Below are 288,358 nucleotides of genomic sequence, written 5' to 3'. Positions count from 1 at the left end.
GCCAACAAAGTTCAGTGGTCGAGCATCAACCTAGGATCTAGGAGATTGTGCTTCGATTCCCGGTCAGGGCACATGCCCTGGTTGCGGGCTTGATCCCCGGTCGGGGGCGTGTAGGAGGCAGCAAATAAATGACTCTCTCATCATTGATGTTTCTATTTCTCTCTCCCTCTCCCTTCCTTTCTCTGAAATCAATAAAGATATATGAAAGAAAGAAGAAAGAAAGAAAGAAGAAGAAAGAAAGAAAGAAAGAAAGAAAGAAAGAAAGAAAGAGAGAGAGAGAGAGAGAGAGAGAGAGAGAGAGAGAAAGAGAGAAAGAGAGAGAGAAGAGAGAAAGAGAGAGGGAGGGAGGGAGGGAGGGAGGGAGGGAGGGAGGAAGGAAGGAAGGAAGGAAGGAAAGAAGAAAGGGAGGGAGGGAGGGAGGGAGGGAGGGAGGGGAGGGAGGGAGGGAGGGAGGGAGGGAGGGAGAAAGGGAGAAAGGGAGAAAGGGAGAAAGGGAGAAAGGGAGAAAGGGAGAAAGAGAGAAAGGGAGAAAGAGAGAGAGAGGGAGAGAGAGGGAGGGAGGGAGGGAGGGAGGGAGGGAGGGAGGGAGGGAGGGAGGGAGGGAGGGAGGGAGGGAGGAAGAAAGGTCACTAAGCACTGACAAGTAGCTTGATGGGAAAGAATATCAAATCACAGGGCCTTAGGCATAAATGAGAACTCTTTCCAGAGTTTTTGGAGATGAAGAGAAGCACAGAAGAAAGGCCTGATCATCACGATCATCAGTCTCTTCTCTTTCCTTTTTATTTATTTATTTTTTTGCTTTTGTTTATTTGGTTGGTTGGTTGGTTTTGGTGATTTTTTGTTCTGTTTTTTTGAATGTCAAACACCTGGTTGTAGGTAGGGGTTAAGGATAAGTGAACACAGAGAATTAAAATGCTTAAGAGTATAAAATTGGTAGAAATAAGATCCTGGAAGGCACAAAAAGCACCAGTGTTCCGAAAGAGGAAAATCTGATTTGGAGAGGAAGACAGTTAGGTGAACATGGTGACTGCTATCCTCTCTGACGCTGGTGCTAGCATATGAAATCAGTCCATAGCACAGGCTTAGCAGACAGCTAGCACTTAGGAAGTGTGTGTTGCATGAATAAACCAATCTGCTACTCAAATATACATGTGTGAATATATGCATAGATATTTTTGCTGCTGATAGTTTTTAAAAATTAGTTCAAAAAAAATAGAGCATTCTATAGCCATTAGCCCTACACAGAGCCAGAAAAAACAATAAACTCCACTTGCCTTGAACATCAGAGAAGAGGAATATAATTACACAGCCCGTCCAAGTTAATTCAGCCACACCTATACCCTCAAAAGCCACACCATAAGCTGTATAATTTGCCATAATGAAAGTCAAAGTAATATAAACAAAGAGCCTTTTCATTTCCATAAAGAGAATATCATGACACCCTTTCCACATAACCTTCCTCTAATGTCACCATTTCCCCATAAAACGACTTTGTGCCTTCCAGCACTAATGTTCTAAGAGTAGCATGCTTCCCATTTCCAGTGACAAATGAAATGCGACAGGCCAGGATAGGAGCAAGGCAGAGTCAAGACTCTCACCCATTCAGAATCAAAATCCAGAGCTGCAGAAGACTGATGATTATAACCTACTGGACCCTTAGGCAGAAACCCTAATAAAACTTGCTCAATGTAGTACCAAAAAAAGCTGTGACATAAAAGGTAAATAAATGTAAAGTAATTAAAGAAAACAAGAGCTTGGATAATTTTGAAAAATTGAAATGTTACTTATTGACATTTGTTTATGTCCTTGAAAGGAAATGTGCTGAATAACCCAGTTTTCTGCAGAAAGTAAATGATTTGAGGGTCTCAGACCTTAGCTGTCATTCTTTCTAGGAGCTAATGCAAGGGTTCTAAACATTTGCACCCTGGCCAGTGTTTGCTCAGTGGTTAGAGCGTCAGCCAGAGCACTGAAGGTCTCGAGTTTGATTTCCTGCTGGTCAGGGAGTGTAAGGAAAGCAATCCTCTCTCTCTCTCTCTCTCTCTCTCTCTCTCTCTTTCCCTCTCTCTCTCCCTTCTCCTTCCCTCCCACTCTCTCTAAAAATCAATGGAAAAAATGTCCTCTAGTGAGGATTAACAAAAAGAATTAAAATTTAAAAAATAAAAATAAACATTTTCTGTGCCATAGCATAGGCCTCTTTGGTGAAACCTATGGTACTCCTCAGAAAATGTTGTGATTCAGCAATATGCAAGTTATTTAATAATATATTATAACAACATATGGAGCTAATTACTATAATTCCAACATAGTAATTAGCAAGAATATCATTTTAAAAAAACTATAATGTGTAAGGAAATACAAAAAAAAATTAATGACTTCTATTGTGACAGAATCACAGTTATACATTAATACAATGCAGCACTCCTTGTCTCCATGGTTTGGAGCCAACACTCATAATTTTAAAAAATTCTAAGTTTCAGTTTCAGCTTAAGAAAAATAATAGCTGTGACCTACAGTTAATAAAAATAAGAAATTTTTGCTGAGAACTTGAATTCACAGACCCCAGATTTAGAACCTCTGGTTGTCCCTTTTATAAACAGCACAAATATAATTGGTGCTTACCCACTGTGATTATAAACTAAATAAGCACAAGCTTTTACCTTTTAGCACTGTAAGACTTTTTTGAGTGATCAGAGAGCACAAAATATAGCTGTGACTGCAGCTGGCAAGGGAAAGAATGAATTCCATGGATGTGGAGAATCCCTGCTACAGTTTAAAATCCACTTTACCACTAAACACTCCCAGAAGGGCCCTGTGGAAGGATGAGTGCAGTGGAGGTCCTTCAGTTACCCAGGCCCAACGTGATTTGCTCTCTGTGTCCTGAAAGCCCATGATGTGCAAATGACAATCTTAAGTGTCTATATTGTGTTGGTAAGTATGTATCTCTCTGTAATACTTTGCTTAAAATTCTACCAGAAGAAAGAAAGACTTGTTTCACCAAAATTCTAAGTTGGGCATTGTTCATTAAAATCATAACAAAAATGTGATCTTTAGAATTTTGTAATAATACACATGAAATACTTAAAAAGCCAAACCACAGACCTACAGATTTCTTTTTGTTTAGTTGGTTGGGTGATTGTTGTTGGTTTGGGGTTTTACTTATTGTAAAGTTTGGGAGAAATAGTCCTCAACCCAGGTAGTACAGCCAAAGTGGGTATTTGATGATATATGAGACAGGAAACAATCATAAAGAGGGCAATAATAAGTAATAGGCAAGGATCTTCATGGCATTACTCAAGACTGAATATATTATTTGCCCACCTAAAACCAAGTGTATTAGTTTCCTAGAGCTACTGTAACAAATTACGACAAAAGTGGTAACTTAAAAGAGCAGACATCTATTCTCTCACAGTTCTGGAGGCCAAAGTCCCAAATCAAGATGATGGCAGGGTTGGTTCCTTCTGCAGGTTCTCAGGGAGCATCTGTTCCACACCTCTCTCCTAGCTTCCAATGGCTGCCAGCAACCCTTGGCATTCCTTGACTTGAGGCTGCATAACTCCAATGTCTGTTTCTGTCTTCTCCTGGCCTTCTCTCTGCATCTCTGTCTCAAATCTCTTTTTCCTTTCTCTTATTAGAACATCGGTTACTGGACTTAGCGCCCACCCTACATCCAGGATGATCTCATCTCAAGATTCTTAACTAACTACATCTTTCAAAGACCTATTCCAAATAAGGTCACATTCACAGGTACTGGGGACAAAGACTGGTATATATCTTTGGGTGGAGGACACAATTCTACCTACTACACCAAAGAATCCTAAAATTTCACACACTATAGCTATTGAAGCTTCTGGTAAAAGATGATCAGGGGCGATGCAAAGCATAAAGCATTTTTTTCTTACAGGCATTATTAGTAGACACTTCTGTGTTTTAAAAACTGCACATCATAAATTCCTAGCACTTGCAAATCTGTGCAATAAACACCTGGAACATATGTAGCTATAGAATTGAAATAAAGTTGGTACAGCCTGTGTAGTTGACACAGAAATGTAAGATATTTTAGAGGCTTAACTTTAAGGAATTATAGACACAAACCAGGAACTCCCGGCAATCATCTCTGAAATGAGATGTTCCCAGCCCAGCCCTGGAGGATGTGGGCCATTCTGGAATGTGAAAACAGAATGAAGACACATGCCCCCATAGTCACTGCTGCCTAAGGGTGTGCCCAGTTCTTTAATAAAATAGGCTGAGTATCATCCAGCCCATGTTGGACCTATGATTGAATTGAGATATGTGCTCTATATTTGTTTTTAAATTACCTCTTTATGAGTTTTAAATCATTTTAGTTCAACTAGTGGTATGTAGCCAACTCTTCTGAACTAATGCTTTTATGTTTACATGAAGTCCTGAAATAGTGGATTAAAAAAATCCAACAATAAGACAGGGGTGTCCACCACTCTTATTCAACATAGTACTGGCAGTCCTAGCCACAGAGATCAGATAAGAAGAAAACATAAAAGACATCCAAATTGGAAAGAAGGAAACAAAACTCATTATTTGCAGATGATATGATATTGTACATACAGAATCTTAAAGACTCCACCAAAAAAACTACTAGATTTAATAAATGAATTCTGCAAGGTAGCAGGATACAAAATTAACACCCAGAAATCAATGGCATTTTTATACACCAATAATAAACTCTCAGAAACAGAAACTGAAAAAACATTCCCATTTGCCATTGCAACTAAAAAAATAAGATACCTAGGAATAAACTTAACCAAAGATGTAAAAGACCTGTACTCAGAAAACTATAGGATACTAAAAAAATAAATAGGGGAAGATATAAACAAATGGAAAAATATACCATGCTCATGGATTGGAAGAATTAACATCATTAAAATGTTCATATTACCCAAAGCAATCTATAAATTCAATGCAATCCCTATTAACCAACAGCATATTTAACAGATCTAGAAAAAACACTTCTAAAATTTATATGGAACCAAAAAACAACCCGAATAGCCACAGCAGTCCTGAGAAAGAAGAACAAAGTTGGAGGGATCACAATACCAGATGTCAAGTAATACTACAAAGACACTGTAATCAAAACAGCCTGGTACTGGCACAAGAACAGACATATCAATCAGTGGAACAGAACAGAGAACCCAGAAACTGACTCATGCCATTATGGTCAATTAATATTTGATAAAGGAGGCAAGAACATAGAATGGAGTAAAGACAGTCTTTTCAATAAGTGGTGTTAGAAAAATTGGACAGATACATGCAAAATAATGAAACTAGATCACCAGATTACACCATACACAAAAGTAAATCCCAAATGGATAAAAGGCTTAAACGTAAGGCATGAAACCATAAAAATCCTGGAGAAAAACATAGGCAGTAAAATCTCAGACATCTCTCATAGCAATATGTTTGCTGATACATCTCCTAGGGCAAGAGAAACAAAGGAGAAAATAAACAAATGGGACTGAATCAAAATAAAAAGCTTCTGCACAGCAAAAGAAACCATCAACAAAACGAAAAGGGAGCCCACTGTATGGGAGAACATATTTGCCAATGACATGTTGGATAAAGAGTTAATATCCAAAATATATAAGAAACTTATACAACTTAACAAAAGGAAGACAATCCAATTAAAAAATGGACAAAGGACCTGAATAGACACTTCTCCAAAAAGGACATACAAATGGCTAAGAGGCATATGAAAAAATGTCCAACGTCGCTAATCATCAGAGAGATGCAAATTAAAACCACAATGAGGTATCACTTCACACCTGTCAGAATGGCTACCATCAACAAGTCAAAGAACTACAAGTGCTGCCGAGGGTGTGGAGAAAAGGGTACCCTACTACACTGCTGGTGGGAATGGAGACTGGTGCAGCCACTATGAAAAGCAGTATGGAGTTTCCTCAAAAGATTAAAAATTGACCTGCCATTTGACCTAGTGATTCCACTTCTAGGAATATATACTAAGGAACTCCAAACACCAACAGCAAAGAGCTTATGCACCCCTATGTTCATAGCAGCACAATTTACAATAGCTAAGATCTGGAAACAGCCCAAGTGCCCATCAGTAGATGAGTGGATTAAAAAGCTGTGGCACATTTACACCATGGAATACTATGCAGCTATAAAGAGGAAGGACCTTTTAGCCTTTGGCACAGCATGGAGGGAACTAGAAAGTATTATGCTAAGTGAAATAAGCCTGTCAGAGAAAGACAAGTACCAAATAATCTCACTTATATGTGGAATATAATAAACAAAATAAACTGATGAACAAAGTGGATACAGAGACATAGAAGCTTGGAACAAACTGAGGGATCTCAGAGGGAAGGTGGGGAGGGGTGTGTGGGTGGGGAGAAATTAATCAGGGAACTTGTATGTTTATGGGGATGGCCCATGGACTCGGACATTGGTGTGGGGAGGGCCTGGGGGTGGGATGAATTGAGGTGGAGGGAATCAGTGGGTTGAAAGGGGGACATCTGTAATGGTCTCAACAATAAAGATAAAGAAACATTAAAAAATAAAATGAAATAATAAAAGAAAATAATAAAAGAAAATTTAGCGACTGATGAGAAAAAGGAAAAAAAGCTCTTAATGTAGTACAAAGACAAGTGGTATCTGACCTGAGTAGGCCAATGATGCTTGCGGTCATACTCTTTAGAAAGGGGAGACTTGCCCGTCTGGGCGTGACTCAGTGGTTGAGCGTTGACCTAGGATCCAGGCAATGGGGGTTCAATTCCCGGTCAGGGCACATGCCCGGGTTGCAGGCTCCATCCCCAATGACTCTCTCATCATTGATGCTTCTATCTCTCTCTCTCCCTCTCCTTTCCTTTCTCTGAAATCAATAAAGATACATTTTAAAAAAAGAAAGGGGAGACTGCTCAATGCCCCAATGTGGATATTCTTGTTTGGATCCAACACCCTCTACATATCTTAACATTTTGAAGGCTAGGTGCCAAGCCATGGTGATGTGGCCTTTATCCACCTATCTAACTTCATAAATATTTTCTATGTCTTCAAAATAGAAAGCATATTGTCGTGTAAAAATTAGAAGTATGCATGCAAGGGTGTAAATATTTTATTAACCTATTTATTCACTTTATTTAATGATATTATACAGCTCTTTGTACATGTATAGTCCTTCTTAGGGATAATCCCTAAGGGATTATCCTTGTCTGTTTCACATTGCACTAGCATAGCTCCTAGTATATCATGAATCCATGATCAGTGGTAACTGAAAGATTTCCTAATGCATTATAGTAAATGCTTTACTAAATGGTTGTTCCTTCCTGTGGAAAGTACCACCTACACATGTGATGATATGAAAGATTCATGTTGAGTAGACACTGCTCAATAATTTTCCCACTAAAAGAACAATGAAATTTGAGTTTCAGGAGCACCTAATTGCAAGCTGTAAAATGGGGGTTACGATGGTATCTGTGTCAAAGGGTTGTTGTGAGGTTGAAATGAGTCAATATTTGGAAAGTGTTCAGAAGGGTGTCTGACACATGAAAAGTTCTATATAAGAATTTTTATTAGTAGCAGTGTTGGTATTATTCTTATTCACTGGTCTTCCAGAAAGAAGTTTGTTTGAAGGAGTAAATACAATAATACATCTTTTAGTCTGCACTGCTAGTGAATAATATCTCCCAAAGTATTGAAGTTACTACTTTTAAACGGTCACTCAGTCAATCCATCAGTATTAACGGAGCACCTATTGTGTGCCACAACTGTCCTCTAGTAGTTGAGTGAGACTGAATTGAAGAAAAGGCAGTCCCTGCCCTCACAAAGCTTGCAGTCCAGTGGGAACAGGAATATATAAACACATCAGTTTATAAAAAGATACTTTCAGGTAATATGTACCATGAAGAAAATAAAGTTGTGTGATAATGACATATAGCGACTGCCTGAAAGGTGGGAGAGATCATTTGAGCTAAGAAGGCATCATAGGTTGGAAGTAAAGTTAAGGATACTGAGCAGACACTTGTAGATCTGAGCAAAAGCAGAAGCAGAGCAACTACCATGTGCAAACATCCCACGATGGGAGCAAATGTTCAAGGTTGGCCTATTATGTCATTACTTGCATACTGTCAGCTATGACCTGGTGGAGGGGATAAACTAGCAGCTGGGGAAAGAAAGAGGATAGTTGCAGAAGCAAAGCCTTTGCGAGGGTAGCAGAGGGTAGGATCCAGAGTGTACCTGGAGGGAATGGCCTAGATAGGGGCCAAGAAACTTGGCAGAACATGAGTATGAGTAAGGTGGCCTCTTAGAACTAGTGGTAGGAAAATGAGAGTGGTGAGATCATAACATGTGAGTGAGTAGAAAGGAAGGAGAGGGAGGTGTAAGGAGCAATTTCAAAGGGTTAGAATGGAATATGCTTGGCAGGTACAGTAGGATGGCACAGCGTGGTGTGCATTTGCCATGTGTGGTCATGGTTTTGAAGTGATTCTAGCCAGAACGATTGTCTGATTTTTCTCTAGCAACATTTAGCTGCTTGAATGGAGATGCAAAGTGGGCAGTTAGTTGAGTGAAACCAGGGTTGAGTTTGCCAAGCAAGGAAAATGGACAAAGAGATGACTAGACAAATCAAGAAGCATTTGCGAGAAAATGATCACAGTATACGGGAAATCTCAGCTGGGTAAGAAGGGAAGTGAAAAACGGGGGGAGGGAGAAAGAGGGAGCGATAAATAGAAAAGATCAACAACAAGGGCAGGGGATTGGGGGTCTTGATGAAGTTAGAAGCTAGCAAGAGGGGGACAATCAAGGTAAGTGAGTTGGATGGACAAGAGGTAATGATCTGAAATGAGATATTTGACATGAAAGTGTGGCCATAGTTAGTGATGAAAAGGTGGATGTGGTAACCATGTGAGTGGTATCTAAGGAAGAAGGAAGTCAGATCATTATCAAAAGCTGACTTCAAAATTTTTCTGGTCATTATAGGGCTATCAATATAATGATAAAATATATTATGACATATATGAGAATTCCTTTAGCATTTCCTGATTATTTTACCCCTATAATAAAATATCCCAGACACTTGTATCTGGAGTTCTTGGCTCTGCCATTTAGAGTTTTCCTGTCTCTTCCTTTGTTCCTCTTAGGTATATTAGCCTGAAAAGTGACTTCTTAGAATTAACTAAAACATTCCTGCGTGAAGGCTTTTTAAAGGTATGCCTACAATCGAAGTTCATAAACTTGACTGAACCAGTTTGGGTTTCTTAGGTGTGCTTTATTAGGCTTCCTTCCCTCTGATCAAATGAGGCTTTATTCTTTGAAGAGGGGGAGGTGGCACCAGGACTGACAGACGTCAACCTAAATAAATAAGTAAATACATAAATAAATAAATAAATAAATAAATAAGCTCTTATTTCTAGTAAGTAAATTTTGGTGAGATTTGACAAAGTTCTTTATTTAAATTTCTAGTGCTCAGTTAAAATATTTCTCATTTATGAGTTATTTTCTTGGAGAATAGCCATTAAGTTATGAGTGGCCCTTGCCTGGCCAGGCGTGGCTCAGCTGTTGAGCGTCAGCCTAGGACCCAGGCGGTCGGGGTCTGATTCCCGGTCAGGGCATGTGCCCGGGTTGTGGGCTCGATCCCCAGTCAGGGGCCTGCAGGAGGCAGCCGATCAATGACTCTCTCATCATTGATGTTTCTATATCTCTCTCTCTGTCTCTCTCTCTCCCTCTTCTTTTCTCTCTGTGAAATCAATAAAGATATATTTAAAAAAAAAAAAGTTATGAGTGGCCCTGGGTTTCAGTTTAAAGTTAAAATAGTTCTGATCTTCGGTTTTTAGTAATTCATATTTGACATTAAATTATTACCTACCTCTCCACTGCCTCCAAGTATTCTTTCCCTGGTAGTGTTTCTCGGGTATAAAATCTACCATGTAATCACTGCTTTACAAAATGTAAAAAAGCACAAATTAAGACTATTCCCAAATAGCCACTAGCCCAACCAGATCAGATGTCTAAGAGGGCCCAGTAGGGTGAGCCATTTACTGTGTTTTCCTCCTCTTTCTCTTTTTAATGATAAAAATATTATTTACTTACACCAATTGAAAGCACATGTTCACATCCCTTTTTCCTGCAATTATTACGTAAAAACTCAGATTATAGCTCTGAGTACTCAAAAGTGTTTCAGCGGTTTTCAGTGAACTGGGGCGTCTCTACTCCCTGGTGTATGATGAATGCTGACATCCTCCCACAGCCTGTTTACAGTCGCTAACTCCGGGGACTCAGCAAGCAGGATCTCACTGCAGAAACACTTCCAGAAAAAAGGCTCAGGAACTCTACTATATTTTCACAAAATGCTATCGCAGACATAGGAGATATGGAGTTGAAAAAGTAATTAAATGAAAAGGTTATAGATAAAAAGGGCATCTGAAAAAAGCAGCACCCTGGGAATAGCAACAGATAAAGTAGCTCAAGGCATTTGGCCTTTTCTGAATTAATTTTATCACAAAAATGTCTGGCAATCAGTAGAGGTGGTTACTTGAGCATTCCACTTAATTGGTGAAGCACGGGTGTAATTTCATCAACGTATTTTTTTACATGAATGGTTTAGAAGATTTTAAATTTCTATGACCCTTTTTTGGGCTTTCTATCAGTCCCATCATGTTCCATTCAAACCACTCACTCATTCATTCAACAAGATTGGTTAAAATATTTCAAACACTATTTAATACAAAACAAAATAATGTTTTATAACTGCATACAATAATATTTTGACGTTTTCTTACCAGAATGAAATGTGTTTTAGGAGAGTTACTGATTTAGTTGAAGGGAGAAATGGGGAGCAACAAGCAATAGTCACAGTATTTTCAAAAAGCGTAGGCAGCATGCCCTGGCCGGTGTGCTCAGTGGTTAGAGTGTCGGCCAGGGCACCAAAGGGCCTCTGGTTCTATTCCCAGTCGAGGGCACATGCCTGGGTTGCAGGTTAGATCCCAGCCAGGTTGGGGCGTGTTCGGAAGCAACTAATTGATGTGTCTCTCTAACAGCAATGTTTCTCTCTCTCTCCTCCCTCCCTCTATCCCTTCCACTCTTCCTTAGAAAATCAAAGGAATCCTCGTGTTTAACAACAACAACAACAAAAATTATAGGCAGCTCAGTTGGTTGAGTGTAGTCCCATAGGCCAAGAGGTCACAGGTTCGATTCCTGGTGTAGGCACATGCCTGGGGTTGTGGGCTCAGTCCCCAGTAGGGGCATGCAGGAGGCAGCTAGTCGATGTTACCTTCTCACATCGAGTTTCTCTCTCCCTCTCCACCTCCCTTTCTCTCTCTAAAATCAATAATAAAAAAATAAAGAAAATATATATTTTTTAAAAGTAAAACAATTCAGTGAAGATTATACATCAGTTGATGTTGCCTTAAGTTTTGTCAGTTTTTTGTTTTTATTTACTTATTTTTGTTCAAAATATTACAGATGTCCCTTTTTCTCCCCATTGACCCATTCCCCCCCGCTCCAGCCCCCTCCCCAGTCCCTCTCCACACCATTGTCTGAGTCCTTGGGTTGTGCATATATGCATATAAATTCTTTGGTTACTCTCTCCCCCTCCACCCACCCGCCCTCCTCCATCCCTCTGACATTCGTCAGTCTGATCCATGCTTCCATGTCATTGAATCATTTCTGCTCATCAGTTTATTAAGTTCTTTAGATTCTACATATAAGTGAGGTCATGTGATGTTTGTCTTTCTCTGCCTGGCTTATTTTACTAAGTTTTGTCAGTTTTAAAATAATTTTTTAATTGTAAGGAAATAGGTTTAAACACAGGAAATAAATATAGGCCAGTTAATTATGTTTTTATTGAGATGCTGTCACCATTCTAGGTGTTACATATACAATAGATCACAAGTTACACAAAAATTCTTCGTCCTCATGGCTCTTGTAATCCAGGAGGAAAGACAAGCCATAAACATAAGAAATAATTCAATTACAGTGTGTTAGAAAGTCATGAGAACTGAGGAAATAAAGCTGAGAAAGGGAGAGCAAGTGAAGGGGGCTAGGTGTGCATGCCTGTAATTTTAAACAGGACTGCCTCCACTGCTCTATTCTGAATGCCCTCAAAGTTACACCCTTACATGAAAAAGAGAGATGCAGAAAAATGTGACTAGTAGGCTGCCACTTGTATTTTCAGGGGGGAGGGGACTTAAGTTCTTTCTTTACATTAAATTTATTGGAGTGACATTGGTTAATAAAATTATGTAGATTTCCAGTGTACAATTATATAATACACCATCTGTATACTGCATTGTGCTGTTCACCACCCAAAGTCAAATCTATTTCTATCATCATACATGTGACACCCTTTACTACCTCCCACTTGTATTTTTTAAGAATAAGTATACATGTTTTTATATGCACAGCCTGCCTATGTAAGGAGCCCATTAATCATTAATTAACATGGTTGCTTCCTGGGAGGAGAACTCAGTGTCTGGGGGAAAATGCTTTTAAATGTATTCCCTTCATATCTTGAATTTTGTACCTGTGCATCAATTTTTCAAATATTTTACTTAATTCTTTACAATGAAGTTTTACATAACCTAAAACAATCTGTAGTTGTTAAATCAATTATTTGGCAAATAATCTGTGAATATAAAAGAAATCATCTATATTTGGTATTTCCCTACCAATACGAGAGAAAAAATTTAATAGTTATCTTTAAGGCAGAAAAATAACAAGTAATTGATCTTTACAGTCAAAAATATGCAGAAAATAATGGCCTAATACTTTCATTATTCTTATTTTTTTGTTTACTTCCTAGACCTCATTTCTAATTCTGCCGGAGGGTGAACAGGCCAATGGATAAAGCTACATTCACTCTAATTTTTTTTCGTCTCCTCCTTTGTATATGAAAATCCAACTAACCTTCCTTTACTGGCAGCAGGCACAGATTGACAGGATGATGAAATTGCCTTTACCGATTATACCTCCAGTAACTATCACCCACGGCTGAATCAACTTAACTAAAATGTTTCTTCATCTCTTCAAACTATTTTGAACACCATGTTCTTTGATAACATCACAGCTAAGTGACCTCCTTTGAGGTCGCAGGTGTGTCTTGGGCCGCATCCAGGTTTCTGGTGGTGTAGTCAGCCTATCCAAAGTCCCGCCAGTGCCCCAGGAGTAGAAAAAAAAATAGTTTCCAAAATTAACAAAGAGAGTCAGAGATAAGATAAAGAGGAAGATAGGGATTATTTGCTCATTTCCATTTCCCAGAAGTAGCTGCCTCTCTCCTCTAGTCAGTGACTTTTTAAAATTATTATTCACTCATCTCACATACACTCAACTCTTCCACTTTAACCTTCTCTTGAGTTTCTAGTGACAGAGTTCGGTTCTTTAAGGCAAGTCTTATTTTTAAATTCTTTATTGTCAGTCCTGACATCACCACCTAATCCAGTTCCCAATACTGCCAGCCTCTGGCCTAATTTCCCATCAGGACTTTTTTTGGGTACAGGTGGGTGGTAAAATGTTGTTTGGTTTTGCTTCCTGTTCTGTGTTGGCAGGAATCCTAGAAATTGGGTAAAATCAGGTTAATGGCCTGGGTTTTTTTACTATACCTTTTGCAGTTCCACAGTTCTGCAGGTGCGGGGGGATTCTTTTTAGCTCATTTCCCATAGAGTAGAAAAGAAGTAGATGACAAAGTTTTCTGGGACAAGAAATTAAATTTCCAAGTCTACCAGCAAGGAGATCCAACAGTTTTAGAAAACTCTGTCTTCCCTTCTCTTTGCTCTCCTTTCTCTGAAAGTGGCTTCTTTCTCAGGTTGGTTCTCTCCTCACAGCAGGTTTACATTCTAGCAACTCAACAACCCTCCCTAAAGAGTGTGCTTCTTTCTGGGTTGTTCCAGGAAAGATTTCTGTTGGCCCTGCTTAGGTCACATGTCATCACTGAACAATCACTGTGAGCAAGGCTGCGTGCTTTGATTGGTCAGGCCTAAGACATGGGTCTATTCCTGAAACCCTGGCAGTGCTGTCACTACCACCTGGACCACAAGGACTGAGGCTGTGCAAGGGTTTTTCTCAAAGGAAAATGATGATGTGATTAAGAGAAAGGGAAATGGATTCTGCAAGGTTAGGACAAGAGGAGGTCAGGGAAGCCCCAAGGGGGCAATATGTAAAGACACTCATTTTCTGGTCCATGTAGGGTCAATTTTGAGAGTGAGCCCCTCCTCAAATTTTGTACCCTAGGCTCCTCACTCAGTCCTAGTCCTGGCCCAGGATGTTAGGCAAGCAAAAGACAAAATATTCATTATACTCATATTCAGAAATTTCTTCTACAGTACCTGAAATCCCCACCATTACAGATACATTTCTTTGGGTTAGACAGACACATCTCCAGGAGTCCTTCAATTTTTAAATTTTTTCTCCATCAGCTAGAGGGCAAATATGTAAAGACCTTCCATATACATGTTGATTAGAGACTATTAAGCCAATCACCTCCATCCAAGCACAGCACCAGTTGAAAGCCCCACCCCAGAATAACTTGTGATGCACTGGAAGAAGAAGCCTTGGAGAAGAGGGAAGAGTAGCCAAAGCCTGAGACTGGACAGAACAGAAAAATGGCATAGAAGGAGAAAAATGGCATAGAAAAGGAGATACATGATGTTAAAGGCATACTTTTATTCAATCATTTAATAACACATGATGGACACTGGCTCTAAGCCTACTTTATCAATTTTCCTAAGTTCTGCCATGTGGAGAAATTAAGGTAGCAGGCTGGCAAGCGAGGATATGGCAGGAAAGACTCAAGCACAGAAAATGTGGAAATCTCTAAACAAGAATTCTTTGCTGCTGTGCAACATCTGGGAAGGATTATCCAGAGTTCTGTCAAGGCCTTAGGGAGAAGGGTGAACCCTGCCATGGCAAGTTTTGGGTATTTGGGTTGCCGACATCTTTGAAAGCTTAATTTTCCCCTACAGCAAGAATTTAAGGAAAGACTAGGAGAGTTATGAATTGTGTGTCCTGCCTACTACCAAGGGAAAAATCAACCTTCAAGTCACAAGATAAATAAGTTCAAATACATCTTAAGTTTGGTACTAATAAAGAAAATCTTTTCTAGCCTTCATATTCCAGTAACTTAATCTTCCCTTTTTGGGACTTTAGTTGCCTTTGGCAACTACATAACTGAAATATACCTACCTCTCATAATAATAAGATTGTAAAATATTTTGTCCACCTAACAATGATAATGACATGTATATAAAGTAATGATTCTATTATTAGTTGGAAACTACATTTGCAAATATGATTATTCCATTAAGTCACCCTATAATAGATGCAAACACAACCCAGAAACCAGAGTGACCTTGGTCCATAGACTCCAGCTGTCTACATCTGGTGGCACATATATCATCATGATGTGACGCCAGCAACCTGAGAATCTTATAACTCACTCCCTGTTTAGGGACCAGCCTTCTGCACAAAATGGCTTTCACAGGATGTGCCTACAAGGAGAGAATATGGTGACTAGAACGTCTGGTGCTGTAGTTTCACAGTAACTATTTGTTTATATTCCATTGACAACTAACAAATTGACATTCCAGTTTTAAATATCAGGTTCAGTGTGCTGAGAATCTAGTTTCTGTGCCCACAAGGCTTAGAGCCAGATGCTAGACCAGGGGTAGTCACAAAGCTATGCTAACCAACCATAGGCTTCTTAGGGACATCAGAGGCCTTATTTCCTAGTTACTCACCCTTGTCTCACCTTGTCAGTCTTCAAACTAGGAAAATTGGTGCTATAAAATCATCGAATACCTTTTAAGTTCTTCCTTGCCCAACAAATACTATCAGATGACCTTTTGGTAAGCTATACCATAATAATAGGCAGTAGACTTGTCCATGAGTGTAATAAATATTGAGCATTGTGCTAGGTGTGGTGAATTCCAGGCTGAAAATAACAGGGTTTCCACCCTCAGAAATTGTAGTCCAGGAGAGGAAATACATATACAATAACTCTTTTTAGAGGCTATTTGTCCTATTGCTGTATCAGAAGCATAAACTATGCTATATGGAAAAAGGAAAGATTAATCGCAACTAGTGGCTCAGAGAATACTTCTTGCAAGACATGGGATCTGAGCTGACTTTGCAAGATACTTTGGGGAGAATTACAATCCAGGCAAAGGAAAAGTTGACTCAAAAATACCGGGAACAGGCCTCCCATGAGGCTCAACATCTGGACCTTGGCAAGTGTGCCATGGAACATGAGACCAGATGGTTGGGTGAAAGGCAGATTGGGAGGACTCTGGGCTCTAGAACATAGAGTTTGGGAGTGCAGGGTTGCTTTGCCTCCTAGGTTGTCATCACTGGTTATATTATGAACCACCTAGCTGTGGCTTTGAGCTCCTCCAATATAGAAAGACATAGCAATCCAAGTATGGAATATTATATAGTTATAGATAATATAGCAACAATAAGGTACCATCATCCCCCTTTCGTTTGGCTTGTTTCTTCTGAGTAACTTAATCTACATAAATTAAAACCTCAAGGTCATCCAAGCTGAGCCCCATAAGAACCCAGAGCTTCCAGGCAGAGGGGAAAGATGTTACCTTTTACAGTGAACTGAGGCAAGGTGGCAAGAAGAGCAATACCTAGAAGCCGAGACCAGGTGGAGTTTTCTCAGCCACTCAAAGAGGCCCTTCCTACAGGGGTGCGCCTCAGCCTCTCCAAGCCTCAATCTGCCTGGGATGCACAGACCCCCAGGGCTATGGGGAAAACCCTTCGAAATGTCACCGGCAGGAGATCAGCAGCAACATCTGTAGCAAAAGCTGCAGTGGCAGAACGGGAAGTTCTGGTCTTTCCAGCCGCCCAAGGATTCCCAGCTTGACTCTTCCAGGAAGTGCTTTCTTCGCCGTTTCTCTTGCGAAATCTAGCGGGCCCTCCCTCCCCTGTCTGCCTTCTTATACCGGGGAGAGCTGAGGACCGCGAGCCCAGCCGAGCCGAGCCGAGCCGAGCGCACGGCGCTTCCTCCCAGCCCGGCCGCTGCGCGCCCAGCCGCGGCTGCACTAGACCTTGGCCGGAGCAGCTCGGCGGCGCCCCTCCCGCAGGTGGGTCACGTTTCTGGCTCTTTGCCTCGTACCTTTTGCCACAGGGCCCGCCTCCCTTATCTGCTTCAGCCAACCTGGAGCCCTTCCTTTCAGGACCCCACTCCCCAGGCTGGTCCCCACAGGAGATGATGCTGGCAAACTTCCCAGCGCATCCCCGCACCCCTCTCCGGGAAAGGCCACCAAGAGCGTCGCACAATCTGTTAAGCAATTCAGCAGGCTTCTAGCTTCCTGGCTTTTTGTGGCTTATCTCTACATCCGGGTGCAGAATAGACCGATCTGAATTCCTCTCTGTACCTTACTTCTAGAAAAGAGCAATCTTGGGCGCCCATCAGAAGGGAGCCTGGAAGACTGTGGTTTTGGCAAATCTCTGCAGAGGCAGGTCTCAGGTCACCTCCTGATCAGGAGCTGAAATCTGTCCAGAGATATGCAGCCACTTCCACCCTTGATCTTGTTTTAAATTTCCTCCTATAGTTTGGAGATTGCTTTTCCCGAGAAATATTATTTGAAATGTACAAGAAAGTAGTTTTTTCTCTGGATGGTAATTCGGGAACTTTCTTTAAAAGAGGGCTGGTCTAACGGAAAGTGAATTGGATGGAAGAGTGGGAAGCGGGTTGGAGAATTCTGTTCCTAGTTCTAACTAGAAGCTCAACACCTCAGCCTCAGTTTCCACATATGTAAAATAGGAGCTTGTTGGACCAGATCATACACTACGTCCAGCTCTAACAAGCTGAAAATGCATGACTAAAGATGCTTGCAGGCTTGAAATAATTTGACAACCTTGTTAACGCTATAGGTATGACCGAGTAATTCCTCTCTTCCTAAAAATGCAGAAACTCCCCAGTTATGGAGAGGGTCTCTTCCCATACAAGTATCTTAGACTTCGATCACATTTATCATTCAGAGAATGCTCTCAGCAGCTTTCAAAACCATTCCTCAGCCTCGCAGTGTGAGAATGTCCCAGTCCCTGTAAATGGCAGTCTCGTAAATGTCACTCACACGAAAGAACATTTTTTCTGATATAGTAGGTGTAATTTTATAGAATGGCACATTTATTTGAAGTAGTAACTTCTTTGAGATATGGCCTTTTGCAAAACCCCGCATTCTTCAGAATGCCATGATTTAGCACAGTATGAATTCTACCTGCACGTATTCTACCTGCACGGCAAACACTGCCAACCCATAAAGCAGGACCAAGCACTCCCTATTTGTCAGGCTTCGAGGGTTTAAAGTAAATGGTACCTGTGTCGAGAAATTGGAGAACAGCGCTTTCTTTATTTGGAAACGTTGATGGTTCTGCTGAATGAAGTTCACACAGCAACTTGAGGTTCAGAAACTGGCATGTACAGGGCCTGACCCCTAACTTGAGAACAATTTCCAGGCTTCTGCCTCGTGTAAGTTTGCTAACTATTGTTAGAAGTAACCGAATAAATTTTTGTGAGCCTGTTTGTTAATAAGTAGGAAACCCTGGGCCTTGAGCCTTGTTTGAAGAGTTTTAAGGAAAAGAGATTCATTTGTCATAGAATTTCAAACTTGAGGAAACCCCGAGCAGTTGCTACCTTTCCCTGCCTTCTGAAAAACCACCCCTGTATTGCTCTACCATGATTAATGCCATTATTAAAAGGACATTGATTCTCCTTTTAAGGTCTCCCCAGTAGCTAGTAGTGCAGTCACCTTCAGATACACAGTTCAGTATTTCATGACCCTCACCAGCTAGTTCTCTTTATGCCATTTGACTGTTTTGTCAACTGCTTTTTAAAAATCATTTCCTTTTGCCTAGCCAGTTTGCTCAGTGGTTAGAGCTTCGGCCTGTGGACTGAAGGGTCCCAGGTTCGATTCCAGCCAAGGGCACTTACCTCTCCTTCAGGCTCATCTCCGGCCCTGGTCGGGGTGCATTCAGGAGGCAACCAATTGATGTGTCTCTCACACTGATGTTTCTTTTTCTCTCTCCTTTCCAGTCTCTCTGAAAAGCAATGGGGAAAAAATATCAGTGGGTGAGGCTTAAAATAATAATAATAATAATTTACTTTCAAAATCTTAAAAAGATTAATAAGCTAGTGGCAACAACAAAAAAATACAATCACCCTTCAAACTTGAAGACTTGCTAGCTGGTTTCCACCTTGTAGCTGGTTTCCTCTGGGTTGCCCTCTGAAGAGGTCATTCATTAAAGGTCTGCATCCACACCTACCTTTAATTCCTACTGTAAAAATCTAGGGTAATAAGGTTTTCTGGGTTGGGTTTTTTCTTGAAGTTGTAGTTAGGCCAGAGATAATAAAAATAAGATTTACAAAGACAAGACCTCCAAATTCACCTGACTGTTTTTTGTACATCCAAAGAGGATGGGTCATTAGTTAACTATGAAGACTTCCTGAGCAGTTCCATGTGATGTGTAAAACATACTCAGAATATTTTAAATGACTTTTAGGTCATTTCCAAAATGATCCAAATTAACACTTGTTACTTGTGTTTGTTTTTTGTTTTTTTTAGAAGAAATCAGTCCTGGAAGTAATAAAGCTAAGTAAATAACTAAAGGATAATTAATGTTTAAAATAATACATGATAAGAAAACATACTTAGCCTATATACATAACCAATTTATTCTTCCAAATCATTAAGGAAAAAAGAACAAGGGATGTTTGCACTGTTTGAAAACTATCTTTTACAAATATATCTCTGTAGAAAGAAGAATGCAATAGTTTACTAAAAGAAGTATTTGAACTCTAACTAGGCTGGACATTGCCATCCTAATCTAAATGCTTCTCCACAATGTTCTCTGGATGAGTTTATCCCACCATGAGAGGAGCGGTCTTACTATATTGTCTTTTGACAGTCAAGTATTTCTGTAAAGTTTGAAGAGAAATATGTTTATTTTAATATAGATTACATGCTCAATCTTGATGTCAGGATGAAATGGAGTTCACAATTTTGAAAAGTGAGGAACTATCATTCTGGCTTAACAGAACTATATAGCACACCTCTTTGAGGGCCATTTGAACACAAGCTAGATAGTCTCTTTTGCCTCAGCTCCAAATATTGAAGGGGCTCCAATCAGGTCCTCAGTGGTGATGGCACCAACCCTGAGGAGCATGGGAATAGGAGGGGGCGACTAGCCTTTGACAATGAGAGTGCATCTTTCATCTACACCTGCTCTTTTTACAGGGTGTGGAAAGAGCTTTGAGCCAAGTTAAACAGTGGCTGAAGTAATTTTGCACAGATGTTGGTCAACTTTCTGTCCCTGGTAGATTAGTGCCCCGTCTCTGGCCTGGGATCTATGCTGCGCATTTGCCGGCCTTGGTCCTCACACGCTGTATTGTAGCCATTTGATCATGTCTCCACACCCTCGCCAAGGCAGGAGCCCCTTGAGGACCAGGAGGGTCTCATTTATCACTTCATCCCTGTCATAGCACAGTGCCTCGCACGGAGAGGCTGTTTAATAAATCTGTCAAAAACATAAAGTCCTACCAAAATATCATTGGTAACACTGATTTTTATTTTTGGAAGATGCTGATCATTACGGGAATGGTAGGTTATAAGAATGGGTGCCCCCTGCAGTGTACCGGTTAATATAGTCAAGTGCCCAGATTTCAACTACCTGCCTTTGGGGAGAAGCATGAGATTCCTTTGTACTGTGCAGTCCATCTAAAGTAAACAGTGGAAATTATCATGACTATTTTTAAAAAGGAGAAGGAAATTGCAGAAACCTTGGTGATTCTTCTCATTAACCTTAATTTTAGTAACCCTATTACGATGCTATAGTCGGTAAGTTTCATAATAAATTTGTAACTATAATACTTATGAGTGTAATTCATTTTAAAGAGTAATTCATTTGCAAGAGTGACATAATACAATTAAGGCATTTAACTGAGGTCATAAAAATTGGAACATTGAATTTCTAAAGGTTTTAATTAGCTTAACTTAAGAAAAAACATTTTAGCTCTTCTGCAATACCTCAAGGCATGTTATAAGATATAAAGCCCATTGAACACATCAAAAGAACTAAGTTATGTCAAGTCCTTCTTCTACAAAATTATCGTGCTTCTGGTTATTTCTTCTCCAGTACTAAAGTATTTTTGTACCCAAGTACTAAAATTATTTCTTCATCCTGTTCAGTTGCCCTGACCTAAGGGGTGTGGGAAATGGAAGGCGGTCAAGGAGACAGCAATTAGGAGGTTGGTAAATGGTTCATTGCAGTTAATAATGAAAGTGTGTGGCTAGTTGGTTATCCTAAACTGAGATCCCAAATTATGAGGGATTTTTTTCCGTTTTCTTTTCCTCTTTTTTTTTGAAGCATGTGTGGAAAATGGAAAGATATGTGCTTGGGGATGCGAGTATACACAAAAAAGTCCCTGTAAGTATCTCTCTGAGGAAACCAAGAGCCTAGCAGTGCTATCAGATTTACAACCCAAACTGTGTTAACTCCATGTGTGGGGTGGAAAGGATCTGGAACTTTTGCTGAGCCACATGGATTCTGTTTTAAGAATCTAGAAGTCTTCTGAGAAGGGAGGCCCCCAAGGAAAGAGATTTAGGCCTAATATGCAGAGTCAGGATGGGAAAAATGAATCACCCTGTCAGTGCAATTATTTTCCCATTTCTGCGGTCACATGCCCGAGTCTTGGGGAGAAAGGGATGAGTTAGAAAAATCACTCTGTGGAATGCTGGAAAACAGCTCTCTAAGGGAAAAAATTGTCCTGATTTGTCGCATTTGGTGATTTCCATGGTGCAAAAACTCCCCTCATGGCTGATTTCAAGCTTTCAACTGGCAAGCTGGCTCCTGCCACCCCACTGAAAAAAGCTGAGACCGAAAGCCTAGGAATTAAAAGCTGTTTTCTTAAAAACTGTTTCTCAACCAGCACTGCACTCAGGTTTGTTTATCTGAGTATAACACAGGACAGGGAAGGCGTTTCCAGAGCCCCTTTTCTCCGGAGGTGAGAAATGGAGGGGCTGCAAGGCAGGCTCTTGTCCTGCTGTTCAGTCTGAACGTGGCAAACGTTAGAGGCACTGTGGCCATTGGGAGTCCTGGCCTCTGAGAGCCAGATTAAAAGTGGAAGAAAGTGGTATCCAAAAGAAGATAAGGGAAACGATATTCATAAAAATGTGTGAACCACCCTCAGGAGATTTCTAAAAGTGGTAAGGAGTGCTCTGGCCAGTGTGGCTCAGTTGGTTGGAGCATCGTTCCACACATCAAAGGGCCATGTGTCTGATACCTGGTCAGGGTACATGCCTGCGTTGTGGGTTCCATTCCTGGTTGGGGCCTGTAACAGGATGCAACCAATTGATGTCACTCCCTCCCTCTCTCTCTTCCCCCCTCTCAAAACATATCCTCAGGTGAGAATAAAAAAATTTTTTTAATTAAAAAAAATGGTAAGGAGCCCTAGCCGGTTTGGGTCAGTGGTTAGAGTGTCAGCCTGCAGACTGAAGGGTCCTGGGTTCGATTCTGGCCAAGGGCACATACCTCGGTTGCAGGATTAATCCCCGACAGGTGGGCGGCAACCAATCAATGTGTCTCTCTCACATCGATGTTTCTCTCTCTCCCCCACTCCCCCATCCCTCTCTAAAAAGCAATGGAAAATATCCTTGGGTGAGGATTTTTTTTAAATGGTAAGGAGATCCTTTTAAGCAGAATGGGGTTCTCCCATCAACAAGGTTCAAGGTCTGGAATCAGATCCACAGCAAAACTGCTCTACCCCCAAACTGATTTGGCAGTTACCAAATATTTAGATAATTCCTAGTGGCCTCAATGTAAAGATAAATGACTATGCATAGGAAATTAATTTAAACAAAGTTAATTCAAAATGGGGATGATTCAATCACTTCCTAAACATCTAAGTAGGCCTAGAAAAGTAAAACCTACTAATTTACACTAAATATTAAGTGGGTTGTTGTAATCACCAAATTATCCAATAAGCACTGCTCACGTGGTGTGTATAAGCCAAATGGCACTGAATCATTGAGAGTTGTTTTTATGATGGTGACAACCCAGGGCCTGATCCTGAAGCTGAATCTTTGGTGAATCGAAGATTTGTAAGAAACTGTTCAGGAATTAGAATGTAAATGGAGGTCAAGGTAAATAAACCCAGACATGACTGAATCCCTAACCTTTTTGTCATGAGCCCCTGGCTTTAATCAAATGAAATAAGCAGCCTAGACTGTGGATAATGAACTTACCTGATGAAATTCTTGGCCAGGGAATCAGAAAACCATCTTCATTTAGCCTGACAGATGCAGCTGAGATCTAAATGTGAAAACATATATTAATAAGATTTTTAATTGAACTAGTGCTCTGGTGGGAGGCAGACAATCAATGTGTCTCTCTCACAGGATATTTCTATCTCTCTCTCCTCACCCCGCCACTCTCTCTGAAAAGCAATGGAAAAAAATATCCTCCTGTGAGGATTAAAAAAAAAAAAAGATTCTAGACTCTTAGACCTGGCCAGTGATTACTTAGGGGAAAAACTGTAAAGCAGGTACAATGTTTCTGCATCCCCCCCCCCCAAGCTCATCAACACCAGTTCTCCCTCTGTCTTTCTCCTCCCACCATCCCTCTTCAAAAAAGTTATCTTTATCTTTTTTTCATTCACAGTAGTCCTCAGCCCTGGGTGCTCCTTAGAATTGTTTATTTCATTTGTGTTTGTGTGTGTGTGTTTTTAATGTCTGCGCTCTCCCTTAAAACCGTCAATTCAGAGTCTCAGCAGGTGATGCCCTTGCATTCAATAGCCGCTCAGCTGATTTTAATATGCAACCAGGGAAGAAAAGCACTGAAAGCTAACAGGCAGTGGTTCCCAGGCTTGGCTCGACTGGAGAATCATCAGGGGAAGCTTCAAAAACAATTTTTTTCCACTTTATTTATTTATTTATATATTTTTCCATCACCATTTATGCCTGCTTCCACTTCCCCACCCACCCCCCCTTAAACCACCCCCTCACGATCAATTTAAAAAGCCAACAATGCCCTGGCTCTATCCTAGGCCAATTGATTCAGCCTCCAAGAGTCTGCTCATCAGGTTTTTGCAAAAGCTCTCCCGTGATTCTAATGTGCACCGGGGTTGAAAACCACTGGTTTCTCTTGTAATCTTTTGCAAGAGTATTTGCATTTTGTAAGCCTTAGTGATTCTAAAAAGTTGTTTTGATGATTGAAGGAAAGATTGGAAGGAATGCCAGAAAGACTCCTTACTGTACCACCATTTCCCTTCTCCTAACATTCCTCTCCAAACCAAACTCTGTAGGGGGCTCTTTCTTTGTTTACATATGGTTACATTAGGGCCCTTAGCACACTATTTTTATTACTAATAGTGTGTGTCTTGTGATGTTGGTTGTTTTGTCTTTAGAGTTGTTTTTATGATTACCTTCAAACCTTTTCTATGTGAAACATTTTTTGCACTTTTAGTTTGTGCAGATATATATATATCTATATATATATATATGTAAAATTGGGTAAGCTTAAAAACAAATAAGACTTCTAATATTGTTTGTAACTTAAGATTGAATCTTTACATAAAAAAATTTACCTTAATTTGTATTTTCTGTGGATTTCTCAGAATAAAAGATAAAGGAGGAATTCATGAAAGCCAATTCTTCCTTTCAGGACTATTCTGCAATAGAGAGAGGAAGGTTTTCTTCCTTTTCTCTTCTAAATATGTAAATACTTAAGTAATGTTATATATTCTTTTTCATTCTATGAAAACACTAGGGGAAAAAATTGTCCATCTCCCAAGAGCAAGGCAAGAAAGTGCCTCCTTTCAGAAGGGACATGGTTGGATTGTTGAAACCCTGTTCTTTCTAAGAAGGGGGCTTAGGTTCATTCCAGGGCTGGAGGGAGCGGGGGAGGCTATTCCAGGGCTGGGGAGGGGGAAAGGCTATTCCAGAGCTGGGGGGGAGGCATTTTTGTCCCTGGCTGCTGATACACAAGGTCTTTAAATTTTTATTTTGATATATCCTCCAAACGAGGTCTGTGCATATACAGAAATATACTGCCAGGATGAAAAGGAATCTATCATACAACTTTAACTTTGTATCCATTTATCAGATATCTGTACATGGCCTTTATGCTTTAGTATGAATTAATATTTTAAAATAGCCTGGGACTAGCTCTTAAACAAAACAAATAGGTTGCATTGTATTTTTGGAATATGTTAAAAAACAATGATTTGTTAACTATAAGAATTATGTGTGTGTGTGTGTGTGTGTGTGTGTGTGTACCAAATTATCCTAAAACTCATATTGAAAGGCAAAGTAACTAGAATATCTAAAACAGCTCTGAAAATAAATAAAAAATAAAGTGGGAAGAATCAGTCTACCCAATTTTAAGACTCACTATATACAGACACATAGATCAGTGGAACAGAATAGAGAACCCAGAACAGACCCACACATGTGCAGACAACTGCTTTTTACAACAGCGAAAAGGAATTCAATGAAATAAAGATGATCTTTTAACAAATGATAGAGAAGTAATTAGATATTCATATGGAAAGAAAAAATGAACCTTGGCTTAAATCTCACACTTTATACAAATATTAATTCAAAATGGATAATGGATTTAAATGTAAAATATAAAACTATAAAACCTCTAGGAGAAACTATTGAGGACCCAGGGCTTAGTGAAGAAATCTTAGACATGATATCAAAAGCACAATCCAAAAAAAAACCCACATTAAATTTCATCAAAAAACTTTCACTCTGTGAATGAGCCTGTTAAGATGATGAAAAACAAACTACAGCCTGGGAAAAAAAAATATTTGAAGGCCCTATATCTGACAAATGAGTCATATCTAGAATACATAAAGAATTATAAACACTCAACAGTTAAAAAACAAACAATTTAATTAGAAAATGGCAGAAGACATAAAGAGACTTTTACCAAATAGGACGTGTAGGTAGCAAATGAGCAAATCAAGAGGTCCATACGGTGGATGACTATTCGACAATAAACAAGGTCAGACTATTGATACAGGCACCAAGGTGGATGAATCTCCAGGGCATTATGCTAAGAGAGAGAAAAAAAAGCCAATAAGAAAAGGTTACATTTTGTGGGGTTTTATTTATAGAATATTCTCAAAATGACAAAATTATAGAGTTAGAGAACAGATTAATGGTTTTGACGGGCTGGGGGAGGCAGGGAGGGGTAAGGATGACTATCCAGGAGAAGTGCTGGAATAGTTTGTACCGTGACTGCAGCAGTAGATACATGAACCTACATGTGGGATACAATGACATAGAACTATACACATGTCTTGTACCAAGGTCAGTTTCCCAGTTTCGATATTGTACTACAGCTATGTAAAATATAACCATTGGGAGTGTTAACTAATAAAGGTCTGAGGATGTTAAACAACTTAAAAGTTTATTTGGAGTCTTAAAAGATTTGAATCCCTGAGACACAGATTCAGGTAGCAACCCAATTTGCCCTCCAGAGAGAACAAAGGCAGGGTTTGTAAAGGCAAAAACCACCAAGTGTAATTCTTTCATGCAAATGAAGGATTACTGGTTAGGTAACAGATTGGTTAGTTTCAATATGCAAACAAGGGGATAAAAAACTACAAGGTGGAGGTCAAGTCCATGTGTGTCCACAGAGCAGTTGTTGTTCCAGGAGGTTTGTGAGTCAGCCTTGAGCTGAGTGTGGCAATGGGTTTAGCAATTTGGTAGCTCTGAGAACTGAGACACAAGATGTGCACAGCCCGCCCCCCCCCTTCCTTAATAGCCTCCTGATTCTATTTTATATAAAGTGACTCTCTTGGCAATGCTTATTCCATTTTATTTTTTTCCATTATCAGAGGAAATAAATTGTGAAGGATGTACAGGAACCTCTTGTACTATCTTTACAACTTTCTGCGAGTCTATAATTATTTCAGATGAAAAGATTTTTTTTGGTTAATGTCATTGATTTGTTAACTATAAGCATTTAATATATGCAGTTTTTGTAATCCTGTTGGACATCCCCACGGTTTTAATATGTTAAAATCTTCTGAAGCTGGAAGTGGCCTGAGCCTCTCTGATGTCTGACCTCTGGGAGGTGAGAGAAGTAAACACACTCACACCAGACTGGCTCTGGCATCCTCATGGCATGCCAAGTTAAGAACATCCAAGAAGAGTGCTGCCTCGGGTTTCTAAAACCTGGGGTGGGATCTGCAAACTGAGGGAGATGAGCGACACTACATGACCCACACCTGATCCCTCTTAGCACACACACACACACACACGCATTTCAGTGGCGGCCGCTACCATGGCTTTCACAGTCCTCTTGGCCACCTTTACATCTGCGTCATTGGTTGCCAATCTCTATAAACATTACCTGTTGGATCACATTACCTGTCTGGCCCGCTTCTCAAGGGGCCTATCTGGGAAATGCTTCCATAGGAGGTAAAACCAACCCTGGAGATCTTCCAGACCAGGTGATATTCTTGTTGTGTTTCCTGTTATATGAGGTTTATAAAGAGCTGAAGGAAAGAGAGGAGACCACTGTTATGTTTTAACTATTTTAACCCGTCTTTCCCTTAATAACTCTGCTTCCTGTATGCCATCTTTTTTATTTTCTTTATTCCGGAATTCCATCCTCCACCTAAGAGTAAATAGGACTAGGAACCTTTTTTTAAAGTTTTTAAGCAAGAAACCTTACTACTTCCATAAATTCATGTTTACACACAGGAGCTATTTTGAGTTACAAACAGTCTGAAATGCGTGTAACTTCCTTCTTTATGTAGTGCTTACTGTAAAATGACCTCTTGTGGTTTAGAGCATGCATACATCATACATCTCATTGTTACGTACTCTAACTTTTTTTTCCATGTCATTTCATCATCCCAGTTATGGTAAGCTTAGGTCTGATGATTTTTCTTTTTTCATCATAAAATAATCAAAATACTGCATTTCCCTGGGTTGAGCAGCAAGCAGAGCTGCAACAAAGGCTTGTGTGCAGCTGGTTTATTAGGAAAGTGATGTGAGGGAGCAGGCGTGAGGGGCAGGGAGCACAAACCAGGGGAGGTGGCGAAGTCAGGAGCGGATGTTATGCTGGCCACTGCTACAGACTAGTGCTCTGATCCACTGGGACCTTCTGAGGAGCCAGCCTTGTGGAGTTGGTCAGAACTGTGTGCCAGAGATGAAAGGGAAGCACTTATCTATGGAGTCCTGATCCCCATTGGTCTATGGGGGCCTCATGGGTTGTGTATTGTGAGTGCTTCACAGGCCTAGATATCAGAGGAGCCCCAGGACAGGAATCAAGAGATATACGATGTGGGGCCCCTAAGTGAGCCTCTGTTGGGCACTGGAAGCTGAGCAGCACTTAGTTACTGCCCAAGGGCTGGGAACAGAACCCGGAGGATTTGATGCGGAGCCCAAGGTGTGGCCAACACAATTATCAACCTAAGAACTTCTGTAACTTGATGAGGAGTAACTCACTGCCCAATGGAATCACTATATTTCGTTCTATTAGTCAGCCGATGATATTTAAATCTCCTTACTGGTTTTGTATCTTCAATTTGCCCAGTGATGTCTCTGAAGGTTGAAGAGTGAAAATAAATTTTAGTGGTTGGGGTAACAGCCCAAGTGTGTTACACTGGATTAGCAGCCTGCATTTTGAGGGAAATATTAAAATAGAATGTGAAATAATTACAAATGAGGGAAATTTACACTTGAGCTGTTTTTACATCTATGTTCTGATAAATTCATATGCTCTAAAGCCATTTCATGGAGGGTTTTATTTCTAAGAAATAAGTGAGGAAAGCAGAAGCTTCTTAAGAATTGTGGAAAGCTGTGTCAGATAAATTTTAGGTACTTTGAAAAACAGTTGTAGAAGCATAATTAACCCTTAATTTACAGAATTTATATAAAGGTTATATTAATTTGATAACTGATAGATTAAGTAATCTATTAATAACCAATTTACTATGTCTCAAAAACTGTTTTAAGATAAACAAATTCATCTGATCCTTCCAATGTCTCCAAAGTAGGTACATACAATCAATTTCTCATTTTAAAGATGTTGACACTGAGCCACAAAGAGTTTGAGTAACTTACCCAAGGTCACACTGCTAGTAATAGGTGGAACAAAAACATGGTACTGTGTAGTCAATATCTTCATTTTTTTAAAAAAGTTTATGGCAGGTTATAATAAGTGAATGTGTCCAGAATTACTCTCTCTTTGCAATGATTAAAATGATCCAAGTGAGAATATGTGGAAAAAACATCATCCATCTCATTACAGGACACTGGCAACTTGATCAAATCTGCATTTTGCTTGCAAATGTTCACCCCAATATAAGAGAGAGAAAAATAATATATTAGGACAAACAAATAGAGAAGTGAAGGGATAGCCAGGCAGACTGAGAACTTTTGGAACTGTAAGTGTTCAGTGAATGTCATATCATTGCAAAGCATGTGCACAGTTTAAAACATCCACCAGTAAGTGTCTTGGTTTTTTATTGCACCTCTTTACCCAACAGAAGTTTTTCATCAATGACTTTGTTAAATAAGATACATGAGAATATGTATAACAATGTTTTTCTCTTTCCAAATTTTGTGGGAAATTCATTAGAAGCTTAAAACAACACCAGTCAACCACCCTTTCCTGGAGATAATTCTCATTAATCTTTCCATGCCCAGAGCATTCATATTTTGTTGGGTATTTGTTCTATTATCTTTCAGTCATGGAGAAAACTTCTACAGATACACTTCCTCTTACTATGATTTCTTCAGAAGAGCAAGAGACTGTATGCATTTTCGGAACTGGAGATTTTGGACGATCGCTGGGACTTAAAATGATCCAGTGTGGTTATTCGATTGTTTTTGGAAGTCGAAACCCCAGGATGTCCAGTCTGCTGCCCAGTGGTGCGGAGGTCTTGGGCTATGGGGAAGCAGCCCAGAAGTCCGACATCATAATCATGGCAATCCACAGGGAACATTATGAGCTTCTCCCAGCTCTAACTGAGGTTCTCCGGGGCAAAATATTGATCGATGTCAGCAACAACCTCAAAATGCATCAGTACCCGGAATCGAATGCAGAGTACCTTGCTCAGCTGGTGCCGGGAGCGCACGTAGTGAAAGCGTTTAACACCATCTCCGCCTGGGCTCTGCAGTCAGGAGCCCTGGATGCAAGTCGGCAGGTAAGGTTAAACGATGAATTTACTTTACATTCCATCTTTAGCAAGTGAATTTTTTTTATGTGCACTGACCTCAAAGATTCCCAAATAAAATACCCACTAAGTACTTCATTCTGCTAATATGTGCCATGAACCGTTTTCTCGGGTTGAACCAAGCAGGGTAGTCCATTGTGATTCATTTCCCACTGTCTGCAAAGCTTTTGGGTTGATGGAACCCAGTGGTGTGAGTCTCCAGAGGCCTCTTGTTAATACTAGAAAACAACACACCTAAAATCATTGGCAGAGATCCTTTCCGCTCCCATTCCCTCGTAGGAAACTAGATCCATTTATTCACTGAGATCAGCAGCAATCCGTAAGTGACCCGGCACCCACGAATGCAGGAGAAACATCAAACGGCTCACACTGTGGAAAACAAAGTCTTGTCACATCACCAGTGCGACGTGCCTGAAGCCACTCCCAGCTTGAAACCCTGGTGCTTACCTATCCGACCCACGTGTGCAAGTCTAAAACATCATCTTATTAAACACGTTGGTTTGACATTTTTGTTTGAAAAGCAGCTCACTGCTCCGTGTCCCATTCTAAGCAGTACTTACATAGACTTTCAAAATCATTATGACGGAAAGAATAAATACACCACTAATTCTCTTTAACGCAGGTGTTCGTCTGTGGGAATGACAGCAAAGCCAAGCAGAGAGTGATGGACATCGTCCGCACCCTTGGACTGACTCCGTTGGATCAAGGCTCTCTCACGGCAGCCAGTGAAATCGAAAACTACCCCCTGCAACTGTTTCCAATGTGGAGGCTCCCCTTCTACTTGTCCGCTTTCCTGTGCGGCTTCTTCTTTGTCTACTGTGTTATCCGAGATGTCATCTACCCTTACGTCTATGAAAGGAAGGACAGCACGTTTCGCATGGCCGTCTCCATCCCCAATCGGGTCTTTCCCATAGCGGCCCTGATGCTGCTCTCCCTGGTCTACCTCCCCGGCGTCATCGCTGCTGTCCTGCAGCTCTACCGAGGCACCAAATACCGCCGCTTCCCAGGCTGGCTGGACCGCTGGATGCTCTGCAGAAAGCAGCTGGGCCTGCTGGCGCTGGGATTTGCCTTCCTGCATGTCATCTACACGCTCCTGATTCCTATTCGTTACTATGTACGATGGAGGCTGGAAAACCGAACCATTAGCCAGGTAAGTCTCTACTCATTTGAACTCTCCTGCTCCGCAAATCAAAGAGGAATCTGCTGCATGATATTCCAGCTTACGGTTATAGAAAAGCGGCCTTCTAAGCATCTTTATTTTTCAAAGTAACTAGAATTAGACTCCTCATGTCTGTTTTTCGTTTTTCTTTTTGTCTTTGAGTGAATCCAGTTGACATCTCATACAGCCACTGAGAAGGAAAGTTAGATGCCCAGGTTCCCTTGGGTCCAGACCTGGATTCCTAGGACTGACTGACTGGGATCCTGATACACCTACAGATTTGAGGGAGCAGGAAACCTAATGACACTTCCTTTGAATTCCCTTGGGGCACATTCAATAACTGTAAACCAACCCATTTTCAAGTTTCTGTTTTTACACATGCTTCCTCATTCTGGAAATCAAAACCAGCCATCCTGTTGGTAAGGGGGCCATTCCAACATGTGTCACAAGAATGTAAACAAATTTACAAGAGTGTTTATAACCCCATTAATGTTTTGACGTGTGAGATTGTCCTCAACTGTTTAGTTCTGTAAGCAAATGGCAAACACCATTTTCTGCATAGCCAACAAATTCAGAGAGGATCAACTCAGGATGTCTAAAAGCAGTCCCAGAGGAAGTGCTATACATCAACTCTAGTTAGGACATAATTGGTTTTGACCAATCTTACATCAGTCTCAGAGTTTATTAGTCAACAACTCATTGATGTTGCTTCTGTGGGCTTCTCTACAAATAGATGGGAAGTTCTTGGGTAAGAATCACATTAAAGGGGCCTGATTTCTGTCAATCTGTGGTGTGACAGACTTAATGCTGTGTTACAATATAATAGACATGAAAGAAACTAAACTTCCTATGTATGAATAATCAGCATGTAAAATAGAAAAACAGAATCTTGACGGAATTATTTGAGAACATCAAGTTTTGTTCAGGGAACAAGAAATCATATTGTAAAGAAGGTTTAAGTAAATGTGTACTTTGTTTTAGGATTTATAGGGTCAATTAAAACTCCCTCTACCACTCCTAGAGTCAACTATTATAATGACGCCCCAGCAGAACCAATTACTCTTTCTACCAAAGAAATAATTTCTAAGTGTACTTTCCTCTACAATTATTTTCAAATGATTATTAAGAAATGACATCTAATTTGTCTTGAGCAAATAAACCGTGCAGAGGTATTTTCAGTCCCCTTGGAAGTTTGGGCAGTTTATAAAATAATGTAATTTTTTAAAATTGCTTATAATTTTTCTTAGGCAATATCCAAGAAAGAAAATCCATTTAGTACCACTTCTGCCTGGCTTAGTGATTCATATCTGTCTTTGGGAATCCTTGGATTTTTCTTCTTTGTCCTCTTGGGGATCACTTCCTTGCCATCAGTTAGCAACACGGTCAACTGGAGAGAGTTCCGATTTGTCCAGGTAAGGACCTCAAGATTTAATCTATTTTAATTGCAAAATGAGCCTGGCTTTACAAATGTTCTCATTTTTCTCTCACACTATGCATACATTTTCATTTTGCTCCATCACTTCCCTAGCAATCTCATAAAAATAGCAACTGAAACAAGTTCAAATTAGAAAATGCTCAACTCTGGTACCAAAAGGCAGATTCCATAATGGTTTGATTCCTAACAGGGCATCCCTTGCCAAGACTCCTGACTACTCGCAGAGCCACAGCTACAAGTATAGAGTGAAAAGCACCAACAGCTATTGTACTTTGTGGACATGTACTTGGTGCAAGGCAAAGAGAAACCCAAAGACAACATTTTTCCTTTTGAAAATCAGCCTTAGATAAGAGATGCATTGATATATAAAGCAATATATTTTAAAATAAATTTTAAAACCTTAGAAACAAGACTTGCTAGACTATCATCATACCAGACTCAATCCTGTCCTGTAACAGGAAAAATCTGATTTTTTCCACATATCAACCACCAGACACCTCATTAAAGAGGATTTTAAACTATTTTTAGAAACCAGTGCTCCTCAAAGTGTGGTACCTGGACCAGCAACATCAGCATCACCTGGGATCTTGTTAGATACACAAATCCCCAGGCCCTCCCAGACCTAATGGATCAGAAACTCTGGGTGTGTGACCCAGCAGTTTGTTTTAACAAGCCCTCCCGATTATTCTGATGTGTGTTCATTGTAAACCAGTATAATGGAATAGACCATTAGTAACTGATACTAGGTTTGAATTTTATAGAACTGTTCAAATTACAAAAGTCAACAGTTTTTTCCAGGGACCAAATGCAGTCAACATTTTGTCATGTTAACACCTTTATTCAAGGCATAAAAATAGAAATAAATGTTGAGCTTTAGTATTTAGGCCAAAACAGACAAAAGTCAAGTTTGCTCATTGCTCTTTATTGCAATAGAAATTAGCCAGTATCTGCTTTGAGTCAGTAACGTAGGTGGTACTTCATGAGGACACACTGTGTCTTATACATCTCTGACCTCCTGAAATGGGGGTCAGGGAAAGAGTTTTACCACAGACTAAGAAGGCAAGGCACCTTACTTATCCCAACTCAAAAGAGTTTACTCCTGGGACACTTTCCCATCCAGCCAGGTTAGATGAAACCACCATGTCATTTGTAAGCACAATCTTTTTTCTAATTTTTAATGAAATATTTATCACCCTGAAGGAGGGTTAATGCTTTCATCAGTACTTTGCAGTGTGTTCTAAATATGATAGGTTTCAAAGGTGTGCAGCTGTTGACAATATTCTTCGCTGGCTTAGAGTGTTTTACTTTAAAATGCAAATAGCATTAATGCACATGTTTTTGTTTCTTGCTTTTATAGTCCAAACTGGGTTATTTGACCCTGATCTTGTGCACAGCTCACACCCTGATATATGGTGGAAAGAAATTCTTGAATCCTTCGACTCTCCGATGGTACCTTCCTTCAGCTTACGTGCTGGCACTCATCATTCCCTGCACAGTGCTGGTGGCCAAGTTCATCCTCATCTTGCCATGTGTAGACAAGACCCTCACACGGATCCGCCAGGGCTGGGAAAGGAACTCGAAATCCTCGAAATCGGCACTGAATGGAAAGACAGATATTTAAGGCAGTGTTCAATTCACCCAGAGTTCTGAACTGCATGTTTAGAGACAAATAAGAGGCTCAGTCAAGAAAGCATTTTTCTCCCACCCTGGCCTGAGGTTTATGAACAGCGAAGGACATGTTGCCTGACTTTGAGAAACTGAGAGATTGGTAGAGAACAGCATTTTGCCTTGGGTTAGTGATGAATTAGTGTAGGTCCCGCCTCTCCTGGAGGCACAGATTAGCCTCCTGTCTTCCCGCTCAGAAGCTTCTCCTGTGGGCACCACGCGTAACCTAATGTCTTGCAAATTCCAGGGAGAGTACATGCAACTTCCTTCTCTGGTTCAAAGGCTGAGTGGAGTGACAGAGAAAACAGTAAAATGATGGCCACTGATAAAGGCTTTGTAAGGTATGTCTGAAGAAGACGGCCCAATGAAGTAAAAGAAATGAGTTTTTTGGGTATTTTTGTTTTTGTTTTTTGACATGAAAGTGATTATAAATATTGCTATAGTGAATTTTGTAGTGAAATGTGCTCTTTGATTTTGCTTTTACCAATATGGATGTGTACAGTGGGGAGCTATTTCATAATACAACAAAAATACTACCATTGATTGGAAGTATGGGTCAAATATATGCAAATATATAGAGTTACCCAGAGATCCTTCCTCTACAGGAAAGGTTGAGTTAAAATTGAAGGATACACACTTGGATTTTCTCAATGTACAATGAGCGAGGAAAGGTTGATAAAAGCCCTTGCACAAAAAGTTCAAATAAACCCAAATTTTAGATAGCAAGCTAAATAAATGTAAAGTTGCTCTAGATTAGGTTTGGTTTTACTTAGGTATTGTGTGGTTTGCTTTGTAAATAATATATTCCAAATATCATTCATTGCTAATCAGCTACGAAATGAAGTTCTAGTATAAAAAAGTCACTTCTATAATTTGTCATAGTTCATTATAATTTTAGGCAGTGGAATTAAATGAATAATGAAAGTGTAACTGTGACGAATGCACAGATGAGAGAGAATTATGGAAAGTTTTAGGGCAGAAAGGTGTGAGCATGAGACTTGGTTCTTTCTCAGATCCTCACTGGAAAGCAGGATGATTCTGTTGGGAGCAGTGAGAACGGCACCTGTTAGACAGGTGGGGTCAGACCAGACCTGGGTTCAATGACCTTAAGAATTCAGAGCCAAGACCCAAACTATAAAAGAACATTCATTTTGTTAATCACAGAGGTAGAAAAAGTAATTCCTAGAAGAAGTGGGTTTAGGAAACAAGTTATAGAGGCAAAGGAAGGGCTTTAGAGTTTAGAAGTGAGGAAGATAAAGGTGACCTGCCTGTGGGGAAGAAGAGGGGGTGAGGAAAGGCTTGGGCATGGTCTAGGGAAGGAGAGCTTCTGGGTCCTCCTTCCTAAGGGTTTTAAGGGTGGAGATTTTAGGGGAGGCCTCAGGGGAAGATATCAATAGAATATTCAGCAGCTTTCCAGGTGTGTCCTTTCAGGTTCAGGGTCTCCACTAATTGATTGGTTAGCACCAGGGCAGGGGGGTCATTATCCAATGCAGCTGGCCCTGAGGTCCGTCAGCCATGGGGTCACTTGTCTGGTTTTGCGGCTTTTCTGGGCCTGGAGCCAAAATACAACTGAGGCCTACATGTTATCTCTAGGGAGGAAAGGTCAGGGGGTCCAAACTGCATGACCAGAGATATGCTAGGGGAGGGAAGGTCCCTGGGGGTGAGGTCCCACCCTACAATTGTCCTTTGTTAGGCACCTAGGGCTTTCCACCCTTGTGACCTTCTGTACCTGGCCCATTGTTCTTGCTCTGCTCATGTCTATCTAACTGCCTACCACAATTCTCTCTGTTTTTCTGTGTTGATAGTTCCATTTCCAAGGTGGCCTTCACCAGAATTAGCCTTCCTGGCTCATATATGGACCTAAAAAGAGCCTTATGCAAGATCTTCTCACATACTGAAATAACCAGAAGGCTTGGGTTTGACATTTTTTGCGTGCTCTATCAAGACCATTTATTCTCTTTTTTACTTTTTTTTTTTTTTTAAGTCCTCACTCAAGGGCATGCTTCGAGAGAGGAAGGGGAGAGAGAGACAGAGAGAGAGAGCTAGAGGAACATCAATGTGAGAGAGCAACATTGATCAGTTGCCTTCCATACGTGCCCCCACCAGGGATCAAACCCAAAACCCAGGCATGTGCCCTGACTGGGAATTGAACCAGCAACTTCTAGTGCACAGGATCACGCTCGACCTACTGAGCCACTCAGCCGAGTTCTATTTGACTTTTATAATCATATATTCTACATGACAATATACAAAATAATTAAAATGTATTAAAACATCACCCATAATCCAGGATATTTTTCTATAAAACTTTTTGGAAATAGTTCAATTTATACTGTATACTCAACTTCACACCCTTTTTCACTTAATACGTTAGCTACTTTGTTCTCTTAGTTACATGGTATATGTTTTAAACTTATAGGTGCATAGTATTATATCAAATGGGCATTTGTTAACTACTGCTCTAATTAAACATGTAGGTTATATTCATTTTTACTAAAACAAATAACATTTCAGAGAATATCTTAGCACTTACAACTTTTTTCCATATTCTAAATTATTTCCTCAAAATACCTGCCAAGAATTGGGATTACAAAATTTAAGAACTTTTAATAGCATTTGATATATATTGCCGAATTATTTCTAAAGTGACATTGTCAATATCATTGGTATTGGATAAGGGTGTTGGTTTCATCAAAACCTTACAGGTTTTGTTTTTTAATCTTAATTTGCATTAATTGAGAAGATACACAGAGCATATAATCCATTCACTTATCCTATTCATCCCTCTATTTTATGCCAAACAGCCAAGTGTTGGAGGGTTGGAGCCTGCCCTTTGTCCAGAGAACTGGTTGAGAACTATCTAGGCTGATATTGAAAAAAAAGCCTTGTGGGTTAACCACGCTCCTTTTTAGTAGCAGAGTAATATGTTTTTACCGGGTCACAGTTCATCACTAAAAATGGAAAATCCCATACCTAGGTAACAAAGCTTTCCGGGAGTAAAGTGGATTCTAGTTTTATAACCTAGTAAAAGTGCTCTACCCAGGTACTTAGTAAAAGCTTTCCATGAAGCTAGGGATTAAAGAGCACCCCCTCCTGGTTTTGACATAGCACTAAATTGCCAAGCCTGACCCTCAGCCTCCACAGCAAAGGGTCCAAATCCCACCAGCTGACCAGAGAAGCCAATTTCCTTTTTCCCTTCCCAAATTCCTCCCTCCCCAAACCATCAAACCAGTTTGACCATCCTAACCCAGCCAACTCCTCTGGTTTACTTACGGTGGAAAGCGTAAGTTTGGAATAGATGGAAATAGTGAACTACATTCCTTTTAACAGATCCAAGCTGGTCTACATAAAAACATCAGACTACATTTCTTCACTACTTGTGTGTTTCCTGTATTCTAGGGAAAAAATTTATGAAGCTCATAGACCTTTTATTTTTGTATATTTTCCTCATATGTAATGAGGACTGCTTTTGTAAATGTGTATTCATTAAACATTATTTAAAAAATATTTTTCAGCTTTGTTTAATTCTGGTTTTAACTCATCAGCATTCCAGAGAAAGTGATGAGAAGATTTTGAATCACAGCAGTTTCAGCATCAGGAACTAAAAATATCTCCCTGCAGAAATAAGGAAAAAGAGAGGCCGTTACATGGGTTTTAAAGCACATTAGCGGATTTGCAGCCTCATGCAATGTATGCCTGAGTTCAGTGAGGAGATGCATTCCTATATTCTGCCTGCTTCAGTTTCACCTTGAGAGAGGGGAAAGCATCAGCTGGCCGGGTTGATGGGTATGAATATACTTTCCACACTGGGCTTTCCTTCTTCCAGGTGGATGCCACCCAGAAAGGGCTAACGACCTGATGGGTGGACTGCCTTCAGATTGGATTGCAGTCTCTGGGACCAGAATTTAAACTCCCTGCACAATTGGACAGCTGCAGCCATGATGGGTGTTATCATTCTTTCAAAAGGAAAATAAAAACTGATAGAGAGAGGGCCGTCAGCCTAGAGTAGAAGCAAATAGAAAAGCCCCTACTCAAAAGCTACTTCAATTAGAAATTGCAAGTGTTTATTGTTCAGGGATCACAGAAGAGCCATGATGCTGATGAATGTATACAATAAATTTTACCTCTAGGAGCTCAAAAGATTCTGGACATCCTCCCCAAATCAAGGTGGAATGGCAGTCAAGGGGCTGCACACAGAGCTCACAATTTTCATTCTGCATTGACATAATCATCACCCATACCACCAGCTGTCTAATACATGCACACCAAAAAATCCTAATATGATCCTGCTCTGATTCTGTACAATGAGTTAGGATTACAACATAGAAAAAGCCTCTGCTCCTCTAAAGATCTGTCCAGTCAAATTTAGGAAGGAGAGTAAGTTACTCTTTAATGCTTTACCTTTCCTGAGGCTCAAGGCAAAGACCTGCCTCTCAGGTAAGAGGAAGTAAGAAAAAGACCCAAATGGGGGAGGAGAAGGGTCATGGGGGGAGGAGGAAGAAATGGGGGGTCAGAGAAAAGGGAAGCTTGGCTGAGCAGGACAGTGGACCCCCCCCCCCAGCCCAACCAGGACAACAGCATCCAGTTCTACATGTTTCCTGCTCCAAGGGAATCCTGGGGAGTTCTCAGTGACGTCTATTGATTAATACCATGAGCAAAGCCTGAGCTGAAAACTTGATATATATTATCTTATTTAATCATCATTAATAATTCTCTAAAGTACTGTTAAATAAAAAACTTTTAAGGCTAAAATCTTTGCTAAAAGAAAGGATTTCTTGAGCCATACACTAGCCAGAAAAAGGGCCAGTGGCCCTGGGGCGAGTGGCCTAAACCACCAACAGCAGGGAGAGGTGGAAAAGACGAACATGTCCACAGTCCTCAGCTCATGGACCTTCTACACACCGAGTTTGGAGAAGAACAAGTGAGTTGTTTGGAAAGAAATTCCATCAGCTACAGATAAAGCTGATGGGAGCAGGTGCAGTGGGACTAGTTCTGGGTTAGGCCCATAGTCCATAAGGAAGAAGTGTTTCCCCTTAAAATTGGTTGTGCACAGCAGTCTAGAAAGCTAATGCCTAGCCAGGCAAGGTGCAGAGGCACCTGCCGGGAGGCTACTTGCCTATTCTCTTTAGATAATCTGGGAAATAGCTTGTAAATTAATTCAAAGCTTCAACATACCTTAGGATTGTAAGCAATCTTTCATTGGCTTTGTCCTGCAGTTATTAACTGATTAACCCTCTCTTGTCCCCTCCTCCCTCCCTCCAGCCTGCTGAACTTTATTTTAGGACATCTCAGAATTTTTTCATGTCAGTATGTACTCTTATTATCCCCATTTTTCAGAAGAGACTGAACCTTGAAAATACTGAGTGCCTTTGCTTGGAAGAGGCCGAGCTGGGATTTGAATCGAGGCAGTCTGGCTCCAGGGCCATTCCCTTTCAACAGCACAATATAATGAAGGACACTCATTCTGCTCTCCAAAGTGTCCCTTCAAATCTATATATTAGGCTGGATGGATTGAACCAATGGAAACTTTTTTGGAAATTTTTTTAAAAGGAAGCACATTAGCACTTTAAATATTCCTGATTATGCTATCCTTAACACTCCACATTTGCCTGTTGTTGATTTTAATACACCCTATAATGTTGTAGTGGCATTAGATCCATGGTTTCAGCCTGGAGTTCAACTCTGTTGTAGCTGCCATTTTAATCTTCCCACTCCAGCCTGGCCACAAGCATTCCTAAGCATCAAACAGAGCTTTGTTGGTTGAGGGGGAGGTAGGCAAAACCCCCTAACCAGTGGACTCAAAGTAATAGCCAAGGAGAGTACAGATCTTTTCCAGGAGCTGAAAGGCAATGTTTTCTTTCTCTGGTTTCACCTTATATGTGTACTGAGTAAACATATTGTTCTTGAGATTCAGTGACTCACCCAGGAAATATTATAACACCTTTCATTTAGTATTGTAATCTAGTTGAGAAAAATGTATTGTTAACAAATAAATAAAGCTTTAGTCCTATTACCTACAGTTGCCAGTTTCCCAGTTTTGTAACTACAAAGGGCTTTGGAGTGGAATTCACAGTACATCAAAAACCATCAGAACAGAATCAACTAGAATTAAACTTTCCCCTATGATTTTTAGAGAGTCAACTGTTATTGCTGTTGTTTAATATATTTTTTAATACATTTTTATTTATTTCAGACAGAGAAAGGGAGAGGGAGAGAGAGAGAGAGAAACATCAATGATGAGAGAGTCGTTGATTGGCTGCCTGCTGGGGATCGAACCCGCAACCCAGCATGTGCCCTGGCTGGGAATCTAACCTCGATCTCCTGGATCATAGGTCAATGCTCAACCACTGAATCACACTGGCTGGGCAAAAGTCAACTGTTTTTTAAGGAACACAACTTGTAAATTACATTTGATGCTTCAGCAACACGGGTTTGTACTGTGTGGGTCCTCTTATATGCAGATTCTCAATCAATACTGTAAATATATTTTCTGTTTCTTATGATTTTCATAATAACATTTTCTTTTCTCTGGCTTACTTTATTGTAAGAATACAATATATGATACATGCCACATACAAAATTTGTTATTCAACTGCGACTGTTATTGGTAAGGCTTCTGGTCAATGGTATGCTATAAGTAGATAAGTTTGGGGAGGGAAAAGTTAAACACGATTTTCAAATGCATGGGGGATGGCACCCCGAACCCCCACATTGTTCAAGGGTCAACTGTAGTTTCCCTTTTACTAACCCTGTCTTTCATAGGAAGAGAAATCAAAGAAACAACTAGAGAAAGCAAATAAAATAGAATACTTGGAGAAAGAGGAAAGCCTACTTTAAAAGTTTTCTGTGTCTTTTTAAAGAAAGAGAATGACAGTCACGGTCACCACGGCTGTCAGCCCCCTGCCTGTGAAACCTCGTGTACTTATCTTTCCATTCCAGTGACGGGCAAAACTCAAAAGAAGGAAGAGGCTGGAATAAAATCCCACCAGGGCCGCCTGGCCCTCGTGATGCCCTGAGTGTAAGTTCGCGTGCTGCCTGGCACACCCTCTGGCACGGGGACGGTCCCACTGGGGCTGTATAGGGAAGAAAAGGGGTGGGCCCCAGTTCTGGGAAGAGACCTGCCCATTCCCTGGAAACCAGTACATACGCTTCCCCTCACTTTGCTTCCCCCACAATAATCTCCGGAGACGTCTCCAGGATAAGTTGACTTGTGAGTTTAACTCTCGCTTCTCCACTCTCTGGCCATCGCATCAAGCTCGTGCAGCTGACTCTCGGCCTCCTTTTCGCTTTTTGGCTTCGACAAGAAACAGAGAAACAACCCTTGGAAGGACAGAGCGTCCGTCCCGGGGACCAGGCCCCCACAGTGGGGGTCTGGATGATCAAAATTGCTAAGTCACATCAGTGTTCAAATTTCATTAAGGCAGAGCAGGAAAATCTGTGAAAATGGAAGAGATCTGCCACCAAATGACTCTTCATAGCCTCCCAGCCAGCCAGCCAAGCAGGCTTAGTTAGTTCTTCTCGTGGTCAGGTGTTGACTGGCTGCCACCAACAGGAAATCCCTTCCATGTTGAGGCAATTAGAAAACCCTCTAATATCTGACCAAAATGTTTCTAGTGTAGTTCCACCCATTGTTCCCAGTGCCATCATTTAAAGGAGTGGCCTCTGCAGCTGTTCAAGATAAAGGCCAGGTCTTTTGAATTTGTTTTTTCCAGTCCATCACAGACCTGTGTGTGTGTGTGTGTGTGTGTGTGTGTGTGTGTGTGTGTGTCAAACACAAAACCACACACTTAATATTGGGGCAACATCAAATTGCTATAAGAGTTCTAGACTCTTTTCTGAATTTATCAGACTGGTAACAAGCAGGCCACATAAGCCCCGTCTGCACACCACACTCTGATCAGCACTCAAAGGCAGGCTACCAGTCTGGCTTGGCCTGGGCTCCTCCAGAAGCCAACCCAGAGGCAAGGATTCTAATGCAAAGTTTACCATGGAAATGAAATTATTAAGTATGGGGAGTTGAGTAGGAAAGTAAACAGAGCAAGGAAGGAATAAAATGTGGATTTTTCAAGCCAGTGACCACTGTGGGCCCTCCTCCAAGGGGAACCTCTGAAAAGCAAGGTCAAATATACCTCAGAGCTATTCCCTTCAAGGGAAGGGGGGGGGGGGGATATGCACCAAATCCCTGTGCTCACACAAGCAGCTCTCCACAGGTAGAGGTGAATGTCAACAGGATGAGGGTACAGCACTGAAACTGCCACATAATCCAATAGAAAGTGGTGCAGAGAGTTCACGGGGGGGGGGGGGCAGGAAGGGTCTTCAACAAGTAAGTAATATTATGCTTCATTCATGAAGAGGCATGCAAACTGGAACACCACTGAGATGCCAGTTCTCATCTAACAGATGGGCAAAAATCCAAGAGTCAGGACACAGTCTGGGCAAGGCCATGGAAACATGCATTCTCATACAGTGCCCCTGGATGTGCCAACTGGAACCACCCCCACTGAGAACAATTAGACGACACCTTTCAAAATGAAAAGTGAGTAGTTAAGTTTTGACCCAGGGGCCTTGCTCCTGAGAAATTATCCTATAGATGTGCCTACAGGCCTTCAAGATGAAAAATAGGCATCACTATTCATTTTTCTTGTGTTTTGTGAGAGACATCATCAAACAAGAACATGGGCAAGAACTCAAGCATTCATCTATGGGATTGCTTAAGCAGCCTATGATGCCTTCACAGAATGGGGTTCTATGAAGGCATAGAACAAGTGAGGTATCTTCTCTGTTCATATATGGAAAGGTCTCCAAAATGTATTAGAAAGTAAAAAAAAAAAAAAAAATCAAGGTGCAAAATAACACATACAGTTTGATTTCTTTTGTATATGTGCGTTTGGTTATAATTGCCTAATGAAACTAGGCAAGTATAAGCGAGGATTCAAAAGAAACTTATAAAAAAATCAAACCTCAACAGGAGTAGACACAGGAGTGGAAGCACTGTGGGTCTTATATCATTTTAATTTTTTAAATTATATAAATACTGTACCTAATTTTTAAAATAAATTTAACTTAAAAAGTAATTGGTTGCATATCTCTGCTAAGTCTTCTCTTGTTCAGGCTAAACTTCTCCAGCTCATTCACTCCTTCCTCTTTTATGTAATAATTTACAAATCCTTCATCACCATGTTCCCTTCTCCTTGGATCTCCTACAAGCATTTCAATGTTCCTTTTAAAACACAGCGCCTGACCTAAAAACAATTCCAGATGAGCCCTGGCGGGGTAGCTCTGCTGGTTGGAGCCTCATCCTGATGCACCAGGGTTGCGGGTTTTATCCCCACCTGGTCAGGGCACGTGCAAAAAGCAACCAGTGGGTGCACAAATGGAACAAGGGATCTCTCTCTCTCTCTCTCCCCCCCCTTCTCCCTCCCTCCCTTCCTTCCTCTCTCTCTCAAATCAATTGGTAGAGGAAAATAATTTATAAAAAGAAATGAATAAGAGAATTCCAGATGTGGTATAGCCAGGTTAGAGTACCTTGTGATTGTTGCTTCCCTTATTTTGTCTGGATCACACATCTCTATTACTATAGTTAAGCTTTTATTTGTGTGTTTTTTATAGTCACATAACATCAGGATCTCATCCCGTAATATGCCTGAGCTGTTTTCACAGAAAACGTTAAGTCCAGTCTCTCCACCATCTGCCCCACTGCCCCACCCATCCAACACTGATTGCCACACATATTTTTAAACTTAAGTATGAAGCAAAAACAAATAATCACTGCACTATCTTCACAGTAATTCTGTAAATCTAAAACTGTTCTAAAATAAGCGTTACTTAAAAAAAGAAAAAAGAAAAAACAACCCACCGGATCCTTTATTAACATTTTTCTTGTAGAAAGTAACCTCTCCTTCCAGCCTGGAAAATTGCATTTATTAAAATATTAATAGCATTTTCTAATAGAAGTGCTGTCCACTTATTTCCTAAATAAAGATAGCTTCCATGTCTTTATTTTAGTTCTTTATAACAAATATGGAAAAATTTTATCCATAATCTTTAACTTTGACTATAATATTTCATAAACTAGATGAAGCCTGGAGATTGTCTAATCTAATAAACTCATTTCACAGATATGGAAACTGAAGCCCAAGGGGGTAAATAAATTTCCACAAGCTCACATAGCCACATTGCAACAAAGCAGAACACAGATGACCTGATTCCCAGGCTAGGAGCTGTCCAGTCCTTTTGGAAGCAAGTGATTCAGTTGAAAACAAATTCATTGTAGATCAAAATATTTTAAAATCTGGACAAGTCATTTAATCTTTTCAGGTCTGGTGACCTGTAAAGTTAGAAAACTAGACCAGGTGACTTTATGTCTTATCCTTACCTCCAATTCCTAGAAAGTAATATGATTGTAACTTCTCAGGTGAGCAGAGGGCACTGAATTAAGTAACAACAACAAAAAACATGAAAAAGCAGCTTAACCAGAATAACTTCCCCAAGTTCCTATATGTGAAATAATTGGGTTAGATTAGATTGTCTTTAAGATGTGTCCTTGCTCTAAAGCTCTATGAAATGTAATAGCTGTAGTCATAGTCCAGGCAAATAATGGTTTTATATCAAATTCTAGTGGCCAGCATTAGCGCTCGGTTTCGGTGGGCTGCTGTTTCTGCACTCCAGAGAGTGGTGCACCTATTAACCAACAGGATAGAAAAACAGACAGTCCAGTTGTTTCCCAGCTTTCTTATTCCTGAATCACAGTCCATGGCCCATAGTAAAGAAAGAGCCTATTAATGATGGAGAGGGAGCAAGTTAAACGTTTTTAGTATTGTATTGCAACATCTCAAGAGAAATCTTGTGACCCAGATGAATGTCCACAGGCTCGCAGGAAAAAAAGTTCTGATTAAGACAATTGATATTGAGCTGGAGAGTGTCTGCCCTCTAAAGGGAAGATCAAAATGTAAAGCAACCTTACTAAACGATAGATGTCTTAAAATATTACAGTTGATGGGTTGTCATAGTAGGTGGAAGGGGTGAGGGGAAGCTGTTGGCATAACTGGGACCAATGAGTGCACGTTTTAGGGAGATGTTTTTCACTGAACCCTGAGAATAAGAGTTTCTGTTATGTGAAGATGGAATGAATAGTCTGGAGAGAGTGAGCTCGTTGTCACTGTAGGTGGTTTCACCAGAGGTTAGTGTGCATTTTACAAAGGGATTTCAAGCATCAGACATTGTATAATTTATAAAATTTATAAATTGTAAAATAGTGGAGGCGGGGTTCAAAGAAGCTACCCCATCCATTTTTTTCCTGTATGTTATGATGCTGCAGAAGGACAATGAAAGAATGAATCTGCACTACTAGTAATTACTGTTTCTTATTCAGTTAAGAAAATTCCAGCTCCTAAATAATGAATTTTATAATTGGAAATTCAAATGTGTCTATTCCATATATGAAATAAGAAAAATGGTTATATTTGTTAAATAAATGAATACTTAAGAACTCATATGTGAACTTCATGAGGGAAGATGCAACTTATTTATTCATTCAACAGTTTTTGCAAGTCGACTATGTGCCAAAAACTGGTAAAGTCCCTGTTTTGATGGAGCTTTTATTCTAGCAGGTGGAGTTAGTTAATAAATAGTTTTTTTAAAATATGTCAGACAATCATTAGTCGTACAACTGCAACTAATGTACTGTCATATGTCTATTGTACCTCAATTAAAAAAATATGTCAGGTGGTAAATTCTATGAAGAAAAGTAAACCAGATAAAGTGAAAGGGTGGGGGGCTGCTGGTTTAGATTCGGTGTCCAGGAAAGCATGTCTCTTAAGGTTACCCCTGAGCAGAGGCATAAAAGAACTGAGGGAGTGAACCCCGAGTGAGCAAGGAGACAGGCGTGGCAGGAGCAGAATGAACCTGAAGGACGGCAGAGGGAGGGATACAGGTATCAGGACCATTCCCTGAGCCTGGGGAGCCAGGGAAGGACTTGGCTTTTCAGGCCCCCTCAGAGGGAAATCGTTGTGAGATTATAAAAGGAGTGACACGTTTCACTCACTCCCCCGAATGTAGAATAGACTGTGAAAGGGCAAGGGAAGAAACGAGAGGGAAATCAGAAGACAATAACCCAGGAATGAAATCACGGCGGTTTAGGCTGGGCTGGTGGCAGCCAGCACGCTGAGGCGTGGTCAGGTTTGGGAGGAACAGGTTTGGGGGAGGAAATTTCACTTTGGACATGTGAAATGCGCAATGCCTGTTAGGCATGCAGGTGGAGATGTCAGCTATGCAGGTGGCCACACTGGAGATGTAAACTTAGAAGCCTTCAGCATACAAACCTGTCTTTAAAGCCATGGGACTGAATGAATCACCTGAGACAGGAGTGTAGATGGAGAAGTCAGGTGGAAGGACAGAGGAGCAAGCATCCTGACCTGAGAGGGTGGGAAGAGAAGGGAGATCCAGCAAGGAGACTGAGGGAGGAGGAGAACCTGGGAAAACTGGAGACTGGAGGCCACGGGAGGACAGCATGTCAAGCGGGAAGGAGTGGTCGCTATGTGGAGGGCTTCTGATATGCCCAGTATGGTAAAGGCTGAAAGCTGGCCATAGAATTAGGCAACATGGGAGTCACTGGTGACCCTAACAACCCTAATAACTCTGAACCTCAGAAATATTTTACACATAGTGTGTGCTTAATAAATATTTGTTAAATAAATGAATAAATGTAAATACATGCCATCATTCTGAAGTTTCTGTAGAATTCAAGAGTTGAGCTACTTAAAAATACAGAAATTATTTCTCTGATTTAGCAAGACAAAGGTCCAAAGGAAATAAAAACTATACCAACAGGTGGCCCAAATGCTAGAGATACATAAGTGAATTTTTCTCATACATGATTTAAAACAATTTTTAACGCTAATTGTTATGTTTACTTAGGTGGATTTTTTTTTTCATTGAAAATAAAATAAAAGCAAAATTCACTAGTCTAGATCTTTCAGAGAAATAAAATGGTTAAAAATAGCTATGGAAAGAAGTGTCCTGCCTCCAGGATGTCTAATCAACAAAGATCTCAGAGTACTTTCCAAATACCTGCTTAGAAATTGGCTTATTTTTCCAGATCTGTTCCTGTGGTTTTCATTAAGCTAAAGATCAGATCACTGTTTATACTTGATATAAGCTGCTGCATTTCCAACTGCTCCCTAGGTTTCTAAATGACATGTGCATCCAGGGTAGAAGACATTAAAATGTAAGGCTGACTTTACATCACTTCATTCAGTGAAGATGTTTAACACCAATAATAAGAGGTGATGGGGAAAACGAGAGGAGTGGGAAAATTAGTACAAAATATTAGACCTGAAAACCTGTGACAGTATCTATTTCTAAAGTATCTTCACACTTGACTAAATACATATATTAGGTACTCTGAAAATAGCAATTTATATTTAGGCACTGTCAATCAATTAACACGTATTTAGTCAACATATTATAGAGAATACAAAGAAATATAAGAAATGATCAGCTTATAACCACCTAATTTACAACTAACAACTGTACAGCTCACATGAGTGTCAATAATTTGAATTTAAGCAACATTTTCTGAGCAACTAATACAGGCCAGAAATGAAAACAAATATTCGTAAGCTCTTCGTGCTCCACAAATTTTATAAAGTAGTGATTATTTCCTCTCTTTCTCCAAGGTAAGACCAGGTTGGTTGGCATTGCTGATTAAGGTGAAGGGAAATTAAGCAATTATGCAGCAAGTCAACTTTGGGGATAACAAAGGCCTTTTAGGGTATCCCTGGAGCAAGCACATGAGAGCAGCATAAGGTTTTATAACCTAAGAATTAAGAAAATGAAGGGAAATGCAATGCATAAAGGATAATTGGGCTCATTTGAATATGGGCTGGGTATTATAATTAGTCATAACTATTAGGAAATTATTAATTTTGTCAGATGTACAATAGTATAGTGTTTATGTAGGAAAATGTTCTTATTGTTTAGAGATGTATAATGACATATTAAGGGCCAGAATATCATAATGTTATTTATTTAAATCACTTCAGAAATAAATAAAAAAAGAGAAGTGAACTGAAAGGGTATCAGATCTGTCTGGCTGTTGCAAATGTTTGTCTGCTGTGATCCATAAACCTGGAGGCATCTCTGTCTCTGTCTCCCCATGCAATGCATACCCACCTTCCGAAAACCACATGGCACATTAGTTATAGATCAGCTAGGAATTAGATATGTTTTCAGGCTCCTAATAACACTGCTAGAATATCATGTAATCCTATTTTTCTCTCATTTGCAATACTGCATTGATTTTCATGATAAAATAAATCACACATTTAAAAATGTATTTAACTCTTATTTACAGCTTAAAAATATGCACCTGGGACGAGATTGAACCTACATATTAATTTTTGGAAAATCTGACTTTTTAATTTTGTTGAATATTGTTGAACATAGTATGATTCTTCTTTTTATTTAGGTCTTGCTTTATTATTGTTTTATGCTTTACAATTTTCTGCAGAACGATCTCACACTTCTTTATTTCTTTATTTTTATTGTTGACACCATTACAGGTGTCCCCATTTCCCCCTTCTGCCCCCCCCACGCAGCCCCCGCCCCCCTTCCCTCTGGCCGTCACCACGCTGCTGGCGGTGTCCCTGGGTTATGCACATGTGTTATTTGGCTAATCCCTTCACCTTTCATCAAGCCCCACACCTCCTGGTCTTACACTTCTTTTGTTAAATTTAGTTCTAGATATGTCATTATGTTGTTATTGTTGCATCTATAGTACGTGGAATAATTTTTTACTTTTTACTTTTCTGATTGAAGCCAATATATAAATATCAGTCTATACATGTATGTAGATCTGTACATGCAGCCAATGTATTATGTTGATCTTATATCTGGGAACCATGCTAAGCTCTATTATTATCTTTAGATTCTCCTGAATTTCTATATAAACAATCATATAATCTGTGAATCTCTCTCATTCTTATGTGTATGTTTCTCTTTCTGGTCTCACTGCACCAGCGAATGCCTTTAATGCAATGTTGAAGTGATAGCAGCAGGAATTGTCTCATGGTTCTTAGTTTAAGATAGAAACATCTCCTAAAGTATGTAAAATAAATACATATTTTAAATACATAGTTTAGTTTATTTTTTTGCATTTCACTTTTTTTAGATGCCCTATATAAGCTAAGGAAGTTACCTTCTATATGTAGTTTTAGAGCTTGTGTCATGAGTTCATTAAATTATATTGATTATATCATTTTTCTCCTTCTATCTACTACTGAGTGAATTACATTAATACTATCGCATTCCTGGAACACTCCAGCTTGGTCAAATTACGTTATTTCTGCTATACTTTGCTGGATTTGATTTGCTAATATTTTATTGAGGATTATTGTAATGACACCATGCATAAAATTAGTCTACTGTTCCTTTCAAGTGTTACCTTTATCCAGTTCTGCTTTCAGATTATACCAGCCTCATCAAATAAGGTGGAGAATGTTTCCTTTTTATATTCTATAAGTGGTTGTAGGATTGGAATTTTGTTCCTGATATCAGTCTGTACAACTTGCCAACAAAGCACAGTGGGTGTTTATTTTATGTGTGGAATAGTTTTTATTATTGATTCAATCTTTTGATGCCGTAGCTGCATCCCACAAGTTTTTCGATGTAGCATTTTTATTTTTCAGAGTTAAGTATTTTCTCATTCCCCCTATAATCTCTCCTTTGACCAAAAAGTTGGTTTTAAATGCTTTTAATTTCTAAACATACATTAGCTATCTTTTTTCTTTTCTTTTCTTTTTTTTTTACCGACTTCCAATTCAATTACATTGGTCAGAAAATGTGGTCTCCATGATACCAGCTCTTTGAAATTTGTTAAAACTTGTTTTATAGATGGACACATTTTCCGTTTTTTAGAAGTTCAATGTGTAAATAAAGAATGTACATTCTCCCTTAGTTGACAGCAATGTTCCATATACATCCGATAAGCTAAGCTTGTTAATTTTATTCTTTTAAATCTCCCATTTCCTTAATCATAGTTTTGTCCACTTAATCCACCAAATACTGAGAGAAGTGTGTTAAAATTTTCAACTATGATTGTGGATGCGCCTCGTTTCTTTTGTAGTTCTATTGGCTCTTATTTTATGTGACTTGAGAGTATGCCGATGGGGCATACATACTTGCAATTATTATATATTCTTGGTAAATGAATCCCTTTAACAACACCACCGCTATGTGCAGCAATGTTTCTTGCTGGAAGCGTACTTTGTCCGATGCTAAGTAGCTCCATTGGCCTTCTTTTGTTAGTTAGTATGTGCCTTTTACTTCCTCCACAACCTCAGTTTTTAAAATTTTAACCTTTCTGGATCTCTATATTTAAGGTGTATACAAGAGCATAATATAGATACTTTAAAAATCTAATTTACTTTAACCAGAGTGTTCAGTCCATTTAAATTGGCTGCAATTACTGATATACGTGAATGTATTTCAAATGTCCTATTGTGTTCATTTTACTTACTTTTGCTTCATGATAATCTCTTTCCCCCTTTCCTGACTTTTCCTGGATTGATGGATTATTTCCCCTCCTTCCATTTTATGTCTTTTCCTGCTTTGAAAGTTATAGTGTGTCGGTGTCCTTATAGCAAGTACCCTAAGGACTGCAACATGCATATTTAATTTTTTTTAAGTTTAAAGACAACGTCTTTACTCTCCTTCTGAATAATACAGGCCCCAAACTGTTGAAACTGCAGCCACCATCCCCTTACCCACATGTCCTGCTGCTTATTTATTCCTGCCCCGTATTTATCTACTGTCTCTAAGCCCGCTCTGCTTTTTGCTCTGCCGGGACTCTGCAGACTGTACTGCCCAGGCTTTCTTGTCCACTGACTTCCTATTGTGTTGTTACCAGAGAAACAAAAAGGAGGCGAAGGGTAAGAGGAGGGGAGAAACATTCCTTCCAGTTTTCCAATCCTGGTCAGCAGTGCCCACAGGAATTTCGTAGGTGTAGCCCTCGGCTTTTTTCAGAACTCCCAGCACCAGCACCAGCAATCTTCCTGGAGCAATTAGCAGCCCTCAGGGACACTCCCTCCGAGAAGCCCAAATTGCTGCTTTACCACAAAATGTAAAAATCAGGGAGAGTGAAAATGCCAGCCAGGCTCCAAAATAAATGTAATGTTATAGTGACACCTTGTGGACTCAGTACAGCACTGACTCAAACCAGGGAACTGTGAGACACACACACCAAAGACACGATGCTAGGTACAGTGCGTATTGGCTTGTTGATGAACGTTTCGGTTTACCAGAGCCGCGAACTGGGAAGGAAATGCTTCGGTTTTCGAACACGCCTCGGAAGTGGAACATGCCACACGGCTTCTGCTGAGGGCAAGATCCTGAGGCCTAGCTGTGGGCTGCTGACCCCTCAGTTTTCGAACACTTCTGAACTCGAATGGCCTTCCGGAACAGATTACATTTAAAAACCAAGGTACCACTGTATTATAAAGACACTGGTAGTTGAAATAACTTGCATAGTGTTCAGTATTTTTCCAGCCACAAAATGTCTGGAAGAAATTTAAAGTAGCTCATTCCATGCACATGGCAAACAATGATCACAATTACTGAGGGTGTATTTTTTGCAAGATACTGAGAGATGTAAAGATGACTAATTCCCAGTAACAATCTTTAACATTATATCATGTTTTTGAGAATTCATCTACACCTGATAAGCTAAGCTACAAAAAAAGCCTTAACTCATCCTTAGGTGACACTACAGGATTTGGGACAGAACACAGTTGAGGAGAAACATTTAATGGTGGAAAGAATGGTGTGAACAAAGGAATACTTTGATTTTCCCTGTCTTAGCATTGCTACAGTATTTACTGTTAATAAATATAAATACTACTATTAACTTTTGGCCCTAACTATATGTTCCTTTAATATATAGTTTGGGCTCCCAACTATAACATTTGACTCCTAATTAATTATTTAATTTCTGCATGTATGTTCAATTAAGCTTGGTCAGTGCTTTTCTTTTCTTTTCCTATTCTAGTCTTGTATTGTCACCAATGGCACATTGCCTTATTTTAAATGAATTGAATGGTGTCCCATCTTTTTCCATGTCCTGTAATAGTTTAGATAAAATGGGAATAATCTGTTACTTGAAAATGTAGTAGAAGATGCCATTGGATAGTGGAGGCACTTTGCAATATCCATTTTTCTTTTGTGATAGCTCCTCTATTCATATTTCCTACTTCTTCTTGGGCTTATTTTGTCCAAATATATTTCTAGAAAAACTGATTGTAGTATTTCGAATTTATTGGTAACATGGTATGTTAATTGGCATAGTTGCAATAATGCTGTGCAATGAACCACCCCAAACTTACCGGTGTCAAGCAACATTTAATCCAGCCCACACACCTGCAAGACAGTCAGGCACTGGCTAATCTCTGGGCTTGGCTGGGCTGGGCTCCACATCTGAGGACATGTCTCACAACTTTCTTGGACCAACTGGCTACCTAAGGCATGTTCTTCTCTTGGTGATGACAGAAGGACAAGAAGGATAAGTGGAAGTGTGTGATGACTCGTACAGCCTGGTTTCAGAACAGCCACACTGTCACTTCTGCTCACCAACCAGAGTAATTCACAGGAATGGAGATGGACGTACTAGACCACCACCCGGAGAGAAACAAAATTCACATGACAAAGGGCATTGATACGGGAGAGAAGAACTGAGAACAATTACGCAATCTACCAGAGGTTGTAATGAGTTAAAATGTATTTTTCAGTTTCCTGTGACCTTTCTTTTTCTTCTGTTTCTCTCTTCTCCTTGATAAGTCATATCAAAAAATTTTCTACATTATTAGACTTCTTAAGGAATTAGCTTTGATATGTTAATAAATTCAAATTAATTTTTGGTGTTTTACCTTTCTTCAAGATTTAGTTCTCATATTCTTTCATTCCACTTTATTTGGGTTTATTATGTTCCTTTTCCCAGTTTCTTTGCTCATTTATGTTCAGTTTTTCTTTTCTAATTGCAAACACCTAAGAGTGTAAGTTTCTCACGAAACATTACTGTGGGTGTGTAACAATGTACTGCTTTCATTATCCTAGCTCCAAATTTGTAGAGTTTCATTTTTATATGTTATGTTTAACCAAAAGTTACTTAAATTTAATGTTTTTAATTTTACAGCTAAGTATAGAACTTTAAAAAATATCTTTATATTGTTGACCCTTTTAAATTCCATCATAGTCAGTGAACAAGATACATGTGCATGTTTTGGGTTTGAGAGGCCATTAGGGGACATCTTCCTGGGTGGCCCATTGCGTGGGCAACTTTCAAAGACGTTCCGCACTGAAGAGAATGTACATTCCACTTGGTGGCTGCACAGTAGTACATGTGTGTTAGATTCTGCTTGTTAATTATGTCTTTCTAGTCTTCTCTCTTCCTATGTTTTGCCTAATTGGCCTTTTAGTATCTGAGAGAGATGTGTAAAGTCACCCAGTATGCTTATATTTCGGCTTGTATTTATTTCTATCAGTTTTGTTTTCTGAAGTGTGAGACTATGCTGTTACTGCTTAAATGTTAATGACTATTATCCATTCTTGGTAATCTGTTGACTTTTTTCCATGTAAATGTCATTCCTTAGCCCCTCCCCCCACCTTTTTTTTTTTTTTTTTTTTGGAAATATGTTTTTAATTGATTTTAGAGAGAGGAACGGAGAGGGAGAGATAAAAATTCAATGAGAGTTGATCGGCACGCCCTCGACTGGGGATCCAGTGCGGTGACCTCCTGGTTCATTAGTCCTTTTAGAAGATAAGTGAATACACAAGCTGGCTTTTACTCTGAGGAGTAACCCCCGGTGCCCCTGGGCATTTTACTGAATCTCTGTAGGGTAAGGGAGACAGAGATGCCAAACAGTGGCCTGGAAAATCAAGTAGTAGAAACCTTTCAAACCACATAAAAAAAAAAAGAAAGAAAACCTAAGAGATTCAATTCCTGAGAGAAAATACTAGCAAATTAGAGAATAAGTCCAAGAGATCAAATACGCAAACAGATGTTCCAGAAATAAACGAAGAAACCGAAGCAACAGGTTATAATTAAAGAAATAGTAAAACAATTTTTCCCAGAACTGAAAAAAGACCTTAAAAAGTTTCAAGAAGGAAGCTTTTATATAGGTTGTCCCCAGAAATGGATACACATACTTTGGATAATTATAAAGGCAGCATTTATTAAAATACATTTCATTTTCAAAATTGAGCTATCGGCTGTTAAAGCGTGTATACATTTTTGGGACGTCCTATACATGTATATAAATATACACATACACACACATATAAATACATATATGTATATACAGTTGAGGTACATTCCAGAAGCTGCTAAACTTCAAGGATAGAGTGAAAACATTAAAAGCACTCAGATGGAAGCAACGAGTTGCCTGTTACCAAGACTGGCCATGAGCGTCCTACCAGCACAGCCTCACCTCCACAGGCGGAGCTGGAGAAAAGGCCTGTGTTCCAACTACCCCATGTTGGCCACCGACTTGGGCATAAGCGAGGGTTCAGAAAATCGGTCTGATTTAAGGAAAAACTCGGGGGAAGATTCCCAACAACAAGCGAATGTGGACAGGACACTGAGGACAAGGGCCTGCAAGGACTAGATGAGAAGAGCAATGGGCAGCAAACTTTGCAATGTAACCACATTTAAGTTCTAATTAATAGTGACACACCGGGGACACGGGAAATAAGTAAAAGTAGGGAACATTGAAATAGAAGATGCATAATGCCAGAGATATTCAATAAGAGTCACGAAGTAAAAGCACAAAAGGCGCTCAGGGGCTCCCCAGAGCAGGTGGATGGGAGAGGGGAGAAACAGAAGCCCTCAGAGGGGCCCGGAGGAGGCCTGGGGACAGGCCGCGGAGAAAAGTCATCCCAAAGATCTGATGTCACTGGGGAGGGGCAGCAGGACACTGGGCGTCCTGGTGGCAGAAGTATTGGCTGGAGTGTTTTCAACAAATAGAAGAGAAATAGATGCCTAATTATAAGTGCTGCAGACTGAGAAGTATGGTGAAACTCACAGCTTAATAAAGGGGGAAACAGCAAACAACGGAGTAAAAATCACTAGTGAAGCCCTACGGAAGGAATATGGAGAATGCGGGCCAGGACATAATGCTCCTGCGAACACTCTCAGGAAAATAAGCGCAGATTCAACTGAAACAAAACCTGGTTACGAAAAAAAGGGAGGAAAAGGAATACAGAAAGGCTGAAAATGAAGGAAGGAGCAAAAGATACCAGGAAAAAGCATAAATATAAGCAAAACAGTGGCAGGAAGGGCAATATTCCTATCAGGAAAGATTAAATCCAAGATAAACATCAGAGAGGGGCAGGCACTGTGCATGTCTATAGAGATATGGCATGGATGTGGAGATCATGGTATAGATGTAGATAGAGACATAAATGAACTCTTAAAAATTGTAAGAATAAAATTTTCCATTAGGAAAAATGTCAGAGGGCAGAAGTTAAAGTTTTCACACACAAAAACAAATGTAAATAACCCACAAACATTTAACAATGTCCAAACTCTACTAGTTGGGGGAATAAAAGGTAAACTATCAACGAGACATCAGTTTACTCCCATCAGATTGGCAAAACTTAAACAGAACAGTAACACATTTTTATTGGGGACATATGGAAAGAAGTGTGTTTTCTTTTTGGGTGTGTGTTTCTAACAATATCAGCAAAAATGTAAACCATTGCAGCTGGCAAATCTATTAAAATTTGGAACACGCTCTGATCCACCAATCCCACTTCTGGGAATCTCTCCCACAGAAGGTGAGGAGATATGTATACCACGTACACAGATGTTTACTGCAACACTGCATGTTCAGGCAAAAAAAGTTAATAGTTAAAGTGGTCTATAAAATACAGTCCATCCATACTACTATGGAACTATAGACAGTTATTTAAAAATATAAATTAGAGCTGAACTCATTTTCTTGGAAATCTTTCCAGGTAGCATTGATAACTGAGAAAAACAGAAAGGTGTACAAAGTACCATCCCATTAAAATTGCACACATTAACTCCTACAAATGTGCAAAATTGACTATGTGATGTGATTAGGTGGGCATGGAAGAATTAGAAATAACAAAGAAACAGACAAATAAGAGAACTTTAAGTCCAGAGAGTTAGTCCACAGTGGCAGTTCCCCAGAACTTACAGGAAAGAAGCACCTAAAATCTTTGCTCAGGTCATTTGCAATATTAAAAAAGTGGGAGTAGGGGAAGAATATCCAAAAACGGGAGAGTCCAGGAGCAGTTCCCAAGAGCTTTACATCCTATGTGAAAATAGCAGAATCAACTTGTTTTTGCTTTACAGCAGAAACAAAATGTAAGATCATGGGTTTCAAATTTGTGAGTTGTAAGGGCACTTATATCTAGGGCAGGGGTTCTTACCCTGGGTGACTTTTCTCCCCAAGGACATTTGGCAATGTCTGGAGACATTTTTTATTGTGAAGACTATGGTGTGGGGTTTTACTGGCTTCTAGTGGTAAGAGGCCATGGGGGCTACAAGCACCTTACAATGCCCAGGACTGTCCCCTACAACAAAGAATTATCCAGCCCAAAATCTCAATACTTCGGAGATTGAGAAACCTTGCTAGGGTGACCAACCATCCTGGTTTGGCCAGGGCTGAAGACTGTCTCAGAACTGAGGACTTTGAGCTCAAAAACCAGGAAGGTCCTGGTTTATTGCAAATTAAAATGATCGGCAAAAAGATGTGACTGTGTACAGAGCTACTTGGGCACTTAAGATACTGATCTAAATTGAACCCTTATCTCTCTCTACCTCTCCAGATTGCATCACAGCTCCTTTACCAGTTAGTTTGGACCTACAGATATAAAGAGATAAGAGTTTATTTCATTTGGAGAAAAATTTTCTTCTCAAATCAAAGCTGAAATTAGGACAATGTCCTTGCAATGTTTTTACTTGGTAAGTGGACATAAAGGCTAATCTATAAAAAAGTATTCATTTGTCAAAATCAAATATATATATATATATATATATATATATATATATATATAGTGGAGTTTTACTGTATTTACACCTCAACAAACCTGACTTTTAAAAAAGAAAGTCTTCTCTATATTTTTAAAAAAGCAATCCTAATTGATAGGTTAATTCTTAATGTAGGTTAATTTTTTAAAGAAATAATATAATTTAGATAACTTGCCAGGATAGTTAAAGAATAAAATTATACTTTAAAAATCCCCTCTGTTTTAGGGAATATGTTTCTGTGCCACAAATAACATTAAACACCAACTCAGCTAAATTAAGTCATAAGGAAATCTATTTCTCAAAAGCATTACAACCTCAGTACAGTTAAGTCAGTGGTCTGGTATGTGCCCTGAAAGTCTGCTGGTGCATTTATCCCAGTAATGAAACGTGCAACAATTCCAGGCAACCGTTTCTTCTTGAGTCACTTTCTCAAGAGCAAGAACACATTTCCTACATGCCCCCACCCGACTTCCCTTTCAATCGACTTCCCTTTCAGCCTTACCGCTCAGAATTAGGTCATATGCTTATTTTTTTTCTTAACTGGGGTTAAAAAATAAATTTACCCTCCTAACAATTTTAGGTTTACAGCGTTGTACATCCTATCTCTAGAACTTTTTGTCTTGCATGACTAAAACTCTATACCCACTGAACAACTCATCTCCCCCTCCCCACGGGCCCTGGCAACTACCCCTCTACTTTGTTTCTATGAGCTTGATTCTTTGCATGTACCTCATGTAGGTGGAATCACAGAGTATATTTTTTGTGCTTGGTTTATTTCCCTGAGTATAATGTTCTCACGGTTCATCTGTGTTGTATATGCCACGTTTTTTATCCATTCATCCACAGATGGACATCTGGTTGCTTCCCTGTGTTGGCTGTTGTGAATAATGCTGCAGTGAACATGGGAGTGCAAGTCTCTCTTCCAGATTCTTTTAAGGTTTTTGGATATACTCAAAAGTAGCATCGCTGAACCATATGGTAGTTGTATTTTTAACTTTTTGAGGCATCTTCATACTGTTTTCCACAGTAGCTGCACCATTTTACAGTCCCACCAACAGTGCACGGGGTCCTGATTTCTCCACATCATGGCCAGCATTTGTTAGTTTCGGGTGTTTTTAATAATGGCCATACTAATGAGTGTGAGGTGTTATCTCATTGTGGGGTTTTTGATTTGCATTTCCCTGATAATTAATGGTGTTGAGCATCTTTTCATGTGCTTATTAGCCATTTGTACCTTATCTTTGGAGAAATATCTATTCAAGTCCTTAGCCCAATTTTTAATTAGATCATTTGGGTGTTTTGTCGTCATTAGGTTGTAGGAGTTCTTTATGGATTCTGGGCATTAAGCTTTTATACAATATAAGGTTTGCAAACATCCTCTCCTCTTCTGTGGGTTGCCTGTTCGTGCTGTTGGTTGTCATGCTCATTCCTAAACCAATCATTAGCAAGGGCGGGGGATTATTAGTTTTGGAAACAGGAGAGTGTCACTGAGACTCTCACCTCACCATCACCTCACCATCACCTCATTGTCATGGCTGTTGGAGAATCTACCATGGAGGGGTTAGGCAGGCCAGGTTCACAAACCCACGTACGGAAAACTGGGGTACAGAAACTCACCAGGGTGGGAAGACCCAAATGCCTAGCAAGGGGCAAAGCTGGAAAAACAAGAGCCTTGTCCTCAGAATAACCTATCCTTCCCCAGCATATCCCTGGTCATGCAGTTTAGACCCCCTGAGCTGTTTCTCCCTAAAGAGAGCATCTAGGCCTCAGCTGTATTTCAGCTCCAGGCCCATATAAGCAGCAAAACCAGGCAAGTGGCACCGCAGCTGCCTCAGGACGAGCTACACTGACTAATGACCCCCTGCCCTGGCACCCACCAATCAGTGGAGTTCTTAGCCCAATTCAAGTTCTTAGTCCCTGAAAGAGCCCACCTAGAGAACACCGATGAATATTCTATTGAGACCCTCCTCTGAGACCTCCCCTAAGATTTCCATCTTGAAAAAAGATAAAAAGTGCTCAGGACTGAGGACCCAGTGCACTCTCTCCACCAGGGGAGCACCCCAGCGCCATCTCCACCCCCCTTCTTCCCTCCAAAGGGACCTCGGGAGACTTGCAGCCAGGGGAGCAATGGGCAGCGGCAGCTCATCCTGGGCTTACCCCCTGCACCTGTCTCCAGGGCCCCTTCTCTCCCTGGCTTCTCAGTGACGCTCTCCTGTTGCTTCTTCTATGCTCCTCCTTGTTTCACTGCCCCAAGTATATATTTGCTGCCATCATGGACCCAATACCCTTCCACCTAGTGCTGTGTAGCCTTTCCCTTTGGATATCTCCATTCCCTACCCCCTTTCCTTAAATAAATACAATTTTTCTTCATTCACCATCTGAGAAGGCTATTTAGCTTGCGCACCACCAACCTTAACCTTTCAGGAGGCAACGACAGGACCTGCCTACTTCAATTTTGTATTTCATCTGAATTTCAAAGAGAACAGTTTATTAAAGATAATTATTGAAAATTTTACTCAAATAGATGTATGCGTACAGCCGTGGCGCAAATGAGGACACTGGGCAGAGCTTCAGGTGGCCTGGGTGTTCTTTAGGACTCTTAGAAACCACTAGCAGTGTGACTTTGTCAAATTGTCACGGTGAAGGGGTTCTTGCAAACCTCCCCCCCCCAGGGTAAAAATCAGGAGAGGAAGCAAAACAGATTCAAAGGGAGAGGTTCACTGAAAACAAGGCAGGCAGAGGGAAAGGTGAAAGGGGGGCTGACGCATCAGGGGGCACACCAAGGACAGCGTGGCTCCCTGAACGGCTGCAGGCCTGGCTTGTGCAGGGCTGGGCTCTTCATGCAGGCCCAGGGTAGGCTCCTGGCTTTCCAGGTTCCCGCTGTGGGCGGGTATCTTTGGAGAGCACCCGAAGAGGAACTTTAAACTTACCCAGGAGGGGCTTCAAAATGAACTGCGGAGCATCCACTTAAGAGAGGCTCAGCCTGTCTCAAAATCACTTAACCTTTTAAAACTGTATCTGTGAAACCAAAGCGCGGTTTCATGATTCCAAAGTAAGGCATTATTTTTTTAAGGTAGTTTATCAGCATCAAATTACTGGGTAGGTAGGTGTGGTCAGTGAATGTGTGTGCACATAGGTTTGTGAGAGTGAGTACGTGTGGGCAAGGGTGTGTGTATGTGTGGGTGTGTGTAGAACGATAAATGAGGGAGTGACAGAGCAAAGTGCAGAGGAGGCAAAGGACAGGATGAATCCCCAGCAAAAACACCTCTCCATTTTACAAATTATATTTTATATGTGCAGGATAGAAACCCATTATTAAAGATGTTGCGAATATTTTTTCTAGTTGCTTATTTGCCTTTTAATTTTGTTAACAGTGGGTTTTTATTAATGTAACAAAGCTCATTTGTGTGTTTTTTTAATTAACAGGAATCTTCTTTCACTAAAAAATACTATAATTTACACATAAGGATTATTAAAGCAAAAAATGCCCAGAAACTCAGCACTCAGGGATAATTTCCTTTACAGTTGAGTCTACAATCCAGGTCTAGAAAGGGAGAGACTGGCAATGATATTGTACATCACTGCACACCTCTCTCTGGATAGCCCTAAATGTTCTCACGTCCTATTGATGACAGTTACAAATTGGTTAGAAACTTCCTGTGAGGCAATCTAGAGTAATTATCAGTAATTTCAAAAAAATTCATCCCACCAAGTCTATTTAAGAATACATCTAAGAAAACAGTCCAAAATGTAACCAAAAATTTAACTATGACTTTATTATTGTAGCATTGTATGTAATAATAAAAATGTGGAAACAATACGGCAAGAGCTAACTAAAATGTAAAATGATCATAGAATTGAATACTCTGGCCATCAAAAATGCTATTGACTTAGAATAGTTAATAAAAAGATGTTCATTCTATGTATTTATTAGGTTAAAAAGCAAGTTACAAAATAGTATATATACGATGGTCCTATTTTTAGGCATAGAAAACAGCCTGGAAAGATAAACACCAAAACATTTACAATGATTTTTTTCTGAGTGGTAGGTGATTTTTCTTTCTTCTTTTCACTTGTAGTTTACAAATATTAATAAACATGTATTATTTTACTTTTTAAACCTACCACATATTCTATTACTAAAGATTAATTTCAGGTAAAAATATTCCATTGCAAAATGCTAGTATTTTGCAGTGCTTATGTTTTAATCAAATTGCTTCTAGTAACTACGAGAGGTCTTCCACATCTGCTGGACAGAAATTTAAATGGGGCATAATGGTGATTTTAAAGCCCAGAGACTCTGCAAAGAGGGCTGAACTGTGAAACAGGGATTTTTAACAGTCACAGAAGCACAAGATGGAATCTTAAGAGTCTGTGATAGCTGCTTCCAGAATCTGGAAGAACAGGAACAGAAAGGAGCATTCAGAGGCCCTTAAGATAAACTTCTGAATTTTTATCTCGATGTGCTTTAAAATCCCATTACATGCAACCCTTGGTTTGCCAGTCAATATCAAGTACAGAGCCTGAGCTCAGGCAGAGATCTCTAAAGCCCTTGAGTTCCACTGACACCCTCCTGCCTTTTAGGCTGCAGCTAGTGGTGGGCTGGTAATTGTTTAACCACCAGCTCTCCAAGGGGTGAAAAACAAACCTTACATGTACATATACATACACATGAGTACTATAAACTTTACAGATATAAAGAATGTGCAGTACACAATTTATAAATAATAAAAATATACAGTACTTGTTATTGTCAATTTCATACAGACAATTAACTCTCACATGATGCTTTTCTTGTTCTTCAACATACTTTTTTATCCAAAGCCAACCTATGGTTGGACTTTGACGAAGATTTTACAAAAGGAGCTGCACCCCAATCCACTAGTGCTTTCCCAATAAATTTGTTAAATCTGATTGTGGTTTACTGTTAAACTACTACTCATCCTCAATAAACTGAAACTTATTTCCACTTCAGAACTACTGACTGCAATGGTGTTTTCTTTTCAGCTTTTTGCATAATTGCAGGGATTGGAACATTGTTTGATTCTATTAGCTACAAAATCCTGAAAATCATTCAAATCAACTTCATGGTTTGTTTGTTTGTTTTTAAATATATCTTTATTGATTTCAGAGAGAGGAAAGGAGAGGGAGAGAGAGAGAGAGAAACATCAATGATGAGAGTGTCATTGATTGGCTGCTTCCTGCACGCCCCCGACTGGGGATTGAGCTCGCAACCTGGGCATGTGCCCTGACCAGGAATCGAACTGCGACTTCTGGACCCTAGGCCAACGCTCATCTGCTGAGCCATGCCTGGCCAGGCAACTTCATCTTTTAAAATAAAACTTAAATGATACCATTTTTTTCATAGCTGGTTATGGTGAAATTAGTTCTTCATAAAGGCTAGTATATGGTCCTAATAAATCAAAATAATTTAGCATGCCAGAGGACTGTTTCCTTAACAGTCTGTGCAATTCATAACACACTTTTAACTTTAACCCATATTATTAGCATTTTCTCCAATATGTCAACTCCAAGGCTAGAGTAGACAAGCAACAAAACAATAAATCAATTTCTTATTTGTAAAGTACAAGTTGATTTCCTTGATATAAATACTCCCACTGTGGCCAATTTCAAGCTACAAACATGATATGGATGAGCCTGGAGTTGGGAATTAATGTCCAGCAGTAGTGCCTCACTACACAGTATAAGTATAGAAAAATAATTAAGAAGTGATGCATTTTGATATTTATTACCTTCAATTTCAAAAGTTAAAAAATTTAATTTATAATATTGACAGCATTTAACAACGGGCTGGTAAAATTCCTGAAAATTGGCTCTTGCTGGCCAGCTCCCACAGCACTGGTGTAGTGCACAGCTTTGTAAGTCCTCAGAAGCTTCTGATAGAGGCAATAATTCCAATGAATGTCAAATACTGAGCTGCATGTGTGTTTAATACTGTAGCCATTGGCTCCTGGCTTCCTTAGCTAAGGTAATTCTAACACTGAAACACACATATTTCAGAGAAGGTCTCTCTGGAGCCAATGGGAAAGCTGCTTACACTGCTGAATGTGTTTATAGTTGGTTACTGTTGCCAAGGATCAAGAGGGCAATGTGATTAATCTGCTATTACAGTTTATAAATCCAGATTCTTCTGTTTGGCCATTCTGCAAGGACACCCTCATCAGGAGCACCAGCTTCTACTTCTAAGACCTCACCTTAAGATGGAGGTAATGTAATGCTACAGTTCCATAGCAACTCAAATGTTCTAGTTCTGCTGTTTAAAATAGTGAAGTTCTTCATTTGTGCCATTCTAATAACACTTTTTTTTTTTCCAAACAGAATATCTGTCAAGTTTATTTTTATAAAATATTATCTGAATGCTAAGAATTTAAGAATGAAGTGTAGATATTAACAAATATGGTAAAGGAAATTATTTAATAATGGAAAAGTGTGTTTTTAATCTTGAGATTTTAAAGGGTATACAGAAATGATGATTGGATTTTCCCTATTGAAACTATTATTTCACTTAGCATAATACTCTCCAGGTCCATCCATGCTGTTGCAAAAGGTAAGATTTCCTTCTTTTTTCAGCTGAATAGTATTATATTCTGTAAATGCCCCACAGCTTTTGTATCCATTCATCTACTGATGGGCACTTGGGCTGCTTCCAAATCTTGACTACTGTAAACAGTGCTGCAATGAGCATAGGGGTGCATATATTTTTTCGAATTAGTGTTTCAGGTTTCTTTGGATATGTTTCCAGAAGTGCACTTGCTGGGTCTACTTTTAATGTTTTGAGGCAACTTCATGCTGCTTTCCACAGTGGCCACACCCGGCTGCATTGCCACCATCCTCCGCATCCTCACCAACAGCTGTTTGCTGATTTATTGATGGTGGTCATTCTGCTAGTACCATATGATTTCACTTATATGTGGAAGATAATGAACAATACAAACTAACAAACTGGAGACAGACTCATGGGTACAGAGAACAGACTGATGTCTGTGGGAGGGGAGGGGCTCGGGGGCTGGGTGAGAAGAGTGCAGGGATTAAGCAAAGAAAAAAAGACTCATGGATGCAGACAACAGGCTGGTGGTCGCCAGAGGGAAAGGGGTTGGGGGAGGCAGAAGAGGGTACAGGGGGATAAATGGTGACAGGAGGAGACTTGACTTGGGTGCCAAACACACAATACAATATATAGATGATGTATTGCAGAATTATATACTGAAACCTATATAATTTTATTAAGCAATGTCGCCAATAAATTCAATATAAAAAAAGAAACTATTAGTATAGACTCATAGAATGTTAAGTTCTCTCTCTATATAGCTTCAGCTTCCTAGAGAATTGTGCCCCCAAATCTCTTTCATTTGCCAAAAGAAAAGCTTCTTCTGTTTTCCCTTTTTCTCTGAAAAAATTTGATCTAATTTAGTTATCCCTCCATTTTAATAAAATGGATACAAGTTGCTTCATAGAACAGTAATTCTAAAGCATGTTACAGTAATGTAATTGAAGATAAAATATCTAAAGCTCTTCTGGTAATATATTCTAAACTGAGATAGTTAAATTGATTCTCCTATATAAAGTCTTAGATAATTGGGAAACCATTGCTCTAATATATAAACTACATATATAGTATACTCACAAGTACATACATACACACACAAATATACATATATTCTCCCAAATCTGCTTTCTGGTTAATCTTGATCACCCATCCTAGCTATAAGCTTCACTAAGGGAAGGTATGGGTGAAAAGGAACCTGTTCAGTAGCCATATGGTTACTTAAATTAAATTAAATTAAATTAAAATTTTAGTTCCTCAATTCATGTGCTCTATAGCCACATGTAATTAGTGACTACCATACTGGATGGCATAGAGACAGAATACTTCCAGTATGTAGAAAGTTCTACTGGACAGCTGTGGTTCGTAATTCATTATGACCTACAGGAACCCGTTAAACACTTAACACACAATTAGACTAGAGAAACATACACATTAGAGTTAAAAGAAAGTTGAGACTTTAATCTGGTAAATGTCACTGCTCATTTCTTCCAGAGATGTTAGACCGGTGATTAATTCACCTGCAGGAAGTGGTGAAACAACTGTAGTTCCTTAGCTAGATTATTTCTTCCACCACTTCTCTGAGCGAGGAAGTTCAGCCTGGATACTACACATAGTGCTTTATATCAACTTTTCTCCAGGGACAAAGAGAAAACATACAGAGGGACTGGGGAGGGTAGACCACAGAAGAATAAGAGCCGCTCTGGGGGGCATATTCAAATAATGCCACCAACTTGAATTGGAAGAGTGAAATATTTACATCAGGCTAGGTCAGCTTGGGCAATCGCTTGCCTTCTCCCAGGCTCAGGTTCCTCATCTTCTTCATAAAACCACACGAGTGGGGAAGATAATCACAAAGGTTTCTGTATCCCAATGACTTCCCAAAATGACCATGATCCCACCCTGTCTATAAACCTCCTATAACCGTCTCCCCAGCCCATGCTGCGCCCACGGCCCTCAATCATGGTGGTATGGCTGAGTCACTCCTACAGCCTTTCACCAGGACTTAGTCAATTGTTAGGACCTATAATATAGTATTCTAGCTCCCCAGAATGTCCGTACCAGTTAGGAACCCCTATTTTAACTAATGTGTACAGCTTGAGTGTTTTATTGCTGAGTTTCTTTAAATGGCTTGAGGACTGTAGTGTCCATATCTCAGATTCTGTGATTTGAAGGTATAAGGATAAAAATGAGTTCTTATTCCACTGGGTTTTTTATTTGGTTCAAAATTAATATAGACATGAGGAGTGGACTCTCTTCTTCTAGGTCATATTTAGGAATGAAGGAAATAAGTACCACTTTTTGAGGATTTGTGTGGTCTTGCCCAAGGCTGATATTTTGAGCTTTGAAGAGTTTTTCTACCTCTAAAATTCTCTTTCTGCAGCCTCTCCTTTGCCCTAATTCCTCAGAAAGCAGCACAATGAAGAAGAAAAAACGAGAGCTTGGCTTAGTTTCTTTGTAGTTTGTTCGTATTTTAAGACACCCCTCCTTCAGAGTTAGGTCGATCAGGGGTCAAAGACCTGGTGTGTAACTTTCAGAAAGTTACTTAAGCCTCCATTTCCGCATCTGTAAAATGTGCGTAATTGCACCCCCTTTGGAAAGTGATGTTCTTTTAGTGCAATATCATAAGGAAGTATCTAGTACAATGCTTGGCACATGCCAAGAACTTACTAAAGTTGCTTATTTCTCTCACCCTCCCCCTTCACCCTGTCCACTGGAATGAATATCAAAACCATAAAAGTACATTCAGCTCCATCTTTGTCAAGTTCTTATGGAGTATTTTTTCCTGAAATTTTTAGGTTTGTCAATACTCAGACTATGAATAAAAATGCCCACGTCACATGGATAAACATCGAAAAGCTAGCTCTGCATCCAGCTTTGTCACTGTACATGCCCTCTGGCTACTATTACTGCAGAGGGTGAGACGACAGGTCCAGCTTTCACAGTATTCCTTTTGCTTATCTGACTGAGCAATGGGAAGACTGAAGAAGCCATTCTAAATCCATAGGATCCTACCCCAGGGAAGTCATCATTCCTCAGGGTGACTCAGCCACTGCTACCATAAGCTTTATCTTAAAATGAGAATCCTGGAGGAACCGGTTTTTAGCAGTGGTTGGCTAACTATTTACTACCCAAGGACCATATCTGGCCCACCTCCTGTTTTTGTACCAGGGAGCTAAGAAAAATACTACATATTTTAATGGTAAAAAAAAAAAAAAAAAAAAAGAATAATGTTTCATGACATGTGAAAATTCTATGAAATTCAAATTTCAGTGTCCATATACAAAGTTGTTGTTGGGATACAGCCACACCCATTCATTCCTGTGTAATCTATGGATGCTTCTGTGCTACAGTGGCTGAGTTCAGTAGTTGCCACAGGGGCTGTAAGGCCTACAAAGTAATATATTTACTATCTGGCCCTCTAAAAAGTTTTCTGCCCCCTGGTGCAGAGCGCAGACTCCAGTGCCCGTCAGCCTGGCAGCATAGCTCAGTTCTGTGTTGCTTCCATTGGGCAAGTTCTCTCAGCTCCTGTTTCTTCAACTGAAGATGATAATAGCATCTATCTCATGTGGCTTTACGAGAATTAAGCAAATATGTAAAGTGTTCAGAAGAGGATCTGGTACATATTAAATTTAAGTACTATCTGTTTGTCTGTTGTTGTTACTATTAGTTGCCACAATTTTTTTCATAAACTAAAGCAGCAGCAACAGCTTACCAATTTGCTAGCAATAATTGTAAAAATTTCATTTGCAGCACTCCAGTAAATAAATTCTTTAGTAGTGGGGCAGGAGAAAGAAGTCTAAAGTCAACTGAAATGACAATGTGCATAGCAGCTCATCCACAAAGCTAATTTTGTATTACTTACAGATATTTTATATGCTATATTCTTCTTTCAAGCTTGAGCCTCAAAAGAACCTACACTCCACTTTGAATTTTGCCCTCACCATCCATCTATCCCTTATAACTATTTCTAATTAGCTCTTTCTGAAGAAACAGACATCAAAACAGAGGCCAAGGAACAGAATTCAGAGCACAGAAATAAATTCGCACATATACAATCAACTTATCTTCGACGGGAGTGCCAAAAACACACAATGGGAAAAAGGATTGTCTTCAACAAATGGTGCTGGGAAAACTAGATATCCATATGCAAAAGAACGAAATTGCACCCTTATCTTACACCATACACATAAGTCAGCTCAAAATGAATTAAAGACTTAAATGTAAGTTTTATAGATGAAACTTAAAACTCCTAGAAGAAAACATTGGGGGAAAGCTTTATGACACTGGCCTTGGCAGTGGTTTCATGGCGATGACACTTAAGGTACAGGCAACAAAAATAAAAATGAACAAGTGGGACTACATTAAATTAAAAAGCTTCTGCACAGCAAAGGAAATAACAGAGTGAAAAGGCAACCCATGAAATGGGAGAAAATATTTGCAAAACATATATCTGGTAAGGAGTTATAAGGAACACCTGCTACTCAATATGTATAAGGAACACCTGCTACTCGATAGAAATAAAACTAATAATCTGATTTTAAAAATGGGCTAAGGACTTAAATAGACATTTCTCCAAAGAAGACTTTCAATGGCCAACAGATAGAAGAGAAAGGGCTCAAAGCCACTAATTATCAAGGAAATGCAGATGAAAGCCACAATGAGAGATCACCTAATGCCTGTCAGAATGGTTATTATAAAAAAAAAAAAAGACAATAAGTGTTGGCAAGTATGTGGAGAAATTGGAACTCTTGCACATTGTTGGTGGGAATGTGGAATGGTGCGGTCCACTATGGAATACAACATGAAAATAAAACTATCATATATTCCAGCAATCCCACAATGGATCCAGACTCAAAGAAAGAAAATCCTAGAGGGCAGTTGGGGGGTGGGGGTGGGGGGGTAGGAAGAGATTATCCAAAGAATTTATATACATATATGCATAACCCATGGACACAGGCAATAGTGTGGTAAAGGCCTGGGGCGGGGGTGGGTACGGCATAGAAGGGGTCAATGGGGGGCGGGGGAGGAAGAGGGCATCTGTAAAACTTTCAACAATAAAAATACATTTTTAAAAAATGCTGCCATATGCTACAATATGGATAAACTCCCAGGACCTTATGCTAAGTGAAATAAGCCAATAATAAAAAGACAAATACTGCATGATTCCAATTATATGAGGTATCTAAAGTAGTCAGACTTAAAGAAACGGAAAGTAGAAAGGGGCCGGAGTTAGAAGGAAATCGTTCAGTGGCTATGGAACAATGAGGAGTTGTTCGGTGGGTATAGAGTTTCAGTCATGCAAGATAAAAAGGCTCTAGCTTTGGCAGTGGCCCTATCATAGCCAATGGGGTTTATCCGAGGTGCGATTATTACTAATTGAAAACTTTTCCCAATACGCCACAGTGACGACTTGAAATGCTGTCAGCATTGGCAATTTTTGACACTTTATGGAGAATGAACTAAAAAATAAATAAATGAAAAGGTTCTAAAGATCTGGTACAACACTGTGCATATAGTTAACAATACTGTACAGTTCACTTTTTGTTAAGAGGGTGGATGTCACGTTACGTGTTCTTACCACCAAAAAGGTAGAAAAACCCCCACAGAGGCCAAAGGACTCAAAAATGCCCAATCTATCTCAATCATTGCTATGATATTTGAAAACAGTAATTTACTTTCTGAATCAAACACAAAACAGATAATATATAGTTTACTCGATATGAGACAACAGGGACTATTAGAACTTTTTACTCATAACGCAGGACTTTCATCTTTGGAGCTCGGGTATCCAAAAAAGAAGACTGGAGGGAAGTTACGCATAAGGGGAAACAATGACCCGAGGGAAACCACCGCCCAGGATCCGTGGACAAGCACAGAACCGCGCTCAGCAGATGCTCCCGTTAGTTCAATGTTGGTGGCTCCTTCAGTTTTCCTGTGCAACCTCCACTGCAAATACTGTGATGAATCTTGCTCATTAATGCATTTTAAAAACGTTAAAATTCAGAAAAACATTCCGCATGACTGAAACGACAGGAGCCAACCAAACAGAATCTCGCGTCGGTAGAGCTTCAGACTGTTCAACCGGGTGAAAAAGGAAAACGTGTGGAGTAAAGAAAACCATTTTCTCTCACCCTCCTGAACATTCTCACCAGCACGCCCTTCGCTTGCTCTAAACCCCTCTCGTATAAAAAGTGGCTGAGTCATCTGGGAGGGAAGGTTTATTTTGCCTGATTCAGCCCGATACTATTCCAAACTCCTTTTCGGCGCACGGTCTGCGCCTGGCCGCGCCGCCCCGCACCCGCCCGGGGTGCTCCGGGGCCGTACCCCGCGACCCCACCTGAACCCTGAGGCGACAGCGTCCCCTAGCGAGGAGCAGCCGCTGTCGTGGAGCGGACCGCGCAGCGCTGCCTCGCACGCCGTTCCTGAAGTTTCTGTTTCTGCAACACTGTTTCTGGCGCTTTCACATTTTGATCTTTCCACGCCGCCTCCTTCCCCGCCGGCATCTAAGCGCTGCCCTAATACACTCAGCCCCTTCCAGGGAGGCTGCACTCTGCTCGGAGCCCGTCCAATAAAGTTGTTTAAAATTTAAAAAAACAAGACAGAAAATAGCCAAAGAGGAAGGAAAAAAAAAAAATTCCCGGGGCCCTGCCTTGATGTTGGAATGTACCATTCGTCCCGAAGGGAGGACAGGGCCTGGTGTGGATGACTTCGCGGGTCCGAAGTCGCTCACGGGGCCGTCGAGGACGCACGGCCTGGGCACGTGGGATATAAGGCGGGTGGGGCGCAGGCAGGGGGCCGAGGCCGCAGCCGAGCCGGGGCGGGCGGCGGCGGCTCCGGGGCGCGTCCCCCGCCGGGTGGTGCGACCCGGGGCGGCCCGGGCGGGGACGGGCGGCGCGCGGGGCTGCGGCGGCGCAGTCTGCACCATGGCTTACCCCGGGCACCCCGGCCATCCCGGGCACCCCGGCGCCGGCGGCGGGTACTACCCAGGCGGGGTAAGTGCAGCCCGCGCGACCCTTGGACACTCGGGACGCCGAGAGGCCACGTTGGCGGCCTTGCTGGGGCGGCTCCCCGAGAGCCTTCCGCCCCGGCTTCTCCCTGCCCCCCGCCTCGCCCCACACCTTTCGGCTTCTTTCTCTGGCCCCCTCCTCCTCTCGGTCCCCTCCGTCTCCCCACGGGGGGCTGCGCGGGGCCGAGGCGCGGGTGGATTGCGACCCCAGAAGCCCACCTTGGGACCCTCGGATACGCGGCGTGAAATTGTGCCAACTGGGTGTTGGCTTCCTCCCCCTCCCTCTGTGTTTTCCCCAAGAGCCACAGCCATTTTCACCTAGAACGGCCCGGACATCTACTTGTCCCTTTAAAAGTGAGAAAAAGAGGTCAGGGCAGGACCGCCGGAGTGCGGTCCTCGGAAGGACGCCCCCCGCCCCGCGCCCGGGATGCGCGTCGTCGTGGGAACTGTTTCCAGGACACAGTGTGCCCTCGCGGCGCAATCGCCCGGCCCGGACACTCCCTGCCCCTCCCCGGCTGCACCTGCCCCAGACGCTTTGAAAATACCATAAAACGCTGTAAAAATAAGTGTAAGCCGGCTCTTAAATTGCTTGCCTGGGTTGCAATTACTCACCCGGAAGGTTAACGGGGATTTCAAGTCGCCTCGCGTACGCAGATGTCGCCGCCAGGACCATTCATTTTGGTCCAAGCCTCCAGTTTTTAAATGACCCTGGAGTGAGAATGGAGGAAGGGGGCAGAGTGATTGCAGTCAGTGCGGGCGGTGGGGAGGTAACTGAAGTGAAGGGCTTTGCACAAAGGCTCGGTGCTGAAAGAAGGAAACTCGATTCAGCTGCGCGATACTGAACTTGTTCTCTGTTTTACAGTACGGAGCGGCCCCGGGAGGGCCTGCGTTTCCCGGACAGACGCAGGATCCGCTGTATGGTTACTTTGCTTCAGTAGCTGGACAGGTTAGCTTTTTCCGTTCATATGAAAGACTCATCAGAGTCTACATTTGTATTCGTTTTTATTATAGTGGCCAGAAAAACGACCTTTCCTCCGGATAAGAATCCCTTTGCTTCTACAAATAAAAAAGGGGGGGGGGGGGTTCATAGTCAGTTACTTATTTCTGAATATTCAGAACAAATTAGGATAAAGTGTTAGTGGTGTTGACGGTAGTTCAATTCAAAACTAAACTTGTGATTGAATTAGGGTCATTATTGAACAGAAGAGGGGGGGTTGTGAATTCCTTCTGAAGATCCCTGAGGTAGAAAGGTGTCTTTAGAACTGAATTGTGAGGGTCCAGGGTGGTATCCAAAGAAGAAATCGCTGATCTGGTGAACATAAATCCCTGGTTTGTACAACTTAAATGTACTGGTAATTCTGCAGCCAGATTCTAATGGATGCCTTCTTTGGGTTGACTTTAACTGTTAGTCCATTACCCCCTTAGGAAATAGGTATTTATGGGAAAAACCCACCAGCTTCAAAATAAGAAAGTTACTACTCTTTTTTTTTTTTACTATCAGAAGTTAATCTTGTGAACAGTTTAGTTTCACTTTGATGGAGATGCTGTTACTAGGTTAGCTCTTCTGTGTCCTTATTAGGTGTTGTGGCCTGTAGACCCAAAGAGGGGATGAAGGTCTGCTCTCCAAGACCTTGCACTTCTTTACATTCTGAGTTGTATGACAAGTGGTGGTGTACACTGAGGGAGGACACTTGGCTAGTTCAGGAGGTCACCGTGTATGGTAAATGCTCTGTTGGTGTAACCCAGGTGTGGTCCAGATGATGTTTGCTCATATAAATTCAGCTTAGCTTTGTTTTGATCAAAAGCTAGAAATAACACAATCTTAATGTGGAAGTGCTGTAGAATATAGGGGATAAAAGCCTAAGGCCACCTTTTAGACTAGCACTCTAAGAAATACAGTTTGAGAAACTGAGTGGAAAATTGAGTCTAAACCTGAAAGAGCTTCCCTTTAAGTATCTGCTTAATCTGTTAATGATCTGTATCTTTGAAACCACAAGACACAGCAAAGCTCAAGACTCACATTCTTAGATTGCCTGTGCCTCCAGCCGTGTAAGTGACCCCACCTGCTTAGCTTTCAGCAGCCTGGCCTGTATCAGCATATCCATCATCTTTCAAATTGTTGACTCTCCTCCTCATTTAGAACTTATAAAACCTATGGACTTGAGGAATTAGGTATTTTATTTTTAAGTCCCTAACATATATCTAGTTCTGACCTAGGCCAGCCAATGAATAGGCACTGGGAACCTGTATCTTCCAGATATATGTAGTTATGGTCTGAAAAAACCATTCACCACATCACAAGCAAAGGTGATCACGAAGGTCTCTCTCTGAACCAAGCTTTTCATTTACTGATGCTAGCTGTGTGCCCTGCTCCCCCCTCCCAAAAAGCTAGAAAGAGAAGTAAGATTTTAAATAACTACGTAAATTACTTTATTTTAAAATGCTTAACTTTGGCACTCTCCTACCTCAGAGTCAGAAGAGTAGTTCAAGACAGAAACTAGTTTTATTCATTCATTTAAAAATATCAAGTATCAATGGAAGAAACCAAATTCAACTGTGTTTTATTAGGAGAGGAACCTTATACTTGAGAATGTTTATGCCAAATCTAATTCAGGAATTTAGAGGAAATGATGAAAAGATACTGGTAATACTAAAGTATAAGTGTCAGCAGCTTTCTGACTTTGTCAGTTCTTGTGTAATAATGATTTAAAATAGAGCCTGAAATTGATATTAAGAAATGCATTTTTTTGTTTATGGCCCTAATTATCCTTTTGCAGAAGAGAATGGAACAATTTGCCTTTCTTTCATCATGAAATTATTTTTGGAAGTAGGTTGAAGAAAAGAATGCCTATGTTTGAAATGTGTCCCCTTAAAAAAAAAGTCTCATGCATGATAATATTCATTTTTTTGGTTATTTTCACTACATTGAATACTGAAAGTAAACAGAGAGCTACAGGGTACAATTTACTGTTGTGATTTCTCATCCTAATTTTGTTTTCCAAAGGATGGACAGATAGATGCTGATGAACTGCAGAGATGCCTGACAGAGTCTGGCATTGCTGGAGGCTACAAACGTAAGTTGACAATCCCAAAGTTTCTCCAGAAGTACTCTTGCGTTTCCTATTTTAGCTGTTGCTTATGATTGCAGCCTTCAAGGAAACTGAGCTTTTCCGACCCAGCAACATTTAGAATTTCAAAAGCTAAATTTGGTTTGTTATTTCAAAATGTGAATTTGAGAACAGTTCTTAATAAATCATTCCATGCTACCTGCTAACTTAGTGGGTTGCTTAGATTTGGGTTCCATGTATCTGGAGTCATTCAAAGCAGAAACAGTTTACAGGGCTAGTTAAGGTGCTGAAATGAAATCTGCCAGGTTAGGGATCTCTAATGATGAGAGAATGTCCAGCCTATAGAAAAGTTTCATAAGAATTTATTTAAGCCAAAATTTTGAGTACATGCCAGAAGCAAAATCTCAATGAATTGAGAAAATGCCCTGGAGAATGGCAGCTTTGCAGTTCATCTTATGTATTTTGAATCGAGGGAGAAAACATAAGAAAGGTACATGAAACCCATTGGTGGTAGATTAAGGAGGCGGGAGAAAGCAAAGTGGGGAAATCTCTAGGGTTGGTTAAAAGGCAAAATGGAGAAGCACATAGTTTTACATCAGTGGGTACAGGATAGTTAATTATTAACATTTATAGCACATAGAGCTGGTGTGTGGGGAAATAAGGTGACAGCAACAAGGTAACTCTGGTCTCCTGCTCTGGTGCTTGAGGTTGTGCCTTCAAGGGGTAGGGAAAGAAAATTACTCTGACATTTCAAAGGTATGTTATCCTAGATGCCTAACAGGGCTCACTTAGGGTAAAGATTGACCTTTGCTAGAGAAGATACAGTCCTGGGACGTGATTACCCCCATGGCCTACTCAGTTAGGAATTTATGATCAGACCGTCCTGTGTGGTTACTTTCAGTCACTGAGTGTGCTGGGCCTGCCACGTGGCCCCCCAGTGACTTGCGAGATTTATTACATAGTCCCTTTTTCATTCACAGTGTTCGGGCTAAGTAGGACATTCCTGATTTCTAAACTCTATACACTAGTCCTTTTTTGCCCCTTCCTCCTCATTTCCTCACAGACTGGAGCTGCTGCCTTGTAATTGAGCACTTACACCACTTTCCTGCCCTTTAAGCTCTGCCATGAGCCACACACAGGGAACCATTGCAAAGATGCTGCCTCCTGACCAGGGACTTCTCCTCACCTCCCACACACATACCACATGCCTCTTTTCAGATCAGATCTTGACCATGACAGGTATCCACGGTAGACAACAGTGTCTTGACTGAAGTGCTTTAGCTGCCAGCTTCTTGGCCAGTTGTTAATTGAGGCAGAACATCAAATCGAAGCCCCAACTTCCTGGGAAACTGTGAATTAAAATGCTCAAACTAAAATGCACACCTGAGGATTTATAGTGGCATTTTTTGACTGACATCGCATATTTACTAGCTGGCTCTTTTTTTAAACTACTTGCATTTCTGTTTTTATCCTTTGTTTTATGTGATTTCAGTGTCCTATTAATATTTCCTAGTTGGGGGAATTAATACAAAAGAGGAAGCTTTTGCACTTCTGTCATTTAATGTGGTCTTAAACAAAAGAAGCAGTTTCTAGATTAGGGGATGTTTTGTTTTAGGCAGTATATTTACATTGTTAACTATTAACCTCAAGCAGCTGGGGCTAGTGAACAGAAGGTCTAATAACAGGGTCTACAAACAGCTGTGTCACAACGTACACTATTCTCCACTCTCTCAGGAGAAGAGGTGTGGTAGGTTTTAAAATCTGACTAACAGAGTGGCTTATGTAGCCTTGGAAAGCAGTCCTTTTAAAAATATCATTTGAGAAAGCCGTACTTCATGATGGCCTTAAGTCATTGTGCTACAGAGGAGACATTTCCTGGGTCATCAGGCCGGCCATGGCATTGAATTCATTTGCCTGCTTCATCTGGTGGTGGAGGCTGTACTGAACCATGGAATCCTGGTGCTTCAGAGATGTCAGACCGAGTTTTGTAATACAGAAATGATACATTCACGGGTCTTACAAGTCCAGCTTCCAAACCAGAACAGCACAGATAGGGGGCGAGAGGATATACTCCAGCCCAGTGCCTACAGGCACCTTTTTATCCTGTTTAATAAGCAGCCACACCTAGAGGTGGAGTTGATGAGGGCGAGCAGTTGCTCTGGTCCAGGGGTAGGGAATGTCCAGCCCTCGGGCTGTATAAGGCCCGTGAAATTATTTGGTCTAGCCCTGCCAAGGCACCCACAGGCGGGATTCGAAATTCAGTAAATCTGGGAGCTTTTTTTATAGCTAATTTTTAAGTTGATAATTTTGTGTAGCCCAAGAATGATGTTATAAAATATCCAAATGGCCCTTGGCAGAAAAAAGGTTCCCCACCCCTGCTCTGTAAGGCAGTCATTCAGCTTCTCTTTTTGCTTTGAGTGTAGATCCTCTGTGGTGCAGCTGAGAGAACAGCTGGAGATGGGGCTTTCCTGCTGGGTCTGTTCCATTGTGGATTTCTTGCTTTTAATCATCACCTGAGGATATTTTTCCCACTGCTTTTTCAGAGTAGAAGGGGGAAAGAGAATCATCCATGTGAGAGACACATGAATTGGTTGCCTCCCACACGAGCCCCTACTGGGGCCAGGGAGTGAGCCTGCCGTCGAGGTACGTGAGCTTGGCCGGACTAGAACCTGGGACCCTTCAGTGCGAGGGCCGACGCTCTAACCACTGAGCCAAACCGGCCATGGCACATTGTGGATTTCTACTAGAAGAAAAGCTATTTGAAGCATTCTGGTAAAATAAGCTAGAGAAGAAGAGTAAAGGTAAAATTATAGTGAAGATTTTTTTGAAATTATTTAAAATAGAATTAGTATTACTAAAAGCTTTTTCTGGGGGTAAAATACGAGTAATACTGAGCAGAAGTTTCCTCACCCAAACTTACTAGACCTCAGCATTCCAGTCCTTAGCACTGCCTGGAACGGTGACTTTTCTGTTTATTCACTTTTGTTCCCTTCCCATTGCATTCCGTCTTTTAAACCCTCACAGAAAATGACCAGATTTCTGTTCTTTCTGAAACACAGCTCTAACTTGTCACACTCCTCTAAAAATCTAGAGTAGCTCCATGATGCCTATAAAATAAAAGCTAAACAGTTTATTAAGAATTCAAGATCCGTTGTAATGTAGCCTTATTGAAAGGTACTTAGATCCTCCCACTTCTTTGCCTGCCCTGGACTTTCCTGCTTCTTTGCTGGCCCCTAGCTCTACTTGGCTGTCACCACATGCCCCCCATCTTTATGTCATTCGAGGTTTGGCCTAAATGCTGCTGCTTCTATGAAGTCTTTCTTCCTAGGAAGGAGTCTCTAAGTCCTCATTGTGTCTAACTCCAGAGCACTCTTATTCAAAACGCAGTTCTAGAAAGTGTGGTCATCTGGATTCATATATAAGCTTACTGTGTATGAAAAGAGGTCAGGCTATTTGAGGTAGGAGGTTACTGTTCAGTGCCTGACATTAAAGGGAAAAGAAAGAAAAGTATGATTAGACAAAGAACTAGCAGACCAGCTATTTATAGTCAATTATGAGTAGCAACAAAGCACCCCTACCTTCCTACTCATGGTGGATATAATAGAGTGTGGTTCATTACCATAAATTAAACTCACTCTATTACAGTTTCAAAGGTAAGAAATATATTTTTAAAAGAGTATGTTATAGAAAATGTTAAGCCTATCCAAGAATAGAGATAATTATACAGTGAACTTCTGTGCACCCATCACTCAGCTTCAGCAGGGATCACTGTGTTACCATTCTTGCTTCATCTATAACACTGCCCCTTTTCTTCTGAAGCACATTCCAGATTTCTTAGTAATTTCACCTACAAATAACTTTAGTGTTTCCTTTCATAAAAGATAAGGACACCTTCCCTCCCCCCCCCCAACTTCAAAACCATATTCACACCTAAAAGTATTAACAGTACTAGACAATACTTTTATAAAAGATTCCTATAAAGTTGTTAAAATCAAATTTGGGTTTTAGAAGGAATCCTGTCTGGACTGAATCTACTTCAAAGCTCCAAATAATTTAGGTCCACATAAACTGAGTAGCATATAAAAATAAAAGTGTATATGCCCTGGCTGGTGTTGCTCAGTGGTTGGAGCATCTGCCTTTGCATCGAAGGGTCGAGGGTTTGATTCTTAGTCAAGGGCATATACCTGGGTTGCAGGATCGATCCCTGGCCCTGGTTGGGGCACATGCAGGAGGCAACCAATCAATGTGTCTCTCTCACACTGATGTTTTTTTCTCTCCCCCCCACCCCAACCTCACCTCCCTTCCACTCTCTGTAAAAAATCAATGGAAAAAATATCTTCAGGTAAAGATTAACAAAATAAAAAAAAGTGTATTAAGTCATATTCCTAATTAATGTATGTCTAATGTAATGTGAATTTTTGAGATTATATTAATATTCATGTACTTTTCTTGATTTAACAGCTTTTAACCTGGAGACTTGTCGGCTTATGGTTTCAATGCTGGATGTATCCTTTACCTGGATTGCTGCCTAGAGTATTTTTTCTTGTCAAAAAATTCCTCCCTAAAGGAATTCATCTAAGAATACCTGGTAAAAACACAGTGACAAATGACCAAAAAATGTTTCTAAAATCATTAGCTTTTAAGATGGAATTTGGAAAAAGGAAGGAAGCTTAGTAAATAGAATGTAGGTTCAAGAGTTTAAGGAAGCATCGTGGGAGAGCAGTGTAGAACTGGGAGTGGTCAGGGAAACTTTGCTTTAACAGTGATTGCTCTGTCACACACTCTCACCTGACCTTCAGTCAGTGGAATTTTCACAGCACAGTTGTTGGAATCAGTTTAGCAAGTGCTGACCCTATAGTGCCTTCCATTTCACCTCGTTTTCAAAAGTGAAACCTCTCTGGGAGGGCTGGCTTTCGTAGGGAGTGTTTGGGCCAACAAGGACCACAGGACAGAAGGAATTCAGCAGAGCCTAGGGCACCCAGAAAGCACAGCCAGTTCCAGTAACAAGAGTGGTTTTTACATGTGGCTCACAATGACCATGTCATTTCCTTGTAATCACATCACATAGATTATCTTTGTCCCCTCAATGAAAAACTGGACTCAGGGCTTTTTCTCCTTAGGCCCTGTTTATTATACTATTAGAGTATCTTTCTGTTAGAGCACACCAAGGAGAACGTGGAACATGTTTAACCCTTGTAGCGGAAAGAACATCATATTTCCTTATCCTTGATCTTTGATTTAATCGTTAGAAAACGTTGCCCCAAAAAACAATGTTTTAATCCTTAATTGCAGTTCAGAGAGATCTGTCAGGCACGATGGGTTTCAGTGAATTTAAAGAACTCTGGTCTGTGCTGAATGGCTGGAGACAACATTTCATCAGTTTTGACAGCGATAGGAGTGGAACAGTGGAACCTCAAGAATTGCAGAAGGCCCTCACAACAATGGGTAGGTATGGGGAGGAGGAATTTTCTTTTTTTTAATTTCTAAAACTAAGTGCTCCATGAAGGCACTTTCTTTATTCTCAAAGTATTGTGTATTCATAGTGCTCTCAGTCTTACAAAAATGTGCTTGATTAGTTTAATGATCTTTCTGTAATCCTTTTAACTTTTTTTGGCTGAATGAATTTTCTTCCTTTTAGGATTTCGGTTGAGTCCCCAGGCTGTGAATTCAATTGCAAAACGATACAGCACCAATGGAAAGATCGCCTTCGATGACTACATCGCCTGCTGCGTCAAGCTGCGTGCTCTGACAGGTGTGTTCTTTAGAGGGTGTCGTCACCATAGGCCAGGACGACACAAGCTGTTATGACATTTCGTTTCCCGGTGCTTCTGAACTTTTATTGTCCCAATCTTTTTTCTTCTTCTAACTTATGTGGCTTTTTAACATTGCTGTTAAACTTATCTAGCAGAATACTTTTTTTCAGATATTTTTTCAGATTTGTACATGATCTGCCATTTAAAACACCCTGACTGAATTTTACTGAAATGTTCCAAAACATAACAAATTTTTTGATCGGAGTATGAACAGTATTCTGTGACTTCTCCCTAGTATGTGAAATATTTGAAGAGAGTGAAATTACTCATTTGTAGCTCTCTTTCCTGGTTCCTCCTGATGGAGAGTAATTTAAAATAGTGATCATCTATTTCAGGTGTATTTCTTAAATGATGAGATATCAATAATCTCTGTACTTTCTATTCCTTTTATTCTTTTTCTTTCTTTTGTATACCTTTTCTTGTTCCATTTCTTTTTAGTCTTTAATTTGGGTTTTATAATTTTTATTCATCCTAACAAAAATTTGAGGGCAGATTTTTAATTAAATTCTTTTCAATAGGGCAGAGCTCAAATGGGTGGAATACTTTATCACAGCCCATTTGTCATAGTAGGGACTCAGTCCATTTTCTAATTAAACAATATCATGATATTAAGGAGGTTGAAATTCTGTGTTTTCATCAAAATTAAGTAATGGCCTCAGAAGTCACATGGCTTTTACTGACTTTGGAATGTTTTCTTCCAACTGCACATTGAAAACGACAGTAGGCCAACTTCTGGACATTGTATTACTTCGTTGTATGTTATTTCTATTCATATTCATACAGTTGAATATGAATAGAAATGCTTTGGTGTTTGACTGCTTTGGTGTTTTGGTTATGTCGGCTAGTTGTACAATTAAATGTTACTGCAGTGTGAACCCAAAGCCAAAATAATTAACTCTTGTGCGTTCATATAAGATGTTTAAAAAAAACCCACAAATTTTACTGTCGTGTTTTACAGACAGCTTTCGAAGACGGGATACTGCTCAGCAAGGTGTCGTGAATTTCCCATATGATGATGTAAGTCTCATTGAATTCAGAACTGAGTAGATGGATACGACATACACCAAATGGGCATCCCTTTTCAAGTTACCTGTTAGGAGCATCATAAGGATGCCCGAGGAATCCAGGCTTAAATGGTTAGGAGTTACCATTCAAAATTTATGAATTTCATCTATTATTTGAATATCTTATCCCTAGGCCACTCTTTGCTTTGCATTAGAAGGCTTAGGTCAAAGCCCGGCTTGTCCCACTCACGAGCTGGGCCACTTAGGCAGGTTTCTTCATTGCTCCAGGGCTGTTTGAGGGAAGAAGTAGTCATAAGGCCTTCTTCACTGGGCTGTTGTGACATTTCAATCAGAAATGTCCTTCAAAAACATCATGCAGATGTTGTATCTGCCTTTGCCTTCATCTCAGTCACTGAGAAGTAACTAACAATTCAAAACTGTATTTGACACACCCGTGTCCTTCATGGAGGACGTCAGGCACAAACTTACATCACAATTTAAAACAACGTGTTTACTAAACAGCCACTCTAAATGAGGCAGGATAAGGCCAGTCACCAGTGTGAATGTAACCAAGGGCCATATTTGCTTGTATTAGTTTGCTATATTTAACACAGCTAGGGAGATGTTTAGTTGTTCCTTCATGTTTTGCTTTAAAGCCATTGATTTCTTAAAAAATTACTTGTAGAATAAAATCACTGTGGTAACCGAGTAAACCAAGTGTTTCTCCATTACAGAATACAAAGATGCAGCTGCTGCACTTACTTATACTTTAAAAAGGCTTGTGTGTAAATATGTTTATTTTTTCTGCTTCAAGATGTATTCTCTTTAGCGTGCAACTTCTCAGGTGACAGTCCCGTCACTGTTTCCAAAGGAGAGGCAGCCTGTGGAGTGGAAGGTGCACAGCCTTTGGCCTCAGATGGGGCCACTTAGGAGATACCTAAACATCTTGACCCTTAGTTTCCTTTTCCCTGAAATGGGACCAGTCAGCTTGGCCTTGCAGGAATGCTGCGAGGATTAGCAGTGCACAGTCCTCCCTGGTGTTAGAAGAGTGGAAAAGAAAATTGATAAGAGAAAACAGGGTCTATTGGTGTGTGTTTAGTGGTGGAGCCAGCAGACATTTCACAGCACATGCCAATGCTTCTAAACTGGGTTTCTGAATTGCAGAAGGGTCAGAGAATCTGTTTATGTGCACACATATACTTGCATGCTACCACTTAATTAATTCAGCAGGTTTTGAGGGAAGAAACTATTTAAAGGAGCTCCGTTAGAATAATGGGGTAATCCTGTGCAGTTTGGAAGTCCCCACATGATATAAACGTATAAACTCAACTATTACTTCTTTTTGGGAATAGGTACCTTTGACCATGACCATTTTAGAGTCTTAGATGATATTTATAGTATTTGGAATTTAAATAATTCTTTATCCATTGGAGTAAAATCTACTTCTGGTAAGCTTTGATGTGAGAAACCCATTGTTTTTTGTTTGTTTTTTTTTTAACCTTCACCCAAGGGTATGCTTATTGATTTTAGAGAGAGAGGAATGGGGAGAGAGAAAGAGAGAAACATCGAGGTTAGAGAGAAACATTGATCGGTTGCCTCCTATTCATGCCCAGACCAGGAATTGAACCCACAACCTTTTTGGTGTATGGGACAACGTTCCAGTCAACTGAGCCACCTGCCGGGCTACCCACTGGGTTTTATATTAGACTGCTTCCCTCAAAAAAATGAGCCTTTCCATACGTTATTTACTCTTATTTTATAAAGGGTTTTTTTGAAATCCATAATTCAGATTAGAATACGAAAAAGTAAGCTGCCTAAAAATAAGTTAGGGTGTATTAAGCTTAAGAGATCTGCAGTGTAATGCTGACTTTTCTCTTTCAGTTCATTCAGTGTGTCATGAGTATTTAAACCAAGAGGACGCTGTGTGAACATCACCGACATTCCAGCTGGAGCTCTCTTGCTCTTCGCTTGCCTTCAGTAACGCATGTAAACTTGCTTCGCCACTTTTCCTTAACAGCTGTTGTAAAGGTTTATTACTTTATGTACATCTGAGGTTTTTGTTTTCAGTTTAGATAATAAATTCTTTGGAATTTTATTAATATAAGATCAGTTCCATTACACTGTTTAGAAGTTCCTTGAGCCATTTGTCATACGCCTTTTCTTCTTGCTAAACCTGTTTTTATGTGAACTTTTAAGTGTGCAAAAATGTCTAAGGCACATTATATACTTTTCACTGTAGGATACTAAAACCATGATGCAGTTGTTGCTATTCATCTCCTAGAAGGGCTTTTGCATGGTCTTGAGAGCTTTATGTGTGCAGTATCTTACCGTGTAAAATGTTTTACACCTACTTGGATGCAAAAAAACCCGTGGTAATCCATGTCAGGGTTCACCTTAGTGGAAACTTAGTGCAGCTTTAAGGCTTACAGATGTTTTGATGGCCATATGAATGGACGGGAACAGGAGTGATTATTCTGTCTCTCGAAAACCTATTAAATAATTTGAGTGGCAAATACTGTCTGTCACCGAGATCTTCATCATCATCCACGTAGACCTTTGTTAACCAGACTTAAAAACCTTGTACTTTATGAGCTTAACTATGTATAAAAGAAAAATAACAGAAAAAGACTAAGGGAATATACGAAAATTTTAACTATAATTATTTTGGCTAATAGAGTTCTAGGTGATTTAACTTACTTTATGTGTTTCAGTATTTTCCAAGTTTTCTATAATGTGTGTGCTTTCCTTTTAAAATCTGATGTTAATTTTTTAAATATTGATACTTTCATTTTGATATGCCATGTGTTCACACTTACATTAAAAAATATACGCAGCAAAAAGATCTGGAAATTGTGTACCAGAATGTTGATGTGACTGCCACTGGGTGTCAGGATCATGAGTTCATTTTCTTCCTTCCTACTACTTTTCCAAATGTTCTTTGATAAGCAAGTATTACATTTATAGTGGAGGGCTTTTTAGAAAAATTTTGAACCGTGTGCTTTTTTAAGTAAGATCTGGATTCTAATGCTGGCTGTGCCTCTTACTATATAGGGTGCCCCCCCCAAATGTATACACATACTTTGTATAATTATAAAGGCAGTGTTTATTAGAATACATTTCATTTTCAAAATTGAGCCTATCAACTGTTAAAGTGTGCATACATTTTGGGGGGACACCTGTTCATGTGGTTTGATCATTTTATATAATCTCAGAGCCTCAATTTCCCCATCTATTACCTCTGGGGTAAATCTAACTATGAAAATGTATGTTGGTATCATAAATACCAAATTGTTTCTGTTAACATTTAAAGCTGGCCTGGTTTGCTCTTTTATGCAAGATTGCTTAACAGATAAAATAATGAAATCAGTCTGTTTTCTCCCTGCCAGTAAAATACCTGTATAATTTTAGAGCATAATGTGATGTTAACCGATGAAAATAAAGCATTTCTAAGCATCGTTAGCCACATTTCACCGGTTATTTTTTCAAATATTGCTAAAAAAAGTATATTCATTTTATATGCATTTATTCAACCCTAACTTACATATTTATGTCAAGTAGTCACACCTGGGCTACGTAGTAGACTGTGAAGCAAGCCTGCTTTATACAGGGTGGGGCAGAAGTAGGTTTACAGTTGTTCGTGTGAAAAATACAATAAACAGTAATACAAGAACAAACTTTTGCGTACTCACAATTGTAAACCTACTTTTGCCCCACCCTCTATTATGTGGTGAGTGTAGGCTTCATTCCAGATGTATTGTCTGAGGCACAAAGCTTGGCTTGGTCCTGAGCTGTCCAGAAAAGGGCCAAAGGGAGTTCAGAGGACCAGGAGGGAACACCCTCCGAGTCCCAGCCCCTGCTGTTGGCTTCGGACTCACCAGGATCCTCTGAAGAAGTCAATTTAAGGAAAGGGCCGTTTTCTGGATGACGCATATGACAAGAAGGCCCTTGCTGACTCAAGGTTATGGGCCATATTTTAACCATCCGACTGCCTTGATAAGTCCCGAGGTGAGCTGCATCTACCATCATTCTGAATTTGTTTTCGGGTAAGTGCTAAAGTATTACAAAACCATGTCTCTGAAATACCCAATTCAGTTTTAATTATTGATACCTTGTGGCAAGTCTCCTTATCTCCTCCCCTTCTACTTTCGCTGTTTCTTTCCGAAAGCATGGAGACTGGTCTTCAGCGCGCCTCTGCAGTTAGAAAGTTTCCTTCCCCTTGACAAATTTGACCTATACATCTCCTTTCTTTAATTACAGCCGAAGTCTTCATTACAAGTGAATCTCGTGTTGCCTTATTTCTATTTTATGCTGGGTGGTGTGTTTCATTCACTATATACCTCCGGTGCACCCTCTCCCACTTCACAGCCGTTTTTTTCTGGCAAAGCTGTGAAGTGAAACCTGAAGACTTCACTTATTTGGAGAATTAAGTTCCTCCAATTACCCTGACTCATGATTTAATTTTGCACATGTGTGCTTTAGTCATGTGTTTCAAGAGATGCATGAGTTGTGAGGTACTTACACCCTTTTCAAGGATGTCCATAGGGTGTGGCTCCAGGAGGCCTGGTGCTTCCCTGGGGACCCCTGGCGTGCAACTTATCTAACTGGTCACAGCTCTCGCTCCTGTGGAGCCAAAGTGGAATTTAGGCTCCACTGACACATGATATTCCGGGGGGTACCGCTGGTCCACGAGATGGCATGTGAGCTGAAACTTCTCTTTCTGCACTAGCCTTTGCTGTCACTCGGCTGAGTGTGTCACTGTCTCAGTACTCATCTTCATGAACTATTACATATGCCTAAAACAAATACAAGAAATGGAGCTCTATGTAATCACAAGTTTTTTTACTCATCATAAATGTACAAGCCCTTAACCAGTGACTTCTGTTTTTCTCACACACTACTTTTTCCCTCAGCAGTCTGAGCTAAAGGCCAGGGGAATGCAAGTACCGGGGTAAAGACTGGCAGGTGGAATGGCTGCTTGGGAGACGACAAAGCGGCCAGTGGAACAGGTTTTCGGTCTATGATCAGGAACCTAAACGGCCTGCCAAGGCCCATGGCGTGAGTCTGACACAGATGAGCCTATTAAATAAGCACCACTGCCTGGGCCCCAGGTCAGGAAACAGGAAACTGGTCCTTGTTAGGGTCCAGGGGAACATCCATGAAGGTGAGGCAAAGCAGGTGGGTAAAGCGGGGAGGCTCTGCCTGCCACCCAGCTGAGGAAACTGTCCAACACCGAGCATTTGAGTTTTACTAAAGGACCACTGTATTTCTCATCATGCTGATGGTCCAAGAAATCCCTCTATCATGAACCCCACAAAGCTTCTGAAAGACAACCTGGCTGGGAGAAAAACAGGATTAAAGGGAGTTATGCATCAAAATAACATTGATCTTTTATTGAAAGTCACTTTATTGATGTTACAATGAGAGTAACATAGAAAACCATGGTATCTTATTAGCTTCAGAAGTGAACGCTAATAAAATTGTGCCAGAAATCTGAACCTCGAGTTACAGTGAGCTTTACAGTGAGCAAGATTGTGTTAACCTACAATATAAGAACTTTATAACTGGAACAGCCATAAAACAAATCACACTTGCTCAGGAAAGCAACTGCCATACACATTTCAGTTGGTGTTTGCCAAAACCCAGTAATTTTTAAAACAGCTTAAGATCCTGAAGTGCAGAGAGGCAGAGACAATACAAGGTTAAAACGAAGCCAATCTATGTATCTACACATGATTGCCTGGTTACTGAAAGTGAAACTGTGCTGTTACCACTTCCCCACAAAGTGGCATCTACTGTCTAGATGGGACATCACCCCTCGAAGATGACAGATGTGGAAAACACTAGCACAGACCTACCCTGGCTAACAATCTCTATGGTTAGGTAGAATGCCCAGTTCCTAAAAGAAGTCTTTTTGGGATGCTAGGTGGGAGGAGCAAGTCTCTCCCAGCAAGTTAAAAAAGGAGAGCATGCTTGCTTATCCTGAATAAACCTATCGTTAAGCACTTTTGAAGTTAGTGTAAAAAAAAACTTTTCCATATAAAACAAAGGTCTTGGGTCATTTTTGCCCACTAAAAAGACTGTTGAATCACAGTTTGACTTTTGTGCTGGATTAGAAAAGAAAACGGGTTTCTGATCAGGCAGTGATACACACGTATAATTTAGCAAGAACTTTTGGATTGTTACTGAATAAATGTATTCATATCAGCACATTCTGTATTGTGTATACCAGCATCTGGTATAACTTAGCACCGCTGAGTTTAAAGATTTGGGGCTATTTTCATTATTTTAGAGCTTGACCATCAAAACACAAATCTGCATCTGAAACTATAAATAGGCTAACTCCTAAAGTCAATGTAGATTAGTATTATGTTTGTGTATGTTTTTTTAACTTGAGAGGAAATTGTCCTTTTCTTGATAAACTCTGAAAACTTGATGATTTTTAAGTACATTATATTACTTAACAAGATTGCTAGTCTCATTGTATGCCTTTTTCTAAAAAACAAAACACATTTTCTCTGATTTTGAGTTCAAGAAAACCTAAAAACATGACATGATGATGCCCTTGAGCAAAATCCAGCCAGCCTCGCAGGACCTCCAGGTACAAAACAGGTTCTACGAACAATGTGACAGGAAGCAGTGACTGGCCCACTGGGGGCTGGACTGTGGACTATTATAAAGCCGACACTCAGGAAAACTGCAAAGCACACAGGTCTGTTGTAGGCACTCAGCACCTCTCTCCCCATCTCACCCCAAGTGACCATCCTGTGCTCGGCTGCAGGGCCAGCTTCTGAGCTCTGCATGTGCCGCTCCATGACCCCAGGCTGGCTGCTGCTGATCTCCCCTCCATCCTGTAACACTGCAGTCCATGCCCAGGTGCTGGTGGGAGAAGATGAAAGTACCTCTGCCCCCTATTCTGCATCCCTATGGTTCTCCCAAGTGCCAATTTAGGCCAAAAGAAGGGACTTACCTCCATGACATGAAAGTTCCTAGTCAGGAGAAATGGGCTGACAGCTACTAGACGGGGAGCAACTTTGGAAGAAGGAGGGTCTGGAAGCATCTCAAACCCCACAGCAAGGCGGCTTACTGTCTGTCAGGCTCTGGATGTAAAGGACAAACACGCTAGGCAGGTTTTTGTTTTGTTTTAATGGTGTGATAGCTAAGGTCCTACATCTTTGTTCACTCTGCATCAGGTGCTAGCAGAGCTTCTCTTGCATTAAAAGCACCTGCCCACAGAGCATACGCTAGGAGCATGCGCCCAGGGTTCCCAGCAGGTGTGGCTGCTCCCCCGACACAGGCCCATTTTCACAAGAGCGAGCCGGCCACCCCGCAATCCCATAAACAGGGAAGCTATTTATCAAAGTCCTTAGCTCTCCCCATGCCGGAGGAAAGCTGCATCCAAAATCAGAGTAGTCTTACAGAGTCAGAAAATATCTCAGAGGGGGAAACATCTTAAAAGCTGAGCTCCAAATTAAGCCAGAGTCCATAGACATGCTTGCTGCTTATATAGTTTAAGCTAGTAGAATAAGAAGAAAATTCATCTGGGCTCCATTTAAGATAAAAACAAAAACAAAAAAAAACATTTGGGTGACAGATTTAGAAGAAAACAGAAGTGAAAGGAGAAAGGTCATTAGGCTGAAAGTAGACATTGGGCTGCAAATGGGAGTCAAAGCGTTTCATGGAAAACTCATGTGAGCTCACCCGCTGGTAGGGTGGCACTGCAATGTGCCGCCCGCGGGCCTCGGGCAGCAGCCGCCGTACCTCCCTTCACTCCTGCACCCCCTTCACTCCCTGCCACACTGTTCCCCATATGCTCTGCAGGCTACTCTATATCCTTCCCGAAACTTCCCTTTCCTTCAAGCAAAATGAAGCGAAATAAAACAGTCTTCCCTTTAGGTTAGGATTTATTATTATGGTGAGTAACACAAGGAAATACTTAAAGGGCTAAATATGTAAGTTAAAAAGAGCTACATGACAGCAGAAAATGAAGACTGGATGAAATAAATGAACAGACTTGATTTTGAAACAGTGAACAAAGTAAATAGAAATACCGTTATTTCCTCTGGCCCACAGGTAACAAACTAAAGAATACAATCTAAAAAGAGTAGAAGTAATGTAGCCCCAAGAAATCTGGGACCATGGGCAGAGCTAAATTATACAAATGTGCAAGGGAATCAACCAAAAAAAAAAAAAAAAAAAAAAGACTTCCTTCTCTAGAAGCATGCAAAATATCTAATTCTATCTTTTCAGCAACTTCTTTTAGAAACCTTACCAATCTTATGTTCAGAAATCTATGTTGGACCGACTTATGTATAAATACAATTTTAAAAGCCTTTTTAAAGCAAGGGGGAAGTGAAAAAGAAACCGTATTATCACCTAATAAGCACTTCTATCAAAATACTTTTGGCATTTTAACCTTACATTTACTTTATTAGTCACCTTTGTTTGTTTTTAAGGAGTAGCACTAGGGTTTCTGTAAATATATATATATATATAGCAACTGCAGCAGGTTGAAAGCCCTCATTGTGCAGCAGTTTGAGTTTATTCCCTTCAGCAGACTGCAGAATGTGAGCCTGGGGATCACATTCTAGCTGGAAGAGGCCAGAGGATGCCGCCACTTCCTATCTAAAGGAAGAGTGGCTGGACACAAGAGGCCAGTCAGTCTGTCCCATCAGTTCCTATGACCCCACACCTCCCTTGCTGACACTTAGTGGAGAGATTTAATGTTTCTTTAAATCAAAGTTTACTACACTGGAATGACTATGGATTAAATGGAACATCCCAGGCAACAGGGCTGTCAATGTGAAGTCTTACCTATGCACAAAACTTTGGAAAAGAAAAAGGCATACAATGGAACATACAGGCCAAATAACTGCTCTTCTCTGCTTAGCATAATAGTCCTACATATGGTTGACGGGGGGTATAAATATTAGTTACATGACACAAACTGCTACACAGCCTCAAAGTTCTCCAAAATAGACATACAAAAAAATAGTAATAATGCTGTGCTTGTGTTTAGTGTCTTGGGCCCATTCTCCCTGCCTCCGTGGATAAAAATTCATAGATATTTAATACATCTAGAACACCAACCATGAGTACACATATATGTATTTCTCGAAATTATCCACTAAAATGATAATTGCCAAAGAATCTTGCAAGTGGCTGTAAAAATGTTTAAACATTCTTATAGTAGATACTGAGATACTGAGAGTACACTGTTAAAGCTACTATAAAATCATAATCTCTCTGCAAACAAAACACTTTCATTCAGTTCCATATGAAGGTTATTACCAAAGATGATGATAAACTATGTATTTACCTCTAAAGCAACCATGTTGCCCAAAAGGCACATAATAATGATTTTCAATTGAAATAATAATTTTCATGTAAAAATAACTGAGGAAAGAGAGAAAGGGGTGAGATCTGTTGATTACATAGCTATCCATTTGTGGATTCTTTCAAGTTAGGGCTTGTGTAATGGTAACTAGGGAGCATATATACACAAGGTACCTTACATTAAAATCTATAAGCTCTTTTATAGTCAAAATAAACCTTATACATTAGCATTTTTTACACTCAATACCAGAAAACATTCAGTGCACATTAGCATGAACTTGGTCAAAAGCCACTTTACTTGCTATATCTATAAATCTATCTGCCCTCCTGCCCTTGGCTTGTGCTAGGTGGCAAAGTCACCCAACACACCCAAACCTTAGACTGATGGATCATTTTTGCAGTCTTGACAGTTACATCCCTTCCTGTCAGTAAAAATGCTGTTTATATTTTATCATTTTGGTTAGTTAAATTGATTTTCAAACGTTTTCAAAGACTTTCAGAAGAGAGGTTCATTAGGAGACATAAACACACACAGTAAAAAACATTGCCTTGTAACTCAGCCAGTCCGTTTGGGCATCCCAGATGATCACACATGGAAAGGAAATGGATTTTGTCCATGACACTAATGGGAGAGATCCAATTTAGAAGATATTTCTGCAATCTTGTCTGCAGATTTCATTCCTCTCAAGAAAAAGGAGAGAAAATGAAGAAACTCAGAAGTAGTGTTCACATCAGAGTATTTGGTTGATCCCATCAATTTCTGAGCTTGACAGGGAAGTTTCCTTGGGGAAGTTTTCTTTTAGAATGACAGAGCTGCATGTGACAGCTATCAACTCTGGTTTTAAAGAAGATTTAACATAGATTTCTCACTGTTCCACGGATTTAAAAAATAGAGAGGTCAAAACATCAGATTCTTTCCCCTGCCAGCTGTTTGGGTAACTTCCCAGGGCAGCACACTTGTGGCTGTAGGTTTCTTTTAACCCTTTGCGGCCTACTGAGGCTTCCCAGCCCAGCTAGTAGAACCTTCCATCATCTCGCTTCCAAGTCAGTGCAGAATGGCCTGTGGGGACTCAAGCATCCCACTAATGATAAATGTCCTTAGTAAACAGTGTAAAAGTTGTTTTTATCAAAACAAGTCATTCGTTTCACAGATAAGGACTGCTGCAAAGTTTTATTAAAGAACAAAACTTGAGGCCTCAAAGGATCAGAGCAGTGATTTTCAACAGGTGTGCCGCAAGAATTTGTAAAACATGCAATGCCTGACTATTTAATCAGGGGCACTGACCTCTTTTCCCTTAGACCGTCAAATAAAAAAATGGCAATGGTCAATACAACAATAACCATTTGGTGTGAATGAATCAAAATTGTATCTATTTTTTTGGTCAGATTGGCAAAAAATATATTTTGGTATGTGGCAGAATTTTAGTCATTAGGGTACGTGTGCCATGAGATGAAAAGGGTTGAAAATCGCGGCGTTAGAGTATTGGCAAGTTGGGAGCCACCAATGCATCAGCAGCCTGTGGGCTCATGTATCTTCGATGCACTTGCTTAATCTTCGCAGGATGTGCTGCTACAGGGCTCACAGGCCTCCAGAGTGAGACGAGCAGATGTGCTGTTGTGCTGAAAAATACCAGCTGCTGGGGCAGCCACTGTAGCTCCCAGGAGGGCAGTGGACAGGCTGGAGGACTCCCAGGGGGCAGCGACGGCAGCAGAGGGCCTGCAGGCCGGACAGCAGGGCTAACTCCCGGACTCCTGCCCCTGCGAGCTGCGGAGGCCACACGTTTTGCTGGGCATATGTTCTCTTGGTCAATTAACGACTCAACAAAACTGCCTCCAGACTATACACAGTTTAAAGGGATGTCACGTGTTTTGGACAAATACCCATGATGGAGACACACGTATAGCACTGACTAGTATATTTACAACATCACCTGCTTATGCTCTTTAAAGACCATCTGATGGATGACGATGTGACTGTGACTGATTGTTTTGAGGCATTTGGCAAAATACACTGTGTGTAACAGCTGCTTTTTTTTATTTTAAAAATGTTTACATATATGTACAATTGTCCTTGTATGCTGCTATAAATATGAAAAGTAAAAAAACAAAACAAAATACATGTTTAAAGTTAGCATATGGGATATTGGCCTCTCAAAGCTTTAATGTCCTGCGGAAAAATCCTATATGCCTTAGCCCTGCATGCTAGTGTCTATTATGGGATGTTGTTTCCTTAGATGTGGAAAACAATAAACAGAAGCGCCATGCACACAGCATCACTGTCTACAATGAGGATGGGCTTCAGAACGCCAAGTTCTGAATCCACTGTTGTCCCTTAGAAAACTTGCTACATTTGGGTCATGTGAGTTCATTTTGGTGATATTTCTACATATATCTGTCATGCGGATTATCCATTAACATACCAGTTCCTTTACTGTGCCATGTTATAGTGTAAGGTCTCAGGAGTTCTGTCCAAGGTTCAGTTAAATCCTAAGCCAATGACAAAAAGAAAATGGTATCCAGATGTGAGACTTGGCTTCTTCCCCTTTGTGGCATCTCAGAGGGTGTTCGTATCATCTGAAGAGCAGATAGATTTGCAGTGATTCCGTGAGGTTGGGTTTCTATAAAAGTTGAAGTAAACAGTTTTGATGTATCACATGTAAACAGTTGATCTTAAATGGATGTCTCCCATAGCTGCACAACAGAGAAAAGCAAATTGTACATTGTGAAGGCAGGAAATAGACATATTCTGAGCTATGAAGATGAAAAAGATTTGGTGATTACATACTTATGTGATTGTGGACACACACTCCAAATGTTTAATTTAAGAAGTCTCATAAATGAATAAAATAAACTCTAATTTTAGTTCTCTCTTACCTCTAAATCTGTTTCAACCTTTTAAACAACTGTCATCTTTTAATACAAAAAACCTCACATCTTCATTTAATGTAACTCAAAATTTTGAATAAATTTAATATTGTGTCTCAAATGAAAAAATTTAAAATATTGTTCTTTTAAACAATACCCTTCTTTCCCCAGGATTCTGATATAGGCAGCTAGAGCAGCGGTTCTCAACCCACCTGCCCGTTTCAGTGATCTGGGGACATTTTTACAATCCCACTGCCTGGACAATGCACCAAATCAAAGTCTCTCTGAGTGGGATGCAGGCATCTCTGTATTTTAAAAGCCCTCAGACAATCCCATGTACAGCCAACACTGAGCACTGACCTCAGGGAAGTATGATTCCATCAGTGCCACCACCACCCACGTAAAAATCACTGCCTGGGCCCATGACCAGGTTATACACCCTCCAATTCCATCTCTACCTCCTAGAAAATTGTCCTCTCTTGGGAGCTGACATATCAGAGTACAATGATGCATCCAGGGAAGGATGCCAATTCCTTAATTCCCTCACCTCTTCCCTCTCCCTGCCTCTGCCACCAGTTCTTTATATTGGTCCTGTTCATATCTAATTTCTGTGATGTTCAGTAACCTGCCTTAATGGGCTGGAAACAACTTCGGCATGATTAAATATGAATGCAACTCAGTTCACCAGAGAAGGAAGGCCAATTTTAAAAAATCTACCTGGTGAATTATGTTTCATAAAATACAATTTGGGTATAATTATAAACACGAACAAAGAAAGCCTACATGTGACTTAGGTTGCATCCAATTTCCACTTTTACTGGAAATCTGAGGCATGTCATTGTATAACTAATGAGTTTCTGGGAATGAGAAAGAAGAAACAGCTAAAGGACTAAGTGGATATTTGTCTCAGATTCCCTTAATATGTTCTCTTGAAGCTTCATGGACATCTTACTCTGATGCCCAGGTCGGCCACCCCACAGGACTGTGGCACAGCCTCAGGTTATCTACCTGAGAGACTATCCCCATCTGGAAAGAGCAAAAGCAAGCAATGAAGCAATTTATCTGGGGAAAGAAGGGGGTGTTACACTTTGGCAATTCCCTAGGGAGGAAAGGAGTGAGATCACCTTAGGTTTTATTACCAACACACATATCATGAAAACCTGGACGCTTGTTCACAAGTTTTTTCTTTTTAAGGCCTGAAAGGTGAATGCTGGGGATCTGAGTCATCTTCTTCTTCATCATCTTTAACCATTTCCCATATTAACATAGGAAGATAATTTCTGTACAATTAACAAAGCACCGATTGTTTTTACAGTCTTTTCTATTACAGTCATCTAATCAGCTTTTAATGTGTTTTCTTACTGATTCTGAGGTGAGGGAGTTAAAATCTGAATGACCCATGGTTACCCTGAGCCCCATAATTTAGGTTCAGGATGAAAGAGGCTCCAAAATAGTTTTTAAAACCAAAAAGCCTCGGAACCCAGGACCCACTAGCAGATAAATCTGCCCAGGCTTCTAAAGATTTGTTTTATTTTACTTTTTTTGAAAAATTATTTCTGAGAAGATCAACATTATAATGTAACTGACCACAACAGAGCCTGGACATCAACTGAGGTAATTCTTCTTTAATTATATTTTTCACTTAAGCCTCCGAGGGCTGTTCTGCCTCTAAACTCCACTGTATCTCAAAGTTCACATAATGGATCTGTCTGTAAGAGTGATTAAGATGTAAAAGAGGACTTGGTATTTAAGTCGTGAACCATATTTTTATAAATCTGGTTTTTTAAAATTTCACCATACCCTTTGTCTACTCTAAATATTACAAATTTTAAAGTCCCCTTTCCTTGTTGCCGAATTCCACCTCCATCTCTAAGACACTGATCTGATTTTCTGTCTCGGATTCCTACTTCTACTGGGTGTTATTAGCCAGTGAAAGGCCTGAGTATGCAAACTGGGCATGGAAATGAGGCTAGTTTAATCTCTGGCATTTCCAGGTATATCAAAAAACTGATAAAGCAAAATACATTCTGTTTATTTCAGGTTGTAATATATCAGCAACACTGAATAATAAAAGATGTAAATATATAGCAATGAATCATTAATATAGACCAAATATTTCTAGAATTTATTAATCCAGTGATTAATTTGCAAATATAAATCTGAGCCCTGAAGCCCCAAGAATCCTCTATTTTTCAAATTTAAATCTTTTCCTTCTGCTTATGAACGAAGAGGAAAAAAGAGCTCTCTCTTTTAAAATAGGAACTCACAGATAACCGATAGTGACCAAGGACATCGGCACATGGAAGCAGCTTTCACATACCCTGGCACTTTGCCGGTTCCCTTTCTTCTCGTCAGGAAGTGGAGGCATTGGGTAGGGGTATTTTCTGCTGGAGGCAATAGACCCAGTTGATGAAGAAGGAGACTTGGCAGGAGATAAAGTCCTGAGGCGTTGAGAACACATGAAATAAATATTACGTGATGGCCTAATATCTTTTTCAAATATCTGAAAAGTGGGTTCAGAACAAACCCTCTGATTTCTACTTTCATAGGCCACTACTGCAGAGGGTCAGCTACTGGGAGATAATCTGTCATTCACAACACTGGAATGCTGGAATTTTATTTTCCTAATTTCATAACTGCAATGGATTATTTAAATGTTAGTACACAGACTCATACTTTCAACTAGAAAGCCAAGAATGAAATTTCCTATAGAATAAAAAGCTAAAATGGAGAAGGGATAAAATTATTCTAGGAGCTCATAATGGTAAATTAAGTATACAAAGTCTCAATATTCTGCCTTATTTTTTTACCACTTAATGTAAAAAAAATATTTTTAGCACAGTTATTCCAATTCTATTTTTTAGGTCCAAAAATACAATACTATTGCTACATTAGTTGATAAGTCACACACCAGTTTACACAAAACTCATGCATTCAGAGGCCAGTGTGTTAGTTGTGAAAGAACAAAGGCAAATACAGAGATTTTAATAAGAAATTAGTAAACATGCAAGCAGTAAGGAGTGCAGAGTTCCAGCCAAACAAAGAGTCTGATGAGAACATACAAAAATGGTCTGATTAGTCTCTCCAATCAGCATGTCTGTACAGGGGAGGGTTCTAGCCATAGAGGTGGATTTTGATGACTCATGTAGGGAGCACTTGGTATGTCAATAAGGTGGCTATACTTTGACAAGAATTTTACTAAAACTAAAACAAACACAATGGCAAGATCCCTTCCTCCTTGGATAACGTGCTCTCTTCATCATGGAGGTATTCCATATGACAGATATGGCATGTATGCTGTTCTTGTTTGATTCTGCATGTGCAGTGGTAATATTTGCGACTAAACTGAGCACACTGGAAGAGCCCGTATTTGCCATCTTAACTTAAAAAACAAAACAAACAAAAACAGCTCAGACTGAAAAGTGTCAACTTACAACCACATCAGTGGAAAACGGATGTGAGGGTTTGGCAGTAGCCATCCATTCACAAATGTCACCACTGCACATCCATGACTCCTCAATTCCCGGGCGTTAGTGGCCCACGTCACTGAACTGCTAGCACTGCCACGTCCGAGCTCAAGTACGGATTTCAGTAGGATGCATCTTATCTGCGTCCTGTGACTGCCTCTGCCAGGGGCTGGCTCGGGGAAGATCGTGGCCTACGCTGCATGCCACGGCATCAAGATGTCTTTTTTCCTCCCTTAGTTTAAATTTTATTTCCCATCCATATATTATCCTTTGCTCTGGCTCTGCCACAGTTTTCAAATCAGTTTCTATTTTATGGACACTGAATGAAGCTAATGGTTTAAAATAATTTTTTCCTACAAACCCTAAGATAGAACGAAGTGAACATTCTCACTCAATTTTAAGAATCAAGAGTGATTCAGGTCACTTTTAATCTGTAATGCCTAATGTTCTATTTTTGGAAAATGTCCAGGACCACTCCTTAGTGTGAACGTTAGAATAATTCAGCTGTTCGACTTCTCTTGTGTCGATGCTCTCCACTGTGGAGCACATGGGTAGAACAAGAATATTAGTACTTCAATCCTCTCAAGTACTATTAAAGCAATGTACTACAGCATATTCTTCTAAGTCAGGAATTACTGACTTTTAAAACAGGACTATGATCTTTAGTAAACAAATTCAGTTCATGTAGAATGAAGATAAACTTTTGTATTTAGATAAGTACATCTTTCTAAAACAAGAAATACTAACCTCGGTTTCAATTTTTAGCCTAATCACTACTGATAAGATATTCAAGTTCAAGATACAAGTAAGGTAAACAAACATATACCTAAATCTTGGTTTAATTTGCTGTAGTGTGTGTGTCCACAGCAGGAGCCATTTGCTTATAGCTTCAAAGTCATGCCAGCCATTCACTTGGCCATGGGTCAAAATGACCAGCTTTGTATATACATACATGGCCATCCCAGTGGGAAGTGCTTGAAGTCCAGTTCCCCTCAAATACCTCTCCATGACCAAAGCCAATAATGACTTAAAACAAAAGAGGAGGTATTCTCCAGAACCCCAAAGAAATTGCACTTATACTACTTCTCACATAAACCCTCTGGTTAACTAACACTTGGACCCTGAGGGAGAGAAGCCAAGCAGGACAGTTTCAGTTGGGGGGGGGGGGCATGGGGTGGAGGTTGGGTGGAGTGTGAGCTCCTGGGGGGGGATGGAGGGGTCAGAGTAGGAGGAGAGAACAAGGCAGGGTAAATCAGTTCAGGGAAAACAAAAACAAACTCGACATTTCTTCAAACCACTTCTAGGCTCATTTTTGACCCTGGCTACTTGCCTGGTGGTTCCAATTGCTTTCACTGAAAATCAGGCACCGGCCCAGCTCATTCACTTACAAAGTAATCTTGGAACAAATGCTAAGCATTATCATCACTGCATTTTTAAAAACCATAATAACCATAGCGGGTGCCATTCAGAAGCACACAATGAAAGTGTGTCTGTGTGCCAATGGACTGTGATGTATCTTGGGGCTACATCAGCCTTTCTGGGCTTGCCTTTAGTAGATATGCCTGTCTGGCCAGTCTCAGTTCAGTTCTGCCCCCCAGCACAGGCTAATACAGACCAGCTACACACAAGGGACACAGGTCCACCTCTTGGCTGTGCTCACAGGCAAGCTTTATAGTAGCCTAATCCTGAAGGATTTGTAAAGTGTCCTGGGACAGGATGTAAGTAGTCAATATCCACCTCACTACTTTTAAGTAATTACAGGGAAATAGAAAGGGAAGATTTTGGAGTCGGGGCCAAGCTCGTAATTCTGGCTCTGACACTTACTAGCTGTGCTACTTTGAGTGACTCTTTGTACCTGTTTCCTCCACCCATAAAAAGGGAATAAGAATACTTACGTCTCATGGTGTTGTGAGAAATAAAGGCACTTGATACATGACAGTTATTAAGCTTCTTTTCAGAGTTATAGCATTTTCCACAAGGTCATGGGAGTGGACTCAAAATCCATTGATGAAGTGAGGAATCAATTGGCTAATACCCAAGAGTAAGGATACTTTCTAGAGGCTGGCAAAGCACTGCTGCCAAAGGAACTACTTCCAGGATCCAGATGTGGGGAGATAATTCTCTTGCCCTGACCTTATCAGCTCCTTCCTAATGTCCTGGATATAAGCTCAAAACAATCTGGGCAACCACTGTCACATGAGAACTGGGGGAGGGAGGACAACTGAGGCACTCTGATCACTCACAATCTTTTGGCATTTGTTTTGCTCTTTGTAGTGATGTGGATACTATATTTTAAAGTGCTGAGCTGTATTTTGGACATTTTGCTACATTCACAAAGTCCTCACCGCATTTTGATAACGGTGCCACAAACCTCACACTGCATGGGTGATGAATACAGTGACCTTTGCCCTTATTGGTGGTTTTGGCAGGAGACGTAATTCTGAATGGCTTGGGAGCAGATGAAGCAGATCTCAGCTTAGGCATCGGGTTGGCAAAGAGGGTAAGCCAAGGTGTAGATGCACTTGGGACCTGAGATGTGAGGCGTGGCTTGAATGGAGAGTGAATGAAATTCTGTTGTGTTAGAATCATTGTATTAAAAGTCCCGGGGTGTCTCAATTGTTCACCACTTCCACAGAAATTCTGTGTTGATTTTCAAGTCTGACCAGCATTACCCTTAACATCCCAACAAATGACAGATAACTGATAACACTCCATTGAGTTTTAACTAACCTTTAAATACAAATATGGATCTCTAATAATTAATTCTTAAAGGGACCATCTCTGTAGAAACCCACATCTCATATTAACAAAGGAGATAAAGGAGCCCTCTAAAATTGCCCTTGCAGCTTTGCACGTGCAACCGGGGGTGCTAAAGCATTTCCCCATCCAAACTGCGTTTAGTCATGCAGCTTCTGGGCAGACCTGGGCGCTGAATGGAAGAAATGGGAACTCTTCTCTGGGAGTCAAACTACTCAGCTCACCCAGGGGAGGTGAATCAACTCTTCCGGGGTACCATTTCACAAATTGCTGCCGCAAAAATGCTAAGTCCATTTAGGCATAAAAGCCCTAGCCCATACAGGACCAAAGTCATTCTGTTTTGGTCTCATGACTGATATAAATTACAATCTGCCCACAAGCCTGAGGAAGACAGAAGGGAGGAATGGGACTGCAGGTGAGCCAAGATTCCAAATAACATTCAAAACCATCTTACCTGTCTTCCTGACGCTGGCCATCTTGGGAGCTACAGGTGAGGGTGGGATGTTTGAATGTGAGTGTATGTGTAGGAGGTTCAGTGGGAAAGTGGTATAAGCAGAGGGACAGGGCGGGAGGGAAAGGTGGGGTATAAAAGCAGGATATATTTTTGTGAGCAGGCAGGGGTTATGCTTTCCTTGGGGCATATGCGAATGTATGGATCAAATTAAAATGCAGGTAGGTCTAATCATTTTCTCAAACTCTACATGTCTAAACTAAATGGTACACAGGAAGAGAAAGTCCACCTTACATGGGTGCTGAGAGTTAAATACACATATATAGTTGATATCTGTTAAATGCTGACCCAAGTCACAGCAATAAATAATCGAAAGCTTATTGTTATGTTCAGACGAGGTAGCAATTCAGCCTATATTTCTTCTTTACATTAACTGTCACAGTAGTCAGATATAAAGTGAACATTTGTCTCTAGGAAATCACTCTGATATTATAAAGAGTGGAAAAATGCTATTAAGAGCTCTTGGAAATTCTCTTTGAGCTGCAGTGAACTGAGTAAATACGCTGGTTTCTAAAATGTACAGACTCTACCTGCTTGTTTGTGAATCAAGAACATGTTTCAGATCTGCTTCCTGTTCTATTTCATGTGTTAGACACGGCATTTTTATTGGAATAAAAAATTCCTTAGCTTTGTTGAGAATCTGTGAAACATTTCTCAGCACAGCCCATGGTTGTACCGAACAAATACAACCTAAACTCAATGCCTACTCTCTCATGCGGCCAATGTTTTCTCAATAATTTTCAAGTTACAGCAAATCATTGTTTTTACTCAAAGTAAAATTCCACTAATTGCTTTTTTGGTTTTTTTTCCATGTTTTTCCTTGAGTTTTCATATGCACTATGCACTCTTAAGGCAGTAAGTAGAAAAAATGCACTACGGAAAAACTAAATTCTAGAAATGAAATTGCTCAGGTTAATAGTGCTGCTTTATTAGTGGAAAGGATGTTTCATGCCCATAGAACACTACACAGCATAAAATGAAGAGAAAGCTACTAAAAAGCTTGAGATGGTAATAGGGACATGCACTAAATGGCAACCCTTTCAAACAGCTTCATTTGAAACTTTCAGAGAAGAGCCACAGACTTGCTCATGAAGCCCAAAACAGAGATCAAAAGGCAGCAAGGAGACAAGGACCCTCTCCACCTCTGGGAACTTGTATTGGGCAATACAAGATAGAGAGCCAGTCACACTGCAGTGTTTATATGTGCTGGGAGAGTTTGTAAAGGGTATAAAATTAATTTATAAAATACCTAAAGTATGGTCCTTCAGTGTTTTTATTCACATCTTCTACCCACTTAGCTACATTATAGTCTCTTTTGAACCATGGGTTTAAATACCTGCGGAAAGCAATGGAAGGAACAAAGAAAGCAGAACAAGATAGAAAATCTGAAAATACACAGCACAAGCTTAGCAAGGATGTTCCTCACCCTCCAAATGCAAGTGACCATGGCAAATAAACCAGGGTGGGTGTGGGGTGATTATGAGGCAGTCTGTACAATCACATGACAGTAAACTCAGCTACAACAAGGCTCAAGGCATTCTAGAATGGATTCCCCATTTCAAGAAAGCCTTCCCAGTGGTTTCCCAAAGTGACTCCGAAGGTCTTTCAATCACAGTGCTGTCAGCAATCCCATTCACCCACCTCCAAAGTGGCATTTTCTAGGCCACCTCTCATTTGGCATTTTGGTTTTCAAATGGTAATGGTGCTTTCTGAGAACACTGAGAGGGCTGCACTTCCAACCTGGTGTTTGGGCACATAACGCCAAGGACAATGAAAAGGACCTAAGTTCTCTTTCCAATATGAAAGGAAAGACTTTACATGGCCTCTGTCTTTCTCCTGATAGCAGGTCCCAAGCTGGAATTAACAAAAAGGTGCTCCAATTGGCTCCATAAGGAGCAGAAAAGGTCCCACTCTTCTGATCCTGGAGCCCAATGCACATTCAGTGTGGTCCCGACAGGCCTCCAGGACCCTGAAGTTGGGTTTAGTAATTTAGGTGCAGCTGCAAGGTTCCTTCCTCACCTTTGTGCACTCAGACTAACGGATTCCGTTTCCATCATGAAATGGTCCTCAGAGGTTACCTCTGACTGAGCGCCAGGTGAGTCATTGCCAGCAGATAATGACCTCAGTTAGCATCTCCCTGGTGGATCTGGCAAAGTCTCCATCAGAATTCATCACAAAGGAAAATCTTAAAGGGATTAAAATTGCGAGTACGCATTTTGTTTTCTTTTCACAGCTTCCTTTAATATACCCTGGGCAGGGGGGAGTGGCAAGCAACGGTATATCCCCTAAGAATTTGCCCTCATAAAATAAATACAGATTCAACAAATGCAGCCTTGGAAGAATTTGGAGGTTTTACTTTTTACTGAATTTTCTCACTTAAAAAGTAACTTCTGGAAACACTATAGGCAATGAAGATCCAAGCTCTATAAAACTTTTCAAGTTATTTGGAAACAAACCAGGGGAAATTATAAAATATACTATTTGTGGTTAAAGTTTGCTTCTTTCCTCCATATTTAGTTTTAGTTTGTAAATACATTTCAGTAAGTATATAAACAAGTTATATAAACAAGTTAGATTTTTTTCCATAGTCCTTTCCCTCATTTTTAGCTATAACCGATGTATGCTACAAAATAAGGTCATGAAGTTCCCTCCTGAGAGAAGGGTTGGGGTACTTTATATGCTTATAAGACCATTTTTGCTAAGACAATGTCCCCTGACTCAGGAACAAATCACACTAGTTTTGCCTTTAGCCACAATCATTGCCAACTTGCGCTTTTCACAGAGAGAGCCAATTAAAACTTGCATAAAGGTTTCCACTGAGACTCTGAACAAAACAAAAAAAAAGAGTCAAAAAGCATGTGCAGCCACAGATGGAGACCAGTGAATGCTCTAGCCTGGGGAAAACCATGGGAAAAGCCCATGCAGCTGTTGTTATCAGGTGAAACACAGCCACACAGCAAAAGGGATCACCCACAGGCAGGTGGCCACATCCAAGAGACACGTGTTCCTTTCAGTGACAATCTCACAAGCTCAAAGGACTGGTACCATGGCTGTTCCATGAAACCTACAGCCACATGGTGTGACTTGCCCGTGATGGACCTTTTCCTCCGTCTCAGGGAGCATCTCAGAAGGCTGTGATCACTTCACTAGAGGTCACTGAAGAGAGCTCTCAACTGTTGCTCCTTCTGGGGATCTGCCATGAAAGTGTCTTCAGTGGGCTTCCTAATATCTCTAGGTCATGGGGTTTTATCAAACTGCTATAAACCTACCTATGTGCTTGACTCGGCTTAGAGCGCAACATGCAAAAAAATAAATAAAAAATGCATTAGACAGGCTAGGAGAGCTCTGTATGTCCTCCAGGATGGAAAGGAAGGAAAACTAGCTGGTGCTGGCTGGACCAGGACCACCTCCAAGCAGATGCTGGGCATCAGTCAGAGATCAAATGACCCTGTTCTCAGCCAAGGAAGGGACTTGGAGGGAGATTAAGTGGCAGCCCAGAATGAAGGGGCAGGTGGAGACTGACCTGTGATCCAGACTCCCTGTCTGGGGGCTGTCAGAACCCCCTGGGCTTATGCCTTGGGATGGGACTGTCTGGGCGAGGGAGTGCCCAGGCTCAGGTGCTTGGGGCTCCCTCCTGTAAAAACACAATATATAATACAAAGTCTAAGCCAAAACCTTTTTTTACATCATGTACAACAGTGAGGAAGATGCAAAAGCTTTCAGGGGGAAAACAATACATTAAACAAGGATATTTGGTGTTGTAAATTAGCAGAGTATGCATTTGTGGTGCATGTTTTAATTCACGTCCCAAGGTTTCTTCATCCTTTGGGATGATGGGATGCTAAAAGGAACGCTGAAATAATAGACCTGATAATACCTCTTAGTCTAAAAAAATTAAAAAGATGCGTCTGTCCATAATCATTCTGTTCCTCATGCAGTCACACAAATGATGTTGTATCAGAAGCAAATGGGATTATTTAACAAATATGGAAAGTATAAAAAAAACCCTGTCAACATAATTCTTGATATGCTATGCATTAATATTCCTTTTCAGAAAAAAAAAAATATATACAGTATAATGCCTGTACAGTAGGATATGGTCAGCTTCCCAGGCTTGCTCCATTTAGGTAACATGAGACATGTAACCCAAATCTGGAAAGTCTGAAAAATCTGAGGGAGTCCTTAATATTTCTTTTTCATAAACATAATTCCATTATGATATCTTATTAAATATTATAACTGAGTTATCTCACAGGCAAGATTTCTCAAGAGCTAGCTAGTAGCACAGTATTTATCATATGATATGAGTGGAAATTTTAAGAAAACATTTTAAAAATAAGTGATTACTCTAAAAAATACTGTTATGAATCTTGCTAAACACCAAGTATTCTTTGGGTCCTAAACTCATAGCTTGAATATGCTGGATCTTTTTTTTTTTCTTTGCTTAGGACTTTCCAAAGCTTCGTTATAGGACATGCTGGTAGAATACTAAACAGTACCCAAAGGAAGTTCTGAAGAACTTTTCTCAGCTTCCTCTGGACTTCTGTGAGCAACTGAGAAAAAGCTAAGGAGCTCTTACCAGGTGACCTCAAGTAAAACAAATCAAACAACATTCCAAGAAGAGTTTATCCTCAATGAGTCCTAAAGCATCCAAGCACTTTGGGAATGTATAAGATAAACTCAAACGGATTATTGAGGATGGAGTTCTATGATGCCATTCTGGACCATGCAGTGGTATCACCTGAACCTATCTATTGCTTCTATGGTAAAATATCCTCTAGTAGGCTTTGACAAGACACTTAGAAGACAATACCATCAGCAGGAAGGTCCAAATTTTAGGGCGATGTTATTGTCCTGGACTGAAAAAGGCAGGGTAAATGATGGAAAAGCTAACATAAGTTTCTGACAAGTAGTTAACCGCTACCTGCTATTTAGATTTTTTAAGTATTAAGGCATAAAGAAGCAACGGAGATCCTGGGAATAAAAGCTAGCACTGCCATGATATCAGTAAAAAAATTTCAGATGGGTCCAAAAAGTATGGTTAATGAAAACCAGGTGGCAAGATCCAGAAGGAGAGTAAGGATGTGTTTTGTTCCATGGGATTTGGGGAAGCTTGGATTTACTTGTACTTTATTCAATGGAGAAGCAAACAAACAAAAGTACATGGTGTTGACTTCACTATAAATGGCTTAAATGTAACTTAGGACCCCATCCCCAGTTTTTAAAAAAATACGTGGCTATCATTCAAAATGGATAGTGTTGCATTTAGTGACAATGATTCCGTTAAAGAGCAAGTTTAGGTAAATGCCCTTTTAAATGTCCTCAGAAGGAAAATTTAAAAGGGAAACGAATTCTATCAGTCTGAGAGAATGCTTAGATGGCAGCCAGGAAGCTCGGGAGCGGTGGTTTCGCACTGTGAGCAAGTTCCATGCTCCAGGCCAGTGGGAACTTCCCCGATGCTTCTAGGCTGTGTGAATACGGGGGAGAGGAAGGGTGACCCCTCTGAAATGGCCGGACCCCGGGTGATGAAGAGAAAGGAATGTTATCAAAATTCCCTTCAAACGGAACCAAGACACCACAATGGCAGAGTACTGGAGGGAAAAGCCTGCAGCGAGGGCCAGGCCCCCACTGTCAGTGAATATTGGGTTGGGCACAGTTGCGGAGATGCCTATGTAAAAGAGAAAAGCCAGGGTTAATTTTAAAACGGCAAAAGAAAAGAAAAATATTTGAAAAGACAAAACCATGACCAGAGGCATGGTTTACAGTTCTCAGGCGATCTGGTTGATTAACTTTTCACACTAACTGCACAGGACCTTGGATAGCCTTTTTCCATTAGAAGTGCAGACTTACTCAGTTGAATTAGACCGAGGTCTAAATCTTTTGCCTCTGATTTTCTTTTTGTTGCCTCCCACGTTACCTGAAAAAGATGGTTTACAGCGAGATTTGAATGTAAATCAAAGTCGCCTTATGTTTAAGGACATGGTGTTTCACGTGGGTGTAATTCACAACCAGCATCGCCCAGAGCACAGGCCTTTAGAGCTCTGTCCAACCCTCCCAAAGTGCCTGGTGCACTGGTGCTAGAGAACCCCATCATTTCCCATCCAAGAAAAAAGAAATGAACTCATAATAAATGCCCTCTTCTCTACTGGGAGAAGAGCTAAAGAGCTCACAGAGAAGATCAAGTCTTTACAACCAGGGACCACAGAATATGGAATTTGGGTTATGTGGGCAGTTGGATTCAGAATGCCACCCTACATACCTTGCCAAGAGTTACTTCGAGGTCGCCCATTTTCACAGATGTCTGAAATATGTTTTGTGTCTGGAATCCTTTCACTCCAAGAATGAGAGAGTCCATTTGACCTGAAATTGAAAATGTGTATATATATTGTTCAAAAATATAATCAAATGAATGTTTAGAAATCAGTAAGCAAAATTTCTAAGCATTGCTGTGCACTAAATAAAATAAATCAAGAAAGAAAAATATCTAAAATGAAAGAATGAACAGAACATGAAAGTCTTCATGAAGAAGGCAGAATTACACAACATTCAATTTAAGAAAAGTCAAATACAATGGAACCCCATTACAATAGTTTATGATTGAAAAGTATCAGGATACAATGCAAGCCAATTATACTCCCCAGAGCACAACAACTACATATAGCAAATTCACTACGTATTTCGGTTACATAACCCAAGCAGCAGTTATAATGGGGTCCCACCATAGATGTTTCTTAATTGTAAAGCAATGGTTTCCATTCAAATATTATGAGAACATGGACTTCCAAGAGATTTCATTAAGATTTGCTCTCTTTAACCTGGCTAACCTTTATCAGAGTAATATTTAGGTTTTCTTAAACAATAAAATTATTTTCTGAGAATTGACATTTTCTCCACATATATGGCCCCCCAAAATGTAGTAATGTGTAGTATTAGCTGTTCAATAAGAGAACTGAATCAGAGGTTTGTCATGGAAGTATCTCTCACAAAGCCCATGTACCATGAAGCCCTTCTGCTACTTGTGTCCTGCCATCTTTAAAAGAATTATCTACAAGAAGCAAAATTTCCACACCTACCTTATAGCATATAAGAAAAGTATTTTAACAAACTGCATATACTTAGGCGAAGTCACAGAATTTGATATAATTTTTAACTGCTTAAAAGTCATAACCCATTGAGATTTTGCTAAAATCTGGGAATTCTTTAAATCAGTATTTTAAACTCTTCTTGAGCTACTTTAGAAAATAGCACCATACTTAAAATCTTTGCCACATATCACTCCAGTTAATGCTAATGTCTATTTTATAAGGAACCTTCTACTAATGAATGAAAATAAATGGACAAAATTATATATTAATTCCCTAGATTAGAACTTTTTCAACAGCATTTGCTAACTAAGAGTGATGCCCATTTTGTACAGAAGGAGAACAGAAAGTCTGCTGGAATCCATTTACTTCTCACTTTTTTACCATATTACTTACTTTAAAATTAAATATTTGACCAAGAAAAAATTTATACACTGAGAGAATTTAAGTAAATCTTATTCTTACCCAAAAAGTCCCCCAATAAAAGAATAACATTTTTGAACATCCTTCCATAGAATTGTAATCCTTGTGCAAAAGGTTGTATTTTTACTTTTGCTTTAAGCTGTGTTATCTGAGTAAAAACACCCCTTCATGTTTAAGGCAGTTCCACGTAGAGTTCCTAGATCTCACTAATTTCTTCTATTGTCCTTCCCAATTGTTTATAAAGAGTGAAATCCACTGCAGGATTTTTACAGATGATTCACTCTATTTAGAACTCCAGACTAGATCATGTTTCTTTTCAGTAAACTAACAATTTCCCTTTCAATCAAACAACTAAGCCCAAAGTAATACATGGGGCTATCAATCTTTTTTCCCCCCTGTATGTTACACTCCTACCAACAATTTTAAAGAAACTCTCCACAGGAATATTTTAGTGTCTTTCAATGATTGTCTCATTTCCTAAAACATCCAACTACTTATTTCTTCTATCAGTTTATTTTATTAAGCAATTATAAAGCATGCAGCATTTTAAATGGTGTTATACACCTTAAGATCCTGGAGCAAGAACACAGCATCAAAGTTTAAGGCATATAAATAATATCTTAACCCACCCACAATATTATAAGACACGCAAACATTAAATACACTTAAATTAATTTTGCAACCAAAGTCATAAAGTCTAGAAATAATCATTCCAGGCATAAAAGGCAAAATCATAATATTCAAATACATGATTCACAGAGAAGCGATCTTTTTTTCCACAGCAAGCTTAGCTTTGATATATTTAAAATTAAAAAATATTCAACGCTGCATTCATATTACCAACGTATTTTAACAGCTGCTTTTACCGAAGCATGACAGTAACCTTTTTCTTTGACTACCAAACATGACATAAAGCTCACCATTTAAAATATGGTAAAATATTATGCTTAGTCTCTTAAGCCACAAAACAGCAAGACTGAAAAACCCTAGGTTTTCAATATAGATTTAACATTATTGATTTAGTTTTGTTTTGTTTGGCTTTCTGGCCTGATTTGTTAAAACAAGTGGTTCTGAGCATATGGCATTTTCAATCAGAGTAATCAAAGAACAAAGGATACTATTTTTGTAACATTCAAGAAAGAAGGAAGAAGTAATCAAACCTGCTGCAAAATAATGAAATGTTCTGACTAATGGAATAATGTGTGATGGAACAGGTAGAAATCTGAAAATGCGACAGAAAAGCAGACCTCTTCTTAGAACTAGATGCTGAGTTTGTGCTGACTCCAGGAGGAATGTCGCTATAAAAAGAGTCGCCATCTCCAGGCTTTTTTACATAATCTCCCTGGGGTAACTGTCTAAGGCATAATAAACATTTCAGAGTCAGAAAACAAGACACACACATGAACACAGACATATACAAATATTATTTTAGGAAAAAAGAGGTAGGAATAATGATCTACATGAATCAAATCTATAACAACACGTACGATTATTAATAAATGTGACAAGTTAAAGTCATTCTAGAGATCAGAATGCAATCGCTGAAGCCTTTACAGTCTGAATGAGTAAAGCTTTGCTTCAGGGGGAAAACAAAGAGAGATGAAGTTTTTCACTGTCACTTCATTATCCGTAGAGCTGTTAACTGCAGCTCTGTCTTAAAAAAAAACACAAAAAACAATGGTGCCGAAGGAGCCCTGTTGGGACAGACAGTCCTTGCCTGGATAGTTTTTTTCTACGGTGAATAAACTACTCATGATTTCTAAATATAATGTAACCTTGATTGGTCTCTAAAAAACTGATGCATTTCTAAATTATGTCCTATAATTAATCCAAATAAGTTCTTATTAGAGTTCTCTGTTCCATTTGGAACTTCATTGTTCATTTAACCAAAATATGAAGAAATAGAAAAAGACTCAAAGATGAGTGAAAAATATAATTCTGTAACTGCACAGGAGAACATGTAAAGGAAGATAATTTAGCCAGAGGAGGAAAGGGTTACAAAATAACGGAATCCTGATGAGGCCATGGAAGGATATTTATGCAGTTGGCCCGTGACCCGGGTTCTCTGTCTCCACTGCAGGAGAGCAACGGGAAAATCCACACAGTTACCGGCTACACTCGCCCTGGTATTGAATTAACTGAGCCTGGAACAGATTCTTGTTACTTCCTCGAAAGGAAGAGGGCAGAAAACTTGAGATGGGACCACCTCATCAGTCCCCCTTCCTCGGCGGCTAATCTGATCATTTGCCAGTGCCCGGCCCCCAAGCTGCCAACTGAATCAAAAACTTGACCCGGTGCCATTCGGTACTATTGTTGGACGGAGCACGAACCAGGGTGGATGGAGAATTTCAAACAGAACTGTAGGAAATAGGCTTCCCACAAAAGTACACATTTGCTAACTCCTTTCCCATTTGGGTTTCCCTTAGTTACCATGCTAGTCATGATTACTTGCTGATGCTAAATTCTCTCCAAAATATGCCGCTTTCAGATGTTTGCTTCCTTATACCCATTACCACATTGTTTTCAATGTTTAAAATACTTGGTCATTCACTATTCTGAAGTGCTGGAATATCCTCGCTCATATTATTTCAATTCTATGCAGGTACTTCACACATCTTTACAAATCTAAAGATTTTTCCAACTGACAGAAAGCACATATATTGTGTAATTAAACCTATTCCTCCCCTTTAAAGAAAAAAAATCGTAAGACTAATTTTACCTATAATTCTTTGATATATAACCCTTCAAAATATTTTTAATCCTTTAAGTTTTAACCCTTTAAGTGACTTCAGCTCCTAATTGTAATCTTTCTTTTTCCTGGTACATTATGAAACAATTTTATTAATAAAATAATGCAATTCCCCCACACTTATAGTGTTAATAATATAGGACAAATAATATATCTTCTTATGCAACATATCTTTAATCTCTGCAATTATATTTTCTTTCTTGCCTTTTATCAGTAAAATAGTCTATCAATGCTTGAAAAAATCCTCTCAATAAAATCAAAGTTGTCATCCTAGCCAGTGTGGCTCAGAAGTTAGAGTGTCATCCCATGTACCTAAGGGTTGTGGGTTCGATTCCCGGTCAGGTCACATACCCAGGTTGCGAGTTCAATCCCTGGTCCCATTGGGCATGTAAGGGGGGCAACCCATCAATGTTTTTCTCTCTCTCTCTCTCTCTCTCTCTTTCTCTCTCAAGTCAATAAAAACATATGTGTGGGCCTGGTTGGCTTGGCTCAGGGATTGAGCATTGACCTAGGATCTAGGAGATCTCAGTTCGATTCCCTGTCGGGGCACATGCCCGGGTTGCAGGCTCGATCCCCAGTGGGGGGCGTGCAGGAGGCAGCCGTTCAATGATTCTCTCATCATTGATGCTTCTATCTCTCTCACTCCCTCTCCTTTCCTCTCTCTGAAATCAATAAAGATATATTAAAAACAAACAAACAAACATATCCTTGGGTGAGGATTACAAAAAAATCAAAGCTGTCTATGTTGCCTCAGGAAGGAAACTTCCCTTTTGTATCATATTAATATTTATAAAAGAATGCCAGAAAACATCCCGTCAACATCACATTGCCAATAATAATCTTTATGGTTAACAACTCATTTTAGTCCCTATTACCTTTAATGATAATCTTTCTAAGCTGATGAGATGTACCTCACTAACTTCAAATTAAATAAAAACAAGTTCCAACTATACTTGACTTTTCTCATTAATTAATTCCCTCGAATTATCTCCTCTTCACCTGTTTCTGGCCTTTTAGGCATTTGCCAAGGCCTCGGTTAGCTGATAGCATAGGATTAAATAGGCCGCCTCTCACAGTGGATGCTACAGTTTTTTTATTTTTTTAACTGAGCACGTTTATCACTCCTTCAGTAATTTCTCTGCAGTACATCATCTTTTGTTGTTGTTATTGTCAATCCTCACCAGAGGACATTTTTTTCCATTGCTTTTCAGAGAGAGGGAGGGAGGAGAGGGAGAGAGAGAGTAAGATACATCTATGTGAGAGGCACACTGACTGGTTGCCTCCCCATGGGGACAGAGAGCGAACCTGCAACCGAGATATGAGCTCATGTCCAGGAATCGAACCCAAGACCCTTAGGTCTACTGGTCAATGTTCTAACCACTGAGCCAGGGCCGTAATCATCTTTTACACAGTGTACAAACATCTTAAATGCTAAACACATCATAAACTGTGGTTTTCAGTCAGAGGGTTGGAAGGGAGTTTAAGTTCAATGAATTTCTGGGGCACCTTGTTTTTATCACACAAGGCAGATTAGATTCTTAGCTATCTCTATTGTAAAGTCTCCAAAATAGAGAAGCTACTTTTTGTTTTGCCTTTAGTGAAGAAAGAGAATATCAGGTCCCCATGATCAAGAAAATAACATCTCATCATGTGTTATAAAAGATCATAAATGACCATCTAAATGATCTCATTAAATTTTTTTAAACACTGAATTTATTTTCCTAGTCTTTGTGGCTTTCCTCCTAAATTTTGGCGGTTTTATAGAATTTTAGAATCTGGCAGTGACTATCACATTAGGTGGCCTGACCATTTTTATAATGAGAAAAATCACATATTTCCCATATTACATGTAAATATCTTAGACATGTGCATGAATTTTTAAAATAAATAATGACTAAAAGAAAATAAAAGCTTATTTAACTAAATTCTTTTTACTCAAAAAGGATCCCTGTTATGAGGGAAATCTGATCTTTCCTAAAAGGATCCATTGAACTATCATATTTAATTTAATAATTCTTGCTTACATTCAAAATGATAATACAATGAAAAAGTTTTTTAATTTTCAACCTTAATCCTGAAGGAGGCATTTCTCCAGTGCTTTGTCAGTGTCTGAGCTGTCCGTCATTGAAATTATTACTTCACTGTTTTAAGAAATATTTTGTAATGTGTACTAAGTCACATTGACAGATGCATGACTACCACTGAAATAATAATAATATAAAAGCAAACTAAGAAAAGTTTGAAAGAAAAGAGGGCGGTTCACAAGCAGAAAATAAAGTGGCTAAAACAGGTGAGAGAGAAAAGAAATGGGGACAGGGATTTCTGCTGAAGTATAGCTCAGTAAAACATGATCTAATTGTTTATTCTATTTCACCTTAGTTATAATGATGTGTGTTCATTTCAGGCAAAGAAAGAGAATATTTAAGCTGAATATAGGTATCCTATAAATCCAAGTTCAACTGATGTTTTCTTATTCTATTGCTATTTGCAAATCTGCTTGAAAACTGCATCTCAAACTTAAAATTCTTGTTATAAAGTGTACAGCTGCTAAGTCCTAAAGCAATTATGCTAAAATATAAACAACAGTACCAACTGGAAAAATCTTCCCTGAAGATTTTAAAGAAAAGGAACAATCAACAGCCATCCTTCTAACTACATGATGCTTAAGAATTCTCCGTGGCTCCTGGGTTCCACGGCTCTACCCTTCACAATATGACACTAGCAAGTTTAAAGCGATATTACTCATGTATGGGCTTCTACCTCCACTCCGCCCCAGAATGGAGTTTCTATTTTCCATTAAGCAGTTTTTAAAGGAAAAGAGGAAAAAAAATGGGTTTGCTTCTTATCTTATTGTCAGACCTACAATTAAAACAATCACACATTCTCTGGAGGGGAAATTTACCAGGTTATCAGGTATCTTTACAGAATTACTTGCCCTCCAATAATTTGAAAATTATGCCCAATTTGGCATTCCTGAGACTTTATATTATTAATATAAATCTGATAACTGGCTACCCATTTAATATGGTCTTACATTTAGTGTCAAAGCAAACCTTTACGCTCATCAATTCTGTCACCAGTATGTGCAGGCCTTGCTTACGCCGGTGGATGCTGCCTCCCTCTCTGAGAGCCACATCCATCTCTTTCATTGGAAGATCGGAGAAACACAGTCTTCAGACACCACATACTAATAACTTCCCTTCCTATAATGCTTTACAGATTACAAAGAACTTTATCTGATTTTAGAACTGAGGAAAGTTTAAGTGATTTCCCAAGACCACATAATAGCAAGTAGATTTCTGATTCCTTGTCAGACAACTACCAAGGTCCTTCTACCATGGAACCTCCAAGAAAAACCTAATTTAAAGGCAAGACCAACTCAAAATTCTTATTTCTACTTCCTGGTATCCTTTGAAACTGGGCACATCTTTATTTGAATATCTGCAGGTATTTTACAAGGTTGTAAATTTCTTAATGCATGCTTTGGTCCTCTGGTCTTTCCATCTTCTCTATAACCACTTAACATACAGGGTGTCCCCCCCAAAATGTACACATACTTTGAATAATTATTAATTACAATAGGTTAAATCAAAGAGAAAGAAAAATCAATTGAGCTATCAGCTCTTAAAGTGTGTATACATTTTGGGGCAGATACCATATATATTCTCAAAAAGAAAAATCCTTCAGAAGATATTTATACATTCACGACTTCCTGATCTAAAGTCCACTCTGCTACTCCTCCACTGTGAGAATTACTGTACAAACCCAAGAGTCATTAGCTATGGACAAGAGCAAAAAATAATAATAATAATAAAGGTTGTGTTAAAACAAATCAAAATATATAAAATAAATATCTGCTTAAGATGTGACAATTCTCAAAATATAAACTAGATTCCAAAAGAGTAGCCAGGTGATGAAATGATGAATACCAGTAATACCAGGAGACATGAAATTATATCAGGTACATAAAGGACAGTCTAAATGTAAAAATTTCCTTAACTACAGCTATGCATATATTGAGTTAGAATAAGATTGGTGCACAGCTTTATACAGTAACCTTTTTCTTTTTTTTTTGTACTGTGGACAATTCCTTTATTCTGGGTAGTATCTGTGGTGAGGACACATCTTTAGAGCACTGTTTGCTTATGTTACATATTTGTGATCCTTTACTTTCCCTTTTATACAGTCAGCAATATTAAATTACATTATAGCCTTAGCTCCTATGGAAATGGCTCTGAATCATCAATTTTTTTATCTTATTAGCCCAATTCTATTTTTCCCTGAAGAAAGTCACCAAACTTAAATTTCTGATATGACTGATCAACTTCTACCCAACAGAAAGCTTAAATGGCACCAGCTCTTTTCCAATGTTTCAAGACACGAAAATTTAAAACATGGCACAAAGAAATCTAATTGTTTTAAAATTTTAACTTAATTTATTAAATTAATAAAATTTAATTTAATTTTGCCTCAGTTTTACTTTTCCCATTAATAATGAGTTTGTTACTCCAGGGCAAGGTGAATGTTTTCTAATACCTGTGCTAACTGACCAGGATCTCAGTTGGTACCCTGTGGGCACCACTTATTCACAGAGACTCTATAGATATTTATGACTAAAACTTATAGGAATTTTAAATTACACATGGAAAGAAAGAGAAGGTAAAGTTATAATTTTAATTTGTGAAAAACTGAAAGCTGTGGTTGGGGCCTGAAAAAATCTCACCGAGTTTATTATATCTTATTCCTAATCTGCCACAGGCATTTAAAAAAACAGTAGGAAAAGCTAAGTAAGTACTAATCTGCAATGATATCTTGAGTACAAAATTAGCACTCTATGATGTACAGGACCTAGTCAGGGCTATCGATTTCCAGGATACTTTAGATTATTTTGTATCAATAGCTAATAGCATTAGTAATTTTTTAAACGAAAGTTAAAGGGTGTACCCAAATATGAGCTAATTCAGATTTATTTTAAAAAAATAGTCAATTCTTACGGAAGTGCAGAAATGCTTTGTATTCCTTTTTATGCTGTAGATTAAACATAGATTTTTAAGGTTATGATGAATGGGGTGCCTGACCTTATGGGCTTTTTTTTATTTAAAAAAAAAGTACACTAAACAACCAGGTTCCAACTATGCAAAGTATTTCTTTAACTATTTGTGCAATTACCTAACTAGTACAAAAATATTTTCTTATGCAGAGATTAAACAGGCTCATCAAGTGCCAGGACATTCTCCCAACCACAACACTGTGCCCATAGAAATTTTATCACTATGAATGAAGTTACTGAATATAACAACAGTAACAAATAAACATTAAATCCCTTCTGAAACTACTAGGAAATAAGAGTGTTATAAACATGAAGGAAAGCTAATTAACTCATGTAACAAAGGTGACACCTTAACATAGAGGAAGTTTTGTTTTAGAAGGAAAAAAATCAATTTCCCTATATATTACTATAAAAGTAACACAAATTAGGACTCTTATTAATTGTAGTATTGTTGGATTAAAAACAATAATTAAAATTAAATAATGATAGATATTTTTAAATTAATACATTCCACAGCACCATTATTAAAATTATCATTTTAAGGTCACGAAAAATCAAGATTAGTTTATGACCACTAGAGCATAAAAAAAGTAAACCTGATTTATAAATGCATGTGTGAATTCCAATGATGCTAGTAGGATTTAAAACTTTCAGTTGTATGTTCAGATTAGTCTCATCACATCATCACATACCTCTGTTCTCGATAGTTTCTTTTCATGGACAAGTAGAGAAGGGGGGAAAAAAAAGAATTAGTTACCTACAAAAGAGTATTAAGAGAGAGCACTAAACATAAAAGCTCTAGCATTCATTGAAAGGTCTCCACTATAGGATTCTGAACAGCAGAATTAAAATGCGGAGTACAAAGTCATACAAACACATAGTTCACTTATCTTTAGGAGAAGTGACACCAAATGGTTAATAACAATATTTTCAAATAATTATTTCTTAAAGAATAAAAACTTCAGCTATTAAAAAGAGTAACTTTTCTCAATACTGACTGCATCATATTAAATATTTAGTCACGTTTTAAAGTCAATCCTATTTCAAATACAGGTATTCAGATGTGTGTATTGCTTTAAATAATAAACTTAAGTAATCAAGTTACTTATATAAATTAACTGTGTTTTCAAAAATACAAATCATAATTCATTCCTTTTTAGATTCAATATATACCCACACTAAAGCTATTCCTAAGGATTTAAAATAGGGGAACATAAATGAACACGAGGACATTTGGTTTCATCATTTGTGATAAATCAGCTGAGTTCATTCACAGAGGTTATGATCTCCTAAGTGATTACTACTTTCTTACAAGCTTCGCAATAGAAATACTTTGCTCAAAGTTTAGTTTTCTGTTTTTTCATTTGGCCATATACTAAAATAAAATTACATGAGTTTTTAAATAAATCAATCTTAACTGTGTTCTAGGGGGTGTGGTAGCTCTGAGGCACCAGTGACTTTTAACTTTTGACTCAGAAGAGTTCATTTTTAACTTTCTATCCTGACCTAATTGTTACTATTTTGAAGACAAGTTAGAAAGGTCAAGCAACTGAATAGTGGGCTTCCTCCAAGATCAAGATAATGTTTCCATATGGATTTTGTTTAGATCACGTTTACCTGCAGATTTAGTCCGTGTACCCAGTAAGTATCTTGCTTAATGATAGATAACGAAGTTAAAAGTGCCAATTAGTTACTTATTATTTTTCATTCCTGAAACCATCAGATGGGAGGAAATATAAGCCCTAAATCTCTATTCAACATATTTTACTTTCTATTCTCTCAATTTGATTACCTAAGTGGTCCCCCAGTTCCCCATGAGCATTCCTTATTTCCTAATCTGCCACTCCCTGATTCACTCCAAGGCTTGGAAAAAGGGTAGACAGTTTAATTGGAAGGATTAATGAGGAAATGAGTTCTGAGGTCCTAAATCCATTTTTTAATTTGTAATAGAATATGTGAAATATATTAATGAAATTAATTTCTGTATTAACATTTTCTACATTCTCATTCTATTTTTAAACATATTCTGAGTAAGTTTAGTAACATTAAAACTTTCATCATTTACATTCCAATTACTTATGAAGACAAAACTGCAGTACAGACAAGATTTGTCTTTTTCCTTAATTAATCTGCAAAGTTCATATATTTAGAATTGAAAATAAAAACAATGACCCTTCAAAAAAAATTCATAAAAATAAGAATGATATACAGAAAGAAGTACTTTTCATTCTAATCATTAAAACAAATGAGCAGAGGTTATTAGTAATAGGAGAAGAGGTTTAGGTTTCATATTTTCTGAAAGGTAATTTTTTCCAAGATTATAAAAATAAAATATCAACTTGCATCCGTAGGTGGCAGAAAATCACACAATATAGAACTAACCATTTTTCTTTCCCCTCTCACACAACAATGAAACCACTGAGCTACTTCAAAACAATGCTTGTGATGGCAGTTACTAATAGAAGTCTTGCATCAGGCAAGTCAAGGCTATTGTGTAGCTCTAAGATGGGGTTATTTCAACTGAGGTGTGAGGGGAGATCCAACAATAAATATACAGGAAGGCTTTCCTTTCAGACTGTAATTTTATAACTCCAAATGTTATGCTTAAATCAGCACATGCAAATATAAGTATACAATATACCTAATGACCTGCACATCAAAGAGGCCCAGAGGTATTGAGCATCTATGAGCTGGTAGAGAGCTAGATACTCATTTAATCAGGCCAAACCATTACTATTATGCTGTGCTCTCCTCGCTATGCTATGCTAAACTCTACTGTGCTGTCTGTGCTACTGTTAATAATGCCTTCCTCAAATGTCTCTCAGTATTTTAATGCTTTCGGCATACAAACTACTCTCTTTTCAGTCAAAGAAACTCAGGGTTCTGGACTCACCACAAGCAACAGCCATATACGCTTTTAAAGATATTCCCTTTGATTCAGTTGGTTTAAGATCATGTCAGGTGAAAATAATAATAGCAAACAATGACATAGTGATTAGTCTATTGAAAGCTTTGGAGCAATTTTAAAGTATGACATAGTCTAATTCCCAAGTCTTTTAGCAACTAAGTTTGGTCTAGGAGGAGAAAGAAATGCTATAAAACAAGTCAATGCCTAGAATATCTAGCAAAAGTTGCAGGACTCCCAAATGCACAAACACCTAGGGCTGGGAGCTGAAATACCATCAGAATCAGCAGAACTACAGTTTTTAATTTGAAATATTAAAGGGAACTTAAGGTTCACCTTGTTTAAGTTTTAATTTATTAAAATTAAATAAGTTATATGAATACTAAGGACATTTTTCACATCCTAAGACTGAAGTACTTAAGTAAATTGAACATATAAAATATATAAATAAGCTTGGAATACTTGAAGCCACTTACTTAGCTAAATGCTTAAGGGGGTCTGATTTTCAAATTTTATATAGCATAGCTTTACAAAATTTATAAATAGAACCAAAAAATTATAAGGTGAACTTTGAAGCTTAAGAAAGAATTTGGCTTTTTAAAGTTGTGACAAAGTTGAATTTTAGTTTTAACAAACATCTCTGAACAGTCTTTTCTTCACACAAAAATGCCTACATATTTAACAAATAGTGCCTCCTTCACACTGGTTGTGAAGATAGAGGTTTTGCCCTCAGCCCAATGCAGAGCCATCGTGAACACTCAGTAACAGATCTGCGGCTGCTCTTGTTGCTATCACTGTTATTTTTAAAGCACTAAGCTATCTAATTGACGATCTTGCCTAGATTTCTGGGCATGAGGTTAAGTCAAGAGAGAACCTGTGTCACCAAAGAGTAAGCCACATAACCTCTGTATAAGACATGATTTAGACTGATTTTAGTTCAAATAATGGTTTTAAGAAAATATTCAGTACTTTTAGAACAGATGGAAGTTATCTCAAAATCTAAAAAAAAAAAAAAAAAAAAAGATAAATTATCTTTATCTCTAATCATGCCAAGAACAATCATTGACTGACTGTTGAGCCAGACTGAGCTTCACTGTGGATATATTTATCCAATGACATAAAACTTTCTAGGTGTTCAATTCACTTGAACAAAATGTTTTAAAGTATATTTTGATAGTAAAAATACTGAGATATTTCACTTACTTATAACCCCATGCAGTTATTCCTAATATGAGGGCCAGCACTAAAATGGTGCCAGCAATTATGCCTATTATGATATTGGTACCAGCAACACCTGGAGGGAAAAAAGAAACAATGAAGATCAGTGTATGTGATTGAAATTTTGATATAAAATTCTTCCAGGAACTTTATTCTCCAGATTTGTAATCCTCACAACAACAGGATTATTTTAAAGTATTTTTTTAAGTAGGTATTTTTTAAAGGGAAGAAAAATCAACCATAACTTAGCAATGTGCAGCAATTGTTTTTATTTCAATAATTCTTTGTGTATGCTCCAATTCTTGCCCAAGTACATTTTGTGCAACTGTATTTTCCATGATTTTTCTGGAAAATATGATGAGCTCATTGAATTAAAGAAAGAATAAAGATAAGGGCAGGGAGAAGGGGCAATCCTACCATATTGGCCGAGGGCCCACTGGGGAAGAATTTGTAGAAATCTATGCTCCTCTTGACCCTGACCTCTTCCCCAGAAGTTCTAGGAATGTTACTGCTCATATCACTTCATTCTGACACCTAATCAAGGTCATTATTGCTCTCAGTTATGCATATGATATTTTGTCTCTCAAAGTAAACATAAGCTTCTTAAGGAAGAAAACATGTCTACAGATTTATATAATCAGTGCCCAGGTGGTGTAGATGATAAACGCCCTGGGCTTACAGTTCTCAGTCTTGGCAGTGATGGCCATGGCATCCTAAAGAAACACTAAAGGAAAAGAGAATCTGGTGAGCTGGAGACGGTGCTATTGAGACATGAGAGCAGGAGGCATCCGATTGGCAGAGGGTGAGGGCCAGGGCCAGGGCCAGGGCAGGTTGAAGCTTAGGACCCAGTAATGACTTCGTGTGTCAGCATCCATTGTCAGGCAGACTGAGATGTAATTCTTAAGGGGATCATGGCAGAGAGAGTGGCCCAGTGAGTCAAAGACTTGGTCAACAAGCCCAAGTAACAGCCCAAGAGCAGAAAAGGCAGGTCAGAGGGCTGGCTTTGATACCAGGAGACCTGTTTTGCTGATAATTATTTATATCATATGTTTTAGTCACATGTTTCACCCAGAGCAGCTCAGATCTCTCCTTGTCTGCTGCACTCCTGAGGCATTCTTTTAAACATCAAAGATCAGTAATCATAGGCAACTGGAGCAGATTCCAGTTCCCCAAAACCGAAGAGGCAGCCTCTCTATCTGCAGGCCCTCTGTAGTCAGGCCAGACAGCAGGACTAGGGCATCTGAGGAGACTGGCAGACTCCACCCTGCCCAGGTCCTCTGTGGGATGGGTAGATGCTGATGCCAGAGGACCCCTGGGTCACTGGGATTTTCCCACTCTAAGACCTAGCATGCCTGTCTTCCCTTCCTTTTCTTCTAGGAATTTAAGAGGGGGCAATAAATCTGGATGCTAACCCTGATTATTTCTAAGGAACGGTATGACTTTTGACAAGTAACTTAAATCAATGGACCCGAATAGCCTCAATAGCCTCATCTCTGCTGGAATAAACTCCAGACTACCCATGCTAAGACTAAGAATACCAAACTCTTAATCATTCTGTGGCTTTATTTGTTAAAGCTGCATTGGCTAAGATTTTTAACCTGTCTGGATGATCAGAATGAACATACTCCTTTATTCTCTCCTTTGGAAGTGAACGGGTTTTAGGACTTGAGCATTACTTAATGCAAAAGAATACTCAATAATGAAATGATAAAATAGTTTAAAAGGGGACACTTAACTCCAAGGTCTGTGTTCTTTCAGCTATCTCCATTTAATTTCTACTTGTCTATTTGGGTCAATCTAGCTTTTAGAACTGCACCTGTTATTTCTGACCCATGTCCATAAACCCCTTCCAGGAACCCTGGCCAAGGTTACTAGTTCTAGGATTATATACAGTTCAGGCTATAGAACTGAGGTTGAATACAAATGAAATTCTAGGATAAACAATATTAAAGTCAACTAAAAATTTAAAAATCAATTCTTCTATTTCTTATTTATTCCATCCCAAAATATAAAATTCTTCCTTCAAATTCAGACAGTTAAGAAGTATGACTACTTTCCTAATTTAAAAAAAAATGCTAGGGTTCATTGTCAGCTCCAAACAAGTACTGTATAATACTTGAAAAAAACCTCAGACTGATGAGGACAAGAAAATGTTAAATCAATAGATTAAGTTATATTCAATATTACATATCATTACAATTTAATGGAAATGATCCGTTTCATAATGTGGAACCAGATGTATATTATAATTCATCACTCTGTGGATTTAACTAATACTTGAGTTATAAAAATAATTCAAATGAAACTATCTGAAGGGCAGTTTTCTCCTTCCTTGTGTATAAAGGCTACCTAATGGTACCAAATGAAGGACCTACCGTTGCCGGACAGAGTTATACCAGCCTTTTCATCGTCGTTGTGAGGGAAGTAAGTGCTGCAGTCTGCCCCGGTCCAGTGTCTGTTACACACACACTTCAGCTCATTACTGCAAACCTGAAATCCAAAATCAATCTAGAGTAAATGTCAACTCTCCTGTGCAAAGGCATGAAAAATAAGCATCCACTTCCAATTATTATATGCCTAGAATTGGATGGTACTGAAAAATTATTGGTACTTTCTTCCTAATGCTAATTACTTATTTGTTACTCAAGTGCCTAAAAAATATTTTCAAGAGATCAACAGTTGACCCAAAGGGAATAATAAATTTTAACAGAAGGATAAATTTATGTCTAAAAATCAATAAAGTTATTATTTTGAATTTCATTAAATTTTATAAAAGGGAGATTTAAAAAACTAAGCAGAAATAAAATCATTTGCTAATTATCCAATACAAAGGTTTCTTTCTTCCAAAAGAGTCTTTATACTAAAACTTTATTCCTCTTTTAGGAAGCAGATGAGATAAAGAGAACTCTGACAAAGAAGAGGGGAAGGCTGATGCTTTGCAGTGGTCTGAGAAGAAAGCTTCACAAAGCCATAACCCTGGCACCTCAACACAAGCTACACAGATGAGCTGCCTCGCTGTCATGGGAAATAAGAGCTACCTCAAACAAAGCGCAGGAAAAATTTCACATAAAAATGGCACCAAGTTTTTAAAAATTATCAGACAATAATCTGTCTTCATTTATATATCCAGGAAACAGAATCTATACCTAGCTCTTATAATTCAAAACCACTTTAAATGGAGTGGGATGCAGGGGAGAATTCAGCTGGGTTTGAGATCAGAGTTCTTCGGGAGACAGGGTTTCACTGGGTGGGTTGTCTTTTGTCTGGTCTAATTTGCAAGAGGAAAACCTACATCCACATCTAAATGTAACTGTTATATATGATTAACAAATTGCAGATCTCAAATTAATTCAGATTAATAAATTTCTGCAGATTAACAGATATGCAGGAAGAAAAAGGTTTAGGCTTAGAGTCAGGAGGCCTGAGTTTGATTCCCCATTTCACCACTGTCTTTTTTGGGGGGGTCTTTTTTCTGGTTTAAAATAAATTTTTATTACCCAGATTATTTTTTTTCTTGTGTCTCATTTTTTTCTTGTTCTTTTTAAATAACAATAAATTCAAGCTCTGGAAAGCTTGCCTTTGTCTTGTAAAACAAAACAAAGCAAAGCTTTTATATCATTTGCTAACCTGACCTCATTTTAAGAGAGAGATGGTAGTAATTTTGCAAGATTAAAATTTATATCATGAACGATGCAGGCTTAAGTGTGGTGCTACTAAAAGGACACAATAGCATGTTGACAAAATTATTATCTGCTTGGTGACATTTACGGAAAAGAAGCCGCTGCAAATTTCTAAAACAACAGTTAACTCTGTTAAGAAATTCTCAAGTGTCTGACAGGCCAAAAAGAGAATGAGGTTGGTAAAATGCTGTGACAGTTTGAATAAAATACTGGATCTGAGAGTTCCTGGAGCTGGGATATGCAAAATAGGGTTGTAGGTTGGGCCATGCTTACAATGGTGTCAAGTTCAAATAAACCACTGTGACAACAGACCGCTTCTAGGGTCACATGCTTTTCCAGGGCTTTCTGTCCTGGATGCTGGCAGGCAGTGTGCTCAGTCGTATTCCTATATAGATGCTGTATTTCCAATAGAGCCCTGAAGCCCAAACGTGAGAAAGGAAGAGATGGAATGAACACCTTAAGCAAGTCTGCAGAGAAAATATCCCCTTTCTTCATGGTTCTTCTTCTCCTCAGGCTTAAAGAAACAACATTTAGGGTGCCTGAAGTAGAATTCCTTAGGTGGAATGTTGTCAGGCCTACTGGACCTGTCGGACACCCAGGCTACACTTTCTTCGAAGCACTGATTTCTTTTTCCCCTACAACTTCTTATGACTGAGGGCTGTGGTCCCTGCTGGTGTGATTTCCACACCAAACAGAGCCTGCCCATCCTCTCGTGGGGAAGGGCCATCACAGTGAAAATGGCCTGTGAACTACTCTGTCCTGATTCATGCTGTGCATCCAAAAGAATCTCCTCTGTATCTCCACTGTAGATAGAGGACAAGGAAAGGACGTATTCTAGCCCCATTTTCCCCACTGCTATTGTCACTGCCAGTGCTGCCGTTCGTGGGGAGCTCCACCGGGAAACTGGTGAGGCTGCTCCCCTTCCTCACAGTCATTGTGAAGGGGCGGTGGCTGCTCTACTAAATGAGACGACACTGTAGGGCAGCTGGAAGAACTTTGGCAGCAGCTGGACTGGCTCCGGTTCTTGGCAGCAACACAGCCATCACCAGTCTTATCAACAGAGCTCACCAGGTCGATTGGCTTTTCCACATATCAGTTTCCATATCACACAACAACACCAGTGACATAGTGACAAGTGTACAGTGAGTGAACAGAGTCATAGCTAACATTTATTGAACGCTATGTCACAGGCATTGTGATAAGTATCGTAAGTTACAAATACTAACTCATTGATTTGTCACAGTCCTGTAAAACAGGCAATATTATTTTTTCTACTTCACAGAGGAAGAAAGGCTATATAATCTGCTAAGTAATTAGAGTCAGAGAGGCTAAGTAACTTGCCCAATCTCACCCAGTTAGTAAGAATAGAGCTGGGAGTCAAACTCAGACTGTCTGAGTCGGAGTCTACATTCTTAACTGCACAATGTGCAGCCCGTAAGTCTATCTACTCTATTTCTCATTTCAACTTTCGCCACATATTCAGAGTTGAGTTACTTTAAGTCAAAAATACATAGGATTTAACATCTCTGTATATGAATAATCATTATAAATGATCTGAATGCTACCTGCTACCTGAATTACTTGTGTCTGTCACTCTTTTACTCATGCATTAAACAAATGGCTATTTAACACAAATTTTGGTCTCTGTGTTATATACTCAGGATTTCTAGATGAACAAGGCATGGTAACTCATTAGCATGGATGACCAAGAAAAGTTTCCACTGTCCTTTCCCCTCTCCGCCCAAAATGTATTTCCCCCTAACATCCTCTTATTAATGAAAGAAGGCTTAGCAGACCCCTTTCTAGGAGCGGAGCTACTTAAGACAAGCCTTCTCCATTCTCAGGGGCCATAAGAATTCCTACCCACTGGAAGTGTAACAAGTAGGAAGGCCTCCCTAAGGAAATTCCTGGCATATCCCTGGGGAGACGCATGGAATTACCAGGACTGCAGGCTCACAATCCCAGAACAGAGATCCTTTACCTCAACTGGATAATAAACCAGTTCAAGCACAAAATCTGGAATAAGGGTAAGAAGAAAATCACAGCACATGCCAAAAGAAAAGGAACCAAAAAAGGTTCTGTTGGTATAGGAATTCCTTACTGACAGTGACAAAACTATAATCACTAATAGAGCATGTTTATTTAACTTATAAATTAGATGAAGAGATATATGCCTGAAAGCATGGAATTTCGTCTTTTAAACACTGTCACTCTTTCTATTTGTCTGTGAGAAACGTTTCCCTAAATTATTCTGTTTTTATGTCTAGGTGTTCTCCTCAGCTCATTCACACTGGTGTGGCTATAGTTACTTACGGTCTGTCCGAATCAGCCAGTGCCTGGGCCACACCAGTTATTAAATATTGTGGCCACTTCCCTGTCTTTTACTCCCTTTTTGTCCCACTATAGTTTGTTAAAATGTGTCTCTTAGATCACTTGTAGAAAACTGGCATTACAGTATTTGAGATCACACTAATATAATAAGAAGGGAAGATAAAAAAATTTGGTTAGGAAGATTACATGTTCCTTATTCCCAGGCTTTTGCAGATTACACAACAGACATATTCAAATGACTATGACAAGATAACTGTCTGCACGCTAGCTTAGAAACAGGGATGAGCATGTTTTGCATTATTACAGAAATAAGTAGTTTAGGGTCATATCTATTTCTGTGATATAAAAGAAATGAGTAATTTCCCATGGCAAGGTACTGAATACTTACTCCATTTCCTGAACAAACAAGGCCTTCTTTATTGCTTAAGCAAGTACTAAAGTTGAAGGAGGCCACAGGAAGACACCTGTGTTCTAAGCACATCATTTGGGGACCACAAGGTGTCCCATCTTCTACGTAGCCAAGATCTACATCTTCTTCAAGCTTAACATGCCCACCACTGACAATAGAGAGGGAAACAATGGGATTCCATTAATTCACATTCATTTTGAGAATATGTGTAAATACTGAAAAGTAGGCAGTATCACTTTCTATATTTTCTATATATTATCTAATAAAAAATGAGAGTATAAGCATTTTCCTCTAAATGGAGAAAGCAATTTCATCTTTTGATCTAATTCTGAGATATTAATATAGCTTTGGATTTAAACATAATTATTATAACAAGTGCATGAATTAGATAGTTTTATCATTTTGCCTTGGATATTAAGTCAAGTAAGTCATTATTACTAGTATTTGATTCGATAAGTAAACAGGTTTCAAGATTTCAAACATGTTTTAAACAAAATGAGAACTGATTTTGGTTTACATTTCTCAAAACGATTGCTACATTTACAAATGACATTTGAGAATGGCTTAACTATTGTAATGCCACTATTCAATATAGCAATCCTACATATTATGTAGGAATTAAAAAAATAAACGATATTGAAAATGTATATTCATAATCAATTTATCCATATGGTACCATTTCAATATCTCCATTCTTTTTATTTTTATTAACTTTTATGAAAATTTTACATGCATAGAGTTTAAAGAGTCAAAGAGATAAATTAATTCTTTATATGTCAAAATCTCCGTGCGAGATGTGTCTGCACACCAGTTCATCTTCCTGTGGAAATCTCTCCTAGAGTTCCCATCTGGACTGTCCCCTGCACCACCTGATCTTGTTCCTGTACCTGGTGCACAGCTGCATATCTTGGACTTCCCCTCACCATTCACTGGAGGATAGCTGTCATGGTGGGGATCCTGATTCCCAAATTCCCTGCCTTTCTCTTTCTTAGTTTACTCTTCCATTTTGGTGGAGCACAGTAGCTTCCTGAGAAAGGATTTAAGGGAGAAAATTTGGGGGAAACTTGCATATATAAAAGTGTCATTACTTTCTACCCTCACCCTTGACTGATATCTTGCCTGGGCACAGAATTCTAGTTTGGAAGTTCATTTTCTCCATTGTCTTCTGGCTCCCAGGGCTCCTGTTGATAGATCCTAAGCCATTCCAATGTCTGACTTTTTTTTTCTCCCGCCTCTCTGGAAACATTTGAAATTCTTATTTTTTATTTTAAGGTTCTGAAATTTCAAGATGATATGTTTAATGTACCTCTAATTTCACTCATTGTACCTGGTACTTGGTGAACCTGTCAATAAAGAAATTCAAGTCCATCAGCTCCAGACAATACTCTTGAGTGACTCATTGACAATTTTCTCCCTGCTGTTTTCTCTGTTCTTTATTATTTCTACTCTAATTTGATGAGCTCTTCTATATGTTCATTTATTTCCCTCTTTTGCCCTATTTTCTGGAAGAACATTTCAACTATTGAGTTTAATTTCAGCCATCATATTTTTAATTTCCAACAGCATGTTTTCCTTCTCTGAATGTTTGCTAGAATAGCACTCTATACTTGTTTCATGATAGAAGTACCTTATCTCTCATAAAAATTGATAGGTGGTTGTTTTTCTAGTTAGTTGTTTTTATCCCTTTCTTTTTTCATGTTAGGGACTTTCTTCACATGTCTGATAATCTGCTCATATTTGAGGTGCGGGAATAGACAGATGTTTGGGAGTTCCAGGGCTTTCTGACTGAACGCCTGTGAGGCTGGATCCCTTCCAGACAACCTTGATGTCAGTACTGCCTGCTGTCCTTCAGTCTGGACACCTTCGATTTTACTATCTCAGAATATCAAGCTGAAATCCTCCGGGGGGGGGAAGGGGGGGATGAACAATACCCACTTCAGCAGAGTCAGGAAGCAGTCTGTTAGTGCTTCAGTGGTCTGTATTTTAGCCCCTGCCCTAGCCCTTAATCCTTTACTACCTCTTCCATAAGTAAATGACGCTTTTTTGAGCTTTTTGAGAACTGACAGTATATATTGGCTTAGTTCTCTGTTTAGCTTTCTTAGTTTTGATAGTCATTTGTCACATATCCACTTGCTCTCCACATTCCAAAATCTTGTTGCTGTTGTTTCCTCTCCCTTTCTCTGCCTCCCTGTGAATATCTGAATTAAAAAAAAAAAAAAAAATCATTTAGCGTCATTTTGGTGGAATCTCAGAAGGGAGCAAAAGAAGATGCATATATTTAATCCACTGATTTTACCCCGAAATTCACATTTTTTTCCTTCATAAGAATAAAATACAAATTAAACCTTAATTCTTCCCTTCTTTTTGTCTCTCTTCTGTCCTGATTTACTCAATCATCTCTATGGGCAAAATTTTTTTTTCCAGCTAATATGCATGTGAACTGAGAAGAGTTCCTAAATTGCATTCCTCAGAAGATGACTAATGTTCTCAGAATGGTCAGAGAGAATTACCTGCAGTTTAATGTTCTTCCCTGCTGCACAACTAAAGTAGATGTGATTTCACCATCAAGTTCTCCAAGCCGTGGGATATTACCAACATTGGTACACAAAAGGTAGCCACAAAGCACATCCCTGTGTTAAAACAGTACCAATTATTTACTTTACAACCATGTGCAGCTAGAACAATAATCTTACCTCATTTTAGCATTTGTTTTTCATCAACTATATTATTTGTTCAAGTTACAAGAAAAATAAAATACACCTAAGTTAGTTTATTCCAGCTTTAAAACATGTCCTCTCTGAAACTCATTGGTGCACCAAAATCCCAACTATTTTCTAGCTATTTCTTTATTGTCCATTAGTTCAAATATTTATCGAAAGGAAATTACCAATCAATTAGACTTCTTTTATATCAGATTCTCTCTCCCTATAACATGTCACTGGATATGCTAAAACATTGTTTTAAATTTAATAAATGAATGAATGACCTTTGGATGAGGATTCTTTTGGAATATAGGTCTTTCTTCAACTTGTTGCCCCAGAATTAAAAAAGAGATTAATATGTGCATGCACATGCACACACACAGACACACATACATGCACATGCACATGCACCTGCACACACACCCCCTTATAAATTCTGGACATATAGGCTCATGATCTCTTCTTCAGTGTATTTCACCACTCCCCCAATATCACATACAATTCTAATTTAACTTATAAAATATTTCCACTGGTTTTAAATACTATCTTACATATTCTCTATATCTAACACATTTTAATTACTAATGTAGATATGATAAATCTATATTCTAATAAATATCTTGTGAAGACTGATTAGTAGGCCATTAGGATTACATATGAAAATATTAGGCTTCATCAGGTAGAGAAAATGGGAAAATTAAGACTTGTATCTATCACCAACACAGGAAAAATATATTAACTCATTCTTAAAAAAGAATTTTTAAAAATTACATCACCATTTTATTAAGTGTCTGTCATAAACAAAAATGCTTAACACAGAAAAACATATTCAAAAATTTTTCTATGTTTTTATTTATTTTAGAGAGAGAGAGAGGAAGGTAGAAGGAGAGAAACATCGATCGGCTGCCTTCTGCACAATCGAGCCTGCAACCTGGGCATGTGGCCTCACTGGCAATCAACCCCATGACCTCTGGGTGCATGTGACAACACAACCAATGAGCCACATGGCCAGGGCTCAACATTTGTTGAGTGTCATTTATGTGCATGGAGTTTACTAAGTACTTTAGTATATGTAAAGAAAATTAGACATGATTTTTATCCTCAAGGAAATTACACTCTGAATGAGAAAAGAAATCACGTGCATGAACAACTATAGAACATAGAGTTGGGGACAAGGGTCATAAGAATAGTACAAAGGGCTGTGAGAGTTCTGAGGAGAAGAAGGAGATGATTTATTTCTAGATTTAATCCAGAAATAATTTATAGAGAAAGTATTGTCCAAGCAGATCTTTGAAGAATGGATACATTTTTGACTGGTAATAAAGTGGGTATAAAGAGTGCTTCCAGAGGAATGAATAGCACAAGCAGAGGCACAGAGGCAGGACAATATAATGCACATATTAGGAGTGCAAGGTTTGCTAGACCTCGCAAGAATAGAGAAAAACACACAAAGAAATGGATATTTGGGGGCAAATTGTGGAGGAGGTACAGTGCCAAGCTAAGGTTCCATTGTGTTTGTTAAACAAGATAGTATGACATTCTACAAAGCAGTTAAAGTAGAGTTCTGAAATCAGATTGCCTGAATTCCAATTCTGCTTCTATTACATCTTAATTATATGACTTTGGTCAAATTAGCAACTGTGCCTCAGTTTCCTCTTCCATAAAATGGGGAGAACTGACATAAAGACTAAATGACATAACTCATGTAAAGCATAATACAACGCTTAGCACACCGTGTGCACTCAATCCATGTTGGGCATTATTCTTACTGTTAATTAGCTATGTGAAACCAGTGAAATTTGAACAAAGAACTGACATAGTCAAAGAGTCAGTAATTATTCTAGTGTCAGACTCTTAGAGACTGCTGCCATAAAAAAACTGTTAAGAGGCCTTTGTACTAGCTGAAGAGTTAATGTAGGTCTTAGTTTGCTCATTAACGCAAAAGGAATGGAAATGAAGGGATGGATTCAAGACAAATGGTAGGGAGTAAAAGGGAAGAAAGGACATGATTTGCATTTGGACAATTTGCCAGAGAGAAGGTGGAGTCCAGCATCATCTTCTGAGGCTTCTAATCAGAGGGACAGTGAGATATTAAGACCTTTGGGAAATACAGTAGTTTAGAAAAGTCAGAGCCAGTTCATTGAGTATATATTCTGGTGGCTTTAATTTTTTTGCTTCTGAGATGCTCGCAGATGTCTTCTAGGTAAGAAAGTCCTGAGGCAGCTATAAGCATGACCTGGGCCTTAGAAGAGAGGTGAGTGTACATGTTAAGATTTGGGAGCCTTCCGTAAAGATGATGCTGGAACAGTGGGAAGAGATGAAAGGCAGCACAGTGCTTCATGGGATGCAGAAAACAGGTATGTCCTGGTGGCTTAAAAAGTAGTGTTTGTAATTAACTAAGGGATCAACTCGGGGCTGACTTATCCATCTCACCGTTTGTTGCACTGTATCCACGTGTCTTTATTTTTCCCACAGTTGCCCTTCTCGGTCCCTTCGATATTCAGTTTCTCATAGCAGTATCTGTCGGATGCCATCACCTCTGCAGCACAATAGAGTTTTCTATCAGATATAACATGTGAGCTGCTCAAAATGTTTGCCGCCAGGGAAATAGCCAGTTAAGGACTCCTTCACTACAATGCTGTCAATTCCAAAATTGTGCCCCTGGTTCACAAGTTTTCCTATACAATAGACATCTATGGCTCATGTAAATTTTTCATGACTGCTCATTTGAAATTTGGAAAACAAATCTATTAGATCTTTGATAGGATTCAGGCTCTAGGTTCCAAAAACCACACTCCTTAGAATTTGGCCAGTAATTAGGCAAAGATGCTACCAAATGCTTCCTTGGATAAATACTCCACACTTTAATCTCAGTACAGAATATAAAGCACAAATTGCTCACTCCGCAACTTTCATTAATCATAAAGACAACTTTATTAAAATAGTCAGGCACCAGAATAAATGATTCAAGAAACACTGGTATAATTTTACTTTGTTTACCAATTATTAACAGCTATCAAAAAGACAACTACACACATTTTCATTCTGCTTTTAGAAATACTTGAATTCATGCCAAATCTCTGAGAGTCAAGTAACATTTGAAGTCATGTCAGCATCTTTGTCATCTTACGTTTGCTAAAGCCAGGATTGGTTGATGAAGTTATCCAAGAATTAGATCAGAATGATTCTTGCAAACTAATCAAAAGATGACTGTTGGCTTATATCTTTAAAAGTAATAATAATTATGTTGATATTTTCTTTTTTTCTTTTTTTTGTTATTCTCAAGTGGGGAAACAAAATTCTCTTTGTTCAGAGTACCAACTGTAGGACTAAATTTCCCCCCGTTCCAATGTTTCTCTAATTGCTCAAAAGAGGGAACACACTTCCTCTCCCGAAAGGATTGTAGCCAGTTTGTGATAATTCAGGATTCTCATTATCTTTAGTGATAATTGTCTTCTGAAAGAGTTTAAAACAAAAAACTACTTTCAGAAAAGAGTACTTCTAATACTTCTGGAGAAACACAACATTTAAATCTATTTTTAAATATAAACATATAACTTCAATAATATGTTTTAGATATACTTGTTATATAATTCCCTGTGAAAATATGACAAACTTTGAAGGAAATAACATTAAAATTTCTCTCTGATATGGCAGAGCAACCTCAGCAGAAGGTAGAAATAAGTAGAAAGCCAGCTGGAGTTTAAGAAAAAACAACTCCAGCGAAAATGCTACAGTTCCAATGCTCCAGTGCCCTACCAGGGTCCACGTCCAGCCCATATGGTTGTACAGGTTTTGCTTCAGGACACTCAGCTGTGGAGAGTGTAAGTGGAGCTGAAATCCAGGTTTGTTCCGTTCTCCAAGCTGCACACCTGGCACGGACTTCACCTGCCTGGCAGTGAAGGCACCTTCTGTCTCATCCAAAGGCACTGCCAACTACCCAAGATGTGTCGGGCTGTGTCTTCTCAGAGGTGCCCTTCTCTAATTTCCACAAAAGTGCCCTTGCTAAGACGTGTGGTGGTTTTAAGAATCCCTCTCTCTTAAAGAGACTGAAAATGTATTTCCCACTCACATGTCCCTTGGGCTGATATCACACCCTGAAATGATCAAGCCACACTATTTACTTACTTTGCCCCCAGACGTATTTGCATTGTCTATCCCTGGTTTTGCATCTTCCTCCAAAGCAAATCCCCTAAAATAGAAAAGCACATCTATGAGCAACACAATGTCTGCTGACGGCAGATAACTGCAAAGTAAATGTAACCAGGAGAACTAGCAGATGAGTATTATAAAGGACTTTTATCTTCAGAATTGATTACAAAACATTTAACTTGATATCCCTACTTTGACAAGATTTCAGTATTTCTTTCATGAAAAATTTAGGTAAAGATGAACTAACCTACCTGAACACCATCACATGAATATCCATCCATTTTATGAATATTTGGGGCACACTAGGAAAAGAAGAGAGAACTCTGAACCAAATGCACAGCGAACTATCAGGATGAGCTAACCCCTTTCATGTTTTCATTTTCAAAATAGAGTCTGAGAATATGTTTAGTGTCTTAAAATATCTGAAAATAAAAACAAAGAAGAGGGAGCAAAAGAAAATACAATAATTGATGCCCTTTCCCCTAAAAACATTGATTTATCAGAAGCAAAAACAGTTGATCACACAGCAGCAAAGAGAAAGAACTGACTCAGCTAATGGTAAAATTTAAGAGCATCTTGCTTTATACAGATTCACTATTCCTCAGGGCAAGAAAAACAAGAGCACAATACAAAAGCACGGGGGATACCAGCATAGACGGAGCAGAAACTATATTTCTTCTTTTTTACCATGAGAAGCAACACAGCCCTTACACTCAAAATGACTCCCAGGCAGAAGTGTACTTTGCGCATGTTAGAAAAAGAGATGCTTTAGAGCATGTCCCCATTTTTACCTTGTAGCAAGTGCAGAAAATTCCAAAGCATTCCTATGTAATTTTTAAAATTATTATACATTTTTCTAACATTATAGTAATTATATACTCATTTGAGAAAAGTTACATATATGTGAAACAGCAAAATTAAAACGAAGGACAAAAGTTTCTCATATGCCCACCACTCAAAGACAACTATTTTTTACATTTTGGTACATTTTTTTCTCTACCTTTTTCTACAAGTTTTGATATTTTTAAACATAGGTATAATCAAAGTATAGATACTATTTTATATTCTGCTTCTTCCCTTTACTTATAAATTTCCTCATCATAATAAACTTTTCTGTAGGTATCATTTTTAATGGCTATAATAAATTGCATTGAGCTAACATCATATGACCAATGTACTAAAATATTCACTTATAAATGCAGTAAGTCCTTACTTAATGTCCTTGATAGTATATGTAACTTGAAGTGAAACAATGTATAATGAAACCAATTTTACCATAGACTAATTGAAATAATCTCATCAATGTTATATAAAAAAATGATGTTGAACAAAACACCATTATTCAAGGATGTGCTTTATCTCCAATTTGTGCTCTTACAACTAATGCAACAAGAATATCTTTGCACATCCATCATTTCACTGTATCACCATCAACACTAAGTATTAGCTTGGAAACGCAATGCTAATTAGATAATAAGAAAGGAAAAAATACTTTCACATGAAAAATATTTAGTCTCTTAGGATGACTATCTTTAAAATAAAGTATTTTTAATGGTTAACATAGATATACCACTCCTGAATCCCTCTTCCCCACAGGAAAAAAATACGCAGGCAGACCTAGCTTCACACGGCCTCAATATGCATGAACTTCAGTTATTACGGTTTTTGTTAAATACCAGTAACCCAAAAAACAGTTCCAATTTCAGTTACCATAATATATTAACTGAGGAAGTGCATAAAGCACAAACTTTGCTACTAGCTCCTCCGCTGACTGATCACTAGGTAAGTAACAGTTGAACGGCCTAACTTGTCACGCTGTCAAAGCCTCTGAGTGCTGGTCACTCGCCATCAGTTTATTCAGTTCACGCACGGACAACAAGGTGTGTAGTTGGGTTGCCTCTCTGTCTTTAGGTGATAGCATTTTACAAAACTGGATAATCAAAAGAGGGAACTGGCCAATAAAGATGAAAATGCAGCAATAAAACAAAAAGTGATGACACGAAGTGAAATTCTAATTGAATGTAAACGGAGTTATAGGAAAAAATTGCTGACTATGGGAATGTTGATCGTGCTGTTCAGCAAAAAACTTCGCATCCACATCTTCGCATCTCTTGGAGACAGTTCATGACATTGAAAGCACAAAGGACACAATGCTGAAAGCTGATCCAAACTTAGAATGGAGTATGAAAATTCAACAATGCAAGGAAAAGATGTTCACTGTGCATCCTAAGGTTTACAAGAAGGTGGCACTATTCCTGGTAAGTTTTTTACAAAGAAATAAAACACTTTAATTCTTAATGTTTCTGTTTTAAGTTAGTGTGCTAAATATTAGTTACTTTTCATTTCCAGATTTATTTAAAACAAATAGTAAGAGAGTTTTTAAGAGCCTGACAACCTTTTTAAAAGATCACAAAACAACTGCAGTTTCTTCCGTTGACTACTGTGACTGTATTTGTATCTTGCGTGGTCATTTTCCTGGTCCTGCATTACCTGTACATACACCGACCCTGTGAAACCTGGGAACCCTCGTCAAAGTTGATCAATGTCCCTATCTTCTCTATTTACAACTAAAGAATGTTAAATTCCAGCTATTAATGACTGTGGCGATGCAAGCTATCTCGGATAAATGAGTCAAGACAGAGAAACAAGCTGCTTCTCAGAACCCAATGCTCTGGGGGCCTCTCTGCCTTAGCTGACTCCTGTTTCACAAAGCTGAAGAGAGTCTTGTTTCCTCCTTCACTAAACAGACAAAAAGCTAATGAATTTTATTCTACTTAAAACAAAAAAGGCACGCCTGCAGTCTTGGCTTCGTTCAATGTGAGGACAAAATTATGCTGGACATCTGCTCAAGCTTTGCTGAAACTTAAATTCCTGAAAAGTAAATAAAAAGAGACCTGAGAATTTGTATGAAAGAGAGACATGAGCATCTTGTCCATTTCCCTATCATCTGGGGGGGTCAGTGCACTGAAGATATGCCTGCTTTCCCAACCTGTGTAGAGTAATTATTCTATAAATTACCTGGCTTGAATTTCCTGAGCATATTTCACGAATATCACAATCATTTACTGCTTCTCGGCACACAGTCCCCATAGGCTGAAACTGAAATGAACAAAAATCAATGTGTAAAACTGCTGAAGAAAAATGTCTCACATTATCATCTTTAAAAAAGCAAAATGAATATTTTTGGGATAGGAATATCTTGAACTATTTAAGATGGTAGTCTGTGAAAACCAGTTGTTGAATGAAATGTTAATTTAATACTTTTCAGAGAGAGTTTCTTGTGTATGGAGTAATTTGCACAGTCATCACCCATAATCCCTAAGGTACTGTGGCAAATAGGACAGTGCTTGATGATGCATCTTATCAGAAGGATGAGTCAGTCCAAGTTCTAGGAATTATTCCTCCCAAATGGCTCTTGGATTTACTCTTCGCCCTTCCTTCTCACTGGCACTTTTATCATATTACTCTTTTTTGCCTTTTCTGCCAAGAATTTAAAGTTACATTTTGGGCTAAATTGCAAAAGTTAGATTTTCTGGCAAAACTATTTCCTCTCATGCTTCCCTTCTTTCCTGCCTCATTTTTACAAAGATTTATAGCTTGGTCTTTAATCTTTCCTAATTTTCTATAATTTGTACCCACATATGAAAGGGTTGTTTGTTTGTTTTTTTCTGTTTTCAACCACTTCAAATATTTCTTGTAAGTATGAGAGTAGTATAAATATTTTTTTAAGCTCACTGGATTTATCAATTGCAAGAGTATTCATTATAACAAAGGAGACACAAAAAGTTTTCATCTTTCTCCTTTCCTCTTCAATCCCATTTACTTTCCTTCTCCAAAATGTTAATATTTAGGGCTGGACCCTTCTATGCTTTGATCTCTGCTCACCGAAACACACACAGTATTTGGTATGCACACACACACACACACACACACACTAACTTTCCTCTCTTGCCTATAACCCTCCAGACAATTGAGTTTCCTGTTGTTCATGGAACATGAACAGTATACTGCCAACTCCAATCAGCATTTCAACATACTTTTTAGAGAATCCAAACAAAAACTATGTTCATTCATTCATTCATTCGTCAAGTATTTACTAGCCACTTAAAATGTGCCAGGCACTTTCTAGCCACTGGAGGACTCAACTGAGAACAAAACACAAGATTCCTGCTTCAATGAAACCATTTTAATGGGGCTAAATAGGCCATAAAAATAAGGAAATAAGCCGAATCATTTAATTTCATATACTCTGGCTCTCTTCCTCCTAGGAACTGGGGCAAACCACACTTTTAGAACACTGAGGTAGAAATATGAGCAGATTTAAGGTAGAGTTTATATGAGAGTATAAATGTTCAAAAACTTCCAGAGATTCCTGAGAGAAAGCACAGCGAAGGAAGACTTGCTTTAAGTGCTGGGATATAGCAATAAATAAATCAACCCAAGTCCCTGCCCTCCTGGAACACATACATTAATGAAAGAAGAAAAATAATAAATAAGTATATGAGCAATATTTTACAGCAGAGGTCCACAAATGATGGCTTGAGGGAAAATCTGGACACTAGTTTTTTTGTTGTTGACAGTATTATAGATATCCCCCTTTCTCCCAGCATTTGCCTCCTCCACCCCACCCCGCCCCACCCCAGGCCTTCACCACACTATTGTCTGTGTCCATGGGTTATGCATATATGCATATAAGTTCTTTGGTTAATCTCTTTCCGTTCCCCCACGCTACTCCCCTCTGAGATATGTCAGTCTGTTCCATGCATCCATGTCTCTGGATCTATTTTGTTGGTCAGTTTATTTTGTTCATTAGATTCCGCATATAAGTAAGATCATGTGATGTTTGTCTTTCTCTGACTGGCTTATTTCACTTAGCATAATCATCTCCAGGTCCATTCATGCTGTTGCAAAGGGGAAAAGATCCTTCTTTTTTATAGCTGCATAGTATTCCATTGTGTAAATGTACCACAGTTTTTTTATCCACTCACCTACTGATGAGCAGATCACCACTTGTTTTTATAAATAAAGTTTTATTGGAACATAGCCATGCCCATTGGCTTCTGTATTTTTGATGGCTGCTTTCAAAGGCAGAGTTAAGTAACTGAGGCAGAAACCTATGACCCACAAAGCCTACACTATTTACTCTCTGGCCCTTTACAGAAAATGTTTGCCAACTCTAACTTATGGACACATTATTATAAACATATGTAGAAAAAGTAGAGATACACACAACTTCTCTTCTTGTTCTTCTATTTCCCCCCTCCATTCACTATCTTGCCTCTGGCTTCTCCAGGAGCCCAGGGTGGGGGTATGGGGTAGAGAAAGACCGTTACTTGGCTGGTACAGCTGGAACTTATCTGTGGGATGGTTAATATGCGACTATATTGTATGTGTTTTCATTTTATTATTTTTAGCTTGTTCCTTGAAAGGATTATATCACAAAGATCCAAAATCTATAAATCAAAGAAAAATGGCCTAACTAAATGCATCTTATCTATGGGCAGACTTAAAACACTGAGAATTAAAATAAGAGATTGGGGATCCCCTGTTATGGCAGTTAGAAAAGCTGACAGAATAAACAGCTGAGGCAGCCAAAACGAAAGAATGTCTGTTTCACATTTGGTTTCATCTTCCTTTTTAAAGAGTGCTTTCAGAGATCTCTGCCAATGCCTTGCTTGTCTTAAAAAGCTGCCAGAGACGTAGTGGTAACGGGGAAACAACAAAATCACTGCCAGCAGATCTGGGATGTGACTGCACATTTATTCCTTACTGGCTGAATGAGCTACGCCAGTTATTTCACTTCCTTGAGGCTGGGATGGCTCAAGTGAAAAAATCTGGATAATAACACCAGAAAAGTGTGATTGAGAGCATTATGTAGCATAGCAGCATCAACCAGGAGTGAATTTGCCCCCAAGGGGACATCTGGCAATGTCTGGAGACATTTTTGGTTGTCACAACTGGGAGAGATTGTATATGCATCTGGTAAGCAGAAATCAGGGATGCTGCTAAATATTCTACATTAAATAAGACACAGCCTCACAACAAAGAATTATCTAGCCAAAAATGTCAATAGCGCCAGCACTGAGAAATCCAGACATAAGACAATATACACTAAAAGTCCTTAGCACTATTTTTGGCACTTAGTAGATACTTGGTTCACATTCCACCCTCTCTTAACTGTAATGAGTAATCAGCAAATAATCAGTGAGAGACTGCTGAGCATATTTATTCATTCATTCAACAAATGTTTACTAAGAACCCGCACCAATTATTGTGTAAGTCCCTGGCTCTGCTTCCATAAAATGTACAGAATGCAAGACATAGTCAACCTCAAAAATAATGTAGACTATTGTACGAGACTTTATATGAGAACAGAAAAAAGCAATAGATTTCTTCGGAAAAGATAAGCCTCAACCGTTAGTCTCGATGGAAAGGTTTAAATATTGGGAGACAGGTATGAGGACGCTATTGGCGGGATGAAAATAGGTAATGTGTTTAAAGATGCGTATTAAACTCTCTTGCACATTACATGTAAGGTGCTATCATGTCTAGAAGTATTCCCTTTGCCCCCTCAACAGCTGGTGCAAGAGATAAACCAAGCTGAGCAGCAAGAAAAGAAAGGTCTACTGAATATCCACTTAGCTTTACAAGAAAGGGAAAACATCATTCAAAGATTCAACACCTGTTTTCATTTAATGTGCACACTCCTCAGGGAGGCCGCAGTAGTAAGAGGACAAACTCTGGGAATTATAAAGGTTTTAGGCCCTAGCTCCCTGCCTTACTTGGTGTAAGGCCCTGGGCAAACTATTTAACCATTACAAGCCTCAGTGTTCTCATCTGTTAAGTGGGAATAAAAATAGTTACCACACCTCACAAGATTTTGTGAGGATCCTGTAAAGCACTGGGCATTTAGTCACTAGTATATGTTAGATACTACTCTTATTAGATTATATTTACTGGCCTTAACAACGTAATCAAATATGTCCTCTTTTCTGTCCGTTGGTTATGAATCAGCATTTACTTACCTTGCACTTTTTACAACAAAGACCATCACTGCACTGAGAGTCTTGAGTCAAGGTGCACTTCTTACAACACTCTGCTCCTTCAAGGACACATTCCTAAGGAATATAAACATTTTCATAACATCAGAAGAGGGTGTGATTTTCCTGAACGTAACAGGCTATTTTCTAAAATAAATGTACAACCTCTCAATGATAATCTTTCTTCCACAAATCTTATAAAATTTCCAGGCATAACCCCTGCTCTGTATGTCCATCTTAGTGTGTGGACCTGGAATGACCCTGAAGAACCTAAAAAAAAAAAATCATCAAACACCCAGAGACTTACTGCCGGGGTCCCACAGTCACACTCCTCTCCGGTTTCAATGAAGCCATTACCACACTCAGGAGGATCAAGGAGCTGAGATGGAAACCAAAAAGGGAATTAAAATATAGACAAATCAATATCGAAGACCTCAAAGAGACCTATTGCCACACCTATGCTTCTGGTATATCTGTCAGTTATTCCGAAATATACTTTTTGTTTTCCTAAACAGAAAGCATGACTTTCTATAACTTTAGAACTGGGAACTTTTAGAACAGGAGCGTCTAATATTGTTTCCATGTCAAATTTAATCATATTTACCGATATAACATACATACTAAGTAGAGTCTGATAAATGCCATCAAAATAAAAGATGTGGCTAGCCAATGTGGCTCAGTGGTTACAGTGGTTAGAGAATCAACCTGCGCATTCAAGAGTCTTGGGTTCGATTTCTGGTCAAGGTCATGTACCTGGGTTGCAGGTCCAATCCCTGGTCCCAGTAGCAGGGCCTGTGGGATGCAACCAATCAATGTGTCTCTCTCACATCAATCTCTCTCTCCCTCTATCTCGCTCTCCCCTCCCCTTCCCTTTCTCCCTCCCTTCCACACTCTTAAAAAAAAAAAAAAATGGAAAAAATATCCTCCTGTGAGGATTAACAAACAATGGGGTGGGGGTGGGGACTCATCAAGACAATGAAAAAGAAAGACAAAATGAAAACATTTTTGTAAGCTGTCCCTGAATCATCATTTGGCCATATAAAAATAAAATGAAAATTTTTCAGAAAGCAAAAACTCTTACTTCTATCTGCTTTCTATTCCCATCAGAAAAGCCCCAAAAGCTCAAGATTAAAGCTGACTTGGAAATGCAAATACTTGGCAAATCTAGAATATGTACATATAAGGTAAGTTGAAAAGCTCTCTCTTATGAGATCCAACAGCTGAAAAATTTGTTTATTATACTTTAGAAAGATTAATAACTAATAACTCTGATCACACTTATTACCTTAGAAGGTTTGTTGAAAAGGCAGGCACCACCTCCACTATTCAGGAAGTCATGGTACTCTTCGATATTACACTGGGTGAACTTCTTAGGGAGATAATAGCTGTAAGACAGAAGAAAATAATAGCTGGGTACAATTTTTTTCTCCCTTGTTTGTATATTACTCTTAAAATTGTTAATATTATACATTTGCCCCAAAATGAAATATAAATTCCACTTATGTACAATATTTGCATTCAATCCCTAAAGGTTTTATTCAACCAGTATATTTCTAAATTCTTCATTTGGTGACCAATGGTGATGATGGATGGGTTATTCATTGTTTGCATACGTATTCAAAGGAAACACACACACCTGTAATTTCAATCAAAGAGAGGAATAATTTATTTCAGAATAAGTATTTCCTAAATATTACAATTGGGCTGGAACCCAAGCTGCAAAGCATTGATCTACAAATGAGTCAAGGTCACGAAAGTCAAAGACAGGTAGGAACTGTTCTAGACTGATGGAGGCTAAAGAGACATAAAAACGTGATGCCTGATTCTGAACCTTTTCTGAAATGATATTCTGAAACACAGCCAGTGTTAAATGAGGACTAAGAATTGTATGATTTTATTGGTTGTACTGTGTTTCTGTAGGAGGATGTCCTTGTTTGTAGAAATGCACACTCAGATGTTTGCAGTGATGAGGCACCAAGTTAGCAACTTACGATTCAAAGACAAAAGGTTCTTTGTTACTCTTCTTGCAAATTTTCAAGTTCCAGATTGTTTCAAATAACAAAATATATATATATATGTCAAATAAATAATAAAGGGTCAACAGAAAAAGAAACTTGACTACAGAGCAATTTGGCAATATATGTTAAGAATCTTTAAAATGAGAAACATCTTCAATCTAGTAACTCTTTTAGAAATTTTTCTTGAGGAAATAATTAGCTTTGTGTACAATAATAGCAAATAACATGAAAATAACCTATATGCTCAATATTAAGAAAACTAAACTGTGACATATTAATAAAATAGATTACCATGTACTGATTAATAATCATGGTGTTCAAGAATAAAGACTCAGAAAAATGCTGACTATATAATGTTAAGTAAAAAGTGAATAAACACTTATATATACAACAAGATCCAAAGTTTATTAAAAAAACAATAAAAATGGGCCCTGACCAGTGTGGCTCAGTTGGCTGGGTGCTGTCCCGTGTACCAAGGGGTTGCCAGTTCAATTCCCTGTCAGGGCACATGTCTGGGTTGTGGGCTCGATCCCTAGTAGGAGTAGTGCAGGAGAGAGCCAACTGATGTTTCACTCTCACATGGACGTTTTTCTTTCTCTCCCCCTCTCCCTTCTTCTCTCCAAAAATAAATTTAAAAAAAAAAAAATGGAGAGAGAAAAAATACTGACTTTAAACATTATTTTAATATTGTTTATTGTCACATCAGCCATGGTTATCACTGGATAGTGAGAAAAAAAGTGATAAAAAATTTTACTTTCTCTGTTTTTCAAAAACTGTTTCACACTGAGCTTTTATGGTAGTGAAAATACAATTAAGATAATAGTTTTATAAAGTCTCCCACTACTCTGCAAGGACTATGTTTGTTCATATCCCTACTTCCAGCTAGCATAGTGGCTAATGCTTTGTGAATCAATTAATGAAATCTGCAATGATTATTTACCCTAAACTTATTTTTCAAGTGTTTCACATCAAACTCTCCAAATAAAACTTGTGTGGCTTTAAGCTGACTGAACTACATTAATTCACTTCACTTTCCTAACAAGTCATATAATTTATTCTTCATTTAAAATTTTTCATACATATATCACTTCCTTTTTCTTTTATTAAATTGTATTGAATTTATTGGGGTGACACTGGTTAATAAAATTATACAGGTTTCAGGTGTACAATTCTGTAATCCATCACCTGTATATTGCATTGTGTGTTCACCACCCAAAGTCAAGTCTCCCTCCATCACCATATATTTGACCCCCTTTACCCTCTTCTACCTCCACACCCCGCCTTTCCCTCTGGTAACCACCACACAGTTGTCTGTGTCTATGAGTTTTTATCTGTTTGTCTTGTTTGTTCAGAGTATGTCAGGATGGCTGAGGGGCCTAAGGCAACAGACTCAAGCTCTGCTTACCTTTTTCCAATGCCTACATCTCAGCCAATATTTTTATCACTACACCCACTAATCCACCCTACATATCTCTGCCAGAGTTATAAAATTTAAATAGGGCTTTCTTTAAGTTTCCTCTTTATTCTAGTGGTCAAAACCTGAGATTGCTCCTACTGTCAAAGAACAAAGTTGCTAATTTTTAGTGTTGGACCCTTAGAAGTCAAAGCCTAGTTCAGCCCCCGTCCTGCAAAGGGCCCTCATGGGTCTCAGCCTGGCCCAGCTTCCTGTCCATTGCACAGATGGGAGCTCAGTCTACTCTCTAACAGTGACAGGAAACTTCCCTCTCAGAGAAGCTCTTTTTATATATGAACAGCTGAAATGTATAGCTTGCTCTTACCTTCACTGTGCCAGATCTGACTTCCTATAGTCACAGCCTGTTGTTAACTGTATCAAATAAGACTAACTCCTCTAGCACATCAAGGTCCTTCAAATACCTGAAAGCAGATATCATGTCTCTCCCCAGGCTCTGCCCCAAACCTACTTTTCTGTAGGGTAACATATTCAAAGCATCCTTAAATTTTTAATTTTTATACCTTTAAACAGGAAAGTATTCAACTAAAAACTGCTTTCCAACATTTAGCATTACAGAGGATCTTCAAAAAGTAGAAATAGGAGAGAATATACCCTTCGGAAATACATATCCCTAATTAATGCTGTTAGGTGATGTTTGGCACAGATCAAATTATATATAGCATCACACCAGACAGCATTTTATGCAATGAGCTTTTCTCTTACATTCATCTATTTGATGTAAAAAGAGTACAAAGCAAAGAACTATATATATATATATATATATACACATATATATATGTATGTATGTATGTATGTGTATATATATGTATGCATACACACATATATATATTTGAGTGTTGCCATTTGATTTTGCTACACATTATGCTTAATGCTAGGCAGACTGTCTATAAAATTTTGTGTTTAATAGTTAATCAGAATACTCAGGTATAATATACTAAATTGCTTTTAAAAGACAAGAACCTCTAGCATGGAACTTAATTGTTGAAAATTATAACTATAGGAAAGAATCTTTATAATTTCCTTTTATTACTAAACAACAAAGCCAAAAATTTTACTTATTTTTCAAGTACAGTTTACATTCAATATTATTTTGTATTAATTTCAGATGTACAGCATAGTGGTTAGACAATCATTTACTTTCCAAAGTGGTCCCCCGATATTTCAAGTACACACCTGGCACCATACATAGTTATTACAATGTTATTGACTATATTCCCTGTGCTATAATTTATATCCCTGTGACTATTCTGTAACTCCTCATTTGTACTTCTTAATCCCTTTACCATTTTCACCCACCCTCCTAACGCCCCTCCCTCTGGCAACCATCATTTTGTTCTCTGTATCTATGAGTCTGTTTTTGTTTTGTTTGTTCATTTACTTTGCTCTTTTAGATTCCATATATATGTGAAATCATAGGGTGTTTTGTCTTTATCTGTCTGATCCAAAGATATTTTAAAATAATATTTTAAATATATGTTTGCATGTACATTCCCTCCATCATTTATTTTCCTTGCAGTACATATCTTGGGAGTTCAAAATTCAAAGGTAATTAAATAAATATTTATTGAAAATCAAGTCTATACAAGATATTATGGTGTGAGATATAACAAAAATATAAATTATTGTAAGATGTAATCCTCAAAAATTAACAACTAATTGGTGAATGGAAGCAGAGCACATACAGAATTAAATTATAATACAGGAGTTAAAAATTATAATAAATTTCAAATGTCTAGAAATGTGGTTAGATAAAGAAAAATGAGAATTCTAGATGAAGAGAATATATTAAATCAAAAGAGGCTGAAAATTCATGTACAATTATAGTGAGCAAATTTTTAAGAAGCTGGATAGCCATGTATAATTATGGTTATCAAACTGATCATGAATAGTAGTGGAAAATGAGACTGCAAGTGAGGATGAATAAAGATTACGGACATCTAAATATTGGATGAAGAAATTGGAGCCTTATCTTTTAGACAATGGAGACTAAACAAAAGTCCTGAGCAGAAAATGATAGGAGTTCATGTGCTGGACACATGAATCTAGGTGCATTAAGAAGATAATGGAGAAACTATGCTGTATACAGTCGTGAACCAAAGCCACATATTATCAACAGGGATGAATCTCACAAACATACTGTTGATCAAAAAAAGCAAGTCACAGAAGAATACATATAGTATGATGCCTTTCCTATAAACTGAAATGCAAAGCAATGTAGTGTATTACTTCAACAAAAACACATATATATAGTAAAAGTATAAAAAAGAATCTGTGAATGATGTGAACCAGAATCTGTACATGATGTGAACCCAATTTGAGGATGTGGTTACTTGAGCTGGGGCTGAGGCCAATAAGAGAGAATACATAAGGGATATTTAACTATGTAGGCAGTGCTTAATTTTTTAAATCTGGGTAATAGTTTACAAGTGTGCACTCTTTCACTCTTTATGCCTTTTCAATTATGATGGAAGTGGAGTTCAGGAAGGGAGAGAAGGGGCCTAGAAGCTGGATGAGTATCTGGGATGTTATTGAAATAAGAGCACAAGATGATAAAAGTTTGAAGTAAGGTAGCAGTGATAAGTTTGGCATGAAAGGAATGGTTGTAGAATTTAGAAAAAATAAAAGATTAGTGCCTGATAGTGTGGAAGGGTGGGAAAGTATAAAAACAACTCTCCCACTCCTTCCTTGTTCAGTGACCCACCACTGACAGCTTGAAACCAGCTACTGTACCACAGGCTTCTCCATATGGTGGAAGGTGCGGAAAATCTGAGAAACTACAGATCTGGGCTCTTGCTTTTGTTTTTGGGTGTCAGTTTACTAGCAGAGTACTGTTTATAACCCACTTAATTAGAACTGAAGAAGATAAAAGGAATGGGAATTAGTATGTAAGCCATCAAGAACAAAGTTGTTCCTCTTTTCCAGCCTAGATTCAAGGCTAAAAATGTCTCCGAGCTTCTAGCTTAATTGATATCAATTGTTTTCATAAATAAGAGACTATTTTGTAAAAATATTTTATAAACAAAGCCACTGAGAAAATCTACTTCTGATTTCCTCCTAAATGCCTGTGATGAGGTTCCATGCACTAAGTTATCGAGTGTCATATTCCTAAAACAGCAGCACATCAGGGAAAGAGAAAGGGAGTTATTTTCAAGTAGAAGTGGCTCACCCGGTGTCTCCCATTATGCATCCAGACCACGTGTCCTCACATTTACACTCGCCTAAGAGAAAATGAATACACACGCCTTATTACAAAGTAAAAACAGGTCCATTAGAGTAGTTCCAACTTTAAAAAGTATATCTTAGCTCTATTCCTTATATAATTTTTAAAAAGTAATACCTGCTTTCTAATTTCCATTATATTTGAAGTTTCTATGCATATGCATAACAACAAAAATCTACTCTGACCCTGTCAGGATTACATAATTTTTACAAAAATTAAATCTTTTGATATTTGAACAAGTGGCCATATTTTTAAAGAATTCATTTAAAATGAAATACCAATTAAATAGTGACACACCACTACAGGATCCTGGTTTCAAGGCCCTTTACAAGAATTCTTACAATTTCCTGTTCACTGTTCAAAGCCTCTGCACCGAGGCAGTGTGGTAGAAGGCAGTATGTATACTGGTCAAGCAGAAGGGGATTCAGAATCAGAAACACCCAGGTTTAAAACCTCAGCTTGCCATTTAACATAATCTGTGTAATCTTGAGACGTTAACCTTTTATGATCCAGTCTCATCTGCAAAATGGGGTTAATATTCATATCTTTCAGGTATATCTAAAGGATTAAATGAGTATTTACATATAAATAATAATGGCATTCCATTATTTGTCATATAATAGATATCCCATAAATGGTAACGGTTATTGTTAATATAAACAATCATATTTATAATGTCTGTTTTTAAAAATAATTAAATAAATATGGTCAACTTACTCGTAATACATAGTGTTTGACCACTGCTGGTGAAGTAACTTGGGAAAATATATTCTTCATAGATGCTAAACCTAGCATATTTTACTAGGTCAATATCTACTAAGCCCTTTATCAGGTCTGATCCCACCTGGCAGACAAATTCTCTGTGGCCATACTAAGAGATATTTTAAATAAACCGTAATAAAACAGCATGCCTTAACGTATATGCCCAGGATTCTTTATTATTTATTTTTTAAACTTTTTCTTTATATATATATCTTTATTGATTTCAGAGAAAGGAAGGGAGAGGGAGAGAGAGAGAGAAACATCAATGATGAGAGAGTCACTGATCGGCTGCCTCCTGCACGCCCCCGACTGGGGATCGAGCCTGCAACTGGGGCATGTGCCCTGACCGGGAATCGAACCTCGATCTCCTGGATCTTAGGCTGATGCTCAACCACTGAGCCATGACTGGTAGGCCTAGGATTCTTTATTAAACCATTTAAAATTACCTAACTGAGCTTATTTTGTCCTTTTTTATGTTAGATTCAAACATTTATCATCACATAGCTTTAAGTGTTTATAACACATGGAGAAATTTTCATCTGTAATATAAATATAACCTTGTAGTACTTTTGAAAAGAATGTTTTGTGCCCTGGTTGTTTATCTTATATTATCATCCAAACTCTTTTGATCAAGCAACTGAATTAAAGAATGTCACTCTCCAAAATATTTTACAGAGTCTACTTTAAATACAACTGAACCATACATGTACTTTAACTTACCACTTGCTAACTTTCTTTTGTCTGAGATAATACCAATATTATGGGCTAATGACTGGGCAAGTGTAACTGCCATTAAGTCAGTTTTCCCAAACTGAAAAACAAAAACAAAAGAAAAATACATGTAAATGCAAATTATTTTTTATTTAAGATGGGTCAGAGAAAAAGTCACAATATAATTGGAAAAAAGTAATCTCTAAGCATTTTATTTAGCAGAGGCTAAACACATAATGGCTAGTACTGACTACTGAGCATTTGGGAAGAAGCAGTAAGAAATAAATCCATGTTTGATTAAGCCTCATATAGAAGCTGAGAAGCCAGGACATCACCAACTTTTTGTTTTGGAAACTTAAATCTAATTCTGAGTCCAAATTTCACTAGTGACATTTCTGAAAAATGTAATACATAAAATTAAACCAGTCTTTTGGATAATCAGAAAATAATAACAAATGTGTAAATTATTTGAAACTAATTCACCTTTGTGTGTCCACTTGTAACCTGAAATTTCCCCAAACTAAAAAGAATGTGGATTCAGAAAACAAATGCTGAGTAACAGGATGTGGTGATGATCTTTAGCCAAAAGAAACTTGAGAAGACCTAGGGATATTTTTTTCTAGGGAAATTTTTTTCAATATACAGTGTCCCAATGATTCAAGTATTTTTCTTTTAGATCACTTCCATTAGGCTTAGTGCCTTAGGCGTAGAAGGAACCCTTTGAAAGCCTGGTTTATTTTTCTCTTCAAAAATCTGCCAAGTATCAAAGAAGGAAGAAAATTTCCAGTTGGGTTTTTGGTAGTAAGCCGAGCAATTCAGGGAATTTCTCAATTCTCCGGAAAATCAAAGTAATGAACAAGACCTTATTGTCCATGAAGGTAAAAGTAAATATTTTCTCTATATAATCTGTAAATAGCTAAATCTGGAAATTATTCTAAGTAGACTATGAACAGAATTATTAAATAATATCTTCTATTATTTCCCTATTCTGTCTTTTGATCATTTACAGTAACCATAACGGTATTAACAAAACAACCCAACATGTGGAGAATGTGGGATACTAAGAAATTATCTCTTAAATATTAGGAGAACATTTTCAGCCATCACACCACTTTGTACAGTACAGATGTTCACACCTACTTCATTCACGCCTCCTCCTTTCAGCAACGAGCAAATCCCACCAATATAAGCTGCCCCGCTCCGGCTACTCTCAAATTGACTTCCCCTTTCAGAAAAGGAAATGAAAAATACTTACTGTTCACAGTTCAAATATCATAACACCTCTCATTATTAATTTATTACATTATTTTCCCCATGCACATAACATTTGTGTACTATATATTCCTGAAGTAAGGAAGAAATGTGAAAATTGCTCACACACATAACCAAAGAAAAAAGTTCTGGGGGATGTCTCCCCACATCATCACTAAGTACCTTCAAGAGAGCTACACCTATTAGAAAAGAATTACTAATATGATGTACTCTGAGAGGATACAAAATCACTACTGTGGTATTTCTGCCAAAAATGCATAACTTGAATCTCATAACGAGAAAATAGTCCCACACTGAGAGATGTTCTATAAAATAACTGGCCTATACTCTTCAAAAATGTTAAGTTCAAAATAAACAAAGAAAGGCGAAGAAAATCTCTCAAATTAAAGACTAAAGAGACATGACAGTTAATGCAATGTGTGGTCCTGCACTGGATCCTCGATTTGAGGTGGGGAGAGAATTGGCTCTAAAAGACATTATTGAGACAACTGGTAAAATGTGAATATAGACTAGAGATAACATATTATATCAATGTTAAATTATCTGGTTTTAATAATTTAGTACAGTTTATATAAGAAAATATCTAAAGTATTTACCAGTAAATGTCTCCAAGTTACTCTCAAATGGTTCAGGAAAAAGAAATTGATAGATGGATGAAAGGAAGAAAAGGGGATAGGAAGGGTGAAGGGAAAGAAATCATAAAACAAATGGGGCAAAGTGTAAACGACTGATGAATCTGGGTGAAAGCATAGGGGCTTCTCTGTAGTATTCTTGCAACTTTTCCATAAGTTTGAAATTATGTAAGAATAAAAAGTTACCCCAAATATACTTTTACTTCTATTTATAACTTCCTTCAACAAAAGCTCTAACTTCAGGTGATAGGTTTTTTAAATGCTATTATATATAACTTGCTATTACATCAAGTATGCATGTTACTTTAAAAAACCCTGTAAGAATGAGAAAAATAAAAGATAAAACTCTGGAAATACTAAGCTCTCACCTCAAATCAGAAACAAAGATAACATTAACATTTAAAAGACAGCAACTTTAAAGAGTATGATTAATCAGTTAAAAATTCTCTTTATGAGCATTAACAGTACTTCTACTCAGTAAATTCTTTGATTAAATCTCTTGAAAATTTAAATGAAATATGCATGCAATAATAAAATAACTCAAAATTAAACATCTTAAATTTTCATGCCAATTTCAAACAATTTATACTTTAAAACTTCTTCCAAGTGTATCTTCCCTGTCGAATCCTAATTGCATTATGCAGTAGAAAGGATACATCTCAGTCACGAGTCATAGAGCATTCAACACGGAACCAAAAATAGTAATAAATCATTTCAAAAGTTACGTACGAAAAAAGGTGAACTGCATCACTTTTCTCTTTGATGAAATCCCTCCTGTATTTCATAAACTCACGTAGGGTGATCAGTGGATTTTCGGATATGGCAAACTTGTTGTCAGCTGCCCAGGTTTCCATGGCAACCAATACTATCCTTGTCTTAAGTTGGTCTTTATATATCTAGTATATAACAAAATGAACACACCAGCTGTCCATGTGGTAAAATCAAACGTGTTATGAATAGGATTACAAATTTCCATTTACGGAAACAAGGACCTTGAGTTTTAGTTAATGTAAGAAATTTCACTGTTTCTAAGGACGATGATTATTTTCTAATTTACATGCATTTCCCTTGAGTAACACAGAATCAACTGTTTACCAAGTAATACCCAAAGACTGCACTAGTGAGAAACAGAAGATCACGTTCTAATAAGTGTTTGCAACCTATTCAAGGCTCTCCCTGAGGCCGTCCTCTGGCACCTAGACAGAGTTCACCCATCCTTGAGTCCCCCTAGCAAAACTGGAACAATGAAGGCTCCCCAAGGAAGTGATTTCTATACCACCTGCCTGTCCCTGATTCAACTCGCGGAGAGGTGCTGGCACTGTCTTGTCAGGGGAAGATCTGGAGAGTAGGTACAGTAGGATCATTTAGTTGCAGAATTCCCACAGCACCAGGCACTCTTTTGAAAAAGGCAACTCTTGCACTGCTTTTCCACTGGTGAGTATCTTTGTTAGGGCCTAGGACCCAACCTTTTCTTTTCCAATGTGAAAAATACAGGAAGAAATGTCAGGCATCAATCCGTGGGTAACTCTGGCCACTTCCTTTTATCACCTTCCCAGCCAGATATCAAAGTCAACAGAGTCAACTGCAAGGTCACCAGGGATGCGTGGGACACCTCGGCTGAAGTGTAACTCAGACTAGTGAAAAATGTAAGAACCATATTATCTTTCTACCAGCGATCAAGAGATACAGCTCCTCTCTGGCAACACTGAATCGGGGTGATACTTACTAAGTCGGCCATGTTCACCACAGACTTCGCATACGTATTGGTATGTACAACTGAAAGCCGGTGTTTTTTAAACTGAAAGCAAAAGACAACAAGTGAAGGGCTTTCAAAGTCATTAGCAAATAATCACTTCAGCAGAGAAAATATGGCGTAATGGAAAGGTCTCTACGGTTTTTTGTAAAAAAAAAAATGTAAGAATTAAGACCTAGTCCTTCATATGCTGTGTAGTCTAAAAAAAGGCTCTTAAAAGTTGGAGGCCTCAGTTTACTCATCTGTGAGATGGGGGGGAAAAACCCTCATTCCATTCATTTCACAAGCTTATTTCTATCGCTAGATTGTTATTCAAAATGAATAAAATATATGAAAGTTATCTATGAATTGCTAGGCATACAAATATAAGTAGCATCAGTCAGAAAAAGTGAGTGTGAATATTGCTGTAAGTGTAAAAATGTGTAAGTTCTATAAGTCTTATCCAGTAAGGAGAAGAAATCCCCAAGGGTCACAAAGAGGTAGCCTGCATAGGCTAGATGTGAACCACATATCTTTTGTTTGACCTCAGTGCTGTTTTAAAAATCAGGAAATACAATGTAAAACCTGATTTCGGGCTTCACTTGAAATTAGCATTCCCACATGGTAATAACTGGTAACTGCTGAGAAGCAGTTGCTCCCATTAAATAGGCCATGTGACTTCCCTTTCACCACAGGCCTCACCCTTCCCTATCGTTTAATACCTGACTCACTTTGTTTTTTCTGCATAAAGATGTCTACAGACATCTGAATTTGTGATACACCAAAATATCCAAAATTATGTTTTTGCAACTTATTCTTGTTTTGTAAAAGTCTCAGAATAGTAACATTCACTGAATTTGAAAAGGTAGAAAGATAAAACTTAGTCTTAGCCTGAGTAAGAAAAAAGCACTCAATCTTGATTGTATTATTATTAAAAACAATTAAAATTGTTATTATTTATTGAATCAAATGTAGATAAATGACATTTTCCCTCAAATCACTCAAAGTAAATCCAAATATACTTTCACTTGAAATGAAGTAAAACTGAGCAATGTGCATCACTGAGCACTTTTAGTTGAATACCCTGGTTACACAGAACAATCAGCATTATAACTCACTGTTGGGCTGTGACTATAACCATATGACTGCAACGTGTCCATGAATTGAATGTATATGGGAATTGAATATAAAAAAATAACTGACTCAACAAAAATGGAAGTTCCACTATCCTAAAAATCTTTACTACTTGGCTGTATAAGCTTTTCCATATGGTTTATTGCACAGCAAGACAGAAATAGAAAAGTTGCTTTTATTTCATTAGGATAAAGTTGAACATTGCAAACTACAGTGTCACATTATTAGTGTCTCACTTTTTCAATGTAAAGTGGGAGTTTCATTTTTTTTTAAAACTGCCATTTTAGTAAGAGGAAATATTAGCTCCTATATTAGTCAAGTAAGAACTGATATTAATCAAGTGAAAGTTGACATTACCAGTTTCAGAAATAGTTTTTGAACTTCACAAAATACTGTTAGTTACTTTCACCTAAAGGTGTTTTACCTAAGGGTGTTTCCTACTTCTAAGTTGTTGCTGGTGAAAAAACATATTTGGTTACACAAATACCTTCTTCCTGTTAAAGCTTTATGGGGCTCTTTCTTCTGAACATATTCCTGCACTGACCAGTTTTATCCAAGGCATGAACAAGTTCAAACAACAAAAAATTCAGTAAATCCTACCATGAGATGATCGTTCACAATCATCAGTTCAATATATTTGGTTTCCTCCTCTACATTTCGAGGATGTCGACGGAGCTGCAACATAGTAAAGGAAACGGCACCTAAATAGGCCCTCTGCACTTGGCTGTGAAAAACTAAAAATTATGTTCTACATTAGCTTCTCAGACCTTATTCATCTATAGCTCAAAGTTTGTACCCATTCACCAACCTCTTCCTATCTTCCCCACCTCCTAGACCCTGGCAACAACTTTTCTACTCTCTGTTTCCATGAGTTTGACTTTGCTGTTTGTGTTTTAGATTCCATTTCTAAGTGATACCATGCATTTCTGTATTTTGGATTTAAGGCTGAATAATGTTCTATTGTATATATACCACATTTTCTTAATCCATTTATGCACTGATGGACACTCACATTAATAATACCATAGATTATAAATAAAATGTGCTAAGAAAGTAGAACTTTAATGTTCTCACCCCCTCCCAACAAAGGTAAATATGTGAGGTGACAGATATGTTAATTAACTCCACGGGGGAAATGCTTTCACAATGTACACTTAAATATCTTATGATTTTATTTGTTGATTATATCTTGACAAAGCTGAAAAAATTTAAATGAGAAAAAGTATGGGAGAAATAAACAAAATAATAGTTTCCTCTTTTATTCATTTAGTATTTATTTTTCCATTTTCATCAATTTACTTAGTTTTTGACTAAGTAATAAATTTACATGGTTCAAAAATTAAAGAATTATAAAAATGTAGAGAATGAAAGTTTTCCTCTCACCTCTGTCCCCCATCTACCTAGTCTTTATCCTACCTACTGAACAGCACAGTTACTGGTTTCTTCCAAAAATGTCTATGCATATAAAATCAAAAGATATATGTTTCATTTTATACTTCCATTTATTTCACTCTCAGGCTATTTTCATTTAACAGTATATCTCAGAGATTGTAATAAAATGGTTTAATGCAAGCTCCTGAGAACCTCTGAGAGGTCTACAGGGAGTGAGATGATTGGCACTTTCTTTTTTTTAAATATATCGATAAGATTTCAGAGAGAGGAAGGGAGAGGGGGAGAGAGAGAGAGAGAAACATCAATGATGAGAGAGTCATCGATCGGCTGCCTCCTGCACGCCCCCGACCCGGGATCAAGCCCGCAACCCGGGCATGTGCCCTGACAGGGAATCAAACCTCGATCTCCTGGATCCCAGGTAGATGCTCAACCGCTAAGCCGCGCCCGGCCGGGCAGGCACTTCTATTCTTTACTCTCCAAATCTGGGACATGCCCCTTCCTCTGGTGGGCATCAAGGGACCCCCCAAATGACGCAGGAGCTTTGTCAGGATAGTTCTGAGAGTTCCCAGGCAGTCTTGGGTTATCCAGTGCAGCTATATCTGTCTATTCAACAACAAATTTTCTCCACCTTCAAAATCATGACCAGTGAATGCTACTGGCAAGAGCCACTAAGACAGCTATTTCCTTTTATTCTCTGCAGTTGGTCTAGAACATGATCTTCAACAAGATCTGCAAAATTAACTTTTCCCTTTATGCCATGCTTCGATAAACAGTTCTTCCAATAAATCTTTTTGCTCACGTGCCCATGGCCATTTTTGTGATGAGGGTATACAATCAGTGCGTTTTGAGGACTGCATCTAAAGCAAACTAAAAAATATCTGTCATGTGGATTTTGTCTCATTGCTAACACATTCTCAAACTTAAAAAAAACTTTTTTTTCAAAATCCCTTAAGACAATTTAATAGGGAATAAAAGACTATAATTTGGGGTTTGGAAACCAAAAAGTAACAAACTGCATCCAATGACAAGAGTCTCTTTAAAAAATGGATGTTTTTAGGATGTTAGTCTCTGCTTTTTTTATTATGGAAGAGACCTGAGCCTTATCAGTGAATACAGTAGCCTCTTTCCCAAGTTCCAACACTTTCTAAAGGTCAGAGAGATGCCAATATTGGCCACACAGTTTTGTAACACTTCATCTCCCTGGTCCACAGTTTTCTCAGAAATAGAAATCAAGAGTTTGTCTGCTCAGCAGATGACTGGATATTACAAATGCTTATGGAAAAAAAATCAGGGATTATGTCAACAAAAAATTATCCTATTCTCTCAGTTATTAACTCATGAAAACAATTCCTGTTTCAAATTAAATCCTGACGGCAATTATTTATATCTGTTTAATTGGGCCTCAATATATATGTATATTCACAAAATATATAAAGCTCATAGTAGTAATTCATAGAACACAAGACTCCTGAGAGACAGTATATTAAGAACATGTGGTTACAGGAACTTCTCTGAGATCAGACTTCCTAGGTCAGAATCCCAGATCCACCACTGGGGAAGCCAATGTATCTGTGGGCAAGTTACTTAAGCCTCTTATACTCAATGTCCTTACCAGTAAAATAGGGATAATAATACCTTCCTCATAAGAATGTTATGATTAAATGTGTGAATACAATTAAAATTCTTAGGACAGGGCCAGGCACACAAAAGTACTCAATAAAATTTAGCAATTATTATTCACATTAGAAATCTGTCTGTAAACATGTTTCATTTCATACTTATTAAACATATTTTAAAGAGAAAATACTTGTTTCCTTCAACTGCTTGATCTTACTAGAGATTCATTTCTCTCATCCCGTGTTTTTTAGGCTGCATACATACACTCACACCAACCACCAACGCAACAGTGATGACAGCTGAATTCTCAGGGCCCAAGTTCTTATTCTATCTGAACCATTTACCAGCTCCATAATTTTTCATAAGTCATTTTCACATTGCAGAGCCATCATTTTTCCTTGGTACAGTGCTTTAACCATATGAAATAGGTACTAACAGTTGTTATTATTATTATTACTAAGTCCAAGATCCACTAAACACTCATAAAGTAGGCATCCTAATTTTATATTCCAGGCTCCAAAGCAGCTCACGTGTGACAACAGCATTTGGGGCTTCAAAGCCTGATGGATTCACTCTTAAGGGCATATCTTTAAAAGGATAAACACAAGGATATGCACCATACAAGTAGATCCCATGATGTGGTGCATACCAGGCAAGGAAAGAGGCATGTGCTAGAAAGAATCTGAGATGCCACAGCAGAGGCCCATAATCCATCTACATGATGAATAACCATATTATCATCACTATCTTGAGTCCTTTTTGAGTCTATGAAATAACATACCCTCATCTCCACTGCTCGTGACAGATCCATCACACTCACTGCTTACCACGCCCTGACAAATGTCTTAACTAATACCCTCTCGCAGAGACTTAATGTAGACTCAATTGACTGGCAGTTGCCAAGTGTTTTTAAAGCATCATGATATATACCTGTGAATACATACCTGCCGTTTAGTCCTTTTTGGTCTTGGCTTCAAAATAAATTTGGGTGGAGTGATGTTTACTTGTTGGAACTCTAAAGGGAAATAAAAATAAATTAAATTTAACTTTGAAATTTCTAGCTTTCTTTCATACAAGGCAATCAAAGTTTTACTAGCCCTTCCTAGTATAAATTATATAATTATACTTTAATTATTCATCATTGCAATTATTAATAAGAATTTCTAAATTATAATCATATAACTATATGGTCATTATGAATTTTATAATATATAATGTTGCACTTAATGATAATATAGAATATTAATCAAAGCAATTGTGCTCATATTAATACTGAATAAATATATCAAGAATGAATACAATTCAAAAAAATCTCAAACATTATTCCTGTTCTAATTTATCTCAAAGTTTTTCTCATATTTCTCCCATAAAACCATTACATTATTTATTGGGAATCTTCTAAATAGCCAACTTGACCTTCACATTCACCACTGACTTCCATTAAAGAATGGCACACCAAATGCTGGTGAAGATGCGGAGCAATTAGGACTCTCATACGAGAGTGTGAAATTGACCAAAGTAAAAAAGAGACACTAGTCCTAAGAAATGTGTCATGTAAAACAAAAGGTTCTACCATCAAACAAGTGTGAGAACACCTGATCATATCCTGTCTCTGGGAAATACATAATGCATAGAAAGACAAAGGTGCTGATAATCCGTAACCCAGTGAAACTGTATTTAATTAAAAATTAATCAGCTTACTTTTGAGTTAATTTCACAAAAATTGCAGTTTTGGCATTTATTTCTAATTATCTTCTAAGTTCTCAGAGTAAATCTAAGCATCCTGAAAGGCAAATAACACTCTTAAAATTGACAGTGTCAGCTTCTGATAAGAAAAGAAAACCAGAAACTAATTGAGATAGACCCGAGTTTTCAAAGAATATGTTCAAAACTCATTTTTAATAACAGCAAAACTGCCAAGTCACTTCCAAAATTTCTGATGAAAAGAAGCCCTAAACAAAGTTTTTTTTCAAATTGTAAGATTGTATCATGGCAATAAAGTCCTGAGGGCGGATTTTATTTGTTACTTTAAATGTTAATTAATATTGATTACTTCCAGTAATGTCTATTAGATTGTGACTTTATTCTCAGGCAGCTAGTCATGAATTATTTTCTTTCCATAAGAAAAATTATAAAAGTTACATAAGGTAAATGAAGGAACAGTCTAAAGTGTTTATGTGAAATAAGAGCATTATATGCTCATTTGCAGATATTTCAAACTAATGAATTTTATAAAATAGGACCTTCTATCCCCTTGGCAACAGGAAGAAGGGGAGGGTTCTATTTCTCATTAGGGGAACTACATGAGTTCAAGAAGTCGCAAATTTATTTCAGAGAGGAAAGGGCATTAGAGGATACTTCTTTCATTTTCTGATGAGAAGGCAATGCACACTTTTAAGGCATTTTCCTAAGCAGTTTGGGATTTGCTTTCAGTCTAGTAATTTTTCCATTTCCCCTTGTGCCTCTCCCAGAGAACATTCCCATTGTGCCATAATCCAAACCTCCAGTCAATCTCTTCCTAGCTGTGAGACCATAGAAAGACAAACCAGCTGAGCTTCATCTATAAAATGGAAATATTAACATTTATCTCACAGAGCTGTTACAAAAATTAAAGTGCAATTAAAATTTAGAATATGCTATGGCCATGATCAAGGCTCACTGTATAGCAAAAAGCATCCGCACACCAGATACCGGGAGTGTGCCCTGCCTTCAGAGAACAACGAGTCCAGCGCAGCGAGGACTCCGCATAATCACTGCTCCACTAACTGAGACCAAAATATAAGGATTCTGTCCTACTGTCATGTGAAGACTTGTGTGGAACTCTCAATCAACATCTATAAATAAATGGCCCTGTAAACACACATGAGAAGGAAAGACTAATTTCACAAATAGCACATAAAACAAAAATGTTCATCTAAAATAGCTCCTCCTTAAAATGCTGGGGCATAAAGAGATGAAGATAACAACAAATGGGAAAACGATTTAAAGTTCATCTCTATGTTTACAACTCAGTATTTCACCAGGAGTGAATTTTTGTATATGTTATCTATGCAGACCAATTTTTGCTCTAATGTTATTTCTCCTATAGAACCTTACTTGGAATCTTAGGATTTTAAAAAGTTTTCCTCCAGTGTGTTGGCATTTTATCTTTCCAGACTCACCCACTGTCAGCATGAGGTCACCTGCATTTTATTCTCCCTCTTGATGGCACTTGACTTTCTCTCTAAAATTGTTATGAGCAGTTGTGCGCTAATGATATTCCAGCTATAGATCAGCTCTAAAGCATTAAAATAAGTCATTAAAGTTGCCTTTTCTTATAAGTCATTATAAGAATATCGTACCAGAGGGAAGATCATCCAAAGGAAATTCAAAGAGTCTGGATTTGTAAACCGAGTGAAAATGAAAATTCTCCTGAAATAACAAACAGAGAGTAAGCAAGTGCTTCCAGATATCTCCAGCCTCAGGCAGTCACAGCTGGAGAAGCTGGAACCCTTACAAGAACCGTGGCTTGTACACATTCTCCTGGGTTTACAGAGGCGATGAGCCATTGCCCGGCAGCTCCCACTCGCTCTGTATTCTCCCAGCACGAGAACGATTTCCTATGAGAAGCAAAATGCTTTCATGAACAGAGAAGCCATTTGGAAAATAAATGAATGGGTATATTCCCCCAAGGAGAAGTAAGACATCTGGGAAAATGGGTTAATGTTTTTTATGACTGGTTCCTTTCCACGGATTCCCTGCCTCCCTTTTAGAGTCAGAGAGCTCTGTTAGGCAAAGACTGCTGAGCCAACACGCTCGCTCATATTGGGGAGCATGCTGACTGGTATGGCAGATGCCCAAATGGACCTTGCTCCAAAGTTCAAGGGTCATACAAAGTTCTGTGACAAGCCAACAGATAAAACACCATGCTTTGTCTAAGAAAAATTAATGAACATTCAAATAACTTCATCTGGCTTCATTCAATTACTAAAGTTATAAGAAATATCATAAATAGTCAAGTTTAATGATATTAAAAGGAGAATGTCACAGTCAAGTTTCATATCACCTTTAAAAAATATCATGCAGTCAAGCAAAGTGACAAGAGAACAGGCAATGAGGACCCAGAAAATAATACGCAATACAGACAGTTTCCCAATCAAGATTATGGGTGGCAAAACACTGTGTATATCTTGAAATTATTTGCCTCTCTAAGTGTTTGGCCAATGTTTCATGATGCAAGGAAGAATATTTGTGTGTACAGGACTAGAACGGAAGTGGACTGTGTTTCTCTCTGGTCTATAATATTAACTCAATCATTTCCTAATTTGTGGGAAATGAATATTTCAACTAAAGTAAGAGAATAATTGAGAAAAACCTACATTTCTCTAAACTTCATCAGCACAGGGCTTTAAAGACAATGGAAAATAGAGAAAAATCTCAAATCTAAAAAAGAAAGGGAGGGTGGAAAATCCTGTATCTGTGGTTTTGACCTGTTATAGAATAAACGTTTGTGTCCCTCTCCCCAAATCTGTACGTTGAAGCCCTAACTCCCAATGTGATTACATTTGGAGATAGGGCTGTGAGGAAATGATAAAGCTTAAATGAGATTGTAAGGGTGGGACCCTAATCTAACAGGGTTGTGCCCCTATAAGAAGAGGAAGAAACACCAGAGCTCTCTCTTTCCCTCTGCCTTATGAGGCATAGCAAGAAGGCAGCTGTCTGCAAACCAAAGAGAGAGCCCTCAACCAAGACACTGACCCTGCTGGCACCTTGATCTTGGACTTCCAGTCATCAGAACTGTGAGAAAATAAATTTCTGTTGTTTTAGCCACCCAGTATTTTGTAATGACATCCTGAGCAGACAAAGACAGATCATAGCACATTTTGGTGGAGACAGAAATGGAAGCTTCAGAACACCTCTGAAGGAAAGGAGGAGTAGGAGACAGATTTAAAAAAAGAAAAAAGACATTTGTGGTTCTTACTTATTCAATATTATTTTAGATATATACATTTAAATAAAATAAAGTATAAAATTAAAATAAAATATAAAATTTATACACACACACATATGTATCAATATTTAAATAAAGTAAAGCAGAGAGAAAAAAGAGGAGGGAAAAAGCTCCCAGCATCAACTTTCACATTTGCCACAGCCAACAGAAGGAGCACTTACTTGGGAGGTGTCATTTTCTTCTGGCTCAATGAGATAGGTGTGATTCCCATCATAGAACATCCCACTGCCAAGAACAAGAAAATATTTAGGCATGGCTATCAACTCCTGCCTCAGAACAAAGTTATTTTAAAATCAGCAGCAGCCAGAGAGTCAGTTTACTTCTCAACCCCACTTCTCAGTCCCACCCATCACCACCATCACAGCACATACCACACTTGCACACCACACACACACACACACACACACTGCCGAAGAGGGGAAGGCCCCTCTCTCTGATTCCCCACAAGGAGCAGGGTTTCCTCATCAATACTATTCCCTAGGCTCAGAATTACCATTCTCTGACTCTGGTCCATTATTCCTCTCTCCAACATATAATTCTAAAACTTTAATGTGCAAATAGTCAACTGGAGAGCTAGTAAAAATGCAAAACTTTCAGGGCCTTCCTCGGATTTCTGGGCTGGGGCCCAGGAAGCAGCATTTTAAAAAGCTCCCAGGTGATTCTGATGCAGGCTGTCAGGGACTCTACTCAGAACTACCTACCTACAGCACACATGGAAGATGCTATAGTAACAAGAGCTGACATATTTCAACAACTTAACCATGAACTAAATACACTCATTTACTCTTTCCAACAAATATATGAGGGAGATGCAAAGACTATCCTCATTTTGCAAGTAAGGAAACCAAAGCCCAAAGAGATGAAGTAACTTGCCCAAATTACATAATCAGTGAGAGCAGAGGCAGGAATAGAGCCCAGGCAGACTGGTTCCTGAACTGTTCATCTACAATCGGCTCCCCGCCTTCGTTATCAGTCACTCATTGAACAGACATTCAGAAAGCACCTACAATGCACTGCGCTAGGTGCTGGGGATACAGTACTGAACAACAGACCCCTTCTCTGCCCTCATGCTGATGTGCATTCTAGGGGGACAGAAAATACATACAATCAACAACTGAATATATATGACATGGTGATAAATTCTAGGGAGGAAAATAAAGCGGGTGAAGGGCAATAACTGGCGCCAGAGGACTGGCCGTAGAAACCAGAGATAGAAGGTGGCTAATTTATACAGAGGGTCAGAGCAAGGCTTCACAAAGCAGAAGCACTTAAGTAAAGACCTGAATGAAGTGAGGGGGTAAGCGAAGGATATCTGTGCAGACAATATTTCAGAACTGAGCCCTAAGGTAAGAGAATCTTGGCTCGTTCCAGGAACATTAATGGTGTGGAGGGGCTGGAACAGAGTGGGTGAGGGAGGAGTCCAGTAAAACGAGGTCAGGAACAGGTAAGCCCTTAGGGCCGTGGCTTTTACTCTGAGAGATGAGGAGCCACTGCAGGGTTCTAAGCAGAGGGGAAACACAATCTCCCTTAAATCTCAAAATAATTGGCCCAATGGCTGTGTTACAATAATTTTCAGGACGGCAAGGATAGAAAGGGGAAAGTATTGCACTAATCCACGTGAAAGAAGTTGGTAGCTTAGAACACGGTGGTTATAATGGAAAAGGTAAGAATTGGTCAAATTCTGGCTATTTTTCAAAAGTAGAGTCAACGGGATTTGTTAATGATTTGAAATGAAGTATGGAGGAAAGAGTCATGTCAGTGAGGACTCCAAGGTTTTGACCTGAGCAACTGGGAAAATGGAGTTGCCATTTAATAATATGAAAAAAGCTGCAGGAAGAACAGAATGGGGTTGGCACGAGGAAGCAGGATGCAGGGAACAGGGCGTAAACCTGGAGTTCAGTTTTGGACTTAGAACAGAGATGACTACTGGCCAATTGTGAAATCCTCTAGAGGGCATTTTAAGCTACAGATGGCCTCACCTCCCACTCAGAGAGATCCTGACAGTTGCTCTTTTTAGTAAGACATGGCCTTCTACTGAGATCAGGCCCCTTATGACGCCGAAGAAATGTGTCATCTAAGAAGGGTGAAGCTGTAATCTTCTGCAGTCATTTTTTAATGTTAGGTGGAAATGACCGCAAGACATCCAAGCTGTTATACAGGGAACAGTATTTGTCTCTCATTGATGGCCTAGTGAAATCGGCTGGTTTCCCTGAGCTATAATCACAATGGCCTCCAGTTCTGCCTCTATCCAAATTCTTTCATTCCTGCTTTAACATCTTCCACATGTCCTCAACTTTCATATATCCTTAGAGCTGCTCTTCTCACATCTGTAAGGTTTTCAAACAAGAGTACACTTTATGAACTTGGATGACGTATTCAGAATTTAAAGCTAAACAGATGTAGTTTGTAATATATTACTGGCAATACAGGCCTAAGGAATCAGTGGGACGAATCTTTTCAAAACAGTAGGACAAATAATGGCAGTAAACATTCTTTTTGCCCCCAATGAGACTTGGCCAGACCCATCAGGAAAGTTGTATCAAACCATTCCCTTTACCAAAGTTCACATGGTAACGCTGATTAAGCTGCAAGCAGATAGTTTTGTTTAGTCCTGGGTGTTGTTTCCTCTTGCATTAGGTTAATGTCTAGTGTGAAACCAATTATTTTTACTGGGTTTAACATCATGATATACAACATAAAGAAAGCAGATTCTGACACCATCTGTATCTACAAGATTCTAGTTCCCTATATTACAAAATGCCATTATTAAAAGTTCTTTAACAATTAAAAGGCATATGTGTTTTATTTGTTTTGTTTAAGGGTTGATACCTTTCTGTTATATTTATATAAATTCCAATAAGTATAGTGAGTCCAAAACACAGAACATGCTTGATAAAAATCTGCAGGTAGGACCAGCCGAGTGAACTAAAAATTTGAAACGCTGCATCACAGTATTTTTAAAGAAAACCAGCCGTTCTTACAAATTGCCACAAGAGGGCAATAAACTTACATTTGATTCCATCCTTTTAGGATTTTTGTCTTAACATCAGGACCAAAATATTATCCATTAGTCCTTCTGAATTGGGGGGGGGGGGGGGGGGGGGGAGTGCTCTTGCAGGTTATTTATGTAAAAGACATGAATCTGATTATTTTCCCCTTTCTTCAACTGAATTAAATAAACCAAGGAAAATGAAAAATCTCAATATGAACTTGGTATTTTATGAAAGATGAATCATGGATGAAATAATACATCTCATATCTAATCACTGCAATTGAGACAACATAAATTAATATTTAGTAATACCCACTCAAAATATTTGTCAGAAATTTCTGTACAGAAAGTGGGATCAAGACTAGAAGTAAAAATAAGTAACAAAAAGGAACAAGAGTAAATTTTTCCAACATGCTCATAAAAGTCTAAGAACATCTAAGCATGCTTATACGCAATCCCGACCGTGTTCCTAGACACACAGTGGGTTTTCTGTTTGTCTTTGTTTAGTTTTAAATGAAACAGTTTCTAATGGTAAAAGTAAATTTTACTTAGTCAATACAACTGAAGTAGACTGAGTCCTACTCCTGGATCTAGTCACAAAAATTTTCTTAAAGTTACTTTTCCAACTTCCTTCAAATGACTCTGTGGGCTTAGTAGCAAGCTATTGGTCTTACGTTCTCAGTTCTGTTAGAGCCCTTAGAAAGCAGCAATACTTGCTCTCTATTTCTCACAATATTGTGTCCATTTGGAAAACTGGGAGGCAAACTGGAATAAGTACTAAGCAAGACGCTTACAAAGTGACTTTGGGTTGAGGTTTTAAGAGGAAGGGAAAGAAAAAAAAGCCTCTTATTTTTTACATCACTCTGCTACAACATACATTTGCTGCCACAAATGTAGGATAAGCCCAGTCCTCGCTCATAGCTGTACTCATCTTGAGATCGGAACAATTTCACTGCTGAAGGCAACTTCAACATTTCTTTTTCCAGATAAGAAAACTCAGGCTGTCAGATATTAAGCATGGATTCCTGTTTGTAAAACTGTCTCTCTATTCAAAGAATTTATTTAAAATAAGGAAAATCGTCTTTTAGAACAAGTAATAAGCAATGTCAGGCATGTGGCCTCCTCACTCTCTTTCCTTTCTGCCTCTCACATACCTACTGCCAGAGCCTGACCACAGGTTCCATTCAGGCAGACTGGCTACAGTTTCTGGGCTTTCCCATTAGATCTCTTTCCTTGCTTTCTTTTTTCCTTTTTCTTTTTCTTTTAATGTTTTTATTGATTTCAGAGAGAGGAAGGGAAGGGGAGAGAGAGAGAGAAACATCAATGATGAGAGTCATTGATCAGCTGCCTCCTACATGCCCCCTACTGGGGATCGAGCCCGAAACCCTGGCATGTGCCCTGACTGGCAATCAAACCGTCACCACCTCCTGGTTCTTTGGTCGATGCTCAACCACTGAGCCATGCTGGCCGGGGTCCATGCTTTCTTTTAAGATTTGTCAATCAAACCCCTCTGTTGGTAGATTCTATCAAACCCTGTTCTGGGGCCCATTCCATCTTCCTCAGGGACATTTCTCTGGAGCTCTCAAGCACCACCTCAGCTTACATTTTATTTTTCTGTTTGCTTTTTCTCTCTCATAGAAAACAAACATACCTATCATATTCCATAGTAGGAAGCTGAGCTAGATTTAGCTCCCTCTCTAGACTGAGCTCGAGGGGGCCGGGTTCATGGCCTAATTGCCTTAATATTCCTAGTGGCTGATGCACAAGAGACACTCAGTAACTGCTAGGTAGATGAAAAAGCCACAGCTCAAACTTGGTAACAGACAATAAGTACTTTAAAGTTGCCAAACAAAAATTTAACAAAACTGAATTAAAGTGCTGGCTTGTTCTATGCTAAAAAAAAAAAAAAAAAAAGTAAACAAGTCAGAAGGAACTGAGATGATCTGGCTTAAGTAGAATGCTGAGGAATGACATGGTGGCTTCGTAAGGGGTTACAAAACAAACGAGAGACGGCCACCTGTGCATCACCATTACTGACAGGACAGAGGAAATAGACGTATTCCCATGTTAAGCATCATCAAACATTCTTTGATAATGAAGTTTCTGAGAAAGGAAGCAAGGCCCCGAGGAAGGATGAACTCTGATCCTTGGAGATTTCTGAGAACAGGAGACGGACCCTCCTACAGTTTGCAGTAGGTTAGGTGCAATTTTCAATTGAAAAAAGAGTTGAAACACATGAGCTCTCAAGGTCACTTGCAGCCTTTTCTCTTTGCCTGAGGAGTCAAGAGTTTCCACCTACTGAAATTTCTATTATTCTATATAAATATAAAAACTAACATCAAGGAGTGAAAGTAGAACTGGTATCCAGAGGCTGTACCTCCACAGAAACAGAGACCAAAATTACTCAAACCACTCCTGTCGCAACTTGGACGAAACTAGAAAAAAGCTTTAAATATCACTACAAGGGATCATATAATTCCAAAGCCCCAGGTTTCTGCAACTCTAATTTTAAAATGTTTGGTTTATAAAGCACAGAAGAGAAAAGATCAGATCCATCACTGATTTCCAATTATTTCCCGACACAAAATAGGGATTTTGATTACAGTGCATTAAAAATAAAGAAAATAAGTGACCAAAAGCATGGACAGTACAAAAAAAAATATCTGGACACTTACTGAAGCCCATGGCATGTTGACAATGCAACAAATGAGGCAGAGTTTCCTCGGATGTGGCCCTGGTAGTAACAGTGCTCTCCTCCCTGAAAATAGAAATAGAGAACGTCAGCCTTTGCCGTCACAAGGAGAAGCCACTGCATCACTGCACAGGCTTATGCCACACTGCGCTTCCATATGTCAAGCTCTGCACATTTTATTTTTCAGATCAGTATTATCAAGCCATTTCTAACAGAATTATTCATAAGCACTCCCAGTGAGCTGACTCCAAATCAAAAGACAGGGAATTAAAAGTTGACTTAACTCTCCCTTTACACAGGTGATGACAGAAGGAACAAGAAACAGATACTGAAGTACCCATGTGGCTCTTGCACCAGAATAAGTTCAATTATCGATTTCCCCGGTCACAAGACACTCAACCTGGAGCAGCAGCAAGATGATGCTTTCACACAAAGCTCAGCAAAAATGCATATAAATCATTTGAGAGTCATTAAACTAAACTAATGGAAGAGAATGCCTATTTTTAGTGTTTCTATAAAAACTTGACAAGTTTATACTATTCTTTTCTCCAACAGGAATAGCTTTTTACTGGTAAGCAGTCTACAGTAGGGTTTGAAATTGAGAAGTTTCTTCTAGCAGCATTACTACATTCCACTGAGAAACTCATTTCCTCGAATTAAATGTTCCTGGAAAACGTAACAGGGTAAATCCTCTGCCATCTTAGGGTGGTACCTCAGTTTTTAAATACTTGCTACTCATAGCGTGGTCTAGAACCCAACAGCACTGACATCACTGGGAGCTTGTCAGAAATGCAGGAACTCAGGCCCTACTCCTGATCTTCTGCATCAGAATGGGCATCTTAACAAGGTCCCTAGATGACTGATTCATATGCACATTAAAGCCTGAGAAGCATTGCTCTAGATGACCTTTCCCATGCCCCCCCCCAATCTCCTGTTTCTTCAGAAGCTGAAAACTTTTTTTTTTTTTAATATACCTTTATTGATTTCAGAGAGAGGGGGAGAGTGTTGAAACATCAATGATGAGAGAGTCGTCATTGATCAGCCACCTCCTGCACGCCCCCAACGGGGGATCAAGCCCGCAACCCAGGCATGTGCCCTGACTGGGAACCGAACCACCATCTCCTGGATCCTAGGTCGATGCTCAACCAGTGAGCCACGCCCAGCCAGGCAAAGCTGAAAACTTTTAATTAAACTGATCCACTAAAATATGAAAGAGTGAAATAGGACAGATTAATAGAATGGGTGGCTTCAAGGAGCAAATGTTATCTACTTCACAATTTGGCATAAGGACTAACCCCACTTAAAATACTCAGTGCTTGACAAGCGGAGGGGAGAGAACTTGGGAAGATATGATGATATCACAAGGCTGAAGACATTTTCTTCCCTAAAATTCCAAGGAAGGCAGCCTGGCCTGAGACTGCTGCTCCTAGTGATACAATCCCCCAGGATGGAGTGAATCTGTTTTGATGAGAGGACAGAGAGCAGGTAAAATGGTACACAGTGCAATCCCTGACCCTGACAATTCCAATTCCCAAGGCATGACTGAGCATATGGATGGAGGATTATGGCTGGATTTGATGGAAGATAAAATAGGACAGTACTTCACCCCTGGGTCCCACAGGGGTAGGACTCAGAAGGCCACAGACTTAAGGATAGAAACAAAGGTGAGCACTGGCTTCTTGGGTAGGGTTGGTTTGTTGTAGCTGTTAACAGTATAAGCTATCAGCTCCTTCACCTATTAGCTGTGCAATCTCAGGCACCATCTGTCAAATGGTGGTAACACGCTCATAGGGTTGTTCAGAGGATTAAAGAGCTAATATGCATAAAGGGCTTAAAAAATGGCTTGGTACTTGGTACAGGCTCAATTAATGTTTGCTGCTATTATAATTACTTTGTGTCCGTGATTGTCCTACTCAATTGACACACACAGTCACTTTAAATCCTCTCATTAATCCTACAATATTATTTCTATCCTACATAAGAAGTCACAATCTCTGTGAGCCAAGGTTGGCCACATGGTAAGTTGCCAAGTAAGGGTGCAAACTTTCTGTAAACATGTGAATGCAAGGCCAGTGTCATTGTCCCTAAATACTACTTATGAGTTGGACATAAAGCCTGTGGGTAATATACTGCAAATCTAAGCTTTCCCTTAGGCTGATTTTTTAAAACTTGTTTTTTGAGTGGGGCTGGAGGTAAATTTAACAGAATTTAAAATATCTTCTATTGGGGCTGTTAGACTGATGAATTGTCCATACGATTAGATTCTAACTGAACGAGAGATGTTTATGTTTAAAAAACCTTCACTTCCTGGACACATCTGATTGGATCAGAAATTAACACTCTAGCTTTCTATTGGCCAACACAAAAGACCAACAGTCAATGAGGTGACCTGAACAGAGAGAGACTTATCTAAAAGTGTAGGTCTAAGACACACAGTAAATAAAAAGACAGTAGAAACACAGAAGATAATCACAATAATTATGGTATCAGACTAGGGAACAAGGTAGTTTATAAGTCACTGTATGTGGGGAAAATATGTCAGAGGCAAAGGCATATAAAAATGTTTATAAATTACAAACGTTTTCTTTAAAATACCACCTCTGGAAACATGTTATATTAAATCATAAAAAGGAAAAAAATTCATGTTTTAAAACAGTGTTCCATTATCTTAGGGCAAATAGATGATTAGATCATGGAAAACCATCTTTCACTAATTTCTGATTATGAAAAACAGGAGTCAATCCAAAAACAGCATATGATCAGGACCCATCTGCACAAAAGCCTAACACTTCAAATGAAGTGAAGAGCCCAATATGGTTGATTCATTATTGAATGTTTCCATGACACTTCAAGAAGAGAACCATAAACATGTGTGTGTGGGGGGGACCTCCTTAATTTGGACTATTATAACACAGATTTTGAGGCTCTCATATACCGGTGTCATATGTAATTTTTCTAAATAATGGTGGAAATTAATTTTGTATTTTGATTTTTTTCAGGGATTATTCATCATAAATCAATAATTACTTAAACTAAGAACTAAAGTAATGGAGCTTTCCCCCCCCTTTAACATGCCTGAAGTTTTCTTAGTGCAGGATAAAGGCCTTAATGTCAAAAGGCTTCTTTAATTATATAAATATATTTTAAAATTATTAAAATAAATTAAAGAAATTTAATATTTTTAATAATTATTTTAATCTATTATTTAAAAAGATAATAAATACATATGGAAAAAATTATAAGAATTCCAGAGGTACATGGTACAGAAGAATAAAAAATATCCCCTTCATACACATTCCCCCAGCTGCAGGTGCCTCCTTAAGGGTAAGCTTTTTGACAGATTTTGTGCACCATCAGGAATAGTCTATGCACATTTAAGTAAATATGTATATACGTAAACACAAAGATATCCTTTTCAAAGCACAAATGGATTTACACTATGCACAGTGTTCTGCCACTTGATTTTTTTTCCTTAAGGTAATCTTGACATCTTTCTATATCAATACCTCATTTTTTGATGATGGCATAATATTTCATTACAGAAGTGAATGATAATTCACTTAAACGGTCCTATACTAATGGAAATTTAGATTATCTCTATTTTTCTGCTGTCATAAATGACACTGCAACAAACATCCTTTCATATATTTTTGTACACTTCTATCAGCATATATGTCGGTTAGATTTCTAGATGTAGATCTGGTAGGTCAAAGAATATGTGCACTGAAAATTTTAATAGGTATTTTAAGGGACAAATATAATTATATTTCTTTGCACTTACATCTGTTTTACAAAATGTACATTTGAAAATAATAAACTGCATTTTATTTAAAATTGTATATTTCTATAGACCACTACTTAGGCCAACTTTCCCAAGTATTATCAATTATAAAGGTTCTCCATATCTTCATATGACTTTCTTGATGAACTAATGCTTTATGCTAGCAGGTTATTATATATAATAATCTAAGACAGATGTTGTAGGAAAAGAGAAAAGCCAGCAGCACATCCTAATAGTTTAGCTCTTTATCTGAATGTCCCTGAAACTTTCTTCATACTCCTTGATTTAATAACATAGTTATAACAGTACAGATGTTTACTTTTAGCTAATTAGTTATAGCTAAAAAAAATTACCCTCCTCTATAAAAATAACCATATGATAATGATAGTTCATATGTGTATTGGTTTCTCTTCCCAGTGGACAAAAAGTTTATTGCAATTTTTATTCTGGGAAATCAAAATAATCACTTACTTGCAAAAGTCAAAGACACACCCTACTTTTATTAAACAGTCAGGAAGATCTCAAAAGGAAAACACAGTTTATTATAAGTATGATAAAATGATAGCACAAAGGAAGTACCAGACTGAGTTATAAAACTATGAAAATCCAATAAAGGGAACCAATGGGAGCGCAGCAACAAGGCCATAGTCATTTGAGCTCCATCCAGATCTTCAAAGGAAACTACAACTTTATCAGCTCCAACATGTGCCAAGGCCACCTCCTCAAAAGAGCCTTCTCAGATTCCTTCCTCCAGACAAATTACTCCTCACTAGTCCCTCTTTCTCTGAATTTGCATATATATATATATATTTTTAAATCTGTGTTACCTCTTTTCACACATACATTCCTGTTTCTCTTCTGTGCTCCTCAATAGACTGCGGTTTCCTTCAGGGAAGCATATGTGCCTTATCTATGTCTGTATTCCCCAGGGTGCTGTTAGAGAGAACCTCCCTAAATCTCAGTTTCCTCACCAATAAAGTGGGGATAATATCTACCCATGCTGCTTCACAAAAGTATGCAAGGTATTCCATGAGATAATAAAAGTCCTGTAAACTGCTATAAAAATAGGTCAGAGGTGCAGTCATGGAATATTTACTCAATGAGGGATTGATTCTATCTTGTCCCTTGAGCAAAGATTCTCATCATTTATTCGTTAAGACTAACATTTCAGGCCACTGACTAATAATAAAGATGACTGTGTCTCTTGCCCAAAGAGTTTGGTTAGGCATCTCTGAGGTGAGACCAAGAATCTGCATTTTAACAAAAGCTTTGTTTTTCTTACTCCAGGAATATACTAGAGCAGTGGATGACTGCATATCAGAATCACCTGGGGAGCTTTTAAAATCCCAATGCCTAGGCCACACTCCAAACTAGTGAAATAATCTCTGGAGGTGGGACACAGATGGTTTTAAGTGCTCCAGATGATTCTACGAAGTTGCAGGAGTTGAGAACCTCTGCACTAGAGCAATGATGCTCAACAGCAGTGGTCCCCAAAACCAACAAGACCATCATGGTGAGCTCCGTAAATCAACTGATTCCCAGGCCTTCCCTCAGACCTCTGCAAGCAGAATCCCCAAAGAGGTAGGGCCCTAGGTTTTTAGAGTTGCCAAAAGTTCCTCAGGTGATTCTGGTTATTATATTTGGAATTACTAACCTAAAAATAGTCAACCCAATACCAAACCATCCCCATGTAGAGGATACCAGAAAGACACCGGGACCTTTCAGGGCATGAAATTGTCTACCATATCTTGGGCATTCGGCTTGGTGATCTTGGTGACTTATGTGATATTTCATGACGACTGAATAGGTGAATATAAATTTCCCCATTTTACTTGAGAGAAAACACAGACTGAGAGAGAGCCTCCACACCCCTTCACACCTGGGTATGCCTGAAGTCAAGTCTCTTTACTGGTGATTCTCAAAAGAGAGGTTTCCAGCCCAATAGCATCTTCTTGTTAGAAATTTACATTCTCAAGCCTCCCCCAGACTTACTCAATCTGGGTCTGGTGATGTGGCCCAGCCACCAGTGTCTTAGCCAACCCTCCAGGTGACTAATATTCCCTATAAAGTTTGAGAACAAGTACTTTACACTACACCTGCCTCTGCATTCTAAACTCCCCACTGCTGGCCTCACTCAAATGCTATACTGGTTCCTGAGCAGTTCTTACTAAAGCAGAAAGGATGTCAACAGCCATAGCTCTACTCCACTTCTTTCCTTGTTCCTCTCAAACCAACTGGCTCCATCAGAAACAAAATCAAAGGTAAAAGGTGAGATAAGAACCTGTGAGAATTCTGCCATTTACTGAGCCAGGAAGAGCAGAGGTGCTGGAAATACGGTGCTGTAGGTGTAACAGGGTTCCATGCAGGATGCTCTGGCCTGGATTAAAAGACTCCAGTGATCAATTGTCCCAGTCAGCCTAGGACCAAGGGTTTTCCCCAGATGTGGGTCATTCAGTGCTACATGCATGAAAGTCACAGGCACACAGGGATGATTTGGTCACCATAAAAGGGCCAAGGCCAGGGCAGAAACTTCCAGGCCAAAACACCAACTCTGCAACCCTGTGTTCCTGCTCTGCTCCGAGTCGCAGCCCTCTCCCATTCCATGAGCACCAGTCCCAGGACTGGCCCTCTGCCCTGCAGACTGGGGCTCATGCCAGTCATCGTCCTCTACAAGAGAGATCCTGGGTCACTCTAGCACAGTAGTTCTCAACCCTGGGTGCACATTAGTTTCACAGGGGGAAGCTTTTTCCAAAAACAACAAGCCTCACTCCATGCCAATTATATCACAACCTCAGGGGGTGGGACCTGGGTAGGTTTTAATCTGCCCAGATGATTCCAACATGCTGCCATGATTGAGAAGCTATAAGCCTTGCAGGAACTTAAGCCTGACCCTGAATCCTACTGTACACTAGATTCCTCCCGAGCCTGTGCACTGCTCAGTCTGTTATGGCTGCTTGGCTGGAGTCTGTTCTACCAGTTGCTTGCTTACAATAACCTCTTCCCAATTTCCTCTTAATCTGCACTGACATGAAAAAAACTACCCTTTCCCTACCCTTTCCCTTCCCTCCCAATAGTGAGAAATGGCTTTTTCAAGCGTTACTGAGTCAGGAAATTCTGAGTCTCTGAAGGGCCAGTTGCATCAAGGAAATTCCTGGGAAAGCTAAATCTTATGTTGGAGAGGATCCACAAGCCCACCCTGGTTAAAATTCATAACCTGGGATTATACAGAATCAGACTGGATTCATAAAAGGGACATAGGCCCAATGTCTGTTCAGGTATGAAGTGTAAGGGTAGCTGACTCTAAGAAAAGTAGGGGGGGAAAATTTCACCTAATTTCACAGTAAATTAAAATTAAATCAAGCTATCCCACGGTGATTCCTAAATGCCACTAATCCATGTACTATACTAATGCATGCCAAATTCTGCACCAGTTCATGCCAAAATGAGAAAAAGAAGCATAACATTAGTAAATTTTTTGTAAAGCTAAAGGTATTTAATTTTATATAACTGTCCTTTGTTTTGAGATTAGTTCCTTCCTCCTCTTTGATATTTATTATCTGTGTCTTTTTAAGAATTTTTAATAACTTTTTATTTTGGAATAATTTTAGATACACAGGAAAGTTGTAAAGATAATACCCAGTTTCTCCCATTGCTAACTTTAACATCTTATATCACCTGAGTATGTTCATGAAAACTAAGAAATTGACATCGGAATATTACTGTTTACTAGGCTCTGACCATTCAGATTTCACCAGTGTTTCCATTAATTTCCTCTTCTTATTCTAGGACATTTGTATGCTGCACAGTGTTAGAAGAGAGAGATTTCCCTCCAGAGCAAAGGCAAGCGTGTTTACTTCTATTATAAAGATTCAGGTTTCCTACATTTAGAATGTCTCTCTAGTAACACAACGCACTGTGCGTACAGGTGTCACCTGGCCCTTTCCTCTGTCACCCTCTGGGAATAAAGGCTCATGACACAAGTATAAGAAAATGTTGATATTCTGGCTACTGCTAAGGCCATCAATAACAAAGACCCCTGACATTTCAGCAGGCTAACTTTTAACTTGCAAGTAGGATGAAATCTCACACCCTCACAGTTCTTGGAACTTAGATTTTTCATCTTCCCCTAAAAATTAGGAGATTTGTTAACAGTGAGCCTCCATTCCTGCATTTCCATTTTCCTGTAGGACAAAAATCAGCTGGAGATGAAAAAGGCACACACTGCCAACTTTATCACAGCTAACCTGTCTCTCATTTATACTACTGGTTGACGCCTTTGGACATTTTCGTTTGCCACCACATTTCAGGGTACAAGTATTCAAACAGCATCCAAATTATCAGCTCATTCCAACATCTAAAGCTAAGTGGTCAAAATCTCTGCACTATTTTAATATTCATTGATAAACATTAGGATCTCATGTCGCAGTTACCAATCAAAAACATTTTAAAAATTAAAAGGAAACAGTCTAGCTGACAAAAAGAATACTTTCATTTAAGAGATAGTTCCTGCTGAAGGGAAAAAGATAAATAATATTATTGTAGCAAAAGTTTCCAAAGAAAGGAAAAAAGGAAACGGAACTAGAAAGGCACTGGATATAAATAAAAGTGACTAGGAAAGAGCTGGTCTTATTAGGAGATGGGGAACTCCACAGAAAATAGGGGCCATAATTTTCTTATGAGCTCTGAATTTTTTTTAAAAAGCCCACCAGGGACCCAATGAGCCTAAAATCCATTTGTTGTGCAGGAGTTTCTTTTTATACTGATTTCCCCGGGATAATGTCAGCCATGGAAAACAAAGTATAAAAACTAGGAGTTAAGCTCACAAGTACCCTCAGTGAACAACTGTTAATGTCTTATAAGATGCAATGTATTTCCAGAAGGTTCAGTCTTACTCCCTCTCCTCTTATATGCAGGCTCAGTCACCTCCAACACACACTCATTGTTTTTACTTTAGTTATATAATCAAAATGTGTTGTGTATTAGTTTTCTAGGACTGCTGTAACAAATTACCAAAAACTGGGTGGCTTAAAACAACAGAAATTTATTCTCACAGTTTTAGAAGCTGGAAATGTGAAATCAAGGTGTTGGCAGAGCCATGCTCCCTCTGAAAGCCCCAGGGAAGAATGCTGCCTTGCTTCCTCCTAACTTCCAGCGGCTGCCAACAATCCTGGGTGTTCCTCCGATCTCCACTTGTCTTCTCATGGTGTTCACCATGTGTGCCTGTCTCTGTCTTACTTTCCCTCTGATAAGGACATCAGTCATTGGATTAGGGCCTACCCTAATCCACTATAATCTCTTCTTAACTTGAAAGACCATATTTGTAAAAAAAGGTCCCATTCACAGGTACCAGGGGACATGACTTTTGAGGGACACTCTTCAACACAGTACAACTTCTCATCTCTTTGAACGTGACCAAGTGAATTTTTATATTCATAATCTAAGGATTTTGCTTCTAAGAAACTTAGCTCAGTGGAATAAACTGGAGGTATCTACCACAGCATTATACATCTAATAAGATTAACCTATATTTTAATTACCTCTAGCCAGCCATTCTAGTCTCCCACAGCTTTAAGGCCTGGGGGGGGCGGGGTGCGAGTGGAGGGTGGTGTGGATGCAGGGGGTGGGGGGATGTCAATGGGAGGGGAAAAAAGGGAACATCTGTAATACTTTCAACAATAAAGGGAAATTTAAAATAATGCACAGATATTTCTTTATTAATTGTGACAAATGTACCCTACTAACATAAGTTAATAATGGGGAAACTGGGTGTGGGTACATGGAAACTCTCTGTACTATCTTTACCAATTTTCTGCACATTTTAAACTATTGTAAAATAAAAATTTTACTTAAAAAAAATACAAATCATTATTTTTTCACAAATAACATGGCAAATCTGATCTTCAATTCTATTAGTAATTCAAACAGATCTTCCTAATTGCTTATTTTTAACCAGAGAATAGGCAAGAGAAATTATTTTCCAGCTGTCAGTTAATCATTACAGACCCATTAATATAACCATCTCTTATCAGACTACAGAAAAAATGTTAGGTTCCCACAAAATGCTCCTCAGCAACAAATTACTGTAATGCAGAGAGGGTTCTTATCGGGTTCTCTGAAACGCAGCTCTAAATTGGGAGAATGGAAAATCAATGTGGACCACATAGAGAGACTAGGTAATTATAAACTCATGAAAGTATAACTCTTTCCAGGAAACCACTAGATAACTGCTTCTTTTGCAAGTAATAGAAGTTTAAATGTATTGCCCTGCATGAATTTTTTAGCATAAGTGATGCCTTTACCTAAAACCTTACTCTGACTATAACAGGAAGAAATATAATTGAATAGAAGGCAGTTACACAAAAAGAAAGCATATTTGGATCCCTAACATTTAAAAGGAAGAAAAAGGGTTTTGTTCCATCTGAAAGGAAAAATTTTGTTTTCTTTTCCTTTTTTTTTTTTTTTTTTAAGAAAATGTAAACTATATGAGGATGTGAGGTAAGGAAAAAGAACATGTTTTTGTTTCTACTTCCACCGTGAACTTATGCTCCTTTTTTTCATGGTCCCATCCACTCTTTTTAGAAGAAGAGGGGCAGGGGCAGGAGGGGAAGGGGGAGGGGCAGAGGTAGGAGGGGAAGGGGGAGGGGCAGAGGCAGGAGGGGGAGGGGGGAGGGGAGGAAGGGGAGGGGGATGGGAAGGAGGGGAGGAGGAAGGGGGGAGGGGAGGAGGAAGGGGGAGGAAAAAGGATAAACAGGGAAAACTTCTTGCTGCCAAAACGGTTTCATTGCAGCCTCTTTTTTCCCTCTTGCACCTTGAGCCTTAAACACTGTGCTCAAGAACTCCTCACTGGCACTCTGGTCATTTCCAGCCCTCCATGGGTGGTTTTGACTTGGCCCAGGACTTATTCGAAGGTGCAAACAAAGGTTGGCTTCCTTAAGAGGAACTTCTCACTGTCCTTCAGGGAGGCAAACTAGGATTGAAAGTTGTACCTGATAAAAAATGCTGAGCCCTGAAAACAATGAAGTGTCTTTTTTCAGCAACTGTTTCTATGGGCCCAGGTTGGTCTTTTTTTGTTCTTGTTACTTATTTTCCTGTAAAACAGGGGAGGGAGTTGAATTAGGTGGTCTATAAAGTCCTTTCTGATTCTGTGACTCGCAATCTATTTTAAAAAAATCAAAGGTTACCAACTTTTTATGCCTTTTAAATGCTAGGCCAACTTCCAAAGAATCAGTATTTTGTACACTGCACTTAACGATGAAGGAATAAAAGTAAAAATCAACAACAAAAGATGCTCATATGTCTGGAAAGTTTTTAAACATTAAATACAAAAACTTTCAACAATTTAAAAATTAGTTCTAAAAGCTGAAATAATTTGAGTCATGTAAAAGTCATGGTATAAATTACGAAATATATATATGAAAAATGTCTGTATCAGAATGTCCAGGGTGGTGCTAAAATGACACTTTAAACTTTACATTCTTAGATGCTTAGGGAAATGAAGAAATAGTGATATGTTAAATATTTAACTTAATGAGTTATGAAAAGAAAATAGAATTTTTTAAGTAGAAAAATTAAACATTAGAAACAAAAGAAAAGTTGGTTGTTTAAAATATATATATTTTTAAAAACTCTAATATTGATCAAGTAAAAGTAAAGACATGAATAAAGTATAAGAGAAATGAAATAGGAGATAGACTGACACAGAATTAGTACACTTTAAAACCATAAAAAGATGTGAAGAAAATATAGCAGAATATTAACCTGTTAAATCTACATGTGAATATCTGTTATATTTTTATACATTTTTTAATGTTTGAAATATTTCAAAATTACAGAAATTTGTATCACAGGTCAACTGCTGGTATTTCATGACTTCAAACTTCAAGTTCATTAAGAAGTGGCTCTACCATACCTTAGGAAGGAAACACATGTGACTATGAACACACCGGCTGAACTCAGTATCGGGTGAAGAGATGTAAGTCTCACTATCTGGGTTTTACTTTTCCTGTTTATATTTGTTGCATCTTTTTATAGTAGGAGGAACAATATGCTCTCCCAGACCTGTCCAAACTGGACATAGTGTTGGGTGCAACAGGAGAAACTACCCAATTTCCTAACAGCTGGCTTAATTCATTCACAACAGATATTTATTGTCTTCTAGGTACACACATTATGCTAAGTGCTAGGTATACAGTGCAAGTTCCTAAGGGAGTTCACTTCTGGAGTAATTTCTCATAGCACTGACAGCCTAGGAGATTATCTTACTATGAAGCAGAGAGTGGAGGACTGCTGTTGGTCATCCTGAAGTGCTTCCTGTGTCCTGAGTAGAATCAGAAATTAGCAGTAGGAATACATGGAATCAGAAATTAGCAGTAGGAATACATGGAAACAGAAATTGTTTACAAACTGCCACTTTACCTCAATATGGATACCAACACTGAAATTTATGGAGCAATTCCCACACCCAAAGCTCTGGGCTATGTGTCTGTCTCCTCATTTAACAGATGAGAAAAACGAACCAGGGAAGAGATAAGTAAACTGCCCAAGGCTACATGAATATTAATTGGGAGAGTTGGGATTTGAATTTAGGTCTGTCTAGCCCCAACAATATTCTCAGTCTCTAAGTTTTACTACCTTCAAACTACAGATCTCTCCTGGACTTCGAAACAAAAGAAGTGACTAGTTCCAACTGTTAATACTAGTCAAGAAATTTAAAAAAAAAAATTTTTTTAATCATAAAAGTATCATGATCTCAAGAAGATAGTATTTACTCTGTCCAAAATGGAACTGCTATGTGGAATACCTATTGGCCCCACTCAGAATTACCAAAGCAACCACTGTGCCTTCCAGAGAGAGTTAGAGGTGCTTCCAGATTTTCAAGAACATCGAGAGAAAACAAAGGCAGAGAGTAATCAATGTATGAAATCCAAAGGCACGATTAGTCTTGTTTCCTTTAGGACGTACCTGATTTATTTGAGTTGAGACTGGTCAAAGATTATATATCCTCCTGCTTCCTCTCCCTCCTGTAGCACTGTCTCCACCTCTTGGTTTGTCCACCCTCCTCTGTTTTCTTTCTATTTCTCTCATGCGCTGAGATCCTACGTCAAGGCCTCTGGGATTTTGCACATGCTAATGTCACCACCTGAAGAGCTGTTCCCCTCACATTTCACCTGCCTGTTCCTCATCTTTCAAACTTCAGAATTCAAATCATTTCCTCAAGGAGGTCTTCCCTAACCGACCAGACTAGGTCAGGTCTCCCATCAAATGCCTTAAGGACAACATGGACTTCTCTTTACGGCACTCTCATAACTGTCTTTTAAAAGACCTCTTGGTGGTTATTTTTATTATGCCTATCACCTACTAAACTACTAGCTTTGAGGGTGAGAATTGCGTCATATATTGTCATAGTTATATCCCTGAACTGATGGCAAGCACTTGACACATATCTGTTAAATGAAAAAGGGTTGAGAACACAAATAGGGTATCTGACAGTTCGGGCTTTTTCTCTATTCTGTTGCAAATCTCTACTGTCAGCTTTCCCGTCTAAGTATCTAATGTAACTTAACCTCCATGTGCTTTAGGTTTCAGAAGTTTCCTATGGGGATACTCGAATCCACCTGCATCTACCTCCTTTTCTGCCTCATAGATGCAACTAAAAGGCTATGATAAAATTATGTTTGATAACTGATACTGGAGCCCTGATCAATTACTGCCCCAAAGTGGCTGTAAACACTCAAACCACTCAATACCAGGCACTTACTCTCTGGTTTTTATTACCTTTACCTGTTCTTATTTTTATAGTGGCCACCTATTTACCAGAAAAATTAAAAATTTTTTTAAATGAATAAGAAAATAATATTACTTTGGGACACCACCAAAGGAATAATTCAGGAGGTTGTGTTTGTGTGTGTGTGTGTGTGTGTGTGTGTGTGTGTGTGTGTGTGTTTTGCTTCAAACCAGTTTCACACTTGTCAAAAACAACACTTTCACAACTTTCTGTTCAGTCATAATTACTCTAATAATTCATTCTGAATTTCAAAAAAACAACTGCAACAGTAGATTTGTATAAGACATTATATAATGAAAACATTCATTCTATCATTAGAAATAAAATAGGAACAATAGTCTATTATAAAAATAGTTAATTGGTTCTACACAGAGAAATACCATTAGTGCTCCTTTGCATTTTTTTTAAAAAATTATAGCTGAACATGTCTTTTTAAGTTTATAAATAACATCATGAATATTGACAGGTGAAATACTTTAGATATTGAATTTGAAACAAAAATCTTACATTAGAAAGAAAATAAAGAGGACTTTCTATTCAAATAGGTTACAAACAGAGCTTAGAAACAGAACTCATGCTGATACCAGCTGTCACTTTTCATTTCTCCTTACTCCCAGCACTAAGATACCTGACCTGTGTAAACCAGTAATGGGCCAATATATTTCCCTCAGGCTGCAGAGGTAGGACTGCAGAGGTAATCAACAATGCCATTAAGGCAGCTGATGCATTTTACATGAGGATGGACCTACAGCAACCTTGCTTCACTCCCAAGGGAAAGCAAAATTTACTTAATCCCCAAAGAATTTTTTCCTATAATGCAAAGAGAATTAAATCATGAAATCTGAGACCTTCCTGAAACCACACTGACTGTGAAATGGAAGAAGAGCATATGTCTGCACAAGCCTGCCAGGGGGAAATGCACACACTGTCCAGCTCATCAAGAAGATAAATGGATGACTAGTGGTGGATAATAAGTAAAGAAGTTATGAGACATACCTGGAATAACTGTAAATGAGAGGGAAAAACCAAGTATCTTATCAGTTTGTTTATTAGATTTGTGTAGCTCTTTTATTCCGTGTGTGTGTGTGTGTGTGTGTGTGTGTGTGTGTGTGTGTGTGTGTGTGTGTGTAAAGGGAGGGGGATGGGTAAACCTTGGCAGGGATGCAACCAAATATCTTCTAGTCCTTTGGCAGGATGATGATAAATTTCAGCTGAGTTACTCTTGCCCATAAAACTTCACATTTCCTCCAGATGCAGATAAATTGACACATAGGCATAAGATGGGCACAAGAACTGAGCCATGTGTTTGCCATGTGCAAGACAGCGACACATTTCAAATGGATACAGCTTAGAAGCCATGGCAACCCCCTGTACTGAACAATACTCAGTCTAACTTCTGTGGAGAACAAAGGACTAAAAATAAACCCCAAGAAGAAAACAGGGTTAAAAAAAACAGGGCTTCCTTAGAAAGCATTTTGCTTTCTTTAGGATAATGGAAATTTTATATTTAGAATAATCGAAACTCACCTGAACCAAACCATTATATCTTCAATTCATGGCTTAGTAAAACAACTGCTAACAAAGATGTAATTGCAAATGGTAAACTGAAGTGCTGTAACTTAAATATTTGCATCCCAATTCTTTTGCTATTATGATTATTTGTTTCCGAAAAGAGGACAGACTATAATGGATGATAGGATGAATTCTGGCACCAGAATCCTGGCTTCAAATTCTTGGGAAAGTTAGTTAAACTTCCTGTGCTCAGTTTGCTCATCTGCAAAATGAGAATAACAATGGTACTGCTGAAGAACTAAGACTTAGCCGGCTCAGCCGTTGAACATTGACCTAGGATCCAGGAGATCTCGGTTTGACTCCCGGTCAGGGCACATGCCCCGATTGCAGGCCCCATCCCCAGTCAAGGAGGTGCAGGAGGCAGCTGATCAATAACTCTCTCATCATTGATGTTTCTATCTCTTTCTCTCTCTCTCCCTTCATCTCTCTGAAATCAATAAAGATGCATTTTTTTTAATTTTTTTTTTAAAGAACTAAGACTTAACATATGTGAAACACTAGACTGGTGCCAGGCACACAGTAAGTACCATACAAGTGTTTGCTATTTCTCCAACTGCTACTAGTACTTCTGTTCTTAACCCCCGTAGTTACCAGTACTGATCCCATCAAGATATCAGTGTGAGTCAAAAGAGGTAGACTGTATAAAACAGGAAACCCAAAATGGCAAAATGAGCTCCTTTTGGGGTATAATAATTAAGATTTGCAAAAATACAAAATTTAGGGAATGATATAAAACAGAAGCACAGCAAGTCATTACAGTTTTTAATTCCGTTAAGATGCAAGTTTCACTAGCTGGAGAAAACGTGTCACTAACAGCTTTAAGGAAGGAACATGAGTAAGGAAAAGTTAAATCTTCCAAGTGACTGGCATTGAGCCCCTGGCAGCAGTTATCTGCCCCTAAGATAAGATTTAGTCCCGGAGCCTGAGTTGATAGATAGCAAGTGAAAGTGCAGTCTTTCTACAACACAGCAACATACGGTAATTAATTCTGACTCTCATACACCGACCATCAAATATATGGTGTTTCCAGCTATGCTTTTTTTTTAAAATCCTCACCAGAGGATATGTTTATTGATTTCAGAGAGAGGGAGAGGGAGGGAGGGAGAGGGAAATAGAGAAACATCGATCAGTTGCCTCCTATATGTGCACCTATCAGAGATCGAACCCACAACCTAGATCTGTGCCCTGAGCCAGAATCAAACCTGCAACCTTTTTGGTGTACAAACAACGCTCCAATCAACTGAGCCACCCGGCTGGGGCTTTCCAGCTATGCTTTTGTTCAGGATTTAAAATACTTTAAAATATGTCTGTGAGGGTATCATGGCTCTTGCACTAATAACAGAGAAAATTAATGAGCCCTCCTTCTGATATAATACAGTATTTAAAAATAAAAGGATTTAAAAATGGGCAGCAGCTCAAAGCCACAGGACCCAGAGGACAAGGTTTCCCGTGCTGGCTCTATCTGCAATTACAGAATCATCTCTAGCTCAGAAGATCCTGGAATTGAATTCCACCAGCATCCCTGAAATTCAATTCAATAATTTCTTATTAAATTACTGAAAGTAACCCTACTTGTATATATTTTTTAGAAAGTTTAGATATCTTTCTTATAGAATCCTGAGATTTAAAAAAAAAACATTTATGTCAGCAGTTAGGGACTAATGAAGTAATTTAAATATAATAAGTTTTAAAACTAGTTTACTATACCTAATAACTAAATATTCACATAGGAGGAAAATTTATTAATCAATAGTTTTTAAAATTATTCTAGTTTATTACTAGTCAGATTGATGTTAAGTCATGGCTAAACTGTTTTCAGAGAAAGAACTTGAAAAGAACTTTTTCCAACTCACCTAATTTTAATGATTTTTATTAGTATAAAAAGGTGTCATATCCATAGCTATGACATCTGAAATATTCCCCTCTGGCAAAGGAAACCTGGTGAGGCACCTGCACACCCACACCACAACCTATGATCCCCGTGCCAGGAGATTTCCTCCATCCTGCCCCAGAGGTTCTGCTCTCAGAGTTTAGGTTCAGTGCTGAATCCTTAACCGACCCTGGTCTGTGTTGCTCAGTGGTTAGAGCATTGGTCCCTGCACCAAGGAGTCTCAGGTTCAACTCCCAGTCAAGGGCCCATACCTGGGTTGCATGCAGTTCAATCCCTGGCCCCAGACCCCACTCGAGGCAGTTCGGGAAGCAACCAATCAGATGTCTGGCTCACATCAATGTTTTTCTCTCTCTCCCCCCCTTTCTCCCCCTTCCACTCTTTCTAAAAATCAATGGAAAAAATATCCTTGTGAGGATTAACAACAACAAAAAAAGAGTCCTTAACCTAAATCTCCCAGATAGTGCAGTGAAAAGTATAAATACAGATCTAAAATATGGGAAAGTTGCATCTGCCAAACATTCCTAGCATCGCCTCATGAACTGTTTGTGATAATTTTAATCAACTCTATTTACACATACTCAGTTAAAGAATCTGTGCTCCCTAAAGGACAAAATAGAGAACTGAAATCCACTGCAGTTTACAGTAAATGAAGCGTACTTTAATAAAGCTCTTTAAAAAAATCCCAGTTACCATGGCAGCAGGAGCCCCTCAAAGGACCAACTAAGGGTCTTTAATTGGTGATCTGCCCCTCAGCACGCAAGATGCATTTCACTGAGTTTCTTTACTGGATGGAGGCCTCCCCACCTCCACAGGTCCAGAGAAAATGCCTGAAACTTCAATTTGAAATTAAGAGTGATAAAAGAAAGAGCTTAGGTAACAATTTCTATAAATAGATCCATAAAAAAAAAAGGTTTCTAAAAGCATCTTTCCAGGCCATGTGACTTAATTACTGTCTAGGTGACAAAGCATTATTCCCTTATCCAAGAACCTCTGGAAGAGCTACTGCAGTGAGAATTCGAGATAGAAAGCATATTTCTCAAATGTGAGGGAAAGTTGTAAATAAAAAAGGCATTTTGGAAGAGAAATGCTGTTGCTGAGTTGTTCTCCTAAAAAAGAAAATGAGATTTTTTTAAAAGCCTTTGGATAGATTATTTGACTACAGTTTCTGTTGCTTGCATTTCATCTCAAACACAGCCTCAAAAACAAAATATAGCCTAAAAGCTATTTGAAAAACACACACAAGTCTCCACTTTAGAAGATCCATCATTGATGCAATGGTATGGATGGTTCTGGACTAATTCATGCAGCAAAATTTAATGCACACTAAGGCCTGGTTTTTCTTTTCTTCTTAATCGCTTACCCTTCTTGCTTCTATAGAAAGTACCAAGATTCTGGATGGTAATGCAGTTTTGAGAATCAATAAGGAAACTTGATATCCAGGATAAGCAGAAGCAGATTAACCCCTTTGTTCATCTTTTCTGCAGCAATAAATACGTAAAATGACACTTTGGCAGTTTAATAACTATTTTTGCGTTCCCTGTGGCCAAAAAGGAAACAGTTCAAGCATTTATGTACTATGCAGTCATATGCAATGAACTCAAGAAAAATCTATGTCTCATAAAAGGAAACGTAAGTGAAGATATTTTCACTAACCAAAAAAGAACAAGAGGTAGAAAAAAGAGAATGAAGTCACTAAACTGCGTATAACCTACATTTTAAATAAACTGAATTCTGTGACTAATGACAAACTGAGGACATTTTTTACTTAAGAAAGAAATTCACGATATCTTATAATACCATACAATTATTTGTGGGTTTTTTCCCAAACAAAACATCTTAAAAGATACCTTAAGAAACATTATTTCTTTAGTGCATTGTGCACCTTTTAAAGTATTCAACTGTTGAGAATTATGTTCCTCCTGCAGAATTCTAGAAAAGTAGACATGAGAAAGTTTGAATACAATTCAAGATTACAAGCAGTTTTCTATGGGTGCTGTTCAGGCTTAAAGGAGCTACAAAGTTAGCATGAGGCAGGGAGGTAGCTATATGCTGTCCTAAAAGTCCACATATTCAAAATTTTCTAAGTGATTTCTTACAGCTGTCTTCCGCTAGTATTTTTTTCCTGTCATTTACACATTCACTGAACAAAACAAAAAAGACTGAAGCAGGATAAAGAAGGAACCTTTTTTTTAAGAGAGAAGAAATGAGTTGAAAATCTGACTTACAAAAATGAGTACAAAAGGAACCCAGAGACTGCCTGTAGCACAGGCGCCTCCTGGGAGATAGTCCCATGCATGCTAAGCTAGAAATCGTGCTTGGAGCTCCAACCCCAGGGAAGGAAGATGGATGTGAACTGAATAGCAGAAGAAAAACTATTTTGCAGAAAAACTCCAGTTTTTTCTTTGCTTCTATATATCAACTTCCTGATATGCTGTTTCTAGAATGACAGTGGCCATTCAATTTGCCTATGAAATATTTTAATGAAAATGACACCACCATTCCATCAGAGTAAAAAGCTCCCTAGAGTCACAATAACCTCTTCTACCCTTAAGCAGACACTTTTTCCTCTGACACCTGCTCTCCAACACACGGCCTCTCTGCAATTCCTTTATCCAATTCCAGGCTTCAGCCTTGACCCACAGCCCTTTGCTTTTTTATCCATCTTCTTAATGCCACTATGCATATAAGACTTTGAGACAATGATACTTGAGTGCACTCAATTCAATTATGTGCTAGGTAGTAACCAGTTAATTGCCAGTAAAAAGTCAATAATGTGTAATGGGTGTCTCTGTACACCCATCCTTACAATTAGGATCCTGATCCAAGGATGAGTTGGGAGTGCTCGCATGCAGTAGTTTAGAAATCATTTGAGCTAATAAAAAAGACACTCAGCAACTATTACTTTTGATTATTATAATAAGACATCATATAATTTAACCAAAAGAAATGGTTAATGATATAGATGACCAGACATAATCTTTCATTGGTAATATAATAAGTCATATCTCTACCAAGATGTCTACTTTTAATTTTTGACCCCAAAGAAATATGTCCCCTCCACCATCTATTCATATTCCTGCTCCACACAAAGGATTTTAAATTCCTCTCCTAGTGTTCAAAACTCCTACTATGGCTATTTTCCTGAGATGTGAAAAATAAAACAGGCTTTTTACTAAAGCATGTCTTCACCATTTATGCCCAAGGTAACTGACATTACAGAAAATTATCCAAATGCATAACCAAATTTGTGAGAAATAGTTAAAGGGTCTTTAAGTAGACCATGATTTTACTTTAAGGATGAGACTACAAAGCAGTAATTGTTAGATACCTCCAGAATGAATATGTATGTAATAAATCTAAATAAAATACATTTCAACTTTTATGGCCATCCTATTTTGTGTAATATAAAATATATGGTAGTCAATATGGCATAAGAGTCAGCGCTGGAGTTACATACCCTAGATTCAAATTGCAGCTTGACCACTAATTATAGTTACATTCAAAAAGTAACCTTTCTGTGCTTCAGTTTCCTGTAAAGTGGGATAAAACATAGTTATACTTATAATCACAGATTGTTTTCAGGATTGAATATATATAAGTGTGTATGCCTGTCACATCATGAGTAATAAATGTTAGCAACTACTATTAGTATTACAATACTAATTAACTAGAGCTGGATAACTAGAAACTCGAATTAACCAGAATGCTGGCAGTTTTCAGCTTCAACACAAAAAAGCTAGCTAACAAACATCACACAACATGGTTTAGACTAGTTTGTTGCTACTTATCAATTCAAGTTTCCTTTATCTTAAGAATCCAGAGCCGTAGCTTTCCACAATCAAAATAAAAAGATTTTGTTCCCAAGCTATTCTGACTAGCTGAGGCTTTATTTCAAATTCTTTTAAAGTTCATGTCAAACACAAAATTTCTCCCTAAAAGGGCAAATTTAGAACTTAATTTTTAAATGAATTGGAAATAAATATAAGTGGGAGATTAGTATTTCACTTATATGTAGAATCTAATGAACAAAATAAACAAAATAGAAACAGAGTCATAGATACAAAGAAGAGACAGACTGACAGCTGTCAGAAGGGAGGGAACTGGGGGGCTAGGTGAAAAAATTAAGAAAAAAATCACACAAAAACCTCATAGACACAGACCACAGTATGGTGATTACCAGAGGGAAGGGAGGTGGGGAGGGGAGGCAGAAGAGAATACAGGGGGGATATATGGTGAGGGAAGGGGTCTTGACTTTGGGTGGTGAACACACAATACAACACACAGATGATGGATTATAGAATTGTACACCTGAAACCTACATAATTTTATTAACCAGTTTCACCCCAATAAATTCAATAAAAATTTTTAAAAATGTCTCATTAAAGAACAAATTTTTTTTTTCTGCTTAAAGCCTTTATCTTTGTAAACTTTGAAAAAAAGATTTTAATAGAACTTTAAAATCAGCATTACGCACCTATCTGTCGGGAATAAAACTGCTTCAGGATATATAGAATGTCTTGCATAATACAAGTCATTATCTTAAGGAATAACACTAAACTGTATTTCATTTTACTGTAAATATAAAAGAGAAATCAACAGCAAAATCCAGATTGTGAGAAACTGCATAGGATAAACAATCTGTTTTCTTCTTCAAAGAAATTGTGAGGGAGAATTTAAAAATAAAGATCGGGGGAAACCAAAGGATTCAAAGAGACTTTTTAAAACCTATTTTAAAAAACACCTAAACAAAGAACACTAAACTACAGGGATACATGCTTGGGTGATAAAACTATGACAAAAATAAAGAAATGATAACCCTAAAAGTCAAGGCAGTGTTTACAGTCTTACAAGAAGAGGAGGGAGGGACTTGGGTTTGGGAAGCAGCCCCTGGAATTACTGACTAAACTCTAATTCTTGAACTGGACAGAGTAGTTATAGGGTGTTTACCTTGAGTAATTTCTGTGTCAGTGTTGTATTTCACAATTAAAAAAAAGATTTCAAAAATAAAACTGCAATCTAGAAGAGTCACCAATGCAGCCAGTATGTATTTTTATGCAAATATATCCCTTTTCTCACATTCACACTCACACCCTTAAATCAAACACATTGCACCTGAATTTTCACAAATAAAGATCCCATGACACCTGAGCAGAGACATTTACTCTGCTGGTTTCTAGCCATTGTTTAAATCTGATTTTATAAGGATGCTGATTTTAATTCTGCATCCTCAAGATAAATATGACCTTTGTCTGTGCCCACTGACAAAAAAAAGTTCTTTCATACAGGGTTTTGCTTTGATCTCTTAGACCCTTTCATTTACTTCAGTCCCAGGAGAAAAGCCAATTAAAAAATTCATACAGCGCTTAGGGAAGGTGTCATGGGCTGAATCATATTCCCCTAAAATGCATATGTTGACATCCTAACCTCCAGTACATCAGACTATAACCGTATTTGGAGACAGTCTTTAAATTAATTAAAATGAGGTCCTTTGGCCCGGCCAGTGTGGCTCAGCAGTTGAGCATTGACCTATGATCCAGGAGATCAATGACTCTCTCTCATCATTGATGTTTCTATCTCCCTCTCCCTCTCCCTCCTCTCTCTGAAATCAATAAAAATATATTAACAAATAAAAAGAAAGATAAATAAAATAAAATGAGGTCATTTGGGTGTGCCCTAGTCCAATATGACTGGTATCCTTCTAGGAAGAAGAAATTAGGGCACATATGCACACCAAGGGAAGACCATCTGAAGACACAGGGAGAGAAGACAGCCAAGGAGAGAGGCCTCAGAAAAAACCAACCCTGCTGACACCTTGAGCTTGGACTTCCAGCCTCCAGAACTGTGAGAAAATAAATGTCTGTTGTTTAAGCCACCCTGTCTGTGGTACCTTGTTATGGCAGCCCTAGCAAACTAATTAGTACAAAACATAAGAGAGAGGTTAAAAACAAAACAAAACAAAAAATCCTACAATTTTACAATTTTTTTGACTCATAATATGTAGTGAAAAGAAAAGCTTAAGAAAATTATGAGTCATAAGTAAAGAAAGGAGAAATAACAGATTACATGTAAGAAGAAACACCCCTAACAGCTAAGCACAGAGGGCAAGACACAAGGGAACCAGCAGGAAAGAAACTGGCTGCTGACTGAATTGACGGGCAGGATTCAGCACTTTCAATGTGGTTCCTGGAAAAAAACCCAGAGGAGAATTTTGAGCTAGATTCTCTCGTTCATTTTCTAAATGAACTGAAAACAAATGGAGGTGATGGGTGAGATCAAAGTGGCTTTCTTAAAGGGAGTAATGTCCTCTGGCCCAAGGACTTAAATGAACTTTGGATTTATCATTTCCCTGGTTTGATACGGTTGAGGGTTAGGCAAACCATCAACTAAGGAAATGCAATTCTCAGGCTGGGACATCGACAAAGATTGTGCAGTGAAAAGTCAATGCTCTGGGTGTTACATACACCCATGGAGCCTAATAATCTCAGAGTGGAGCATGCTTTGTTGATTAAGTACAAGTTTCCTGAAAAGGGATATCACTGCAGAGACTGCAGAGAGCTGTTTGCTGGATCTGCCCTCCATGCTCCTATTCGCATTTCATCATTCCACGAACAGACACAAATGGAAATAAGATAGTGACCTGCCTGTTTCCTTTCGTCTTTAACAAAAAAAATAAGCTATACTCTGCATTCAGAAAAACATCATACAAAACTGAGAAGCAAAGCTATCTAAACAGAGATGAGAATCAAAGGAGCCCAGAGATTTTAAATCTAGGTAATTATTTTTCCAACAATAAGCAAAATGGCTCCATTCTCTTGTGTCCTAACTAGAAGAATCCCAACATCCTCTCAGGCAGTGATATAAACCAATCGACCATCCAATTAGTTCACCTTAAATTTAGAATAATTTCTGGAGGGACTGGCGTAATTATTATATCTAGGTAACTTGTCAAAATTAATAGATTTTGTTTTAAGTCTTTATTAGTTAGAGATATACAGATATATAAAAATGCATTTACTGGAAAAATGTCCCAATGCCTGGGATTTGCTTTAAAATACTACACACACACACACACACACACACAAAAGTAAAGAGAGAAAAGATGGTCAAAATGTTCATAACTATTGATGGTGGATAATGGGTATGTGAGGTTCATTATAGTATTCCTTTCACTTCTGTATATGTTTGAAGTTTTCCACAATAAAAAGTTTTCCTTTATTTAGTTAACCTGTAATTGAAAAACCCAGTTTGTTTCATGTTGTCACTTGAATAGGACAATGTAATTTAATTATTTACTTCTATAGAGTTTAATTTGAATAAAAAAGCTTTGTGACAATAACATGTTTAAATTGAAAAGCAGTGAACATAGGCTTTGAAAGTAACTTGGGAAAATGTTTACAAAATGACACAATGTTTACTTTTTAACAGTAAGATACAATGTTGTATATATGTGATACCAGCTACGGACATCTGTAATACTTTCAGCAATAATGATAAATTAAGAAATCAAAAATAATTAAAAATTGAAAAATAAATAAATAAAAATATGTTATATGCATAGGACAAAACAACACTGAAAGGAAATACACCAAAATGAAAACAAAATTTACCTGAGTGGAGTTTAAGGGTGATTTTTTTCTTTTTTGATATATTTATCTACTTACAAGTTTTCTAAAATGAGTATGTATCAAATTTATAATCAGAAAAAGAAAGCAAATATATAGAAATGGCAATATAATTATGGCAAGGCAGAATACATGGTCTGAACACTATTCAGAAGAACATAAACAATTAGTTAAAACTCACTACACTAAACATTGGGTCTAAAGTAACCCTTTGGTGGAGTTCGGTCTTATGTGCTCTAAGATTACATCATCAGCAGACTGGGGGAAAAAACATACCCCATACATTCGTATGCCTATAATTGAAGAAGGCTTTTATTTGTGTGTAATCTTTTCAGAACTTACCTGACAAGAACCAGGATCTTGAGATTTCTGCCTCCAGGAATATAACTTCCCTGGACTTCCCCAGTAGACCTAATACGTTTATAATTTCACCAGGGGAACACATTCCCAACTAAATAAAAAAACTATGTATCTACCCTGGACCCAAGATTTTACCTCTGGATTCTCAGTGCTAACCTTAAAGGCAAATTTCAGAAATTATTTTCTGTGATATAATCAAAATAAGAACCATTTGCACAATAATCCTACAAAACACATCTCCATCAACTCCTATAGTGCACTTACAATTGTTTTTCAGATAACTCAAGGTTTTATTTTTTTTCACAAGTAGTGAGTAATATACTTTTTTTTTTAAAAAAAGATTTTTTATTGATTTTTAGAGAGAGAGGAAGGGAAAGGGGGAGAGAGAAAACAAACCATTGATGTGAGAGCAAATCATCATTGGCTGCCTCCTGCACGCCCCCTTACTGGGGATCAAGCCTACAACCCGGCACGTTCCCTGACAAGGAATCGAACCAGTGATCTTTCAGTGCACAGAATGCACCGACTAAGCCACACCAGCCAGTGCGTAATATACTTGCTTAATAAATTGTTTATTAAAAAAACTCCCAAAACTGTACATTAGAAGAATCACTGAAAGTTAAAATCATAATAAGTATTTAAAAGATTCTGAAAAAATTTCCCCCAGGGGGAGGAAAATTTTACTTACTTTAATTTCCACAACCTTTCCTCCATGTTCGATGTGTCTCTCTATGTATTCAGAGGACAGCAAATCACTGCAACAACAAAAGGAAGGATGATTAAAGAGGACTTGAAAATGTAAAGCATACGAAAATCAAGTTTACACATATAATCTTTAATGACTCTTAAGCTCAGATTTTAAAACAAAAATAAAACTTTATAGGTCTCTCACACACACACACACGTGCGCGCACACACACACACACACACACACACAGCCTAGTACGTGGAAAGGTTATGAGGTGGAACTGACTAAACCACCTGTCACCCCATTGCTTAGCAGAGCTGATTCCATTAATCTTGTTCAGGAGTTCTACGAAACTACCATAGGCACATCATTATTATAAAGGCATTTTATTCCTCCCTTTTAACTTTAGCTGAGGCAATCTGAGGTGTTTTTATGGCTTCATATAAATTTTTGGAGTATTTGTTCTAGATCTGTGAAATATGCCATTGGTGTTTTAATAGCAATTGCGTTGAATCTATAGATTGCTTTGGGTAGTATGGACATTTTAATGTTGTTAATTCTTCCAATCCAAGAACATGGTATATGTTTCCACTTATTTGCATCTTCCTCAATGTCTTTCTTCAATGTCCTATAGTTTTCTGAGATCAGGTCTTTTACCTCCTTGGTTAAATTTATTCCTAAGTACCTTATTTTTTTGTCATTGCAATAGTAAATGGGTTTGTTTTCATAGTTTCTCTTTCTCGTAGTTCATTATTGGTGGATAAAAATACCACCAATTTCTGAATATTAGTTTTATATCCTACTACTTTGCTGAATTCATTTATTAGATCTGATAGTTTTTTGGTGGAGTCTTTAGGGTTTTCTATGTATCACCTGCAATTAATGACCATTTTACTTCTTCATTTCCAATTTGGATGCCTTTTTGTTTCTTCTTCCTGTCTGATGGCTGTGGCTAGGACTTCCAGTAGTATGTTGGAGAAGAGTGGTGAAGGCGGACATTCCTCCTTGTGCCTGATCTTAAGGGAAACGCTTTTAGTTTTTGTCCACTGAGTATGATGTTGGCTGTGGATTTGTCATACATGGCCTTTATTATGTTGAAGTATGATCCTCTATTCCTACTTTATTTATCACAAATGGGTGCTGGATTTTATCAAATAATCTTTATGCATCTGTTGATATGATCATGTGATTTTTGCTTTTCAATTTGTTTCTGTGATGTATCATATTTATTGATTTGTGAATATTGTACCAGCCTTGCATCCCCAGAATAAATTTCATTTCATCATGGTGTATGATCTTTTTAATGTATTGTTGGATTTGGTTTGCTAATATTTTGTTAAGGATTTTAGCATCTATGTTCATCAGGGATATTGGCCTATAATTTTCTTTCTTTGTTGTGTCTTTGTCTGGTTTTGGGATTAGGATAATGCTAGCCTTGTAAAAAGAGCTTGGAAGTCTTCCCTCCTCTTGGGTTTTTTGGAATAGTTTGAGAAGGATAGGTGTTATTTCTCTGACTGATAAAATTCACCTGTGAAGCCACGCAGTCCAGTTTTGTTTGCTGGGAAGTTTTTTTTGTTTTTTTTTATTACTGCTTCAGTTTCATTCATTATTATCAATCTATTCAGGTTTTCTGATTCTTCCTGATTCAGTTTTAGAAGATTATATATTTCTGGGAATTTGTCCATCTTGCCCAGGTTGTCCAATCTTTTGGCATATAGTTGTTCATAATATTGTCTTACAATCCTTTGTATCTCTGTGATGTCAGCCGTTACTTCTCCTCTTTCATTTCTGATTTTATTTGTGTGGGTCTTCTCTCTTTTTTTCTTGATGAGTCTGATTAGAGGTTCATCAATCTTGTTTTTCTTTTCAAAGAACCAGCTCTTGATTTCATTGGTCTTTTGTGTTGTTGTTTTTTTTTAGTCTCTATGTCATTTATTTCCAGAAACAAAATCATTTTTTAAAAAGACAAAATACCATTAAACAACATGCCCACACATTCAGTCCATTGGAATATGTGAGAATTTAAAGGGTACTTGATCCCATGGAACTTCAAGTCTTATTATGGAAACAAGAAAATACAAAGAACAGATCTCAAGGCAATGTATTATTGAGAGCCTCAATAAATGGAACTGACAATAAATAGAATGCACAAAAAGGAAAGATCTCTGTGAATCAGAACAGTCAAGTCAGGGTTCATGCAGGTTATAAAATTCTATTCTTAGAAGGCGTATAGAATGTCAGGAGGTTGGAGAGAGGCAGAGAAGGACATTTCAAATGAGAAGAACATTTTCCTTTGTAGCAAAGGAAAAACCACAAGTGACTTCAGAGGTACTGAGAAGATAAGCCTGTTTATAGCTGCGGGTTCAAATTGAGGAATCAATATGAACAGTTAGAGACCATGGAGGGCTGTGTGCCAGGCACTGTACTAGGTACTTCAAATGCATTAGTAGCTTACTGAAGTACACAGCCAACTGACAGGTAGGTATAAATATGATCCCATTTGGTAGGCAAGGAAACAGAAGCCTGGAAAGGTTAAGTGGGAAGCCCAAAGTTTCCTGGCTGGTCAATAATAGCACCAGATTGATTTCCTGGTAGGTCTGATTCCTGAGTCCATGCTTTGAACAACCACATCCTCTATTAATAGAAAAGGGTAAAAACAGACTGCTGAGAATTTTTATCATGGCCAATGAACATGAAAGGACTATTCAAAATGAAAGTCCTATTAAAAATACCTAACTGCAGTAGGTAGAGATGATTAGCAAAGCAGATTCATGATAAAAATGTCTCCATTACATGAGTTAGAATGAATTTCTCCAACTCAGGGTAGATTAATGCAAAATTTTACATTTTCATCTATCTGTGTGTTATCATTATGAGAACATCTAATAGAGTAGATTACATGGAAATTCATGAACATTCTGAAAAAGCCATCATCATCATAACCACAGATGATATGTAAATGCAATATCCCTAATCCAAAAAAGAACAGCTTCTATGTTTATTTTAAATCACTTTCTTCAAATAGTGGAATTACCAATAGCTTAGCTAAGAATGAAACTGCAGTTTAATATCTGAGAGTTGTAAAGGGTAATGATATGACTATAATTTTGAAAAGCATTTAAAATATTTACTTCTTAATAGGTTGCATATTGTTTAGCTTCCCCATTTTAATTTCAAAAAGAAGTACTTCTCTTTGGATTTAATGTAAGCCATATTGTAGCAATGAGAATAGTATATTTGATTTCTACAATGCACATGCATAAAAATAGATGAAAAGAAGTATCTCTGATGCTAAAGATGGAAATTATTTTCCCTGGGATCTCTTATACTTCTAAATGGTATGCATACAGATGAAAAACTTTCCACAATTTCTGCCACATATGGACATGTGTGGATATGCATGGACGGATCCTAAATAACATAAATGTTCCTTTAAAGTATTTTGCCTATACCTTTATTCAACTTTTTCATTCATTCAAATAGGAAACAAATGTATATTTCTAAGTGTGCTTTTTTAATAATATGGAATGCTATAAATTCTATCATGAAAGTAGCTAATATCCATGTTTCATAAGAAATGGCACTATTGTTTGAAACTGAAGATTTGAAATACAGTGTATGCAGCTACTATCAAGCATTCAGAAGAGAAAAAACAGGTAAGCTAATAGAAAAGTGACCACTGTGCAGAGAAGTGAATTTCATTCACCTTCTTGCTACTAGTAGCAATAAATTTTTCGTTCCATGGCTGTGCTATATTCCTTTCCTTAGAAGGCTATTAATATCTTCAAACTAGATCTGGTACACCCAGGAAATAGGAAAAAACATTGATGAATGAACATGATAATCAGGGCCTAAAACACATCAGACACTTTGAGATTGGGTTAGAAACACATTTTAACAAAGCTCAAGAATAAGACATTATCTTGTGAATTTATATCTATCACCAAGGCTCCCTTAATGGATGTAAAATGTCAGCCTGACCAGAACAAGCTCAAGAAAGACTTAAACTGGAAGATGAATACAATTACTGACTGAGCCATGAATCTTATTTTTTTTCTAGGAGAAATGCTAAGCCAATCAAGAGAAATGAAGACTGAGTATGTATGTAGATAGAGATAAGCGCATTAATTTCCAATTCCATTTAAACTCCCTCAGATCAAGTACAAAGCCAGAGGGTCTAAAGCATAGTAATCTACAAATAGATGCATAAAGATTTTTCCACATAATGGTCTTGATTGCTATAAGCAGTTCCAAATTAAACAAACAAAACAGTTGTCTTCAAGTGCCAGTATTTAATTTCAAATCAGCTAAATATCATATCAACATAACCCACTGATTTGAAAATAAAACCAAAGTTTTCTTCCTTCTTTTTCCTATAAAATATTCTAGCTAATATAACATATTTGTAAAAATCATGTAAATTTTTTAATCCCAGCCGCTGTAAAATTGAAATAAGATTGAATATCTCTCTCTCTTACATCTTATGGAACAAACAGTCTAAAATGGGTAATAGGTTCTGATTTATGCAAAATCTATGAAAAACAGTGACTTCCTAAAGAGGTACTTTTTCTTAAGAGATACTTTCTTATGAGCTTGAGGAAATGGTTTAGATAGTAGAGCAAAGAATACAAAATAGATATGACTCAAAGAAAAGCTTTATCATCAAAGGCACAGCAGAAGGTAATTAACAAACCTCTATATTTATAGAGAAACAGATGCTATTTTTAAATACATTATAGGAAACCAGAGCAGAAACACTATTTTCTTTATTCAAACAAGAAATCAACATTTTTATTTCTTTTCTTAACAGATTTCTTCCTAAGAAAAATACCATTTCAACCATGGTTTGGCTCACACACATACACACAAAAGCAACTTAAAAGGAATGCTGTTCTTCTGAAAGTCAGGGGGTGAAACAGGATGAAAGACATAATTTATTTACCAGAAGCAATTATCCTTATCTGGGAGGACAGCTGAAGGAAGTCACCTCATACTGCACCTTACCTGGACTAGCTTAGGGAAAAGCACACATGTATAATTGTACAGAATTTTATAACAAAGAACAAGGGCAAAGAGCACTCGAATGTATCTCCCAAAAAAAACATAACAGTTCCCAAAATAATCTTAAATTTCACATTCAAATATGGTTGCACTGTGGGAAATGTTTACCAAAAAGCATCAAAAGCAGCTGTAATATACAATTAGTGTAGTGGAATGTAGATGCGTATAGTAGAACATTTTCTAAGCATGTTTTTTTAAATATATACTGATACATATAATTAGTAAACTTTCATAAACACTAATGACATCTTAAACTTGTCCTCTATTGGTACTACCTACGTTAGCAGAACCATCTCAATGTCATCACTTGAAAAATTAATGCTGGCACTCATTTCCATACTTGCTCCCACCTACACCCCTTGATTCCCACTGCATGGTATGTACATCCTGCATCAGTGCTTCCCCGAGTGTGGGCTGTATTGTGAATATGCTGAGATATCATTCCTATGCTTTTGTTAAAGTATATGGAAAAAGGGACTTTGCAGATATAATTAAGGTCCCTTATCAGTTGACTGAGTTAATGAGAAGGGAGAAAATATGGAACGGGCCTGACTTAAACAGGTGAGGCCACAAGCGGGTCAGGAAGCAGCAGCAGCAGCTCTTCTGCAGGCCTGGAAAAGCAACAGCCATGCAATGCCTAGCAAAGGACTATGTGGCAATGACCTGAAGATGACCTCTAGTTGCTGAGAGAGGTCTACAGACAACCGCTAGCAAGAACACAGGCACCTCAGTCATGCAACCAGTTCTGCATTCTGCCACTGACCTGAATGAGCTTGAAAGACAACCCTGAGCCTCAGATACAGTCGCCTCCCCAGCCAGGACCTTTATTCCACCCTGAGCAGAGGACCCAGCTAATCTGAAAATGGTCTCCTGATCTACAATGAGATAATAAATCTGTGTTGTTTTAAGCCACTAAGTCTGTGGCAATTCATTACACAACAGTAGAAAATGAGCCCTAACCAAACTTCTAATTTTCTCTTTACCTCATCATCAGCACCAGATTGTTTAATAAGCCTGGAGTGGATATGTGAAAATCTGGAAAAGCACCTATAGAGGGGAAAGGATGACAACTTTAGCAATGGACATATTGATCTTGAAGTGATTACAAAAAGCCTGGTCCATTGAGAGGAAGGCAGTAGTAACTGGAGGTGTGGGGAGAAAACTCATGAAAGAGGGCAGGTTTAGGAAATACCTACAGAACTAGAGTTGAGCTATGATGGTAACTGGGAGAATAAAAAGACACTGCCTCAGGCTTGGATGTGCCCACATTTAGAGAAAGAGGTGATATTAAAGAAATATGAGAAAAGGAAGGATGAACTGGTATTTTTAAAAAGAGTTTTAATGATGGGAGAATCAACCTTTTCAACCTTTCCGGACAAAAAACGGTTATTAAATTTGAAGACAAGTGTGTTGCTGGTAATGTGGGTGAGAGCTGAGTCAGTAGAATAACACTGGCAAAAACCAGAGAGTGAGAAAATGAAAAAGTGGTTCATTATTTTTCCTTTTTTTTAGATAGGTAATAAAATCCAAATAATCATCACCACTGCCCATTCTAAAAATGAAAATACACATACCCATAAAGAAGGAAAAATCTTCTATGTACAATCCTATTATATATTCTAATCCTAAATTCATCAATATTTGGAAAGATGTGGGAACAAAATCAGATTGATTATAGCTACCCTATGGGAATTACTTGTTTTCTAATTTAGAATTTCTTCTCATAAACTTGATGGCTACCATCCTTTGCAGATCCATAGTTTGAGGGGAAAATTTGAACCTGTCCAGTTGGATTAAAAAATGAATGTATGCAATTACTGTGTAGAATAACAAAGGTGTATTTTTCTGTTTATGTGACCTTTTTGGAGCTTGCTTATAAATGAAAGCTCTAGCGTAAGTTTTCATCCAGGGATTTTATAGTTTACAAGGTAATGAATATGTCTGACAACCATAAGCCAGCATGTTCTGAAATTAATACTATATGTTAAATTTTTTGACAGAAGGAACCAATTTTTTATATTTTTTATCCTAAGTCAAAATAACCTAATTGATCATAGAATTTGTCCCTTCATAGTCTGTATTCTCTCCCACAGAATAAGATGAAAAATACTCTCCATGGGACACGGAGAATACTAAAAGTCATACTTGCCAGAGACTGAGCTAGGTCTCTCGGGTACAAAAAAGATGTTGTCTGATTTCCCAAGACTTACAATCAAGAGGCTCACAACTCCTGAACATTTTTATGTGAGCTGAGATACATCACAATGTCCAGTGTTCATGGGATGTTAAAAACTGCTATTAAGGTAAAATGTGCAGAATTAACTCACTGTCTTTTGTTTTCTGAGCTGCCCAATGGGCACTTATGACTACTGTAAATATTGGCACAGCATTTCCCACTGAAAGTCTTAAGGAAATGATTATACCAGTCAAAGAAAATTGAAGAGATCTAGTTTTATGAAAAATCCCTGGGGGTGGGGGCAAGGGAGGGGGAAATGGGGGGGTTGGAGGGGGGGTAGAGAGGTGTGTGGAAGAGCAGGGAAATCATCCAAAACTTCTTGCAAAGGGAAAGATGGTGGGGAAATATTAAATCATGAATCTTCACTGATCAGGTCTGGATTCAAAGGTTATCTCACAGATACAGTTATAAAATAATAAGCTCTTATAAACAGGCCAAAAAAGGGTAAAGGAAATCAAGGCAGACCTAATGAAATTACAGCAGGCAGAATTCATGTAAATTAGATAGCAGAGTGAAAAGAAAATCAATACATGTCCCCTAACCTTTCTCTCTTTTTTTCTTTCATATGCTGATCTATGCTTTTAGGTTTTCATTTTTCCCCCACATAAACAGAGTAAAAGGAGGTAATTTGGTACAATACATAGGATAGAGCCAGTAACTAATAAAAACTACATTCCTATGAGGAATTTTTAAAAACCTACTAAAAACATTGCAGTTACAGCCCACCCGACGTTGCTCAGCAGTTGAGCATCAACCCAGGATCCAGGAGATCGAGGTTCGATTCCAGGTCTGGGCACATGCTCGGGGCTCGATCCCCAGCAGGCGTCATGCAGGAGGCAGCCGATCAATGATCCTCTCTCATCACTGATGTTTCTCTCTCTCTCTCCCTCTACCTTCCTCTCTCTGAAATCAATAAAAACATATTTTAAAAAATGTAGCTACATATTTCTGAAACTAAAAACTATCTCAAATTCACTGTAAAATTCAACTATAAAAATGCTTCTACTCTTTGATCCACCTCGTTTAGAATTTTTCTTGAAGCAATAATCCCCCCCCAAAAAAAAGGTTCTACTACACAAATATGTTTATAATAGCATCACTTATAAAGTTCAAGGCTGGGAATAACATAAGTATCCAATAAATTGTTAATTCCTTTGCAAGTTATGGAACATTGGCAAATTAGATCTCATGTAACAAAACTGGATGTGCAATATATGGAACTGTTTGTGACAAATGTTAAATGCAATGGGCAGAATATGAATTCTAACTAAGTATGATGACAATGACATAAAATATGAGCATTCTCCAACTGGAAAGGGCAAGAAAGAAATAAAAAGGGAAAAGCCAGTTGTTTTCTTTGGATGATAAGATTTTATAGGAACATTTTTTTCTTTTTATTTGTTATTGTTGCCATAAATTCTGGAAATCTTTTACAAAATAATTCTTTAAAAATGATGACTAAATCAGAAAAAAGTTTTCATTTTATTCTAATTTGCTTCTCATTGCTTAGGTGGGAAGGAGGGACAAAGGAGAGTAGTTATTAAAATCAAAAGAAACTAAGGACGGGCTCGATTTATCCAGAGATTTTTACATCAAAGAGGAAACAGATATGGTATCGTCTATTCTAATGAGCTGCTAAAGTCATAGTAAGGACCCTTTCTCACAGCTTTAGTCTGTGGCTGGCTGACTGTACTGTTAATATACTGTTAATGTATTGCAAGTATAATAAATTATAATAAATACGGTGATAACATGAACTGCTTATGTTGAAACTGGGATTGTGAAAAATATTTTGTATCTGAATTCCTTTCAGTGTCTGTACCCAGCCCTGATTAGAATGCTGCACAGAAAAAAGAATTAAGAAAATGAAGACATTCACCCTAGAGGATTTCTGAACACTGGGAGGGCAAAAAGCCTTGTATGAATTTTAACACTTGATTCTGTTCATTCTTTATCAATTTCCAAAAGAAAAAAGGGTAACTATGTGAAAAAACGAGCAATGAAGACCTACTGTATTCAAAATACACATGCAGGTAATTATTTCCAAACCTATCAGGAGCATAAAACAGACTGTGCTGCTTGTTTTTCATCTGCTTCCATATTTCAATTTTACCAGCTAGTAGGCAACTTAAACGCCTTCTGCAACAATAAAGATTATGTGGTGATTATATTTAAGTATTATCTACCTGACAATCTTCTATAGAAAGACCTAGAATATGTGGAGATCAAAGAGACCCATATTTTTCTAGCCAATTTGCCTGTGCATTTATAGTTAAAATAGAACAAGCAGTTTAATTATCGGCATATAAAGCCCAGAGGATGGCATGCTAGTTACTAATTTGGCAGCAGGATTTTCTGACACAAGTATATACTAACTCAGTGTGCTGGTTATACCAGCCCAGCAAACTTATCCCCTTCCTTTGCGAAATGGCTCCACCATTCAATGAATGGACTGCTAAACATGGGAAAAGCTGCTGGTATTATCATTTGATCCAGCGATTGAACATGTGACCAAGCAGCGCCAATCAAGTTCTTTCCCTTGGGTTTTTATATATTCTTTAATGGAGAAACAGAAGGCTTCTTCCCACATAGTTTGCTGGCTGAAATGTTATAAGTCTGGATCTTTCTATAACCATAGTGTTTTTCTCAGCATGAAGTAAAAGTGTACTAAGAGAGAATGAAGCTGACACAGATAGAAGAACAAAGAAATAAAAGGAATAGACCTGATATGACTGAGACCAGGGATGTAGCCATGCCTAAAGCCAGTTTCTCCCCACAAATATAATCCCTGTAAATTGAAATAAATAAATTCCCTGTTTTGTTTAAATTATTTGGTTACACCTATAAGTAGAGTCTTAAGCAAAAGTAAGTAAAATGAGGTGGAAATAAAGAGTTGACTCATCTACTCTAGCCTAACAATGCTTTTACACAGAGCAACTGGTGGTATATTGCTCCACTCACAGATTGAGTAGCTCATATGTGCCTTATGAGAGAGAAAAATTACTTTAAATGCTGCTAGGAAATCATAACTGGAACTCACTCAGTGACTTTTAATATTAAATTAGAATTTTTTTCTCAGAAGAATATTTGGGCAGAGGACAGAGTACATAAAGTTGGAATCCAAAATATTGCAAACATTTAAAATCATTCATATAAAAAAACCCAATGATTTTATGATAAAAAACTTAAACATGAATGTACTTAGTTTAATTTATCAAGTCTTCCAACAGGTATACAGAAAGTCAATGACAATTTTCACACAACAGAACATACTACAAAATTTTTGAACAACTTTGTGTAGAAAAAAATGCTATGCAACTTTTTCATTGATCCAAATCCTCTATATCACTTAAGCAGAACATTTTTCTCTTGGTTACATCCAAATGAAATACTCTCATTGAACATAAACCACCTTACTAGCTGCCCATCGTGGGATTTCTTGGCCAACACTGCACTGTTTTATGGATCATTTAGCACATATTAATCTATAACACTAGAAAATTTTAGTTTGCAAGTTACTAAGGGCATTTGAATTTCACTTTGTCCAGGCTGATGAATCCTAAGAATGCAGAGGTCACATTAAAAATATGTAAAGAGCCCGGCGAGATGTGGCTCAGCGGTAGAGCATTCAAACTAGGATCCACGAGATCACGGTTCGATTCCCAGTCAGGGCAAATGCTCAGGTTACAGGCTTGATCCCCAGTTGGGGGTGTGCAGGAGGCAGCCGGTCAATGACTCTCTTATCACTGATGTTTCTCTCTCTCTCTCTCCCTCACCCTTCCTCTCTCTGAAATCAATAAAGACATATTTTTAAAATATATATATATGTAATGAGAAGAAATTCCAAATGAATCAAACTTCCTTCAGACAAATGTGTCTAGTCTTTTATGACACAAAGACTTCTATGAGGATTTGATAAAAGCCATGGCCCTCCTCTCCTAAAAATTTCATATGTCAAATGCAATTTTAGGGGTTGCTGAAATTCAGTGTCTATCCATAAAGAGCAAGTTAGGAAAATGTGTTTTAGATCCATTGAAAAGTCCATTTAAGAAAAAAATGCTATAATCACTTGTCTGAAAAGAGGCAATATATTTTTACATATTTTATTTCTGAGCCAGATCACTAACAGGAAACATAAGGCAACAATGACAAAAACCTAATCCATTTAGGTTTTTAAGGCCAAATGGACCATATAAAACACCCAGAATACAGCAACAGGATATGTGTCATATTATAAGTGATCCTCAGCAAACCTTTGGCACATATTGGTAGGTCCTTCCCAGCACCAAGGTTTGCTTTAGACAAATTTTGAAATCTGTAAAAATAATTCCCACCCCTCAGTTTACTTTAACAAGATTTAAGATGTCTGGAAGGTCCAGGCAAATGGTTGCTTTCACACTGGGGAACTGGGTGCCAGGGCAGGAAGAAACGTTTCCCGTATGTCTCCTTTTTAAAAAAAAAAATTATCTTTATTCTTGAAAGTATTACAAATATCCACTTTTTTCCCCCACTGACCCCCTCAACACCCCCCCAAGGCCTTCACCACACTACTGTCTGTGTCCATGGGTTATGCATATATGTATATAAATTCTTTGGTTCATCTCTTTCCACCCCCAACATCCCCCCTTCCCTCTGAGATTCATCAGTCTGTTCCATGCTTCTATGTCTCTGGATCTATTTTGTTCATCAGTTTATTGTGTTCATTAGCTTCCACATATGAGTGAGATCATGTGATACTTGCCTTTCTCTGACTGGCTTATTTCACTTAGCATAATACTCTCCAGGTCCCTCCATGCTGCCTCAAAAGGTAAGAAGAGATCTTTCTTTTTTACAGCTGCATAGTATTCCATGTGTAAAGATGCCACATCTTTTTTATCCACTCATTTACTGATGGGCACTTGGGCTATTTTCAGATCTTAGCTATGGTAAACAGCACTGCTATGGACATAGGAGTGCATATGTTCTTTCTGATTGGTGTTTCAGGATTCTTAAGATATATTCTTAGAAGTGGAATCACCAGGTCAAATCGCAGTTCCATTTTTAATTTTTTGAGGAAACTCCGTACTGTTTTCCACAGTGGATGCACCAGCCTGCACTCCCATCAGCAGTGTACAATATGTCTTTTTGTGCTAGGTATCTTCCATTTGCTTCTTGAGATCCACTTGCCATCCTGCTATGTCCCAGGAGGCTCACCTGTCAGGTTAGCATCAGGGTTTCCTGCCCTCTGGCTTCTGGCTGGGTTGGACAGTGGAAAGCAGGAAATGGAAAGAATGAGGATAGAGGGTTTATTCCTGGCTCTCTCACTCAAGGCCTGACACCTGTACAGTAAGACTGGCTCCATGGTTCTAGTACCCACTCCCTCCCCTTGATTCCAGCTGGGCTGACACTACCAGCCAGGTTACTGCATTATAGCTTCCTTACCCCCATGCTTTTGTAAATGGTTTCACTGTAAATAAACCCTCTTGAAATAATCCTATTTGGAATGCCATCTGTTCCCTACTGGGCCCCTGACTGATTCACTCTTCTTCACATTTTAAATTATATACTATGTGAATATAAAAGATATAAATTTAAATTTTTTTAAATATATGTCCTCTTGAGTAAATACATCTGCAGGACCTGGTGACTACCTGGGCCTATTGCACTGGGGAGCAGTGGAAAGAGTCATACTTAATGTAACTCACCTGGTAAAATTTCAACAGTACTGCCAAGGTAGACTGGGATAGGGAAGGAGGGAACGAAACCACGATCAATACAACTTAGAGGAAACAAACGAGGAAAACGGTTTGTCTCTACTCTTCCAGTGACAGCCTGAAAGTACAAATCACAAACCCATGCACGTGGCAGCCATGAGCCTTCCTTTAAGAGCGGAGATGCACTGTGGCGGAGAGCAGCCTCCTATGGAATGTTGTTGCACGTGGTTGTGGCACCAGCCCCTCCCTTCTTGACAAACCATGAGCAGAGCCATTAAAAATCCTACTGTGTTAGGATTTAGCCAGCTAGTCCCAACTTTCAACTGAAGGGAGACTCCAGTTCTGGCCTAAGTGAAACCCCAGGAGAAAAGATGGAGCACCTTGTCATTCTCATCAACTTCTTTCACATTGGCAATTAGAGAGCACACCGTGGGTAATACTCAACGCCTGCTTACTAACACCACACCAGTGCTCGTGAGAATGCAGTAGGTCACAGTCACAGGTGTAAGAGAAAAACCCGTTCTGATTAATCATTAGTATTCCCCAGAAAAAATTTACTTACCACATAAGAGATGCCTTTCACTTTCCTTAGTAAATTCTTATAAATGTTCAGGAACTTAACAGTTAGTCCCATTTTCATCAGTATTATGGATGATGATACAATACTAAAGTAGTTTTTATGGCTTAAGGCTTAATCTTTTTAAGAACAAAATATATGTAAGAGTAAATGCATTCCCTTAAGAATTTCAAAACCAGTATGCTAAAATTTAAAAAGGGCTAATGTATCTTGTCCCTAGTTCAATGATAAATTACCTGAATTTTTTTATCATACCAATATGGAATGTTAATGAAGTTAATTATTTTTTCTAGTTTAGTAGTGTACGCGTTTTTTAATAAATTTCAGAAAAGAAAATCATCAGGCACGATATATTGTAACAGTATATCATATGTATTTTGATATTATAAGCACAATCTTTTTAATATTACAAAGGTATAGTACTCATAAGCTATCTATCAAAAGGAATGTGCACTGATACTAGTTTTATCCAAAGCTTTATGTAACCATTACTATAGCCAATCATTTCTTATAAGTAACTATGCAATTCACTTTCTACAATTACTATGTAAAAAACAGATTTGTTGCTAAGAAGCCATTATGCACTACTAAGAGACCACATAAAAAGTATTTGACCTCCAGGGATTTTCATGTTCATGTTTCAGTTTGTGTGCCTGAAACAGGAAAACAGGAAGTGAACATGCCACTGGGAGTCTGAAAGAGTAAGTTCAATTGGAAAATCTCTCTTTGGAAAGGGTAGTTCTTCCTTTACAATGTGCTTCATTGTCAATGCATGTTGCAAATAAGGAAAAAAGCAATGCTTTGTATTTCTACCCAATCATATCATTTATTCTATTAGATTTAAATTCTCTATTTTTTTATTCAGTACTGGTGTTTTTCTGCTCTAGTTAGCTCTAATATGCTAATTGGGTAAAAGAGTCTAGTGTTGGGGGGAAAAATCTAGATTACTTAATATAATGTATTTACAAAATAAAAGGTCCCTCACAATACTGCCCTGCTGGCGTGGCTCAGCGGTTGATCATCGACCTATGATCCAGGAGATTGCAGTTCGATTCCCAGTCAGGTCACATGCCTGGGTTGGGGGCTCAATCCCCAGTCGGGGGGGTGTAGGAGGCAGCCGATCAATCACTCTCTCTTCATTGATGTTTCTATCTCTCTCTCTCTCCCTTCCTCTCTCTGAAATAAAGATGTATTTTAAATAATAATAAAAAAAAGGTCCCTCACAGAGGAGTTCTAATAGTGACACTGCCCTGTAATGGTTCTAAACAATGTTTTAAGGAAGAAAAACTATAGAAAAAGACACTGCGGCACCCAGGACAAACTGAAACAACAGGTAAAATGGTGGTTTCCAGGTGCTACAGCCTGCATCTATTTTCAGAGGATGAATGCTTTCGTGGCCACCTGACATGGGTAATCTACATATGAGTTAGCACACAAACAAACATGGCACACTGTTATTTCTCATGTCATTTTCATTAATGTGGGGTAGCAAATGCCAACCCTGGAAAACAGGTCTTTATTAAATAAAGGGTCCAGTTTGGAGACCTTGAATCAAGAGAGGGCCTAAGAACAAAATGAACCACTAACTCACTGGGACGATCTGAGTGTTTGTGGAAGTGGCAGAAAGTGGCAGTTGACAAAGTTTCTCCTTGATCTCTGGATATATATACACGGAGGGAAGAGATGGGGGGGAAATGCAAAGCTAATATATTTTGTATTTTTTATGAAAAAAAATTAGGAGAAGAATATATATATAGCCACCAGCATGCTTACATTTGTAAAAAGAAACAATGAAAGGAAAATTCATAAAAATGATTACCTATAATGAGGGAGGTGGAAATTGGGTGGAGGAAACAGATGCAAGCGAAACTTCTCTGAGTAGACACTTTATATATCTTATATAGTTTTTAACATGATATGCCTTACCTATTTCAAAAATTAAATTAAATTTTTTAAAATGCCAGCTGTTGGAAAACAAATAACCAAACTGGTAGTATAACTAAACAGAGAAAATATTTAAAGTGAATTTAGAGTATAGCACTTCCTTAGTGGGAAATATTCTAAGACCCAATGAAGATACTAACTAGTCTTAAAATATCACTCAGCATTTTTATGATTAGCAGGAAGTAATTATGTTATTGTCAAGAACTATGAATTTTATTTTAAGAAAAATACATACTGAAATATAATTTAATACACTGTAATGTACCTACTGATAATTCTAATTTTAAAATAACTCACAATTTTTAAATCTGTCCCCTAAAAGGGCCTAGAAACAATACCCCAATAGCAATAAATACATCTTGGACCCAGGTTTCAGTCTCTAGAGCCATTTCCCATTTCTCAGGAAGGGGTGGACTTACTATTTTATCTGTATTAATATCATCAATGAAATGTGTAATTTTTGTTAGGTAGAACCCTAACCACATGACAATGGATAGAGAAATACAACTAGAAAACCTTACATTCCCTGGCAAAGATCTAGAAGCTTTAGGAAAGTGACTTTCACACTATAATTTGCATAAGGATCACTTAGAGGCTGTTTAAAATACAGGGGTCAAAGTCCCACCCTCCACCCCCAGCATGTCTATTATGTCTGTAATGGGGCTCAAGATTCCTCTTTTTTTTTAATCCTCTAAAAAAAGATTCTAAAAAAAAAAATTCCTTTTTTTTCCCAACTGCTTTTCAGAGACAGTGGAAGGGAGAGAGAGAGAAAGAAACAGCAATCTGAGAGAGACACATTGATTGGTTGCCTCCCACAGGCCCCAACTAGGGCCAGGGATCAAGCCTGCAATCGAGGCACATGCCCTTGGTCACAATCGAACTCAGGACCTTCAGTCCACAGGCCAACACTCTAACCACTAAGTCAAACCAGCTAGGGCAGGACTCCCCATTTTAAACAATCATTCCAGCTACCTCTGACGAGAGTAATCAGAGAACATACTTGAAAAAGAAACAGCGTTAGAGAAAAGTATAATAGGTATTTTCCAGTTCTGTCATTCCTTCTACATCTGTTACATATGAGAAAAAAGTAAGAAAGAGCCAAAAATGGCTGCCTCATGAGAAAGAAAACTATTAAATTTATTTCAAAATGTACATATATAACCTTGATCCAAAATAAAAACTCAAGGGGGAAACCCAATAAATAACTCTGCTCCACCTCACAAATTTCACTAGTACAAAATGAAGCATAGATTTTTAGATTACTAATAAAAGAAAAATACATGAAAATATTAAGCTTCATCACTTGTTGGGACATGGTGCTTGAAGACAAATCCAAGCTGCGTGGCTCCAGAAGTCAAGCTTTCAGTATTTCCTGGCTTTGCTTAGCTTTGGTAAGAAGACATGTAATACACTAAGATGAAAGGTGATGGTTGGAGGTCTGGTTCCCTTTCCTCCTCCAGTTTCATCAATGCAGCTTTTTTATTTGGTCCAGCATATTCCTTTTACCACTTAGCTTCTCTTAGCCTCTTTTCTGAAACCAAATGCTTGCAGCTATGCCTATGATGATTGATTCCAAATGTAGAAGGGACAGTGTCGGCAATGGTGGAGACAGCCAAGTCCTATGGACGGAGCCAGAACCCACAGCTCCTTTACTTTGCTATGATATCACATGATATAAGGAAATTATTTAGGCATTTTACTATTCTCTTTCCACCTCTTTAACAGCACAACAAGATTTATCTACTTCACAGTGAATGAATATTTATTAAGTGCTTCCCAATGTATTTGTCTGCTCAGGCTGTTATAACAAAATGGACTGTAGTGGCTTAAAAAAACACATTTATTTCTCACAGTTTTGGAGGCTGGCAATTCCAAGATCAAGGTGCCTGCAGATTCAGTGTCTGGTGAGCATAACTCCTCCTGGCTTGCAGATGGTGGCTTTCTTGATGTATCCTTACATAGCAGAGAAAGAGCTCTGGTCTTGTCCTCTTTTTATGAGGGCACTAATCCCTTCATGAGAGCTCCACCCTAATTACTTCATTTAAACCTAATTACCTCCCAAATGCCCACCTCCTAATAACATCACGCTCCAGGTTAAGGCTTCAACATATGAACTATGTGAACTCATTCAATCCGTAACATCAATCCACGAATAACATTTATTAGGGTTCATACAAACTCAACCAACATTAACCCATAACTCTTTCTGAGATGGTTTTTAAAGTTCTTTTGATCTCCAGAAGAATGGTACATTCAGTACCCGTAATCTTTTTCTTTTTAATTAAATCTTTGGTACTCTATTTAGAATGAGAAGAAAAAGTGTCATTGTATATGCTAAACTATTTGGTAAGGTTTCTACCCCATACCAATGATCACTACATAGACAAGAGCATATTTAGTCACAGCTCCATATGGAAATCATCTGGGGAGCTCTACAAACCGGAAGATTCCCAGGTCCTCCCACCAGGTCTAGTGAATCGAATCTCTGAGGGTGGAACTTAGTTTGGAAAACATTTATCCACAAGTTCCCCAAGGGATTCTGCTGCAGATGCTTTGAGAATTGGCATTTGGAGATCTTACTAGAATGATGACTTGGGAAATGGTGCCTCTTCAAACTTCCTGCTGCTGGAAGACTCTTGAGAAACTTCTAGGTTTAAGGTGGCATATTATTAGAGAGCCCAGTGTTCCCAGAAATTGTTTAATTTCTTGATAATGCTCCTGCCAGGAAAACTTCCTCAGCTCACTCTCAGATTTAAGGAGTAATACAATGGAATATTCCTGTGACAACGTGTGTGATGAGGAGTTGGAGGAAAGGTGTGCCTTCCCAGAACAGACATAGCACCAGTGTCTATTTCATTCTCACTCCTGTGCTATCTAGAGAGAGTCCGAGTTTACTGATGTCCTAGTTAGGGTAATGGGTTTCTGCTTCACCAACAGGTTTTTGAGAGAGCTCATAAAAATCAGTATTATAGGTACATGTTACTCATTAGATTAGAGCAATGTTTCCCAACATGAGTACACTTGCCACTAATCAGACACAGGATTTTAGGCACTTTTTACTCTACTATTCAGAAAGTTATTTCAACTAATATCATAAAAATATACAAGTAGCATATCAAAACCTATGGTTTCAGATATAACTCCTTAAAAGGAGAGTGCAGTAAGTATTTAATATTTTTTAAGTGAATCGATTTCAATAAAAATAAGATACAAATAATAAAATAAGCGGTGCTTGAATAGGGCTAAAATTTACTCTTTCCGTGAATATATACTGAGTACCTATAACCCATGTGATTTTGGTAAAGAGTATAGACAAATCTCTGTCCCCATTCAACTTATATTCTAGTAAAGTCTAAACATGAATATGGGAAACAGTGTATACTACTTTTGTATGAATATGAATATATAAAGTCACATTAATGAAAATCACTCATCTCAACATGGCATTCAGGAGGTTCGGGAAAAATATAAGCTATTAAAAATATAGAATTCTGGTTTACAGCACCAATGTAAAGAGCTTGGGAGTCATCATTCTCATCCTTAAAATAAGAAAAAGCTGAACAAATTGAAAATCAACGACTTCTCTTGGACCAATCAGAGGGTGGGTAATCACAGGGCAAATAAATTACTACCCCAAATCTGGAGAGAGAAAAGAGTATAAAGAATAACAGCTGAGATCTGCTTACCTGGAACAGAAGCCACTGGAGTAGGAATACTTCCATAGTAACTCTGATCAACTGCCAGGGGCTGAGTGTGGACTAGCATGAGAGTGAGAGATACCTGGGGGTCACACTCTTAGGGGGGTTCCCATACTTTCCAGAGTTTTATCTGCAGACACCCCATTGGGTTCCCCTGGTGAAGAGACAAGGAAGATCCCTCCCTGTTTCTTCCCCAACCCCACCCCATACCAGGAGAGGGGGAAAAGCAACCAATGTGAAATATGCTCAAAGCATTCACCACTTAAGGGAAGTAAAATGCTAAGAAACCCTTGTAAAGGTCACACCAGAGGAATCCAGGTCTACCTACTAAAAAACTAAGCTCTAATCATAAGATTATAGACCATTTCTCCCCTTTGCACATTACCACCATAAGAAGAAGGCTCCAGTCTAATAACAGTGATTAGAGCTGAAAGAGCTGTGAGGCACAGACTCTATTTAAGAAGGAATTCTTAAGAAAACACAAGAACAGGAGAAACCAAAACAAGAATATTAGAGTAATACATAAAACCAAATATTTAAGGCCTATTTATCTTAGTTCCTATTGTCTTATACATCATGTCCATCTTTCAACAAAAAATTACAAGGCATGCTAAAAGAAAAAAATACAATCTGAAGAGAAAAAGCAAACATCAGAACCAGACTAAAGTATGACAAAGATTTTGGGATTATCAGACAAGAAATTGTAAATAACTATGATTAAAAGGTTAAAGGTTCTCATAGAAGAGTAGACAACATGCAAGAATGAATAAGTAATATAAGAAGAGAGACAGAAACTGAGAAAGAATAAAAAAATGCTAGAAATAAACACTGCTAACAGAAATTAAGAATGCCTTTGATATGTCTGAACAAAAGTGAGGAAAGAATCAGCGAGCTTGAAGGAACGTCAACAGAAATTTCTCAAATTAAAATGGAAAAAAAAAAAAGAAAAGGAAAAAAAAACACAAAACAGAACAGAACATCCAAGAATTCTGGGAAAAATTCCAAAGAAATAACATGTAACTGGAACACCAGAAAAGCAAGAGAGAGAGAAGAGAGGAGAAATAGTTGAAAGAATAAGGGCTGAGAATTTTCTAAAATTAAAATTACAGACATCAAATCATAGCTTTAGGAAGATCAGAGAATACCAAGCAGGATAAATACCAAAATATCTATACCTAGGTATATCATTCAAACGGCAGGAAACCAAAAACAAAGAAAAAAGTTTTGAAAGAAGCTAGAAGAAAATCCACCTTACTGATGAGCAAGGATAATAATTATGGTAAAATTTTTGTCAGAAACCATACAAGCAAATGAAATGTTAAAGTTAAAGAAAAAATTCACCAACATAGAATTCTGTATCTAGCTAAATTATTCTTCAAAAATAAAGAAGAAATATAAAGAGTCTCAAAAAAACAAAAATTGAAGGAATTCATCACTAGCAGGTAATGTTAAAGAGATTCTTTGGGGAGAAGGAAAATTATATAGGTGAGAAACTCAACTCTACATAAAAGAGAGTGTAATAAAAAGAATAAATGTGGGTAAAACAAAATCTACAGATAATTGTTTATTCAAAGTAATAATGATAACAATGTATACATATAGATACATGAAATGAATGACAGCAATGCTATAAGGGATGGGAACAAGGAAGTAGGAATATGCTGTTATAAGATACCTGCACTACTTGTGAAGTGGTATAGTGTTATTTAAAAGTGGACTTAGATTGGTTGCAAATGTATACTGCAAAATCTAGGAAAATACCACTGATACTCTAAAGAGGAGAGAAAATGGAATCATAAAAAATACTTAATTAAAACCAAAGAAGACAAAAAAATGAAAAACAAACAAGTAAAAAAATACAAAGCTCCAAATATGATAATGTTAATCCAATTATATTGAAATCATTTTTAATGTCAAATTGTCTAACTAGACCAATTAAAAGACAGAAATTACCCAAGTGAATAAAAATGTTGTTGTAAACAATGCTGTTTCTAAAAGGTTCAGAGAACTTCAACAAAGAAACAATAAGCATAAAGAAGGATATGGTAACCATAAAAAGAACCAGTCAGGAATGAAGAATACAACAACTGCAATGAAGAATACATTAGAAGAAATCAACAGCAGATTAGATGAAGCAGAGAACTGAATCTGTGATTTGGAATACAGGGAGCAGAAAACACCCAATCAAAACAGCAAAAAAATTTAATTTTTAATTTTTAATGAAGATAGCTTAAGGGACCTCTGAGACAATACCAAGCATAACATTCTCATCATAGGTGTACCAGAAAGAGAAGAAAGAGAGCAAAGGATAGAAAACCTATTTTAAAAAATAATGACTGGAAACTTCCCTAACCTGGTGAAGGAAATAGACATATAAGTCCAGGAAGTACACAGTCCCAAACAAGATAAACCAAAAGAGGCCCATACAAAGAAACATCATAATTAAAATGGCAAAGTTGTCCTGGCCAGTGTGGCTCAGTGCACCGAAAGGTTGCTGGTTCGATTTCCAGTCAGGGCATATATCCGGGTTGCAGGCTCGATCCCTGGTAGGAGGCATGCAGAAGGGAGCCAATGAATGTTCCACTCTTACATCTCCCACTCTCCCCCTCTAAAAAAAAAATAAAAATAAAAAAAATTAAAATATTTAAAAATAATAATAATAATAATAAACACAATAAAATGGCAAAGGTTAAAGACAAAGAGAGATACTTAAAAGCAGCAGGAGAAATGCTGTTAGTTACCTACCAGGGGGCTCCCATAAGACTATCAGATGATTTATCAACAAAAACTTTTCAGGTCAGAAGGGATTGGCAAGAAATATTCAAAGTGATGAAAAGTTACAACCTAGAACCAAGACTATGCTACCCAGCAAGGCTATTATTTAAAATCGAAGGAACGATAAAGAACCTCAAGCTAAGAGTTCGTCACCACCAAACCAGCATTTCAGCAAATGTCAAAGGGACTTCTTTAAGGGAAAAAAAAAAAGGGCGGGGGGGGGGGAGTCCACAAATATGAATAATAGAATGGAAATAACTACATACCTATGAATAATCACTTTTAAATGTAAATAGATTAAATGTTCCAATCAAAAGACATAGGGTAGCTGAATGGATTAGCAAACAAATGGCCTACAAATGATGTACTTCAGATGGAAAGACACAGACTTGGAGTAAGGAGATAGAAAAAGATATTTCAGGAAAAAGAAAACAAAGCTGGGGTAGCAATAATTATATCAGACAAAATAGACTTTAAAACACAGGCTATGAAAGACAAAGAAGGACATTTCATGATGATAAAGAGATCAATCTAGCAAGAGTATATAACACTTACAAACATTTATGCACCCAACATAGGAGCACCTAAATATATAAAGCAAATATTGATGGACATAAAGGAAAAGATCAACACTAATATAGTCATCGTTAAGGACTTTAACACACCACTGACATCAATGAATAGATATGCCAGACAGAAAATAACAAAGAAACGGCAGCCTTAAATGACACTAGACCAGATGGATTTAATAGATATTTTTAGGGCATTTCACCCATTCTTTCCAAGTGCACACGAAACATTTTCCAGGATAGAACACATGCTAGGACACAAAACAAGTCTCAATAAATTTAAGAAGACTGAAATCATATCAAGCATCTTGTCCAAGTACAATAGTATAAAACTAGAAATCAATTTTAAAGAACTGAAAAACATACAAGCACATGGAGAGTGGGTTAAGGAGATGAAGGAAGAAATCAAAGGATTTGAGACAAATGAAAATGAAAGCACAACTACCAAAAATCTATGAACACAGAGAAGCATTAAGCATGAAATTCATAGCAATTAAGGCCAATCTCAAGAAACAAGAAAAATCTTAAATACACAATCTAACTTTACACCTAAACGCACTGGAAAAGGAACAACAAAGCCCAAAGTGAAGAGAAGGAAGAAAATAATAAAGATCAGAGCAGAAATAAACAAAATAAAGTCTAAAAGAACAATACAAAAGATCAATGAAACCAATAGCTGGCTCTTTGAAAAAATAAACAAGATTGACAAACCTTTAACCAGACTCATTAAGAAAAAGAGAGGACCCAAATAAACTCAGAAATGAAAGAGAAGTAACAACTGACACTACAGAGATACAAAGGATTGTAAAAAAATATTATGAACAGCTACATGCCAACAAATTGGACAATCTGGATGAAATGGATTAATTCCTAGAACCATACAATATTCTAAAACTGAATTAGGAAGAATCAGAAAATCCAAATAGACAGATTACAACTAATGAAATTGAAGCAGTGCCCTGACTGGGTAGCTCCATTGGTTAGACCATTGTCTCCGTAGGCCAAGGTTATGGGTTCGAACCCTGGTCAGGGCACATACAAGAATCAACCAATGAATGCATGAATGAGTGAAACAACAAATCAGTCATCCCCCTCTTCTCCTCTCTCTAAAATCATTAAATAAAAAATAAATAAATAAAACTCCCAGCAAACAGAAGTCCTGGACCACAGGGCTTCACAGGTGAATTTTACCAAACAGTCAAAGAACTAACACCTATCCTTCCTCAAACTATTTCAGAAAATTCAAGACAAGCGAAGACCCTCAAGCTCATTATACGAGGCCGGCACTATCCTAATTCAAAAACCAGATAAAGACACAACAAAGAAAGAGAATTACAGGCCAATATCCCTGATGAACATAGATGCTAAAATCCTCAACAAAATATTAGCAAACCAGATCCAGCAATACATTAAAAAGATCACACACTATGATCAAGTGGGGTTTATTCTGGGGATGCAAGGTTGGTACAATATTCACAAATCAATATGATACATCACATAAACAAATGAAGGCTAAAAATCACATGACATATCAATAGATCCAGAAAGAGCATTTGATAAAATCCAGCGCCCATTTATGATAAAAACTCTCACAAAGTGGGAAAATAGGGAACATACCTCAACACAATAAAGGCCATATATGACAAACCCACAACCAACATCATACTCAACAGGCAAAAACTACAAGTGCTTCCCTGAAAATCCAGAACAAGGCAGGGATGTCCACTTTCACCACTCGTATTCAGCATAGTGCTGGAAGTCCTCGCCAGAGCAATCAGACAAGGAGAAAAAATAAAAGGCATTCAAATTGGAAAGGAAGAAGTAAAACTGTCATTATCTGCAGATGACATGTTACTATATACAAAGAACCCTAAAGATTCCACCAAAAAAACTCCTAGAACTGATAAATGAATTAAATGAAGTAGTAGGATACAAAATTAATAGCTAGAAATCAGTTGCATTTTTATATACCAATAATGAACTATCAGAAATCAAAACTAAGAAAACAATTTTATTTACAATTATACCAAAATAATAAAATATCTAGAAATTATTTTAACCAAAAATGTAAAAGACCTCTACTGCAAAATTATAAGACATTGAAAAAAGAAATTGAAAAAGGATACAATTAAGTGGAAACATACACTGTGCTCATTGATAGGAAGAATTACATCATTAAAATGCCCACACTACAAAGCACTCTATAGCAATTCCTATCAAGATACCACAGAACTAGAATATTCAAAAAACTTATACAGAACCACACAAAAAAACAAATATCCACAGCAATTTTGAGAAAGAAGAACAAAGCTGGAGGAATCTTGCTACCTGATATCAAACTATACTACAAGGCCATAGTAATCAAAACAGCATGGTACTAGACATAAAAACAGACATATAGATCAACAGAACAGAATAGAGAGCCCAGAAATAAACCCATGCCTTTATGGTGAATTAATATTTGACAAAGGAGGCAAGAACATACAATAGGGTAAACACAATCTATTCAATAAATGGTATTGAAAAAATTGGACAGATGTGTGTAAAATAAATGAAACTAGACCACCTTCTTATACCATACACAAGAATAAACTCAAAATGGATTGAAGACTTAAATGTAAGACCCAAATCATAAAAATCCTGAAAGAAAACATAGGCAGTAAAATCTCACACACTTCTCTTAGCAATATTTTTTTCTGCTGTATCTCCTCGGGCAAGGGAAACAAAAGAAAAAATAAACAAATGGTACTATACTACATCAAATTAAAAAATCTTTCCACAGCAAAGGAAACTATCAAAAAAACAAAAAGACAACCCACTGAATGGGAGAACATATTTGCCAATGATATATATATGATAAGGGGATAATATCCAAAATTTATAAAGAAATTATATAACTCAACACCAGAAATACAAGTGGACATACAAATGGCTAAGAGACACATGAAAAAATTCTCAACGTCTAATCATCAGAGAGATGCAAATTAAAACAACAATGAGGTATCACTTCACACCTGTCAGAATGGCTCCATCAACAAGTCAATGAACTACAAGTGCTGGCGAGGGTGTGGAGAAAAGGGCACCCCAGTATGCTGCTGGTGGGAATGTAGGCTGGTGCAGCCACTGTGGAAAACAGAATAGAGCTTCCTCAAAAAATAAAAAATAGGAAAGTCTTATGACTCAGTGATTCCACTTCTGGAAATACATATTAAAAAAACACAGAAACACTGATTTGAAAATATATATGCACCCCTATGTTCATTGTAGCATTATTTACAATAGCCAAGATTTGGAAGCATCCATCAGTAGATGAGTGGATTAAAAAGCTGTGGTGGTATATTTATGCAATGGAATACTACTCTGCCATAAAAAGGAAGGAAGTCTTACCTTTTGCAACAGCATGGACAGACCTGGAGAGTATTATGCTAAGAAAATAAGCCAGTCAGAGAAAGACAAATACCGTATGATTTCACTTATATGTGGAATCTAATGAACAAAATAAACTAACAAACAAAATAGAGACAGACTCATAGATACAGAGAACTGACTGACAGCTGTTAGAGGGGAGGTGGGCTGGGGAGCTGGGTGAAGGGATTAAGGAAAAAAACAAAAAACTCATGGACACAGACAACAGTGACTACCAGAGGGAAAAGGGGGTGGGGGAAGGTAGAAGAGAGTAAAGGGGAGATATATAGCAATGGAAGGAGACTTGACTTTGAGTAGTGAACACACAATATAATATACAGATGACATACTATAGAACTGTACAACTGAAACCTATACAATTTTATTAACCAATGTCACCCCAATCAATTCAATAAAAATTTTTTAAAAATACAATGAGATATGAGATATCACCTCACACCTGTCAGAATAGCCATCATCAATAAATCAACAAACAAGTGTTGAGGATGTGAAGAAAAGGGAACCCTCGTGCAGTATGGAGGTTGCTTAAAAAATTAAAAATGGAACTGCCTTATGACCCAGCAATTCCACATCTGGGTATTTCCTAAGAAATCCAAAACACTAATTTGAAAAGATATGTGCATCCCTATGTTCATTTTAGCATTATTTACGATAGCCAAGATATGAAAGCAACCTAAGTGCCCATCAATAGATGACTGATAAATAAGATGTGGTATATATATACATAATGGAATATTACTCAACCATAAAGAAGAATGAAATTTTACCATTTGCAACAATATGAATGGACGTAGAGGGTATCACATTAAGTGAAATAAGGTAGACAGAGGAGGACTAGTACCATATGATTTTACTTATATGTGGAATCTAAAGAACAAAATAAATGAACAAACCAAACAGAAATAGACTCATAAATACAGAGAACAAACTGATGGTTGACAGATGGGAGGGGGTTGGGGCCCTGGTTGAAAAAAGTGAAGAAATTAAGAAGTACAAATTGGTAGTTACAGAACAGTCATGGGGATATAAAATACAGCTTAGGGAATATAGTCACTAATATTGTAAAAACTATGTATGGTGGCAGGTGGGTACTTATTTGGGGGATCACTTTGTAAATTATATAAATGTCTAACCACTATGCTGTACACCTGAAACTAATATAATATTGAATGTCAACTGTAATTGGTAAATAAAATTTAAAAAAAAACACAAAAAAAACAAGTAGGCATATCACCCAGAGTCATTCCCAGGGATGTTTCTAGGTAGAAGCTGCAAAAGAAGTTCTTTTGCCTCTTGGACCATAGAATCCCACACTTCCTACAATTGATTTTTTTTTGGGGGGGGGGTTGAGGGGGAAGCAATTTTCAGGGGTAGAGAATAAAATGAACATACAGAAACAAAAATGGAAAAATAAGAAAATAGATTAATAGATATGAAACTATTCAAATCCCTAGACCTGGCGACTCCAACCTGCTTACCTTTTAATGGTTTCATACCTGAGCCAATATATAGAGTGTCCCAAAAAAATGTATACACACACTTTGAATACTTATAAAGGCAGTGTTTATTAAAATACATTTCATTTTTAAAATTGAGCTATCAGCTGTTAAAGGTACATACATTTGGGGGGAACACTGTATTCTTTCTACATAACTAAGTAAAATTGGGCGTCTGTCCTCTGCAACAAAAAGAATCTTAAGCCTAATTCATAAACATACATTTCAGACTGGAGATCTCTGATAATTTCACATAATTCACATTTGAAATTAGCTCATTTTCTGGAACTCTCTAGCCAGCGTGTCCCAAGGCCTGTCCTTTCACAGCTCCTTCTAAGTGATCTGTTCCCAGTGAAGTATGGCCAGAGAGAGGTCTACCCTGACCCTAAGCACCTGAGCACAGTTCCCTTCCAAGTCCTACGACCGATATTAACAGTATGTTCACAAAGTCATATGTTTTTTATATTTCCAAAAGAAATTTAACCAGAACAGTCTGGAATAACTGTGGGCATCCTTGGCATACAGACAAAGGGAAAGTAAAGTTGGGAAATACTTGTGTGGTTAACATCATTTTTCTGTACATAGTCGTAGTCGTGCACGAATGGTGTCCAGGTACAGTCCTGCAGCCTACTGGAACTCATCAATATGATGAGAGATTGTAGGGACAAAGTATCACCACAGGGATGTGCCCTATGATGCCTGACACTGAAGGATATGGGAGTAAAGGTGATTGTTTTGAAATAAAAGCTAGGCTGTGGGGAAATTTTTCCAGTCACCAATTAAAATTGTAAGCAGAGGGTTCCATTGTCACTGACACCTAGTCAAAATGCAAAGTACTCTCCTGTCAGAAATGTATTAAATATAAATGCACTATTTTTTTCTTTTATGAAGTTTGAATACAACATTTTAAGTGAAATTTGAAGACAATTCAATAAAACTAGTGAAAATTATGATGCCTGATTTAAATATATACAAAGAGCACATTCTGTTGTCATTTTTATATTTATTAAACAGCTAAAAGAAAATACAGATAAAAAAATTAATGGAATCTGAAACAAAAGTGACAAAGAACAGTCATATAACCAACTGAAAGTATTTTGACATTGAGAAGCAAATGTTAAAAATTTTTCAGATTGTACCAAAAGCAGCAATCCATCAAAAAGAAATAAAAATAATGAACAGGCTCTTGAGCTGTTTTAAAAAATCTGATTATGAAGAGGAGTTAATCAAATAATCATACTAAAAAAAGATTTAAATTTCTTACTGATTTGACATGAAATACTGACATCAGTGGAGATAATGAAAAACTCATAGTATGTTGCTAAATGAGGACACTGACGACAAGCCATTTAGTGAGGCTCATTAATTTAGAGTATTTAAGATTAGTCACTGTTCCCCCAAAACTTGAAATGCCATAAAATCTTACAGCTTATTACGATAGGTTGTCCCAAATTTGACCAAAAATCCCCCAAATTTAACAGACATTATTAATAACAAGATAAAAAACTGAAAACCATTTTTCTATCAGTAACTGAAAATAAATTTCAATCACCCATACTACTGGTAAGACTGGGTTATCTCCATATTCTCTCTATAGAAAATATTTCAAAATGATTATCATATTAAGATAGGTAATTAAAAAGTATGCAACCACAACATGTAAATTAAAGTATTAAAGTGATGTGTCCGGCAATCAATTAATTTTGTAATATTATTTTTCTGGGTTTTGTAATGTTTCTTATACTTGTTAGCTTCTTTAAATGTGTAATTTCTTTTCTCATTCTATATAAATATTCATATCAAACTCTATTTGTAATTTTGTATTTTATTCTTCTAAAGGGCTTTCAAAATTATATAACTTTCTGATTTTAGAGAACCTGGATCCAAGCATGGACTCTATTATATTAATAAAATCCAAGTGAAGCCCACATTACTAAAATATGGTTAATGTGGCAGATTTAGCAACCCTCTCTGCTTGATCCCTTTACCCACCCGCCTCAGCACCTGTGTATAATAGGTGTTCACTGGTTCCTAGGCTCACATCCATCTAATCCTAAACCAAGATCTGAGCCTGTTAATCAATATACTGATACAAAGCTCTCCAAGAATAAGCTGAGTCTGGAAATAGTAATTATCTAGTGCCGGGAAGCTGGAATTGTTTGAAGGCAGTAGGGCCTGCAGCCTCCAAAATCTGCCTCAATAGGAAACTTCTGCTTATCTAGAAAGCTTCTACCACCCCCTGCATGCCCAGAAAGCTCCCTGCCTTCCAAGGCCCTGATATCCAGAAGATGGCAACCTTGTATCCAGTAAGTGAAGGAGCTGCTCCCTACAGTAAATCTTTCCTACAGGTCCTGTTTCCTTGTCATTCCTGTCATCAGCAACTTCCTGGCTAACACCAAATTATCATTCAATCTGAGTCCACCCTCCACGATCCCCAAAGCCTTGAATTGTACACTCCTGAATAAAGTTTTAAATTGAAGATGCGAATGACCCACCCAAATGTAGATTTGGACTTCCCACCAGAGTGGTCTTCTCTTCTGCTCTGACATTTCCCCCAGAAGATGCTGATGCCTGTCGCTCAGATCAGAACAAGTTGCAACAGCAACCTGGCAACCAACTCACGCAATTTCTTATCCTCTTAGCATACAAATTTAATGGGAAGTGAGTGGGTACAATTATCGTTTTATAGTAATACAGCATTAAATCCCCACATTCAGTGTTGGATTATCCAAAAGTCAAATTACTCTGATGCTTAGGGCTCCAGAAAAACAAGATCACCCTCCCAAAAGAAACTATTTTTGACTAAAGATTCAACGTATTTTTCAAAAGCATCAAACTTATTCATCTAAGAGGCAGATATTCATCACTTATGAGCATAAACTCTGGCATCAAACAAACTGTCTCATTTTGAAACTCAGCTCTACCACAAACTCCATGTGTGGTCTTACTCAATTCACTTAATCTCAGTTTACCGTTGGGAGTTTTGAGCACATTTATATATATGAAGCGCTTAGAACAGTACCTGGTACATAGTAAGCTTTCATTACTAAGAAAATGAAGAACTTTTGGGGACTTCTTTACCTTATATTATAATTTAGTGTTCTTTGTGTTTTATTGAATTTATTGGAGTGACATTGGTGAATAAAATTATATAGGTATCAGGTATACAATTCTACAATACATCATTAATATATCATTAATTTTTTGAGGTAACCCCATACTGCTTTCCACAGGGGCTGCACCAATCTGCATTCCCACCAACAGTGAAAGAGGGTTCGCTTTTCTCACATCCTGGCCAGCACTTGTTGTTTGTTGATTTATTAGTGATAACCATTCTGACAGGTGTGAGGTGATATCTCACTGTACTTTTAATTTGCATCTGATGACTAGTGATGATGAGCGTCCTTTCATATGTCTATTGGCCATCTGTATGTCCTCTTTGGAGATTTGTCTTTTATTTTAAATTACATTTGACAAGGCCACCATCCTCTCCTTCAGTGCCTCATGAGGGCCTCAAAATTCATAATTTGACTCTGGTCTTATCTTGTGCCTTTATTTCCCTAACTGTGGTCGAGAAGATGTTAATAGGTGATTCAGCACACACACACAAATTAAAACATGAGAAATGCTGAGTTAATGTTTCTTTACCTCAGGGCTTCTCAGAGCCTTTAACATGTGTGTATTTGTCACCAAGCTGACAGACTAACAGATACCAAGGTAAAGAAAGAGGAATCCAGGTCTCCGGTGCATGAAAAGGCCTCTCAGTGCAGATGATACAGCAGCTTCCCAGGAAGAGAAGTCTGCTTCTCAGGCCTTCAAATCCCCAAGACATTCCCAGCTGCTGAAGTTTCTTCTCAAATGGTCTATCTCAGGCCTTGTGTCAGCCTGTCCACCAGGTGCAAGCAACCAATAAAGCCCTACGCCTTCCTGAGTGCTCACTGGAGAGAGGAACAAGGGCAATTTCTCAGGTGCCACACACTCACCCACACAGGACTCCCAGAGGTGCACATAATGCAGAGCATTGTCCAAATTTCTCTAACCACAGAAACTTTTCTTTGAGAACACTGAAAATCATCTCCAGAAACACCAGTTGCTCTTAAACAGTGACCGATTCTTTTCAAAGTTTCTGAAAATATTTGTCTATTGACTCAGTTTCCTTTTCTTAAAGATAAAGATTTCTCTACTTTTGAAGGCTATAATCTGTCTTCTATTCACTTCCCAAATTTGAAATAGCCAAATATTTTACAATATCTTATTTATTTCTGGTATACAACTATTTTAGAAACATTCAGGATATACCTAATCTGAGGGAAAAACACAAATGAAGAAAGTTCCTTCTAATTCCCAGGAAGTCACACAAAATATCTGAGTTACGGCAGGACCACCACCAACTCACCTGATTCTCAGGTAAAGCCCCAACTCTAATACTGAGCAGTTATTAATTAACTGTAATAACTTGCGATTGTGGTAACTGAGCAAGTTATTTAACTTCTCTAAGTCTGAGTTTTCCCACCTGTAAAACAGAATTATCGTGAGGTTTAAATGAAATGATGATTATAAAGTTTCTGGAACAAAGACCATTTTAAATTCTCAATTTCTGTTCTGAGATAGCTGTTTAACTTTCTGCCTTTCTAAGTCTCTTTTAAGTTTATTTATTCCAAATCTCCTAAGACTCCATTCTCCACAAGGGGCAGCCTCTTGCAGCTGTCTGCCTTCCCCAAATAATATTTTATTAGTTTCATAATTTTCCCTACTTCAATTCTTTTCATTCTGACCCCACTTAGTCACTGAAAACTAGCATCAGTTTCACAATTTGCGTAGCTACTTTTTTGGCAATAACATGTACATTTCTAACTAAAGACTCCAATGCTTCACAAATTACATCTTTTTCTTATTTCAGCCAGGGACGAAGTTTTCCTAATCCTATTATCCCTTTGGACTGAGCTCAGCTTTCTAAAATATGAATTGTTTCTTGGGTTAGGATCAAGAAGGAAGTAAAAACAGTCTCATAAAATAGTCATCTAGTACAGCGGAGGTCAGCATCACTAGGTATGATTCTCTTCCAAGCTGCATAAAAGAGAGAATTCTGCCTCACCCAGATCACTCTATGTATCTGTCCTCAATTCATTTCTGGTCTTTTTCCTGTTCAGTTTATTAAATAAAATTTCCATTTAAAATTTGGCTTTCTTGGTTTTTATGAATGCCCATTTAACTACTTTTTAACTTTTAAGCCATTAAACAGCCTCTTCACAGAGAAGAAAGTAACAAGTATCTTGTTCAGTGGGCAGTTGTTTTTGTGGCACAGAATTCCAACTTTGGTAAAAGTATGGCCTGAAAGTCCTCTGGGGAGTCACCCCTCCCCACATTCAGCTCACGTGGTTTAGGAGGGATCAGTTCCACACCCAGCAACAGGGGTAGGTCCAGATCAGCCTCAGCCAATGGCCAAGTCACATTTCCTGGTCATGGTACCTGGTGCAAGGATGGACATGTGACTCAACCAAAACTGGTGGGAGACGATGAGACTTACTGAGACAGAGGGTGGCCATTCTCCCCACTGGAATGAACTTGAGGCACACCGCGTATCGTGGCCAGAGGCACACAGTGAGTTAGAAAACAGATATGGCGAGGAGCAGAGCTAAGACTGAAAGAGCAACAGAGTCCTGAGGTTGAAAACTGGGCCTGCCCCTGGATTCAGCCACAAATCAATTCATCCCTTTTTCCTTTGCAGATTCAGTTAAATTTTTGTCATTTGCAAATGAAAGATTGCTAACTAATACACATCATAGTTGACCATACTGCAAAGTTTATAACATTAGCTTTTCACAACAACTCTACAGGTCAAGCAGAGCAAGAACATTTGCCATTTTAAAGTCAAAGAAACTAACCTCCAAAGAGATTATACAGCATGGCCAGGGTTACATAAATAAGTTACAGAGCTACAGCTCAAACCTGCGTCTCCTGAGTCCCTGTGCTGTCATAATTTTTACTTTTCTACAAACATTATAGAAACTTCCAACGTGCTTGTCCCTACTCCTCTCACCCTGTTAGTTCTTCACCCAAGTTAGATACTATAAGATTCACCGGTTGGTAATTAACAGAATTACAGACACTGTTAGGCACCCTGGGGAGTAATAGTGAAATGATCACTGTCTTCAGTACCTTAAGCTTGGCCTTGAAAATACAAAGTTATTAAGTGGCAGCACATATTGTGCCACGCACCAGTTCTAGCAATACCGATCAAAATGTTGTCTCCTTCTACCCCCTTCCCCTGGCTCTGGAACGAGCAGCTGACTCCAGGTATAAACACAAGCAAATAAAGTCAGGAAATCAGAGAGCCTCGGCAGTCCCCTCTCTAAAGAGCCAGTGAAATACTAGATCTCTAAAAATGAGGGAATTATTTACTCCTAAATATCTTAGCCTTTGAATTTCCAGTGTCTTTCATGTTGTCTTGGACAAAAGCTTAGATATATTATCTTTCTGCACATGTTTCTATACCTTCTGGCTGAAAGATAAGCAGACACCCAGAGCATAAAGTGCCTTCTTTGAATGATATCACATACATTCTAACCAATCTCAATTCTTCCGAGCCAAAATTTTAGAAGCAGTTCTAAGATTATATAATCTTAGTGCCTGACTTGGAATTTTGTCTATAAAACAAAACCAAATAATAAACAACAAACAAAATGGAGAGCAACCTTCCTTGAAACCAGGGTAAAAACAAAACCTAGTTCTCTTTTCTCAGTCATTCTACTTCTTAACGTCCCAACATATCACTGTTAATTAAACTGTATTTATTCCTACTGACAGAAATATGAATGTTCCTAGCCTTTAGTATAAATGAACAAATTTCAAATAATCATATCCACTACAGTCATCTCTCTCAAAGCTTCATTTGCCAAGTTATTTTTGTGAAGGAATCCATGTTATGTAAGATGAAAGTTACTTTGTTGAATCATAAAGTTCTCTCAAAGCCAAGATTTTAAAAATTTTATCATAATAAATCATAAATAACTAGAATATTTTCTTTGTGAATATAAAAACAAAAACAAGAACACAATAAAAACATCAGAAAAATCTTTAGTCTTCACTTAACATTTACTTTTCAACGCTAAGCACTGTCCTGAATATGCATGCCTAATCCAGCTTTTTTATCCCCCGTGACAATCATAAAATGAAAAACAATAAGTAACAATTTGGAAGCAATTCCTATTCAGACACTTATTACAGCTGTGTTTTTCAAGTCTTAGTTAAAATACTTCTCTGAAAACTACACTGTGATTTTCTGTTCTAATTGATGCATATTTTTATCTCACTGTACAGTTGCTTTCTGTCAACACTTTACTACATAGAGAAAATAGAGACCAAAACAGCAAGGAGGAACTTAAACAGAAATCAGCAGGGGAGCTCTTTAATGAAATATTCCATACCTGAAAAATGCATTATTATTTCCAGGACTTAAGAATGACTGCTAAGTTGGTAAACTGTATTATTTTGAGAGATGGTAATTTAAGGAAATAATTTTTGATAACTCATACAAGAATGAAATATTCAATTGAGACTCTGTTCTTATGGTTTAACTGATAAAAAAGTTCCTAAAATAATGGATATTTTTAATACCACATAACTGATAAAAAATATAAATTAATTCTGGTAACAAGTCAAGCATCATAAATTGCCTCTGTAAGAAGTTTTAAAATGACTTAATTATTTCCAAAAGCACTTGTAAATCTATAATTATGTATTAAAAAGTTATCTTAACAGAGTGGGACAGGATACTAGAGTTTAAATCCCAGATCCACTTCCAAATAGATGCTTCTTTGATGAGTGGAGAAAGCAGGCTTTGAAGTCAGAACCAAGTTCAAATTCCAGTTCCACAATGACTAGTCATGTCACCCTGAGCAAGTTACTCCGTGTCTCCCTGATTCTTGATTCCAGCAACTATAATATGGAAAAACAATCTACACAGGCTCTAAGGATTAATTTACACACACACACACATACACACACACATGTGTGCTGTGTGACTGTGTATAAAGTGAATAATATAGTGTTTGATGTTATCTTTCATCCTTTCCCTTATCTGTAATATTGGTGCCTCCTTCTGAATCTTTGACATAATGAATCTATCTTGAAAGTCCCTTTTAGTTCTCTAAGTATGAATCTAGAGAACACATTAATAGTCTTACTCTCAAGTAGTGAGTGTTACACATGCACCATTTCACAGTTATTTATAAATATAAGTACATATAAATATAAATGCTTTTAAAAATATCTTTCACCAGTAACATTTCATGACACATCCAAAATCCCTTTAACAGCCCTTGAGGCCAGATGCGTTTTGGAGTTGAGAAATCTTTTTTAATTTTAGGAAGGTAACAATATGCACATATCATTGTACATAACACTGTACATAGTACATAACGCTCCCAGCAGGATCAAGATGAACAACCTATAAGTGAGCTTACTGATATCTATATACCAAAGGACAGTCACACCAACTAGGATAAACACTATTAAACAGTTTAAGGCAGTGTGATAGGCACAACTCTCAAGATATCCCCATGATTCCCATTCTCTAGTTAGTCCACCAAATACTAATCTAGGTACTGCATGAAGAGATTTTGCAGATGAAATTAAGGTTACTTGTCAGCTGACTTTAAAATAGGGAGATTATCCTAGATTATCTGAGTAGACCCAATGTAATCACAGGAACCCTTAAAAGCAGAAGAGAAAGGCAGAGAGAAAAGATGAGGCAGAAAGGGGAGATCAGAGAGATTCAAAGCCTGAGAGGGATGTAACTGGCCATTGCTGCTACTAAGGAAGGAGAAATGTGGGTGGCCTCTAGAAGAACAACCCATGGCCAACAGCCAGCAGGAAGTGAGGAACTCAGTCCTATAACCTTAAGGAACTGAATTTTGCCAACAATCCAGAAGTACTTGGAAGTAGATTCTTCCCCAAAAGAGCCTGCAGGAAGCTCAGCCTTGATGACACCTTGACTGAGGCCTGTGAAACTCTGAGCAGGGGATCCAGCTGAGCTGGACTTCTGACTCATGGAAGCTTGAGAACAATTATTTTGTTTTTTTTTAAGCCATGAAATTTAGGGTAATTTGTTATGGCACAAATACAAAATGAATATGTATATGTTCAAATGAGGTTTTTAATGCCAAATGAGTTGCTGCAAATTTATAAAACCTGTGTATTTAGAGCTTTGGGGGTTTCAGAATTTCCCAGAAGGAATTCAGAACTGTTTATTTGTTATTTAAATTTATTTAGTGAGTTTACCAAGTTAATAAATACTAGTAAGGCTCTGAAACTTTCACTAAACACCTTGTTACATGTGCTTTTAAAAAACTCCAATAGTAATCTCAGTGTCTAACTCCCTTTTAGTCCTATAGGGTTGGGGTCCTGACTACATCAAGATCATGAGAAGACACTGGCAGGAGGTGAATGTCCCTTTAAGACAGCTGACCTCATAGTAACTCTTTAAAGAAAAGTGCCTGTTAGCTAATAATAGCTAAACACTTACTGAGCACCTCTATATGCCAGGCGCTGTTCTGGGTGCTTCATATACATTAACCCATTTAATCTGCCAACCACCCTCTGAGTAAAGTACTGTTACCATCCCTATTTTCCAGGTGGTGAAATCTAGTCACTGAGCAGTTAACTGACCTGCCCAAGGTCACACAGCTAATAACTGGCAAAGTTTCTAAACCCAGGCAGTCTAGCTACAAAGTCTATGTTGTTAACCACTTCAGTTGGTGCCTCTGTGTTGGTACAGGTACCATTTAATCAAACACCTCCAACTGGCCAAACAAATACAAAGTACCAGAAATGTATAGGCTACATTTTTTTTTCCCTACAAACTTCTGCATTGATCCCCTCAAGTGCCCATAATATTTCCTCTGGGAAGCACAGTACATAAGCCAGCTAATCAGCAAAATCTGCTATCTTTGGTTTTCTGTTGTATGGCCTTTTCTCATCTCCTATATGAATTTCTAGAAAGTAAAGACAATTATTGGATCTAAAATCCCAAATAACCTAGTTTCATAGACATGCCCCTATTATTGCAAAATAAACTCACAGTGACTGACTGAGAGGCTCATTCAGAATTTTCTAGCTCAAGAATGTAACACCTCAGGTCAGAGCATGCCACATAGGGTCCAATAGGAAGGCTTCTTCAACCTAATGTGTAATATAGCCAACCATGTTTAGAAAAAATAACAACAAAACCAGTTATATTGGTAACGTTACCTTCTGGATAACGTTATCTAAAAGACATTATTATGAGTGAGAACAGTTATTAATTACTGAACCTTAAACAAAAAATGTTCCATTGTAAGAGGATGGGTGGCATATAGGTACAGGGTTGGGGTCCCGACTATATCAAGATTAAGACATTGTCAGAAGGTGAATGTCAGAGGGAAAAAGCACTAGATGAGTGTTCTCAAACTTGAACATAGATCAGAATCACCCAGAGGGCTTGTTAAAACACATTTTCCTGGGTCCCACCCCATCAGAAGTTCTGATTCTGTAGTTCTGGGTGGGGATCTTGAATGTTCATTTCTAAGTTCCAAGATGAGGTGAAGGCTACTGGTCCAGGAACCACTCTGGGAAACTACTGCACTAACTTAGCTATTGGTAGTTTTTAAAACTCCCTAGTTAACTGTAATACGCAGTCAGAGTTGAGATCACTGGGTTAGGAAAACTGTTAATGAGGAAGACATTAATGTAGAAACTGACTTTGCATGATGGGGATAACCTACCACAAAAGGTAAGATGCCCTTGGGAGGGTGGGTTTGCAGGCTAGTTTACAGATATCAAAAGGAGAGCCCTTCCGGACATTACCCAGTAGCAACGGATGGTGTACATGAGGGAAAACCCTAAGCCTCTCCATCCAGGCACTGTGATTCCCACGATCATTTTTGCAGAGGGAGGAATAAGTCCACATCTGTTTCTCTAAAATCCTCTGGAATTCATATCCATAGCCATGTGTTACTAGTTAACTAAATGGCCTTTTAAAAACCACTGCCAGAGGGCTGTTTCAAAGCCATTTCACCACTTCAGCTTTGAAGAATATCTATTCACATGATAAATTTTAATTAGGGAGTTTGTGTTATTGTGCACTTTAAATGCAAGGTGCAGAGCAAAGTGAGAAATGGAATTTTCTGTGACCTCTATTGAGCTTTGTTGTTGGTTCCAATCTGAGCCACAAGCTTCAGAAGAGGAATCAGATTGAGATCAGAGTGAAAAATTTTTTTTAAAGAGATATGAATTAGATCCATATCAAAATCAAATCGAGAGAGACAGAGAGTAATGGGGGAAGGGGATTGCTCAAGTGACAACAGGATGCCTGATCTACACAGCGAAAGTCTGGCTGAAGAATGACAACCAACCACTTTCACTATGAAACTGACTTCAATGAATACAAAACTACTCAAATAACTTTTCATTGTCGCTTGAGTATTCCAAACTTCTCAGTGAAGTGTGGTGTAAATCTGGTTTCCCAGACTCCAGTTATCCTTTCAGTAGAGCTAGTTAGTTCTGTGCATATCATGCATTTGATGCAGTGAAATGTAAGAGACATCACAGTACTCAAAAGCCTTCCCTGTCTTCCTAGCTGGCCTGAAAAACTACCTTTTAGAGTCAGTCTATTGTGTTACCCCAAAGAGGCAGGAATACCTTTAAAAAGTCACATACATGAACTAAGAAGGAGACTAGCCCATCATGGAATAATTTTATTCCCCTTGCTGGGTGGTCACCCAGATCCCTTGGTCCTGTTAATCAGAGGGTCCTCGTTTCAGCAAGTCTGTGGAATGAGCTCAGCAGTAGTATTACAACAGCACTTCAATCTATTCTTCGAAAGTTACCTTTATCCAAAGTTGTCTTTTGCAGGCCCTCCTGGCTATCTCTCCAATACCCACCCCACATCCCACTGGCTACCAGAACCCTGAATGGGTCAGAAATCCTCCCTTCTCCCATGTGACAGGGAGTGGGTGGGGGTAAACTCATCCCAGCTCTAGGATGATCCTGCTTAGTATCAACTAATCACAGAGACCTTGCCATTTGCCAAGGTTTGGCTCAGCAGGGAGCTGGAACCAAATCTAGCTGACAAGATTTTGGAAGTTTCAGTAATAAGTTTCCTGGTTCCCTACAGTGAGACAAGGGAAGATAGTCTTTTTGTCTCTTCTGGACACAAGAATGGCAAAGCAGCAGAGCAGGAGTCACACCTGGGCCTGCCCAACCTCTGAGTTTACTGTTACAAAAAAGAAGAATCTCCTAGTAGGTGAGACTTCTATCGTCTCTAGCCCAAAGCATCCTAAACTAATTCATAAAATGTGCTATAGTAAAACAATTTTGTTATACCAATAAGTAAAATCACCACCTACGACAGACATAGAAAGTAATACTACCTATGGGATTCAGGAATTATTTTGAGAATCAAAACCACTAATAAAAGAAAGCATCTTACTAATAAGTAGCTCAAAACATACCAGGTTTTTGTTTTCATGATTAATCAAATTTCCATACTACTATCAAAGTTATCTTTCTGAAAACAGACTGAGTTTTCGGACTCAATCACTTAAAAACTTTGACAGTCCTGCATGACCAGTCAGATAAAGGCCATATTTGCTAGTGTGACAATCAAGACCTCACTTGGGCCCCACTCTCACAAAGAAGCTTGGTTTCCCAGCCCTCCCCAGCTCCCTGAACTTCATACAACTCAGCCCGGAGGCACTTCCACATCACCCTATCACTCTTCTGTCTCCTCTCTGTTTCATAACCCTTATCCCAGCAATATCTTAGACAGCTTAAAACTGAGAAAAGATATCAAATTTTCTGTGAAATTTTATCAGAAGCCCTGTTCTGGACAAGATTGCTCACTCTCTCCCTGGGTTGATACCACTAGAACTGACTTTGATCACCCTGCACTGTAGATGGCTGGACAGGTATCTGTTTCTTCCACATGGTCAAGAAGACCTGAACACCAAGATCACTTCTCGGATTTTGAGTTGAATCTGATTAAGGTTTACAGATATCTAATCAAATCTCTTTGGGTCAGAAGAGAAAAAGACATTTAAGAATTTCACTAGTGGCAAGAAAAACAAATGTTGTTTCTTTTGAATTGACTGCTTCAACTCTGGGCATAATAAGAGCATATTCCCTTGGAACTGTAATGTTTCTTTAAAGTCCTGATTATCACTTCAACCCCAACTTGTGGTTACAACTACCATGACATTCTGAAAGAAGCTATAAGTGAGATCCTCTATTTCACTTCAGTTAATTACTATGTGTAAGGCAATCCTCCCAAAAGGTTTTATTCATACAATATTTTAACAGCCATATCATAAGCTTAAATTATATTGAATATGTCTAGAGAACCCAACTCAGTATACCTGGCAAGTTTCCTTGGTTTGGGCGATTCTGCTATCACTGCTAGATAATTTAACTGAGTTCAATAATTTGGCACCTGGAAAAAACTAGCAGTATGTTTCCTAATCACTGTAAAAATTCAAAAGTATCTATACAGTTATGTAAAAACATTGATCACAAGTTTCATTGTTGCACATTAAAGTATTTACTGCATCTAAAAAATTACATTTTCAATTCATCTAGTAAATCTGTAATATAAAAATATACAATAATCATTTTAACTATGTAAATAATATTTATATGGTATTTTCCTTGAAAAACTAAGGACCATAATAAATAGTCTGGGTTATACTGAATAATTCTGTTGTTATTTTATTTACAACTTAAATAATATGCTCATAAGTATGCTGAAATCTCTAGGTTCCCCTATAAAAAGAGCAGGTAATACTAAAAATATCTCAAGGTCATATTAAGCATTCAATTGAAAGACAATCTGTCTGCACTAAGGCTGTACTTTTAAAAACAAACCAGAAAGTGGAAAGCTTAAATAGAGCAGTAATATGAAGGTGTGTAGGGACCCGACTCCACTCCGCTCAGGTTTGATCTAACCTTATAAAAGGGCTGACTTGAGCCTTACACAGCTTCCTCCCCCCCTCCCCCCATGAGTTTGGCCTGTGAACCCTATAAAAGGCTCTAGCCCCTTGGGTCCTGTTGCCTCTAGGATTCCTTCCAGGTGCCCCTTCTAAAAAATTTTGTTTTAGCTTTAAAATTGGTCTCTGCCTTGGATCACTTTCTGGCTCTTTCCCAGACACATCCAATTCCCACCCACCCTCCACCGCTCGTTGTCTTCCAGCCCAGTTTCCCTTTGCTGTGGGCTTTGCAGCCACGGTGAACAATTAAGGCCATCCTGGGCTAAGCCCAGGAGACTTGTGCCTGTGGGAGGGAGTTACAAAATCTAGTTTTAGGATTCCCAGTTTAAAACTACCACTTTTCAACTTAGAACAAATAAGAGAAAATGAAATATGCTTCAGTTAGTAAAGGAAATATTAGGTCTATATAAAGTTCCTTAGGGTATTCTACCAGTGGTAGAATCTTACCCCTTAAAAAGTATCAAAGTTCAATATATATTTCAATTTATTATGAATCAAAGAGCATGGATCACAATAACCATGAGAAGTATGGAACTCCTTCCAGACTTGCAATGAACAGGGAACCAAAAGCCTGAAAGCTTAGCAACTGTTTATACTTGACACCATGCCTCCTATGAAATAGAACTTACAGAAAAACAGCTGTTATTGCACCATATTTTTAAAAGTTCACTTTGAAAAACAGTTTAGCATTTCTCAAAACAATTAAGCATAAAACTACCAATGTTTCTACTTCTGCCTATCAACATAAGAGAAATGAAAATATATCCACACAAAGACTTGTATGTGAATGGTCACAGTAGCATTATTTATAATTGCCCAAAACTGAAACAACCTAAATGCCCATCATCAGGTGAATCAATAGACACAATGTAGTATATCCATACCATAAAATAACAGCAATAAAGAGGAATGAACTAGTGAAACATGCTATATCATAGGTGAACTTCAAAAACACACCAAATGAAAACAGTCAGACACAAGAATACATACTGTATGATCCCCTTTATATGAAGCGTCCAGAAGAGCCAAATTTATAAACACAAGAAGTAAATTAATGATGGCGAGGGGCTGGAGGTAAGAATGAGAATTAAGGTTAAATGGGAATGAGGGATCTTAAGGGAGAAATAAAAAAATGTTTTCAAACTGATTTACGGTGATGGTTGTACCACTCAGTAAAGTCACCAAGAAAAGTCACTGAATTATACATTTGAAATGGGTGAATTTTAAATTGTTTTTAAAAATCATAAGTGTTTAATTATATGCAATAAATAGGTTCCTAAACATCTTTATATCATATTTGAAATTACATTTGATAAGCACAAATAAAAGTAGCACTGAGAAGGAGGATATAGCAATAGGCACTGGAGAAATTTTAAAAATTATTTTCTAAAAAGCACAGAAATATACACTGATAAAGCTTAAACGCACATGATGTGGTCAATTCTTTGGAAAAACACAATTCCCCAAAGTAGGCTCAAAAAACAAGAAGATGAATACTTCAATATCCATCAAAAAATTTTATTTATCAAAGACTTATCTCTTAAAAGGGTTGCAGGATTAGACAGGATAAAGATAAGGGCTTTTAAACATTATTATATATATATGACTCCATACTGCATAAGAGAATATTTCAGGGAATTTATATTAAGTAAAAAAAAAATCCATTTAATACAGCTTTTTAACTCTGACACCAATCCCATTTATGATTGCTGATGCAAAAATTCTAATAACATAACAGCATTTCTATTTTAGTAGTTAGTAACACGGTACATAAAGAGACTGAGTTTTAAAATTTTAAGCTGGAAACTGTCTTAAAATAGTTGCAGTATTCTAAAATGAGAATTTGCAACTGGGCAACCCTGCCTTTGTGGTACAGATCCCCACAGTAAACCCTTGGAATTCTCTGAACTCTTGGGAAAACCTGAACTGGCAGAGAAAATCAATTGTACTCGAGGTGGTAACTGCAGAGCTGTGCCACTATGCGTCTGTTGTCGTCAGCCAGGCCCATTCCTGAAAACGACTGCCTGTCATTCCCAAGCACTGAGTCAGAGCAAATTAGGAGCCAGAGCTAAAGCAGGAAGGCTATGCAATCCTAATCTAGTCCTCATCTCATGCAGGAATACATGAAAGAATATATGACAAGAAAATATATTTGGTGTTCTGGGCTATAGCATTTCACATGGGATACTGTTTAAAGTTGAATAAGCCATACTTTGGGAAAGGTACTGTTAAGCCATGTGAATCAGGTCAGATCATAACTCTAAGGGTAGGGGTCCAATTTCACTTTCTGAAAGTAGATGTCCCCACTGTTTTTCACCTTAGATCAGAAAAAGAAAGGACTTGTCCTTTTCTCTGCCTGGCTCTGAGAAGATATGTGTGCATTCTCTCAATGGTGGCCCAACCCTCCACAAGAAGGCCTGTCGTTTGCGCTTGTGGGTTCTTGCAGTGACCACTCCTGGCAGATCAGCAGCCATCACTGGAGGAGGGCAGCCATGCCCAGCAAAGCAGCTGTCAGGAGGGTTGCTGCAGGAATAGAGTAGCAAGTTAAAAGACTAGAGAACAAATCTCAGAAATAGTAGAGGGAAATACTTGGAGATGGAGGAAATTCACAACAGAAAGGCCAGCAGGGGCTTTGCCATAATAATTCAGATAGAAAGAGGAAGTGCATTTCCATTCGAAAGTCACCACGAGAGAGGCCAGCAACGTATGGCTATAACAATGAATTGTACAAGACAAAGTAGAGTTTATCTCTGCAGTCAAGAATAGTTTTTAATAACAGAAAATATTAATATCATAAGTCATAATAGGTCAAATAAGAAAAGCCATATGGTGACTAGAAAAGCATTCAATAAAATCTAATATTATTCCTTTAAAAAAATTTAATAAACAAGATATGGGACACTGCTTTAACATAATAAAAACTAGCTCTCAAAAATCAATAAAGTATGCCCTGGCTGGTGTTGCTCAGTGCTTAGAGAGCTGGCCTGCCAACCAAAGGGTCTCAGGTTCGATTCCCGGTCAAAGGCACATACCTGTATTGTGTGTTCGATCCTTGGTCAGGGTTCATACAGGAGGCAGCCAGTGGATGTGTCTCTTTCATATTGATGTTTCTCTCTCTCTCTCCCCGCCCTTCATTCCTTCCCTTTCACTCTCTCTAAAAATCAATGGAAAAAATATCCTAGGATGACTATTAGCAACAACAACAAAATCAATAGATCAACATTCTACTTAACAGTAAATACAAAGATAATCCTATTACTGGGGGGGGGGGGGGGGAGTCAGAAATGCTACTATCTCCAAATAATAGAGTTCAGGAACTTCTAGAAAAAGTATTAAGGTGGGCAATAGTAATAAGAAGAATCACTGTGAAAACAAAGAAAAAAGCTCTCATGACTTTCCAGTCATGTTACTACATAACTAGAAAACCCAGGAGAAACAATAAAAGATCATTAGCAATATTAAGAAAATTAATAAGGTACAACACAAATCAATTACTTTCTTACAGAACACCAATAACTAAATTATAAAATATGAAAAAAATGTCCACAGTAGCAACAAAAAATACAATTCTCACCAAAATGGTCTACACAAAATCTTCGGGACCTGTAAAACCGAAGTACTAAATTTTACTGAGACATTAAAAGATACTTAAATTTTTTAAAAATACACAATGATATTAGATGGAAAAACTCAATTCTGTGAAAATGTATACTTTTCCCAAATTAAAGTATAAGTTTTGTGACAGTAAAACTGACTGACAAAATTATCCTAAATTTCCATATTAGAAAAGGCAAAAATATCTAAGAAATTTTGCAGAAGAAAACGAATAGTTTTCCACACTATATATTAAAACGCTTATAAAGCTATAATAAATACTGCAGTGGTACTACAATAATTAATGAATAGATCTTCAAAAAAGATTGCTTTGAGAAGACATTAAAATATATAATAACTAAAAATGATGAATAAAGGATCATAAGCTGGTTGGGGAAGGGGTGAATAATGTAACATATGATATGGGAAAAATCAGTAACCTCTGCTAGACTATCATCCAGTCTTTCCTGTGGCCTCTGAAACCTTCCATGACTTGGATCTTTCCAATTTCATTTAATATCTGTTGTCTCTTAAACATGCTAAACTTGTTCCTGCCTTAGGGCCTTGACACTTGCTGTTCTCTCTGACTAGGGGCCCCTTCAGTTCAAATGTCATCTCCTCAGAGATGCCCTGTCCCTGACAACCACTGCCCAAATAGCACCCTCGCCTTCACACCAGGCACTTGCTATTAACAGAACTGTCAGTCTCTGAAATTACTTTATTTGTTAACATGTTCACTGTCTTTCTGACTAAAATACAAGCTTCCTAATGGGATGATGCTTATTTTCTTGTTTCTACTGAGACCTCATGGTCTAGAAGAACTCTTAGCACTTACTAGAGGCTTAAGAAGCATAGGTATGTGTGTACATATGTATGTATATATACAAATGTGTGTGCATTCATATATATTGTGCACATATACACATGTGTGTATGAGTATGTGTTTATATACATGTGTCTAAAATGAAGATAAAGACTGTCATTGATAAGAACTATTTAATACAGGTTTCTCTCCTACAAATAATTTTGTATTAAATGTACAACTAAACAAATATTTACCATAATTTAGTTGAACAGCAAGATACTGTTACAGATTTATTAGTAACAGAGAAGATCTATTGTTATCCATTAATCATCACATAACATCATTTATTTTTATCTTATCTTCATCACTTATTTTTATCCACACTGTAAACGTTCTATTTACAACACTGTAAACAGAGCATTAAGTTAAGTAAATGAGTCTCTTTCAGATCTAACTTCCAATTCCAGCTGAATTCACACCCCCACTGTGATTCCTACTTTCCTTGCAAATTCAAGAGTCCCAGTGCAAAGTAAGCAAGAGGTGACTAATAGGCAAATGGTTCTCCTAAATGAGAGAAGACTGGACTTGCCCATTTGAACTGACTTGGAGTTTTCCTTGTCTGACGTTGCTCCTGCCCCCACGTGTCCAGCAAACCCCCCCATCACTACACCACCTCTCACTTTGCATGGGCAACCCCATCTACTGACAGCTTCACGTTTGAGTCCCTAGCTGTCCTCCCCCCGCAGCCAATGTGAAATAGGGAAAAAGCATCATAACTGAAATAAACTATTTTGTTGTTATTGAAGTAAGAAGGTAAGAGGGAGAGAATCTGTAAAATACAGTCAAAATTTAGGAGTAGGATCATCCAAGATCTGTAAACTATACCACAGAATCCCTTTCAAAAAACAGGTTATAAAAGATGGGTTCTTTCTTCCTAATTATATGTTTCACATCCTAAAACAACCAACCACAGTCCATGTGGAGTATTTGCTTCTTTGTGGAGTGTGTGTGTGTGTATCCACATATGTGGTTTGTTTTTCTCAAGAACCTGTTATAAAAAGATCAAGAAGTGAATGAAAATTTTTTCAATATTTTTGAACCATTTTGTGCCATTTAATTACCCACTTCTTGAAGAACAGGAGAGATGTTTATAGGAAAAGACTTGGCTAAAATTATTCAAATAGCATAATTAAATGTCTTTATTGAGCCTTTTTCATTCTGAGAAATGCTTCACAATAAAATATAATACCAGTCGCTGACCTCTGGAAAAGTCCAATGTGGCCTTAGGATTAGTGTGACCAGACCACACCATATGTTTGGTTTTATTAATATATCTGTCCTAAAGAGTAAAATTTTACAACTGTATGACCCCATGAAGGAACTGAAAATTGTTTTCTACCCTTCATGATCTTGACAAAATAGGAACTGGCTGTGCTTTTCATTTTTAACCATTCCATATTCTTTATTTGCCTCCTGTAGAAGTTACAACCCTAAGGCTCAACTCTTGTGTAATTTGGTTATAGATAATCTTGTTTACTGAACATTCAGAAGGAATATTATGTAATGACACTTTTCTCCCCATTCTAATCTAAAAATATGTATTATTGGATCCATTCTGCAACTGGACTTCAGCTACAGATAGACTTATTTAATTTGTGTCCAGGTTAAAACATAACAAACAAAAAACTATAGCTGTTCCACAGCCCTAAAATTGCTTCATAAGAAAAATAGCTGTAAAGAGCATATTCAATTTTTCATCTTCCTGTTCCATAACCAACACAACCACAAGAAAATATATAAACTGAAATCATGAAATAAAAACATTCTCAAAAAAATAAGAAGCCCAGCTGAATGGCTCAATGGTTGAGCGTCAACCTATGAACCAGAAGGTCATGGTTCTATTCTCGGTCAGGGCACGTGCCCAGGTTTCGGGCTGGATCCCCAGTGGGGAGCATGCAGAAGGCAGCCAGTCAATGACTCTCTCTCATCACTGATGTTTTTATCACTCTCACCCTCTCCCTTCCTCTCTCTGAAATCAATAAAAAAACTATTTTAAAAAAGAAAAAAGAAAAAATAAACTTTGTATTAAATCATCCTGGCCCTCACATCATAAAGAAACTAGCTACCTGCCACCTATGTTTAATATATATGCCCCAAAAGACCACTTTGCATTTTTCTCAGTCTAGGAGTCTCCATTTATGCTATTATTTTTATCCTTTGTGCTCCTTCTAATTTTAAATTTCCATTGCAGTTAAGAGAAATGCCCAATGGAGGTTTGGCCAGTATCGCAAAAGAAATTCTGCTTCAGCCCTAGTATTCTGTTTCATACTCTGATACATATGGCCATATGTATTTCTCCTACAGGAACAGAACAGAATGTCCTGGGGCTTAGACTTCTCCAAGGAAGTAAGGTGGTTTGGGCAGAATGGACATGAATAAATATCCCTTCTGTGTTTGAATACTGAAAGTCAAGGTGTTACAAATGTCAGGAACCAGAAACCAAGGTGGGAGCTAGCCACAGAACAATGATTTTAAGGAGAGATGGGAAAGAGTCACTGAAATAGGAACCTAGGAACCTGACTTTTCAAGTCACACCCGAAGGTATATGCACAGCTTTTAGTAGCTAGTCCCAAACATTTACCATCTTTTCTTTTTTGTTGCTTCGCTCTTCTTTGACTGACAGCCTCCGCCCTCATACAGTCATCTCCTCTGACTCCTGGCTAATTCCAGCCTCTGGTTTCCAATTCAATATGACTTCCTAGCAATTTTGCACCTATTCTTTGTTAAGGATACAGCAGTGAAGGAAAGAAAATCTCTGCCCTCAAGGAGCTGACATTCTAGTGGGAGGAAAAAGGCAATAAATAAAGTCAATAATTAAAATACAGGATATTACTTGATCATATGAAAATGACAGTAGTCAAATTTTTGCCCTGCAAAAGTAGCAACTTCGTATTATTGCCAGAAAGGGGGACCTGGCCCTGAGAGGGTTTGTCTAGGATGGGCTGGTAGTATGTGGGTTCTTGACTTTGTGCAGGAAAGATTTCACAACACAAGCCCAGGTGATTTTGAGAGTACATTTATTAAAGCTAGAGAAAGTGAAACAAGGGCCTAGGATAGAAGCAGCTACAGGAGAGAACCTAGGCAGGGTTGCTTTGGCTCACTGAGAAGTCAGAGAAAAGGGGCCTTGGAGGCAGGTTCAGGGGGTTAGCGAGGGACAAGCTGCCACTACCCACTGCTCCCTTGGTTGCACATCTTCTGAAACTCCTTAGAGTTTAGGAGATATGTGCCTGTGGGAGAAGAAGAGAGGGGCAGGAAAGGCACGTGCATGCTCACTCCCTGGAGGTACAGTGCATGCACAGTCCTCTGTTTTGAGGGTTTTTATCCTCTCTCTCCCTCTCTCTCTCTCTCTCTCTCTCTCTGGCTGGAATCTTAGGGAAGGTCTCAGGGGAGGATTTCAGCAGAATATTCATCAGTTTTCCAGGTGTGTCCTTTCAGGGTCTTGGTAGCATTGATTGGTCAGTGCCAGGGTAGGGGGTCATTAGTCATTGCAGCTGGTCCTGGTGTTGCTCACCTAGTTTTCCTGCTTCTCTGGGCCTGGAGCTGAAATACAACTGAGACCTAGATGTTATCTCTAGGGAGGTGACCTTCTGTATCGGGCTGTAAATTGCTCAGCCAGTTTGTTCAGCTATCTGTCTCAGTTCCCTCATTCTACTTGCCAAGAAATTTTCCTAGCTTCTTACTATCCTGTCACAATATGAGTCAACCTATCTATTAAATGGCGATGAGTAATATTTTTCAAATGAAGCAGAGCAGCAGAACAGGTAGTCGGGTGGATGGGGGAGCAAAGAGTGTTACCACTTAAAACAGGGCAACCAGTCTCCAAGTGGTGGAATTATGTCAGGTATTTACATCAAGCAGGAATATAAGATACAGGTCATATTAATACAATCTTACTCACACCCTATGAAATTAAGTTTAAAAATATAGTGTGGTGTAAAACATTTAATTATATATGTTCTAGGCCATTAATTTTTTTTAAAAAAACCTCTATTTTAATGAGCATAGTAGAAATACAATTTATGTTACACTTTAAATATATACATTATCAAAGAAAAAACAACTCCCATTATTGGATCATCCAAATAGTCAATTTCCATCTGTAGGGTCACACAAGGATACAGCCCAATTCCCCCTCCCAGTCAGTGGAAAGGTATCTGCCTGGCCAGCGGCCACAAGGAGCCGAGCAGCTCAGACAGAGGTGTTTCCCACGTCCTTGAGGGCTAACAAGCCTCACCACACTCTCTGTTTGGCCTTGGTCTGCATGCAGGCCTTTCCCAGCAAGACTCCCTCCCTCTCCCTCTCCCCTCTTCTAGGTAAGCCCCTAGCCTACCTGGCCAAGTGTGGAAACTCCCCAACCAGCAGCTATTGGGTCTTCCCCAGATGCTAAGTAATAAAGGCTATGACTTTTCCCTCTGATCCCCCATGTGTGTTTTTTTTCCGACTAGCAAAGAACAGCACGGTGCTCCCAGGATTGGAGCTCCTACAGTACACCATCTAACACAATGTTTTTTTAGTATTTAAAATGTTTGTGAACTAACAAAAATGTGGGGAGAAAGGAGAATTACTTACAAAATGTACCTTATGAGACAACTTAATTAAAAAGTAAACTAATGCATGGCTTAAACATTAACACAACAAAAATGGTATTACCACAAATTTGTACATAAATTCCATAGGGTACTAGTAAAATTAATTATTAAATTAATCCATTAACCATGGACTGAAACGACTGACTTAGCTCAGTAACCTAACAGTTCATATGTGTCCGCTCCCCAAAAGAAATCTGTGAGCCAGTACTATCCTACAGAACTTTCTGCAATGATGGAATTGTTCTGCCTTGTCCAATAAGATAACCATTAGCCACACGTGGCTATTGAGCATTGGAAATGTGACAAATGCAACTGAAAAACAGAATCTCAAATTTTATTTAAATGAATTAATTTATACTTAACAGCCACAAGAGGCTAGTGGCTACTTATCCAGATATCACAGCTCTAAGTCCTGCCTCTTATATCCATTTTTTAATCTTCCATGTACCTGGTCCCCCTGTGTAGACAACTTAGGCTTTAGTTTTTACTCTAGGTCTACTTTTCTATCCTTCTATCCTCAAATTTTCTTCCTGAGCTGTTGCATAGCTGATTTCAGGAAAGTTCCTGGCCACTGCTGCTCAGCTCAGAAACACTGGCTGGCAGAGCACTGGTCTCTTTCCACTTGTCCATGATGAGAAGTGCGATACAAATGCTTTTGAAAAAAAGGGAACAGACAACTAAAAATCTTGTAAAACTTATTAGACACTAGACTTACCCAAAGCAAAGAGATTAAATCCAGTGATTTATCAAAAGCCACTTCCAAACCTAAAATTCTGTTATTCCAAACCCAAAATTCTAGGTAGACAAATGACAATTTCCAAAATTATATGGTACTTACAGAATAATCCCAGTACCCTAAACCTCACAGAAATCAACTCCCAAATCAAAGCATCCAAAGGGACTATTAAGAATAACACATGCAGCCAGTCCTTTGAATCATTGAGCAAAAGGGTGACTTTCTCTTTTCTGCTGTTCTTAAGGAAGACGCTTTAATACCAAAAGTATTATTTTCACAATTTGTTGTCATTCATAGAAACTTAGGTCACATATATTCTTATGCAAAATACTAGAGTAAGTCTTGCCCTCCATATTACATTGTTAAATCAGCTATGGCTTTTCAATGCCAAATGGATATTCATTTCCTGTCATTTGCCAGACTTTATACTTAACAATAGATATAATAAATATTATATTAATAGATATAATAATTTTAAATGTAGTATTTAACTGATACAGGAAGATGAAGTAAATATAGTAAGAAAACAAAATTTTACAGAAAGGTAAAAAGGTGGGTTGAACGTGTGTCAGACAAAAGTGAGTGCAGCTCACAAAGACTTACTGGTTTAGCAGGACATCAAAAATAAAGGATGTTCCAAAGGCATCAACTTGGAAGCTTGCCTGGTCAACATGAGTCAACTGCAATATTAAAAAGATAAAAGGTATTTATTATTCAGCATAGCGATCAGACGATAAGCATTTCTTATGATCACTTAAAAAAGGTTTACAATATCATAACTTAGAAAACCAATTGGACATGGAGCAAAATTTGCACCTTCTTAGAAGCCAAGCACTCACCAATCTGAAGTAAAGCACCACCTGACTCTGGAGGGCAAGTGCCCCACCTTTCTGGTTTATCTCAAGTAGATAGACATTTCATTTCCAAGAAGATCAAACTTCATTTAATTCTATATTAAATGACTGCTTTCTTTAAAATAAAAGCTTTGTACATTAAAAAAGAAATAGAGCAAAATATGTTCAATTCAAGAGTAAAATAATACTCTCCAGGTCCTCTGGACAGTATTATGCTAAGTGAAATAAGCCAGGAAGAGAAAGACAAATATCACATGATCTCACTTTTATGTGGAATCTAATGAACAAACTAAACTGACTAACAAAATAGACCCAGAGACATTGAAGCACAGAACAGACACGTTTATCAGAGGGAAGGGGTGGGGGTGGGGAGAGATTAACCAAAGAACTTATATGCATAACCCATGGACACAGACAATAGTGTGGTGAAAGCCTGGGGAGGGGGGGGGTGGGAGGAGGGTGTAGGGGATCAATGGGGGAGGGGGGGGACGGGACACCTGTAAAACTTTCAACAATAAAGATAAATTTTAAAAAATTAAATAAACTTTATGGCTTATAAGAGCAAAACGAAAGTAAAATAATATGGTGAATATGATCTAAAAAACCTCTTCATCCTGTCACACATAGTTTAAAAATATTTCAGTTCTAATTTACCAAACATAATTTCATAGAGGTTTCCATATCTTCCTAAGAGTGAAATTGAACCTCTGCACGTCTACTGCAAATATCGCCTACCAAAATTTTCTTGGGAATACAAAATCACTATTTCCCATGCCATTCTTGGAACTCCAAGGGCAAATCACAATGGACTCTAAACTAAAAAATATAGTGTTACCAATAACATAATATTAACATGTAGAACAATCATGTGCATTAACTGAAAAAAAGGAGGGAGCAAAACTGTTCATTCTGTTTGACTCCCCAAATACTAAGAATACCTATATCTAAGTAGTAGGACTAAGAATTTTTGAATTTTTTATTTATGTTTCTATAGTATCCAAAGTTTCTAAAATAAACATGTATAATTCCTACAGCGAGAAAAACACTATTTTAGAGAGAAAAAACATCTGAGCACCTGAATTTATGTAGCATATGAAGCAGATGGTGAACCAGTGCATCTTAGGAAGGAACATCTTAGGATTCTGTGGGGCATGAAGGGCACCTGAACCATCCCTGGGATTTTCACACACAGTAAACTACGGAATTAGGTGAAAGGAGAGCACTTAACTAATAATAATGAAGCTTTCTGGAAAAAAATAATTCTTCTGTTTTAAAATATTTAAAAGTAGTGGGGGTGGGGCTGGGCAGGTATGGCTGTTGGCTGAGCGTCTTCCCATGTACTAAAAGGTCGCTGGTCCAATTCAGTCAGGGCACATGCGCAGGTTGCAGGTTCAGTCACCAGGATCAATGTTTCTCTCCCTCTCTTTCTCTCCTTTTCCCTTCCTCTCTAAAATCAATACAAACATTAAGAAAAGGGGAAAAAAAGCAGTGGGGGTGGAACGATGCAATAGCTCAACTGCAAACGTATTCCAATCCTCATGAAACCCCAAGGATAAAGAAATATCTGAATACCTCTCAGCCTCATTAACTAACTCTTCATTCCTCCCAATAACACCCAGCTATCACCAAACTCTCACTTTTTTATTTTTATGATCATTAAAAATTACTTTCTTACTTCTGCTGTGAGCTTTTCTGAACCAGGCCCTGAGGTAGTGATCTTCACCAATGTCATTTCCCAGAAATAGCCCTATCCATCCTTCAAGACTTCGATCAAGCTCCTCCTTGTATTGGTCTGCCCAGGCTACCGTAACAAAGAACCACAGACGAGGTGGCTTACACAACAGAAATTTACTTTCTCAGAGTTCTGGAGGCTGGAATTCCAAGACCAAAGTGTTGGCAGATCTGGTTTGTCCTGAGGCCTCTCTTCCTGGCTTGCAGATGGCCACCTGCCCACTGTGTCCCCACATGACCTTTTCTCTTTGCATGTGCACCCTGGCATCTCTTTCTCTCCTTCCCCCCCCTTCATCTTTCCTATAAGGGCACCAGTCATATTGGATTAGGGCCCACATTTATGACCTCATTTACCCTAATTACCTCTTTAAAAGCCGTATCTCCAAATATAGTCATTACAGGGGTTAGGACTTCAACATATAAATTTTGGAGGGGACACAGTTCAGCTCAAACACTCCTCTTCTACAAAGTTGGCCCGAAGTGTAACAGCTTCTTTCCCCCCTCCTTCTCAGTACCGTTCAATTTGATATCAGGGCCTCAGTACTGACCAGCATTAGGTACTCGATAAGTATTTCTCGACTCACTAATTCATTTGAGTGTTTGTTTTATCAATCACCTGGATGAAGAACAAATGAACAGCTATAAATTAACTGCTTATAAAATGCAGTCCTTCCATCAGGGTTGTTCTTAATGCTATGTCAATGGATAATGTCTTTCTTCTTGTCTGAAAGCTCTTTGAGTTTCCAGAAGTGCTAGCTACCATGTTTTGGGAATGACAGAGGAAAGCTCGGCTTATCAGAATTGATGTCTCAATTAAAATAAACCTCTCTCTCCTCCATTTTCTCTCTGCATTTATTGCGGTGAACAGGACAGAGGCCACACCTTATTCATCATGGTATCATGATTACAGCTTGGATCAAGATAACATTACCATTTTTTTTCAGCAAGATATTTACTGTTTGCATTAATTCTGTCTAATTCTTATATTTTCTTTTTCCTGTAGCTTCACATTACATTTGGTATTTTATTTATTGATCTCACCCATGCATGTCCCAAGGAGAAATCCATTACTAAAACTCAAAAGAAAATCTATTGACAGCATGTTTAACTGCTGTTTATTAAAAAATGTTTGCATTATTGATAGGAATAGGAATAGGAATATATTAATATAGTTTTAATATACGGAAGGGTTCCTTAGACTGTATACAGATTGATTCAGTCAACAAACACCTACCTACCAAGTGCTGGGGACTATTTGGACTTGGCAGACAAGATGATGAAGAAGGCTGACCATGTTTCTGCTCTAGTGAGGTTTATCACCCAGTGGGTGGAAAAAAAGTGACAATAAAATGACAGAAAAACAATTAAATTAAAAATAAACATACTATTCTCAGATTTAATAAGAGGGTAAACAGGTGACCAGGGTAGAAGGGATTCCAGGTGGTCCTGGAAGCTTCTCTAAGGAGGTAACAACCTGAATGACTAGAAGAGATCTTTGGCAGACAGAATAATGGTCCCCAAAGATGCCCACACTCTGATCCCCAGAACCTATGAACCACCTGCCTTACGTGGGAAAAGGAACATTGCAGATGTGATTAAATCAAGGACACTGAGATGAGGACATTTTACTGGAATAACCAGGTGGGCCTAATCTCCCCGCAAGGGTCCTCATTAAACCAGTCTTATAAGGGTCGGAATGGGAGAAGGAGATATGATGATGGAAACAGAGATTAGAATGAGGTGAAGAGAAGGCTGTGTGCCAAGGAATGCTGTAAGCCTCCAGAAACTGGAAAAAGCAAGGAACAATTCTCCCCTAGAGCCTCCAGCAGGAGAATAGCCCTGCCAAGACCCATTTTGGGCCTTTGATCTCCAGAACTGTAAGACAATTGTTTTTTGTTGTTTTATGACATGAAGTTTATGGTAATGTATTACAGCAGCAATGGGAAACTAATATAGCATCTCTGGCAATGTTCTGGACATTTAAAAAAGCAGCTCCAATAAAGACTCGATTTCACCAGTGTGCAATGTCACTTTCCTCCACAGCTTCGTTATACTCCAGAGACTCGCAGACACCCATGAAGGCACAAGGATCAAACACAGGACTTGTGGTGACCACTAAAATGAATATTGACATGGTTTCCTCCCATTCCACGTGGTTGTCTACCATTCAGGAACCTACCCTCCCCATATGCCTGATTTAACAAGTATGCCAAAGAAAAGAAACATGTCTACTACTTGAGGTTATCTGGCAGAAATAATAAATGAAGTAGAATTACCCTGAATTCATGTGCTGCTAATAATCCAGTTTATTATTCAACACCACTGAAGTGAGGCAGGATGGCTCTGAGAAAATTCATTTTAGACCTTGCCTTTTTAGTTTAAAGGAAAAGAAAATGAATTTTTGAGAAGACAGAACTAGTATAATATCAGGATTTTCCTTTGGGGGTGGCAGCATGCCTAACATATATTGCCAAAGAAAAATTCTACCATTTATTAACTTTAACTTGAAGATTAAAAGCTAAATGGCTCTCAGAGATATTTGAAAAATATAATTTTGCGGAAATGCATTCTTTCAAATTACTACATAGGCAAGATTTGTGATTTGGAAAACTATTAATCAAACACTTAAATATCATATAATAATACTGAGAGAACTCCTAGAGCTCAGAGAATACAACATCCTTATTTTACAAATAAGGACACTGAGCCAGTGTGGGCAAATGTCCTTCCAAGGTCACACTGCTTGGAAGCAGAGCAGGCATTTAGCCTCCTGGCAGCCTTTTCCATCACGTTTCATCCTCGTTTCCATTCTGCAGCTCAGAGGTGCTTGTAGGCTTTACTGCATTCTGTTTTAGTGTTATGAAAATGTATTTTTAGAGCGTATAAAAAGAAAATTAAACAACGAAAAACAATCTTTAGAACTCTTTTTTTCATCCCAAAAAACTTTACCCCATCTAATACATGTTCTAAGGCCAATTTGATTACCACCTTAGAAATGAAGGATTATGGTTTAAAATATATGTGGAAATCCATCTTTAAAGGAAAAAAATTGCATAAGTATGGTAAAGTGTGTGGGTATTTGTGTGTTTCAAGGACTGAGACAAGTAGTGAGGTTGACATTTATAAAAGCCATGAAACAAAAGATTGAGGGGAAAATGCAAAAATATAAAATAAGCAGATGGCAAGCAAACCTAATAAATCAATATAATTACATAAGGATCATTTTAATTTCAAATTTCAAAAATGAATCATAGAATTTTAGGACCAGAAGAACCTGATACAATCTCCAGATTGAGGCTTGTTTATTATTCATGGGCAATAGCTGAAATTTAACTGTGAAGTTAATATAACCCCCCTGATCCTTTCATATTTTGCTTCTTGGCAGCCTGTCTTTTTCTCCTCATATCTCCTAGAGCCAATGAGCTGGGGACAACCTACATATCCCAAAGAGCAAATACAAATGAACTTTTCAAGACTGCCTTATTCATAACCAGTTTTTAAAGCAAAGTTGACACTAAAACTTTCATGGTAGAATCAGAACTTTCAAAGAGAAAGACAAGGTAATTTGGGTTATAATTAAGCTCAACTTGAATAATGAATCGATGAATTCCAGTGGATGGGAGTAGTGCCAGTCAAATGGTATTGTACAACACGGTAACTGTGAAAGTAATGAACATGATTAAAAAGAAGTCTTACTGAAATTAACAGAATCTTTAACTATTCTGCATCCTAAATACTTCTTTGCCTTGTGAACTTAGTTTTTTAATAAATACAATGCTAATTCCTGATGTCAAATAGACTTGAGTTCAATAAAAAAAATACAGCAATAATCACTCACATATATTAACCCTCTTTTTCTACATCAGAAAAGGCCAACTGAAACATCACCTTAACCTCACTATAATTACTTCACTGCCTATGTGAACTTCTGACAAAAGAGCACACGGAGACTAATACCACATACCTATTAACATTAAGGTTTCTCATTCTAGAATTTGTGTGGCCACATCAGCAAGATAGTTTTCCCCTGGTTAGTTAGTTAAGATATAGAACTAATTTTATGAAGCAGAACTGTTTTACAAAGGCATTTGTTAACAAAGGATTCTATCCAATAGTTCTACCTAATATATAAATTAGCATGATACATGTAAGAAAATTAGTGTTTTCTATTCATATATCTATTTCTATGACTTTATGTTAAATACCTCTCCCCTTTCCATCTAGTCAAGTCAATCATGGCTATAGTTTTCATTTAACCAAACTATTCATAAAATCCAACCTTCTGCATTTAGCATCATAAGAAAGAAACTGTCTGGCAGCAGGACATTTTCAAACAAAATGAAATAAAACAAAAAAGCACAGTCTTTAAAGTCATGCAGAGCTGGGTTTGAATTCTGGGTCTTTCATTTGTTAATGGAAAAAATTAGGGCAAATTGCTTAATGTCTATACACTGAAAGTCCTCATCTCTAAAAGAGCAAAAATAATAATATACAGTTTGTAGATTTATTGAGATAACTAAAGTGTAAGTCACAGTCCATTCAACCTTTATGGAGTACAAATCATACCTCAAAGGAAATATACAAGGCCCTGGGGATGTAAAAAAGAGTTAAACATGGTCCCTGCATCCAGGAAACCCACAATCAAAAAGGGAAGCTGCTAAACAAATCAGAGAATATTGCCTGGCCAGCATGGCTAAGTGGTTGAGCACTGACCTATGAACCAGGTGTTGATGGTTTGATTCCTGGTCAGGACACATGCCTAGGTTGTGGGCTCAATCCCCGGTGGGGAGCTTTCAGGAGGCAGCCAATCAATGACTCTCTCTCATCATTGATGTTTCTATCTCCCTCTCCCTCACACTTCCTCTCTCTGAAATGAATAAAAATATTTTTTTTTTAAAAGTTACTCTTTAAAAAAAAAATCACAAAATATTTAATAGTCTAATGACAGATATACGTACAAGACACAACAGCAGCCATCTGACTCTAGGGCGACAGTGTTGAGGAGGTGCTGCTCAGGAGACAATGAAGAAAAAGCTCTCCAGGCAAAAGGACAAACAAAGGCACAAGAATGGGAACTGTTCAGCACATTCAGGGAACTGTAAGAAATGCTGTATTCCTGAGGCATAAAATATGAGGCATCTGCTGTTGGAAAACAGGCTAGAACTACAGATGCCAAAGAACTTCTAAACCAGTGGCTCTCGATCCTGGCTGCACATTAGACTTGCTCAGGAAGCTTGTTAAAAAATATCAGTGCTTGGGCCCCAAGCTCAAAGATTCTGATTCTTTTAGTCTGGGGTGAATCCTGGGCACCAATATTTTTTAAAGAGCTACCCATGTGATTCGGAGGGTGGCCAAGGGTTAAGAACCACTATTATAAACCAATTTAAGAAATGTACTCTTCATCCTGAAAATAACAAGAAATGGATGTAAAGGCCTTTGAGATAATAGTGTCCAATAACCAACAGCTCCCTTCCCTTCCCTTCCCTTCATAATTTATGACCAAACATGTTTAACTCTCAAAACTGTTATCTACTTGCTGAATTCCCACATATTTCTTGCAAGTAAAGTCTATGTTCTTTTGACAATTTTATTGCCTGACTTTTGTTCTTGAGTTCAATCAAATGAACAAACATTTGATTAAACATTTAAAACATTAAAAAAAGTTTTGAACATAAAAAATAAATAAATAAATAAAGGAGGGGAACAGTAGGAGAAAGCCAAAAAAGAGGAAGAAAGAATTCCATCTGGTGGCCTCCCCAGTTAAATGAGGGCCTAGAGGTTTCCAGAAACATCTCTATAAGCACCTTACCATACTGCCTCACACACAGTAGGCTCTCAACACACTTTTTTTCTAAATAAGAAAAGGAGCAATATATTGAAATTCCCATGATATATATATACATATTTTTTAAAGAATATATTTTCCATTGCTTTTCAGAGAGAGTGGAAGAGAGAGAGAAAGAGATAGAGAAAAAAATAACATAGATGTGAGAGAGACACAGTGATTGGTTGCTCTCCACACACACCTGGACAGGGGCAGGGATCAAGCCTGCAACCAAGGTATGTGCCCTTGGCCAGAATCAAACCTGGGACCCCTCAGTCCAGGGGCAGATACTCCAACCACTTAGCCAAACTGGCCAGGGCTCCCATGGTATATTTTAAAGAGCTACCCACGTGAGTCTACCATGTAACCAATTCCCATGGAGTTCTCCTCTTATTGAACTTGCTCTCTAATTCAAATTCCAGTTCTTGATGTTGACTTTACTTGATGTAAAAAATTTTTACAACTGATGTAAATATAATGTAAACATGTTCAGTTGATGTGAACACACCCTTGTTTTAGGATGTATTATTATCCCAGTACAGAGATTATGTCATGTAGCTCTCAGTACCCAGGAACCCCTGGGTTAAGCCACATGTACAACAAAAAAATGGCTTTCCTTAGATAAGGTGAGCTCTTGAGAGGCATTCCCTGAATTTGCCTTGCTGAGTTTCCAATTCTGAGGGCACTGAAAGCCCTTGATTCTATGAATCCCTGCAGCCCAAGGGCCCTTCTTTCCCATGGCCCCTGCTCCAAAAGCTGGAGCAGAAAGACTGTGCAGATATGGCACCGTCTTCAATTTTCTCATCTCCATTCAGGAAGTCAGGCAGCCTCATTACCTATTTATGCTCCAGCTGTCTTCTGATAAATCAGTCTCTCCATCATCTTGGCCATTAACCTTCCATTACTAGGCCTTCAATTTAAGGCCTGACCAAGAAAATGCTTACTCACCTAATCCTGAAAGTCAAAGCCTTTAAGATCTTCAGTAGCCTGAGAACAATACAAAATGCAGTCATATTGAGCTGTAATTAAATCTGAATGCAAGGAATCCCAATATTTGGATGCAACGAAGTCAGGAGCCACAATCCCTCAGATGAATCAGCTCTGGGAAACTGATACTAGTCCTTAATGCAAGAAAGGCTTAGGAGAAAGATGAGACCTTTTCCTGGCCCCGCTATTGACTTGATAGCTGATTTAGAGTAAAGTTACTAAAACTTACTATGGGCTTCATCTTGTTATTCCCCGTATGTAAACTGAAAATAGTATTAATTATAGGATGCTATGAGAAAAACGCTTTAAAATTGTTTATAGTCAAAAGAATATATGAAATCCTGTTGCAAAGAATAATGTTACCGAAAGCTAAGTATAAGACAGGCAGAAAGAGCAGAGGAGGGAAAGGAATAAGCAGTTTCACCATTACATTCTCAAATGAATAACTAGTCATTTCAGCTCTAAATCAGACAATTTTAAAAGCAGGCCTGGAAATAAGGGCTGTATCTGCCAGCTGGGTCACAGTCTCTCCTGGAGGCAACATAAAAAATAGGCCAAGTCCAGAGAATTAAAAAAAAGAATCTTCACATCAAGATTCTCTTCACCCAGTTCTGTTATGTCAATGGGTTTTTGTTTGATTGCTTAATTTCATCTTCCTTATGTAGGCATTAGAGGCATCTGACAATTAAGGCTCACTGCCACAAAAAGGCCGGCTCCAAGTGTTTGAGGAAAAAAATCAGAAATATCACTGAGTAAAATCCCATCATGAACAGTTGGTACATAAGCATTCCATAGAATTTTCATTGGGAAATAAATTTGCATAGGTAAAAAGCCTTTTTCTCTCCTAGAACAAAGACTAAAACTACATAATTCTAGAAGGCTTTCTACTCACACATATACAACACATATACATACACACATACATATATACATATATGTATACATATACATACTAAACTTTAAAAAAGAACCAGATTCATTCTTTACTATCTCAACTGTCCAAAACTTTTCCAAGAACACAGTCAAGGAAAAATCTAAGTAAAATGTTGCAAAAGCAAAGCTCCTGCTTAAAAGAAGGGGAGGAAAGGCAGTAAGTCTCTAACGTCAAGGATATTCAAAAAATGTTTTTTCACCTCTAACTTGACAGTCACCTACCAAAAGCATTCTTTATCAGGAACACAATGAGAGAATTCCAGACACATGAACCCCTGCAAAAATATTTCTTTTGTTGTTGTTTTATTTCCCAAGTAGCTAAAATAAAAATTGGTACGAAGAACAAACTAGTTATTCCACAATGATGCGGGGAAGAAAAGAATAGAATGTGTGTGTGTCAGAGAGAGAGAACAGATTACCAGCCATCTCTGAGGAAACAAAATGCAAATGATGTACTGTAGAATTATATACCTGAAACCTACATAATTTTATTAGCCAATGTCCCCCCAATAAATTCAATAAAAATAACTTTTTAAAAAAACCATGGCATCTTTCAATACATGTATAGATTAGAACATAGCAAGAATCTGCTACCAAGATTCAAAATGACATGAATCTGCCCCCAAAACTCTTAAACTGATGGGCTCCCACATACTACCAGCTGGTGTCTCCAGGCTGCTTTGAAGGGTAACTCCTTACCCTTAAATTACAGGAAAATTGAAAGAATCCATTTGTGATGCATGTTTGCGAGAAAACACAAATACCCTATAAGAAAATTGTGTTACATGTGCTGCATTACATGTATCTGGTCTATAGTCTTTCTGGGACACTGACTTCAAAAACATCTGAATCTAAGGAAATTAAATGAGTAAAATTTTTCAAACAGTTTACTAAGAAAAATCTAAGAGGTGGCAAAATAATGAAATTATTCTGTTGGATAACAGTATAAGCACAGAACCAGCTCAAACCGGTCTTATCCTGCCTATAACCAGATACTGAGTTGTTTTTCAAAAACAACAGAACAAAACCACAAGTCAGGCAGCAGAAACATGTGCAGAGGAGGAATTTTTGACCCCAAATAGCAGCCATATCCAAAGTATTACCCCCTATCCCTTATTTAATCAAAGAGCTGAGACTTGACCAGGCTCAGTCATCACCATGTCCCTTTCAGAAATGAAAGGTCCATAGTCCAGGGAGATCTGCTGCTGAAGTCCCGTACCATATCTCACCATAAATGGTCCAATTCCAAAGCCCTCCAATTGAAACCTGCCCACCAGCACTTCCACTACCATCCCATCCTTCCCTAACCCCTTAAATGCCATTCCCAATCCTCAACTGGGAGACAGATCTGAGCCTTGCCTCCTCCCTACTTGCTGGTCGGTCGTCCTCACAATAAAGCTTTTTCTTTTCTCAAAAGCCGATGTACTAGTATTGGCTTCTATATGCATCGGGCAGTGAGCCCTTGATTGGTAATAAGAGTAATGAACAAAATGCTAAAAATTACTTTTACTTACACCTCTATTATTTATTGGCATTAGTCACTATTTAGCTCCTGCAATAAATAAACCAATCTTGTCACCTAATCCTTACCACTAAACACTTTCCCTATTAAAGGGAAATGCCTTTTAAAAATACATTGACTGTAAATAATCCCTGAAAGCAGGAACTTCTAAGAGGTACTATTATTAGGAGAAACAGAAAAAATCAACAAATCAAGTCACATTATCTATTGTACGTCCAGTAGTGCTTGCGCATAAATGTGTGTGCGCACAAGTGTGTATACATTATAGCCAAGAAAGCTTGCAGCTGACTGTAACTTGAAAAGTAATTGCTCCTTTAAACAAGCTAACTGTGTAATGCTGGTGATTCCAACTCCAAAAAGCCTAAACAGAAGGAATGACTGCAGCCCTAGGAGAGGGAGATACGACACAGGTCATCACTAAATTGTTTTATAGACCTGGGACAAGCTAACAGGGTCTAGTGACGCAAAGTCAGAATCAAATGTAGACTGTCCCTTAGCCCTGAAATATAGCTCCACCCAAGAAAAAAACATAACTTTGGAGATTTCTAATTATTTTTATGACTTTGTGTCTGAACATAAAAAGAAAAGAAAATCCTCAATCTCGCCACTCTTTTCTCCACTGACATGAACTCAGTTCTTGAGAGGAATAATTTCGTGTAAAAGGCTGTGGAAAGGATAACCTAATGGAATCGCAAGGAGCTGTGGCCTCCTTAGGGCAGGGTGGTGGAGCTTGGGAACCACTAGCTAAATTAGAGACATTCATTTCTCCCTCTGCTTAAATTCTCGGTCTTAACAACGGAGGGCACAAGCTGGGGCACTAAACTGTTTTCAATGTTCCATACACGGTGTGGAACACCCAGGGGCCTATGCTGTTGATGCGTTTTGAAATAAAGCTGAATAAACCAAACTCTCTAGGTGTTGCCTCTACGGGGGGAAAATTAGAGCAATTTTAATGAGGCCTCCATGCATCTTACATGCTGAGTTAAAGAAGGGATTCCTACAAGACATCCTGCTTCTCTTTTATAAAGGAAAGAGGCTGGGCACAGTCATTCTTTCTGTCCGTTTTATGATCGTTCTGTACCCCTTGTTGCTCTGAAGAATGTAGACTTTGAAGTAACACAGAGTTCATTTTTCAATTATTTTTATTAAATGATACACTGGGAGAATGTATTCTCTTCTGAGGAGTGTGGAGATAGTTGCCCTGAACTACCCCCACTGAGTTTCTGGGAAGCTGTCTCCTGGCAAGGACTCCTGGCTAAAACATTCCCGTGATAAGCATCCTCAGCAACCTGCCACCAAGCCGTCCTCTTTGTCCTTCTGTGGCCTCCTCTGCATACTCTACCATCTCCACTACACCACGTCCTGAACCCCCACCATGTGCACAGGACTCCATGGGAACCATACACAGTACTGCCCACACATATTTATCATCTGGAAAGAAATGTTACCACTATGCAAGGCAGTAATCGAATCCGTGCTAAACTCTCTTGTACTAAAGAGTTTTCCCTCTGTTTTAAAACTGTGAGCAGTTACTTACTAAAAGCTGCAGAGGGCAGTGGGTAAGACTCCAGATTCTAGAGCCAAATTGCCTGTTTCAAATTCTGCCTCCATCCCTTCTCAAACTGAATGACCTTGGGCAAGTGATTCACCTCTCTGTGCCTCAGTTTCCCCATTTAGTAAATGGACAATAGCACCAACCTCTGAGGATTGCTGGGAAGACTGAATACATGTAAAGTGTGCTATTTATTATTGTACCACATGAGCAGCAAAAGTCTGAGCATGTGTGAACAGGATTTTGTGTTACATCCAGGAGTCAGAATTATTCTTGCTTCTCCCTTGTCACTTCCAGATGACAGCTCCTCTTTCACTCTCTCTTTGAGGTCCATGCCTTACAGTTACAGCACCCTCCAGTCTCAATTCTGCACCAAGCGCCTCCGTATTCCCAACACTTAGCGCCTTGCTTGGCACAAAGTATGTGCTCACTTACAAATGTGATACGAATCTGACAACTGCTATCTCACCATAATATGAACAAAAGTTATTTTGCAAATTGTAATTATGCAAAAACTGGAAATAGCTCTCAGAAATATCACCATAATAAAGGTTGCTTTCTTTGCTAGCTCTCTAGTAGTTATAAGCACTATTTCTGTTATATACAGAGTATAACCATTATCAGCATATGCATTTCGCTGACTTTCCTTGAAAACGTCCAACCTGTATTCCTGTGCATTGTATTCAACCAACATTTGTTAGTGACTGACTACATGACTTGAAATATGCAGTATCTATAGTTCAGAGGGAGAAAGCTGGAACTTTGAGCTGTATGGAACCTCAATAAGTTACGTGATTCATTTCCCACCTGTGAGGAAACAAACATCTACTCAAAACCATTTTGAAAAAATGATTGCTGAGCCTATTTTATAAGCTCTTGAGACAGTTCTTCAACCCCTATTTGAAGTCTGTCAGTCCTAATGCTGAATCATCTTATTTTCCTTCTTAAATAGCTAACAAAACTTTCTTAATGCAATTTAGGCCTATTTCCTCCATTTGTGAAACAGGATGTATTCAAAGATGACTTGGAAATATGCCTCTCATCAGTAGGCACAGTAGAAACAATCTGCTTCTTTGTAAGCTTTATGGCAGGCCAGCACTAAGATTATCTACTAACCACACAGGATAAAACATCCTGCAAACAGAGTGATCCACAGCCATGTATGTACTAAACATAAAGGGAAATACATTCAAGTGCATAGAAGTAATTCTGTCTTGCAAAGAAGAATCCAAATGCATTGTATTGTGGGGAGTTGGTGGGGATGGATTACATTCAGCCACCACAGTGAAAATTTGTACAGTCTTCTTTAACGAGATAATATAATCCTTTGAGAACACAGAATGAAACTGAAAATACTGCCAGAGGTCTGGATAATTCCAAATATTTCCCCCAGTACAGTTTTCAATGAGACCTCTGTCACCCATTTTCATTGGATTAGTAGCCTTGTTATTCATATTGAAAAAACAAATTCTAGCCTTGAGGTCATTGTACTGGCTGTCCTCTCATCCTGCAGTGCTCTTCCTCAGATACCTGCCTGGTTCACTCCCCTATTTTCAAGGTTTTTCCCAATGTCACCTTCTCTATGAGGCCTAATGAACCACCCTATTAAATACAACCTATCTCTCCACATTCCTCTTGTACTCCCAATAACCATTACCATTTATATATTTTTTCTTTCCATAGTACTTACCACCCTCCAATAGGCTATATAAGTTATCATGTATTATGTTTTTGTCCACCTACTATAACATAAGGCCCATAAAGAAAGAAATTTGGGGATTTTTTATTCACTCATATATCTCAAGGGCCTACGACAGTGCCTGACACATAGTAGTAGGCCCTCAATAAATATTTTTGGAATGAATTTTTTAAATGTCAGTTCACAAATCAAATCACAGAAAATAATTCCAACACACACACAACAGACACAATATTAGTGTCACCCAAACAATTATGGAGCCTTCATCTGAAAAATAAAAGAACCAAAGTAGAAATTTTAATTGCAAAACTGGCAAGTTTAAACATCTTAAGAAAAGGTACAAGAATCAAAGTCTATTAAATATTTGCAATCTTCTCGGTTCCCTCATTACTCAAAGATAGGATGACAAAAAGAGAAATCAAGAACCTCTAGTTCTAGTGAAAACACGCTGCAGAGTACAGGAGCTAAAAAAGGCATGATTAATAGCTCAAGCATAACTAAAATACCCAACTGTACAAGGGCCAGAAGGTACAGAGACAAGTACAGCTGTTTTTCTCAAGTGAAATGGGGCGACTACACTGACCCAATGGCATATGGAGATGGGATGTTCTGCAAAGGCTCTCCACACAGACACTCCACTATCAACCCCAGAAACAATAATATCCGCACTCAGAGCTCCTCTTTTCTTCAACACTTTCTGCAGTGAGCATATGATACTAAAATAAAAGCAGACGGACATCTTCTAACCTAATTATTTCTTAAGAGAAATAACACAAACAACTAACTTTGGAATAACAGATTTTAGAAAGACTGTTTGTTGAAAACTGTTGGAGGTGCAGGAACACATGGTTGATTGATTAAGTGCTGAAATATTTATTAAATATGGGAATCCACTGCAAGAAAATGGAAGTTCTTTCATTGAGCTGAAGGCTACATCTGAATGCTGGGCCCAGAGTCGTCTCGGGAAGAGGCTGAGCAAAGCAACTTATGATCACAACTAGTTCACAATGGGACCAGAAAAACAAATGAATGATAAAAAGTGAAGAGCAAAACAGAAAGGGAAAACAGAGAATTAAAATGACTAAAACTGCCTGGCCAGGCATGGCTCAGCGGTTGAGCATCGACCTAGGATCCAGGAGATCGCAGCTTGAGTCCTGGTCACAGCACATGCCCAGGTTGCCAGCTCAATCCCCAGTTGGGGGCATGCAGGAGGCAGCCGATCAATGACTCTCTTCATCGTTGATGTTTCTTTCTCTCTCTCTCCTTCTCCCTTCCTCTCTCTGAAATCAATAAAGACATGTTTAAAAAAAATTAAATGACGAAAACTTTTATTAAAAGCTATGTTAAAAACCACTGAATTGTACACTTCAAAAGCATTAATTTTGTGGTACATAAATCATGTCTCAATAAAGCTGTAATAAAAACTGCACTGAAAATGAAAACTGTTGTAACAAATACATTTCAGATGCAAGTTGATCTTAGTTTTCACAGAAGAGGAATGGACTTAGGTTATAATAACTGCTACCCTCTATAAAATTTGGGGAGCCCTTTCTTCCTCAAATGTCTGTTCCTTTAGAGTTTTACATTTTGAAGTTCTTCAGACAAAACAGGTTTTTTAAAAAGAAACTAAAACAAGATATTAAAATAGAGCATTTCATTCTCTAATTCAGTTAAAAATATAGATTCTAAACTCAGCCTAGCTTGGGAACTAGGAGTCCAACCTTTTACCTAGCTGCCTCTTCACCTCTTGGTGGCCTGCTCTCCTTTCCCTTCCTTACTTCCCTGCAGGGAAGAGCCCTATTCAGAACACAGACGACTGAGGCTTTAGCTTATGCAGAGATGTCTCCCATCCCAAAGTAAAGGAGCTGCGTGGTTACTCATCCATTTAAAAAAAATAAATCCCACGTGATACCTGAGCTAGTATTATGGGGGGAAACAAGACTAACTTTTGGTTTGCTAAATTCCTGGAAATAATACAGTGAGAACAAAGATGGAACTCAAAATTAGCACCAGGGTCCAAATCATTCTACTTTCCAGAACATTCGACATAAATCAGCTCTTTAAAATCAGAGAAATCCAGTGATTTGTGTACAGAAAACATTATATACTGGTTTTATATCAAGAAATGATAATTATGAGAGCTAAAAAAAAAAAAAAAAGAACATTTATTGAGCTCTTACTATATGCCAAATGTTCAGCTATAAGCTTTGTGTGTATTATTTCCTTCAGTATCACAATAACGTCTGAACTTGGTACTATTCTTTTTTTTTTCTTTTTTGTTGTTGTTGACACTCTTGCAGATATCCCCATTTTCTCCCTGGATACTATTCTTATTGCTATTTTATTGGTGTAAAAACACGGTTAGAGAAGTTAAGTGTGTGCCAAGTTCATGCAGTTAGCTAGGGGCACAGTGGGTTTGAATCTATGAAGTCTCATTCCAGGTCTTCTCTTAATCACTATCTTTTAATACTTTTTAAAGAACAATACTGCATCAGGGATTTGTTTTACTAAAGTTTAAGACTTATTATAAAACTGTAGCAGGTTCTAGAGTAGTTATGTAATACACAAACACAAAGAATCATGAAGGAAAGGGTCAATATGGATAACATCAAAAACATTTTTCTTAATCTGTTACAACAAATGATACCAGGAGAATGAATAGATAAGCCACAAAATTTTTAAAAAGTATTTGTAACAGAGATAACTAATAATAGAAGAGAATCCATAACATATTTAAAACACCTGTAAGTCAATACAAATATCCCACTAGAAAAATGGGGAAAGTATGTGATTAGGTCATTCAGACAAGAAATATAGTCCCCAAAGGTGTTCTAGCTCATTAGTCATCAGAGAAATGCAAAGTAAAATAATTAAACACCATTTCACACCCACAATATAGTTAGACATTTAATAGGCTTATGATCCTAAATAATGATGAAGGTGGGGATGCACAGAAATTCTCATGCACTGCTGGTAGAATGTAAATTATTATTTCACTGTGTGATGAGGCAATATGTAGAAAAGTTGAAAAGGTACAAACCCTAGGAACCAGCAATTTCACTTCCAAATATATGCCCCACAGAAACACATGCACATGTATATATCATCGGCATACGCTGCTTATCAGAGCAAAAAATTGGAAACACTCTATAAATGTCACTGAAGGGAAAACACATAAATGGTAGGTTTATAAAATGGAAAGCCAGATAGCAATAAAAAAGGATGGGTTCAATTATTTTATCTGTATCAACATAAGAGATTGAAAATCAAAGTTGAGAGGTGGCAAAAGGATCTGTATGACACCAAATATGTACATTTAAAAAACACACAGTTACATTTTTTATGTAAATATTTATGTAGTATCAGTATGAAAACAAAGCCAGGCAAGATGACACCAACTGCGAGGTAATTTCCTCTGGGAAGGGAGGGAAATGAAAGGAAGGAGAGCATCACCTAAATCTATAATGTTATGTCCTTAAAAAAAAAGAGCTACTAAATTTTGTTGACTCTGGATGATGAGTACAAGAATGTCTGTCACCTTATTCTCTCTACTCTTTTGTATGTTTAAACTATTTCAAAACATAAACTTTTTATAATTATAAAAATAAGAAATTTTCACAAGCACCTTCACATGGTTGCTTTCACTGATGCCACATAACAGCTAAGGGGTGAGTAGCACTACCCTGGCCTGGTGGCTCAGGGAGTCAGAGCACTGTCCTGTACACCGAAAGGTTGCAGGTTCAGTTCTGGGGAGAACACATACCTAGGTTGTGGGTTCAATCTCAGGTCTAAAACAACCATAGAGAGATGTCTCTAACACTATTGTCAGTAAAAGCACAAGAAACAAAAATTAATGGCTGGCCCGGCCGGGACTGGCTTAGTGGTTGAGCGTCCACCTAGGATCCAGGTGATCGGGGTTCGATTCCTGGTCAGGGCACATGCCCGGGTTGTGGGCTCAATCAATGACTCTCTCGTCATTGATGTTTCTATCTCTCTCTCTCCCTCTCCTTCCCTCTCTCTGAAATCAATAAAGATATATTTAAAAAAAAAAAAAAAATTAATGGCTGGAAGCTTCCAGCAGGCACACGTTGACTTAACCTTCTAAAACCTGTTCCCAGAGCTGCCTCATAGGTATTAGGCTCATCTGTCAGGAATCCTATAGGACAGTTTTTAAATCCATAGGTCAGATCATGACCCATTACAGGGCTCTGAAATCACTTTAGTGCAGGCCAGGATAAAAATCCATGGCCCGGATTTTTTAGAACATGACAAAAAAAAACAGAGTGAAAAGTACACTGCTACATGTATTAAGGAAAAAAGTATTGTTTCAAGACGACTTGCTTTGATTTTTGGTGTATGTTTTTATATGTTTGCACAAAAACTTCTACACAAATGTTCAGAGAGCATTATGTATAATTCCCCAAAAGTGAAAAAACACACACAAGTATCCATCAAAATGAATGGATTCAACAATAAAAAGGAATGAAGTAAAAACACATGCTACAATATGAATGAACCATGAAAACATCACACTAAATTTAAAAAGCCAGTCACAAAAGAGCACATAGTGTAGGATTCCATGCATATGAATTGTCTAGAATAGGTAACTCTATGGAGACAGAAAGTAGATTAGTGGTTGCCTAGGGCTGGGTTTGGGGGCAGCAGTACTGGAGAGAGTATGGGGAATGTATATGAGGCTTCTTTCTGAGGTGATGGAAATTTTTTTTTTTTAATCTTCACCTGAGGATATTTTTTCCATTGCTTTTCAGAGAGAGTAGAAGTGTGGGGGGGGAGACATCAATGTGAGAGAGACACCTTGATTGGTTGCCTCACACACACACCCTGCCTGGGGCAGGGATCAAGCCTGCAACCAAGGTACAAGGTATGTTCCCTTGGCCAGAATCGAACCCAGAACCCTTCAGTCTGCTGGCCGACGTGCTAACCACTGAGCAAAACTGACTAGGACGATGGAAACATTTTAAAATTGACTGTGGTGATGACTGCTCAACTGTTTGATTATACTAGTAAACTTCAAGTTGAATATTCTTGTTAAATAGGTAGATTCTATGATATGCAAATACCATTTCAATAAATCTCTTATAAAAACTGTATTTATAATTAAAATATGAATTACTTTGCTCCTGAGATTATACTAGGTCAACAGGAGTTATGAAAACTGTTTAAGAGTTCATTTCTGTTGGTCAGCTACCTGATCTTACCATTTTGATGGAACCTCCTCCCCATCATGAGCCCTTATTTTCTCTCCTGATCTTAAACCTACTTTCAGATCCTTCACTTACACTAAGATATATATATGCTCAAAAACAGCACAGAGTGCCATCCTTGCCGGTGGTCTCTACTTATTCTAAAGTAACTGTTCTCTAACATGTTCTTTCTGCTTTCAATCAGATGTGCACACCTCTTAGAGGCATGGAGGTTTCATGGAGTAATAGTACTCTATGCACAATATGTACCATCTGTGAAACAAAGACAGTAAAATATTTTATATTAACATGTTAGTCTCTAAAAGAGGTAAAAATTGGGGGGGAAATTAAAATAAAACAATATTAGACAAGAATGTATCTGGAAATTATCTACCAAAGAGAGAGAGAGAGAGGATGTTGTCCTCAGTTCAAAACTACAGTTAAAGAAAAAAAATCAAAACTCTGAAAACAAATATCACGGGAGTCCTTGGCTGAATATGTCATATGAGTCCAGATCCATGAAAAATACTGTATGTCACTCTCCCATCACTGTGTCAAAAAAAAATACAGCTCCAGGGAGTAAATGGCAAAATCTGGTGAATAAAGTCACACGCACAAAGGTCAAATAGCTTGGATTTCTTTTTGAGAGAGACTGACATGAATGATTTTGTCACAGTGACAAGGCAGCCGAGACAGCGAGGCGGCTTTATGTGGTAGAATGACAACACGCCTGTCATCGTCTGAGTTCCCACCACTTTCTCCAGTGTCCCCTCTCCTTGGTATGCTTCAGCCTTTCCTAATAAGCCGCACCTCACCCCGATGCCATTCAGGCGCTAGCAGGGATGGAATTGGCACAGACCCTCGCATGCCGTAGCCAGGGTGGCCCTGCTGGGCCGGCAAGAACACAAGCAGGGGGAAGAGGGAGGAAGGGGCCAGAGACCAGGCACAGATGTGGAAGGAGGCCCATCCTCCTCTCAAACCCATCCCAACAAAAGACATTCAGAAAGAGATGCCCTAACTGTTGACAATACATCAAAAGTATATAAAATCAGGAACATAAATGGCCACCGAACTTTTTTTCTGCATCTTTGAGACAGAAAATTCAAACAGAGGTAGACCAGAAATATTTGCTGAGCATCAGGCACAGAGCCAAGCAGTAAAGAAACAATGCTGAATACGAATGACAGTTCCAGCCTGAGATTACAGGCTATCTCACAGGGACACCTTCCATTAACACACCCAAGTTATCAGCGCTTTGATCTCCACCCCCAAACCACACTCACACACACATAAGCAGGGACGATTTTATGACAAGCTTATGCGGCACGTTTTACTTTCAGCATACCTATAAAAGTGCCTCATCATTCCTTAATACTGAGTGTGAATCCTGTAGCAATGTGGCAATGGATCATTCTGGAAGACTCTGAGAAGTGACGTGCTCAGCAAGTGTGGAGAATGAACTGAGACGTAACTCAGTGTTTAAATCTAGGGGGTTATGAGCTACGAGAACAGGAGAATGATTTTAGAAAGGCAATTATTCCAGCAGTGAAGAGCAGAAGGGACACTTGAATCCACACCCAAAGAAAAGAATGGAGAGAGACAATTTAAGGGGAACAAAAGAAACAAACAGGAAAAAGAAGAAACACACATCAAAAAAAGACAGAAACAAAACCCCAACCAACCAACCAAACAAAAAAAACAGGCTTAAAGGTAAGTAGTTAAGTGCAAAGCTTGTTGAACTATAACACATTTTCCAAATCCCAAAATAAGTCAAGTCCAGCAACGTGCAGCAGGAATGGTTCCCAACCCAACACTGAATGTAAATAGCCTTTCAGAGACTTGTTTTTTACTGTAGCTGCTAAGAGAAAAAGAGGCACTTGACAGAAATAGAGTGGTCATAAGGAAAAGAGCAAGGCTAAGTTCACAAGAAAATGACAAATGGAAAGGAGCAACAGGAAAGTGACAGAACCTGTACTGAGAGAGGAGAAAAGAAAGAGATGGACAGAAAAAATAAGAGATAACTGACCAGAGAAAACCTCATATGACAAGAGAGATCTGGGGGCCTAAGAATGCAACAGAGCTCTATAAGTCATGGCATCAGTGATCTCATTGTCAACATTTATTTGTTGAGCCCTTGGTACGTACAAGGCTCTGTGCTCAATGAGGATGCATGCCTTCACTCTATGTTTTTCTGTACAATTAAATAAACATAAAATAATGTTTACCCTATCACCCTAAGACAACTGAAAACTTTATGATTTCATAATCAGAACATTTAAGAAATGTTTTAACCAGACAAAACAGACTTCAAAACAAAGGCTATAACAAGAGACAACTAAGGACCCAGCAATTCCGCTTCTGGGTATTTATCCAAAGAAACCTAAAACACTAAATTTGAAAAGACATATACAGCCATGTGTCCATTGCAGCGTTATTTACAGTAGCTAATGTAGAGAAGCAACCTAAGTGTCCATCACCAGATGACGGATAAAGAAGAAGTGGTGCCTATCTATGCACAATGGAATATGACTCAGCCGTAAAAAAGAATGAAATCTTGCCATCTGCAACCACATGGATGGACCTAGAGGATACTGCGCTGAGTGAAATAAGTCAGACAGAGAAAGACAAATGCCATATAATTTCACTTATATGTGGAATCTAAAAAATAAAATGAACAAGCAGAACAGAACAAAACCCCATAGATACAGAGAACATTTTGACTGTTGCCAGATAGGAGAAGGGTTGGAGGGATGGGTGAAAAAGGTGAAGGGATTAAGTACAAATTGGTAGTTTTAGTTTTTGGGTTTTTTTAGAATAGCCATGGGTATATAAAGTACAGCACAGGGAGTACAGTCAATGACATTGTAATAACTACGTATGGTGTCAGACATAGGTTGGATTTACCAGGGTGATCACTTCGTAAGTAATATAAATGCCTAATCACTGGGTTGTATACTCAAAGTAATATAATATAATACGTCAGCTGTAACTGAAAGATAAAAAAATTACTAAAAAAAAAATGTCCTAAACAACTCATTAATCAATGACCTCAAGTAGATTTCATATTAAACTGGTTAAGTTATGAATTAATAGTACTTTTCCTTCATTAAATATGAGAGAACATTGTCTATGCAAGATCATTAAGAACTCTAAGAACATCATGCTAAACTTACCTCAGAAACTAAATGAGAATTCTCAGTATCTCAGCACCAATATTCATTCTTCCCCCATTTTTATCCTCGAGTGTCCTGAGAAGCAATGAAAATTGCTATACACCATGGTTTGAAATGGCCTTATCTCTAGTCACTTACCCAATCAGAAATAGCTTCACCTTTGGTGATAGCAATGAATACTTCTTGAATTTCTCCACTGTCTTATCAATCAGTATCCGTCCAAATTTAAAGGTACTTTCATGAGGAAATAAATTTGAAAAACAGCAATGTAGGGTGAAAGTTTTGACTCAGGGCTGCAAAATTGTTCTCACATTTTATGATTTTGTACAGCTCATTTAGCTTTAATAAACAGTACATGTATAATCTTGACTGCTGCTACCTATTACTGCTGAGGACTACTGCTGGGTTCCTGGCCAGACCCATGACAGGATACTCCAAAGACATTCAAAATCCACTAGGGAATTTGTGGAAATCTGTAGAATCAGGTTCTGTGTGTGAAGTGACAGCTCCTTCTGCCACATCTTGCTATCTACACCAAAGAAAGAAATCCCACTTAGAGAAAAGCTTGAGCTATAACCAGTACATGCAAATTGTATGTACCAGTCTGACCCCAATATCCTGCGTCGGAAATGAAAACAATTTCTCCCAAACAAGCCTACTTAAAAGACAAACTAAATAAATAACTAAATAAATAACTAAAATAAATAAATAAGAACAGAAAGTGATGCAGGCTAGAGACATGAGGCAGTGCCAAGGAGAATAAGTGGTCTAAGAAAACTGTCAACCAACCGACAACAATATGATGATTATAAGAGGGAAAGGGGGTGGGGGGAGGTAGAAGAGGGTATTGAGGGGATAAATGTTGACGGAAAGAGACTTGACTTTGGATGGTGATCACACAATACAACGTACAGAGGATGTATTATAGAATTGTACACTTGAAACCTATATAATTTTATTAACCAATGTCCCCCTAATAAATTCAATAAATTTTCTTTTGAAAGACACTGTCGATCAGTTCTGCCTTGTGTAGAAAAATTTAAAACCACTTGCAAAATATGAGCTCTCGATGCTTGTCTGGGAAAGCATCATTGATTTCTCATTATCAAAGAGTTATCTAATGTTCTTTACTTGGGACAAAAAATGCAACAAAAGGACAACCAATGCTAAGTGCTAAATATCCCCTGGTACAAAATTAATTTTTAAAAAGGAGAAAAAAAATGTTGATTTCCCCCTGCTGATAAATACGATTCTGAAACTTTTCTTCAATACAAACAACAAATAGATTGTGAGGCAGGGGTGGGGAGTGTAGCAGGTAAGGGATTAAATTCTTTATTCTTTCTCTTTCCAGTAAAAATTGCTGACATTTCTGGATTGTGATACAGCATTTTCAAAATTTCATTTTCAAAATGAAATTACATATAATAGTCTGTGCTGAGGAAAACAGACTTATATCTTAAAAACAACTCAAATGATGAAATCAGAAGTAAAGAACAACTAGAAGTCTAAAATCAGTTTTTATATATTAAGTATTCATATTTTTATTTTTTGTTTTTAATTTTATTTTTCACTTACAATCTACATTCAATATTATTTTCTATTAGTTTCAGGTATGCAACATAGTGGTTATACAATTATATACTTTACAGTGTTTCCCCTGATAACTCAAGTACCCCCCTGGCACCATACATAGTTATTACAATATTATTGACTATATTCACTATGCTGTAATTTATATCCCTGCGACTATTCTGTAACTACTAATTTACACTTTTTAATCCCTTCACCTTTTTCACCTGGTTCCCAACCTCTGTCCCCTCTGGCAACCAGAAGTATGTATATTTTTTAAAATACAGTACACTGAACTCTATTTAATTATGAGTAAAATTGTAATTATCAAAAAGGTCTATAAATTCAATATTTTAAAAGACTAAAATTATTCATGCATTTATGCATTTGGAACCTTACCTTGTTCCAAAAAGGATTTCAGGTTGTTTATATGGACAATTACAAGATAAAATTAAAATTTTAAGTATATGAGGAAACTGGAGGACAGGGAAAATTCACTACTTCAATAAATATTTACTGAACACCGACTCAGTGTTCTAGGCAATGGAGATGTGTTGTGAATAAAGAGACAAGATGATTTCTCATGGTTTACATTCTAGTGATGGCATACTGGAAGAAAGACAATAGACAAATCAATCGCTAAAAAGAATGTCAAACGCTAACAACTGTTAGAAGACAATAGAGTAAAAGTGATGTAATAAGGAGGGGGTGAGGTGGGACTACTTTAGAAAAATGGACAGAGGTGACTTTCCTTTCATCCTGAAAATTTATTTTAATCAAAGTATAACATGCATATGAAAATGTGCATAGATCTGACTTCCAAGCCTGATAAACCTCATGAACCAAGAAATACTGCAGATGACTTCTGAGAGGAGCACACTGATGAGCGAGTTATGAAACTGCTATGAAAACTCAAGCTGTGACTTTCACTCTGCAGGAGGGCACAACTGACCTCTAAGCTTTTGGCATCCAACTCTGAAAAGGAAACAGTTACAGGACAAATCTCTCCTCTCGGTCCTGATGATACATCATGTGTGATGTTCACCAAGACTTTGACTGATACTGTACTTGGTTTCTCAGGAATCTCTTACAATGTCCTTCAAGATGTCCTTTAGAAAAAGCCTGGTAGATGATTGAAGAGGTCAAGGAAGTGACTGAGAAGACTGATACAAATTCAGATACCAAACTCTCTTGTGACTAACTTAAATCTAAAGAGAGTTAGGGGAAAAATCTCTTAAATTTTAAGAATACACAGAGCTCCTCAACCCTGGGTATAAATTGGAATCTGCTGGGGAAACTTTTTAAAATACCCCCACCCAGGATCTCTGGAGGTGAGGTCAGGACACTATGAAGGAATGGAAGATAATTCTCCATAATCAGTTTCTTTTAAGTGAATTTATGGCAGATTAAACTCCAACAAATACTCAGAGAGCAGATATTCTCTGCTGTCATTTAGATATGGACTCAGATATTTCTATGTGCTTAAAAGAATATCTGAGATAGAAGCATAAAGTAAACCCATTTCTAGACATGAACATAACAATGCTAAACATGACATCATCAGTCCACCCCTAGAAGAAGTTAGTCAGGAAAGAGACCTGGCAGGGCCAAGAGTTTCTTAAAGAAATAACGCTAGGTATATTCTAACACAGAGGTAAACAGGTAACCACACATTAAATAAATAGCAAAGATTAAAAAGGATTATTTTATGTGATTTCTAACATTTTCTTTGAGAATCCTTTCCCCAATACTACTTATTAGTTGCATGACCTTGGGCAGGTTAATTAACTTCCTTTAAGTCTCAGTTTTCTCATTGACAAAATGGGTTAATAATTGTATCTACCTCATAATGAGAGATGATGCATGGAAAGCACTCGGCACATGATAAATGTTCAATAAATATTATTATTTTTTAACTGTCACTAAATATTTGCTTTCCAGTGCTTTTATTACCAAAGTAAACACATCCAACTAGATGTTCTCAGAAGCTACTGTTTTTTATTATTATTGATTGGTTACATATCTCTTTTACCTGAATGTTCTGACATTTGGAACTCTGGAGCTACTTGTTCTATGAAGACAAAAAAGATATCTCATACCTTTTCTTTTGAAAAAGGTCATATGATATGGATCCTTGTTTAGCATTTGATATTTCTGTTTTATAAAATTTTTGACCACAAAAGAGCACATATAATTATGGTGTTGACTGCTAAATACTAAAATCTTTTATTTACAAAGTTTCTAACAGTCAGTCTACACATCCAGTTCCAAAACAAACAAAGCACACATCCTCCAAGAGGTGTTTTTCACCTTTTAAATGTTAAGTATCTTTCCATATTCCACTCTCATTCTCAAGGTAGCAGACATGAAGCATCCCTGCTGTGTTCTGCAAGCTTCTTCACTACTTACTACATAACATTAACAAATTTTTTCGAGTGCTGAAAGAAATAAATAGTTCCAATGGGGCAGATGTAAGAAATCTCTGACCCCAGTGTTATTGAATGACATCTAAGAAAATGTTGGTGGTCCCCTAGCACATGGCCAGTTTAGCACTGTGGTTAAGCGCAGTGCAGCTGAAGTGCCTGGGTTCAAGCGGCCTCTCGGCTACCTATCAGCTTTGTGATTTTGCATCTAACAAGTATTACCTGTCACATGATTCTTGTGAAGATGCAATGAGTTTATGTACATCAAGTACTCAGAAGACCATTTGGCACTATAAAAAGTAAGCACATAAATTACGGCAGATTAAGTATTTTAGTATATACTGGAACATGTATGATGACACTATTGTAAGTATTTCTTTCTTTTCCTGATTTCTCCTTCCTTCCTCCTTCTCACTGTTCTCAAGGGTTCTTCCTCTTCTTCAGCTCTCCCTCCTCCTTGTATTAACATCGTTTTCCCTCTGGGGCTTCTCCATGAGACTTAATGACAAATGTGGCCCTACCTGAGCCCCATGGGAGCTACTGAGTACCTTATAGGTTCGCTCTCAGTGTGTCATGACAAGAAAGCAGGCCCCCGCCAGGGACTTTTAGGAGGGAATCTGATCATTAAAAATGATAGAATACTCAGCATTCTCTGAAATATAAGAAAACAAATAAAACTAAAAAAAAAATTTATCAACCCATAAGCCCTTTGAGTAATTCATAATTTTCCATGTGTAGCTTTATAGAACCTATGAAAGACAGGTTCTTCTTTGTGCACAGTAAAACCATTAGGCAGAATTTCAAAGATGCCCAAAAGAAATATACACAAATTGGGAATCTCAGAGAGTAAAAAAAAAAAAAAGACTTAAGGGAAACTTGTACAATTCTGAATTTCATTTTCTTTTAATTATTTAATTGGTAAGAGAAGGTTGGTATGGGAATAAGAATGCACTAAGAAATGTCTCCTTCCTATTTATAGCAGCAGAGCAGAACAAAGTTTTGATTGGTGAAAAAAACTTTATCAATATTGAGCTACTTAGGTTTAACAAATGCACATTAAGAGAAAACAAGATTTGTGCTCTCCTTGCAAAATACTTCTAAGGCTGTAATTCCTAGGAGCCCTTTTCTGCCAGGGAAGCAGTACTGCAGACAATTTACCATCAAGCTGACTCAGAGCTCCCAAGTGAAACAGCACAATTTTTAAGTACAGCTCATCCATGCTCAGGCATATGTATAAATATAATTGTGAAAAGGGAGCACTCCTACAGCCTGCCTCTTGCTGCTATCTTGCACTTTCCCCGTTCATTACTGATTATCAAAACTATGACAAATTGTAGGTCCATGTTCTTGGCACCTGACCAACTATTTGAAAAGCTACAACACTTTCCAGGGAAAGAGACAGAGGAATAAGCAGCCCATCTATTCGCTGACAACAAAGACTTCTAACAAAAAGAAATTCTGTTATTTGTAGAGACATGTGATCACTGGGTGAAAAACAAATTACTGGAAATTGATGGGGTACCGCACAACAAAATAAATCACCAAATTATCTATCTTTGATGCTACAGAAATCTGTCATGGGTGGCTAGCAAAAAAGGAGTAACCATTAAGGTGCTTAATCTTAAAAATAGCAATTTTGTGATTATGAGTATCAAATCATCAATAAGACTCAGTAGGTGTTACCTTGCCCATATGGGTGTCGTTAAAAAATAGTTTTGTCCTTTTATCTGCAAACATACAATTCCTTCAACACAAATAATTTTAAGTCAGAAGAAAGACACTGAGTATTTTGGATATGATAGTTCTGAGTGCTATTTTACAGGACTGACATTACTTCAGACTAGGCAGACAACCTGGAGGATAGCAAGGTTATCTACAATCAAATATGATGTCTCTGACTATCAGTTCTAGGACTTTATGGCATAATAAGCTTTCAGTATGAGCTGATCATCCCACCTAGAATAAAAATAAAGTATTTTTTAAAATAAAAAAATAATAAAGTATGCATTCACGTAACTGCCCATGTAGTAATAGACTCCTATCAACAGAATTATTATTTTACACCAAATTGCCAGTATTTCCACAGAACTAAAATGTAAATTTCTCCCCAAAAATATGTGTTGTGTTCCATTTAGTGATAAAAACTGAAACATGGACACATTATGAGTACAAGTGAGGTATGTTATACCATCACAGTTCTTGCGAGCTCTCCAAAACACAAGTAATACGTGGCTGGCTCCCTTACTCTGGGCCAATGGCTTGTTCTCACCAGGTGAGGAGTAGTTCCTGAATTAGTGTAGATGACCTCTGAGGTCTCTTCCATCTCTAGCACTGTTAGATTCCACTTATTTATGTAAATTTGAGTAATCTGTAACTTACTTGTGGGAATGTGTTAAAATCAGGTAATTAGGGCACCATTTTTGCATTAAAGTGATGTCACAAAACTTCTAAATAGTACTCAAGAAGCCTGAAGGAGTTTGTTATTTAACAAAAACTCATACAGTATTTGCAATATGCCCAGCATTGTTCTAAGTGCTTTATAAATATTAATTCATTTATACAGTATTTTCAATCTACTTATAAATTAAGTTCTTATGAAGCTTAATGAGTACGTGAATTGATATTTACCTATGAATTAAACAACCCCAACTCTATTCATTTCTAACTATTAAGATTATCCCACGGTAACACAAATCTGGTCAATTAACTCTCCTTCTGAAAGCCTTCAACTGCCTTTAGGACAAAGTCCAAATTCCTCAGCAAATCATAAAGGTGCTGCAGCATCTCTCTGCTTTCCTGTTTTGTCTCATCTGTCCTTTAAATCCTAACTATTTGCGGTTAACAAAAATGTGTCCCACATGCCTATGTACTTGCTGCCCCTTGGGTTTCATATTCCAGTCCCTTCCCTTTAATCTGGCCAATTCCTACTCACTCTCAAAACAGAGCTCACACAGCACCTCCCCCCGAAAGTCCATCCTGACTGCCCACCTGGGTTAAATAATAGGTCTTCTCTGCTTCCACAGCTTTCTGGGGTCACCTCCAGAAAATCCCACAGATGGGCAGAATGTAACTGCTTATTCACTCATCCATCTTCCCACCTGTCTGTAAATCCCTTAAAGGCTAAAACTGTGTCTTTTCTCTTTAAATCCCCAGGGCCTTGCACAAAAGTTGGTACACAGAAGAGGCTCAAATAAATAAATGCCTTTAAATAAATCAACAAATGATATATGTTTTGTGAGTTGACACAAAATCATCCCAATTTTATTTCTGAAGTAGAAAGGAAGTTGCTAAAAATATCTACGGGTAGCTAAGATGCCATAAATTATATCTATTTAATTACCAAAGAAATAACAAGGACCATATACAATCAACTCATGTTTTCAGGTCAAATTACATCTCTTGAGAAAACTAGAAATGCCACAATGCAGGAAAACTCCTTCGTTTCCTAACTGCAGGAAAAGTTGGCATATGGCAAGTAGGTCTTTACAGCTCTGCCAGATTCAGTCCTTGTAACAACCAACTATCATTTAAGGAGTACGGAAAACTGCAAAAGCTCCCCAGGTGATCCAGATATCCAACCAGATGGATTGTGTGTACTTTACTACGTGCCAGGCACTGAGATGATTTCCTGAAATAATCACTTCGATGACAAGACAGTATCTTCATTTTCATTTCTGACTTGAATTAATAATCTATTCATGCTATTTAACCTATATCCTACCAATTCATTCACACCTCACCAAAGGGCAGAGCCATTCTTCTCAATTGTGATGTTTATTGCTGTAGAAAGCAGAAACTGCAGGGGCCCAAGGTATCTCTGCAGAAGTAGAGCTCCATAAATGGGCAGAAAAGGAGTATACTGGCTTGTTTTCCAAAGTGGTGGTCTTTCCCCAACGCAGAGAAGGGGAAACGCAGAGTACCTGAAGACAGTACTAGCATGAGGCACAGACTCAGCACTTTCAGGTTCAATCCTGCAGTTTTCTTTTTCTGCATCAATTTCCTTCTGTCTCCCTTCCTCTCTGAGAAAGTCTTTGTGATTTGTTTTAAAGTACTGGTTATAATCAGCAAAAATTCACACTGTAGGAAACTCTATAGGATGAAAGACTCCCTGTTGTCAGTGAATAAATTGCAAGGAAAAAAAACACACAAAGAAATAGAGGGGAAAATATACATTAAGGACACTTAAAACAAAACACACTGCCTCCTGACGGCTTTTGTTCAGTGGTTACAGCATCGGCTGCGGACTTAAGGGTCACTCGTTCGATTACCAGTCAAGGAAGGGCACATACCTCGGTTGTAGGTTCCATCCCTGAACCCAGTCAGGCTCATGAGGGAGGCAACCAATCGATGTCTGTCTCTCTGTCTCTGTCTCTGTCTCTCTCCCTCCCTCCCATTCTCTAAAAATCAGTGGAAAAAAATATCCTCAGGTGAGGATAAAACACATGCACACACTAATTGTAGTCAAAAGACATTATTTGGGGGAAAAAAAAAGACATTATTTGGGTCCTGGATCAAACAAACAAACTTAAATATGTATGTATAATATTTACATATGTTTTTATATATTTTAACATGTTTACATATTTAATATATAATATTTCTATATTAGATATAATATGGTTACATTTTTAAAAGAATCCTTATCTTTTAGAAATGCATAGTAAAACTTTTTATAAATGAAATTATATGATTTGCTTCAAAATAATACAGGAAGGGGAAGAAAATAGGTAGGATATAGGTAAAAGAAGATTAGTAATTGAGTTGACTAATTGGTAATTAATATGAGTTGCTAATTGGGAAGCTGGGGGTTCATTACAATATTCTGCTTTTCTGTGTGTTTAAAACTTATTCCTCTACAGAAATAATTCTAATGTATTGAAAAATAAGACGGTGCCCCCCTGCTTCTTCAGTTTTACTACAGAAACAAATTAAAATGAAAAAAACAACAACAGGATTTACCAAACACTAATTCAAATAATGGAATATTTCATTAAAAGCTTGACATATTAGACTTTTTTACTACAATAATCTAACTTTGATGAGTATTGTTGTAGCCCTTTAAATTAACTCCTCACTTATATTAAAATGTTAAGATTTGGCTACAAATACAAATTTAAATAGTATTTTTCTTTTATTACATAGATAAATTGTAAATTTGCTTCAGTTAAGTTTACAAATTTTCAACTACTTAAGTTCTATTTTCATAAGCACTGATGGTAGGTGAGTGAACTGGTTGCCAGACTTGTGTATATAAATTCAAAAAATGTTTACAGAGCCCCAAGTAGTTACTGAACTTAACCAGTAAATTCAAAATAATTTTCAGCATACCTGTGGATGTGTGATATTAATCTAAACATAGGTAACTGGTAAACTTAGATCTTTTTTAAAAACATAATTAACAAATGCCCAATAAATAGTATGGTCCTAATTACACCAAGAAGGCTGCTACCAAGAAGAAAGCAGGGAGGGGACTGCCCTTCCTGGAAAGTGGAGGTGAATGAGTACATCTCTGGTGTCCACATGCTGAGTGAGCTGAGAACCTTGCAGTTTAGCTTCTTTTTATGGTTTGAGCTTAGTTAGGGATCTCTAGGTTTGTTTTTACAATTTTCTACAGTACCAATGGTGGTTTAATCGCTTATAAAGTCCTCTCTTTGAGCATTAAAACCACCACAACAATAATAATGATGCAAATAATGCCCAAATGTTCTATCCCTTCTTGCTCTTTATTTGGAAGGGAGCGCGTATGCATTAGATACGAGTAAAAGGGTCCCCGCTTTGCTTGAGACAAGAGAGAGGGTCTCCTCCCTTTCGCTCAGTTGCCGCACTGCTGGAGGGATCCCGCACGAACTCCTCTCCAGCCAAGTCCCTGGCCTGCGGCTGTCTGGGGTTTTTGTCCCCGCTTTCCGTTCTTTTCTTGCACAGGGAGCGCCCTGCTGGACTAGCAATAGGATTGCGCTCGTTTCACCTAAAACACAGCATCTCCAGGGCAACCGAGAGCAAACGCGGAGTCGCGGGTGGGCAGAGCCGCGCGAGGGCCACCCTCCCGGACCGCGCCTCTCACCTGAGCGCCTCTGGGGTCGCCCCGCACCCGCGTGTTGAGCGCGTCGTGCCCGGTTTCGTCTCCGCCGCCGGAGCGGTAGAGGAGCCGGAGCGGCACGATGCTCTGGCGCTCCAGGAAGCCGTTCTCGTTCCTCCTCTCCAGCTCCGTCAGCGAGGCGTCTCCTCCAGGCAGAAAGGGGACACGGAGGGAATGGGGAGAAAACGCGAAAATAATAACCCCCATTCACAATCGTCCGTCGAGCGGCCCGACCCCTCCCCTCTGAAAATTCCACCGCCCCCTCCCTCTCGGACCCCAGCTGGGAAGGACGCAGACACCAGCGGAGAGCCTCGGACCGGCTCCTCTAAGCGCATCCAGGATAGGGGCCCAGAAGCAGAGCACCCCTTTCCCATGCTCCCCGTGCCTCTTCTTCAAAAGAAGGACATCCGACCGAAGGCTTCTAATGCATCCGCGCGCCCCCACACGTATTTTTTCTCCACTTCTCACCACCCTTCCAAATAAAAAAAAAAAAATCTCCCCGCGCGCTCGGGAAATGGGGATGCCCCTTTGCAATGTGTCTGCGGGCTGCAGAGATTCCCGGCAAATGGTACGTCCCTAAACCACAGAGGGTGGCGAACTTACCTGCGCGGCCGCAGCGCGCCTGGGGGCAGGTCCCCAGGGCGCAGAGCAGCAAGAAGGGCACGGACGCAGCCGCCGCCGCCTGCATGGTGCCGCCGTCAGCAGCCTCGCTGGAGACGCTCAGCTCCTCATGCCCGGGCAGCCGGTCCGAGTCCCCGGCCCAGCGCCCCCCGGCTCGCCGGGGCCGCCCCCTCCCAGCCCCGGCCGGTGCTGCGGCGGCCGTAGCGCTGCAGCCTCCGCCGCGGCGCTGCCTCAGTGCTGCATTGTGCTCGGCGGGCGCTTCCGCTGGCGTGGGGAGCGAGCGAGTGCTGCATTGGGCGGTAGGCTGTAGCTAAGTGGTTTCTAGCGCCTCCCACCTCCTCCCCGGGCACGGACTCGGGCGGGCGACACGCACTCCGCAGGGAGCGAGCGGCCGCTGCGCCCGCCGCCCCCCGCGCGGGCAGGGGCGCGCGCACGGGCGTCGCTGGGAAATGTAGTTCTCGCGCGCGTCCCGCTCGTCTCCACCGCCGAGCGAATCGTCGCGACTTCGTGACCGCGAGGCCTCCGCAGCCTGAAGACGCGAGGGAGGAAAAGGCGACAGAAAGCAAGCCTCTTGGAACCGAGGCTCTCCAACCGCGCCGCTGCGACAGCCGCTATTCATCCGCTTCGTCCGCAAAGAACTGTATTAAGGTTTCTTACAAATTTAATAGTTAATTATTATCAGGGAACTATATCCTCAAGAGTACATGGTAGGTTAATCACTCAGCAAGTATTGATTGAGGGCCTACTATGTGCCTGGCGGCTGACTAAGCGCAGGGGACACAACGGGGAAGGACACAGGTTTAAGAGGCACCTGCCCTTGGACACAGTGGAGTAAACACCGTTTTACACAGTACAGGTGGAAAGTGCCCTGGTGATGCTAGAGGAGGGTCACTAACTCAGCCAGGGGGACGCAGGCGGATCCTCCTGAAGAAGGTCTACGCAGGCACTGGAAGGAGGTGTTGGATTTAGCCCAACTCTTCATGGCGTCTTTGCCCTTTCTCTGATATCTGTCTGCCTCGAACCTGTATGAAAACCCAACTTGGGGAACTCCACTTTTTTGTCTGCCTATTCCATTTTTCTTTAATTTCAAATATTAGAAACTCTTGAGGATAAGACAATAATAAAAAAGTTGCCCACACAATTCACACTTGTGTAATTACCACGGTACAGTTTTTCAGAGGTCACATATAAAGTCGTGTTAACCTTAGGTCAACAATTCGATAAGTATTATTTTTCCCATTTCAGGGAGGAGGAAATTAAGGTTTGGAGCTGCACCTTTTGAATACTGTAGCCACTAGCAACATGTTGCTATTTAAATTAATTAAAATTTAAAATTCGGTTCCTAAGTCATACTAGCCACATTACAAGTGCTGAAGAAGATACCTGTGGTGAGTGGCTACTGTTCTGTACAGCAAAAACATGGAAAGTTTCCATTGTTGGAAAAAGTTCTGTTGGACAGCACTGGATTTCAGAATGTAAATGACTTTTCGCAAGGTCACATGGCTAGTCATAAAGTAATCTGGATCTCCTGCTTTCAGAGCTGAGTCTTTTCCCACATTTTACTAGTTGAACCTGTGCTTGTGTAACCTCGGTGCTGATTCTAGTCCTGTAAAACATACAGAAGATTCTTCCACGTGATGTTCTTTGGAAAAAATTTTTTTTAATCCTCACCAGAAGATATTTTCAGGTCTTATGTTCAAGTTTTGAGTTTCCAGTTTCAGTTTTATGGCTTTAGGCCTTACATTCAAGCCTTTAATCCATTTTGAGTTTACTTTTGTGTATGTTACAAGATAAGGGTCCAGGTTTGTTCTTTTGAATGTGGTTGTCCAATGCTGTTTATTGTATATTCTTGGCTGCTTTGTCATAAATTAATTGATCATATATGCATGAGTTTATTTCTGGGTTGTCTATTCTTTCCCATTAATCTATGTGTCTGTTTTTATGTCAATACCATACTGTTTTGATTGCTATTGCTTTGTAATCTAGTTTTGTAATCTAGTTTGAAATCAGGGTGTTTGATATCTCCAGCTTTGTTCTTTCTCAAAATTACTTTGGCTGTTTGGGGGTTTTTGTGGTTCCATACAAATTTTAAGATTATTTCTTCTACTTCTATGAAAAATGCCACTGGAATTTTAAGGATTGAATCTGTAGATATTTTGGGGTAGTATGGACATTTTAACAATATGAATTCTTCCAATCTATGAGCATGGAATATTTTTGTTGTTGTTATTTGTTTATTTATTGTTGATAGTATTACGGATATTCCCCATTTTCCCCCCTTCGCCCCCTCCACTGAACCTCCACCCCACCCCAGGCCTTCCCCACACTATTGTCTGTGTCCATGGGTTATGCATACATGCATATATGTTCTTTGATTCATCTCTTCCCATCCCCCCCTCCCCTCTGAGATCTGTCATTCTGTTCCATGCATCCATACCTCTGGACCTATTTTGTTCATCAGTTTATTTTGTTCATTAAATTCCACAGTTAAGTGAGATCATGTGATATTTGTCTTTCTCTAACTGTCATAATAATCTCCAGGTCCATCCATGCTGTCTCAAAGGGTAAGAGCTCCTTCTTTTTCACAGCTGCAGAATATTCCATGGTATAAATGTACCACAGCCTTTTTTATCCACTCATCTACTGATGGGCACTTGGGCTATTTTCAGATCTTAGCTATTGTAAATAATGCTGCTATGAACTAGGGGTGTATATATTCTTTCTAATTGGTATTTCAGGGTTCTTAGGATATATTTCCAGAAGTGGGATCGCTAAGTCAAATTGCAGTTTTTAATTTTTTGAGGTAACTCTATACTGTTTTCCACAGTGGCTGCACCAGTCTGCATTCCCACCAGCAGGAGCAAGGAATATTTTTTCATTTATTTTTGTGTCCTTCAATCTCTTTCATCAGTGTCTTATTGTCTTAACAGTTTTTTTGTACAGGTCTTTCATCTTCTTGGTTAAATTTATTCCTAGGTATTTTATTCTTTTTGATGTTATTGGGATTGTTTTTTAAATTTCTCTTTCTGATACTTTGTTATTAATGTATAGAAACACAACTGATTTATGCATATTGATTTTGTATCCTGCAATTTTAATGAGTTTGCTTATTAATTCTAACTTTTTTTTGTGGAGTTTTAAAAAATTAACATGGCCCCTTGGGTGCATAGTATACAGCCATTGATTAGGCAGATGCATAATTTTTCTGTACATAATATCACGTCATCTGCAAATAGAGACAGTTTTACTTTTTTATTTCTAACATGGGATACCTTTTGTTCTTTTTCTTGAATTATTGCTCTGGCTAGGACTTCCAGTACTATGTTGAATAAAAGTGGTGAGAGAGTGGGCATCCCCGTCTTCTTCCTGATCTTAAAAGGAAAGGCTTTTAGCTTTCACCCTTGAATATGATGTTAGCTGTGAGCTTGTCACATATGGCCTTTACTATATTGAAGCACATTCTCTCTATGTCCAGTTTGCTGAGAGCTTTTATCATGGATGGAATATGTCAAATGCTTCTTCTGCACCTGTTGACGTGATAACAGAATTTTGTTCTCCATTTTGTTAATGTTGTGTATCCCATGGTCTCCTTTGCATCTCCTTGAAGTAGTGCTCTTCTGGCTATATCTGCCATATATACGTATACGCATCCATCACATATACAGAAGCAGGTGCGCATAGTTTTAACAATTGTCAAGGTTGAAGAGGCAGCCAGAGAAGTCCTGATTCTCAGTGAGTTGTGGAATTAAGAGAACACAGCTCTTTTAGGAGCAAAATAGACAGACAACCAACAAGGGAATTACTGAATATGTGCCATTAAAATAAACCAGCCTCTGGAGGCTGAGAGCAGTTGCTCCAATAAGAAGTCATGATCTGTTGTTTGGTTTCAGACTTCAGTCAAGTTTTCAACCCAGATATCACTGACTAAAGAAAAGGCCATGCCCCCAGGAGAAGGACCCTGCAATACATGTCAGGTACACATACATGGTAATGATTCGCCTAATCCTTCACCAAAGGGACCTACTGCCATTTACTCCAATAACTGCATGGGGGAAAGGGAAATACCCAAATATTTGTTGACTGCAGTGTCTGAATTGACACTGATATCTGGGACCCAAAGCACCTATCATAGTGGAGGCATAGGGGAGCTAGGTAATAAATGAAGTCCTGACCAAGGTTTCGCTCACAGCCTCTGACTGTATTATTAGAGGAGAAATACTTAGTACTTCATAAAACCCCCCATATTGTTTCCCTGGCCTATAGGGTAAGGATTATTATAGTGAAAAAGACAAAGGGAAGGGAGGGAGGGAGGGAGGGAGGGAGGGAGGGAGGGAGGGAGGGAGGAAGGAAGGAAGGAAGGAAGGAAGGAAGGAAGGAAGGAAGGAAGGAAGGAAGGAAGGAAGGGAGGGACACTAAGTGGGAACCTGTAAAACTGCCGCTATACCTCAACCAAATAATAAATCAAAAACAATACCTTAACCTGGGGTCGTGGTGGTGGTGGTGGTAGTGTTTGTGGTGGTGATAAAGGAATTACTGTCCCTGTTAAATATCCGAAAGATGGTTAATTCCTATCATAATCATATATAGGTCATAAAGAGTGCCAGCAGACTACCACAAACTGCACTAAGTAGTAGCCTCAACTTCAGTTGCAATGCCAGATGTGGTGTCTTTTCTTAAAAATGAACATGAAAAAAAACAAACACCCTCAGATGAGAATTGAAAAAAAAAAGTTAAAAATGAACACGGCCCCTTGGGTGCATGGTCTACAGCTGTTGACTTGGCATAGGCATAATTTTTCATCCCTGCCAGTAAAAAAAAGGATTAGAAACGGCTTGCATTCACAGGGGAAAGATTATATATACATTTATAGTTTAACCCAAGGGCTATTTAAACTCTTTTCCTTTGTTATAATTTGAAGGGGATGCCGTGGAGAATATCACTTTAATCCATTATCCTGATGATATATTTGTCAGACCATATGAGCAGGAAGTTGCTAGCACACTGGAAACTTTGATAAGACACATGTTCCCTAGAGGGTGAGAGATATACCCTAAGAAGATTCAGGCCGGGATGGTGTGGCTCAGTTGGTTGGGCATTGGCCCATGCACCAAAAGGTTGCAATTCTCGGTCAGGGGACATGCCCCATTGCAGGCTCAATCCACAGTACGGGGAAGGCAGGGGGCAGCTGATCCATGTTTCATTCTCACATTGTTTTTCTCTCTCTCTCCCTTCCTCTCTCTCCAAAAATCAATAAAAAATCTTAAAAAAATAAAAAAAAGGTTCAGGGACATGCCACATCAGTAACATTTTTAGATGCAGTGGTCAGGGGCATGCCAGGAAATCCCACCAAAGTAAAGGACGAATTACTGCATCCTGAACTTCCCAAACATGGAAGAAGCATAGTTTCTGACAGGCCTCTTCTGATTATAGCAGCAGTGTATTTCAACTGGGAATACTGCTTCAAAGAAATGCTGTCAGCTGTGAGTGGAAGGGCTCTGCAGCCATAACACCAGGCAGGTACAAAGGTTCTAGAGGTATCAGTGCTAGGAAAACTGGAGTTTACGGTAAACCCCAGTAGGGAAAATCACAACTGAGGCTTTGGGGGTTTTAGAATAAACACATGACATCTTCAGTGGAGAATTATATACTTTTGAAAAAAATGAAAATAGTTTGTTTTATGACAAGATGATGTATGCGAGATGGAGCACCTGACCATGGGGCAAAAACCATCATGTGGTCACAACTGCTTATCCTGAGCTGGGGTCCTGTCATAACATTGGGCAGGTACAGCAATAAACCATTCATAACATTGGGCAGGTACAGCAATAAACCATTCATAAATTTGGGCAGGTGCAGCAATAAAACCATTGTAAGATGGAATTGGTATATCCAGGATTGGGCAAGACCAGGACCGGAAGGCTCAAGGGAGTTGCATAAGTAGGCAGCCCAGACCCCCATGTCCATCCATCAGTAGCGTCACCAGACCAGTTCTAAGCCGGGGGCTGGCCCTGTCCCAATACAATCCAGGACCTTTCTTGTGTCAGGTGACCTCCAGGTTCTTGATTCATGCAGGGAAGATTTCAAGCACAATTCAGAGTGAGAACAAAAGCAAGTTCTATTCTGGTAGAGACAAAGAGAGAGGCCAGGATGTGCCTGCTGCCATGTCCTGCTGTGAAAGAAGTAAAAGTATGTGTCAGAGCAGACGTGGGCCAGCTTGTGAGTTGTGCACAAGGTCAGTCAGTTCCTGGGGTTTTATGTGTTCCAGGTTTTTGAACTTTGTGGTGCTGAATTCTTTCTCCACCTTCTGGTTGGGAGGGGATCTTACTCCTGACACGGTCCATTCAGGAAGGGTCACAGTGTTCACCACTCCCTTGGCCCCCCTTCTACTTGCGCTGTCAGTTTTCATTGTAATGATGGTATAATGAGCTTTGGGGTCAGTCTCTGGTCAGTACTCCCTCCATCTTGAAATGATCTGTTTCTAGCCAGTCCTTGTTGTGGACCTCGATAGCCACAGCAGGGGTTTTCTTGCCATAAACTGTTTCCCTTTTATCATGAGGTGGAGGTGGAAGCTCTGGTCAGAGGACCTAGTGACTTATTGGCCTGTGATGTCAGCTCCTACTTCTTCATTTCATTTGTCAGGATTTTCCCCTAACTTCTCTAGTTCCTCTCTCTTAGGTCACACCTCCAGCTGTGTGGGCCACCGTGTAAGATCAGATAAAAAAAGAAGTTAAAACCCAGACTTGGTTCATTGGTTAGTTGCTTCCATGGGTGCAAGGTGGAAGTAGATAGGAACTGCCAAATAGCTGTACTCAGGGATGGCATTGGTAGCCAGTCACAAGGGAAAACCTTCCCAATGGGCAGAGCTTCGAGTGGTGTACCTGGTCATCCCCTTTGGGTGTAAAGAAAAGTGGCCTGAGTTTAGAATACTTGTGGACCCATGGACAGTGAGAAATTACTTGACTGGCTATTAAGGGGCTTGGGAAGAGAAAGACTGAAAAATTGAATGCAAGGGGTAGAGGCATGTGGCGTGTAGGAGTGGTCATGAAGTGTGTGAACATCTTCACAGCACACATTAACACCAACCACAAGCTGGCACAATGCGCACATGGGCAAGAGGATGATGGTGGTAGGGATGAAAGTTATGTATGGGCTCAATAGCATGGGCTCCTATTCACCAAAGCCGATCTAGTGTTTCTGACACTGCCAACTGTCCAAGCTGCCAGAAACAGAAACCAACAGAGCTCCCAATATGGCATAATCCCTTAAGGAGAGCAACCAGGCACTTGATGGTGAGATTACACTGGGTGCAGTAACAGACATATTCCAGGTGTGTGTTTGTCTTTCTTGCTCACGCCATCACTTTTTGAGGGTTTACAAATGGTTTGATTCATTGGCATGGCATCATACATAATTTTGAATTTCATTAGGGGGTTGACGTCATAACAAAGGCGTGAGAGTGGGCCCATGATCAGGTGAGCATAGGTCTTATGACATACGGAATCACCCAGAAGCTGCCTGAATGTTAAGAGTATTGTAATGGCCTGTTAAAGGCACAGCTGTAGCATTGCCTTGGAGGTGACATTTTTGAGGATGGAATATCATCTTCTAGGATGCAGTAAAGTTCAAAACATTTTTATGGTGCTATGTCTCTGATAAAAGAATACATAAGTCTGGGAATCAATAGGTGGAAGCAGGAGTGACCCTATTTGTCATTATTCTTGTGATCCTCTTGAAATTTTTGCTTCCCACCTGAGCAACTCCTGAATTACAAGCTGCAACTACCACCTAGCTACTTTGGGTTCCTTCCACCAAGAGAGGAACAAGAAGAGTGACAATCCTGGCAGGGGTCACTGATCCTGTCCCTCTTTAATAAGAGCTTGCTGCTTCTGGAACACCTGCTGGGAGTACTGGCAGTAGACAGCTTTCACCTGTCAGCACCTTCAGGGCTTCCTTCTCTCAGCTGCAGTCATGCTCCTTCCTGGAGCGGCCCTCATTCAATGACTTAGTTATCTTCACCTAGCAACTCCCAAAAGCTCCCTGTGGGGCCAACTGATGTCCAGAGGCACTCCCCATGCTAAACTTCACCGCAGAGTCTGCTTCCGGTGGGAGCCCAGCCTATGATGAGTTACAATGAGGCCCTCCAGGAACTTACAGCTTTGGTGGCTAGTTGTCAATTCCAATTTTTATAACTGTTTGAAAAAGCGAAGACATGGTAAGGAAAAAGATTTTATGGAATCACTATTAGGTGCAACTAAGGTGGTTTTGGGGAGCCTCAAAAGAGTATTTGAAAAACCCACTTAATTTATCCCTTCAGAGTTAAAGATGTATGTTAACAATAAGCAAACAAACTGCCTTTGAAATGGTCATGATAATGAGAACATTTTTGAAAATGGTTGTTATTACTGAAAATGTGTCAATACTTTCTAATTAATTTAAAACTAGCTGATTGATCTCAGGAATATAGAAGTTTACGAGGTACATTTTAGTGAAATAGCATGTTTTTATTACTTTATTATTTTTGTCATCATGTTTTAGCAGAGAGCTAATAATGCAGTTCTTCCTTTAGGATTTAAGTATGTGCTTTTGTTTAAATGATGACAACAAAAATCAAACGTAAATGAACTGAATTTTCACAAAGTATTAAACCAAACAAATTCTTTTAATGAGAGAGCATAAAGACCTGGCCATCCAGTTACTTTAAGCAGATCCTTTAAGTTATTTGTAAAATATTTTAACAGCATATTCCTTTGGTGAGAGCAAAAAGGGTTTGGTACCATCAATAAAATTAAAACATTTCAAAAATATTGCATGTATTCATTTTATCCTTTAAAATCCTTATGTATGTTTAAATTTTATATAATAGTAGAGTGGCATATGTATATTACATAACACTTCTTGCTGTTAGGAGTGGTTTTTAAAAATAAAGCAAAAATAAAGCTTCTTAAAAGAAAACTTCTATAGATGCCGCCTTCTTGGTTTTGTTAAATCTGGTAATTTGGCAGGGTTCACCGATTCTTAATAGCCATGTAAGCATATAACTTGACGTCAGCAAGATTATTGATGACAACTGAACTTACACAATACACAAGGTAAATGCAATTTACCATATCTTTAAGCTCAGCCAAGTAAAACAAACTAATATACTGGAAATTTGATAATTGTGACACTTTTCAGTAGATATGGCTGTTTTAATCTGGTTCTTGGTTTCTTCTTATTGTTCAAGTCTTTATTTTTTTGTCACATCCTGTTCTCCTAGTGTTTAAAATTGGCGTATCAGTTTCTTCCTTAATACATTTTGCTGACAAATTATTTTTGCATCTTTAATTGCCCAGAGTTCTTCCTCTTCTTAGATTTTTACTTATCTTTTTGCAAGGTGTTTTAAGGAGGCTACTTCCCTGTAATGTCTACAAAATTAATGCTGCTAATTAATGGTCTTATTTGCAAGGGTCTAAGTTCTGGTTTTTCACCTTAGTTGTTTGCTAATTTGCCCAGGTAAATCGGTGCGCATAATGCTGCTGCTTTATGTAGAATGGGCAACTTCTTGGTTGGAATTTGTGGGAACATGGATGCCATACCACTTTTTGTGTAAAATCATTAACCATTCCCTATAATTAATGCAGCTAAATGTTATATTTATGCAACTGTTATATTTAAATGTCATTTAACATTATTAGCATTTAAATGTTTTATTAACATTTAACATTATTGACATTTAAATAAATATAACTATTTAAAAATATTCTTTAGATAGCAGTCTAGTATTAACGAAACATCTAACCTAGTACCAAAGTGTTTACTGTATCTGGAAATAAGGATTCTAGTTCAATGATTTTAGGTGAAAGTTTTACACAATTGTTTTCTGTTCCTCTTTTAAAGGTATATTTTGTATTGACATTTATCAGGGTTCTCTACAAAATACATGCATTAGAATAACATGTATATATGGTTCCATAAATTATTTTGATACACTAAACTATGAATGCAAAGAAGTCATTAGCTTCAAACGCATTTTAAAGGTTCTACTGACAACAGCATGGTGAAGGCCAGGGCGGGGGGGGGGCGCGGTAAAGGGGAGGGGGAATGGGGGACATCTGTAATAGGGTCAATAATAAATACTTATTGACTTGTGTAAAATACTCATTTTGCTACAACTGACTCATCTTAGAAAAATAACATTTTGAATCACAAAACCACTGGCTTCACTGTGGCTGTCACTGACTTTGAATGCTGCACACTGTCTGTTGCCCTTAAAGTACTTAGGGTGCCTTTTTTTCTTTCCTAACATCTTTCAATTTCAGTGCTCTTGATATCAAAGAATTCAATTTATCATATGCTTGCTAGGATTTGTTAGACACTTTCAGCAAAGCATGTCACTTTCTATCAAGCAAACCAAATTTTCTATCTACCCCACTGAGGATCTTTGAAGATTCCTACTGCTGAGTAAACATCCTTTTGTGAACAAATATGGAAACCACACCATAACTAAATGCTTCGAGAATTAAAAACAAAACAACAAAACACCCTTCTCTAGATAGACACAACCCAAAGGCACCTCGACCAGGTGGCCTTTCCTTGATAAAAGTTAGGAAACGCTATTCCTACCTTTATGTGATTGCAACCTCATTGGCAGGGTACACTGCCTGCTGCATATTGCTGGCTGGATTTCTACCTGTCCTCCTACCCTTGGCTGGGTGCCAATCTGCATAGCACAACCCCCCCAAATTCTACGTGGTGGTCCTGGTACAATTTATAGCAAATAAATTGAAATGTAAGCATTTTTTAAAAAGTGTAATACTTATTATGAAGATTTGGGGTGGGTGGTGGTGAGAAGTTTTAAAAGTCCAGTGTTCAAAAATAGTGTCAAAATAAAAGTTTAACTTTTTTTTTTTTTTAAATATATCTTTATTGATTTCAGAAAGAGGAAAGGAGAGGGAGAGAGAGAGATGGAAAC

General features: G+C 38.4%; 3 protein-coding genes, 1 non-coding gene and 1 pseudogene across 14 annotated transcripts; 3 read left to right on the top strand and 2 right to left on the bottom strand.

Annotated features, from left to right (window-relative positions):
* The first annotated feature begins 29,695 nt into the window (after nt 1-29,695).
* Nucleotides 29,696-34,704, top strand: STEAP4 (STEAP4 metalloreductase). The gene is made up of 4 exons (XM_016218898.2): nt 29,696-30,154; nt 30,807-31,334; nt 32,591-32,755; nt 34,136-34,704. Exons 1-4 carry the CDS (start codon nt 29,699-29,701, stop codon nt 34,397-34,399), a joined length of 1,413 nt encoding a protein of 470 aa, XP_016074384.2. The 5' UTR covers nt 29,696-29,698; the 3' UTR covers nt 34,400-34,704.
* Nucleotides 34,705-69,374: 34,670 nt separating this feature from the next.
* Nucleotides 69,375-69,522, top strand: LOC148092266 (U4 spliceosomal RNA). The gene has a single exon (XR_015715261.1). It is a non-coding gene; the product is annotated as a U4 spliceosomal RNA (small nuclear RNA).
* Nucleotides 69,523-70,981: 1,459 nt separating this feature from the next.
* Nucleotides 70,982-84,408, top strand: SRI (sorcin). Its single transcript, XM_016218899.2, has 8 exons — nt 70,982-71,050; nt 71,927-72,010; nt 74,069-74,138; nt 78,594-78,637; nt 79,430-79,577; nt 79,771-79,884; nt 80,904-80,962; nt 82,831-84,408. Exons 1-8 carry the CDS (start codon nt 70,982-70,984, stop codon nt 82,855-82,857), a joined length of 615 nt encoding a protein of 204 aa, XP_016074385.2. The 3' UTR covers nt 82,858-84,408.
* An 8,394-nt stretch (nt 84,409-92,802) lies between these two features.
* ADAM22 (ADAM metallopeptidase domain 22) lies at nt 92,803-277,539 on the bottom strand. 11 transcript variants are annotated; one of them, XM_087821141.1, is made up of 33 exons: nt 277,390-277,539; nt 276,772-276,932; nt 243,843-243,919; nt 191,960-192,026; nt 166,245-166,327; nt 160,739-160,802; nt 158,929-158,998; nt 156,532-156,602; nt 153,179-153,253; nt 151,439-151,510; nt 150,442-150,608; nt 148,949-149,033; nt 147,818-147,908; nt 146,282-146,333; nt 140,909-141,008; nt 139,931-140,002; nt 139,609-139,701; nt 135,602-135,682; nt 132,835-132,885; nt 132,560-132,623; nt 130,865-130,970; nt 128,240-128,359; nt 125,709-125,877; nt 121,685-121,799; nt 119,295-119,385; nt 115,879-115,896; nt 108,548-108,742; nt 106,142-106,242; nt 105,733-105,799; nt 103,406-103,516; nt 101,132-101,218; nt 95,468-95,588; nt 92,863-92,973 (listed from the first exon to the last, which is right to left on the bottom strand). In XM_087821141.1, the coding sequence occupies exons 1-33, from the start codon at nt 277,472-277,474 to the stop codon at nt 92,953-92,955; spliced, it is 3,003 nt and encodes a 1,000-aa protein (XP_087677267.1). In that variant the 5' UTR covers nt 277,475-277,539; the 3' UTR covers nt 92,863-92,952. The 11 variants fall into 11 exon arrangements, with proteins under 11 accessions (XP_087677270.1, XP_087677267.1, XP_087677268.1 ...); XM_087821144.1 differs by lacking the exon at nt 101,132-101,218 and having other exon boundaries at nt 92,803-92,973; nt 95,415-95,588; nt 108,635-108,742; XM_087821142.1 differs by lacking the exon at nt 101,132-101,218.
* On the bottom strand, nt 123,313-125,039 carry LOC107541628 (BCL2/adenovirus E1B 19 kDa protein-interacting protein 3-like pseudogene; annotated as a pseudogene).
* Nucleotides 277,540-288,358: the final 10,819 nt, after the last annotated feature.

Source organism: Miniopterus natalensis, chromosome 10 (genome assembly GCF_054644295.1).
Source record: "Miniopterus natalensis isolate mMinNat1 chromosome 10, mMinNat1.hap1, whole genome shotgun sequence".
In the NCBI taxonomy this organism is placed as follows: Eukaryota; Metazoa; Chordata; class Mammalia; order Chiroptera; family Miniopteridae; genus Miniopterus; species Miniopterus natalensis.
Note: the sequence above shows the minus strand (reverse complement) of the source record. Positions and strands in the feature narration are given on the sequence as shown.

Excerpts from the sequence above, each read along its gene's own strand:
- STEAP4 (XM_016218898.2), top strand. The coding sequence starts at position 29,699 with ATGGAGAAAACTTCTACAGATACACTTCCTCTTACTATGATTTCTTCA. Across the intron at positions 31,335-32,590 it reads AAAACCGAACCATTAGCCAG|GCAATATCCAAGAAAGAAAA; the intron begins GTAAGTCTCTAC and ends AATTTTTCTTAG. Across the intron at positions 32,756-34,135 it reads GAGAGTTCCGATTTGTCCAG|TCCAAACTGGGTTATTTGAC; the intron begins GTAAGGACCTCA and ends TTGCTTTTATAG.
- SRI (XM_016218899.2), top strand. The coding sequence starts at position 70,982 with ATGGCTTACCCCGGGCACCCCGGCCATCCCGGGCACCCCGGCGCCGGC. Across the intron at positions 74,139-78,593 it reads CATTGCTGGAGGCTACAAAC|CTTTTAACCTGGAGACTTGT; the intron begins GTAAGTTGACAA and ends TTGATTTAACAG. Across the intron at positions 79,578-79,770 it reads GAAGGCCCTCACAACAATGG|GATTTCGGTTGAGTCCCCAG; the intron begins GTAGGTATGGGG and ends TCTTCCTTTTAG.
- ADAM22 (XM_087821141.1), bottom strand. The coding sequence starts at position 277,474 with ATGCAGGCGGCGGCGGCTGCGTCCGTGCCCTTCTTGCTGCTCTGCGCC. Across the intron at positions 153,254-156,531 it reads CAAAAAGGACTAAACGGCAG|CTCCGTCGACATCCTCGAAA; the intron begins GTATGTATTCAC and ends ACTATGTTGCAG. Across the intron at positions 140,003-140,908 it reads TTTTCAACAAACCTTCTAAG|CTCCTTGATCCTCCTGAGTG; the intron begins GTAATAAGTGTG and ends TTTCCATCTCAG.